This window comes from Lates calcarifer, linkage group LG14, assembly GCF_001640805.2.
Source record: "Lates calcarifer isolate ASB-BC8 linkage group LG14, TLL_Latcal_v3, whole genome shotgun sequence".
NCBI classification, from domain to species: domain Eukaryota; kingdom Metazoa; phylum Chordata; class Actinopteri; family Centropomidae; genus Lates; species Lates calcarifer.
The window spans coordinates 12,570,960-12,821,496 of record NC_066846.1 but is presented as its reverse complement, the minus strand read 5'-3'; the positions used below and the strand labels follow the sequence as shown (position 1 = coordinate 12,821,496).

At 41.9% G+C, this 250,537-nt stretch overlaps 8 protein-coding genes and 5 long non-coding RNA genes across 17 annotated transcripts in view; 2 read left to right on the top strand and 11 right to left on the bottom strand.

The window, feature by feature from the left end:
• Window positions 1–6,994: 6,994 nt before the first annotated feature.
• Window positions 6,995–29,277, bottom strand: LOC108902083 (uncharacterized). 3 transcript variants are annotated; one of them, XM_018703806.2, is made up of 8 exons: window positions 28,843–29,277; window positions 26,623–26,679; window positions 19,173–19,226; window positions 11,090–11,434; window positions 10,367–10,580; window positions 10,136–10,200; window positions 9,719–9,835; window positions 6,995–9,323 (listed from the first exon to the last, which is right to left on the bottom strand). In XM_018703806.2, exons 4-8 carry the CDS (start codon window positions 11,259–11,261, stop codon window positions 8,641–8,643), a joined length of 1,251 nt encoding a protein of 416 aa, XP_018559322.1. In that variant the 5' UTR covers window positions 11,262–11,434; window positions 19,173–19,226; window positions 26,623–26,679; window positions 28,843–29,277; the 3' UTR covers window positions 6,995–8,640. The 3 variants fall into 3 exon arrangements, with proteins under 3 accessions (XP_018559322.1, XP_018559321.1, XP_018559320.1); XM_018703805.2 differs by lacking the exons at window positions 19,173–19,226; window positions 26,623–26,679; window positions 28,843–29,277 and adding an exon at window positions 16,053–16,318 and having other exon boundaries at window positions 9,719–9,832; XM_018703804.2 differs by lacking the exons at window positions 19,173–19,226; window positions 26,623–26,679; window positions 28,843–29,277 and adding an exon at window positions 16,053–16,317.
• A 4,433-nt stretch (window positions 29,278–33,710) lies between these two features.
• LOC108902084 (uncharacterized) lies at window positions 33,711–35,451 on the top strand. Its single transcript, XM_018703807.2, has 2 exons — window positions 33,711–34,520; window positions 34,824–35,451. The coding sequence occupies exons 1-2, from the start codon at window positions 33,804–33,806 to the stop codon at window positions 35,088–35,090; spliced, it is 984 nt and encodes a 327-aa protein (XP_018559323.1). The 5' UTR covers window positions 33,711–33,803; the 3' UTR covers window positions 35,091–35,451.
• Window positions 35,432–41,480, bottom strand: ankrd46b (ankyrin repeat domain 46b). Of its 2 annotated transcripts, XM_018703809.2 has the most exons (5): window positions 41,363–41,474; window positions 39,872–40,309; window positions 39,350–39,692; window positions 37,171–37,329; window positions 35,432–37,065 (listed from the first exon to the last, which is right to left on the bottom strand). In XM_018703809.2, exons 3-5 carry the CDS (start codon window positions 39,658–39,660, stop codon window positions 36,849–36,851), a joined length of 687 nt encoding a protein of 228 aa, XP_018559325.1. In that variant the 5' UTR covers window positions 39,661–39,692; window positions 39,872–40,309; window positions 41,363–41,474; the 3' UTR covers window positions 35,432–36,848. The 2 variants fall into 2 exon arrangements, with proteins under 2 accessions (XP_018559325.1, XP_018559324.1); XM_018703808.2 differs by lacking the exon at window positions 39,872–40,309 and having other exon boundaries at window positions 41,363–41,480.
• A 428-nt stretch (window positions 41,481–41,908) lies between these two features.
• On the bottom strand, window positions 41,909–155,618 carry col4a6 (collagen, type IV, alpha 6). Its single transcript, XM_051075577.1, is given in 51 exon segments — window positions 41,909–44,858; window positions 45,000–45,114; window positions 45,387–45,558; window positions 45,643–45,834; window positions 45,933–46,049; window positions 46,551–46,703; window positions 46,812–46,910; window positions 47,007–47,168; window positions 47,320–47,436; window positions 47,546–47,665; window positions 47,802–47,873; window positions 47,996–48,103; window positions 48,225–48,332; window positions 49,153–49,227; window positions 49,338–49,401; window positions 49,485–49,666; window positions 49,761–49,883; window positions 50,009–50,152; window positions 50,234–50,404; window positions 53,485–53,643; window positions 53,797–54,015; window positions 54,112–54,219; window positions 54,755–54,826; window positions 58,601–58,784; window positions 58,923–59,105; window positions 59,203–59,360; window positions 60,078–60,173; window positions 62,250–62,294; window positions 62,709–62,873; window positions 62,972–63,073; window positions 63,166–63,235; window positions 63,961–64,014; window positions 64,518–64,562; window positions 64,701–64,763; window positions 64,944–64,997; window positions 65,716–65,808; window positions 68,836–68,877; window positions 68,966–69,001; window positions 69,104–69,166; window positions 69,405–69,440; window positions 70,114–70,176; window positions 70,317–70,436; window positions 70,600–70,611; window positions 70,613–70,645; window positions 70,925–71,002; window positions 71,004–71,060; window positions 87,641–87,718; window positions 148,291–148,336; window positions 148,509–148,626; window positions 148,813–149,021; window positions 153,350–155,618. Coding segments are annotated over 49 exon segments (5,100 nt in total). The 5' UTR covers window positions 148,520–148,626; window positions 148,813–149,021; window positions 153,350–155,618; the 3' UTR covers window positions 41,909–44,597.
• Window positions 150,259–192,916, top strand: col4a5 (collagen, type IV, alpha 5 (Alport syndrome)). Its single transcript, XM_018703795.2, has 49 exons — window positions 150,259–151,235; window positions 170,472–170,528; window positions 170,815–170,904; window positions 171,378–171,422; window positions 171,698–171,742; window positions 171,841–171,903; window positions 172,073–172,126; window positions 172,242–172,268; window positions 172,543–172,623; window positions 172,850–172,912; window positions 173,026–173,061; window positions 173,220–173,261; window positions 173,352–173,444; window positions 173,996–174,049; window positions 174,148–174,204; window positions 174,723–174,767; window positions 174,876–174,929; window positions 175,025–175,066; window positions 175,686–175,776; window positions 176,184–176,471; window positions 176,637–176,726; window positions 176,942–177,012; window positions 177,324–177,515; window positions 177,605–177,773; window positions 178,212–178,304; window positions 178,397–178,501; window positions 178,772–178,869; window positions 178,975–179,125; window positions 179,259–179,372; window positions 180,834–181,001; window positions 181,454–181,543; window positions 181,800–181,946; window positions 182,049–182,147; window positions 182,234–182,323; window positions 182,623–182,762; window positions 182,855–182,981; window positions 183,102–183,281; window positions 183,373–183,423; window positions 183,528–183,713; window positions 187,475–187,608; window positions 187,717–187,789; window positions 187,911–187,982; window positions 188,092–188,220; window positions 188,672–188,770; window positions 188,956–189,168; window positions 189,259–189,436; window positions 189,518–189,632; window positions 190,247–190,419; window positions 190,992–192,916. Exons 1-49 carry the CDS (start codon window positions 151,146–151,148, stop codon window positions 191,071–191,073), a joined length of 5,046 nt encoding a protein of 1,681 aa, XP_018559311.1. The 5' UTR covers window positions 150,259–151,145; the 3' UTR covers window positions 191,074–192,916.
• LOC127143252 (uncharacterized) lies at window positions 155,622–158,920 on the bottom strand. Its single transcript, XR_007814542.1, has 3 exons — window positions 157,623–158,920; window positions 157,421–157,522; window positions 155,622–157,332 (listed from the first exon to the last, which is right to left on the bottom strand). It is a non-coding gene; the product is annotated as an uncharacterized LOC127143252 (long non-coding RNA).
• LOC108902080 (uncharacterized) lies at window positions 161,284–171,688 on the bottom strand. 2 transcript variants are annotated; one of them, XR_007814541.1, is made up of 7 exons: window positions 171,554–171,688; window positions 170,751–170,872; window positions 166,828–166,963; window positions 164,620–164,698; window positions 163,551–163,622; window positions 163,353–163,423; window positions 161,284–161,645 (listed from the first exon to the last, which is right to left on the bottom strand). It is a non-coding gene; the product is annotated as an uncharacterized LOC108902080 (long non-coding RNA). The 2 variants fall into 2 exon arrangements; XR_001964003.2 differs by lacking the exon at window positions 164,620–164,698.
• On the bottom strand, window positions 172,119–176,278 carry LOC127143254 (uncharacterized). Its single transcript, XR_007814544.1, has 4 exons — window positions 176,131–176,278; window positions 172,993–173,056; window positions 172,432–172,632; window positions 172,119–172,253 (listed from the first exon to the last, which is right to left on the bottom strand). It is a non-coding gene; the product is annotated as an uncharacterized LOC127143254 (long non-coding RNA).
• Window positions 179,258–187,573, bottom strand: LOC127143253 (uncharacterized). The gene is made up of 4 exons (XR_007814543.1): window positions 187,446–187,573; window positions 185,613–186,570; window positions 181,773–181,907; window positions 179,258–179,406 (listed from the first exon to the last, which is right to left on the bottom strand). It is a non-coding gene; the product is annotated as an uncharacterized LOC127143253 (long non-coding RNA).
• On the bottom strand, window positions 190,372–201,237 carry LOC108902079 (uncharacterized). Its single transcript, XR_001964002.2, has 4 exons — window positions 201,101–201,237; window positions 200,788–200,854; window positions 196,903–197,006; window positions 190,372–190,510 (listed from the first exon to the last, which is right to left on the bottom strand). It is a non-coding gene; the product is annotated as an uncharacterized LOC108902079 (long non-coding RNA).
• A 1,107-nt stretch (window positions 201,238–202,344) lies between these two features.
• LOC108902081 (insulin receptor substrate 2-B) lies at window positions 202,345–223,880 on the bottom strand. The gene is made up of 2 exons (XM_018703797.2): window positions 219,261–223,880; window positions 202,345–207,993 (listed from the first exon to the last, which is right to left on the bottom strand). The coding sequence occupies exons 1-2, from the start codon at window positions 223,504–223,506 to the stop codon at window positions 207,989–207,991; spliced, it is 4,251 nt and encodes a 1,416-aa protein (XP_018559313.1). The 5' UTR covers window positions 223,507–223,880; the 3' UTR covers window positions 202,345–207,988.
• Window positions 223,881–230,883: 7,003 nt separating this feature from the next.
• Window positions 230,884–239,868, bottom strand: gc2 (guanylyl cyclase 2). The gene is made up of 23 exons (XM_018703774.2): window positions 239,435–239,868; window positions 239,180–239,308; window positions 238,911–239,090; window positions 238,695–238,812; window positions 238,285–238,586; window positions 238,074–238,205; window positions 237,790–237,893; window positions 237,585–237,703; window positions 237,166–237,250; window positions 236,907–237,003; window positions 236,525–236,647; window positions 236,223–236,303; window positions 235,967–236,143; window positions 235,679–235,835; window positions 235,434–235,583; window positions 235,194–235,342; window positions 234,900–235,063; window positions 234,443–234,635; window positions 234,162–234,336; window positions 233,750–233,848; window positions 233,392–233,486; window positions 233,208–233,293; window positions 230,884–231,625 (listed from the first exon to the last, which is right to left on the bottom strand). The coding sequence occupies exons 1-23, from the start codon at window positions 239,837–239,839 to the stop codon at window positions 231,481–231,483; spliced, it is 3,465 nt and encodes a 1,154-aa protein (XP_018559290.1). The 5' UTR covers window positions 239,840–239,868; the 3' UTR covers window positions 230,884–231,480.
• A 10,353-nt stretch (window positions 239,869–250,221) lies between these two features.
• rasl11a (RAS-like, family 11, member A) overlaps window positions 250,222–250,537 on the bottom strand; it is an 8,081-nt gene continuing 7,765 nt past the window's right edge. Inside the window, exon 8 of the mRNA XM_018703828.2 lies at window positions 250,222–250,537. This exon is cut by the window's right edge and continues 601 nt beyond it. The gene's annotated coding sequence lies outside the window, so the exon portion shown is untranslated.

Sequence of the window (250,537 nt, the reverse complement as noted above, 5' to 3'; positions counted from 1 at the left end):
TTTTGACGCCATACTATACTATGACTTTTTTTGACCATTTTTGACGCCATACTATACTATGACTTTTTTTCATGTTTTTTTGACGCCATACTATACTATGACTTTTTTTTGACCATTTTTGACGCCATACTATACTATGACTTTTTTTCATATTTTTTGACGCCATACTATACTATGACTTTTTTCATGTTTTTTGATGCCATACTATACTATGACTTTTTTTGAGGTCTTTTTTTACACCATAATATGCTATGATACTTTTTGACCATTTTTGACGCCATGACATTTTTTGGAGGATTTTGAGTAAGCTGTTTGTGAATTACCTGGAGGCCACTGGCTTGATCTCAAAGAATTTTACATTGTAAAAAGGCTCTGTGATCGTGGACAAAGTCTCTGTGATCATCAGCAGTGTCTCTTTGATCGCGGGCGATTCCGTCGAATCAGGGAACTCCATCACCACTGACTCTTGCACATGTTTCAGCAGGTCATGGACAATGTCTCTGATGGTGGACGATGTCTCCCTCATCTTCGACAATGTCTCTCTGATCATGTCTCTCCAATCATGGATGATGTCTTGGCACTCGTGGTGACACCTGGAGAGAGAAGCATACAAAGGAAAATGATCAATACACTACTACCTATTGCTCATTAACAGTTCAACCATGAAAACACAGATCAATGTTCAACATTACAGCTGAACCAGAACATTTAACAAACATTAGAGGACTGTTTCAGAAAATGAACCACTGACTATCATCACTTCCTGAAGAACCAACAACAACAAATATTTGGGAAAAAGTACAATGATTATTGATTGTGTGCCTGTCAACTAATCACCGAACCAATCACGTATGTTACTGTCAACTGCACAACAATAACAAACACTATCAATTAAGTGCATTTTTGAATGCAAGATTTTAACTTGTGTTGTTTATTATACTTCAGTACAAAGTCTGAGTATTTCTTCCACCGCAGACGGTCACATACTGAATCATTATTTCACATTTCAACCTTCATTTTATTAACATATATTTAAAATATCTTTGTTTTCGTTGAATGAATGACAACCAAATTTACAAAGGTATTAACAGAAGATTATGTGAAAACTTTTCAATTATTTTTTGACATTTTATGTCTTACTACAATGAGACATTTTTATTTGTATTTTGGATTTCTATTACTTCTCCATTGTTTTTACACTACAGCTTAGTTTTACTGTTACCTCTAATATTAGATTATTTTTATCTTTACAAAATACTTGTTCTTTACATGTTCTCAATTTACAGAAAACATTTACTGTTGCAAACTACTTCTAGTGCTTTTTTGACTTCGACTATTACATCTTATTTCTGATATTGTTAATTACTATTACATCACTTCTGTTACTAAAGATTACTTATATATTATTTTTATATTGAAGACTACATCTATTATTTCAGTTTTCTGATACACTGACTACTGAACATAAACAGTTTAATGTCAGAGCTCTGTTGTACAGTTGATGTAAAGCCATTTGTGAATTACCTGGAGGCCTCTGTCCTGGTCTCAAAGAAGTTCTTCGTTGTACAAAGGCTCTCTGTGATCATGGACTACGTCTCTGAGATCATAGACAGTATCTCTGTGATCATTAACAATGTCTCCTGATTGCAAGCAATGCCGTCAAATCGAGGAACCCCAGTCTCTACCGATTCTTGCACAGGTCTCTGCGATCATGGACAATGTGTCTGATCGTGGACGATGTCTCCCTCATCCTCAACAATGTCTCTCAGATCATGGACCGTGTCGTGGACAAAGTGATGACACCTGGAGGAAATTAAAGAGAAACATACAAAGGAAAATTATATAAAACTTTCAATAATCAACAACAAAAAAAAGATAAGGCTCGTCCCCAATGCTAACACCCAGGTGTAAAACAGCCACGTAGATACCTAAAATGACTGAAAATGACCACAAATAGCCACAAACCAACGACAACAACATGATAAACCATCTTCAACGAAGTTAAAATGACCAGGATGGAACACAAAGTTACAAAGAGATGCAATACGCCCGTAAAGTGTCTGTAAACAAATACAGCAGGGATTTAAACAGACATCAACAAGAGCTGATTGTGTTTTCACCCGTCCAGGTTGGGTTTCCACAACTCATGTCAGGGACGCCTCAGTCATGGAAACACAAAGACACTCTTACCCAGGTGATAAAACAACTGAAATGGATATAAGGGCAAAAGGTTACTTTTTAAAGAGAAGGCTGCTGCTAACGCTCGCCACTAATTCAAATACTAGTTCGCTCGTTAGCCGCAGGTGTGTTCTGCGTCCAGCCTCACTCGTTTAGACAAAAAAGCAGCTCCAAAGCTTGTTGTAGCATCTAGGCTAATTCAGTTTTCTCACAGCACTGACAAACCGAGGCAACCTTTCACACATTGGTTTTAATCTGTTTTCCGGCTTCCTGTCCCCGCCTCTCTGAGCTCCGCCGCAGCAGGTCATGACCGATGACGACACATACCAATGGGCCAGGTGATTGATTGGTCCAATAATACATCCACAGGGAGGGTGGGATACCTTTAAGATCTGGATCATGGATGTATTTTAATACATTATAATTTAAGGCCCGTTTTGACCATGACAAATCAGACTGACATGATGAATTACAGGCCTCACCGTGTCACCCATATCTCTGTAAACCTGTGCGCTGCTGCCCTCTGGTGGCTATAAACTGAAACAAAGCAAATCAATAAGCAGTTTCAGTTGTACATGTGGACAAACTCGCATAAAAACAATAAACTAAAATCGGCGCAGTAAAACAGGGAGTTGTTAATCAAATCTAAAAGCGCTGCAGTCAAACTTCATTTTGCAATTTCTAATTATTTATTCATATTTGTGTGTGTATGTGTTTAAGTCGACAAAATATGCATAAGTGACTTTCACTTTCACAATCCGTTAAGAGCTGGCGTTAAGAGGAAGAGAGAGTTCTGCCATGTGACTACGCGGAGCGCTTTTCACAATACCATCCTTTATTTATTTATTTTAAAACAAAAAGTCAGTGAGAACAGCTCTGTACAGGAATGTGTCGGTTTTATCTATTTAAGGCTTTAATCTCATCATGGCCGAGAAATTTGCATTCATCGTCCTGCTGTTCTCTGCTGCTGTAGTCATGTCAACAGGTAAATTAATTCGACTTATAACAGATGTGAATCAGTGGTTGGCTTTGTTTACTCCTTGTACTCTAACTGTGTTTCATTTATTATATATGTTACATATTATATATGTTATACATATTTTGCTCTTAAGCAGCTCCCCACGCCATTTCTGGGAAACGTGAAACTTCCCTTTTGTCCTCGTCTGAACATTCACTGATATTTGATTTGATTTACTTACGACTCAATAAAACACACTGAATTCATGGAACAGCATGGTAGTACTCAGATCTGTGACTGTAGTAAAAGTTGCGGCATAGTGGTTATTTTAACTTCCCTGTAATGCGAACTGAGCTGCATGCCACACATTTTTTCCTAAAATGGCGAAGAGAGAAAGAAAGAGAGAAACAGTATCATTTGTCATCTTGCAGGAAAACAATGTCGCCAGCCGGTACAACTCAGAACTGATCCTGTGAAGATAAATAGACTTTTAAGTGATATTTAGTTTTGACTGAATTTTCATTGGGGGGGGGGGACCATTTCTTGAAATGCTCTGGGCTTAAAAGTAGCTACACTCAGTGATCTGTTACTATCAGCACCTGGGAAATCTTTGCTTGTCTAAAGTTTAAATAATTGTCAAATTCAGCTTTTAAATGTTTTATGAAAATCAGCTGCGTCACTCAGACTGAAACACCATGTTTACCTCATCTTGACTTTATCTTACATTCATGCATGAACCCTCTTATGAAACCTAAATAACATTAGTTCTTCTGTCCTTACTGTCTGAAATTAAGCAGGCAGTTAACCCATTTTTGGATGGATGTAATATGTAAGAAGATATCACTGTTTGCTTTGTCCAACACTCCAAAATTTTACTTAAGTAAAAAAGAAAACACAACATGTATGCAAAGTCTAAAAGTAAGGAGGTGAAATGGACGCTGACAGCTCTTATTATTTTCATACATGGTTAAATATCCTGTGTTGTTTCAATGCAAGGTCTGTTTTTTTTCCAGGAAACCCTGAAGTGAAGGGCTCACCTCAACCAGTCAAAGTATCAGTTGGTGATGACGTGATCCTGCCCTGCCACCTGGAGCCACCCATTGATGCCACAGCTCTGGTGGTGGAGTGGAGACTCAATGCAACCAGGGTGCATGTTTACCGAAACAGGAGAGATGCTCCCGACCTTCAGCACAAGGACTTCAGACAACGGACATCTCTCTTCCACGACTGAAATCAGCAGAGGAAACCTTTCGCTAAAACTCTCCTCCGTTAGCAAAAGCGATGCAGGAAACTACACATGCTACGTTCCCCATCTGGCCAGTCAGGTCAGGAAGGGATATATTCTGCTTATTGTTGGTAAGTCATTGTGCAATTGGTCAAATTTTAAATACCCCTATTTTTCAAGTTTTTATTTAAATGTACGCAGCTCAAGTCCAGTGAGGTGGTACAAAGGTCAGCGGTTGAAAGAAATTCATGTAAATTTCAGGAGAAAACAGACCTTTCCTACAGCAATAGAAGTAAATTAAGCCCTGAGAGTTAATGCAAACAATACCTGCAGGTACTGACAAACCCACTGTCTGTACAAACGCAGCGCTGGAACAAAGTGTGTCACTACACCCTCTTATGCATCATAAGGATAATAGTGTACTGCAGGAAGAAGTAATGTATATAGCCATCAGTAACAAAGGACAGACTGGTTGGTCAGGAGTTCATCTTACAGCAAGATAATGACCCAAGACATTAAAAGGATAGAACTAGATGGAGGCCCCTCATGATGGGAGAGCAGGACAGTCTCCAGACATAAACTCTGTAGAGCTGGTTTAGGATGAACTGGACACAGGGTGAGAGCCAAGTAAACTACAAGTGCAACACAATTGTGTGGACTTCTGGAAAAGTGTTGGGACATTTCTAATATAGGAAGACGATTGACAGTGGCTGCCAAATGGGTCAAAAATCCAGATTTGAAGGAGCCACGATTGCTCTTAAAAATATTTGTCATTAATCTGTTCTATAATTTGATGACATGATATGTAATTGAAGAAACTGAAGGAACCAAGCATGTTTTTTTCCTCAGAATGGGATCATAGTGTTGTTTGAGTAGTTTAACACCTGTTTTAATTTTTCAACAGAGGACAAACACAACACACCACAGCAGATCGATCAACCCAGTGAGTAAATCTCTTGAGTCCTTTTCTGGAGATGTTGAAGTGATTTTGTATTTTTGAAAAACTGGACACACGAAAAATCTTTTCCCTCTTAAAAATGGCAACCAAGTGCAAGTCAGAATTTATCCCATGTTTCCAGATTAATTTAACACTTCCTTCAATTGTTCGACAGCCTCTGCAGCACTCACTGCAGAAAAAGACAGGCACACAAAAGATTCCAGTGAGTAAATTTGGGTTTTCCTCTAAGAAACCACCTGAACCAAACATTACAGGGTGCACAAGTAAAAGAAAGTTGTAATACACTGTGATATGTAAACTTGACATCTTTATACACTGTTTCAGATCATCATCTTGGCATTGGCCTTGGCCTCAGCATAGGTGTTGGAATTATCATCATAATAGTCTCAACTATTTTGGCAAAGAAGTATGGAAATCGAACATGTAAGCCTCCCCATTTTACTTATTGGAAATTTGCATTTGAAGTTTTTATATTACCATAAATGTTGAGCATATCACATTGTACATCTATGCGATTGTGATTATTACACCACAACGTTACAATAAGAATTCAGTGTCCAAGAAACAGAATTTCTTACCAGAATTCCTTGATCAACTGGATGGAAGCCAGTGCTGGGAGGCTCGCAGTTCCCAAAGTTGATCAGACGTACATTTGCCAAACCAACCACTTGGTCCTCATCGTTGTCTCTTGTAAAATCAAAAAAAGACAGATTTAAAACACTTGCAATAATGTCATTTTTTGCTTATTACAGTGAGGACAAGGAGGAGTAGTAAAGAGCTTTACCACACGATACCAGGCCAGGGAGAACCACCTCCAGCTCAACATCAGCAAAACCAAGGAGCTGATGAAGGACCTCTGATGGAGGAAGAAGATCCCAAACTCTAGTACCATCCATGGTGAGGAAATCAAGATGGTGAACTCATTCAGATACTTAGGAGGATTGTACACAAACAATAAACTGGACTGGACAGAAAACATAGAGGTGCTCTATCGAAAAGGACAGAGCAGCTCTTTCTTAAACCTGGATTATATTCCACTGCGGACACTACGGATGCATAGTTATTCTTATACTCTTTGTGCTTGGAGTCCACTTGGAGGATGCATGCAGTTGGACACTATGTGGAGGAAACAGGGAGTAAAACACTAACCTAAGGAGGTTCTGGTCTGTTAGCATGGGCTGCAGACTACTCCAGATGTTCTACCAGTCTGGTAGCTAGCACAATACCCTTTGCTATGGTGCACTGCGAAGCACGGGGACTTAACAGGCTGGTGAGGAAGGCCAGCTCTGATGTAGGACTAAAACTGGACAGTCTGAAGGCAGGAGGATGAGGGATTAAAAAAGGACTATCCTCTGAACCATTCCAAGCATATTATGCTGCAGGGTGAATTCACAAGAACTCATACAGCCATCAGGGGTCAGTATCATGTCCAAGGGTAATTAAACATGCCAACTAGAGGAGCCAAGTATCAAAGTACTGACTTTCTGATTAGTAGACAATTCAAAACAGCCTGAGGTGCACTTTAACCTGTGTTCTTTAACCTATAAGTCTGTCATAATTTAGTGGAGCTTAAGATGAATGCATATGAATCAAAGTCTCTATGTGCTAATGCACAAGCAAATCAAAGAAGGTTGTTTTTAAGGGTTTTGGAATAGTTTTGAAAGACGTACAAGGATTAACAAATAAAACCTTTATTCTAAAGAGGATACACATTACAAAAGGTTTAAAAGCATACAAAATAAGACATAATTCAAATAGAGTATTAATACTTTATCAAAAGTGCAGTGCAAACTAAAAGATCAAATGGACCTCTGTACAGAACCCCACTCATCAAATTCTAAGTACTGTAATGTAAAATGTGCATAATATTTTCAAAATAAAAGAATTTATATGACTGTAGTAACGTGCTATGTCTTTTTCAAGCAAATTAACTTATAAAGAGGAACAGCAAAAACAACATTTCAAGCTTTAAGACCAGAAAACTGAATAGAAGAGAGGAGAGAGGTGGTTATACATTTCAGCACACTTCTATACATTCTTTCTCATGAGAATGAATGGTCTTTCTCATGAGAATGACTTTTGTTCACAGGATGTGGTTACATTTCTCAAACCTGGAGAGGATGCCAGTGCTAATTCACAGTAACAACATTATACAGATATCACCTGTTGGTCGGATGATATCTAGGAAGCACCAGATTAAACATCTTCATGTTGAAAATGTGTTCATGCTAAAATCATCTCAATTCAACTTTAGTTTATTTATAGTACAAGAGATCCAAGAGTCTGAGAGCAAGCCCCCAATGTGATCTCAGACTTCTAGCTCTTAAGTTCCCAGGGACCTCTGTTCCCCAGTTCAGCTTCAAAACAACTAGATAAAAACAACAACCCTACCCCTAACCCCTAAAACCTTGACCCATTTGATAGTTTCCCTCAGGTGCAGGCCAATTATATTTAGAACCAACTGGCAGAGCTGGGGAACAGAAAACAAAAACCCATGTCATATTCAGTGAATACAGAGCTAAGGACATCTTCCTTAAATTCCCATTAGTGGAACCAGGTGGGCATCAGACCCTTGAGACAAAATAGGTTCTTTTGACTGAAGAAGATGTCATGGTCCACTATGTACCTTTTTGTATCTCAACCCAAACTGGAACTGGTCAGAAATGGAATATCATCTACATAAACATGTTTTTATTACTGTATAATCACCTTAAACTAATAACCGTTGTGCTTTTGTTTGGTGAGATTGAGTAAGTAATATCTATATAGGGAGCAGGTCCTCTCCCACGGAGTCCGCCATGTCTCTATAGCAGGAACGGACAAACCGAACTGAAAAGTGGCTCTATATAGGACGCCACAGCTTATTACAGATTAAAAACTAAATACAATATCTAAATATACAGTGTTTACCCCAGGGTGACTGTTAAAAACTGACAGACTTACTCATGATAATAATCACGATTTCTGATCAGGCAACAGATGGTTAGTTAATTAAAAAGTTTTTTTTTTCACTTCATTTCAACTTCCAGCTTGTGTTAAAAAGGGATAATGACAAAACTTCTGATTTTCTTGTAGAGAACCATGTATAACTAGAACAGCAAGTTTAAAACAGTGACTTCTCCCAAATTTTTAAGGTTTAAAAATATTGGCTGCTGAAACCTTTGACCATTTAACACATTTCGGTGGCTCGTGGCTACCAAGCACTTTTTTAACACCTGTAATGCTAACGTTTTTATACAAAAGCCACCCAAACTTCAATCCTAGACTTTTAGTTTCTTGCTTCTTTTGTCCAAATAAAAAAGGTGCCTTGTCATTTTTCCGTTAATCTCTGTTCAGCACAATCAAGGGCTCTGAGTCTTCTGGTAAATCTTCCAGGGTACTGCGACAGTTTTGAGCCAGGGCTGAGATGGTGAATCTACGCTGGGGCTTGGCACCTTTTGGACGAGACTGGGACTCAGACAAGCTCATCGAACGGACAAGATGTTTTTCCTCTGAAGCAGAGGGTGAAGGTGAGCTGGATAATTCTTTATTTGTCAAAAGAGCAGGACTGCTGTGATTGTGACTGCTTCTTTTGATTGGGGAGCCCAATGCTGGATTTTGTCTTGAGAAACGAGGTTTTGAATCTTTGCTCTGGGGTAAGCTGTCAGATTTTGGACAGCTGATGTTGGTTGAGGTAGTTGGATAAGTATTGTTGCCATGTGTGTGCGGGTTAAAGGGATTTAAGATCTCTGGTGAGGATTTGGAAGGACTTTTGTCAATCGTAGGCTGGCTGAGCTGGCACACAGCTGGACTCAGCTTAGATCTCAGGACATTCACCTCTTCATTTAGCCCATGGATGATCTTATCCCTGTCACAAAGGTTCGACTCCAGTTCCTTGATTTTTCTCAGATGCTCAGTGGTGGTATTTTCACTGTCGCCAGCCTGGTTTCTCAGGTGATTATCCTCTGAATTCCTGCGTGTTGTACCCTGTTCCTGGTCTGACTCTGGCAATTTTTTTCTCCCCACTGTGTGAATACAAAACAAATATATTAGCACTTTAAACTTAGTACTTCCTATGTCTCGTTCACATTAAATAAATAATCACTAGACTAATTGACAAATAAAGTACTCTCTAGTCTAGTTTTAGTCTTAGTCTAGGTTGGATTTCTGGTCACAAGCCTTTGCACATGCCACAGATTTTAAATTCAAATAAAAAGTACAATGCATTAACATTTTAACAAAGGCCTAAGCTTTGTTCTTTTACAACTTTACTATATTCTACATTCCACACATTACTGTGTCTAAGTATTTGGCTAAAGATGCAGGTAAAGTGATTTTTGTGATTTAGCAACTTCTGACAAAAAACAAACAAACAAAAACAATTTTCCATCTGCCCCTGAGGAGAGTGTCTTTGACTTACCACAGCTGCCATGTTTCTTGCATAAAAAGACACATGCCAATACACATGCAGATCCAAGAAACAGGGTCCCCATAATAGCAATGGCAGTGGTCACAGTGCAGGAGCTTGTGCACTCTGCTGAAATGATGATAAAGATCATATAAGAGAATGGTATATACTTCACAAGGACACACTGTTTAATTTGTTGTCAGAGTATTCAGAGCTGGTTTTTGCCCTGCACTGTTTTCTTTGACATTTAGAACAGATTCCGTGACTGAAATATAACAAATGTCAAATAAATGCAGGGAAATCAGACACAATCAAACACAAAACTTCATTTAATTATCTTAGAACGTGCATATATAAGCAAAATGCTTCACCAAATCACATAACAACATTTAGAATATGTTTAAATTTTAAAGAACGGTGAATGTTTACCTGGTATGTCAATCTTTGTTTCCCTGGTCCAGTTTATCTGAGAGAGGTGAACTCTGCATGTGACCCTGAAACAAAAATACATCTGAGCCTTAGTTTAGGTAGGTTTTATTTACAGATGTAGAATTTTCTGCAGGAAAAGATGACTGTATGTACACTTATGATAAAATAAATAAGATAAATGATCTCTCTTCTCTCTTATAAGTATGTTGGAGTATTTAACTTCAATCACACCTCTTGATAGAAGTCTGCACAGTCACTCTCCTTGTGACAGTGAAACATTCGCTGGAATCTTGCTCTCTCTTCTGGTCTTCAGTGCTGATGTTGATTCCCTGATCGTCAAAAAACTGAATCTCAGACTCTGGCGACCAGCAGTTCGCCTCACACTGCACGGTCACTTTATCATCTACACATGACACAACTGACAGTTTTGGCTCCAAGACTGCACCTGTAAAAATAAGAATTATGCAGGGTGAGACCTTCAACCTTTGCACCAATCTGTTCTTCAGCTCAGTGTTATTTTTGTAAGAGATCAAAACTCCTTACAAGTGGCCCAGTGGACTGTCCCTGTCCGATCATGTCTCTCCATCAATTGAATGCCGATCCGGGGTTAACTCTTGCTTTATCACAGTTTCTATCACTATCACCCTATTTGCCCTCTTTGTCTCCTCCAACAATAGCGTGGGTAGCGTTTCCACAGTTACTCCAGTTGTGACAAAGAACACTATTTCTTCTACCTGGGGAAAGCTATTAATAAGTACTGGTTTTTTAAAAAAGCCCTGTCCTCTTTCTATTTTGGCTGTACAGAATGGCAGGCAGAACTCCATATTGAAAGCGAGGCCTATAGGAAACCAGTCTAAACTACACCATTACATTGTGCAATCAACATGATGATGTGTTAAAACAACTTTAAAGTCCTTCTAAATTATTATAAGACATTAATTTGACTGGACGTACCCACAATGAGCTCCAGTGTTGCAATGACCTTGTGGTCCTTCCTCTGGATGATCTTGCATTGGTACTTTCCCGTGTCAGAGAGCTGCACGTCAGAGATCCTCAATGAGATGTTTCCATTTTTCACTTCGTTCATGATGAGGTTTGTCCTGTACTGGAAGATCGGGTTCTTCATCTCAAAGGTCTCACAGCCATCCCGGTACAGGAAGATGATGTTTGGTTTCAAACCCTCCTTGGACCATTCGACTGTTGGGATATCGCCGCTGACCGTGATGTTGCAGGGCAAAATGACAGTTTCGCCAGCAGATGCCAGGATCTTCTTGTATTCACTATTCTGTGAGGTTTCTCCTAAGAATTAAAAAAGAAACAAAACATGGTGGTACTGGGAGAAAAAAAATACTTGTTATTGTCAAATCACACAAAAAGACCAAATCCAAAGAGCTGAAGGTGTTGACCTGGCCTCCAAACTCCCCAGATCCTAATGTGATCGACTATTTGTGGGTTATACCATGGGACCCAAAGGATCCATGGCCAATGTCTTCGTGCCAAGGTTCCCCTTGTGTCCGTGCTGTAGCTGTTTTGGCAACACAAGGGGAACCTACACAATAATGGCTGATCGATTGATCTTATTCTTCTGTGCCATAGAACTCCACTGTTGTCCAAAAGCTAGCATTACTTCATCAATTGTATGAAAATAGTCCCCAACAATTGTACCATTTCTTCCTGTCTGAGTAACATTTACTCAAAATGACAGTGCCCAACTGTTCTGGGAAAATCCCGAGCCTTTTTTCAAATATGAAACTATATATTTGTGAGCTATTTTTAGTTTTATGTCCTAACCAGGAACCAAACCCTTTGGGCTGAGAGCCGGAAACAGGGTAGGAATGACAGGATTGTGTTGAAAAACAGATGTGAGACATTGCTAGCTTTGGTCTTTTCAAAGATAATCTAAGAGGGGCTGCTCATGGTAACCTACACATAATCATCACACCACTCAACAGCTCTCAACTCTACAGAACATTTCAGCTCAATGAGCTGAGAGTTAGACTTTTAATGTTGCAGTGTCACAGGTGTTGTGCTGTAAAATCCCTATACTGTGGCCAGTGGAGGAGGGGGCTGTTGCAATAGTGTTATGCTGTGTCATGTCAGTGTTTTGATTCCTCTTTTCCTTCAGAACCAGAGTATTATCGAAACGGATGTTGGATACAACCTACGCAAGCAATTGTACAGTTTTAGCCATGCTAGCAGCATGACTGTGGGGAAGTCGGTTTTGGTCTGTCCACCACTTTGGTACTTTGGTACCTTCCAATCCTACTGACTCATGCAATCCCTTCACTTTCCCTCTAGCGCCACCATCTGGTCAAATGTTAATCTGCCCCATGCCTTGGCTCATGGCCAAATACCTGAAAAAGCTGATGAAATTCCCTCCTGCCTCAGCTGTACTTTTTCTTTTTAATGCTAATTAGCAAATGTTAGCATGCTAAAAAGATAAACTAAGATGCTGAACCTTGTAAACATTATAATGACTTCACATTGGCAAGTTAGCAAGGTTGTGTACCGCTTAGCTCAAAGCAAGTATTTCGCCTGAGTACAGCCTCACAGAGCTGCTAGCACAGTCTTGTTGGCTGAGGCTCTAAAAGCACAAAAATACAGACTTTATTCAAAGCTTTAAGCACACTCGTCTTTTCATGAAATGCATCTTGCATCAAGGTACTTTGCAAGTTGTTTTTTTTAGCATTATTACTCTTTTGTACTCTGTAACATCACCCACACCAACACACAACACATTCATGTCACAACTGAGGAAGCCTTTCTTATGCAATGCCAGACAACACCCCATGCTGCAGCACATGAGCAGGACAGAAGTGGTTCATATGCAGTGACGCAGGACTTTCTTTGGACAAAACAATGCTGGGAATGCCCCAGATAAAGGTACTGATACTCCTTAAAATGTCAATCGTCAGACAACACATGACAAACAGTTGAAGATGTGAGAGGAATCCCAGCTAACTGGAAATGACAACTTAAGACAACATAAAGTGGTGAAACATTCATCACCTGACAGCAGTTCATTCTCTGACAAAGTGTGGATGAAATTTACAGTACATGCTTTCACTGTTTTGACGGGAAATTTTTGTGCTGATGGCATCAATTGATGATGCTGTGTCAGCTTTTTGTAGATCTCTGGCAGACGGCTTGAAAAACATACATACATATTTCTAGTCTTATTCTCTTCAAGCCTCTAGTGCCTGATTCTCTAAATCAATAGATAAACTGTTGCTTTTCACATCAGTGTCACAAAATAACTTGATCTTCTTCTGGCCTTTTGTAGAAAAACCAATGACCACTTTCCCACTTTAAAAAGAGAAATGGATTGAAGAGAATAGAAACATTAACATGTGTGGTAGTCCTGGTAGTAACAGTAACATAACAGTATCAACAGTAGTGGATAATGTCACATAAGCACATTTATTTATGTACTATATGTAAAGGACTGTTGTGCTTTTGAACCTGGGCCTTATTTTCCCGTGTTTTTGGGTGTGAATGATTGATAGAGACAAAAATCTATCAATAGAGGATGTGAATACTTCTTCCACCACTGAAAGTCACACACTGACACAAACAAACTAACCAATCAAGGCAGTGGTATTCCATCAACACCAGTGTTCTGCTCAGTAAAAGTCCTGCTTTTGCCAATGGAGTCTGGTACTGATATATAGTGATGTTTCTGGTTAAACAAAAATGATTTTCCTCTTTAACAAAAAGGTTTATCTCTGTAGGAATCTTATCTGTAATGTTGTCAAATACATGTCAAATAAATGACCCAAGAGCATGAAAAGCTGTTCAAATCAACTCCACCTCAGCCAGCTGCAGCATTAAGAAGCTGCTTGCACATTCATGCGTCAGCAATAATAAGCTACTTATATGATGCAACACAGAAGCCACTGTTCTTTTGTTTTTTTTTTTTTGGTTTCAATATCATACATATGTTTACTTAGATACCAGGGCTGCTATTAATTAACAATAACTCTGCCAATATTTTTTTGAAAATGAATCATTTAGTCTATGAAATGTTAGAAAATACTGAAAAATGCTGATACACATTGTCACATATGACACAGATAAGCAGCAAATTGTCTCATCTGAAAAGCTGGAACCACTGATTTTAAATGTAGGATATTTTTACATTTTACTCAAGTAAAGGCTCTATTGTGTTTATAATGTATTAATGGACTAACAACATTTGTAATATTAAGTAAAACATGAGCTGAAGGAATCTTTCCCAATATTGTTGTTACAGCAGTAGTTTTATTATTACCAGACGCATTAGCTGTAAACTTTTACAACCAAAGAAATCCATTAGCTGAGTGGTGAATAAAATCAGAAACAAACAAAACAATGATTCATTTTTTAAAAACACTGACGAGGCAAGATGAGCCTAAACTTCAGTGACTCATTTAAAACTGGTGCATACTTCTAGCTATAAAATGAGAGTTATTTAATGGAGGAAGTTGGAGTTTATGTATATATGTGCTGAGTAGTGCTGCTGTTTTACGCAATATTCATAGGGACTTTCTCACTTTTAAAAATGAGCTTAAACGCAGCAGCGCTGTCATATTTGTGTTTTTACTTGACTGTAATTATCAGTTCAGTAATCTCATATCACTGTAAACTACAGCAGCGTGCATTCACGTCTGGACTTCGTCATTACGAGGAAACGTTACTGTAGTAGACCGACGAGACGGGAATCGCAGCGCTTCAGAACTCGTATGAGAATCCTCTGATTTTAAGGGTTTCTTCAGTATCAAAGTAATTCATTGGCAGACGTCAATACATGAAGTGGTAGACAGCAAAAAGCAACTTTTAGTGGCTAATTCGGCTTAATCAATTATTCCAAAATGTGAATACATTTAGGCTAAAGGGGGGAAAAAAAGGCGAGCTGAAGTTGAAGGCCCAAGTGTACCTCATCGAATCCCTGGTAGAGGTTTACACCTGTATATGACGTGATGGCCTTAAATATTTAATGAAACATTTTCTGAAATACAGTTATATTATTATATTGATATTCAAGCTTATATTAATTTGAAGGCCCCAAAAGGCCTCTCTCCTAATAATATGCATCAATACTGTTGACCTTTTCCGTTTTCTCCATGAACGCATGAAACAGGGAAGTCACTTTTAGGAGATCAGGTGGTTTATTTTAGTGAATGTTATGCGCTTCTGTAGCATGGTGAACAGTTCTTATTTTCCAGTGCGCTCTGTAAATAAACGGACTTGATTTGTTTGTGAAGCCTGAGCCTGTTTATCTAGTCTCAATGTTGTGAAATGAAATTAATCATATCTGATGTTGTATTGAGTCCTTCGGTTTATAGGACATTTACTGAATGTGTATAGTTGTTATAGTCTGATTATAGTGGTGTTTCTTTCTATCATAACACTGAGTGTAAACCTGCGCTGCCTGCAGGGAAAATATCAGGCGCGTTTTAAAGTGTGTTAGTGAATCATCAGTATTATCAGAGGTGTCCATCAGCAAATATGCGTCATGGGCAGTGACATTTGAGGAGAATGCAATTTATTCTCTGCCTGATGATTTTACAAGAAGCAGCAGCTGCACACACGCAGCTCTGCTTTGGTTTGGTCAAAAAAAATTTGCATGTACGCTCATAGATGTGTTTCCTTCCTGCGCCATTCACAGCCACAGGACCGAGCCGATGGTGGTTAAACCTCTGAATTCAACATTTTAAAATCACAGCTGTCCAGCTGTAATAAAACGCTGTTTGCTGGATTTTCACAGCAGCGAAAGAAAAATCAGATGAAACGACGAAAAAGCGTCAAAATGTGACTTTAACTGGCGCAACATTTGACCGCAGATGAGGCTGTTCAGCCGCAATAAACCGCTTTGCAACTTAAATATTCACCTCTAATCTAATCTATAGTAACACATATTAAAACATGTCATACATACCCGGACATGGCAGCAGAGCAGCGACCAGGAACAAAAAGAAACGAGGCGACGAGAAAACAAACAAAACTGATCTGTTATCAGCTCGAAACAAGTCTGAAAGTTTAAGAACTGGTTTCATGTTTCCTGAGAGTCTGAGTCTGAGTCTGACTGCGGATCTGCAAATACTTCTTTTATCTCGCAGGAAAAATCCCCGGTCCCTACGTTTACGGCTGTTGGAGAGTTTTTAACACCGCCTCCAAGCACGTGAGATGATGCGTTCACTGTCAGACAGTCAAACAGTGACCCACAAATCAAACAGGTAAAACACCTGCAAGCTTTAAACAAGCTCGATAACACAGGCCTATTACACCTGCAGTAATCAGTGGATTAAACGATGAGTCGATGACAGAAAAAGCTTTGGTTTATCTGACGTTTAAAACTCAGCAGCAGATGTAACACTGCACACACAAGGGGGCGCTCTTTATCTAGCTTACACCAGCCTCCTGGAACAGGACGACATTAAATACACTTACATACAGAACCGTATATACATAATTCATTTAATTAAAAAAGGTCATTTTTAAATGAAAATGACGGTGAAATCTAATGTGAACAGGATGTTAGAACCAACACATCTTCATTAATGTGCGGCCATGTTGGATCAGACAGAAGTTCGAGCAGCTGAGTGATGCTCTTATTTTTAAACTGATGGACTGAACAGTTATTTTATTTTGGAAACATTTCCGGTGCTGTAGCTTCATTAACAAAACAAAAACACATCTTATATCAGATTATTATGATAATTTCCTGCAGCGTATTAAAAAAGGAATTACTGTTTATTATTAGTTATTATACCGCTTTTTAAAACTCACTTTAACTGAGAGCAGAAAATAATCTTTAGCCAGAATGAAATACTTCAGTTATCTCCTTTACATTCCCCTGACACTAACACAAATAAAAGCAGTGGAACAAACACAGCGACAGGCTCATGTTAACATTTACACACTGATTAAATAAAGGATGAATGACTAACGGTGAAATGAGGAGGATGTTACAGCTGCAAACATCAGGGTTTCATTTTAAACTGTCGCCTGACGGAATCAAGGCGCGAAAATCTTCATTTTCTATCGAAGTTATTTTCATTATTTTCTCAAAAGAAACAGCTCAGTCTCTCAAACACAAAGTAAATGAAGCTTCCCGGCTCCAAACGAACCGGAGCTTGTTAATGACGGAGATGTAATAACTGCGTCCAATGTAAAATTATTCGGTTAGGTTAGGTTAGCTTAGTTCGGTGTCGCGTGCGTGTGTTCAGTGACCATGGCGACCGGGCGGGTTGTTAAGGAGACAGGGCAGATTTAAGTCATGAAAAAAGAAAAAGGGTCCAGTTGGACTGATCTGAGATCTGCTTCATCTTGAGACTCAGCAGTAGAGGTCTTGTTGTTTATGCTGGTTCATACTTTTTAGGCTTTAAAGTCATTTAAAGTCATTTATTTGACAGATGTGGTTTAGATTGTAGCATTATATTATGTTGGTTTCCGGAAAAAGAAAAACACGGTCGTGCACGTAATAAATCTCCTTATTATTGAGGCCAAATGTCAGATCTAGAAATGTAACTTTGCACATGAACCGGCTGTTGTCTGATATATGACATCAAACACCCTCAAGACCACAGGTTTCAACCACAGTAAAAGGAGAGGTGAGCACCCCGAGCTTTTGTTGAATGGAGAAATGCCTGACTGTATCAGCGCATGTGCTGATATGTGTGGACAGCTATTAAAAAGTGGTTTTGTTGCATATGCATGGGTTTTGATGGTAGAATTTCTCATCAGCGACCACGCTGGATGTTAGAGTGTTGTGAGGAAGTCAGATGACCTTCTGTCAAAGGAGACCCATGCAGTTAAAAACATATAACAAAAATGTCGAAGTACTGATTTTATATTAGGAGGAAAATATAATTAATCATCTGTCCGTTAGATTTTTGTTTTGCTTTTCAAATTGTGTTTTAAGAAAATGAAGTTGAATGTGTTTTTAATGCCTGAAGAAGAATAAAAACACGCATCATAATTCATGCATTAAAGGGCCACAGCCCAACCTGATAATCAGACTGCAGGCACAGCATCTGTTTTGATTCTCCGTTGCTATGACGACAGAAGGTGGAGTATGTTATTGGCTGATTCTGTTTACACACAGTCTGTTGTAGTGTTGCATTTAAATTCTGAAACTTCCTCCTCCAGCTTCTCACAGTGAGCTGCTGGGGTCCCAGTCCTCCCGATAGTAACTGAGTCAGGTCCACGTTTTTTCTGTTCTGACCTTAAACTGCCTGTTGAACTGAGGTCGGGGTGTTTAATGGAAAACCAGCTTTTTATGGAATTTATTTGTTTATTTTATTTATTTGTACGGGGGTAAAAACTTGAAGTATCAGGGAATGGAAACACTTTTCTCACTATGACTACAATCAGTCTTTTGATGCTGCTGTTTTCTTAACACACACATGCACGTCTAATAATAACCTGCAGCATGTGTGGGTGATAAAATGTGTGGGTGGTAAAATTTCATTCGGACAGGGGCGGCAATACACCCTCAGACTCAAACCAACTGTGATTGAAGCCTGTACCACATTCACTGTCTCTACAGGCTGAGAAACCACAGTCAGGAAATACCTGACTGACATCAACACTGGTCAGTGGAGAGACAAACACGTTGCCATTTTGAATTATTGTTTGTGCTTAGTTGTATGTTTGCTTTGCTGCACATGTCAGTTCTTGGCGATGATGTTGGCTTTTGAAGAGCACAGATTCAGAATTCACCTCCTGCAGTAAGAGTTAAGATACTAAATAATGAAACCTCTTGGCTGCTGGACAACAGCCTGTTTAGTCATGAGCTCTGTACAATTGGCTGTGGCCGTGCAGGGAGGGGAAATTTGTCATCACCTTGGCTCTGTGTGTTGGTCGAGGCAGCCTCTTAACAAAGTGGCTTTTGTGCTTAAATCCATTTGTACATGAGAGAAAACCTAATGAGTTTGTTCTTGTGTAACACAGATACATTCCATTAAAATGAATATCATTTCCCCTCTCTGTCTGGTTATATAAAGCTGTAGAGATTGTTGTTTGTTTACATTTTGTCACAGAAATCAGGCCTCACCTGTCTCAGCAGGACGTCACGTCTCTTGGTTCAGGCCGTGGTTTTCTCCCGCCTCTAACAATCAAACAAAACAACAAAATTAATCAGACATTTTCTAAGTTTGTAGCTTTAGGGAAGTAACGCTTCTAAAACTGCAGTGAGTTGTTTTAAAAAAAGGAACCTATAACATTTGCCTCTGAAGTAGCAGAAGCACTGGAGACACTCATGCGTCAAAACTGTGGAAGTGTGTTTTAGAGAAACGCAGCTTCTGCAGGATCAGCACCACTGGAGATCATGTCTGAAGATCAGTACACACATCACTTTATTTCAGCCTTTAGCTTTAAAAACCTGAAACCTACTACTACTACTTCAAACTACCTCACATGCTAAGTTCATGATCATCAGTGGAAACATGGAGAACGACGGTGTATTGCAGCTTTAAAGGGATTTCAGCTCGTTAAAAGGACTGGGTGGTCTCTGAACACTGGGATGACTGTAACAGTCAAGTCATTGTGTTTAAATCTTTTCTTCAACTTGTAAATATTCATAAAGCCACTTAAATACAGTGTTTCATAGTTGACACACTGAAGCAAATGGACTGTTTTGTGTAAATGATTAAACATGAAAAACACAGTGTTACGTGTTACGACTGTCCCCGGTGTGTCAGGTTACACTGATCTCTGAAAAACTGCTAAATCAGCAAATAAGAAACATGAAATGAAACCAACCAGGTGCTGAACAAACTGAAACAATGTCACCATGTGTGTGTGTCCCTCCTTTTTATTACTCATTCCTTTTTTAGGAGGAAGTGATTGAAGCACTCTTACAGCATGGAACAGACTTAGTTCAGGATGCAGATTGTTGTACAGTCACCTGTTCTACATCCTGAGACAGTAAATAATAAAGTCTCATGAGACCAGAGGAGCTCGGTGTGTTGGTGTAATTTGTGCAGAGATGATGGCTACACTGACACAATCCGCCCACGCCTAAAGCCGAGTAGATTTCCGGCCACAGACACGTAAGGAAACACACACTTCAACGTCTTTAAACCCAGCCTGGACTCCAGCCTCGGTTTCAAGTCAGACTTAACGGCCAAATGTCATATCAATAAGTGTGAATTCACAGGTGAGAAAGCACGTTTTACTGCTTTCAGTGAGGAGTTTGAACTACACATCTTTATACAGATCTTTAAACGCTGTTCATCTAATCTAAAGCTCACATGTTGTTCTCTGCGTCAACAGCTGAGGTGAAGATGACACACCTGTATCAGATGTGTTTTAGGGTGAAGATAATGGAGAGAGGGTGGTAGACGTCTGTGTTTAACCATATCTTCTCCTTCCTGTGCATGTTGGTGTTGTTTTATGAGTGTGTGGTGAGTGTGTGGTGAGTGAACCACAGAGCTTTGTGGTTTGTGTCTTCTACCCTGAAAAGCAAAGGAAAGGCCAAACAGAGAAACAGTTCCTGAACTTTATCTACCTCACTGATTATCACAATTTTTCTGTAATACAAACTGCACATTTATGTTTATTACAGAGTTTATACCTTATTTAGATGGTTTTTATACATGTGTATAATTTATTTTTAAGGGTGTTTTTTCGTTTATATTCTATTTGTAAACTGTTTTAAAATTCGTAAATATTGTTTGTGCAATTCTTATTTCTATTTACAGATTTTGTCTATTTAATGAATTAATTTATAAGGCAAAGGCCTATATATTTGTCTATATAATAGCCTTTTTCCTCCTCGCTCGGCTATAGACAATGTGATTAACATTAACAGGCTTTTTAAAATAATTATTAATAAAAACCTGTTAGTTCATGGGACATTCAGTCACTCAGTGTGGTGTTTGCACTGAGGAGCACAGAATTCACCTCTAACAGTAAAAGTCAGTCATATTATTAAACACATGGTGTCAGTAATATGAAGCGCTTCTAACTCTGCGCTAAGTCTTAATGGAAATTGTTTGTGTGTTTTCTATTATTAGTTAACATTTCAAACAAACACACGTGCCGAGTCTTTTCAAATGCCTGGGTGTCTGTTGTTGCAAATTGTTTCTGTCCACACTTCATTGTCTTACACTCGAGCAAACATTTAGGAAAACAGGGCACGAGCTTTCCTGCAAAGCCACACCTGTGAAAATTCTCCTCCTCTAACCTTTTCAACCGCACTGTTTCTCACCAGGACTGTTCTCTGTGAGTAAAGCTCATTTATCATTTAGTCTTATTTTCACTGAACCTAAACCAGAGTCCACAGGCCTGTTTTATTAAATGACTCAGAAACTGCGTTAAAGAAAAGAAGAACTTATTTTCTGACTCATGCGTTTTGCAAAGATTGAACTGATCTGGGATCTGATTTGCAATACCACCAAATCGACTAATCGGGGATAAGACAGGGGTCGTATGATGAACAGTGGTCCTGTCCAGCCCAGAGCTCTAATGCTGCATTTCTGGAACATGGATCTAGCTCATTTCAGGCTGGGGGGTGGCGGTGCAGAATCGCTCGTGATTCAACAGATTCACTGTGCACATCAGTCAAATCATATTCCTCATTTCACCGTTTCCCACTGTTTGAGTTGAAATGTGTTTGTGTGACACCTCAAAGAAACAGTCTGAGACACAGAGAACTTTCAATTCACTAGTTTCATTTTGGAAATCAGCTGTGTCATTATCGATGTTTGTGAGAAACAGATTCAAACATCAGGTTTGTCTCATCTTGAATAAATGTTATCACTGAGGCCTGTGTAGAACCACTGATATTTACAAACTGTCCCCTGACAAATGAAGTTCGTGTTATAACGGTGACACACGGTGACACCACTCCTCTGTTTCCAGAACTCTGCATTGTGATCATAGTTGAGTTTATTGTGAAACTCAGGGTGTGAACCTGATGGCGTGACGCCGCGTGCCAAAACAAAGCACTTTTCAGGTGTACATTTATTACTCACTGTACTACCTCCTACTCTGCTCCTGCGCTCCAACATCACTGACACTTAAAATACCAGACTGATCACACTCTGATCAACAGTGTATGACTCATGCAGAGCAGGACAGACCGTGTAGACATAAGACTGCATAACCAGGTAAAGTGTATCTGTCACATCACTCATCCTCCTCCTGGGAAGTGATGGAGGGTCAGACAGTGGGGGCCGGTAGTCTCCCGATGGAGCGAGCAAATAAAAGCGCTCAGCAGCGACGTAATCTTCACACGAGGATCGACGATGGACGCGGCTCAACTGTTATTTGCAGCGAGTCTCTTCTCCGCCGTGACATTTGGTTTTGGAGCGTATGTCCAAGTCGTTCTAGGAGACTCGTTCACAGTCCCCTTCACCGAAAACTGCACAGAGGAACCGGCCAGACTGGATCTCCGTATCGGACAGAACAGCGTCCTGCCGGTGTCTGTCCGAGATGAGCAGGGAGTGTGGAGACCAGCTGCAGGTTTCACAGACAGAGTTCATCCAAACTCCTCTGTTCACTTCAGTCACGCGCTTCTCAACGACACTGGAAGAGGATACGAGTTAACCTGCGGCAGCCGCGTGGAGATTATCCAGGTGGATGTGGTTGAAGCGGTGGAGACACCAGTCAGAGAGGGACGCTCCGTCACACTCAGGTGTAACTTCTCGGTGGACTCACCTGTGGAGTCTGTGTGGTGGGAGAAGAACAGAGCGCGCGCGCGCTGCAGAATTGCTCCGTCAGTGAAACCAGGCACGCGACTGGATTCAGACAGTTCTCTGTGACTCTGGAGAAAGCTGGGCCGCAGGATGCAGGTGTTTACTTCTGTTATGGCCTCGTTAACGGCTTCAAAGAGAGAGGTGACCCTGCAGCTGAGAGACTGACGGTGACCAAAGCGAGTCCGGATCAGACCACCACAGCCCCGCAGCCTGTCCGCGTGAGTATCCTCTGTTCTAAAACAAGTTATTACAGACACAACGACTGGAACGGGACTGAAGCCGAATTAAACTAATGTCTCCTCTCTCTGTAGACCACTCAGAAAGACCCTGAGCACAAAGGACCGGAGGTCTGGATCATAGTCTGGATCATAGCGGTCATATTTGTATTTGTGATCATTATCATTTCACTTGTTGTCTGGAGGCTGAGACGCCGCTGCCACCGGTCCAACATCGTGTATTAACTTTATGTATTAAGGTGTAATAACTTTAAAAAAAAAAAAGAAAATATATCTGACTTCGCTGTAAATAAATATTAAATGAAATATAGTAAATCTGTCATTGCTTTCAGTTTGTAAATATTTTAGTTTTTACTTTCCTACTGTTCTTTAGGCTAAATTCCACCGTTTGTGTTGAAATGTTTTTGCATTTCTTACTAAACCATGTTCTTGACTTTCTTTGCTTTACAATAACTTTTATTACCTTCTACCAGTGTCTGTGCAATTATTATTTGACAAATGTGCAAATATTTAGACACATTGTAACACTGAAACAAACACACACAGCGAAAAACTGCATTGTGTGTGACTCATCATCCTGCAAGATAGACAGCAATGTGGGAACACCGGGTGCCATGGCAACCAGGGACATAATGCTCATGTAAACAGCCTCAGGGAGCCGCAGAGGAGACAGACTGAGACCTGGTCACAAGTCTGTGTGAATGCACTTCCTGCCACAGAGCATGGAGGAGTGTGGCAGTGAGCTGTGTGTGTGTGTGTGTGTGTGTGTGTGTGTGTGTGTATTGTGGGGTGGGTTAGGCTGTGGAAGGTCATGGCGCTGCCTGCAACGCTCCTGCTGCAGAATCCTGCAGATCTCTGTCGAAAATCCAAGGAAAAGCACCGACTGCTTATTTACAGTAACAGAGGAAGTAACCAGACTTCATTTAGGCTGTTTTTGTTCATTAGGGAAGGCTGGTTGTGAGGTGGAAAGTTTAGGGAAAATGTTTCTTTTTATCCTTTGGAAAGAATCTTTCACTCATTGTTTAAGTCTGTTGTGATTTTCATGTCAAAGTATGAATCTGTTTTGTCAACGCTCTGGTTTCAGATCACATTTTATAGATAAGCTACTCTACTTACTTACAACTAACCATACAGTCCTGAGCGACGAGCACAGAATTCACCTCTGACAGTAAGAGTCAGGATGTGACCATATTATTAAAGACAGCAAACATCACCTCACCATAACAAAGACATTAAGTCTTGATGGAAACAGTTTGAGTGCAGTGACAGGTGGATGTTTGCAGCCGCAGGTCATAATAAGTCAGTAAGTTAAACTGTTTACAATAGAACAGTAATCACGCTTACAAACACAACACACTTTGAACTTGAAAAGATAAAATAAAATAAATACGTGGACGCAGGTGATTAATGACAGAGTCAAATTCCTTGTGTGTGTTATCAAACTTGGCCAGTAAGAAGACAAAACCTTGAACCATCCTGGTTTCCTCTTCTTCCTCCAACCATCATGTCCATGTTGGAAACCATCCAGTGACAGAGAAGGAGAGTGAGTCCTTCTCCTGCAGAGAGGAAAGTCCAGCAGAGCAGAACTGGTTCTGAGCTGAGCCGGGACTCAAATTCCACAGGTTTTGTCTCGTAAAACAAACCGGACTGAAAGCATGGCCACTGTAAGTGACAGAGGTAAAGAACCTGGTCTCATCAAACAGACCGAAACTCTACCGGGGTCATTTCAGGACACGGCGCTCAGACCTTCACCAGCAGCCTCCAATGCTGTCTGTTCAACCACACCCAGCCACATGACACAGACACAGGTCCTGACCAAACAGGTGAAGGTAGAGTCAGAGATGCACGTTCTCTGAAAATGTGTGACAGCATGTCCCAAACTGAGGGACATAATGCTCATGCTGTTTGTGTGTGTTTTGTGTGTGGGTGTGTGTCTGCAGAGTTCCCCACTGTCACAGTGTCCTGGCTGCCATGTTCACAGGTTTCTGTTGTGGTGTGTCTGCTGATACTGAGGCATCTTTTGATAGAGCTCACAGCTCAGTCATCTAAACACAGCTTTAACAAAACAACACGCAGGTTATTTTTACACAGTGGGCTCTGTTTAAAAGGAAAGAATGAAGCACAATCCCTCGAAAGAAAAAACAATCAGGGCACACTTTGACGTGCTGTCTCACTGTGGAGTAATAATGCTTGGAACACCTGGGTGCTGCTGCAAATTTCTGCACACACTTCATTGTCTTACACTCGGGGCAAACATTTAGGAAAACAGGGCATTGGCACGAGCCTTCCTGCAAAGCCACCTGCATTCTGTCCTGCACACGTTTCACCAGGACTCTCCCTGTGAGTAAAAATACTCAAGAGTCTTTTATGATTTAGTCTTATTTTCACTGAACCTAAACCAGAGACACTGTCAACTGTGTCACTAAACTATTGAACATAAGAGCAGGATTGTTGAAATCATGTTTCATGCTTTCAGATTAGACATTACAGCAGCATATACAGAGAACAACAACAACAACCACCATTCAGCTCTAAACCAGCTCTGTCTTTACTAATCCAAATGGTTTTTTGAATATTCGGGCTCTGTGCGCGGCTCTAAACTAATTCCCCAGGATTTTCTTCCCCATGTTGAATGAATTAAGGGAACAATCAGCGGACACTAACAGCTGGAGGAGAGTCCCTGCAAACACTTCCTCCAAAATGTAAAAATGCACAGACAGACATCATTTGGACTGTCTCACATGAGGATGATCAAATTAACATCTTCACTTTAAGTTATAGTCGACAGACATATTTGACCTCTATCTATATATCTGTATATCAGCTTTGTAACGCCGCGAGCCGCGGGTGGGAGAATCCACCGGCCGGAACCGGCCCACCGGGAGAAAGCCCGAACTTCCCGACGGCCAGTCTTTTTAAAAGACTTTAAAAGGCTTTAAAAAATTAATTATTAATCATTACTTGTTATTATTAAACTCTCAGTCTGGGTCAAAGACTGAGAGTTGGTTTCAACAGTTTCCCTCGGGATAAATAAAGTTTCTTGAATCTTGAAAGGATTTTATAATGAAAATCATCGTGGCTTTGCAGCTGCGACGGGAAACATATAGTGCAGTAACAGAAAAGAGATAAACTACCCAGATGTGTGTAACTACGGCCACACACATACACACCCACATACACACAGGGTCAACCAAGTCAGCAGCAAGAGGAAGTCCCAATCCTTCTCAGGAAAAAAAACTGGCTCGACACCGTTTACTTCCTGTGCATCTGTAGATAAAGTTGATGGTGTAACTACTGCCAGCCGCCCACCTACCCCTCACAGTAAATCCCCATCAGAGCCACAGTCACTTCCGTACTTAGTCACAATAAATTCTCAGCCTGACTTTGATCACTGGAAATGATTTCTAGTGTTTCTATTCTAGTCAGTGTGATCACATTGTTCGACAGCCGTGACACCACAAAACACAACACAACCTCGACGAGTCTCCTTCAGTAACAGATCAGATGTCGTCTGAACCAGTCCTTCACCAAACTAACATTATAAGTGATGTATAAAATCAGATCTGACCTGTCTCCGCAGGCCGCGTCCATCCCTGGGTTCAGCTGTGGCTGGTATCTCCCACATCTGATAGAATATAAATCAAAAATCTGATGAGTTACGGTTATGAAACTGTGATGAACATGAATGAACTCTGTCTATTCACACACACCAAACTGTTTAATGTGTTCTGTTCTTGTTTAAAATACTTATTTATTTTACGTTTATTACAGTAAAGCGCCTGTGAATAAAAACAAATTAAATAAGACCTGGAATATTTGACAATATGGCGACATATGGTACAGATGATACAGCATACAATGTATGAAGCGTTAGCATATAATGATAAATCAAATTCTTGTCACTGGTCACTCATTGTGATTTTTACAGGTCGTTTTTAAAAATATATTATTATAATTACAGATTATTATTTGGGGAATCATCTTCTTTTGCGTTTAGTTTTAGGATGAAGACCTGGGTTAAGTCTATAAAAGTATATAAGTCTGTGACATTCATTTTTAATTAGGCCTAAATACGGATATCAGAAAAACAAAACACAACATCTAGAATTTGAGCTATAAATAGAGGGAACATGCACCGGGGAAGGACGGAGGCCGCAGGAGGCCGCAGGAGGCCGCAGGAGGCTCTGCGCGGCCTCCAAGGGAAACAAACTTAGGACGGAGCGAGTGAAGAGAACATTACGTTGTATCCGGCTCACGACTGTCACGGAAAAATGTTAATTTTTAAAACAACAATAAATATAGAAATGATATGAAAACATACTGTAAATATGCTGCATATTGCACAGTGAGTAAAAATGCACTTCACGGATTATAATCAGTTACTGGACTAAGTCCATGAAAAGAAAAGGTGAGCTTTCTCACTATTACTAATCATTTAAACTGATACTGGCAGATAAGTGACAGATGAGTCTGATTGTGGTTCTGCTCGAGGTTTCTAGACCTGCTCTTTATCAAAACTTCCTTGAGATAACGTCCTGTTGTGATTTGGTGCTGTATATACAACTGAACTGAATTAACGAAGACTGGTAAATAATAGTGATTTTATACTTTACACTGATTTATCACTGCCACCTTCAACATTTGCACTCTACACTTTAAGTCTTTTCTTTTTATTATAATTGTCCTTTAGCACCAGTGTACCAAGACATATTCCTTCAAACTTGGCAATAAAGTCTGATTCTGATTTATATTTCCCATTATTATTATTATACATGCGTACATACGCCAGCTGTATCATATTTACTACTGAGTTTCTCAGACATCTGTCTCTTAAAGATGATCAGTACTTTCCTGAAATCCCGTTGTGTCTCTTACTTTGAATAAGCAGAAGAGTTTATGTAATATTGACATATTGTTAACATTATTTATGCAAATTATTCCTTTTGTCAAAACGTCAAATAAATATTTCGGCTATGTTTTGACAGGTCAGTCTATTTATTTATTCATTATAATTAGTATTATGTATTTCATTGCGGTTTATTACTACATCATTGATTTGAAGTCCAGTACATGCAGCAGCAACAGACGGTGATAAAGTTCTGTGGGTGAGTTTCTTTCTTGTTTCCTCCTCGATGGATTCATTCATTAGACTCTTTCTAGAAATGAGTTGGTTTCTGCTCGCGGACACGTGCGGAAGTCAAAGGTAATTTCCCCTGCAGTGTCACTGCTGTTTGTACCCACGGTGTTTGTGTTACCGGTTAAATCAGCTGTGAGACGTTAATTCAGACGAACGAGCGGTGACAAGCCTGTGTTTGAAAGCAGCGCAACACCAGAGGGCGCTGTTCTACTGCACTGTAGAGGAAGACATTGAGTTACACTGCGGTCAGTGGCGCCATCTCATGGGCTTGATCGCAACATAATGTATTTAGATATAACACTGATGCTAATACAACACAGTCCCACTGTTGTGTAATCAGACATCCTCCTCTGGATCCTTACATACACTGTCACTGCTGATTTACACCACAAACCGCTTCTTGTTCATGTGGTTTAACATAACGAGCTGTGAACTAAGATTACAAGCGGACACTTCTGTGTTTACGACCAAGAAGAATTTCTATAGTTTAAAAAGCAGTTAGAGTATTACTTCCTGAATGAGACGAGGAGACGACAGAGAAGTTTATCTGTCCCTGTGTCTCTCTGTTTTATAGAGTTCATTTCATTTCTAGGTAACAACAGAGAAAGATATGTAAAAAAGCCAAATGATAACTCTGGATATAATAATTACCTTGTTTGTCTTCAGTCTTTCAGGAACGGACCGAACACAGGACAAAAGCGTCGGTTGCTTTGGTGGAATGACAGGAAACAATGTTAAGGAAGAGCGTTTCCCTTTCTCTTGTGCTTTTACACAGACTGCGCCTGTCAGTAGAAACAGGAAGGGAAGGTTGTTCCTGCAGTCAGCTGAATAATGCTGGACAACTCTGTTTCAAAGTGGTCTCTTCCAGTTAGTTGACATTCCTCTAACATGTCAGGGCCAGTCTGTGCTGTCACCTGTGGCCAACCTGTCATTGCCATCTGAACGTACCAGACCTGACGAAAAGAAAATCCTGAAACTGAACATTTTCATCCTAACAACGTGTAAAAAGCAGTGATTTTAAAGTCAGTGAAGCTAATAGAGGCCCTGAGACACAGCTTCTCTCATTGTTATGGACCAATGACATTATAATACAGAGCGATGCTGCACAAGGCTCGTTAGAAGAAGTTACTGAAGCTCTCGGCTCAGTTTGGGGTGTTGACCGCTTCCATTGGAAACATAAAGTTGCACAAGCAGCAGCAGAGCAACAGTAACCAGGACATTGCCATTTTACAGCAGCAGTTAAGGTGAGTTAACCACAGCCTGAACCAAGAGTCGGGTGGCGTCCTATAGAGACAGGCAAGGTCAAACAAACAGCAATTATTATCAGAGAAATCTATGGCAGAAACCTGTAACAGAACACAAGTGAAATTTAAAGAAGTGCTTTATTCATTAATTATGTGTGTGTGTATAAAAATATCTCAACATTACACAGAAACAAAGGCATTATGTTTTCTCGTTTAACTGCCATTTAGAAAAGGGTTTTGTTTTGCTCCACGCTGTCAGAACAAGCTCAGTGTGTCTCTTGTCTTTCTCTTCATCTTCAGTCTTCAGATCCAGTGATAATCCATTTGTCCTCTCTCTGTTAGATTGTAATCCTTCCTTCTGAACGCAAAGTCTTAAAGTTTTTTATTTGGAGCATCAGAAATGTTTCTTGGATGTTTCCTGTTTTTTTCCCTCCACCTCCTTCACTCAGGTTCTCCTCTTCTCTTCCAGTATAATGCAGAGTACAGAGACTGACCTGGTGCTGATCTGCTGAATCAGCACTGTGTGAACTCATTTTGCTTGAATGTAACGGACATTTATTTATTTCTGTGTAAAAGTCCTGAACTCCGGTAAAAGTGAATTGTGTTCTTTTGAAAAAGACTCAACATGAGCTGATAAACTAAATCTGACTTTGTGTTCTTTGTGAACTTCACCGGTTTGTTTGTGTTCCTCTCTTCCTCAGGGCAGCAGCACAGTGGATCACTGGGAGGCGGCATCAGGACCCTCCAGGCTCAGACTCAGGTCCAGGTCCTTGTCTGGGTTAAGGAGGAAGTAGCTCTCCATCGCTCTGGGAAAAGAGACAACACCAGTAAGTGTGAGCAACAGATAATAATCTTTATTCCTCCATTAGTGAGGCGAATGGAAATTCATTAATTCAGGCTAACCTGCTCAAATAAACCGGTTTATTCTCATCCAGCTAAACTGGTTCTTAAAAAGCTGCTTGAAGATTGATTGTTAATCCTGGGTTAAGTTATCTTGTCCTCACATTTCAAATAAAGGCAAAACAAACAAGCAGAGCGCTGAAGCCATGCTCTGCATTCGAATGATTGGCCGATCATGTGATTACATGAGGTGGACCTGTAGGGAACCCTCCCAGCATGCACTGGGGTAATAGATTCATGGACACGTCTCATTTTGTAACTTAAACCTCTAAAAAAGCAGCTTTAGCTACATAAACAATGTAACGACATTTACTGTTCAAATGACAAATTTCTATTGAAATGGAAAATTATTTGACACATGTTCTGTCTCCATTGCTCCCTTTTCCCAACTCACACTCACTCACACTCTCTTTCACGGTCTCCCTCACATCAAGGACTCCACCCACTGGTAGGCGCCTCTAGGCCAGCAGAGGACAGAACAGGCCATAATCAAAGCAAAGTCTGCACTGTGGCCTTGGAAACATTGACTTTATCAGCTTCATCTGCAGACGCTGCCTTCATATCAGACATCCAAACATCATATTCAAAAAATGTTTGATGAGAAGTGTACGTTTTCTCCCTCGTGTCTTGTTTTGTCGCGTGTGATCGTTGGAAATTAACTCTTATTTTACACTCCAGGAATAGTCAAGTCCCAATCTAATGAGACCCAATCAGGAATATTTCTAAGAACAAAACTAAACGTTTAAATGAAGAGAACTCACCTCAGAGTGAAAAGTGACTCCACAACCATCGAGGGCAGATCAGGATCCAGACTGGGACATAAACCATCTGCAAACACACAGAAAAGGGGGATAAGGAAAACAGAAGTTCAGCATTAGAGTTGTGAGTCATAATATCTGAATACTACTGGTTAAACTACAAGAACTCATTGACCGCTAGAGACATGTCATCACATTAGAGTTGATACAGCAAAGCTGTTAGCACACAAATGCTAATTTACACATCCAACGATCCCAGAGGTCATCAATATCTATACTTCTTTATACTTTATCGGCCACAGGAGGGAGATATGAGGTGTGTGGTATACTGCTCATTATGTCATTTCCTCTGTCAGCTTGTTAGTACTGGGGAAGTCCTTAAGAAGCTGTCAGCAGCCGGCTGACAACTGCTAAGTCAAGACAAGTCATTAAGTATGACTTAGAATAATTCATATCACATCTGAGTAATGTGGTACATGGGATGGCTGCACTTTAACTTTTACTTCTGTGCTTTTCTTATATTTTTATTTTTATTTTTCTATTTTGGTCACCCTTGTTTCTTGCTGCTGTAACGTGAATTTCCCACAAGTGGGATAAATAAAGTTTATCTTATCTTATTTACAGGTGCACGATTAGAAACTGCATCGAGTCACACAGCAGATAAACGTTTATTGAAAATGAAACTCGTATAGTCTAACAAAGCTGACAGTAGCTTTACTAAGCTTATTAGAAATCTAACAGGCTCATCTGAACTAAATCTATTTTTACTTTACTTTACTAAGTGTTCACTCATTAACAATATGTAGAGCCACAGTATTTCTTCAGGGCTCCAACAGTAGGGTTTGCCACACCTTTGTTTGAAACATCTTAAATGATGAGCAATGACTCGTGCTCAGTGTTTATATACAACAATGTGTGAAAAGTAACAAGCCTGAAGGAATGAAAGTTTCACATTACTCACTCATCATCGTGATGACTTGTTCATTCACCCTCACCTTGGCCCTGACAGAGGACACACAAAAAACCAAGACGTGATAAAACTGTACCGACACCACTAACCAACCAACACGCTTAACATTGTGTAATATTATGATATGATTGAATCACCCAGCTTTGAAAAAGAAGAACACATGGGATATATTAATGTTAACCACAGACGGAAATTATGCTCACTCTCTCTAACATGAAAAACAAATTCACTTCAACTGTTTTGTTGGCAGTGATTTCTTGTCCTCTTCACAGCTTCAGGCTTTGCTGAGACACACACACTTTATGTGATCAGAGGCCAGAGACATAAATGTAACTTTTCTATGTTCTATTAACTACACTGGTGTGAGGAAATACACTCAGAAATACACAAACATTTTTACAGAGGTGCTAATGTTCGCCTACAGTAAGGATAGCTAGTTATCAAGTCCCGGCTAATTTAAGACATCTAGCTGGTTTTTAATTATCTAACCATCGGTAACTATCACTGTAACCACAACAACTCATCGTGTGGTGTCTGTGAAAGACAATACAGTTTACAAGCTACCGGTTGCTAGTGACTAGATTAGACAAGGGCACATATTATGTTATAGTATGATAAGATGGAGTCCTCCAGTTGTCAAAAACAAGAACATACTAAAGAAAATCTACAGAGAAACGTGTTGTAAAAGACAGGATGTGTCTTAGAAAACGCAAAACAACATTAAAACGGGGGTTAACGTTAATAACGGCTGTTAATAAAATGACGGGAGTTTCTTTGACGTACAGCAGCTTTATGCGACACCGAGGCAATTACTTCGATTCACTTAGCTATAAATCAACAGTTCTGCTCTAAATCCTCCTCCTTTAAGGGTTTAATGTTCCGTTGTTAGTGGGTTTGTTTAAGGGAGTTGCTTTATTTTCCTCCTAACAGAAACGTAGCTGTTAGCATGTTAGCCCGGCCTACTCTAAGCTAACGTTACCAAACATCTCGCTATTTTTAAATTATCTAACCACCAGAAACCACCATTGCCACCACGATGAAGCCTCGGCAACTTCACATGTACGAAAACACTTTACCTGGATGCTTTTTTTATGCAACGAAATAAAACAAAACCGAACCAGGAAGTTAGCTTACTTGCTAACAAGCCGACAAGCTAGGTTCACTGCGAAATGTTAGCGTACGCCCAGAAGAAGTCCTCTTTACTTCATAGTGTGAGAACGAGTGGTTAGTTTAGTGGTTTGCCTGTTAGTCTGTAAAGGTTGGCTGGTTTCACCGCGGGTCGTTGAGCTTTTAAAATCACTTTTATTCCAGCGCATCTGCTGCGACGCCGCTTGTCTCTGTTAGCCGAGCCGGTTGGAAAGGCTACTTCCGGTCCTGCGTCTGTTAATTCTATTATTATAACATCGATTAAATTAAACGATATGGGATTAATGTACGATAAACGGGTTTTTGCTGGAATTGCGCATCAGGTCACAAAATCTAACAAGTGACAGATATAATAACGGTGATAATGATAACAATATTATAAAATAATATTTATTTATATGTTTATAATAGTTTATTAGAATCATTAAACCATGTAAACACAAACAATACACAGTACATAAATCGTAGTTTTTAGGCTGATCCCGAATCCAAATCGGTAACACCCCACCCCAGCCGAGGAAGTGTCGTGACACGTGACCCTCCCGTATAAACAGCTGTGTGTCTCAGAAGTGTCAGACGCCTCCTCCACAGCTGATGATCATGGATCTGCTGCTCTGTTCGTTCATTCTTCTGTTTCCTGTCATCCCCGCTTCTGGAAACTTTATCCAGAAGTTTACAGGAGACACAGTTCACATCCCAGTGGAGACGCGCTGTGCGGCAAGACAGACAACCAGACTTCTTCACGTGCGCAAAGGTGCCAGCGCTCACCTGGTGGCTACTCTGGACGGGGTCTGGAAACCTGGTCCAGGTTACGAGGACAGGTTGGATCGAAACGGTTCCGTCGTCTTGAAAAGTGCAAACATTAACGATAACGGAGTGTACGAGCTAACCTGCGGTGACAATGTTGTTGCACACACACAGCTGAGTGTCCGCGTGCTCATTGAACTGCCGGTGCCCGAGGGGAAACCGGTGAAGGTCCCGTGCTTCTTCGTCACTGCAGGTGAGCCTGTGGAGTACGTGCAGTGGGAAAAAGACGGGAAGCTGGTGCTGAGGATGACCGACTCAGGAGGCATCACACGCGGTGCAGAGTCTGAGGGAGTGTCTGTGTCACCGGACTGGATCAGACTGGGGGACCTGTCTCTGATTATACCGCGGGTCCGGCTGACACACAGCGGAGTCTACACCTGCACCGTGCACACGCGCGGTGAAGAGAAGACGAAACGGGGAAACCCTGAGGCGGTGAAGCTGAACGTTACACAGAGGACCGCGGACCTACAAGTCCCTGTCCACACACCACCACCAGTGAGGAGGGTGAGTCCTGTATCCACCAGGGTTTACTTTATACAGCACTGTATTTATTAGGCAGTAAATATTTAATAAAGTGTGGGAGCAGAAGAAAACCACTCTATGGTAACTGCTGCCCCCTGCTGCTGCAATACTACAACTAATAGATGAAACATGTTTTTAATGCTGTGGGCAGGACTTTACACCTGCAGCAGGTAAACAGTATAAAGTTTTTGCCTTAGTTAAAACCTAAGATGACAGCTTACCTTTATATATCCATTAGCTTTATACACACGTGACTGATGAAATTCTTTCTCTCGCCCTCTGCAGCCGACACAGTGCCCCACCTGGACATGGACACCAGTCATCATAACTGCAGCTGTGACATCTGTTCTTATTGCACCTTCAGCCATTTTGGTTTTCTGGTTCCTGAAGAATAGAAGGTGCTGTGGCCGACACCGGAAAGGCGAGGAAGAGAAGGAGGAAGAGGAAGAGGAAAGAAGGGTTGAAGGGGATGGAGAAGCAATGAGACACAACCAGCAGAACACAGAAATGCTAAGGTTAAATGGGCACAAATCACCAGCCATTATTTTATGAATGTTTTGTAATTACACATGCTCTGTCAAAAATGTATTTTTACTTATTTTATATAAAGAAAACTATTTTTAACTATTACACTTGTTTACACTGGAAAAATCAATTCTGTATTATGTATTATGAACTGCAGTGTTTCAGCTACTAATGTAGGGACTAGTGAGTGCTGGACATGTCGAGTTGTTTTACAGTGCAGCAGGAAATAGATCTTTGAAGTCCTGTTCTCCTTAACACGTACAACAGTGAAGCAGTGTCTGTCCCACCCTCCTTCAGTTTCCTACATTACATCCTCCACCAGCGTTCATCATTCCCAGCAGAAAAAAATCACACGTTGGTTCCTCTGATAAAGGTTCGATTACAATCATTCATGGTTTTATTTATTTTCCACATTAAATTAGGATTTACTTCAAACGTGTTACTGTTCACAGAAAAGTGAAAACCTACGACAAATGAAATCGACATGGTTTCCAGGACATTAAAGAATACACAACAAAACAAGTCATAACCATTAATCTGCTGCCATTATCCTACCTGATAAGCACTGTGCCTCTACATGATGTTTACAGCAATATGGTCGATTTCAATGCAACAAAGCTGCATGCTTCAGGCGGGGGGAATGTCAATGAGCTGTAGTGAAGCTTTCTGACAGAAGGAACACGGTCCAGTTTCTAATCAGTGTGTGCGCAGACACTCACACACTCACAACCAAGCTGTTTCCAGTCAGAAGATTTTCACTACGCGACAAAATGCAGGTTGGTCTAAAGCAAACTGGGTCAAAGAGGGCGCAGGATTTTAACAAAACATACAGCATGAAAGGAAATGAATACAGAAGATATTTGATAAATAACACAACTGAGAGACAAGAACATAAAAATATAAAGATTAGGCAATATACAGCGTGTAACAGGAGGGATACGAGGAAACGTTAATGTTGGACTGCATTCAACAAAACAAGTGTCATAATTTCCCTATGAGTCATTTCAGTTCAAACAGCAGCTTAAAGTATAGGGGCAGGTTTCATAATGTTTAAACAATCTAACATACTGAATTATCAGCCAGTGGATACAGAGAAGAAACCGCCTGGATCTGTCTCAAGCTTGTGAGGGTTTTTTAAAGGTGTAATATGTAACTAAATTTATGTTTCCTTTTATTGAGTAGTTTTGAGTACATTATCCCTAATATGTTAAACCTTAGCAAATCTGTGATTTTAATCAAGGTAAGTGTTTTATTTGGTCAATGTTGTCATATTCCCACAGAAGCACGCATCAGTGCTGTGGCTGTTTTTACTGGATGTAACCACCTGGTGTGTTAGTTTTGAAGAGGAGGACACCTCTGTGGATGATTCAGTTCCTGGTAAAAACATCCTGAACATGTGGATCATAGGTTATCGAAGAAACAATATGTCCAAACATTAGGGGAAGCCCAGCTTGCAGCCTGTACCCAGTAACACTACTACACTACTTTTTAAACTTAAAAGTGAAATGGGAACTGTTATACTTTCTCTTTTTCACTTGGTGTTTACTTTCTCTAAGGCTGATTGATGTCATTTTAAAGGGGACGTGTTGAACTGAAAGTGAGATTTGTTCTTCTGGGTCTCTAACTGTACAATATGATGCTTCCCTGGCCCGACAACCAAGAACAAGATGAGATCAGGGCTGCAAATAAACAAAAATCAGAGTTTCTGTATCAACACAGCCGAAAGCAGAACTTCACTTGATTATTTTACTACCTCCCTGCTCCACGCTTGTTGGGTCACTGCCCTCAGTGCACCAGCTCCAACTGGCTGGTGGAGAAAGGCAGGACGCCGCTGACGTAGTAGGCGATGCCCAGCGAGAGGAGGGCGATGACCACGAGCAGCAGCAGCACCCTCCAGAAGCCCAGGTCCTCCACAAACTCCTGCCAGGTGGTCCTGAAGCTGGACAGGACGCCCTCGCTGCTCTGCAGGTTGGGGTTGAGTAGGGAGTGGCTCTCCATCGCACTGGGACAGACGGAGGGGAAGAGCTTCAGTGTCAAAGTGGATCAGAGACATCTGGATACACATGGATGCACGGCTGACTCTCTCAGTCCGTCCTTCCCTGTTTACCTCTCACTGTCGGCCATCTGCATGGTCTCCAGCTTGGAGTGGGGTCCTCTGTTGAAGCCCTTCACCTCCTGCTCCTCCAGTCCCTCCAGCAGACGAATGGCGTCCTTGTTGACGCCGCGTCTCTTCGCCAGCACCAGAGGAGTTGATCCGTTGTGGTTACTATTAAACAGGACAATTAACACACACAGGATTGTTAGACTGGAGAGATAAAGGTCTAGAGAGCTGACGCCCCCCCCCCCACACACACTATTAGTTTGTCTACCAGGACACATTATTGCTGTTAATCCACAGGGACGAGTGAAGTCTTTACTGTCTTATAAGTGAAGCGTGAAACCTGGTGATGCATAAAACCAATATTTGCAAATCTTCTTTTTCACTTTCTCCTGAATTTCTCTTTTCACATTGTTCACATTTTATCTCAGCTCAAAAAGAATAACTCATGAACATGTAATGGTTTCACACTCGAGTATAAAATTACTCACACTCACGTTTTCAAATCTATTTTACAGAAACAATAAATCAAAATGATTCGTCTGCAGTTTCACCAACAAGTCGACCCGCTGCCAGTTCATATGTTCAACTGTATAGCCTATCTCTAGCCTATCTAGAAACCTGACTCCCTGAAATGAAAGCGGTCGCCTGCAGCCACTCAGATTAGTCATGTTTTAATGGTGAGATTTATAAGTGTGTTTAAAATTTACTCTGCGTAAACATACTCAAGTTAGATTACCAAGTGTGTTTGCTGTGGTAATAAAGTCTGAGCTGAACATGTTTGACAAGCAAATAAGTCTCAGTGTAATGCACATAAATACAACACCCCCAGCATTAGTTCTGACAGAGGCTGAGGTCAGAAGAGCAGCCACTAACAGCAGTCGCTCTCCATGTGTTAACAGCGTAGTTCATGATCTTCCAGTTTGGGATATCCCTCAAGTCTTGTCCTTTGTCCCTGAGCTGGGCTGTGACAGATCACAGATGCTGTTTGACTCAGCTACAGAGACAACAAGCAGCTCAGGTCATTAAAGTAGGTATAGTACTAGAGTCTCTGATTAGCTTAAAATACTGATGCGTTACACAATTTAGTTTTCTGAATGGATTATAGAGGAAGTGCAATTATTAGTCAACAGAAAGTAAACAAACACAGTCATGCATCTATAATCAATTAGTCATTTTAATTCTCCTTTTAAGTAACACACAAAGAGGAGCTACAACCAAATGTAATCATTTCACTCATAAGACCCAGAGCTGAAGATAAACTGATACTGGTTCAAATATACAGACGTAAAGTCATGTGACCTTTGAGCATAAAATGATGAGTCTGATAGAAGCATGCATGGAGCCAAGTATGCTAACCTTAGCTGCTGAACTCTTGGATGAGACTGTTATAGTTATTGATTATTAAAACCAATGATAACTGATTGCAGATGCAGTTATGTAATATGAGAGAGTAGATACATTTATAGAATCTTACAATTAAAAGCTGTTCTTTGAGGTCAACCACAATGCTGATGTAAAGAGTCTGACTCCGCTGATCTAGAGGAGATTAAAGATGGTGTGGGTGTAGAAGTGAGCTGCAGAAGCAGATGAAGAAGGTGTGTGTGTGTGTGTGTGTGTGTTTGTCTTCCAGTTTGACCATGTGACGGTCACATACAGGTTTTGGTGTATAACACCAGGAACAGCTGCAGCAGCTCTGCCCTCTGTTACCACTTCTTTGATTTCCCAGTTTACAGCCACACTGAACTGTGAGGCAGCTAAAAAAGGTGTGAGGGAAAACAGAATCAGGGTTTTCCCTACAGACACATCAAATCATTGACTTTTAGGAAACAACCCTACATAACAAGATAACAAGCAGTGAGATAAAAAAGGACTTTTTTGGAACTGTGAGTCATGTAAAGCTTCTCTGGTGCAGCCTCGGAACACAAATATAAAGCTGTACTTGATGCAGTAGGCTCTTAAAGCACCAGCTGGTATGGAAAAAGATGGTTACAATGTGTTATCATTATTAACTAAAACTAAAGTGTGTTGTACTGTGGTGAGTTTATGCAAATGAATATGAGTCTGGACAGGGCTGGCTATGCCTTATGAAGCAGTTTAAATAAAAAGCAAAATGAAAACAGACACCGGGATCATCAAACCACACTCAGGAGATTTAGTAATAAAAAGAAAGAACTACATTTCTTACCAGATATCGATCTTGAGCCCGTTGGACACCAGGAACTGTATAGTGTCCACGTGCCCACACAGGTGCAGCGCCGTGTTTCCCTGATAATCTGTCGCCAGCAGATCTGCCCCGAACTTGTGCAGGAGGCGACATATGTCCACGTTCCCCCGGGCGGCGGCTAAGTGCAGGCCCGTGCGGCCCCGGTTGTCGCGGATGTTGGGGTCGCATCCCGTCTCCAGGAGCCTCTTGGCAAAGGGCAGGTCTCCATCGATGCAGGCCTGCAGCAGAGGCACGTTGGTCTGCGACGAGTCGTTGATGAAGACATATGACATGTCCGAGTGGGTATCAGAAAATTCCAGCGTACCTGCAGTGACAGTCAAAGAGGAAAAACCAGAGGCGAGTTTCAGTGTCACCAATAAATCTGATAATTACGACGTAACTGAACTGAAAGTAGTCTAGGATTTTCTGTTTCAGTCAGCTGCAAACTGAATACTAGAGTTCTGGACAGATGGGAAACAGAATAAGGCCTATGAAGACACTGACTTGAGCTCTGGGAAACAGGATCTCAGGATCTCTGATGTGAAGTGGATGCTGAAACTGGTCTTTGTGTTGGTGTGTCACTCAGCAAAAGTGTGCCAACTCAGAAAGCAGATCCTCTCACTTCCACATAAGAATTCATGACACATCACGACAGGGCTTCTTCAGATCTGTGGTCTCCCATCATGTGCTTTGTGCTGGTAAATACTTAAACCTGAGATGATCCTTGTCCAGGTTTGTGTTGTTGTTTATCACTAGTAAATAAATCGTACTTAATTCAAGGCTGTTAATCTGCTTCTATAACAGCCTCAGCTCCTCTGGTTTCAGGTTTTCCATTAGGTTTTTGGAACCTGTGCAGCGCTGATGTTGGTGAAAGGTTGTGAATCGGGTCGGTCGAGGTCAGTGTTCTTCCTCATCAAACCGAGAGTCCCTTGTTTTTATGAGCTAGAACAGGACCAGGAGGAGAACCATGAAGGAGCTGAAACAACTAATCAACCAACTGAAAGAAAATTAATCAGCAACTATTTGATAGTTATTTGAAAATTACATTTTCAAGTGAAAACACTTGATCTTCTCTTGTTCTTGTCTCTTAAAAGTGAGAATGTGACAGCTACACACAGTTAAACTGGGTTCAAATTGGACTGGTGGTAAGACCAAAAAAACAAACTGAAGACATCATCTTAGACTTTATGAAATTGTTTCAGACATTCTTCACTATTAAATGACATTATAAAGACCAAACTATCAATTGATTAATCAAGGAAATAACCAGCAATTAATCAGTAATGAATATAATTGTCTATTACAGGAGTGAGATCCCTGGTCCATCCTGGTCTGTGCAGTCTTTAACCAACACCTAGTCATACAGACAAGCAGTTTAGATACTGAATAGATGGACGGACTTAACTGTGCATGTTACCACCATTAATTAGTGAGGAACACAGTATATGGGTTCAATTTTAATAAAGCAATTAAACGTAAACAGTTTTTTTACAACAGCTAAATACCAGCAAAACCTTTCATCTAAATATACAGTATATTTCATTACCTTTAAACCCTGCAAGCAAAACCCTTACATTTCCAGACAAAATATCAAAATCATTCCAAGTAACTTCCTTTAACCTAACATCAGTGTAGATTTATATATTTGTACAGGGAAATATCAGGTTACAAGAGTTAGCTAACAGCAGCTGCAGCGGCTAACCACAGCATTATCCACCTGCATGAATAAACATTTACATAACCACATCTTTATCAACACGAGATATCCGACTGTCTACATGCAGCCTGCGTGCACAGATTGTGCCAAAAATAAAACATTAACTTATCAGTGATTATGATAACGGCTACGAAGCCAGCGGAGCTACTGTTAGCTAGCAAGCTAAGGTTTTACGCACAGTTCAAACAGATTAACATGTGATTTAACAAATGTAGCAACACAAACGTAACCTAGCTGTTAACTAAGAGTGTTTGCTGGTTGTCTGTTATATCACCCACCTGTTAATATGTCCCAAACCAGCAGAAAAAAACACACTTCGCTGTCCTTCGAGCTAACGCTAGTAGCAGTGTTGTTATTGTGAACTTCTACTTCCGCTCGTCTTCTTTTTCGGTTGAAATCTGCGGGTTGCGGGTGCTGCCCCCCACAGGCAGTTTGTTGACCTCATCTGAATGTTAAATCCTTAAGCAAACTCCAGGAAAATTGGGAAAATGAATTACAGTTTTTATTATTTCACAATTTTTGTGTTGTGATGCTAGTTTCGTGTATTTAGAGCAGCTGGAAACAAATATAAAAGGTATTTCTAACAACTTCCTGTTTCTTACTGTGGTTGGTTATTACTATAACTCGACTTTGTTAATGTTTTTGACCCTGTATAATGAAAAAGATGAAATAAAAATACTTATGGTCAAGTCAAAACTTAACCTTTTTATGGTGTTTATTATCTTATGTTTCAGGTTTTATTTTAAATGCTGATAATTCAAGTTTCTAAGACCTAATGAATTTTTATAGTGTATCTTGGCTGAAATGAGGCAATGCAAAAAAGCTTAAAGGTGTTAACGTCTTTAATTTATCACACATTATCTTTGCAATGTCTAAGAACACCTGAAAACACAGACTTTACCTTCGCCACTTCAATCCCACAAGAAAATCCTCCTTTCCTTCTCCAGACGGAGCTGAGACTTAATAATTCTGGATTTCTCTATTAGTTTTGAGACTTTATTTCAAAGTGTGTGGGCACAGAAATACACATGACAGTAACAGACATGTTATTACCATTTTTCTTCTTTTCGTTATAGATCCTCTTTGAGGAAAAACTGCTTTTCTTTTCTGTCACTCCAGGCACTTACAGTATGCTGCTTCAACTCTTGGTTTTGATTCATGGGAAAACAGATGATAAAAACTGTCATTACATCTGTTAAACCATCAGCTGTGAATATACTTTCCATATAAAAACATCCTAAAAGGCTTTTTTTTCATAATATTTAATATACACATCATTATCTTCCCATTCCCTCCCATCTCAGTAAATAAAACCAGGGGATAGTATCATGACTTAAGTAAAATAATTACAATCTAGATTACAAAACAACAAATGCAGACAAAAAAGAGGAAAATAAAATAAAACAGAAGAACTAAAATGTGACATAGGAATAAAATCAGGGCTACCAGCAGAGAGACAGAGCTATGTGCTAGACACAGTGGTCATAGTGGTTACAAGTCACCCAGTAGCTTTCACTGTCCGAGGATAACGTCACAGGAGGAGAAATGTGAGACTAAAAGTTAAAATGCAAACCAAAGTCAATGTAAAAAATGATCCGTTTTGAAGAGAGATAAGAAAATGAGTAGATTCTTCCTTTTTTTTTTTTATCCCAGGACAGTAAAAAGACACAGAGACTGAAAAAAATCAAAATAAAATAAGGAGCTAACAGCATTATAGACCTTTGCTCTAACATACTTTGCTGGGAAATAACAGTAAGCACTATGTACAGCAATAATTAACAATCTATCAGAGAGAGTGTGTGTGTGTGTTTTATTTCCTGTTGCAAACTTAATGTGAATAAAGGGTGATTAAAAAACACTAGTTTGGTCACAACATAACAGTGAAAGCATGTGAAAGTGGAGATATGCCCCTTTGTTTGACTTGACCATTGTTCTGACCCATATAAGTTCACATCAGTGCAATATATATATGAATGGGTGGCCTCAATCAAGTCAGAGCTGTTGCAGAGGTTCTCTTCCGGCAAATTTGAGGTTTGGCTTTTTATTGCATTTAGATAAATGATAACTTATTGATAAATGTTGCCTTTCAAGTCGACTGTCAGGGTATTGTAGCACCAGAGAATCACATCGTGAAAACGTATGAAGATCACAGGCGTGTGAAACGTGAAAAATGCATAGTAAAGTTAAAGGATTGTACTGGGAGTTTTGCATGTTTGTGCACATAACTCATCCATAGATTATATTGTTGCTGAGCATTTTTGCTTATAGAGCTCCAGAAAATGTTAGTAAACCTTGAGTTAAGGTTATTTTGTCAAAATAAAACTTTCACGCTCATCGAGTAAACAAAAAATCAATTTGTAGAGGACTGTAACTTTTTGAAATAAAAATCCATCAAAGTGAACACTGAGTTGTGTTTTTGTCAGTTATATTAAGGTCAGAAACAGGACTTGATCTAAAATCTCCTACTGGGAAGCTACAGTATCTAAGATTTTATAGGTGACACCTGAACGTGTCTTTGCTTCAGAAATAATAAGCAAATCTGAAAACTAGAAAATGTAAAATTACATTTTTTTGCCTTAAAAAAGTTGCAGTTACAAGATTACCTGATTTACACTATTGACTTTTAAATGTGTTAAATGTCAACTGAGTGACATTTAGTCAATTAGTCAATTAGTCACTCTGCAGCTTGATTTTCATACCCATAGTGAAATGAATGGCAGCCAATACACTGGAGCTTTTCATGCAAAACATGCAAAACCATCAGTACGGAGGATACAACTGTGGCGACAGCTTTTAACACAACATAATCTGTAAAATAACTGCAGTTACACTGGTTGTAGTTGGCAGTAAATACAAGATAAGAAAAGGTTTATGGTGTGTATGGTATGATGTGTGTTTGACCCAGGATCAGGTGAGGTTACTGTCTACTTCAGTAAAACCAGGTCAGAAAACAAAGCAAAAAAAGCTCTGTTTAAGACCTTAGATTCAACTTTCAGTCACACCAATATTAGACTTCACCCTCTGATCCTACTTTTCTGAAGCAGACGCCCGCCCTGATGTGTAGTGTATGCGGGGCAGTGCTATCCAAAGCGGGTGGCACTCTCCGAGGTAGCCGAGAATGATTCTCGCCAAAAACCGTTAATGAGAAAAACAGACACAAAATAAAAAACACAAAGGACATAAACAATAGCACCATTGTCAGTGATAATCTAGAGAAGAGCGCTCACACCGGAACCCTTCTCTTTCCATTTCCTCCCTCCAACACTTCTGTTTCTTTTAATAAGCAATTCATTCCTATAGGGGATACATAAAAAACACTCTGAAAACGGGCCGATGTTGCTCGACTCAATAGTGAAACCATCAGTGAAGCAGGAGAGGGGCTCATTTTCAGTCAGTCACATGTTCTTGTTTTATAGATTTTCTTTTTAAATCATCCATCATCAACACCACTTTTTTTTCCTTGAAGTGTTAGTATATCACCTCCTGCTGTTTTCCTCCCTCCACCTCCTCCTACTACAAGATCTTGCTGCAGACTTGGCAGCGGCTGACTTTGGAGCGCTCCTGGCCTCCCTTCAGGGTCTCCTGGTTCGGCGAATAGACGAACTCCTGGTTGAGATCCACGGTGGTGAGCCAGAAGCTGTACTTGTTGGCAAAGTAGTGGCAGGTGCCCTTGGCTCCGTTGCACTCGATGAACGGCGTCGCACGGAAATCCTCCAGGCAGGAGCCCGGAGACACCAGGGACTGACCGCCACCCTCTGCGCCGGCGGCCGTGTGCTGCAGTGGTGAGGGGAAGGAGAATTCATTTGGTATGTTAATCGCTGAGGGAGAAAATGTTTCTAACTTGCTTGTCAGGACTTCTGTACTCTCATATTTGGGAAGTGGTTTTTAGAGGCAGTGTTTTTTTTTTGGACCTACCATCAGGAAGGAGTATCCTATCCAGAGACTCCTCCAGCCGGGTGGACAGTTGGGGATATTCGTGTCCTGACTGTGGACTGCCACAGCTTGAGATGGAGCCTCACAAACTGAACACCTGGAGTGGACATTAAAACATACATTTATACAAATATCAAGTAAGAACTATAATATAAAGTGTTTACATTACTGTTGAGTTTAGTTTCTCTCTGTGTGGTATCTTGCTTGTGATTTTCTTGTGGTTCATTTGACTGTTTTTTTTTTCTTGTTCAGCGTTCTTTAGCGTCTTCATCCTCGTTACCGCTCACCATCTATCTATGTTTTGGTTTTGCGTGAACAACAACATGGCGGCAGCAACCCAGAATTCAGTGCGATTCCCGTTCTCTGTACCTGCTGATATAAGGTCGTATCTGCTCCTCGGCCACAGGCATCATGGGTATGGGTGCGGTTGTGGAGAGCCAGTAGGATTTGTCATTGCGGCTGGCGTAGTAGCAGACCTCGTTGGGGGAACAGTAGAGGAAGGGGATGGTGCTGAACCTCGGGAGGCATGACCCTGGCTGACCTGAGGAGACAAAGACACAGGTTACACACCTTTAAACAGCTTCACAGAAAACACATCATCGATAGAAAACCACTGTTTCCGTACCGAGGTCCTGGTTGTGTGCCTTCTCCTGCCCCTCCACGTACAGCAGGCTGTATCCGTCCCACAGCTTGGCCATGCCCTGAGGACACATGGGAGTCTGGGAGTTCTGGCTGTGCTTCACCAGAGTGTAGCCGATGCTGTAACTGCGGCCGACACCGCCGGGAATGCCGGGACGACCGGCTGCACCGGGAAGACCTGAGGGAGAGGAAACAAGAAAGTCATATTATAGCCGTGAGGCTATAACTTACAGATTTTTTCATGTTTTCTTTACCAATTTAATACCAACTACTGACCTTGTTCTCCGGTGGGTCCAGGGAAACCAGGAGGTCCGGGGTCACCGACAGGTCCAGGCAGACCAGGAGCTCCAGTCCTGCCCAATTTGCCCACAGACCCAGGACGACCTTTAGGACCTATGACACAAAGAATATACATGTGTTGGTGCATCACAGTATTTTGACCTTTTGGGGAAATACGCTCGTTCATTTTCTTGCCGAGGGTTAGCTGAGAAGATCTACATCACTCGCATATCTGAAGCAAGCACCTCAGCCTGTTAGCTTAGCATAAAGCTAAACAGGGCAACAGTTAGGCTGGTTCTGTTAAAAGGTAACAAAATCCACCTACTAGGATCTCTAAAGGTCATCAAGTAACACATTATATCTTGTGTGATTAATCTGTACGAAAACAGAAATGTATGTCTCAGAGACAGGTCTCTCTGTCGCAAGTCTTTATGCTGAGCTAGGCTAATCTTCTCAGCTTTGTGGCTAACATAGCGTCACGTGAGAGTGACATGAAAGTGGTTTCAACCGTCTCACTGAACTTTAAGCAAATGAGTATTTCCCAAACTCTTGACCTGTTCCTTTAAATACTGACAAAAAAATCATCCCTTCAACCTGGACTTCTTCACTACTCACCCGGACGTCCGGGGGTTCCAGGCTGACCGGATTCTCCAGGGGCACCAGAGGTTCCGAATTCACCGGGAAAACCAATGTCTCCGAAGGGTCGTGTGAAGTCTGATGGTTGTACTGGCAGGGTGACTCCAGGGAAACCCTTACGACCAGGCAACCCTGGAGAGGAGGGGGCGGAGGACAACACAGGATGAGTGTGTGACTTCAGATGTGAAGTAACATCCTGTACCATCCCAGTGAAGTTCTACTAGAGTAAAATCCTCCTACCTCGGAATCCCTTGGCTCCTTTGTTTCCATAGAAACCAGGGTCACCGGAGAAACCCTTCAGACCAGGACCTCCGCTGAAGCCAGTCTCACCTCGTGCTCCTGAGAAGGAAAAACACAATGTTTTATTTTGAGAAACAAAAACAAAGACACAGGCTGTATTTTTGGTTCACATTGTATTTTTGAGTTTGATCTCACCTTTGGCGCCGGGCACGCCGGGGCCTCCGGGACCTCCGGGGATTCCTGCTTCACCTTTCCTGCCGGGGGAGCCAGGGAAGCCCGGGAGCCCGGAATCACCTCGGTCTCCCTGCGCTGTGCCTGGACCAGGAGGCCCCGGTGGACCTGGAGGACCTTGGAAACCTGGAGTAGCAAGGAGATTATGGTGAGAAAAAAGGGAACAAAGGAAAGAAAAGGAAAAGAGGAAGAAAGGAGAGGAGAGGAGGTAAGAAAAAAAAGGGAAATTGGGTTAAGGGAAGAAGGAAAGGAAACTAGATTGAGGATCTGTATTTACCATACTCTCCATCCAGTCCAGGGAGGCCAGGGTCTCCCACAGGTCCAGGAACATCTGACCCCACACTCTGACCAGGAAGTCCGGGCAGACCAGGAAACCCTGGGAGTCCAGGACCGCCTGACACACACACAAAAATAAATCAGCAGATGTTATTTTCATATCATAATTTAAAAGTTTTATGTCCAATTAGCACTTTTAACCTCCCTCCCCTTGATGTCTTTCTCACCTGACTCTCCTCTCTCCCCCTTCCCTCCGGGGAAGCCTGGAGATCCTGGGTAGGAGACGCCTCTCTCTCCCTTCAACCCTGGAATACCAGGGGCACCTGGGAGACCTCCTCCACTGGCTCCTGGAAACAAACACCATAAAATATTCAGTTTGTCATTAAGATTAACTCATTTTTGCACTGATTTTTTTCAGGTTTTCTCTTTTCGTTTATTGTACTTTGTAGTGTTAGTTAGTGTAGTGTGTAATGAGGTCCTTGCCTGGAGTTCCAGGGATTCCTTTAGGTCCAGCAAGGCCATTGAGTCCATCTAAACCAGGGGATCCAGGCAAACCTGCAAGAACAGAACAGAGAGAGTGTGTTTATCTGCAGCCTCTGCTTCATTTCTTCCCTGTTGCGTTACGTCATCCCATTAGGATAGAGCGAGTCAGAGTGCATTAGTGGTTTCTCTTTTACCCTTAGAGCCAGGTCCTCCAGAACCTCCAGGCAGACCGGGAGACCCATCTGATCCTCTTCTTCCTGGGAAGCCCTGCAGACCCTTTGGCCCAGGGAAACCAGGGGAGCCTGTGGAGGGGATGAGATAAATATATTGACATCTGAGTATTGCACCCTAAAAAACATGTCAACTAGTCATGTTTTTTTTATTTTTTTGGTTGAAATTCATCTGAGGATCACTGTCTCTCACCCGTTATCCCGGGTCGTCCTGGTTCACCAGGAGCTCCCTTTGCTCCGGGAAAACCTGGACTTCCTGAAAAGCCGTTGTCACCGGGGGCGCCATCATTCCCACGACCACCTGAGGAGAGATAACACAGATACTTATGGGACAGATGTTTACCAGATGTTTTACAACTGCTGGGAAAATCAAAGGAGTTGGGAGATCACGTCTTTGCCAAAATCATCTTCAAACATTTTCATATGAAGCCAAAAACTGGAGACACTGTGATGAGTTACTCTCATTATTATCACCAGAAACCAACTGCTTATAAAACCTGGTAAAATAGAAACAAACAGAAAGTCTGGTAGAGCAGAGGATGTATTAAAGGCATCCACTGTAAAAACGGAATAAAGCCTGATCCATGACAACACATACAGTATGGAGGTAGGTCAACATAAAAGAAGTTAAAAACAAGACTCAAAATGACCTTCTGCTGGATGCCTTTTCATTTTTATACAAAAAGTAAACACAAAAGTGGTGGAATGTGAATTTTAGCGATCTTATCAGAAGTTAGAAGCAATTTAAACAAGCTGCTGTTGGTATTTCCAGAAGAAAAACAATTCTATTTAGATAAGGGGTGATTAATTCTGGTGAATCACTTGGAAGAAAACATGGAAGTCCTATTTAGATCGTGGGTAGTGATGCACTGTTGTGGCTGACATGAGTATTACAATAACACTTCAGAAATCCTGACAAAAAATCTTTTTCACCTCTCTAACTTTTGTCTACCTGTTGTCAAAGATGGAAAAAAATGAAAAATAATCTGGCAAACTTTCTCCCACACTTATTTGTGAATAAGTAGACAAAACAATTTACAGACTGAATCCCCAGATAGTTTTTTGTCTTTCAGGGCTTCCGTAGTGGTTGGTTTCCCATAACCAAGCATGGGGAGTCTTACCTGGGTAGCCTGAATCTCCCGGCAGGCCTTTATTCCCTGGAGCTCCAGGATAACCATAAGAATCTCCAGGTACACCTAAGGAACACAGTATTAAATTACTCATAAACAGATGTGAGGTCTACTGTGTAAGATTTATTGGAGGGACAGATGTGTTGAACGATGGTTTTCAGAGTGTGTGGCCTCACCTTTGCCACCAGGTCGACCAGCTTCTCCAGGATTACCAGGGAAACCAGGTGCGCCGTCATCGCCCTGAAAGAAGAACTTGAAGCTCACTGGCTGAACTTGCAGCGTGTTTTCATTTTTTTAACGTGTGTGTGGGTGTGTTTTCATACCCTCGCTCCAGACATGCCGGGGAATCCCATGATTCCAGCCTCTCCCTTCGGTCCGGGAAAGCCCGGAAGTCCAGGCTGCCCTGGGTACCCAGGCTGTCCCGGCTGTCCTTTACTCTGCTCAGCAAAACCAGGAAGTCCAGGCAGACCCTGACGACCGGGCAGGCCTGGCAGACCCTTGTCACCTGAAACCAGATTCAGAGTGGTGCAACATGGCGGGTTGGTTGTGGTCATCCTGTGATACTCCTGAAGGGATGATTAATTATGGATCAGTGTTACCTCTGGGTCCAGGGAAGCCGGGGAGGCCGCTGCCTCCAGGATATCCGGGGTCTCCTTTCTCCACAAATTGTTGTGGACCAGGGGTAGCGGGCAAGCCGGGAAGACCAGGGTATCCTCTCTCACCTACAAGGCAAAAACACATGGATGTCAGTGTGCCTCGACTGGTGCTGGTCTTTGTGTGTCCTGATCGAGTCCTGTGATCGCAGCCCGGGTGTCATCGCACTCATTCCTGTCCAGGACTCATTTACCTTTCTGTCCGGGGTATCCGGGCCCACCAGGACGTCCGTCTCTTCCAGGCCCACCAGGCAGTCCTTTTCCTCCAGGGAATCCTGGAGCACCAGGACGCCCTGGTTGTCCAGGGAAACCCATCAGCCCCGGGAAACCTCTCTCACCTGTGGAAAGACAGATTCCACGTGAGAGAGTTGTTCTCTATTATTTAGAGAAGTTAGAAACCAGCGAGATCCAGCCCTTACCCTTCGTTCCTGGTATTCCTGGGATTCCCTCTCTAGTTCCCGGTCCTGGAGGTCCGGGAGGCCCCCTTGGCCCTGGTAATCCTGGGGTGCCGGGCAGTCCTGGGGTTCCCTTCATGCCAGCAGGCCCAGGGAATCCTGGGTCTCCTCTGTCTCCCTTACGACCGGGGAAACCTGTGGGTGGACGGATGATGACGGAGCAGACGGAGAGAGATTTAGTCATGATCTACATTTAAAATGGAAATATGAGAGGTTGTGGGATGGACGTCTACATTATCCATCTAAAAAACATTATTAACGTTAAAATAAAACAATCTGAATATAAATATAACTTATTCAGATGCATATTACAAAAAGTAAAGTAATGACTGGTTAACAAAAATAAACTTACCTTTCTTTCTTACAATAAATCAACTTACCTCTGAAAAGTTTATTAATAAACATTAAGCAAAAGCAATTTAACAATTATTTCTATTCAGCACACACACAACTGCAAAAAGCAGACAACAATGTAAACACACATGTTCCATTACATTGTTTATTACCTTGGTTATGCTGCAATTGCACTTAGATTGGGGATGTTATTGAACATATACAAGCATTATGTGGCTGATTTCAGATACATATGCAGGGATTTTAGATACAAGATCAAATCTGTAATTATGTTCAATTTCATTCAAATATATGGAAGAAACTCAAGTGCAATTCCAGACTAAATTAGTGAAGTTCAACCGCCTACAGTTTGTTTGTCCTACAGGACAGCACACTAATCGCTACTCGTTGACATTCTTAAAAAGAAAACCCATTTTCAACACATCTGTTTTCACCATTTCAGTAATTTGCCACTAATCTAGGATGATGCAGGGATGTGCTGAAAATAAAAAGCCCTTTTAAGAGTGCAGGGAAAGCCTCTAGGCTCAATGCAGGAGCGCCAAAAACTCTGGCTGTCACACAAACCTGTTGCGATTAACACAATAAACACATCTGGCACAGATTAGATGCGGATCTCTAATTGAACTATGAGGGTTAGTTCTGGCTGCGAAAACAAAACCCAAACATCGGTGGTCGCATTTCTTGTTTCTGAATCTCTCAAAACTAAAAATGTCCATCTGAAGCCAACGCTGACAGAGTCTTTGAGTGGGGTGTGATCATTTCGTTTCCTTCCAGTACCATAGTTTTATGTGTTTTAAGAATGTTTCTGAAGCTTATTCTGAATTACACAATGATATGATGCAGCACTGTGATTTTAAGAGAGGTGATCTGTGGCTTTTGTTTGGCTCAAAAATATGAATTGTTTTGTAATGTAGCTGCAAGCAGGGACTATTATTAAAGCCCTTTCTTGCTGGTTTATTCAAAGAAGTGCAGATTTTAAGTCAGCAACTAAAAAGCATTGCATCTAAATGCCATATTGCTGCAAGATCAAACCTGGAGGATAAAATATAAGCAACTATTAACACCACAGGTGATTAAATGCACCAACAAAAAAGGGTTTTCAACATAGTTTCTGCTTGCAACTGGATAATCACACAATGATAATGACACACTGGCAGACAAAGATGACTAAGAGGTCACTCAGACTGCTGACTCATCTCAGATTTAAAGTGTGCATGAGATTAGCTCAAACAGATGGATGACTGGAAGGAAGAGTGTGTGTGATTTTTAGTTAACTGACAAAAAATATTCAAAATTACCTTTGATGACTTTGGAATTTTTGAACCTGGGTCTTATTTTCCCATGTTTTTGGGTGTACATGATTGATAGGGATAAAAATCTTTGGAATCAGTGCTGTATCGCTTCAATGTATACAGCACATGTCAAAGTACGTCCACTAAAGTGCTTGTTTTTATTATGAGTGACATTATGAATAGGATTCCTACAGAGAAAGACCTTTTTATTAAGGAGTGAGATCCTTTTTGTTTAACCAGAAAGAGCTGTTTTATCACTATGTCCAAAGCCACCATTGACAAAAAACAAGAATTTTACCCTGCATAACAGAGGACATAACACAAACAAACTAACAGACTGAGGCAGCATTATTCCAGCAGCTACAGGTAAAATTCATGTTTTTGTCAATGGAGTCTGGTAGTGATATATAGTGATGTTTCTGGTTAAACAAAACTCTTTAACAAAAAGGTCTGTCTCTATCTCTTACAATAACAATCTGAACCTGTGGCAAAAACAAGCACTTTAGTGGACGTACTTTGAGGTGTGAAAATGGATTACATTTCAGCAGCTTTTTCGTGGTTGCCAGGTACAAGGTTCTTCCCGTTAAGGCCCAGGTTAAAAGATCTCAGTAATCTTTTGACTATATTTGAATTTAAACAAGGACAGAACGACACACTGGTAGATTTCTTCACTTGTTTCACACCCCAACACTGACTCCAAGATTGACTGAATTATGGAGATGGACATTTGTTTTGCTGCACAGATGACAAATAGTAGGCAGAGAGTTTGAGGGAGGGAGCGGTTAAAAGCGCTTGGTTTAATGCATGAATAGCAGGAGGATGGAGGGATGGAAGCAAAGGATGAAGCAAATGGCAGAATGGATGGATGGATGGATGGATGATGGATGATGGATGGGGGAGGGAGTGTCTCACCTTGGCAGCCTATAACGAATGACCCAACACCAAGAACAAAAAAGATGGAGGGAAAAGAGGATGGATGGAGATGGAGATGACGATGATGGTGTGTAGGAAGAAGGGGAAGACCGGAGGAGGAAAGACAGGACAAAGAGAAATACAAAAAAAGAGAAGATGGAGAGAAATACAAAGAAAAAAAGACAGGGATGAACAAACACTGGTAAAAAGTGAAGGGATGAGTGGTGAAAGTACGGAGGCCCTGGGTGGCAAGAGAGAAAAAAAATCTGGTAATCTATTTTTTAAGTCTGACTTAAATTGTTTTATTGAGTGATATTTCTTTTTTGTTAAAAAATGAAATAACTTTATGAAAATTATCCTGGCAAAACCATTTTTTCACAAGTCATAAACACATGAGAGGAAAGCAATTTAGATCAGATTCAGAAAATGGTTTACCAGAATTTTGTTTTCTCACTTGCCTCTCAGGGCCTCCGTATAAGAGACATCAGCCAAGACTGAACTAAATAATATTTTTTCCTCTTCTATTATAAACAAAGCTACAAATTACTCTATGTAGACATACATATGATCTCACAAATATGGAGCATGGAGTCTAAACTTTCTAAAATCCTACAAAATTAAACAGAGGTCTGGTGAGCCTGAATCTTGTTCCCTCACCTGGTGATCCACTCAGTCCCTTGTTGCCGGGAGGTCCAGGCCGACCGGGAATGCCACCGGTCGGCTCACCTGGAGGTCCAGGAGGGCCAGGGAAACCAGGAAGACCGTCAACTCCGCGCTCTCCCTTTAGTCCAGGAGCGCCGGAACGTCCATCAGTACCTGACAGACGGAAAAAGAGAAAAACGTTACCTCAATTTCTACTTTTATTTCGACTTATACTGTACCACAACTACTTCTGCTACCACCACAACAACTAATACAGCTATTTATACTTAGAATCGAACAATGTGAGTTTCTGTGTCTCAGACCCACCAGGCAATCCAGGTCCTCCTGGTGTCCCAGGCTGACCCTTGTCTCCAGGAAGTCCCGGTAAACCGTTCCGTCCTGGAGCACCAGGTGTGGCTCCCAGTACCTCTCCAGGCTGGCCTTTGGCTCCAGGAAGCCCTGGAACACCATCCTTCCCCCTGGCTCCATCAAAACTCTGTCCTGGGATACCTGGAACTCCAGGCTCTCCTCTGGGACCGGGGAAACCTGCAAGACGAAGGGGTGGTTAAGGAACTACTTTTTTATTATTGTTTGATTTCATTTTTTCCAACATTAGCTTATTAAAGAAACTGTCAGTTTTACCTTGTGGTCCAGGTTGACCTCCAAAACCAGGGTCTCCTCTTTCTCCTTTTGAGCCATCCAACCCTGGACGTCCAGGGCTTCCTGGAAAACCTGGCTCACCTTTAAGGCCTGATGGGTGCAGAAAGGTATGACTATCATTCCTTTTGCTATGATGACATTAATAAATCTGTATTTTTTCTACATGTAGCAGATTAATGTCTGATTTGTTCTGTCATACATTAACTGAACCAATGAGTGAATTCTGTTCATTAACACTTTTGTATTTGTTGGTGTAAAAACTCTCTAGTGCACAGGAAGTGATGTGTTTGCTTTTTGTGGTTTGTTTATATGAAATAGAAGAAGAACTGCATAGTTGGTGAGAGGAGTGACAGCTTGCGAGCACGATAAAAAGAATGACACCTCTAGACTACTGAATTCCATCAGTATTTTCAGTAATTATCTGAAATGATTGGGTGACTGAAAAATGTTTTCATGGTTTCAGAGGTTTACACAACTGTTAACACACAAACAACAAAATTTCTACCACTTAAAAAAAGATCTTGCATTGGCTAAAAAAGAAAATCAAATCAAATATCAGAATATATATTTAAGAAATGTATTTAATCACATTTAATATGTGGAAAAAACCTCTGCTGAACTTTACCTGGTCGTCCAGGTACACCGGGGTAACCGGGGTCTCCAGCCTCACCAGGTATGGTGCAAGGTAGCACTTGGCCTAATAGCAGTCACATACAGGTTAGCAAACACACTTTATACACTTAAATACACATATACAGTGAACACAGTGAACACACAATTGTAATGTTAACTACCTATAACTAAACACCTCCCGAACTGGCCCAAATAAAATTTACAAACACTTTTATACTGTATTTTATACGACCTATAAACAGATGGCATTAACAAAATGAAGTTTTGTTTATCTAATATGAGTTTGAGCATGTTAAATGCCACTGTCGGTGTTTAAAATTATTATTTCGGCCAGGTCTGACACACATATAAAAAGAGAACAGTGCTATTCCTAACAAAAACTCACTAAATGCCTACTACTACTACACATGATAAATACAGCATATCCTTTGGCCTGGTGCATGTTTACTATATTAAACACAAAATTCTGTAGCTCATATCATCATTTCTGAGCAATCAGACATAAATGAATGTCTTTCGCATTTGTTGATTGTCTGTCGCCTCCATTCACTCCATTACAGCTCTCAAATAAAAGAGTTTTATTCAGGTTAATCTGAGTTCAATCATGAGAATTACTGTGTTGTGTTGTAGGTTGAATGTCGTTAGTAGCAAGTTCATCATCATATTAGGGCAGTTCAATAATTAGGAGATGATGGACCAAGCTAAAACATTAGAAAGCTGTAGTAAACTCAATTGTTTGGGGATCAGTTCTATTATTTCCACTCTTCCCCCTCCACACCTCCCTCTCCAACCCTCACTGGTTAAAAGCACTTAGCAGAGACAGGGCTTGAAAACATGCGCCAGGTTTCAGCAGCTTTGATTGGAGGAAGAGGAGAGCGCGAACAACTGCAGCTGTCCAAAATGACTGGACGGAGTAACGTTGCATGTCTCAAGGTGTGGTGGGCGTTGCTCTGAAGTACCAGACAAAACCTGAAACTCGACCACCAATCATCGACTGACTCGGGCCTGAATGGAATCCCTGAGACGCAGGGAGCGAGAGAGGCTTCCATCGGCCTCCGTCGTGAACAAATGATTGACGGTGAGCCAGCTGTTTGCCAAGACTACATTTCCCAGAATCACTTGCTTTGATGAGGTAAGCTATGACAGATCTGTGCTCAAAGTGTTGGTACCACTTTCTAACAACACACTAAGGATTTTACTGCATAATGGATAAGTTCTAAGTGACTAATGAGAACACATTCTTGGTTGCCAATATGATTCTTCTCAACCTGGCAACCCAAAAGTTCTGATTAATGGCAATTAAGTTGTTGGATAATACTCCAAAGCCCTCAAAAGGTGACTTTATTAGACAGTGGTACAAAAATGTCCATGATTTGGCTGCAAAAACTCTCTTTCTTCTTTTCCTCTCCCCTTGTGTTCACAATGCAAACAGACCCTGTCATGGCTGCTACAGATGTTTTTAATGATCATCATCAACTGGGTTTCTACATTGTCCACTACTGTTGCAATTTCACCTCTATTAATGATGATGAATGGGAGGTTTATTCAAAGCACAAAAACTGTCTCTTAGAAAGTTTATTTTAGGAACAGCTTTGCAACAGTTGGATCAGTCTCGGCTCTGTTCACTATTACTGAGGTCCCTGCTATTTTTTATGGGTATTTAGGGACTGTTTTGACCTGAGGATTGTTTACATTATGCACTTAAAACTTGCCATGTTTGTGAGCTCTGACCTTTTACATTGTGAACACATTCTAAGACAATATGCAGTGATATTTGATTAACTGAAAGCTCCGTCTGGCTCTGTTTAATTCCATCTAACATTGTCATTTCCTGTTCTGCAAGTGAACATGAGTAAATCCTTCCACTAGCTGCTTTTGTAAGGGACTGAGCTTTACTCAAGCTATAGCTGAGTGAATGAATCCACCAGTGGCTGGGCTGCCTGAAGCCACAGCTACAGATTCTGTCCCCGGCTCGTTACTCTGTCTGGTGGATGAAAAAGTTAGTTACCCACCCGTTCCCTCTCCGACGTCATTAACCCCTTCACAGCTGTTTTCACCTGGACAGATACACATGCACAAGGAAGGTCACAGAGATGGAGGGATGGATGGATAGAAAGAGACAGAGAGAGAGAGAGAGACAGAGAGAGAGAGGTAGAAGATGGCAGCATACAAAGCCAGTCAGGGTCATTTGCATGCGCCAATAAAGCAAATTAAATTGTTTTTCATCAAACAGATATCAGCAAATCAGCAATCAGTTCCATTCAATTAATTCAAGGCTCATTCAGTTAAGGCAAAGGCATATTAAAATGCTTGCTTCAATGTAAAAGAGATTATTCCTCTCAACAAGAGGAGAGAGTGAGAGGGAGAGACGTCAGCTAATAGACGGTGAACGCTGTTAAATTACAGCTAAACATTTTACCAAACTGACTCTGTTGATCTCTCCTCAGCTCCTCTCAGCTCCTGTGAGTGACAATAACCTTCATATTAAAAGCAAAATCAATCAGTTGTTTAGCACTAGCATCATGGTATGAGAGCACACATTCATACTGAGGATGAGTGGCCAGTTGCCGCCGAAGACTTTGTGTCATTTAGTCTCAAGAGAGGAGGAGCTGAATAACATCTCTTTAGTTTTGTCTTTTTTTTATTTGTTTCTCCAGATACATTTCTGTTATTTTATATTATCACTGCCATTATTTTCACTGAAAAATCTGAGTAAGTTTATCCAATCTGTTTTCATCCAAATCTAGCCTAAGCATTCTTAATAAACTAAAAAAACTACTTTTGAACTTTCACTTTAAAGGGGCTATAGAGAGGTGACAGAACTAGAACCAAAACATTGCCATTGCTTTCCACTGTTGGAGTCAGCTCTTGGTGAGTAAAGGAATAAAGTTTGATGCCGACCTTGCAATGTTTTTTCTGGACTGGAAAGTACAACAGCTGTTAATGTTAACATTGGCTAATTAGCGATAGCAAATGCTTACAGATAGCTCCTTTAACAAGCCAAAATGTTGTAAAACAACACTCTATGTACACTCTATATTCTCTAGGATAAACAAGAACAAAATGTAAAAAAAAAAAACAACCTCTTAATCAAACTATGACAAATGTGAAGACGTGGGGTAATCTAAAAAATCACCGTAATTTTCTTTTAAAAGACAAAACCAATACAGCTTTTTAGAAGAATTCACTGCTTTGTGAATCATAATTTTCCACCTCCTCTGAGACTAAAGAAGCACAGTAGCTGTTGAGCAATCAGCATTAAAATCTCTTATTGTGCGTCGACCAGTCAACTAATGAAGCAGTTTATGGATTATAGATTATTGGCTGCAGAAGAAGTGTATAAGCACATTAATGGAGACCATTAATTGTGTAGTTAACAGTATGCAGCTGTTGCAGCCGAGGCATGAAGGGCAGGAAGCTGCTTTGGTAGAGAAAAATCTAACAAGAGCCGGGCTGTCCCTTCTGGTCCTGGAGAGCTTGGTTGCTTCAGCAAGGGCAGATGAACCAGGAGCTGTTTGTCCACTAGAAACTTCTTCTAATGGTTTAGGGTGTTAGGATGAGGTTACTATGGTAACTACAGTACACAGAGGATGGGCAGTGATGGGATGACATGGATGTATGGCCAGACTTTCACCCTGTGGGGAGAGTATGGCATGACATCCATGCACACACACGCACACATAACACACACACGCACACATAACACACACACACACACACACTTTCCGTGCTACTCTCACACTCACTGACACGGACACTCACCACATCGAACACACCCAACACTTCCTCTCTCTCTTTCTTTCTTCTGCTTCTGTTGTACCTCTCCGTCATCACTTACCTCTCGGTCCGGGTAAACCTGGTTGCCCTGGCAACCCAGGTATACCAGGCTCTCCGGGCAGTCCGCGAAAGCCAGGGGTTCCAACATACCCGATGCCGGGCTCGCCAGGGCCGCCGGGACGACCCTTACCCCCTGGATACCCTGGGAAACCTTTCTCTCCAACTGTGCCGAAGCCAGCGTCACCCTGCGGAGGGGAGGAGGGAAGGGGAGGAATAAGTGTATTATTCAAAACCCTTATTAAGATACGTTCCTCTACGAACTTACTCAAACTTCAGATGAAAACTTTTAGATTGATATCGATATTGTGTATGTCAGTACTTACTGGGGGACCAGGGGTTCCAGGGAAGCCAGGCAGTCCATCTCTGCCAGGTTTTCCAGTTTCACCTGTAGGTCCTCTGGGCCCGGGAGCTCCGAGCTCACCTTTCACCCCCAAACCCAGGTTGGGGTAATAAGATGCCCCCTTCTCTCCCTTGCGACCATAAAAACCTGTTTCACCAGGACGACCCTAGTGGGGGACAGATTTTTGTTTGTGACAAACACATATATACATACATACATACACTTTCAGTCTTTACTATAACACAGACTCAACATTTACTTACAGGAGGTCCCTGAATTCCATTAAAGCCAGGTGAACCGGGATCACCTTGTTCACCCTTTCGTCCAGGGAAGCCGGAGCTGCCGGTGGCTCCGGGGGATCCGGGTAGCCCAGGCAACCCTGGGGTGCCTCCTCCCAGGCAGGCACAGTCACCAGGATCACCTGGAGGACAGAGGAAACAGGACAAGAGAGAAGAAAGAAGGACAAGAGGAAGATGAAAACAAAGCGTTAACAAGGGAAGAAGTGGTGAAAGGAGGGATGAGGAAAGACTGTCTTCTGTGGAAACACTGCATCAGACTTTAAAAGGAAAGCAACATGGATGGGTGAAGCAATAAACTGGACCCCAAAAAAAAAGAGAGAGAGAATATATTGAGTGATGTCGTCTGCAAACAAATTATAGCTGACACTTTTGTTTATACTGCCTTAATATATATTACGATTGATGACTGTTCCTCTGTTTTTTTTACTGTGCACTTTGTAAAATTCAATAAAGTTAATTTAAAAATCAGAACGAAGAGGTAGATGGTAATTATAAAAGAAGACATTCAAGGAGTGACAGAAAAAACATGACTAAACACTAACCCCTGAAAAAAAATCAGACCCTAATTGTAAGATGTCGTGGCTTTTTTGACAAGAAATTGCACTCTAAAGAGGGTTTTGCAGGACAGGTGAGGTAATAATAAACTGAAACAATGTACAAAATGTAAATGAAAAAATGTGGGAATGTCTGTGAGAATACACTGTCAGGAAAAGGGGCCAACTTAAGGAATAGAAGTTTTCATATATATTAGATGTTAAACGATTTCTTGCAGATATGGATTTTATCAGAGAACTTTGATATTTAATTTATATTCAGTCAGAGTGTGTGTGTTTGGGTACCTCTGATGCCTTTGTATCCTGTGTTACCCGGTGCTCCTCTGGGACCGGGCTGCCCCGGCTCTCCGGGGTAGCTGGTGGTTTGATCAGTGGGAGAACCTGTGAGTGTACACACACACACACACACACAAATAAAGTTAGAGGTTGAAATGAAAAATCAGTCACAAACTTACCTCAAACAATATAGAAATTTTGTAGTTTTTAGATTTCACACTGTTTGATCTTAAGCTAAACTGCACTGACCGATGTCAGATGCAAACTAGATGGATACCTGTAATGTTCCTGCCTTAGAAGAACTTATTTTTTCATTTATTTACTTCATTTTTTCTCTCAAATGTTTATATAATAAAAAACAGGAATCATTCGAATCAGCACAGTGCAGCCACAGCTTGGTGTCACAGTGTGAAATCAGGGTTAGTTTGCTCTGTTCGGTTCATCAGATTTGATAGAAGATTTCAGCTGCAAGATGACAGACGCTCATTTTTAAAATAAAGCATTGAATTGTTTATATCATAGTCAAATATAAAACAGCTTTGTATTTAGCATGAATTCAGTGATTTTACATCGACTGTAGTGGCTAAGAGCTACTTGCCACAAAGCAGCATGCATAGCGTGTTGCAGTTTGGCACCTACACAAACAAAGGAAATAAAATGCTCACCAAACACATTCATCTCACTGTTTTAATCCTTTGAGGAAGCACACGTGTCATCGGCATAGAGGTTCATCTGAAACCTTTTTGGTGGAGAGAATTTAAGGACAAAGGTCCACTTACTAAGCTTTTGTTGCTACTGTATCTGTGGCCCTGTTCACACCCAGCATTAAATGCGTCTCAGGTGATCCATATACCTCTACAGTAAAATAAAATCTTAAAATCTTAAAAATACAAGGGATATGTGGTGGTCAGTGTTGATACAGTGGCAGGCCGCCACAAATAAACCAATGCATGGGAAACACTGCAAAGAGTAAAAGTACTTTGGGTTCATCATGAAACTGTCATGGACGTCAGGTGAGTAGGTGGTCCTGTAGTGTGGCCCGGGACGCATTTGTGTTTACATTCCTAAAAGATTGTGGCCATGCCAGACCACCTCCAAATGTGGTCTGGCAGTTATCAGATCTCGAATGCGTCATCAATGCCTCTCGGGTGTATTGGCACCTGTATTCGGAGCTGTCCACCTGTGATTGGATGAGATGCATGTCAGCACCAGGTCTGAACAGGGCCTCAGACCATATCCGGAGGTTGTCTGGGATGCCATATGGTCACAATCTCTTGCAGTGTGTTCAAAGCCACATTGAAGGACCGCCTACTCAACTGACGCCGTCTGTGCAAGGGGCTTCGTCAGTTATGTCTGAAAACTTCAGAGAGCCCATGAAGATATGCCCAAAATGTGCCAAAGAAAAGACCTAGTCCGATCCTGAAGAGGCATGTTGATGCCAGGTGTGAACAGGGGTCACTTGATAACTTGATAACAAGTAATCATTAACAGGAGAGAGACAATAATCCTTATTTTGGTCTGAGGATGACGAATCATTAGTAAGTAAACCTCTGAGCTCAGATTCTCATCACCAAATTCATCCATACATGTAGGAAGTTAGTTTGTTTCAGCCTGATAATTGCGGCTGCTAGAGGGTTCATGCAGCAAAACACTTTAAATAGTGTCACAGATATTAAACATCTTTAATTTGTTCCCTACAAACTGAAAGAACGTGTATGACAATTCTCATTGTTGTCATCACTTTCTTTCAGTTTGTACCCCAATTCTTTCTCTTCCTTCGTTTCATGTGTTTGTGCCAAAAAAATTAATAATGAAAAAAACAAAACAAAACAAAAAACATCCCTGTTGCAAACACTGCTGCCAAGCATTAACGTCCATGTAAAATCAGTGAATTCTGTTCACAGCAGGCGACACTTTGTGGCCAAAGATGAGAGAAGAAGCTTGGAGTAGAGAGACCCTCCCATCCAAGTCTGAAGCTTGTTAAGAGCCTGCGCTCTCCTCAGCTATACTTACCACCGCACCCTGCACAGAGTACAGCGTGGAAGAAAAAAAAGCACTTTGGCAGTTAGATACTGCCGGCTGAAAGTTGAGTTTGTTGTTCTGAATGTCGCTTTGGCAGGCTGAATATTGTCATGGCGATCATAGCAATATGGCTGCCTAGGATACCTGTATTCGACTGACCTTTGGGACTGACAGGGTAGATGACGCAGGGATCAACGGCCAAGCCTTGGAGGACAGTAAAGTCAGTCAGCCATTAGATTTTAAAGTTTCTATCTTGACTTACTTGACTCTTACCGATGACCTGGTCTGAAAAATTACAAAATCCATTTTCCTACTGCAAATTATTTTATGCCAACCGTAGCTCAGCGCCAGACCGATGCTGTACCACCATCTGCAAGTGGCTTATTGTTGCATTATTTTACCTATAAAAATAATAATGAACTTTACTTTTAGTTCCTTCATATAAGGAAGGCAGCTAAAGGTTTATCACCAAAAACCAAAAATACAGAAGACAGCTCAAACAACAGTTAATATTCAAAACACCCAGTTCTCATCCCTCAGAGAAGCCACGTCAATCCTCATCACGAACGCCTGTGAAGGACCAGAGAGCTTTTGTTAGGTGATTCTGCAGGAACATACTAGAAGGGCCTGGAGGTCCAGGGGGGCCAATGGGTCCGGGGAGTCCAGGGGATCCTGGGATTCCTTCGATGCCGTAGCTTGGCGCTCCCGGGTTACCCTTCTCTCCCTTTGGGCCTGGGGTGCCGGGAAAACCTGGGGTGCCTGGGCGACCTCCAAAGATGGGATCTAGTCAGGGGAGATGATTGACAGATATATTAAATTCATATGAATTAATACTGTTTTTCAGCGGTTATTGTGTAATGTGTGTAACTGATGACACTTGCCCAACACTGATCCTGGTGGGCCTGGTGTTCCTGGGAACCCTGGAGGTCCCTGGTCTCCTGGAGCACCAGGCAGGCCACTCTGACCTGGATCACCTGTTACTCCTGCAGCCAATCAAAGAAAAGAAGCTTAACAAAAATTCAAAAGGTTAACAAAACTAAAAGGTTATTAGGTCACAAATAAATCTGTGTGTTACCTTGAACAGTGGGGCCGTTGCCACTGGTGTAAGCAGGAGGTCCTGGTAGTCCAGGTTCTCCCTGGTCTCCCTAAACAGACACACATCCAGTTCAGGACAAAATATCACATGAGGGAAATAATAACGGAAAGGTTTTGAAATTATTTAAGTCTGACTTGTCACTAATCAACATGTTATACATAAGAAAGACGAACCATAAACATCCCAACAGTATAGTGTCAGCTTCCCATAATTTAAAAAACACTGGCACCATCTGGTGGTGACAGAGTGTTATTGCAAGAAACCACATAAACTGCTGCAAACACATGCTACAAGCTCATTCTAAGCAGGTTTTGAGTGCGTATCTGAGGATGTACACACTGGAGAAGTGACAAAATTAAGTATATTCAAAACAGTTATTATGCCGTACTGAAACAAACCCTGATTTTTGTGTAGTTGTCACAGTGCTACAAACAAAGAAATTTGAGAGCCTGATGGTGAAACAGCTCCAGGAACACCTCAGAAAACAAACTTAAGCATACATTTGTCAGAGAGAAGCCGCTGGTATGTATTTTTTCTATATGGTTAAATTTTTTGCTAAATTTGATGAATAAAACTGGTTGTTTCAGAGCCTTATCCAAAGGAGGACATAATTAATACCATTTCTTTCTTTATTTCTTTCAAAACAAGAAAGTGAAGACTTATGTCAGGGAGGCAAATAGTTTTGCTCAAGGGCCAGATTTGGCTGTTACTTGCCTAACACTGCTCTACAATAACATGAGTACATGAAAACATAGGCACACACGCTCCTTTTACCTTGGGTCCTATGTATCCTGGTTGCCCGGGGAAACCTGGATTACCTCTGAATCCCTGTGTCAGGAAAAAACAACAAAATTAATTTGAATTTATTGTGCAGATGACTGGAGTTGTTCAACGTACGCAACTACACTGCAAGGAACCTCTGGAGTATTACCATGCATGTGCAAAGTTATACTTCTATTTCATTACATTTCTGAGGGTAATATTAAAGTTTTTACTCCATTACTTTTATCAGGCAGCTACAGTTACTACCATTATTGCAGGTTACATTTGAAATATGTGATAAATTCAGATAATATAAATTATTACAACTGGTATTACTGTGTAAAAATCAAATATATACTTATAATTGAATACTATACAGGTTACAGGTATTGATAATGTATATGTTCTGAATGGAGACAATGTTGACTTTGAGTATATTCTTTTGTTATTTTTCAATGATTTCTGCATTAGTAAAATATTAAATGTAGGACCTTTACAATATTTTACAGTAAAATAATTGTTAGTACTTGCTCTTGTATTTATTGTAGTGACAGTACTACAAAGTCTACCTGTTGTCCTGGATTGCCAGGGGGGCCGTTAAAACCTGGAGGACCCTGTTTGGTGGAAGAGATCAGAGACATGTTTAACTACAGAGGAAGACAATTCCACAGTCAGATAATTTTACAATGTAAGAGGAACAACAGTAGTTATAAGGAATCTCCAGGATAATACAGTCAGCTGTTGGATCTTACTCTTGCTCCGGGGTATCCAGGAATGCCCTTTTCTCCATATTCACCACGATAGCCGAAAGGTCCCTGGAATTAAGAGAAAAAATAATTAGTAAAAGTTGAGTGTTTTTTAAGCCAGAATTTCTCTGATTGATCTCTCTGCTGTTTTAACAAAGTTTGCTGGTTTGTATCACCAACACTTCTAATTGCTTGTTCAGAAATAACACTGGAGGTTAATATTTCTGGAGAAAAAACAGAAACACTTACAGGTGGTCCGGGATTGCCGGGGAATCCTCTGACTCCCTTTGGGCCAGGTTCTCCCTATGACCGAGACAGAGAGAGAACAAAGGGGAACAAAAATCAAACACATGTATCTGGATTTTTTTTGTTTTGTTTTATAGTGTTCTTGCAGTCTTTATATCAAAACTTACCTTTGTATGTATAATTTCACTATAACAATCTGAGAGAACCATCCATTTCTCTCTGAAGTGAACCTGATCTTGAGCTTGATATTTGCTTAACGCTTTTATCTGTACCATCCGAGAGGGCTTGAATTGACGGCAACTGGACTTGTCTCAAGGTACTTGAAGACATTTCACCTCTCATCCAGGAGATTTCAAGTCCAGAACTGAAGACGCTTCTTGGATGACAAGTGAAACATCTTCAAGTACAGCCAAGTCCAGCTGCCCTGGATTCAACCCTTCTTGGATAACCAGAACCTGGCTGACTAGAATCTTGAGTGTTTGCAGCCCGTAGTCAACATTTCATCAACCTAACATTTATGTTGGACAATTTAGGCCAGTTACTCCCCCTTATTGATGCAGTACATTCTCAACCACTTAAAAAAATTGTCAATTGTAAAACCAAGTAGATGTGATTTCCACCAATATGAGTCTCGTGAAACCACTGGCAGGCTCTGGCAAACAAGTTTAGCTGATGTTGGACACTCTAAAATCTTGTCCGTCTTTGACACGTTGTTGGCCGCCCTGCTCGGCATTTAAAATCTCGACCATGAGAAGAGCTGTGTTTTCCAACAAACCTGCATTCCTTTGTCTCCTTTGGGAAAACCCACAAACTCCACAACGCCATTGATCATTGGCTGGCCGGGGTCACCGGGCAAGCCCACGTCGCCCTGGATGCCGTAACCAAGGAAGAGAGAGCTGTTTAAACGGCAACGGCAGCGGCCAGTTGGCGAAGGCAGAACAAGGCGGAGGGGAAAGGTGTTGGGGACAACGACAGAGTTTTGGGGGGATTTGGGGACGACGGGAGGGGACTGTTGGCTGGAGGACAGACCCTGCAGAGGAGGCTATAGTCTGCAGAGTGAGGAGGGGAGCGAGGAGTTCTTGAGGTGATGAAGAGAGGCTTTGTCGTTGGAATTAAGTTCAACACTTTCAGCAGAGTTCAAGAATCTCCGGAGGAACAAATCATCTGATCGGTTGACTTACAGCTCAAATAGAGGAGCTGTTTCCTGTGCAGCTCTGCATGTAGAATGTGCCAGGAATAAAAGATGCTGGGCTGCTCCATCTGAGAGTCAGGACCAACCTCTCCTCCACCTCTCCTTAAGTTCCTCCACCTCCTTCGGCTCCTCACTCTCCTACACCAACATGTCCTCCCTTCCATGGCTGTAAAGTTTGCAGCAATCACTGCTCCTCTTCCTCTTTTAACCTTTAGTTTATGACAACTTGCTTCCTGCTGTGTTGCCTTTTTACCACTTTTATAATTAAACCCCACCACATCCATGTGTGTGTCTGTGTGTTGTACGTAGGAAGCGCTACAACCTCAGCTCCTACCCTTTCTTGCCATGTTACCTTATCTCCTTTGTAGATAGTGAGAGTTTGTTCGCTTCTTAGCGACCCGTCGCCGGGAGTACCACTGGGTCCGGGAAGACCCACGTCACCCTGAAGTCCGGAATACACACAACACACCGTTAGCCAATCAGGAGGGGGCCAGGAGAAGGGGGAGAGGAGGAGGAGGAGAGATGGGGAGAGGAAGGAAAAGTGAGAAGGCAAAGAGGAGAAAAAATGAGAGAGAGGAAATGACAAAAGAAGAAGAAAACATATATGAAAGGGAAAAGAAAAACTGAGTAAAGAGCAGATAAGTAGATAGAAAGAGATAAGCTACATGGCCAAAAGTGTGAGGACAATTGAAAATTACATTCATACGATTGGTGAACATCAAAGACCACTACATGGCTGTTGAAAGCTCTGGAAAAGTCTTGGTAGTGGACTTTGAGTGAAGTTTTTGGCAAACAGCTGCCTCTAAGGCCAAAAATTTAACTTTCACACTCAAAATAAGACAATTAACATGGAGATACAATTAAAAAACAAATAAATAAAAAGAGAAAAGAACAAAGAATGCAAAGATTGAAAACATAACGGTAGATTAACAGTGTAAGGAGAGGAGGAAGAGAGAGAGAAGAAGAAGAAGAAAGAGGTGAGGAAAACTTTATCTTGAGTCTCTTGTTGATTTGTTTTAAGAACTTTCAAGCCCTTAATTTTCCTGGGGCTAAAAGAGTAAAATTAATGCTGCACAGTTTTACATTTTCGACAGGCTAACAGTAAATCTAACTGTTTCCACGCTCAGTTCAACCTCTGGATCTGTCTGAGTTCAGTGTTCCAAGGTTTGGTTGAGTCCCAAAGTGCATGCAGTGTGTGAGGAGGATGGCTGTTAGTACTCATGTGGTGTTTGTTCAAATGAGATGAGATGAGTGGGTTGGTTGGTTGGTTGGTTGGTTGGGTGAGTGGATGAGGAGGTGAGGGAGTCAAGGAGCAGGCAAATAAATCCCAGAGTTCACCACCAAATGATGCCCAAATGTGATTAAAAAAGGAAAATAGTGCAACAGAGGAAGTAGGAGCAAGTGATTCCAGCAACCAGTTACAGTCCACAGATCGTCCTCCGGAGTGACAGCTCAGAAATTTGACATTTTAAGATCTATTTTCTTGATTTAATCATTGATTTTATATTACAATTTGAGTGTTTTTTGATTTGGGAATTAAACTTTATCATGTAAAATCTCTGAACTGTCATCCAACATTAAGGGAAATAAGTGTGGTGTGCCACTGGACAACTCACAAACTATATCTGAAGAAAACTTTGAAACTACAAGTTCATATTTGTCTGAACTGGAAATCATTCTTTAAGAGTCTGAATTTGGATTTGAATGTGAAGCAGTTCGAATCAGAATCAGTGCAGTTTGTGACTTGTCTCAGTGGCAGCACAGATCATTTGAAAGAACAAACCAGACTGAATCAAGCAGAGGTTCATGTGATCTTTTTATCAAACAGGAATGAGATGTAACAAACAGTTCAGTAGTTGTGTCAATATGGTGATGGAGAAAGGAGGAGGATGGAGGGATGCAGGGATGGGTGGGGTTAAGGATGGGGTGGGAGGGATGTCAGGTAAATTAATGTGTGTTGGACGGAGAAAGTGCAGGTTGTCAAGCCACCACCAAGATTTCAACATGCACAGATTTACTGTATCTCCAACCAATGCATTTTTATACACAAAACACATTCAAACAGTCATGCATACACACATACCCAGGACTCAGCTAGAGCACTCTAAGCCTGCTGTTTGATGAACTAATCTGTAGCTATATGTTTGTGGAAGTGAAGTGAGGAAAAGCATAAAAAATCCACAACTTTTCACTCCAAAAATATAAAGAATTAAATGCAGAATCTCTCAAGTAGCTAGCTTAATAACTGGCTAAACAAGAAACTAAAATTCTGTCCTGTTTGTGTGTTAAGCTAGGCTGATGGATCCTGACTGCAGACCCCAAATATTAGACTCTTCCTTAAGGTTTATTTTTGAAGTTTAGCATTGTGGGTTTCTTACGCTTTCTCTAGTATCTGAATCCATTCAAAACCATATTACAGCCTGTCGAAATGGCTTTGGTTGGTTTCACAATGAATATCCTATTTATGAAGTCAGAAATTGAAAAATAAATGCTGAAAAAACTAAATAAGGGATAAGTTCAAAGTTTGCTTTACAGGAAAAAGAACAGGAAAAAAAGACTTGTAGATGCTACTTTCCTACTATTTTTTAACAAAGATAAACTCACTACCAGCATCAACAGGCCTTATATGTATACGTGGTGTGTGTGTGTGAAATTCTCTCAACAAATGAGTCTACATGAGCTTTTTAAGCTAACAGTTCATACCTTGTCTCCTTTCTCTCCTTGATATCCGTCACTACGGCTCCCCTAAAAACAACACAACACACTTATGGACAAGAACAATAACTCTAAAATACACAACCACAATCATCATCACATCTATCATTTTACTCACCATCAGCCCTGGTGGACCGGGAGGACCGGGTGGGCCCTAAAGACAAACAACAGAATCTGAGTCTCACAGATAAAGTCAGCAACAATATTCACAGTCAAAAAGACAATAAAACATAATATACGTAGTTAGTTTACATACGGGGAATCCTTCAGGCCCTGCTGGACCAGGCAAACCAGATGGACCATCAGGTCCTCTGATACCCTGCAGAAATAAAAAAACCAGGTCAGAACAAATGTTTATGTATGGGCTAGTGTGTTACTAACATTTGGTAGAGTCAAAATCCTTGTCATATTTTTCAGTTTTCCGACCTAACTTTCCCTCTGAACTTTAGTCAGTGAAAGTAAAACAATTATTTCATATTGTATCAACATTTTACAGTGCACAGTTGTGTTCTTTTGTATTACAGAGAATTCAAAGAAGAAGAAAATAAAAATCTTACAGGTTGACCATCCGGTCCTGGTACACCTGGATAACTCTAAATGAGGAAAGAAAATAAAAACAGATTGATCAGTAAGCTCTCAGAGAGAGTAACTTGCATTGGCAGTCATTCATAGCCACGGTCATCCAATTTTCCTGTTCTATTACTGTAGCACCACCTACTGGCCAGATACCATAGTACAGCCTGACCCAGAGCAGATGTGTGCATGAACAATATCAGTCTGATTGCAGCTGCACAAAAAGTTAGACAGCTTTTTAAAAAATCATATAAAATATATCAAAGAAAAATAATGAGATGTATCAAAATTTTATCTATTCTTAATACTTTTCTGGGCTCATCTAAATATGTATGTAATAGGGTCTTGAAATCCTCAAATACCATTGACAAAGAAGTGAGTACTGCACGTAAATACACTGAGGTACTTGTAGCTTACTTGAGTGTTTCCATTTTCTGTTACTTTACTTCTATTCCATCATATTTCTCTGACAGTTGTGAATTTCACTTACAAGACATGTGAAGAGCTTATAAAACATAACGCATTACTACAGAGCAGTACAGTATATGTGTAGTTAAAGAACAGGAGGATAATCAAAAACCGGCCGCTTCAGATTAACAGAATACTGTTTCTACTTGCAGTACAGTACAAGCTTGGAGACCAAAATATAAGATGAGCATGATGAGCATGAGTGAATATACGTGTGAACCTTACCGTGATGCCATTATCTGAAATGTATCGGGGCTCTCCTTTTTGACCCTTTGGCCCAGTTGGCCCCTGTTGAAGGAAAGGACACCATCAAGTATCCTCTATTGCTCACAAGCAACAACAATAAACCATAGATTCTCTGAATAATTTGGATTCAAACAAACAAAAATATACGGACTAATAAAATAACAATAAAAGTTTATCCTAACAGGGGATCCAGGGAATCCAGGTGCTCCTGTCCCATAGCCAGGTGGTCCAGGGTCTCCTCTGGTCCCGTTACAGCCGTCCAGTCCTGGTGGTCCTCTGCCACCCTCCTGACCAGGGTGACCCTGCAGAAAAATATCAAATATAAAACTCAGGTGAAAACAAACTTTTAAAAGACTACAAACCGAAGCAAGAGAACAGGCAACAAATACTGAGCGGTAAGATCAGATGCCTTTCTGTATTCGTACGAACGTATATTTTGTGTATCTGTGCATGTGGTTTACTTACAGGTACTCCATCAGGTTCCCTGGAACCCCGGCACTCCCATAGGCCCCTGAATAAGAGAATAATCAATTATATTCATTTGTAATAAGGTTAAACAGCAGCACCTGGTGGCGAAATCATGCTACTGCTTGGCTTTTGCATATAAGTTTGATACTGTTTGGATGAAGGATTGTATATTTATCTTGTCATGAAAAACAATTACAGCAATATCTATAGTTGAATAATGAATGTATTTGGTAAGAATCCATGTAAGAAACAAGTTTTTGTTTAACTGTCCAATATCTTGTTAAAATAATATATGAACCATGTTAAGATCTATAGCACCCACTTTGTCTCCTTTGGGGCCAGATGGTCCTTTCACTCCAATGTGGCCCTTCTCTCCTTTAGGTCCTGAAGGCCCCAGGCCTGCCACGTGGCCCCTCTGGTCCACTTGGGCCGACTTCTCCGAGAAGCCCAGGACGACCCTGAGAGGAGAGAGAAGACAGACGAACAAACGCCATCAATTTATTAGCATAGATATACAGACCTATTGTTATAATATCTATAGATGATATGGTAAAGGTTTCCCAAGTTTCACTGGAAATGTTGATGTTCATTTCATTTTTCTGAGTGTGAGGACGTGCAGATCTTTGATTGCTCCGAAAACTTGGAATTGAAACAAACTCACCCTGCTGCGATAACACTGAAAGCTCTAGAAAAAAATAAATGCACCTGAACTAATATTTTTTGCCAGCAACTGTTGTTATGATCTCTGGACAGCAACTTCAACAAGTGGCTGCAGTACCCAGTTTCCACCACATGATGGCAGTAGAAACACAAAGAGCCAACATTAACAGGTGGTTTGTGGTGATTTAGAGCTGGATGAACGCACATACACACTGAAGCTTCAGCTAATGACAACCTACCATTAGCTCATATTTTAGGCAGTATAACAGGGTAAGGAGAGAGAGGAGACGGATGGAGGGAGGAGAGGGCGGAGAAAAGGACAGATGTCTGTGTTCAGGTCAAAGGAAAGTCAGAGGATTTGTTTTCAGAGCTAAAAACTGACTCTGACAGCTTGTTCTTGTATATTTTTTTTGTGTCTTTTTCTTTGATTCCAGGCCTTGATATCAGCAGACAACATAAAATAACCTCCAATCTTCTCCTTTTATAACTACAAGGTCTTATTGCTTCATAAACATGCTTTGGGGGAAAATGCACAAATAAATTTGAATATAAACAAATTCTTTTCATTACCAACCTGCTAAAAAAAATGTGCTCATAAATGTCAACCAGCAAAGTTAACAGGGAGTGTAAACCTGTGTTGCAGATGTACATTTAACATTTATGAGACATTTAACAGATGTATTTATAGAGCTGAGATGCTTGTTAATGCCTGCATGCATGCACGTGTGGGCCTACATATTACTGAGGATGCACATAACCAAATTTAGCAACACACTTAGATCACAAAGTAGAGTATGAAGGACTATATATTACAGTCTATGTCAGACAAATACAGTATATGCACATGAACACCCCTCATTACACACAATGTTAAGGTTTACACACCCATCTATTAGTTCTATTCACATGCACATGCATGAACACAAACACAAAAAATACAAAAAAAGAAGGTAATTTTCTCCCTCACACCTGGTCCCATTCATATATAACTGCCCTGCCTGCAGACGGATACGAGCCAACTCTGAAATAACAAATCTAACATCAGGGGACATCGTGACGAAAGTCAAATACCAGTTCTAAACAATCTTTAGCATTTGTTTTAGGTGAAGTTTATAGCATCCGGGCTATTTAGATAAAATCTGACAATCTCACAAACTTATACTACACTACCCTCTTGTGACTGTCTAAACATTATGTTTTACACTGCATGGTGCAGCACACCTGTTAGGAACCTAAGTCATCAGTCAGTTGTTATGTGTTACTCTTGTGTGTAAGGATTTACCTAAAGGGCTGTAAAGCATGAGGGAATCTGCCCTCCATGACCCACTACATAAAACATGGCACATAAATAAACTTGACACAAAATCAGAGTAATTTCTCTACATCCACGCCTCAGGCAGTACAGCAAGTATAATCAGACCTAACTTCATGTTTCTGACTGCAGTGATGTCACTGAAACAAAGTTCCTGTTCATTTACTGCACTTGGCTTTTAAACTGACTGACAATGATCCTGGATTAGCCTTGACCACGCTGCTCGTCTGGCTGAGGCTGCGGCTCTGCCTCCAGCCCACATGGCCTCGGGGGCAGGCAGGTAACAGTAATGACAGGGCTGTGCCAGGTAAAGGCAGCCTGCCGGAGCTGTCTGGTTCACAGCTCGCGCTCACACCTGGTTTCACCCAGGGATAATATGCAGGGGTCCCACGGGCAGCCACTTTCTCTCACGCCTCGCCTTCCCCTCAATCTCATTCCCCGTCACTCTTTCTTTTCAGCTTTACTTTGACTGCACCTCCACTCTCTTTGCTCTCTCCTCCTCGGGCTTGTCTCTTATTTCTTTGCCACCATAAGTCTACCTCCCACTTCCTTCTATCAGCCTCTAACCCTGCCTTCATCCCAGCAGTAATCACAGTAATACATACATCTCGTCAAAAGGCTCTGACATCTTTCTAGTGTCTATTTTTCAGGGCATGTCTGGTGTTTACACAAAAGGTGAAAGGTGTTGGGTAAGGTGAAAAGATTAAATAATCATAGCCAACCATAGATGCATGGATAAATAAGGGACTAAAAAGCTAATAAATGTGAGAAATTGCTTCTACAATCTAATCTCCAGCTGGAGGAAAGTTTGTCTGAGTGTGTGAAGGAGGATGTGAGGTGAGTTTCCGAGGGTTTAAACCATCTCTGTTTATTCCCTAACATGGCATGGAATTACAAAATGCAGTCTGTAGAAGATCACAGAGCAGAGATAAAAGAGAAAGGATGAAAGGGAACAAAACTCAGCAGAAAAAAAGTAGAACAACCAATAAAGACAAGAAAGAGCACTATTAAATCACATCCAGGCAGTTTAGGGGTTTAATTCAACTTGGTTGGATCGTGAGGCTGCTCTGAAAATGGCCACCAGGAGGTGATCTACCACTCCACACACGTCTCTGACTCTCAGTGACCTCTGTGTATGAAGAGACTTTGTATGTAATGTAATGATGACTGATATACAAATTACTGCTAGACCAGGGTCTTTAATGCAGCCTCACTTTGTGATTTAGGGTAAAATATTTCTTGCACATGCAACACTTTTGATAACATGCAAAGGACAACTGTTTGACCCTTCTTCCAGCCTTTGTGTTAAGCTAAGTTAGCTGGCTAACTGGCCACATGTGTACCATCCATATACAAGAGTGGTATGAGCAAATTTCCCACAATGTTGAATTATTCCTTTAAGGCCATGTTTATTAAATGCTTTACTAACTTCGAACTTTCAAAACTAGCTTCTTAAGTGATTGGATCACACAGTAAGTGGCAGAAAAACCAAAACAATGAGCTAAAAAGGCTAAAAAGCTCCATAGAGCTGAAGAATTGGGTGATAATTTTCTACAGGTTTGTCATTACTAGCAAAGCTTTTCACAGTATTCCAAGTCATTTAGCAGTACATAAAACTACCACTAATATTTGGTTATGGTTAATGCTCAAGTATGGCAATGGTTTTAGTTTTACTGAGGTTCAGTTTGCATGAGTTCACATGGCTGGCACTCATTATTCAAATAACGTACTTTGCGTTTCATAAACATGGAAACACATTTTATCAGGGATCAGTCTATCTCCCATGCCAGCATCTCCCCGAGTACCAACACCGTCTCACCACAAACACCCTTGCCAGTTGGCATCCCTGTCTGTTTTCATGCCAGCCCGGCGGGTCTCCGCCCGGCTCTTCCAGACCTTCCATCCTCATCATCTTCCAGCAGACTGATCAGTTTGTAGGTCCAAATCCCCTCCAGCACAAAGGGCACAATGGATCCTATTCTGGGCCGCTAAGCTCTACGGACTTACTGCTCCCATCAAGCCTACCTCACTTCCTGATAGAGGAGAGTGCTTGGACAGACAGATTCTAGCCGCCATGTGTGTGAAAACCAGAGTGTGTGCGTTGTTCATGAACGCACGCATACACCAGCAGGGACGTGCACACACCCTCAGGCACTCCAAGGGTTTATCGGGATGTATTGTTCTGAGGGCTGGGTGTGCTAGGGGGAAGATTTTAGCTGTCACACCGCATGCTCACTGGTGGACGGTGATGGGAAAGTGGAGGGAGGGGTTGGCAAATGTTTGGTCTTTGGGTGCAAGTTTAATCAGCGGGGCAGTCTGATAACCCAATTACAGTTTGAGCCACATGCAAACATACACATGAATCGGCAGAACCTCAAAAAGCCTCAACAAAAAGGCAGAGCGAGCGGCTACAAAAATGTGAACGGTACTTTTGATGCTGTTAAAAGATGAAACAACTGAAAACACTAACTAAAAAGTCGGCAGCTCTCACACCCATCTTCACACGCACAGACAAGAGAAAAGAGGGAATTCCTCTCTAGATGGGAATGTTTAGGTTGTGCCGACTTTCTTTTTTTTCCTCCCAACCTCTCCAGCGAACAGACCGTGAACCTAAACACCTTTATCTCAGATGTGTTTGTCCTGCTCAGGATGAGTGATGATACCAGAAACAGGGCTGACACAAAAGAGGGAGCGCCATTGTGTCCTATACGGGTATTTAAGATGGAGCATGTGTTTTCTTAGATACTTGGAGAGTAAAGAAATGACATCAAAGCATTTGATGATGACCTTTGTCTTTAGTTTTTCTGATGTTTGCGTGATTTTACCACATGAGAAAGACCTGAATTTGAGCATCAGTTCAGATTTAAGTTTTGTTTTATTATGGTCATTTGTCTCCTTGTACCCACCAAGCTCCTACATTTTAATTACTCCTGGAGGCTGGAGTCTTTCCTGGAAAACTAGACGACAATAGACGAGTATCTCAGCCACCAGGCTTATTCTGTCTAAACGCTCCAGACTTTGCATAAACTGCTGCTCCAAACATCCAAACACTTCCAGGAGTTACTCTTCCTTTCCTGGGTGGTGTTTGGAGCAAGGCACTAATCCATAGAAGACTCACATGTTTAAGTCCCATCGTGGTCTTTTATTAAGCATCAAGTACTGTGTGTTAGTGGAAACAGATGGAAGAAAGGAAATATGATATAAGCACTTACGTCTTTAGTTTTATTTAAGGTCTGAATCATTTCCTTTGCGTCAATATAAACTCTAAACATATGCTAATACTCTGTGCTTCTTTATAACTGAGGTCATGATTCAAACTTCAGCAAATAAGTGATAAAACCCATTAACTGTTGTTTGTTTGAAAAAGATAAAAGGAAGCCAATTGAAACCTTGGAAACCAACAGCAATCTATGGGGTCCATATTTACTGGAGGACAGTCTAATTTAGTTTAAGTGTGATTGAGAATTTATCCAGCTCATCAAAGTGTAGCTCTTGTTGCTTAGAGTTGGTGTTTGGAAACTCATGGGAAGTAAATCCTCTAACAACACTGGAAACTAAGCTTTTTTAGTTGGTTTGAAGAGTTGAGCACTTAGCACTGAATGTTACACACCTTTTGTACCATGTAGAGCTATGCCATTAGACTGACTGATAATCAATAGATGGAATTTAACTGATTTAATCCATTTTCAAGCAAAAATGACAAAAATTTACAATGCTTTGTCATAAATAACATTAAAGTGAATTTTGGACGGTTCATTGGATAAAACAAGCAAACTGTAGATATCACTCTGGGCTCTGGGAAAATAAAATGGCAGGTTTGCACTATAAAATCAATCTGCATATCTACATTAAAAGACAACACAAATGATCATTAGTTGCAGCCCAAAACGTGATAAAATTGCTGCTTTTCTGATCAAACTACCATCAATCTGAAGATCGACAGTATCACAGCAGCACTTTTCTTTTCTTCTTTTCTCTGTATGTTTTTCCTGCCTGCATGCTCCCTCACGCTGATTCCCACCCTTCCTCTGTGCCTCTGACTCATCTGTTTGTGGTGATGGCTGCCATTAAACAAACAACCTGTTCAACCAGGTGCTTTCCCCACCAATAAAAACCCCATTAGCGGTCGGCGGGCCCCCACTGTCCCACGGTGATGATGTCATAAAGTTGTGGTTGTTTTCTCAGCTGTCAATCGGGGTGGAAGACGGAGGTGAAATTAAACTATAATAAGTTAGAGACTGTTCTTTTTTAATACATCTTCTTCTTATGTGAATGCATCATATTATGAACCTTACGAAGCGAGACTAAAATGCCAATTAGGACCTTTTACTTCAACAAAGAGCCAAAGATTTCCAGGAAACAATACTCAAGATGAGCTGGTAAAATTCTCATAAACATAATACAAAGGATTTTTACTCCACAGTCTTAGAAACTTTAACTAAATGGTGTAATTGGGGCAGTTACACTCTCATGTGTCCACTTAAAAAATTAGCCTGAGGTGATGACAGTCTCAGAGCACAAACAGCAGATGTAATTGGCATGTATGGCTCGTTTAAACCTTTAAAAGCAACATACAGATGTGACTCTTGAGGTAATGCAGATAAAAATGTTTGGTAATGGCTCTGAAATCAATTTAATTACGAGTTGCTGGTCCCTGGGGATTATGCTCAGATAAATCGAAGACGAAAAGAGTAAAATCATGTTCAAAAAATTCTTTTATGTTGGTGAAGCTGTAACATTTCCACCAATCTGCTGCTGTGAGTCACACAACTGCAGCTAAAAAAAAAAGCGGTCCTCTGACGTGGAAACCAAGCTTATCAGTGTACTTAAGATACGATCTTGATTTTGAGCTTCAAACATTTTTTTTTTTCCCCACCATGATACAGTATGTTTTGGGGAGGAATCACCACGGTGAAATCATGGCATCAGTTAAAGAATAACAACTAAAAAAGGGTGGGAGCAGCAGAGGAGTTAAGAGATAGAGAATGGTGAAAGAAGCGTCCCATATGGAGCAGAAAGAACATACGGGGTGACAGAACTGCAAGAACAACGAAACAAAGCATATGGTGTTGAGTGGGAAAGGTTCAGATGAAGGTTAACCCTCAAGTGACGCTGGCGAGTTCTTCTGGATCTTATTATTGTTCTATTATTTGTGTTTTCTCTGATGTGTTTAAGTTCAGGAAACCTTACACCCTGTAAAGGTGTGCTCAGAAAGCATGCAAAGCTAATGTTTGCTGCATACTGTTCGCATGCATTCGATCACTGTACTGTTTGTGCAGTTTATAAAAAAGCTTCCAAGCAAATGTAGCACAAATTTAGATTTTCCACCTCCAGAAAAATCAACAAAAGACAGTTCAAATCAATGTGTGTTCCCTTCTATTGCTGCCCTGTGAATATTAGGAGCTGGTTCATCAAGATAAACATTTGATGGTGCTATAGGAGAGCAGTGTTGATGGAAATACTAGTTTATGATGCTGGCGTCACTGCTACAACGCGCCTCATTAAGTTTCAACACACCTTACAGTAAACATTTCACAGGTCTGGAGTTTATTGCTCTGTGATGCAGAATCAGAGGATATTTACTGAATTGTTGGCGATAAATTTTGAAACCTGCAATGATCAGAATAAAACCCAGTCTGCTGATCAAACTCAACTCAGTCTGGGTTGAACCGTCTTTTACAACACTGAAGTCTGTTGACGACAGAGACGGCCAAGAATGTGACAGATGACAGACAAAAGCAACGAGAGCCTTTTTCAAATTCGATGTAAAACATGCAGATTTGAAGTTGGTTTTCCCTCAGCTTCACCTCTCTTTGTTTATAGGTGGGGGTGCGTGGTCACGTTTTCCTGTCTGCACAACAAAGAGGAAAAAAAAGTGTGTGTGAAGACGAGCTCGACCCAGCTGTGTTTAGTTAGGTAGGGGATTGAGATTCCTGCAGCGTTTGTTAATACTCTGCTAACGTGCATATTCTTTGTATCAGTGTGTGAGTGTCTGCATCAGCAGCATGGGACTCCTCCTCTGCTATCTCCTCACTGTGCTCCTTCAAAACAAGAGTCTACAGATAGACAATACACCCCCCGCCCTCCCCCCTCCTCCACCCGATACCATCTGACACCCACCCAACCTGCAGGTGAGGCCCCACTGACAATACACTGAGATCAAAAGCAGCGTAAGTGAAAACTTCCTATGTTCACTTGTATATTGTGTTTACACTTAAAACTCCACATATGATAGTTTAGACTGTAAGATTTAAGACATACCACACACACACACACACACACACACACACACACAATAATATAACATCCTAAAGTATTTTCGTTGTGTTTAAAGGTGATGAGCATCTACATGTTTAACTGCATCTCACTTTAAGTTTAAGGCTCAGTAACAAGCGGGGCAGGGCAACTCTGCTGAAAAGAAAACATGTCATAAATGATAGTTTGGATGTGTGTTAACTGTGTGTGTGTGTGTGTGTGTGTGTGTGTGTGTGTGGAAGATGTGGAAGTGGAAATGTCATAAATAACTGCCATCACCATCGCATCAAATCACAAGAGCCTATAAAATCAGTAATAACCAGTTTTGTACATTCCTGCACATGTTTGTCCTTTGTATAAGTGTGTGTTGAGGGAGTGTGTGTGTGTGTGTGTGTGTTGTGTAGGGAGTTAGACATTAGATCACCCAGAAAGTGTCTGATTCCCGCTCTGTGCAGGGAACCTTCCCTCCAGCAATTTTCCACTTCATTTACTTTTATTTTATCTGCTCATTCTTGCATTAGGTTTGAGCTGTGTAAATAAGACTGCAATTAAAATTAGATGAATAAGGATGTCAGCTTTAATGCCTACAACAGCTTTTTAGTACTTTTCTGTCATTTCAGAGCCACATTACACCTGACAGTACAATGCTTTAATCTGCATCTTAACCTATGAAAGATGAGAGTGAAAGTACGAGAGTTAAAGAGTAACACTTGTGTGCACAATTAAACTACATGTCAGTGCACTTCAGGTGCATAAGCAACATCTTTTGCTGCAGAATGTCAGTTTTAAATAAGACTATGTTTAATTATGTAAATGTTTCATTGCACGTGGGTCACTCCATAAAGAGTTACTGATAAGATTTACCCACCTGTACTTTGAAATAATAAAATCACTAGGATAATATTTCTTCATCACTCCACCAGCTGCAGATATTTGCTTTTTACATGAATACAGTGTCAGACCTGCTAAGTTGTGGCATCATATAACACAAACTGAACTAAATGCTTCCAAATTAAACAGTTTAACATCCAACTTTCTGACAGGAAAACCTCAGAGGGCTCATGTCAAACCGACTCCTGCAGTTCCTGAAGGAGCCATATGAGGGCAGTAGAGCGCACTGAAAACAGAACAGATGATGTAGCAACAGGTCTTTGATATTTACACACACAGCGTAAATCTAGGGAATTCATTTATCTACCTATAGAGATCTTTGATATGGATTTCTCCCTCGCTCTTTTTGTTTGTTCTGGTTTTACACTAAACAGGAAACAGCCTGAGAAAGAAGCGAGGAGCGATGAGGAACGAGAGACAGACAGACGGACAGACAGGTGGCCGATGAACGGATGAAGAGTGTTTGAAAGGACCTTGAAGACTATTCAACACACACACACACACACACACAGACACACACACACACACACACACACACACACTTGGCCCTGTCTGTCTCTGAGTCTGTGATCCTGGTGACTCTGACCTTCTCGTCTACCCTGGCCTTTGTGTTGGCTGTGACCTTTAACCTTTCCTAGACTTTGTGTCGGGTGTGAGGGGATGAGCCGGCTCTGAGTGTCAGGTGTGTGTGTGTGTGTGTGTGTGTGTGTGTGTATTTAAAAGAGACAGAGGACAGAGATGTTAAGTTGCATCTTTCCATTATTTCAGGAACATTTTTTCCATTTTGGACGATGGAAGGCAAAATGGCTGCTCTACCGCCATTTTCTAAGTGTGTGTGTGTCTGTGTGTGTGTGACAAGATGAAGCCTAAACAAAGCCCACCACCATTTTTAGAGTAGAGGCTTCAAAAGGAGAGAGACCCTGATAAAATGCCATACAGGGGCCCAGGACTGTGTGTGTAGAGAAATACTTGAAGGACAGGACACGACTGATAAGACTGTCCTGTACATGAGTCTTGTCTGTAGGTACATCATCACACATACATCTCTCTCTCTCTCTCTCTCTCCTCTCTCTCTCTCTCTCTCTCTCTCACACACACACACACACATTTATATGAGCGCTCACTCAGTGAAACCCAGACGAGCTCAGTGTATCTGAAATTCATGTAGAAAACCGTTTTCCATCACCTGAAGCTGCTGTCTGGTTCTTTTCATCTAATTCAACTAGTGTTGTGTCTCTTTGTCGTCCTTTCCCATCTACTCTACACATTATCTGTCTCTTTAGAAATGGTTTGTGTCTGATTTTAACAATTTTGTGGTAATTTTGCTTCTGTATTTACTTGTTTTGTGCCTCTTTTTAGCCATTTTGTGACTATTTGTTCTGATTTTGTGTCTCTTTGTTGTTTGATAGACTCTCCAGCTAACAGCTGCCTGTTCAGCCTGTTCAGTAGTCCATCAGTGTCTGTATTTTGTGGTTGTCCTCACTGCATTTCTTCTCTTGGCTTCTTCTTTAGGCTCAAAGTTAAATCATTAAATGTGTCGTTTATTTTCCTCCTCTGCTTTGTTTCCTTTCTCATTTTTTTACAGATGCGATCCTCTCCTTCCTCTCTCTTTTCCTTTCTATTCCTCTACAACTCCCTCCTCTCTCCTTTTTCCCCTCCTCTCTACCTGCTCCAGGATTACAGTAAAGGAATTCAAGGATGGAGAGACGCAGTCTTTCATCGGGAGGCCCCCGTAGAGGGGTTTCATCCCTCGTTTTCTTATCTTCCAACCCCACGAGACACACATCCACTATCACTTTACCCTCGTCTTATTCTAAAAGGCTCGGACGCTGCACTCTTTCTCTGTTCATCCTTTATTCCTGCCTCCTCTTTGTTGTCTGGGTGTGTGACGGAGTGTGTGTGTGTGTCTCTCTCTCACACACACTTACTTATATACGTCTCTTGCTTATGGCTTCATGTCAGCATCAGACTGTTTGATCTGCTGGAGGTCACAGCGTTTCTTCAGGTTAATACAGTGGTTGTGTGCAGAAAACAAGTGGAGGGCTTATTGATTAGTTGATCAAGAATGAATCTGGTGATCCATTAATTGCTACTCAGTCAGTCATCAATCGAAAATGCCAATCATCTTCTATTTTCACCTTCTGAAATGTGAGGATTTTATATTACTGTGAGGAGAATTGGTCTGTTAAAAGATGATTAGATTTTACAACAAATAAATGATTTAAAGATTAATCTTCCATGTGCACCACACGTCAAAAAGGTGCAACAATCCTGCCTCAGTATCTCTGCTTTATTTTCAAACATCAGAATCACTGAAACCAGCAGATCCCTGGTTGAGATCGAAATCACTGCAGAAACACTCTGATTGGACGAGGAACTTTGCTCCAGCGGGACACAGAAAATGTTGAGCTGACCTCTTTGGCAACTTGTCAAAATTAGGATGTCCTCTCAGCTTCTCTGTTTCTGATTGACACAGAAGGAGGTCTGACTAAATTCAATAAAGCACCTACTTCCTGACTGCTCTGCAACTTGAAAAGCTCCAGTGTGTTGACCTAGCTGTTGCTTGAACACACACACACAAACCATCCTGTCATCCCTTAACACTGACCTCTGACCTTTGAGGTTTACCCAATGGGAGCGGATGTTATTGGACCTAATGGATCCAATGTGACACAGATATTAAATCCAGGAAAGACTTAAAATAAAGAGTCTCAGGACTTTAAGTCTAAGTAAAACTGAGGCCCTCTGGCTATTAATAATGAAAACCAACCAAAACCAACACACACCGTCTGGACTGTGTCTCTGGTGTGTTTGCAATGGGGTCGGACATTATATCACCCAGGGAGGGAGCCGGGTCCTTCTCAGGCATTACCAACGGATTTAAGAGCTTAAGACAATAAGATAACAAGTTACAGAAGCATCTAAATTTATCCAATATAGTTATTTAAAGCCTCTGTAACCGTTTTAAGCACACATAGCTGATGAGAGGTTTTTTTTTTTGTCCAGGTGTTTGTCTTCATGCCCAAAGGAAACATCTTCAGGCCATGTTTTTATGTCTTGGCGTGCCAGTCCTGCCCTCCTCCTTTGTAAGTAACACAGTGTTCCAGTGTTTAGTGCCCTCAAGAGTTATTGGCACAGTAGCTGGTAAATCTGAGCCAAAACATCTGTAGAGGATAAACAGCCTGAGTGATGCGAAAACATGAAGACTGACTGATAGAGGTTACGTCTATGAAATTTGCTGCAAAGACTCACTGATTAGTTTTTAGCGTCAAACTGCACTAAAACGACTTTGTCTGCCTCTAACATACGGGAACATTTCAGTGTAAAGACATTATTCATATTAAACTCCTAAAAAGTTGAACTAGTTCAGAGCATTCAGCAATTCTCTTTTTCTTTTTCAAAACAAATATGAATCTGAGAAAATTTCTGATTAGATTTATTTACATTTACTTCTTCTTCAATATCTGTAGAGTTTGAGTCGTTGAGTCGACTCCAAATCAAATCTCATGATTGATTTCTTTAGAGAGATTAATAAACTCTATCCGTTGTTTTTTTGGTTCATGATTGACCCTGCGCTCCGACGCCCTCAGGAATCAACAGAGCATCACCGAAATCATACGTGACAACATCAAAGTTTCTCTGTCAAGCATCAGCTGCCTTCATCATCTCACTGTGTGTGTTGTGTTTCTTGGGTGAAACGTGCCAACGTTTCTTGCAGGCGCAGCTCCCGCATGATATAACAGACTCAGAATTCACGTCCGTGTGAACTCCGGCAGTGAACATCCGCTGAAATCATGCAGGAGTCAGAGAGAACTGATTGATTTCGGTCCAAAGCAAAATAAACTCATGAAGAGACAAGCAGAAGAAAATATCTAGAATTTCAGAAGTTGGGCGGTTGTGATAAAGGTTTGCAGCACATGCAGGACTGAAGATGAACTTTAACTCACACTGAGATAGAAAGATTAAAAACTCTTATTGTGCAAAGGTGCTTTATGTCAGTTTTTAGTTTAAAACATTCAAAATTTGACTAAAATAATCAAGAGAACGTTGAGAAATAACAGTTTTGATGCCACGTCATTAAATGTAAAGAGTTGTGAAGTGGTTAAATAAAGCTGGATTTCAGGAGTTAACTGATCAGACGATTGGCAGAAAGTTAATAGAAAGTTTTAAATCGATTAAGTATTTAAAGTCTCTCTTCACACAAAATGTGATTTGCTGATTGTTACTTCATCATGTTTGATTGATGTATGTGCAGAGCTTGACACTGAAAGTCTGTTCAAGTCCTGTAATGTGTGTAACATGTGAGACACTGAAACACTGAGAATTGACTTTTTAAGTGAAGTCTGAGATATTTTGTGTCCAGTGGCAAACTGCAGAAATAAAAAACTACTTGCAAATTTAGAATGTTTAACCACGTAGTTGAGTGTTTTTGAGGGATAAACACATCACACACATGCAGACAAAATTAAAATTTGCTGGTTCCACCTTCTCAAATTTGAGTATTTGCTGCACTTTTTCCTGTTTTATGCAATATTAAATGGAATATCTTTTGGTTTGTGGACAGTTTTTTGAATAAAACATGAACTTTGAAGCAGCTATCTTGACTCTGGCATTTTACAGATAATTTAATTTATTGAATAAAAAAAGAGAAATAACTGGCAAATTAATGGCGATGAGATGATATGCACTGGTTTACTTCCAAGTTTAAATGGAGGATTTAGGAGAGTATTTCTCATCTCCTGACAACAGACTTCCACTTTTAATAAACCTAACAGACATGTTTAATGTATATGCATGGTTGTGAAGGGATTTCTGTTAATCCTGCTGTCAAAACTCAGCATTTTAATTAGATTTTTTGTTGATTTGGTTGATTTTTGTTTAAAATAAAGAGAGATTTTGGCTTGTAGGGACCTTTAACATATCTGATTTCTCTCAATAACACATCACAGACCTCCTCTCATGAAGGGAACCCATCAGTGATCGAGTCCGGACTCCCTAACGGTGCACAAACACTGACCTAAACTACTTTCCACCTGTGAACTCCTGGACCGTTAACAGCTATGATCAAGAGCACACGTCACCTCGCCGACTTGTAAGTACAAAAGTAAAACTGAAAAGAGAGAAATAAGCACCTTACCACCTCACAACAGTAACAGTTAAAGAAGGTAAAATAGCCGGCGGCTGTGTCATTTAGGCCCAGCAGAAGGCCCCTGTACAGAGGTAGGAGGTATTACCTGAGCTGTATCATTTACCTACAGGTACCTGGGTGTAATGTGGTGCTCGTCACTATATTATTTACCTAAAGTGGCGTTACAGTAGGCAGGCAGTAAGTGCAGGCTTCTGTGTCAGACAGTAATTGTTGTTTGGATACGGACTGAAAGAGGCCGAGCTACAGTGTGAAGCTTACAGTTAGTCTGGTTTTAACCAGAGGTGAACACACACACACACACAGGTCTCAGCTGGGGTTTAGTTTTTTCTTGAATTATCTACAGATCTTTTGGTCATTTTATCAGCAGTAGCAGACTTTATGGTTATTTTTTCAACTGTTTTACATCAGCACAAACCCAAAAGATGAAGTGGAAGACCTGACAACGTGTGTTGCTGTAGAATTAGAGCTACAGAAACATCAAAAACCGTCTACAAAAGCTAAAAACACCTGATGCATTTAGGGGCATCATTTCCACCTGGGACATGGAGGATGTGTCTCCCTTTCTTTTAAAAATCCTACTAATCCTACATTAAATAAAACACCCTCCTGTTCTGCCTTATCAAATGTTCAATATTTGATTTGATGAAACTTGCCGCGGGAGCTGCAGCGTTTTTATTTTCTCTGTGATTACATTTGATTTATGATGTGATTTGATTTTGTGGTTTGTGGTTGGAGGTGTAAATACAGTGTTATGTCAGTCTCAGCTCTCTGCCCATGAAACAAAATACAACTTTCAGGATAAGTATATTAATAATAACACAAAATTAGGCCACAAGTGCACAATTTCTTGGACTTTTTCCAATATTAACATAAATACATGTAAATAAATCGCATCCTCCTTCTTCCTTTGAGTGAAAGGTTTGACTGAAGAAAGCCAAAAACTTTAGATTTCAGCTGCTGCTGGTCTAGCTGTTGCAATAATGCTGTCTTAAATTGAAATTCGACCATAAAATGCTACAGAATTAGACAGATTCCACATTAGTATAGTGTTTCTACATTTTAATTAAGTCCGGGCAGAGTGTCCCAACTTCAAAAACACCCTTAAAACCAAACCTCTCCACTTTATTCTGTGGTATGCTAATGAAATTTTTTCATGTCTGTCAGCAGCTTCTGAAGGCAGCGAGTATCAGGTTTTATAGCAGAATTCAAAGGCTGACAACGCTGCAGCTGTCAGGTAAAAATTACACTTTCACCTTCATCATAACAGCAGCAGTCTATATCTATTCTTAGTCTTACCATTTTTTTTTATAAAAGGCTAATAGCAACTTCTTTGTGATCTGTTTCGCTGTCAAAGCACTTTAAAATATATTCTCAAGCTGTTTCAGACAGAAATTAACGCCCTTCCACTTAAATATATGTATTTACAGCTTTCACCTCTCTGACCTGATGATGCTGAAGTATTTATATGGGCTTGTCAACGTACAGGAATGTCTACTGACATATAAAACACCTACAGAACTTTCCTCTTAACTGTCATTCTAAGTTACAGCCATAAATCAGAAAGCTAAGCTCTCGTGTTTGCTACGACTAAAGTGCAAACAGCTGACAGGTGGAAAGCATGTGTTTACATCTGTATATACACTGTGGAGAGTGGATTTAATGCAGCAAAGCATGTTCCAATAATGCGCAGTCATTCGTCAAGAAGCAAATCACCTCCCACTCTGCCAACCTTTGTTTTGATATCACTGGTAGAGACTGACAGTTGATGTTAATGTCACGGTAGTGGTGACAAGAAAATGAGTTCCTTGCCTACAGACATGCATTGTTTTGTGTTTGTGTGCGTCTGAGTTTGATTTCTCGCCTGGAGAAATCACAATACAGTCCATAGGCGAGGACTGTTGAAACATGCATTGCACAATCTGACACAGAGCTCACTTTGATATATATATGAAATGCGGGTAATATTTGTGGGGAGCTGTGCGACGGAAAGAGATAAGAATTTTAAATGGATCCCCTGAGGTCAGTGTTTCTTAATGAAGTGAACATAATGTACTCGTTTCCGCAGATTAAATTACCGAAATCAAAACCTCAACTGATATAAATGAACTTCTAACAAACTAAACACTGTTTTGTGGGATTTTGTTGCTGCCAAGTAACACAATGAACCCTGTTTAGTTTTAACCAGCTGTACCCAGTTTTGTCTTGACTGACAGATAAACATGCAAAGACACAGTCTCTGGGGAAATATGTTGTGAAATTTTTAAGGATACAATACTAATGTTCAAAATAATAATTTGGCTGATAGTGATACTGATGTTTGAATTGATTTATTTTTTTACCCAAAAAATTCACAGTTGATACTATATACTTTGTCTGTTCATTTATATCATAGATTTTATATAATCTAATGTATCTATTTTAATCTTAAACCTTCACTTCGCCATATTAGCTAATGTCAAAACCAGCAGATTACGTTTAACCTCTGCTGAATGTGTCTTTCTGAGTTAATTAAATTAGCCCAACTTTTGCCACAGGCATCGTCACTCGATCATGATTGGACGAAAAAGGTCATGTGACACGTGCAGATGGGAAACAATATAACAGATAGAATATTTACAAAATATACAGCTTCTGTGGTATCGCTGTTCCATCTTCCTGTATTGTGATATGAGTGTGGATGTTTGCGCCATGGTTTTGCTCTTGGTTTAAGAATCGTTTACATCAAGTATTCATAAGAAAAAAAAACATCATACAGATAAGATATGACTCACCCTGCTGCCTTTCTCTGGGTTGCACTTACATCCTCCGCTACAGTCCTGGCCTGCACACGGCTCGTCAAACTTGGTACCCTGCAGAAAATACAAGAGAAAAAGACGTTACAGCAATTGCTTTGTAAACGTATGTGATCAACTGCTGTTATAGACCAGACATTTTGGTGTTTATTCCAGTGTTCGTGCTGGAAAAGTGAAATCAAAAGCAAACAATCACAATCACAATCTCCCTTCTTTTGAGCAAGGCACTTCACAGCACCATAACATGTTGTTGCAAAAGTGCAACAAGTGCAAGAGTCTTTGTTCAAATCCCCTCTTGAATAAAAGAAAACAAAGAGCTGCAAAGGAAGAGCATCTGAAGACTCAACAACACTGTGAGTCATGTGGATACGAGGAATCCTAATGACTGCATCAGTGAAAAGTTGGCAGATTTTGAAAAAGGCAAAAGGCTTAAAAAGGATTTTAAAAAGGATCAGATCCAGTCAAAGTGATGAAAGATAAAGTTTCCCTTTGTGTTGTGCTGATATTGTGTTTACAAGCTTTATTTTACCTCCACGTGCTTTTCTTTTTGGGTTTTCTAACAGAGGGCAGATGACTAGGTGTGCGACCGTCCCCCTGCTGCGCTCTTATTTGATTAGTAACAGAGACACAAGCTGGTCTTAACTACAACCAGAGTCAAACCTCTGACCAAAGGAATAGAGCCAGTGATGCCAACAGGAGCCCCGGGGAAGCTTTAAATTCCCCATGACTTCATTCATAAAGCTGCTGTGACCTGTGGGATGTTTGTTTTCTTAGGCAGGGAAAAAAAATTGCACCTTAGAGTGCTACACAAAGATTTGAGCAATCCATCTTTACCATATGTTAAAATGGTTAGAAGGCATTCCAACATGGGAAGACAGCTTCATTACAAAATGCCAGAGAATTGATTCATGATGATAAAAACATTTATCTATACCCAGGTGAGCTATGATCAGCTGTATGTAAAAGGTTCTGTTCTTAAAGATCAAATGGGTTTGGACACATACAGCACAGGATAAACACATTAAAATGAAAATGAAAATCAAATGCTGTGATTCTAAAATGCTTTCCACAGACATCGGGAGACTTGGACCTTTCAAATGAGTCGAGGTTGTGTGAAGACAGAGTCTGGCACAGACTGAAGTAGTGCTGTCAAGGCCAAAGCTTCCCACAGTTGGCTTCCTAACTCTCTAATTATTTACTGTACACTGTGTTATCTGCATGCAGATTGTGAAATTTCATACTTGTCCTTTGAAACAATAGTTTGGAAAATGAAAAAACAAAAACCTTGGAGGTATAAACAACATTACGCTGTCTTCCTCTGCACATGCAATATGCCAAGTTTCCAAGATGGCAGCTAGTAAGTGGACCTTAAATTAAGTTACATCCCCTTTTATGCACAACACACACACACTCCCTGTCACCACACACCATCTGCAGAGTATAAACTCAGAGGGAACTGCAGATTAACCTTTAGTTCTCTGGGTGGCATTCCTGAGATATCCACGAAAACATCACGCAGTGCTTTTATAAGCTGACGTATGAGTGGCATAAGCTCATATATGTGAGGCTCTTATAACTTCACAACACCAAATGGCATCTGTTCACATGTTGCGTCTCAGTAGGGAGGTGATGGACCACATGGGGAGAGGAAATATGTGTGTTTTCTTATTTGTCGTCTATATATCTGTGTTAAATACTGTGCATGCATCTAAACTGTGTTTAAAATAATACAGATAATTAATTAGCAAGCTTGAGGACTTCTGCGTGAATATAAGAGTCCATGATTTCAGAGTTTCTTTTGGGGTCACACTCAAAGGTCATGGCTGGCATTTCAATGTGATTAGCGGATGAAAGGGAGCTGGTGGGGTGGAGAGACGTGGAGGAGTGAGGGACAGGAGGGAGGACGGGAGGGACAAAAGGGTGTTGACTGGGGGTCTGATGGAGATTAAGAGGACAGGAGTGGATGTGGAGCAAGTGTGCAGGTCAAAGCTTAAACGCGATGAAGAGTGTGGGGTGCATTAGTTCGTACGAACACAGTCTGGGACTGTTCATATCCACAATAATCGAGGTCAAGGACCCTGCAGGACCCCCGTTAGTCATCATCAGCTGGTCCAGTCTGGGCCTCAGTCTAATATAATAAGAGCCTGGGAAACACTGGAGTGTATCCCATGTGAAGGCGTCTGAGAAATATTTATTTAAAGAGGGTCAACAAGATGGACGACCCAGCACAATATGGATCCAAGCTACAAGCCTTTATCTTTTTAATTAATATTTCATATCATTATTATATTTATATATGTTTTTTTCCTCTTCATTCTCTGCTGTTGAGACATGTTGATCAGGTTTGAGGAGTTGTACCTGTTGATAGCATTTTATCAAATCTATTTAAAAATGTATTCAATGAGACCTCTGATCAAATTTAGTGTGAGTTCAGTTCACGGTGCAGCTTTCTCAGGCTCACTCATCACATGACCAGCAGCAGGTCAATGCTACTGCAGCAGCAGATATAGTCATTTTCAGATCACACATATACATAGTAACTCATAAGACCTATTAGATGTCGCTTTCAACAACTTTATGCAACTTATTTTATGACAAATTGAATCAAAATCAATATTTAAGAAGTAAAATCTTTAGATTCTAGTAGAAACTAATACTAATACTGTATTTTTCTAGATGTCTGTTTTCTATTTAGTAAAATTAGAACATCAAGGCTGCAACTAGCATCTTTACTCATTACTGATTATTCTCTTGATAAATTTCTTGCGTCATTTTGTCTACAAAATGACAGAAAATAGTAAAAAATGTTAACATTTCTTGAAGCTCACAGTAACATCTTCAACATTGGACGCAACATACAATGTTAGTTTTACATTTTCTGACAAGAATCAGACTGAAATTAGTTTAGTTTTTTAATAATATTCCCACTTGCTGCCTGTCTTCCCTCTATCTTTATCTCCTCTTTAAGATAAATATTTAAAAACCCTTGATAAATATCATTAGGTAAGGTACAATATTATAATACAACTGGTGAAGCCATTGAGTAGTAAAAGACACATTATTCCTGCCAGCTACTACGACTACAGCTACTACAACCTGGCCAAGACAACTGAATCAGTTACGACCATAAAATCTGCAGACAAAGAAACATGAACGTGAATGTGGTGGAGAAAGGAGAGGAAAACGCACACCGAGGAGAGAGAGGAGAGAGAGAGAGAAAAGGAGGGGAAAGGTCAGTCCTGCTTTCTTCCCTCTGATCTCCTCAACTCTTCTAATCACAGTGACAGAAGGAGGGCAAAGGAGAGGGAGAAAGTGAGCAGGGAAACAAGTGAAATTTCGGCTAATGGAGGAAGTGGGAGGGGGGGTAGATAAGAGGGTGATAGAGAAATGGGGAAAGAAATGGAGAAAAATGACGAAGGAGCTCAAATTAAACTTTCGGCAAAGAGGCTAAAGAGACAAGAAGCTAAAAATAGAAACGAAACAAATGGTGGAGCTTTATTGGTACTTAAAAAGAGATTAAAAAAGAAAAAAAAGTGGTTAAAAACAAACAGGATGGGAACTTAATGCAGTTTAGTGGAAGTTCAAGCCAAAAAAGCAACAAAAAAAGACTTGATGATACTAAAAGTCTTATGCTTTCTTGGCTCCCATCTTCGTATTATGTTACCATTATTATCCTCTTTTTGTTAAGGCATGAATACTGTCCAATCACCGCAGGCTGATTCAGATTGTTATTGCCCCCGAGATCCATTGTTCCGAGACATAATCCAGCCTCCACCTGAGCAGGGCGGAGATGTGCTCGGCCGCTGCTGATCTTCGTTCAATTTGGGCTGTCCACACCCAGAGTTAAAAGTGAAGGATGATATGGGCAAACAGTTGCTAAGCCAGTGCCCGAGGGAGAGGCATTCAACCTCAGGGTGGAGGATGATGTGTGATGTGGTGTTCAATACAGAGGAGGAAGACAGTGAGGAAAGTATGCACACAATAAAGAATTATTAGAGGTCAACAGAAACACGTGCAGCAGGACATGTGACTGCACTCGGATGTTACGACACACTAAGTGCTGAATGACAACTCACAATGTACTACTACACTTGTGAGGTCCCTCTTTAACCATAAATTAAAACGCCTTAACCTTTAAACGAAGACCAGATAAAATGTCCCCACTTTGCAGTAATGTCCTCAGTTGCAAGATCTGACTCTGGTCCTCAGAAAGATAGATATACAAGAACAAATACACACACTCAGGGCTATATTCTTGCATTGAGAGACAAAAACAGTCTAAAAAAAAGAGGAATATGAGGACAATAAGCTGAAGATACAGAGAGATATTTGATCTTATCTTACACATAACAAGCCAACCTCCATATTGAAGTAACAGAACATCATAGTAACTGTGGCATATCACACTACTTACTCTCACATTACTGTAATGTGTTCCTGCCCAACATGAGAAAATATACTGCCTTGTAATTTGGGTGAACTGACTCTTTATGCTAAGGTTAGGGACATAAGTTAAAGGAATGTAAGCCCGCTGCAGGGTTAGACGTATTGCTAAAGGTTCTGTGTATGTATGCTCATAATTTGCATACATTCACAGGTGTAACGTGATGGAACAGGCACAGTCCCGATTGTCTGGGTGAATTCAACGACGTGTTCACACACATCATTCTTTCTTCCATTCTGTCACCCCAGCATTACCTGGCTTTGCGTCTTTCAGCTCCGGCTAATGTTCCCCAATCAATCTCCCCTGTTTGCTCATACTTTACTGTCCAAACACTTTCATGTATGTTCGTCTGAGACGTTTAAAAGCCATCTGTAATACCTGTCTGTTTAAACCTCCTGCAGTGCATACAGCTCAGAGTGGCAGTATGTAGGTAGTGGCCAACGTCTGGACTTGCCCGTTCATTCCTATAGGGTCTGCTGATGTTATCCAGATGAAGGTTGAGACTAGGGTTACCCAGAACATGGTATACACTGGTGCTTCCTAAATGGCTGAGACAACATGCATGATGAGACAGGATAAAAGGTGAGATAAAGCCTTGCATGCTTCGAATGTTAGAGATGTATAGATATAGCATGATGGTGGTTTGCATAAAGGTCAGAAATGCAGGCTGGAAAATGGACAAGGATGCTCAATTTTCCTCTGCAATTCATGTTAAGACATCCTCGGCGTTAATAGTTGTACATTTTGGGAACTATAGCCCATTTTCAACCAAAAAGATCTAGGAACTGCAGAACGACAGCATCTAAAAGTCCCTGCTTCTGATTCCACCTTAACTGAAGTAATACAAAGACTGGGAAAATCTGACCAATCATTACTCAAATACCAGGTGGATTTTTTAAACTCTGGACAGAGCCGCACCAGCTGTTTACCCCACTACCAGTTTTTATGTTAAGCTAAGCTAAGCTAAGCTAAGGTTCTCTTGGCTGTAGCTGTAGCTTCATGATTACCATGATTACCAGACATGTAGGCCAAGGTAAAGCCTTCAAATTATTCACCTGGCCCAACCAACAATTAAAGATATTTACTGTGATCCTCACATTTGAGAACCCATGAGAATTTGGGTTATTTTTTGCTTGTTAAAAGTTGTTGTCAATTAATTCTCTTCAGATTAACTAATCGATTAAACTGCTTCAGCTCCAACTTGCTCTTTGCGTCACTAAGTACTGACGTGGGAAATCTTCCTGCCTCACAGGAAGTTATTGTCCCTGAAATTGACTCTTCATGCTTTCCCTACTAAGTGCCGCACAGGAATCTGTATAATCCACATCCTGTCAACCAGCATGTCATCACATGGTCAAGACCAATGGGAGAGCAGAGTTTACTCCAACACCTGTCCGTCAAACTGTCATAGCCCAATACAAACTAATCACTCTGATTACTTAAAGGAGGCGCAAGAGTCAGTTTTTAACAACAAAACCTGCCTAAGATCCACTGAGTGACAGTGAGAAGGGTGAAATATGTATTTGGAAATACTGTTTGAACCCGAGGACTTTTCATCTCACCTTTGCCTGAACCTGACGTTGAGAAACGACGTCAAGGGAAAAAAGTAGGAGGAATGAGAGGTTGTGACTGCTTATGCAAATAAAGGAGGCGATAAGAGGAGAAAGAAATTGAGTCTCTGCTCTCTGCAATGTCCTTCTCTTATCTCTCGTCCTTCCACCTTTTTATCATCATATCTCCCTATTTTGTCTTCCCTTCTTCCTCCCCCACCTTGTCCCTCTGCCTTCTTACTCCCCTTCATCATATCCTCCTTCTTCCTAGCTCCCCTCTCTCTCTGGTCCATCTGTGACCCTGACATCCACCACAGGAGACTAACCAGCTGTGTTTGGGCCTCCAGCGTTCCTCGTTTACTTCTGTTTATTCCATGCTGTGTGTCTGAGTGTGTGTGTGTAGCATTGACTGTATATAAGCATGGGATTATGTGTACAAGTGACAAACAACAACCTCTGTGTGCATGTCTGTACATCGAAGGGCGTAGAAGTTCAATTTCAGATTTCTACATTCACATACAGTATCTCTGTACGTGTGTATATGCTAAAATGTGTGCTTTTGTGTACTTGTACACATGCTTGCATGCAGTTTTGTGTGTGTGTTTTTTTTCCCCTTTGACAGGGCCACCCAGCTGGAGCCAGGTCATCTATAACGTGGCCAGACAGCGGAAATTTGTGACGCTACAGCCGACCCAAACAGGACGTCGCATGCAGCCAGATGACATGGCCGATGGCTGCAAACGTAAATAAAATAAACCGCTGTTTATTTCAGACAAAAAGCATATACAGTACCCTGGGAAAGGAACTTTTCAGAAATGCAGAGAAGAGAAGAAGAGCTTTATGCTATAAATAGAAAAATAAAATGGTTTGTAAGATTTTGAAGATTTGAAGATTCTGCAAATTGATAATCAAATCATTCAGGAATGAACTGACACTAATTGCTGTTAGAAAGATAGAAAAATACATCTTCACCTCATCTTTAAGCCTGTTAAGACTGTGTTAACATTGTGAAATGATTTAATGTTAAATACAAACGTGCTGCATTGTGTGGCTTTCCTGGCAGAGTCAAAGTAAACTAAGATTTAGAGAACTAAGTTCTTTCCAAATGTCATATCTCCTAACACTATGGGTGATATACTGGACTTTTATCCCAGTAAATCACCTGGAAAACAGAAGTTACAGTGAAAAAATCCCTTGCGCTACGCCACACTATAACAATCATTTTAATAACATAATAGAGAAAAGACACGCAGTGCTCTTTTACATGAAATATTGAGAAGTAAATTGTGCTGCCTCTGGGGAAATATTCTAAAGCTGTTAAAATCTGCCACCACATATCATAGCACATATCATCAATCACTTTGTACAGCTTACAGCTAATGTGTCAACATGTTAAACCAAGCACACACACACAGATGCATGTTCCATGACCTTTCTCTTTGTGTCTCTGTCTACATGTTTGAAAACCTTCCAAAGGGAATTATCTATGAAGTTATCGTTTGTCAGAGTATGAACTACCTCGTCAATAAAGTCTTTATCAGACAGCACTCAAACCACCTCTGATATCAACACGATCAAGAATGTAACTCCATATCAAAAAGAAAAGAGACTTATATACAATTAGATAAATCATATCAGATGAATATTATTGCTGCATTAAAATATAAGATGGATAGTTTTAACGACTGTAACTACTGTAGAATAGTTTAATCTAAAAATAATGCACCATGTTGAGATCATCATATGTTTTGTATGCAAATCTATTGCTCTCAGAAAAATCTAGTAAAAACTCCACTGATAACAAACCTATAAATCTTTACTTGCTTGCTCACATGCAAAAACCTATATCTGTACTGTACCTTTCCTCTGGCTAAAGATTCTGCAGTCATGATGGAACAGAAACATTGCTATTAGACAGGATTAGTTCTTTACCTGCCTCGCCTTGTTTGCTCTCTCTCTCTCTGTCTCTGTCCCAGTCTCTTTTTCCACCCTTTATGGACATAATTAGAGACTTAAGGGGGGAATTTAGCAATTTTATCATGTTTTTTAAGAACAAAGTGAACCAGGGCGAGAATGGGCATGCCGACAGAACAGGAGCTAAGCGACATGTTTTTGCTAATATACCACTTGTACAGGTTTATGAAGTATATCCCCAGGTCTTGTGCCTGGTATTGCAACCCTGTCCAGATCCCTGAAATAACACATGCAGTACATATCTAGACAAAGGTGTAAAAGGAGGATTGATCTGCAATGCCAGAATGTTCTGAGACATCTCTGATATTTTCCTAATTATGGGTGCTAACTCTTCCTTTGAAGTCATGGATGCGTCAGATGCCTCAATCATGAGGTCACTGTTTTAATCCAATCAAAGTTGTAGGTTTTCACACTGAAATCAAACAACACTGTATCAACTTCTCTGGAAGACTTTCCTGTTTATAGAGCAAGTGTGAAAACTGAGATTGTGCCGACTCCACACTACACACACACTACAGTCCTGGTGATTGATGCCTTACAATGCAAGTCTTGTGTTTTCTATCCAGGAAATGTGGTATCAAATTTGGTGACAACATCGCTTGCAAAACTCTCTAAATGTTCGTCATGTGTGTGCACCAAATCATCACAGATACACTGCACATACACTATGATATCTACTAAAAAATGTTAATATTAGTTAAGGGATAATGCTGGACATACACTGTATTTTTCTAACTTTATCTAATCTGTCTATGAAAAGACAAAAACCAAGTGCTGTCTGAGTTGTCTATGCATATTAATGAGAGCACAGAATGTGTATTAATCCACCGCTGAAAATAGTCCCCTAGAAATGCACCCTGTCTGTCTGAGTAATATTACCTAAAAACTACAGTGCCCACCTGTTTTTCGGAAATATTTTGCCTTTTTTAAAAATGAAACTTTACATTTGTGACCCATTTTTGAAGATATAAATTTTCAGGGGGAACTTATGGACTTGATGCCATAGATGGTGGGGAAGTAGAAAAATGTTTAAAGATGGACAAATGCATTGTTGGCATTCATATTTTCATGGCATTTGTTGACAATAACAAAACATCTAGAATAATGCCAGCCCTATCCTTACACTAACCTAACCAAAAATCCTTAGGACCCTTTCAAAAAACCCCTTGGGAACCAGTTTAGTTGCCACAGGCCTCAGTAAATACTCAAAAACTTCATAATGGGGCAGGTTATGACTTCACCTCCTGTGTGGACATAAATACTGTTACCCTGACAACCAACACCAGCGTCAGTGTGATCTCACAGGGGGGTATCTCCAAGGTCACGTGATCTCCTCCCCACTTCCATGAATGTTCCAAGTTTAGACTACCAACCTGACCCCTTCCCCCAACAGTAACCAGACCTTCCGGCCAAGACCCGGTCTGACAGTCCACATCGTCAGAATGTGAGCTTCCGGTCTGGGTTTGGTTTCTCTCTAGCCTGCGCTCCAGCCGAGCTATAAATCCAATCAGTTAGCAAGCAGTGCATGAAAATAGACCCAAGCCACCAAGTATAGAACAGTGTATCGGTTTTAAAGTTCATGCAGGGTCGACAGTTGTCTCTTCAGTAGACTTATCTGTGGAGCAGAAAAGGTTCTATTTCATTTTAAACCTGACTGAACTGATAACAAATCTTACCCAAGAAAAAAAACAAACAAAAATAAAAAAGTATAACCCAGGTAAATGGAAAAGCCTTCAGTCATCTGTGCAACAACAGAATTGGGATTCCCCCAGCTTGCAAAATCTTTTCCGTTGTCTCAAACTCCTCTCCTATTGCCAATGGATATGATTAGTCATCATGAAATACAGACTCTATTCTGATCTAAATTACTGTACGTCCTCTACCTTTCAACACACACTCTTGGAACAAGCCCAATTTAACTCTCAGCGTGCCGACAAAGGTGGCTGCCTGCCCACTGGCAAAACTGGCACAAATAACCAGGAACAGGCAGCTTCACGCCAGCTTCATGATGTCACCCGACGGCAATAAAAAAAGAGCTCCGAGACATTGCATGCAGCAAAAATCTGCAGTCAACACAGACACAGACAAAGAAAGAGACTCAGGCTGGAGCCAAAACAAACTGCAAGCCCCTGTCCGGACAAGAGCCCCAGACAAAGAGGGGGAAGAACGCATTGTGATCGATGGAGCAGATGAAGTGTGTTTTTAGGTGTAAATCAGTCATAAATTACACGTCGGCAAGCCAACAAGAGCTGGGACAGGAAGGACTGGCACAAAGAGTCGGCGATGGATAGAGCAGCTGCCGCACAAATTTTGGTGACTTGTGACTATTTTTAGCTTTGCCAAAAACATGTAAACAACACATGGCTGACATTATATTAGTGATTCCTTTGGTAGAAACTGCAAGTGATTGGGATTTCATGGACTCATTGCATCACATCAGGCAGAGGTCTTTTGTATATGTTCTACCACACTGTACTGAAACCCATATTCCAAACCATCACAGTTGCTCAAGCCCTGAGAGATTTAATTGCTGGAAAAATAAAAACCCTGCACATTCCAGATACTGTCAGGGAAAATTAAAAAGAACAGGCTGATATTGATCTGCAGTCTTCACTGCACACAGCTTCATTCAGAGCAGCAACTGTTGATCTTTTTTGTTATCAACATCTTTTAATTGACTCATTTTGCCTTGGCAGTCGACACATAAACACACTGAACTGCTGGGCCAAACGTCACAAGGGACTATTTTTTTGTAAGCAGGTGAATTTTCTGTTGGGAGCATCTGGGTTTGTCCTGCAACTATTTTCATTGTGCAGACATTGGACATTATTACCCTGATAAATCACTTCCCCTTTCAAGTGTTTATAGAAGAGACTTAACACAAGACACAGTATTTATGGAAGAGTTAGAGCAGCTAAATAATATTAGAACCACAAGGGGATATTTATGATTTGATTTCAGTTAGCGTAGCAAAGTAGAGCTGACAAGACTCATGATGTTAATGATAATATTTACAACACACACTCAGACTGTAACAGTGTGGGCTCCATTAATGTAGCATACTGTTAACATTAGCTGGTGAGTAAGAACAGAGCAGAGGACTACAGCAGCATAGTAAACATAGAATTAACTTGTCAAGATGTTATTTTCATTACATTAAACGCTCCCAACGGACTGGACACAGTCAGAGGTCCATTAAGGAAAGATGTTTTTTTCTCCTCACAATTCCCTCTGTCATTCTTGTAAACACTAGTTGTTCTTGGAGTCGAACAAACAAAGCTCCTTAATTGCTGGGATCATTAGAGCTCTGGGCCCTGAAACCAGAATCACAGGTTAAAACACGTAAAGAAATCCTGCATTTAAAAAACACGGCAGCCAAAAATCATGCTGACTCGTTACCTTTCCCTTTTATTCATAAAGTAACCAAACTATTTTTCCCCAAAAACACAACTCGCAGGCATGTGAAGACTCACACACATGAAGCGACAGTGCCCACCCCTCTTGATAAGTGCCATGATAATCACCCCTTTGAAGTGCACTAAACACCCCTCGCCTGGAGGGTGGACGAGGCGCTTTTGAAGGGAAAGGGGAAGCGAAAGGAGATGTGGAGGGATGGCGAGGTAGATAATGGAGGGGTAAATTGAATGGAATGAGCAACAGTGGGGGAAAAGGTGAGGTAATGGCTTCCAACAGGTACAGATGGAGGCAGAGCTGGGAGGAAAAGAGGGCGGACAGATGGGCAGACGGACGGATGCTGTGAAAATAATCTGGAGAAGCTGAGGGAAGAATGGGAAGAATGAGAGAAATACCCTGAAACAAGATCTGGTGTAAGGTCTGTGTGACTTCGGTTTCATACCTCAGAGCGACATGTGTATAGAAAGGGACTGAGGAGGGGAGAAAGTCTGCATGTGTGTGAAGACCATGAACACACCACAATAGAGCAGCAATTACAGCTCCTATATTAGAGGGCAGAAATCTGAGATACAGCTAATGTGCCTCAGAAGAGCAAAAAAAAAAACAACAAAAAACCAAAGTGCTTCACCGGTGTGGTTTAAGGTTTCATCCTGAACAACAAGTGTAAACTGATCAGTGGGTCCCTATGGATCGACGTGAAAGGGTAAATACTCCCTAACGCTGCTGTGTGTGTGCATATATGTGTGTATAATGTTTGTCTGTCACCTGTTTGTGCATCTGTGCATAAGAAAGAAAGAAAGAAAGAAAGAAAGAATATGTGGCTGTAGGCTACAGGCAGTCAGCCTGGTAAAGATCACAGTTTGTGATAATATCAACTGGGCCATAGGCAGATTAACTCCTCTTTGATTTGATTTTCAGAGAGTTCAGGAGGCCGAAGCTGTGTGATCCTTCTTTTTTTGTGCATCTTAGAAAATAACATCAACCATTTACCAGCGATGTTTTATCTCACTTTATGTAAATGTTTTCAGGTGTCAGTATCACATGACATGGTGTCACACTGGTTTGACCTGTGCAACAAATTAAAATTATGTACGAATGTTAATCGAACAATTCTATTTTCTCGTTTTTGATGGAGTTTTGATTCTTCACTTAATTTTTATTTTTATGGGGACAGGTGTCAGAGCAGCATGGACCAGTGTCATATTAACATATAGACTGCTTGTAATGCCAGTCTCCTTTAAAACATCACTTTAGTCTTTTCTATTACATTCCAGCTCATCATTGAGATGTGCCCAGTTATAAGAGACACTGTAAAGATCAGAGTAACTTTGTGGTTTTGTGCTGAACTTTCCCTTTAAAATCTCAGCTCACTAAACCTGATGACACAGATTAACAGACTGGTTTTCAGTTCTCCATTACGGTTTGTCCTCTTTCAAGAAGCCAACCTCAGGTTACCTCGCCGTATCCCGCCGCCCTGCCAAACAGCACCCAGCGCTGCCAACCGGGACCTATTTTTAGCAACGGAAGTTTCACGAACAGAGGTGCAACTTCACTCCTTTGCTTTTTTTTCCCTTCCTCTCTCTCCTCGTCCAGCTGGTGTGAAGAGACGGTCGGTGGTAATCACACAACTTTCACCTGGGTGTGTGTTTGTGTGTGTGTGCTCCGAGAGCATGACAGGCAGCAGGTGTGTGTCCCTACTGTTCATGTATTAAATGAGCATCTACTGTGTATCTATGAGTGTGTGTACATGTAGGCTGTGTGTTCGTGTGTGTGTGTGTGTGATGCCTTTATCATACTGCTGAATTCCACACCTGCAGCCTCAGAGTAAACACAGCTCTGGCACCGGAGCCACAGACACATGTTCTGTCTCTTTTAAAGGAACAGGTCATCACGCTCGCTTGCTTTCTTGCACAGAGTTCGGTGAGAAGATCGATGCTACGCTCACATCTGTTAAATATGAGGGTACAGCCAGGTGGTGGTTAGCTTAGCTTAGCTTAGCATAAAGAATGGAAACAGAGGGAAACAGCTAGCCTGGTGGAACAAAATCTGCCATAATTAACCTGATATATTTGTGTGTGATTTTAAGCAGTGTGTCTATTTCTTAGCTGGGAGCAGTGACTTTCCAAATTTCCCATGGTTTATTCCTTGAAGATATTTCACCACTCATCCGTTCTAAAAATTAATGACACTTCCTGAGTGAGGAAACATCTTGAGCATCAGTCGGCCTTGAGTTGAAATTACTTTGTCAAACGTTTCTCTCCATTTTAGCTTACTTCATTTAGTTTATAGTTTGTTTTCTCAAGTTAAAATCAAGTGAAAGAAGCAAATCATTTCTGCTCACTTTATCAATGACATTTCAGACCCTCATCAGATAAAACTGAATTATATTGACCCTTTTCTAGTTTTACAGTCAGTTTATGAGCCGACACACGTGGCTTAACCTATGTACTGAGTGTTACATACATGTCAAAGTCATAAAAATGCACAATAACTCATATTGTGTCAAAACGCAGTGTGCAGGGAGAGGCACCAGAGAGGGTGTACACATGGCCTCTGTCTAGATGTAAAAATACACTCAAAATAACAATAATTTAGTGAAGGAAAATCATAAGAAATGCACATTTTGTTTGACTTTAAAGGAAAATGCAGCTTAAAGAACAGAGCTATATAAATTACAACTTCTATATCTTGCACAAAGTTAACCTCTGACAGACCTCTGCCTTTATCCCATCATTTCCTTCATCCTCACCTTCTTTTAATTCCTCAGTGAGTCAGGTCACGCAGGGCAAAACACCACCAACCACAAACCTGATCAACCTTCACTTGTGGCTTAAGTTTATCTATAGACACCACCAAAAACTCCCGCTCTGCCTTTAAACCTGTTCAATCTGTGATTTAGGGATTGATGAGACAGCACACCTCACGGGCTGAATTTCTCTCCGCTGACTCATCCTCCATCAGTCCATCAGCTGTGTCGTCTGGCTTTTGCTGATTGAAGCCAAATTACCTATGCAAACACTGCATTTCACCGCAGTCTGCAGATGCAGCTACTGTTGGTTCTACAGTCAGTCAGACAGACATATCAAAACCACAGAGGTTAAATAAAGAGCTCTGATTCATCGCTGCGAGGGAAGAAAAGGAATCAGGGTGTGTCTCTTTTCCTTTTTTCTTTTTTTTTTCCAAAACAAAGAGGCATGTTGACGAGTTCAAGACCTGCAAAACACCGAAGTTCCTATTTCAGCCACAGGGGGCGACGTGGAGACAGAAACAGGCCGAGGGGAAATTCCTCTCGCTGACCCCAAACACACACACACACACCTGGGAGAGCCCGTGGCACTACGACAAGACCACAGGAATTGTCAGTCCATTAAATTTCACTTTTATCCTCCTGACTAACAAACAGCAGCTTTAGTCTATTAAATCTCACTCATTACGGTGACTAACTAACTTGGCCGCGGTGTGGGATTGTCTGTTAAAGCCAGGCCTGGGTCAACGAGTGCTTTAAATAATCCTCAGTGTTTGTTTTAACTTGCCTGATCAGACCAGACGGGTGGGTACAGTCTGGACTGCATAATAAAATATCAGACAAATGATGCTGATTCAGTTCTCTGTGATCGCAGCAGGGAGCGCCCCCTTTGTTTTTCGCTCTCTGCAGGGAGGTCAGAGGTCAGGGTCAGTTTGGGATCAGCACCCTGGGGCTGGAGGAGATTCAGTTGCTTGCTCAAAGACACTTCAGCAGGGTGGACGCTGCCTGACAACTGGTTTGAATTCGGATCATGTAGTCAAGGTAAAACACCTGATATCGCCTTACTAGACAGTGTTCAACGTCCTTTATACTAATCCTCAACCAAGTTTATAAAAGCAACGACTGCTTCCATATATTTCTACTAATTTGAACTTAACTCTCCTATAAACTCTCCTCTGAAGGCTCCAGTGGATCCTCTGATATGCTGAGAGCTGTGATGTTAACAGACCTGCAGCAGTGTGATGTCTTTAAAAGGACAAAACAGGAGTGTGACACCTTCTGTGCTCGCGTTCTGACGTTTTACTCCTTCAGAATTCAACAGATTAAATAAGTTAAAACAGTAAAAGAAAAGATGCGTTCAGAGTCTGCTGAGTCCTGACTGAATCGTCTCAGCCTGATGTGTCTCAAGGCTGTCTGGAAGCACGCTGAAATCTCCATACATGGTAACTGTTCCCAAAACTCAGGATAAAGGCTGAAATAAGCTGCTTCCATTTGGCTGGCGCTCGACAGAGACCTTGACATTCTGTTTCTGCCTCCTCTGTCCTGGTGGCATTTCTTATTTTCAACAATTGTAAGGAGATTCTCAGAGGCACACATGCTGGGTCATTTCAAGGGGGAAAAAAATCAAAATATTTTAGTAAAGTGACTGTAACAGCCCTGTCCTGTTTAAACAGCGAGGAGATGTTTCTGGCAGCTACAGGAGAAGGTGCTGCTCTGATCAGTCCCAGTGAAACGACAGCTTTCATTGTGTGAGTCAAATAGACAAAATAGAGAGGGAGTAGAAAACTGAGGGTTGATGATGTCTATCTGTATATGGTCGTTTAGGTCGGAGTCCAAATTAACATATTTCCCAAAAATGTTGAGTTATTCCTTTAACATATATCCAAAATCGGGACCTGAAACGTAGGAACTGTTTGAGTGATGTGGTCCTTATTAGAGACCTGACTGCACCTTGGTGGCCGATATGGTTGCCAGTGGTTAACCAAGGGAAAAGCTGAAGGAAACTTCACAATCAAACGCGTCACGATGACGGAAACATTGTTAAATGTGACTGAAGCGCAACAGCGAACACCTTTGTAACAACAACCACTGTAACACGGTATGTGTGGGAATCCCATTCAAACAAATGCAGAGATGTAAAAACACAAACAGGCAGTGTAACCAGGGTTGGAGAATGTGTACATATAAGTAGCCCGCAGGCAGAAAAAAACCTCCCAGCTATGCTACAGACACCTCCCCTCTCCTCCCCTCGCCAGTCAATCAGCTTTTCAGCAGCTCTTAAAGCAGCATGGCGAGGTTAAAATATCACCCTGACGCTCCTTCTTTTGTGATCCGATCCAGCTCTTTCTCTTCCTCCTCAACTCGCGGTGTGGCGTGCACGTACATCGGCACGTCTGCGTGTGAATGCATCTGTGTGAAATTGTGTGTGTGGGAGAGAGACAGGAGGGGAGGCCGGAGTTGGTGAGAGAACAACAGAGTTACCTACAGACCATTAGACTTTGATGGGAACCAGTAAAATACAGCCTGAAGCTGTGAATGGGACAGACAGAAAGAAGAGCGAGGCGGGGGGGGGCTCAGATATACATGTAGGAATTCTTCAGTGACACTCAAGGACAAACTAAAGAGAGAGGGAACTCAGTTATTTGCAGGTGTTCATGCATTATAACTAAGTTAAAGTGCATTTTTAAAGCCACTGAACATGTGTGACGTTTAGTTTTTAGACGCTGCAGTGAGTCCAAAATCAGAAAAACGAACCAATTTAGTCACTTTACAGATGAATAGTTGATAAAAGGCAGAGATTAAAGAGATAAGGAGGAGCAGGAGGTGGAAAAGAGCCTCCTTTTTTTTCTAATCTCACTCGAAGGTCTCCTCACAAACTTACTGACTCCCGCCTGAGAGAGCGTCTGATGTTAACACACAGACAGAGTAACGAGAAGGAGGCGTCACACAACACCTTTCTTTAGTGTTGGGGGTCCCGAGGCGATGTGTGTGTGTGTGTGTGTGTGTGTGTGTGTGTGTGTGTGTACGTCTGAGTGAGTCAACATGTGTGAAGAAGCAGCTCCTCAGATAAATCGAAGCGGAAGCTGTGGTTGTGGTTAACAGTGATGAAAGTAAAGCACTGTAGGTGACGGCGTTTAAGGCGCTGCTCCTTCCTGTGGCTCGCCGACTTGTACTTTAAGGTGGCGAGGCTGACAATGAGAAAGGAAGTCACGGATTAAAGAAGTAATGCAAAGAAAAGGCTACCTTAAACAAACACTGTGATTATTTTTTTCTTTGCCTGAACATCTGTCATGTTGAGTTCACAGCTCAATGAATAAAACAAGGTGAGGGTTAGCGGTTCAGGGCCAGAAACCCTGCTGCTTCCCTCAAAGTCTTTCTCACCCGTCTTACTTTTGAATGACACTCAAACTTCAGCGCCTTTCAGAGTAAAACTCACCTATATATGTTTTACTTGCATCTGTGCATCTTAATTAGGAGCAAAATCTGTTATCTAGCATCGTATTTCATTACAAAGCCAAATTATTTGTTATTATATGTCTGATTTCAGGGGAATAGAAATATTCTTTGCACATATTATTCTTGGAATGAAACAGTTTTTTGCACATTTTGTCTTATTTCAGAGCAAAATTTGTATTTTCACATTTTATTTTGAAGCAGATTTCTTCTCTGTGCGTCTTATTTTCAGATGAAACACCTCAAAGCTCAAAGTTCACTTGGATAAATACAGCATTAGATGTTAGAACTAATAGTTATGTTGTTGCTGTGATGTGACTGAGTTACATTAAGGAAACTAGTCTAAAGACAGTCAGACTTACTGAGCAATAAATGCCTTTTAATCTGAGTGATGCAGAAAGGGAAGGAATGGATAGACACCATGTGCATGCATATTTTAGCATGCTACAACAGAGCTGGAGTAACACCAGCAGCCTCTCACACAGACGGTGGGGAAATGTCTCCAGTGCCTGGAGGCTAGACTGTGTTGACATACTTTTATTATTAAAAAAACATCAATCTGGATACCGCAGAGAACGACTCGCCTGCAGTAATGTTCACAACAATCAAGAATCAGAGCGGAGTTTGGACTTTTTTTTTTTTCATCTGGGTTCAGTATGTTGAAGCAAAATGAGCGTTTGACAATATCTTCTCACACAGGCAGAAAGCGATGCATCTTTGCACGCGATGCAGACACATGAAAGAATGTGGAGGTTAGCAGCAATTTCCCTCGGTCAGGAAATGAAACCTGACTTTTTATGTCCTATACCTTGTGTGGATTCTTAAGCCTGTAAGTCCACACTGAGGGTCGCAGAATCCACAGTCAATGTTCTTCTGCACCAGAACAAATTCCTACACATTTCTTCTCCGTGTCCTTTCTCTAAAATAAATCCCTGCTTATATACACTGACAGTAACAAATAAACGTGCTTCCACAGAGTGATTTTCAGCCGACTGCGTCCCGTCAGGTCGTCCTTTATATGACCAGGATTTACCACGGTCCCCCTCCTCGTATCTAGGCGCACTGCAATGCAAGCTGAATGCAAGTATTTCCTTCACATATACCGTGTGTAATTGAACAGTCTCTATATGAGCACATGGAGCCAGTCCAGGCCATATATCGCGCTCAACATCCCACCACATACCGCGGCTCAGCCTGCAGTATCCATGTGAGGAGCACAGGCATGTGCTAAGGGATATTTAGGATACTTGACAAAAAAAAAGAAATATTGCACTGCACTTGGAAACCAAATGAGCTCCTTGTACATGTGATGTGAGGAGGCTGCTTCTCTTCTTTAGGTCATGTGGGAAAAAAATCCATATGTAATATACAAATGTGATGCACCTCAAGTTGTTACAAAACGGTACACAAGTGAACTGCTTCCTGAAGCTGTAATTAGATGTTGTTGACAGATATGTGAATGTAATTATTATAATTAAAGGGAGGGGTTGTTTTTTTTGATCAGGATTAATGTGGCTTTGCTGACGAAAGCTAAGGTGAGAGATGAAGAGATCTGTTGTTGTTTTCTGGTCTACAGTTCTTTTGGTTTCATCTAAATGCACCAACAGCAAATTTATTCAAGTATTCCAATACAGTTTTACTCAACTATATTTATTTGACAGCTGTAATTAGCAGTGGCTTTTTAGATGAAGATTTCCTAACAAAGCATCATTAGTTTATAATGATATGTTGTTGTAGATTAAACAACCCAAAAGTACACAGAGCAGTAAATATTAGCTACACACAAACCACAATAGGAAGGTACTGCTTACTTAAAGCGACCATGACCAAAATTACACCATTAATGTACACCGCCTGCTCAGCACCAAACAGTAAACAGACACAGTTTGAGACTGCAGCTGAAGATGTGTCCCTCTGCTGGTGGAGACCAAAAACAGAGCTAAAAGAGAGTAAGTGTAAGAAACACAACAGAAAATGAGTGATAATGTTGCTCTGTACCTGCTGGGTGCGTAAATAAGCAACTTGTTTGCTGTGTTATTACTACAGGAGTCAGAATATAACCAGAGTGAAAAGTAAACTCTGCATGTGTATGTGCTACCAGTCATTAACATAACTCCTCATGAAATCATCCTCTACAAATATCCCCTCTGTCTGTTAACTGTTAACTCGGTTCAGACTTATCTGGAATGTAAGACGAGCAGGAGGAGGGACGTTACCCGACAAACCTGGCAACAAGGCAGGTTGCCCCGGTGATGAGACAACCAACACATATCTGACATGACAACAGGGTGCGCTCGACTGGGTAATCTTTTTTAAGATGCTGATACATGCTCTTTAGGGACGATCCCAGCTGATTTGGGGCTGTTACATATTTGATTTAAGCTGCTTATTAAAGGTTAGGAGCAAGTTTGGATCTGAAGCTGCAGGTCAGATCACGAGGGATTTGAAAAGATCTGAGATGTAGTCAGCCACACCTATTAACATCTTAAGTCTAATTTTTAAACCCTGCACCTTTAAGGTTTGGGTCGGATCATGTATTCTGGTTGTGGACAGAGGTTTTTGTCACTTAATTCCTTTAGTATTGCTCAGATTTGGGAACATTTACACTAAACACAATGAAATATAAGCAAAGAAACAATGAGTGATCATATCGGTCATATAATGAGGAAACTCTGGTCTAAATATTAACTTCAGTTTCTCTCCTTAAAACCAGCAATAATCCACAGAGCTGGTTGGACGGTCTTGTTAACTGCAAGGGCCTAAATCTGCAGGTAGAAACGTCCCGACTGTTTTGATTGTTGTTTTGTTTATGCATCTCAGATCAAGATACCACGCCCTGACTTACCCAGACACTCTCTCTATCTGATGTACGATATGCTATCTGATTTACTTCCATTCTCTGTCATCTTCATGATGAAAACAAATGCCTCCCAGCTATTTCTCTTCTTCTCTGGCTCCTTCTCTTACAGAGGAGAGTTCACAGGAGCTTTTTGGACAGAAACATAAGAGTTATCGATTTGAAAAAATGTCTTATCAGGACAGATGCAGACAAAAAACATTCTAATCCATCTGTAGATTTTCGAAGCACATGAAGAAACAGTATGTGAATAAACAATTGCACAAGTTCCTTGAACTGCAACTATTTTAAATCTGTTGAGTCTGGGTGAAGTTCAGCCAGGATGATATCACATAAAGCACCTGTAGAGGAGCATGGGAACTGTTGAGTGAACGCAGACAATGTGCAGATGGAGTTTTAGACATAATACACATGTAGAACTGCTTCCAATGAGTCAGACCGCTCGTTATAACGGCTAAACCTTTTGTTTTTGTTTGTAAGAGTTAAATCACAGCGTTCAGGGCAAAAAAATGAATGCCTCACTCTGACAAAGCCAAGCTAGCTTCTACTTCTACTCCAGAAATCAGCTAAAGTGAACGTGATACTCGACTTAAAATGAGACAAAACCAAGTGGCATTAATCTCCAGTGTTCGGTGTGTAACCTCTCGTTCAAATCAGATAACCTGATGAAGAAGTGTAGTGGTTAGGCGGCCGACAAAATCAATCACACGGATCAGAAGCCACCACCAGATGTTCCATCCCGTGAGGCGGCCAAAGGTCAGAGCACAGAGGACAGGAACAAATGGATGCTGGGACCCAGGAAGGGGCAGCTCCACACCAGGTGTGTCAGCTTGTACCCCTCAGGTACTCCACCTCACCTACACTGTGTTTAAAATGACTGATGTAAACGGTTGAACTGTGAGCGCCCCAGACACATTTGTCTTTCTGCTGTTTGGTGAAGCATTGTGTCTCTAACCCCAGCATTAGCATGTCTGGACAGCGGCAGAACAAAAACCACACGGAGGTCCTGAGAGTTACAAGAAACGAGACATAGATGAGATGATAAAAACAGCTATTAAAACAGAACTGAAGACTGAGAAAGAAACAAAAATGAAAGAGGCGTGTCGCTGAGTTTATGTTCTGTAGAATCTGAGTTTGGAAACCACACAAGAATTTACAGTTGCAGCCTTAAAATATGATTAATGTCCTGTCAAATGAATCTCTTCTGATGTCTAATGCAGAGAACAAGCTATTCATGCCCTCGAAGTCAAGACATATACCAAGCCACAAGCCGTATAGTAATCATCACCTCACCTGCTGCCAAGTACGGCCTGTATGTGTGTGTTCATGTGTGTGTGTTACATACATTCCTCTGCCTCACATGTCTTCTCTATCTCCTCAAGAGCTACACAGCAGAACAAGAGATGGACATAGCTGTCCCTCACCACCGTCCCAGTGTATGGAAAGAGTGTGTACAGGCTTGTGAGTGTGTGTCCCTCTCTGTCTGTCAGCAGGGGAGCATGTAAACCCAAACACACAGCTGCTTTTTCCTGACCCACTTTCCCCTCGAAACAAACTAGATTATTACTTTCCTTCCTTCCCTTGCTCTCTTTCCTCCCCGAACATCACTCTGGACTCGAGAGTCTTGAAAGTGCTCAAATTCTTCACCTCCTTTAAATCAAGTCCTCGCAAAACACAAAGTATCTACAGTTTTTTTTTTTGGACTCAGCACCTATTGTACGCTGTTTTCAGAAGTATACCATTGAAGAATGTAGTTTCAATCTCAACATAAATTAAATTCTGGTATCTGTCTTCATCTCCTTCCTCCTCCCAGCCTCGCCCTCACCTTCCATCCCTTCCTCCAACTCTCTGACCCTGAAACAAGAGGGTGGACCTCGGGAGGAAGGGAGGAGGACGGAGACACGGGGCGGCCTCTGCTGGAGTGGATCGGAGTGTATCGGGGAGGTCAGGAATGTCGTGTTGTCGGCTGCAGGGGGTCAGGATCACTGGGCCTAATGGTCTGCAGAGACCTCATATAAGGAACTCTAACATGTCCGGATCTGGGAATTCGAGGAATTTAAAGGGACGGTGAAGGAAGGCCGCTGTCTGAAACGGCTAATTTTACTTATCTGGAGAATGGGTTAAGAGATCTAAGAATTCCTGGGATGCTGCACCAGAGCAGGGGTCATTTGTTGAACTGAGGGCTGCTGGCTTTATGTGAGTCACCCCACTGTCAATTTAATGAATAATTAAATTAAAATGAATCATTGGAAACCAAGATTTTCCCTTTATTTTTACTTTGCAGCCATCTTTGTTCTGAAGCACTCACTCCAAGTCTGCATTTACTCTGCAGAAAAAATTAAAACCTTAAGGCTTACAGACTCTCTGAAGTCTCAAAATAATCTTTAAATAATCTCTCATTTAAATCTTAAAAGTTTTGCCAACTAATCTTCTTTTGGTCAGAAACTAGAAAGAAGAAATCCTATGTTTCAAAGACGGTTCATTAACCTAATAAAAGACAAATACTACTGTTAAAAATTAATCAACACGTTTAGCAGTTTTATTTTGTACATTTCTATATCAACAATTAAATGGAGAGTTGTTTTCTTTCATACTGGTAGTTAAGGTGTTGATGTGCAGTAGAAATGGTAGTCAATCAGCTGATTGACAAAACAAATTGAAGAATTTACATAAACTACATCCACAGTATCTTGGATTTTCAACCACTGTTTGGACCAAAAAGCAATTTAGAGACGTCACCTCAGGCTCTCTAAACATTCGATCAGATATTCTAAAGATTATACAATACATTAATCGAACAAATAATCCCAAGTTATTGTTGGCTGCAGACCTAATATTCAAGTAAAAACACTAACTGAATATGTGGTTTGTTTGGCTCATTAGTCAAACATGAAAGAACCATATGGCCATTTAACCTGCCAATCATGCAAATCTCTTGCATTTAACAAAGTGTTCTTTGGCACTAACAACTTCCAGGGAACCAGAGGTTTAGTGATAACAAAGACAGTGTTAGTAAGAAGAGTTTCAGTATCAGTCGCTGGCTTACAGTCCTAATAAACGTCAAAGAATAGAATTTATATGAAGCAAAGGAGAACATATAGCGGAGACAGAGAGAGCGAGCCGACGGGGACGGTGGGTCATTTCCTGTCTGGATGTTCACCTGGACATTTCTATGCGCAGGTGTATCTGTGGTGTTTGTTTAAGCCTTATACATATAAAAATGGGAATTAAGCACCCATACAGTCAATTTCCTCTCTGTCCATACGCATGTGTTTCATGCTCCGTCCTATCAAAGTAGGAATGTAATGAGTTAGAGTTTAAAATTTCCTGTCCGTTCAAACCTATTATGTGTGTGTTTTTCTGTAGGTCTATCTGCAGTCTTTGTGCATATGAGCATCGTTCCATGACGGCTTACGAGCACGCATGCCAGACCTGGGTCAGACAGCATCTGCAAATACTTTTGATGGTATGTTTTATCTTACTGTAGGAGCCACATGGGACAGCTGAAGCTGCAGGAATAATCACACAATCACAGAAATGCATTGAAAAGTCACTTTAGAGTACTTTTGTGTAACTGACAACTCTTCTGACAGTATCTGAATCGCCCTGGCGACCATCTGGAACTCCAGGCAGGTTAAAACAAACACAAGATGATGTCTGAAAACAGCATTCGGCCTCGGGATCTCGGCACACAACTTCTCTGGTGGAGCCTTGCATGGACATGCCTGCATTCGGCCAAGCAGCTGCCTGTTTGTGTGTACCCCCAAACCCTCCATTTACAGTTCTGCACCATTGCAATTCAATGATGTTCCACATGTGCAAGCATGACGAGCTGCTCAGGGTTCATGTACTGTACATATGTACACAGGGAAGTAAAGACAAGACACATGCACATGGTTACCATAAATAGTCTGAGGATGCAGGCGAGCTTTGGTAATGAAACGCAACATAGCGTGTGACAATCGTCACAGGTTCTGCTCTTATTTGCTTATCTACTCTTTTTTTTCTCTGCATGCAATGCTGGAGTGAAAACTTAATGCCTGAGACAACAATGAGCAGTTTTCTGACGAACTATGACTAGTACATGTTGGATACAAAGATGCCTTTCAGACTGGATGAATCACAAAGCAAAACAGTTCAGAGAGAAGCTGAAACAAGATTTCTTGAAGGTCAACAACAGAATCATTGGAACTAACGGAAAAAACAATAGGGTTGGTTGGAAAATTGATGGGAAATGCAACAAAGACCCTGGAGACAAAACCTCAAAGTTCGTCAAAGTTCTGATACTGTACAATGCTAAATCAGTTAAATATGCCTTTAAAGAGAGGCTATTTTCTCTTTCTGTGATACAGCTATTGTCATATGAACCACATTGTTCAGTCTGAACGAGACTGAGTGTTTCCACTTGTTTCCAGTGCTCTAAACAAACTGTATTTGCAATGTTGTTTGCACCTTTTTAAAAGTGTACAACACATCATTTAAACTTTAGACTTCTTCTAAAACTAGAGAAGATGGCAGCACTGAACATGTGCATCAACAAATATCCATCACTGTAATGAGAGAGAGTAATTACAGAGGTATTTCAAGAGTGTGTGTGTGTGTGTGTGTGTGTGTGTGTGTGTGTGCTCTATTGGTATTTTAACCCAAGGCTTTATAAACAGGACTGTGTTCTGTCGTAACCCCCACAGGAATTAACATGAACAACACTTTTGACTGTCAACTCAACTACTGTCAATCAGTCCAGCCATTTGAATGTGTGTCTCGTTCTCACTCACACATCTGCACACACACACACACACGTGCACGCACGCACGCACGCACACACACACACACACACACACACACACACACACTCTCTCTCTCTCTAAATACCTCTGTAATTATGCTCTCTCACTCCAGTGGGGGACATCTGCTGACATGATCTTAATTACCTGGAGCAGGTGATAGGTGATGTGCAGGTCTGTGAGCACACACACACACACACACACACACACACACACACACTGAGCATCATGACCAGATCAGATCAGTTCAGTGTTTTTAGCTGAAAGCTGTTTAACACGTCTGTACATCTGTGGGGCCTGCAGGCCCGAGATCAACCCTGTGTCCTTAAGATAAGGTTTCTGTACAGCTGAACTGCAAAGTAATTGCAACCAGATAACACTTTCCATTAACCTAATGAAGATATGTTGTTAGTTTTACGTATTTAACAAATCATAGATAAATTGATACTGAACATATCAGTTGCCAAAAGCTTCAGCCACCATTGTATTTACAATACGAGAGGTTATAAAGCGCCATCTGTGCAGCGCTGCTTCTTCAGAGTCTGGACGCTCCAAAGAGAGCCGGGTCAGGGCTAGCTGGTTAGCATGCTAACTTCAGTAGAAGAAAAGAAATGAAAGAGCTAGAAGCTGGAGACAGGTCTCACCATGTTTCTGTAGACAGGTAAGTAAACAGCTGCTAATGCTAACACTGGCTAACTAGCAACAGCAAAAACTGATCAACCACAGCTGGCCTAACATCTAAATTTCTGTTATATTGCACTAGTAACCTATAAATTAACAGACTTCCTTTATTTCCCCATTACTTTCTGAAGAGGAATTCCTCCGCTGCCTCACTAAACCTCCCTCCTCCCCTCACTTGGTTCCTCACTTTAATTTTGCCCCCTTTCATCCTCCTGTCAGAGCCCTCTGCCCCAGTGCCCTCCGAATAAGCCTCGACACAGACAGATGAAGAAAGAAAGAGGGTACGACACCGAGAGAAAGAAAAGGACAGACAGACAGACAGACAGCGGGGGAGGAAGGAGAGAGAGAGAGAGAGAGAGAGAAGGAGAAGAAAGAGGGTGGGGAGCTGATCAGCATCGCCCCGGTAATTTACGGCTTTTCATAGTGATGCAAAAAAGTCAATAAATTCAGTTGATGTGAAGCTATTGACTCGCTCGCCCGTGAATGCACGCACACACACACACACACAGAGTGAGAGTGAGAGAGAGAGAACCTAAACACCTCACAAATATAAACCATCTGATTTGCAGCTGTGAGTTCAGTAGGCTTATGAAGACTAATAAAAGTTACTCAGCACATTAAGGTCAGCTGTGTGTGTGTGTGTGTGTGAGAGAGAGAGAGAATCAGTCCATGACCTTTGCAGATAAAGACACTGAACAGCCCTTGACACAACACTGACAGATATACGACCGTGTCTTTATATCTTTTTTTGTCTCTGCACCCACAATAACTCTCGTCTCTCCTTCTGTCACTCTTTCTATTCCTGACTCTCCCATCGGTTCAGCCTCCATTTCCTGTTTCTCTTCTCCTCTTTATCTTCCATCTATTGTCTTTTTCTAACTCTGTTTCTTTCCCTTTTTTACTTTTCACCCATCATATGAGCCGTTTTCTTTCAGTCCTTCTTCTATCATTACTTTTCTTGCTCTAATCAAGGCGCCAGCACAAAAAAGGCGACGACCTTTGGATGTAAGTGACAGGGGTTTTCTGTGTGTGTGTGTTAATAAATGTGAAAGAGAGCGACGGACAAAGCGAGGTCACTGGATGAAGGCCTCGCAGGAGCCTTTGACCCAGATGAACAGCTGTGCTCCGGACATTTTTACATCCTCGCGTGAAATAAATGTACAAATACACACTTTGTCTTCATTAACATCTGTAACTTATCATCTGCAGCATTAGTTTCAAAGAATATTAACCTGCAACAATTTGGATAATCAGCAAATCAAGTTTTTTTTAAAGCAAAACATTGACTCATTCCCTATTTTTCTTTATCTTAACATTAAATTGTATTAAATATCTTTGGGTTTAAGACTGTAAGCAAACTTTAGCGATTTTTTTATGTTATTTAGACCAAAGGATTAACAGATTCATGTTCAATCCAAGTATCTACATTTTCCGTCACAAAATAATTTTATATATTCATGTTTGCTTCAAATATAGAAGAACTATATGAAGCAACACATATGCATGATGGTGTGTAAAAGCAGCTGAGACTCAGCTCATAACAGAGGAGCAGAAACCTCTGTGAACCCCCCTCCAAACCATGACAGCAGGCCTTTTGAATGGTAATGCTATTCTCTCCTTAGCTACGGTAAAAACAGCACATCACAATGCACTGCTCATCTTCTTCACCACAGTCCACTCTACAGGGGGTCTCACACACACACACATACACACTCACAAAAGGACGGGTGGGTTTCTAGCTAAAGGAGCAGAGGCATGTCGACGCAAACAAAGTGAGATGGATTGGAACCTGTTGCAGGTTTTTACTGGACCACAGGCCACACACACACACACACACACACACACACACACACACATACATACATTGTCTTTCTCATACACACAGAAACACACACACACATAGACGGTGGTACCCTTTGAGGTTTTAAACAGAACAGTCCCCAGACACCACTTTGCTCCATGTGAGGGGCTTAAGGGGCCCCTGGGGAACAGCTAAAACCTGGTGACTTTGTAGGTCAGAGACCTGCTCGTGGCTGGAGAGTGAGCACACTACTCCACTTAAACCACTACGTCCTTTTTTTAAAAAAAAAGAAATCTAGTTAAGGTGAGTAGAATCGGAACAGGGCAGGAGTGGTTTTGGTTCAACAGCGGCTTCTTCACAGGACACGGAAACAAAAGATAGAGAAGTAAATTCCTCTCATTCTCTCTCCATGGATGCCATGTGTTGCAAAGTCTGGTAAGGACAGCACAAGAGAGCGAGTGCTGAGTCCATAAGCCAGAAGTCCACCTAGTTTTGCACTTGTTCTTGATACCAAAGCCAAGCCGAGACAAACGGCTAAATTTCTGTCGTGAAACTAATTTGATTTCTAGCTTCAAGTCTTTCCCTGAACTGAGCTTCCACTTCAGATTTCTGCACTTTTCTAATGCCAGTCTTCCCAGCTCATGTGTTAGCAGTGAAGTGGACTGAGCTCAAATTGCAGGTGCATACTGGCTTTAGCGTTAGCTTAACAGATCAGTCGCTGGGGCTGATTTAGCATTAGCAGCACAGGTTGGGTTACAGATATATGTTAGCTTAACTTTAGGTAGGTGGCTGCCTGAATGGCGGTATTGTAGACATAAAGGAGGCTTTGGCATTTTGAGGGTCTTAGTGAATGAGGCAGAAAATAGTTAATTGGCCCCTTTTTTCACAGAGCGCACTACCTATGACCTAGTAGGTGTCAGCTTGCTTTAAATCTTTGCATTTTTTAATCTGAACTCCCCTTAAGAAGCTGTGTGAAGTTGGCTTTACGGATCTGTTGAAGGAAAAAAAAACACACTTCAATAAGAAGATTTACCTAAAGGAAATGGGTCATTTGGTTATATTTGTATCCAAGTCCAAGACAGGACCAATTATTTATTTAGTTTTAAAGGCCTTGAGTAGTTTAACACCTTAACTTAACCATCAAATTTAAGAGTAAGAGAGTTAAGAGTAAGTGAAGAAAACAGCTCACATGCAGGGATGAAATAAACTGGTACTTTGAGTGATTTACAAGCAGTGTGGGAGTAAAAGTGTGTGTGTATGTTTGATGCCTTAACAGCTAAGCTCCCTGCTGTGGGTGGATACACCGGGGCCACCCAGGAGGGAGGAGGACCGCTGCCAGATAACTGTGGGTGTGTGCGACTTGTGCGTAGAATGAGGTTGGGAAAATATCTATAAATCATTTATCGTGGCGATAAGGAAACCCTTCATTACAATCATACAGCATGTTTCTTGCTATCTCATCACTAATCCCATAACATTTGTCTTGCCTAAACATGTGCAACCCCCCCAACCTCGACACAAACATATATAGGCAAGCATCTACAGTCCTTCACATCCTTGAATAAATCAAATCCTTCCTTTACAGCTCATCAGCACTCTGAATGTACACCTGTCAAATGGTACTTGGCTTCACCTGAAACGTAAACGCAAACCGCAAACATTATTAATCATCTCCAGACTTCCAGAGAGGAATCAGTTGATCAAAGGTTCTAAGGCCAGAATTATGCACTCTTCCCTGGGCTATGAGGTCCACCCTGCTCCCTCTCCCCTGGCTACTACATGGGGGACAACAAATTGGATCACAGCAGCCATTTCACTGTTTGACTGTTCTTTTTACTTTACTTGGTTCATCCTCTAGCTTCAGAAAAAGGTTCATTCCAAGGAATATGCCACAAAATATCTATATTTTGATAATCCAGCAATCACTACAAAGCCACCTTTAAACCTCAGTGTATATATGTAGTACTGACAGGACAGCTTTTCAGTGAGGTACTCCTTTAAAGAATTGAGAAAAGGATATGTGCATGTGAGAATGACAGAGCCGGCGTGAAGTCTCTCAGTGCGAGTTTGCATGTTTGTGCGTGACATGCTCTCTCTGCATGAATGGGGGAATGGGGCCACTAACGGACATCACAGATCTGGGGCACAGCAAGAGAGAAAAAGAGGTGGCGTTGGAGGGACACATGATGGATGCATCACATGTGAAGAGCCTTGCATGTGATGATCGCAGGAGGTTATGAAAGACATACCGCTATGTTGGAGGACTAACAACCAAGAAAGAGAATGCACTTCAGCCTCACCTTTACACCTCGTTGTAGCCTGATTTCAGCACAATCCTGGCTTTGTAAAGGAACCTTTTCTTCTATGCAGTTCCCTGTGTTCCCCTTCCCCCTTTCCTGCTTTTCTCTTTCCTTTCACCAAGACGAGCTGATGCCAGTCACATACTGAGGGATCATCCCACAAGATCAGTCATGCCAGTGCCTGGTACCAACAATTGTTTCACCCCACAAGGGCCTTAATCACAGAGAAGAGTAGCTCACAAGGCAAAGGGAGAACTACATCAATATAATTACTTCACAAAACAAAGTTTGACATTGCAAGTTATCCAATCAGCATCACCATAATAGATCTACATGGTCTGCAAAGACAAGGTAAGGACTAGGACCACAAAGGTATTGTAAAAAGCAGCTCACTACTCTCTAGAAAGGTGCCTTTTTTCTTGTATTAACTCATCTGAGAACCTCAAACCTGTGAGAAAACAGCTCTACACAAAAAAATAAGACAAGAAGTGCACATACTGACAGGAACAATTCAATGTAGTGCCTACCTTTCTTTTTAGTCGCCATAGGGACTCAGTTGGTCAACTGGCTGGTCCATCACTTTGGTCCAGATTGAAAAGTCTCAACAAATATTGGATGGATTGCCTTGGAATTTTGCACAGACATTCATGGTTCCCAGAGGACGAATCCTACAGATGTTGGTGATTCCCTGACTTTTCCTTTAGCGCCACCAGCTGGCTGACATTTGTGGTTCATACGGCAATAACCGTTCGATCGACTACCAAGTAATTTGGTGTAGACATCCATAATCTCTGTTAATTTTGGCAATCTCCATCATCAGCTAAAATGTAAATTGTCCAGTACCTTCAGTTCGTCTATCTGTCTAGTTTGGTTTTCTTGATCGATCAATCCAAAGTGAAAGGGACAACAACACATAAGCCAAAGGCATGTAAACAGTTCCCTCCCAGTATTTGGATGCATGCAGAAAAACATACCGATCTTGTGTTGTTGTTCTAATTAAGCACAGATGAAAATTATTCATGTGCACTGCTCCTACTTGGCTACAGTGTTTACACAGTCACATAATTTCCCAGCAAATCTCAGCAGAGACAAGCCAGTGCCAGTCACATACTGATGGATTGCTCTACCATGACAATTCAACATTGTGCACCAACACATGTGTGTGTGCAGCTGTTCAAGGTGATTTTGCTACTTTCCCAACTTGGAAAAGGTTGTGTTTTAACATCTGCCTAACGATTACCGCTAAAAACGAAGTAGACGTATCATCATCATTAAGTGTGTGGCTAAAATTGGGAAATATTTCAATCGTTGCCAAAGCCTGTCCCAACTCCAGCATAAATTGCCAATAAGTCAGTTGGGTGTTGGGGTTGCCAGGTAAATATTCCTCCCTGCTGGGTTAACACTTTACAAAAAGTCAGGCATATGCTTGCCATGGAAATTTTCCATCCATGTATCAGTGGAGACAGATCTCTTTCACAAAGGATGGTGTGATCGTGGAACCTGCACTTACTTACTTATTCTCAAACAAAATAATGATAAGGTCATTAGAAACACACATGCATAAAGTCCTTCCCTTCCTCACACACTGCTGTTTTCTCACAGCTTTCCTCGTCAGTGTGTGAAAAGTGCCACCCACACAAAATGGGTCATCCAGAACAGATTGTGGGCTATTTGTATAAATCTGTCACCTTAACACTGCTGCGAAAAGATCATCTATCTCCCCCCGAGAAGCTGTCACAGGTTGATAGCTGATGACAGATGTTTTTAATTTGGACATTATTTAACCTGTCTGCTACACCAAACCTGTCATACTGTGCTGAAATTGGAAGACTTTTTATGACTTGTAATATGGTAATAAAGCTTTCTAACTGCTGACAAAAGTGTAAAACCCTGGTGAAATATGTTGTCTTACTCTGAGACACAAACACATACAGTATTTCACAACCATAAGGCATACACACACGTTATGGGCCTCTCATAGACACAAAACTTTTTCATTCTGACTTCAGTCATTTTGGTCTTTGAAAATAGATTAATCAGTCTCAGAATAATGTTTATTTGCTGGTTTTTTAATGTGAGGATTTGCTGTGTTTCTGTTTCACATCATTGGAAAGTGAATTTCTTTGGGTTTTGGACTGCTATTTGGACAAAACATGTAACTTTCAAGATGTCACAAGAAGTAATCTTAAGTTACAGCTGTGGGATGAAGCACTAAGAAGAAAAAAGTAGTGAAGGATATGAATTTAGGTATATCGATATACCTAAATTCATATCCTTCACTAGAAAAAGCACTTTCTGTGGAATTTCTATGGAATCAGATCAAAATTCAATGCCACATTCTGCAAACTTACTTCACCAAAAACAGGGATGCACAAGTCTGACGTGAGAGCAGAACATGTTCGTAAACAGTGTGTGATCCAAGACAGTTAAGAATAGTTTAAGTACGATATGATCTCTTCCCTTCTTTGCAAGGTTGTCCTGTAGCTCTAATATTTAAAGTGATGCACGCACATCCACACACACACACACACACAGTAGCTTAACAAACACACACACAGCAGACCTGCTGTAGCATGTTACCCGTCCAGCATTTTCTGACATGTTCCTAAATCACACATCGTACCTAATGAAGCTCTGCAGCCTGCTCGCTCTGTTGTACTCCTGAACGTAAATCAGAGCTGCTTGAGTCAAAACTAGCAATAAAACATGACAGGTAACATTACAGGCTTGGAACAATTGTGGTAATGTGCAACAAAATAGCAGAAAAAGGGGGAGGAAAGGTGCTCCAGGAGAGAGGAAAAGGGAACATATAGAGAAAGAGATAACCACGGGAGATAAAAGATAAATTTTAATCTCTCTTTGCCTATCTTTGTGGTGTTGTAGGGCTTGTATAAACCTGCGGTTGACAGTGCATAGGGGCCCTGCTGATGTATTGACAAGTAAAAACCCTCTATACGTGTGTGTGTGTGTTACACATGTCAAAGTATAGCTAGCAGCTACACAATGTACAGAAATTCCTGTCGAGTCTGGTCATTATGTATCTGGAGGCTAATCCTCCTCAAAACAGAGCTGAAGGGCTTATCATCACAAAACGGGGGTTTCGAGGAATGAAGGGGGGAGAGAGAGAGAAAGAAGACAAGAGACAAGAGGTGAGGATGGGGAAAGATGATTTTAAATGCCTAAGTGCTCATGTTTAAGAAGCTGGAATCATTAAATGTTTGCTATTTTTTGCTTTAAAAATGACCAAAACATCTAGTTATTTCAGCCGACAGCCGTCCATGTTAGTTTGTAGAATGTACAGCAAACAGTTGAGGACAGATTGAGGCAGGGAAAGACAGAGAGGCAAGAGGAGTGCTTTTAAAAGGAGGAAGGGAATGACAGAATAAGACGTAGATGGACACAAGATGGATGGATATCGTGGGAAGACATTTACTAACCAGCATCTGTCGTCACAGCAGCTGCCAAACCACCACCATCACCACCATTTCCATCTCCCCTCACCCCCACTGGCTGAACAAGAGGAATTCAACAACCCTCAAATGTGCGATCATTGTCCGTCACTCAGCTAGGTGTTGCTTGTCCAGAGGTTCACAAACAATCGCAGGTAGTAAGTTCAACCTGTCAATCGCAATCTATCAAAGCAGCTCCGAGGGCCAGGGGTGGATTGCATCCCAGAGAGGATTGTGGGTATTTAAACAAACGCTGACTGACAAGCAGCAGCTCTGAATGGGGATCAGTGCGTCATGAATCATCTGACACACACATTAAGGATCAGTAGTGCTCTTTCTTCAGGCAGCATGAGTGTATTGTAACTGATCTGGGACCAGTGACTCTTGTGTCACATACAGTATTGTCTGTCTTTAACATCTATCCAGTGGCTATGACACTTTTGTCCCATAAGGATGAAGATGGTGAGGGCATTTCTTCTTTCTTTTCTTTTGTCAGGCATGTGAACTGCAGAAACCCTCCGGTGCTTTTCCAAACACAGTGTAACGTAATCTCTACAGCTGGCCCGGGGATGCAAGCTGGGACACAAACACGCCGTCTGAAACACACACAGAAAGGCGCACGCAAAAACACAAGCACATGCAACCATGCACTGTCCTGTCCATGACCACGGACTCTCTGCACACAAAGTTCCTGTGGTTTGTGTGTCGAGTGTAACAGGAGGATTAAAAAAAAAAAAAAAACGGGGTAAGAAACCAAATCCTGGATTTAAACCCAAACTTCCTTCGCTACATGTGGGCAGCAAGAGGATGTAGAAAGTAATAACAGCTTTGAAGACAATGAACATAAAGGGGGTCACATGATCCACTTTAAACTTGAGCCTGATTTCAGTCCCCACTAGTTTTCAAATCAGATTCACTAACGTTACATGTTCAGTTTGAGGGAGGTTGGTCAACAAGCTGTTGTACACTTGGATGGATCTTTAGCACAAAGGTGAAATTCTGATTGGCTGTCTTGCAGTTCGATTGCAATCCAATTTCTCACATGGCTGCTGTTTTTAAGATTTGTTATAAACTGTAGTAAACTTGTTTTAGTAGTACTGGAGTAGTATTCTTCATGGCTTGGTGAGCAGAAGTCTGAACTGACACTCTATCTTTTTGTTTTTTCTTCTTACTTCCTGCATAAAACCAATCTGGGGCTTTGTGTTCATGTCCACCCGCATCTTTCTGCGGTTTAGTTTAGTTGGCTTTACAAGGAGGAGGACATCAAATTACACACAACGGCAAAAAGTCAAGCACAACATAATAAAGTCCAAGTCGTGTCGGTTCGATTGAGCCTTACAATGAGAGCACAAACGTTGTTAAAAAATATGCAACTTCCCTAAAAGCATATGGTGCCCTTCCAGCTTTAAACCTTTCTAAAGAAAGGTACAACTGTTCGGACTGCTACAATGTCCACCAAACTTCAGCCAAAACACGCACCCCTTCCAATTTCAATCAGTAGAGGTAAATAAGGGAGGTGTTATGAAATTATCCAAGGAGATATCGATCCAAAGCAGAAGATTTGATTTATTTACGTCCAAAACAGGCAGATTACGCAGAAATGTTTTGAAACTCGACCTTGTTCTCGAAGCAGAGGCTCCAGATCCAGATCGGTAATGCTGAAAGGGAAGATCGCAGGGTTCTAAACATCCGTCACTCGCTCCATCACTCGCTCCATCCATGCATCCATCCCCATCACAAACCACTTTCACCACATTAGAAGACTATAGATAGTTTTTTTCCATCAATCTTGATTTGTCTTCCTGCTTTTACTACTTTGTGTGGTATTTCAACAAATGTATTCTGACAGAGTTACCACTTTTATGCTTTAGCACCGATATCAGACACTGGCAGGTCATTTATCTTATCATATCCTTTCTATTTGGTCTCTGATTTTCTAAAGTCTTACGTCCAGAGGATAAATCCAGCAAAGTGTGAGAATTTTCGGCAGTGAGTACTGACTAGCTTTTTGAATGCATAGTTACTTGTTTACTGATTTGGGAAGACCCCAAAAAGTTGTGCACAGATGGACAATAAAGCTTCCCTGGGTTCAATTTCTGCAATAAAATTAACGCAGGATCAACCTTTGCTTTGTTTGCAGTAACTAGATACCAAAGAAAGACAATGCATGGCGTTGATTAACACTGGTGTCCCTAATTCTGCTTTTTTATCCTACTTAGCCATCAAAATACTTTACTGAACCAAGCACAGATGCAAAAAGTCCATCTTCCAGTGAAGCTTGTAGGCATATAACCATGGTGAAATTTACAGGAGTCGATCCATACAGGGAGATCAATGCAATGATAAGTGGTATTTGTGTGAGTGTGTGTGCAAGATACTAACAGAGAGCTATGCTAGACACTGCACAGGCATGCTGCGCAGGCAATTATCAAATTAGCGCCTTAGCGTGTACACATATGTGTGTGCCCCGTTCGATGTAATGACTGGCCCTTTAGCAACCCATTCTTCATATTTCTGTGGATCCCCTCAGGAGGTGAGGTAATGAATGCTAGCCATCCTTTTACTCAATCTCAGTTTGAATGTTTTCCAACTCTTAAAAGCACCGAAAGCCCTCATCACTAATAGACAGAAGTCTGGTTGTCGGCCATAGGGTGTTTTCATGTTAGGTGCGAGTGCTTCATGTGTGCAACTGTGATGTTCATCATCATGTTGCCTCACCCTATCCTTAGGCCTGATAAAACAATTTGAATTGCTGTTAATTATACATACACACAGTGTTCCACAAACCTGAAAATTAATGAATCAGTGCAGAATATATGTCTTCTGTCACACATATTCAAAATGCTTGAAGAAAACAAAACAAAACAAAACAAATCCCATCAAAAATGCTTCCTGGTGTTGCAGTTAAACACCGCCCTGCTTTCACAACAGGCAGGGTGGGGTTGGGGGACATGAGGTGACAGGGACTGATAGGAGCAGGGGTGCAGATTACATAAATCTGATAAACATACCCACTCACACACACACACACACACACGCTCTTAAAGAAGCAGCGTTTTAACGACGGTGACGACCCCACTCGCTGTAATTGCCGCTCTGGGTTTAAAATAACCGAGATGGAACGATGGCCGGCCCTAGGGAGAGAGGAGTGTCGGATTCTCGGCCTATCTGTCTGAGTCATCCAGAGATAGTTGAGGAGGGGGGACGGGGACCAAAATATATATTTATAGAATATATTTATCTTGCGCTTCAGTTGAGAGAGGGTGACATGGCTGCAGACGGAAATAGAAGATGACTGAAATCTGTCTGGAGTTGAGTGATGAAATAAAACTTCCACATCTCACATTCTGTGATTCCAAGTCTTCCAGGAGACGACAGCCTGGAGGAACACAGCGCAGAGACATTTTGTTTCTTAAACTAAATTCTGGCAGCTGAAGCAGAGTCATGCGGCTTCTTCTGCCCAAGATCCTGCATGACAAGATTATCAGAATACATTTTAACGAGTCTGGGATGCAGCCAGGAGGACTGACTGATTCCCTCTCTTATGTTCCGGTTCTCTACCTACACAGAGAGGAGAGGGTGAAACAGAAGCCCTAATATGTCTGCAGTAAGGCAGGAATGTCCATTTCAGCCACAGAGACAGTCTGTTTGTGTGTGTGGATGCATGTCTAAGTGGGTGGAAGTGGTCCTCCCCTCTCCACGGGGTGTGTCTGCGTCTGTGAAGAAGTGCCCGAAATTCTAAAATCAGACAAGGGTCAAGGGTCGAAGGAGCAGTCTCCACTCTGCTCCTTCACCTGCCATTTTAGACATAATAACAGATGTTTAGGCTCTGACAGTGAACAGATTTCTGTCTAAGACAAGATGACAAACACACATTTACAGGTGAACTTTTGTCTTTCCTGTCAGGTGAAACGTTTATTCTTGAGAGACGAGCCTTCACCTTTGCCCGCTCTCCTCCCGCTCTTCATTTGTTCTTCCTTGTGACTTCTCCTCCTCGTCTTTACTCTCCTTGAGCTCTGTATTTTTCCTTCCTTCTTTTTGCCTTTCATCCTTTTCCACCCCTCTCTCTTACACCTCCTCATTCTCAACTTATTTCCTCTTATTTCCTCCTCCTCAACTTGTCACCCACTCCTTCCTTCCTTCCTTCTCCTCCTCTAATAAAAGCTCCGACTTTAACTCCTCACCCCTTGTTTCCACCTCCTCCTCACCTCTACTCCCTCATTTCACTCCTAGCCCTTCGTCTCCACCCTCCCTCCTCTTCCTCCTCCACGCTCCTGAGGAATTCCTGTCTCGGGTCATTTGCAGCCTTTGACTGCAGTTACAAGGAACTGTAAAAGTGGCGTGTTTACCTCTGAGAGAGAAGGGGTGAAATTCATTAAACATCTTTTGTTGACGGTAAAAAAGGCACGGCTACGCTCGAGGGAGCGTACGCTGACAATCGCCAGGTTAGGACACAGCGGGGTGGACATGTGTGTTTGAAAAGCTGAGGAATGCGAGCAGTGTGTTTGTAGTCTACGGGGCACATCAATCCACAACTTGTTCTCCGGTTAAAAATGACAAGTCGGGATGGATGATGGGAGGAAGTGAAAGGAGGGATGAGAGGGAAGGGTCAGAAAACAGAAAACACAAATGAGGAATACAGTGTGAGAGGCAGCAAATTTGGAAGAAAAAAATGGAGGAAAAAGGAGGAGAAGGTAATGAAATGTTCACCTCCTTTCTCTACCTGATCTCCCTCCCTTCTGTCCTCCCCCCACCGTCTCCTAAGGCTCTCCCTCTTTCCTTTTGTCCTCCTCACATTCCTCCCATCACGAGCCGGGTACAGCTGTCAGTTCACAGCCCCGGGCGAGGACAGGGATGAAAACTCTCCCTCTCCTTTTCCACTACACCTCTGTTTCTACTCTAACGAATGAAGCAACGTAAATGTTTGCATTAGCAAATGCGTTTTTTGCAATAAATTTAGTTCCACTCACACATTACGTTTTATGACTCATAGCACTTAGTTACAGGTTACACAAAGGTCCAGGTCTTGGTTAAAAATGGAAAAAGTTGAAGCACACGACAGGACATGCTGATTTTTTTCCAACATTTATCCAAAACCATGAGCTTTCTTTAAGCCAAACCCTGAGATAAAGGACGCAAACCTTCAGTATCACAGTCCTGCGCCAACAAAACATGTCTGACAAAGCAAAATAGTAGCATATAAACTCATTATGTAGAGTGGACACTGTTTAAATCTACCGCTATACAACCCGACAAGCCTGTAGCCCCCAGCTGAACCAGGCAGAATAATCTTTGCATCACGTCACTGATATGCAGCTATACGTATGGAACACGACTGAACATGAAAGAGCGAGCATCAGATTGTTCCTGTGAATTTAGCAGTTGGCAGATATATATATACACACAGCGGTCATAAATAACATGCCCCTGGAGCTGAAGTAGTGATATTTGGCCTACATCTGTGGTTAAGATGATTTAAAAGATAAGATGGTTTTGGGTTCACTCTGATGCCAGCTGCATGATTAAAAATGGATCAAATACTTTTTTATTTTTTTAGAAATATGGTACACTAAAGATAGAGGAGCAGGGACAAGGCAGTATTTACATTCACAAAGTCAAAACGCTCCAAAAAAAATCAGCAAATTCAGTCCCTGCACAGGTTTATAGCTCAGAAATGCTTCATGTCTGAAATCAAAACTGAAGCTAACTACATGGCAGCGCTCCATCTGGCTCCAGTCCTACTTTATTTGTATACCTCTGTTTACAAAGCCATCCGTCACCATATACATAATGGCATTCCACAGATCTAAAGCTTCACAGCAGTGCAAACCTCAGGTAAACGTACAGTATATACAAACCCCTTCACACCGTCCTTCGCTCTCCCTCTCTCTCTCCCTGCGGTTTGTGTAATCTCTGACCGTGTCTCTGTGAAAGTCACTTGTTTTCCTGGAAACCACCTCCTCCTCCGCAGCAACGTAACGTGAAATATATCCAAACCGAAGACTGGACCACCAACATCAGCCGCTGCACGACCAACGCACGACTTGTGTTTATACTTGTGTGATTTCGTACGTATGCGGGCTTGTCAGTGTGCTTTCGGATTATCTTTCACTGAGTAAAAGGTGGTCGAGGAGTTAACTAGAGTTGAGAAAAGGATGAAAGAGGTTTTGGGTGAGAGGCATTTACTATTTTAAAGCATTGATCAATTTCTGCCCAAAAAGAAATGTTGCTTTGTTGCTAAAAGTGAAATCTCTACACCTTGGGAAGGATAAAAATAGCAGCCATTCACCCACGCATCCTTAGTCATCTTACTGTGACACACACACAACACACACACACTTATGCAGAGTTATGTGCTGTGGAAGTTGGCTGGGCGGTGCGAAGCCTGGACATGAAAAGCCACAGCAATGTCACAGCCGCTCGTCAAGGAAGGGGACGACCAAGTGACAGAGACACGGGATGGAGAGTGGGTGTTTTTCGCTGGATGTATGCATGCCGCTGTGTGTGTGTCTGTCTGACTGTGAGTGTGTGTGTGTGTCTCAAACGTCAGCTCTTGCTTGTTCGCCTTGTGATGGGCTAGCGGTTGGCGTGGCAACCATGTACATAGAGACGTTTGGCCTCGGAGAGAAGTCGAATTTAACGAAAGCGAAACGCAGACGGCGAGTTGTCCCGGCGACTCAGCAGACGGATGATTAAACTTGAGTGTAAATAAAAGGCAGTTCAGTGGAGAGAGGACTCAACAAAATACATGACTTTTTTCCAACTCTATTCAGCAAACAAATCCCTTTTTGTTCAAACCGGTCCCTAAACACATGATACACACAGTCCACTTTTAGTCCTTTGGGTGCTCAGACACACACACACACTGTGCCAAGAAGCCGTCAGGTAAGTATGCGGAACAGGCCTTATTCCAGGGGCAACAGGTATTAAACAGGAGAAGGTAGAGATACAGACAGACAGACAGCACAGGAGCAGATACGTTTTGGTCCGATAAGTCATTTCAAAGGCAATACAGTGTTTGTAATGTCCAAGGATTTGCTTGGTTTTGTGTGTTTCCTGATTTTGAGTCGTGTACCTTTAAAGGCTGCAGGAATATGTGACATTGGCATGTAACATATTCTATTTCAGTCATTAATATCTCTATTCATCAGCCAGAGCCCTGTGGTCATGTTGGAGCACAGCCAGCCTGAGTAATACTTTAACCAATCCAATCTATTGCTCTTGAAGACAACAAACACCGACTGGCAAGTGATCAGCGGTATTACTTGGACACGGACAGCTGCAGACACGTGTTGAAAATTAACTTTCAAGTAAAAATTAACTCGACCTATTTGAAAGTTTCTGACTCTCTTTCAAACTTTATGCCTAATGTATTAGATTCCACCTGTTCCCCCAGGAAAAAGAGCAGGAAAACAAAGAGTGTGGTATAGAATGGGAGATCGGTAAAATATGACATGTGGGGACGGAGAGTACAGTGAGATAAGACAGGTGAGAAGAATGAGTCACACACCCACAGAAAACAACTGAATAAAAACTTTGTGTTTTATCTGATACTATCATATTAAGCATCAGTGAGGCGATGAGTGATGTGGGAGTAATCCAGGAGATAAAGAAACCACTGATACAGAGTCTGACAAAATAATAAAATCATTGATTGATCCATTTGTCCTCATCAATCTCAGGTGAAGAGCTTTAGTCACAAACGAGCTATCAAGCACAAGATGATGGATAACAGACAAATGGAGGGAGATACCTGAAGGCAGTGTGGCTCTGAGAAAAGACAGCGAGAAGATTTAGAGAGTTCTCTAAAAGCTTGTTCTTTCTGTTCATCCTTACGGGGGCTCATTTGTCTTCTTCCCACCCAAATGGAAAGTCAAAGGTGGGGATCAGCCGCAGGACCAGCAGCCTCAGGGCTTTAAGACGTTCAACCTTCCTCATGATGCTCTGGACGGGGAATCAAACCCCCAGCTACTGCATCTGCACTGCATTATGGGTGGTGGTGTACACAGGGCGGCAGAGTTTACTGAAACGATGAGGTTTAGAGCCATTTCTGGAATCACACATGTGGGAAGTGACAGTGTGTATACACTGTAAGACTGACTGTCACAGCTTTATGGTTTGTATGTAAACAGATTGTTTGAAGGGAGGGAAGGACGTAATGTAAATATCAAGAGACAGAAGCGCACATAATTCTGTGTTGTAGCAGAGTTACTGTACAAGTCACTCATTTTTGAACTGATTGTCCTTGTAGCTTTACTGGCACAACATTTCAACCATGCTGATTTTTGTCAGCCTGGCAGGCTCGAACACACTGCATTTCCTGAGTCTGTGTGGTCTAAGCAAAGCACTGCATCAGCTACTAATCATTTTGGCACAACTGTAACCACACAGTGACAGCTCTGTTCTGCCACAGCCATTTTTTGGGGCCATAGTAAAACAAATTGCCAGTACCACAAAGGACACTGGCAAAAATCTACTCAACAACTTAAAACTGATGCATGTATATGCACAAATTCCACACTAAAAATAGAGCTTCGCTTGGCTGCATTCAAAGGCTTCCCTGCTTTTTCTGTGTGCCACACTACTATATAAATACAGATTATTTTTCCACTGTTTCTTTAGGATTCTTACACTCTGTATAATATGGTTTAATGCAGTGTTGTCTGATTAATCCTCTAGAATTTACATTAAAAGATGGTATTAATGCTAGAGTGTGGAGTGATCTGCTTTAAAAACAAGGCATCATTCACAACATTCCTGAAACAAGTGAAACTGCAGTGAAAACACAGGGATGTGCAGATGATGGACATCGTTTACATTGTGTAATGACGGCTTTTTTTCCTTTTTTTTTTTTTTTTGAAGAAATGCAGCAGGGACTTAGCTGAGCTTTACACAGCTGGCAGACGTCGTGGTTTCACACACCACAAGAGTCCTGCCCGGACAAGCCGCCTGCTGTCAACCCCCTCGACTCCCCTTCACCACAGGAAACCACCACTCTGCTGTGAAGGGCATGGGGAGGTGGGGAGGGGGGACTCAGAAGTGACGAATCCCAAAGGGGGGAACCATTTTGGATCAAACCACACTGAAATAACACCGGCCGACTGGGGGTTAAGTGTCCCGCTGGGGAGCCATTACAACTCAGCCATCATCACAGCGAGATACAGAGCAACTTAAAGATGACGAATAGATGTGTAGACATTGAAAAAATATTGCACACTGAGATAATATTTACAGGCCGAGGCCACATTGAGAGGTCTGTATAGTGATGCAGCAGGTAGAACCAGGGATTAAAGGAGAAACTAGACATGTCTGACATCCAGAGACCTTTTGGGTTCAACCGTGTCAAAGTAACACAGGATGACTGTCTGATGCTACATGGAGGGTTAAGTGCTTCATACGCAGCCCAGGCAGGAGTCATGGTGGAGATGTAGGAAGCCGTTTGATCCCGGTCTCTGCACAGTAAGAGCTGCAGTCAATGTGAGGATCAAACACATTAATGCTTTACTTTGTTCTACTTGGGTGTTTGGAGCTTGGAGTTTGAAGGCGATGGACAAACCCATAGAGCTGAAAAATGTATAAAATCACTGGGAAATAGGTGTTTCCCACTGCAAATGCAGGAACCTTGTGACCAGAGGGTAACGGGTCTACATACAGTTTCCAGACCAGTACTTTTCCGTATTGGGAAAACAGGACAAACACAACCTTACAGGTTGGTACAGCTTCTCCATCATCCGCTCAAGCATCACAATCATGCAGCGGTAAACTACAAATACCATCCATGTTTTTGTTTGGTCACGTATGATAGTTGCATCTCATTTATCGTACTAACTTGTCTGATCGTCACAGTTCTGCACATGCGGAGGAGACTTGTAAACAGGAATGTGAGGCAGGAACTGTTAACTCTTGATTTGAGTTCCTGGGGTTCCTTAGGTCCCAGAATTATTTGGTTGAAATGGGCTAAAATGATTAGAGCTACAATTATTTGCTTCTCTTGGTCTGCTCCAGTTGCTTCATGTTTTGTGCGATTTTTCAGCACTGTTGTCAATCAGTAACGCATCCACCTGCTTGAGTTAACCACTGCATGTCAGTGCACTCACATGCCCAGGGAGTTTGGAAAAAGAAAAACATCCTTCCCTGCTTCCTCCCCTCTCTCTCTCCCTCCCTCCCGCTGTACTTCCTCTCCTTGCTCGGTGAAAAACGACTGGCCTTTGGAGACAAAAACTAGCACAACAACATACAGGGAAACCTGCTAACTAACACAACACACAGGGAAAATAAAGGACACTCCCTGCCAACCACCAACAACACCGCCCCTCCCTTCTCCCAGTTGACCTTTGACCTTATCTGTGGAGAGGTTGGGACAAGTGGAAAGAATGGAATGCTCAGTGGACGTCCGACATTAGGTCAGTACAGGGACAGCAAGAGATCAGGCAAGTAAATGCACAACTAGGCCCGGGTGGCATCTGACTGCACATTAACCTGCTCTATTAAAGGATACATTTACATTTATTCATGACCTGTCTTAAACTAAAACAGGTTTTGCCTCTTAAGAGGCTGTAATCTAGAAACATCCACAAATGTTTATGTTATTTTTGCTTGAAAAATAAATCAATTATCAAAATAGTGGATGTAGATTAGATAATCAATGCAGCTCCAATCATCTACAGTTTGTACAGCAACTCTCACTTGACTCAGGAAGGTATTTTTGCACTTAAGGTGGACTGTGGATTTATTTTATCCACTATAATTTACATTAAAGGTGCATTAGGAAGGGTCATGTAATGGACAGTATGAACAGAAGGAATGATAACAGCAAGCATATGGACACCTGACTTAAAAATTAAGAACAGAAACATGGTATTATTTTTATTTTCAGTAACACTGACTCTTTCAACTGATCATTAACTCTCTGAGGCCACCTACACTGAATCCCATGTCCTCACTAACTGACTAACAGATGTTAAACTGCATACATACTTCCACAAGCTAACATTTACATTTAATAAAAAACACAGGAGTCTTACGTTCCAAACATTCAATATTTTAAGCTGTGGGATGATGCTGACAAACTTGACCACTAGCCTAAACCATGAGTAAAAAGTTAAAACCAAGAGCAATGATTCACATTGAGAACAGGAAGCAGGAATGTTGGCCATCTTGGACAGTTGAGGTGTAAACAATGACCTTATGATGTGAAAGAGCGTCATGGGAAAGTCTGTTAAGGAGAAAGAAGGGAGAGCATTGGTTTAATTTGGTCGTAAATAGAGGCTGAGTTATGGGGAAGAGGCCCGGGCCCCATTTTGCTCTCTTTTGTGTTCTTTCTATACAAGGTTACGGTGTTGAAAGAATGAGGGGTTACAAACAGCATCTGGGGCATGTTCATGCCCTTTTATTGCAACATTTTATTATTTTTCTTTACCTCTCAACATCTTCTGTGTACCTCTTTCCCTGTTTTGCTCAATCCACCTTGTCTGGTTTTTGAGACAATCGTCCAAACCCACCCTCAGATGGATGGACACTAAAATGACCTCCACTAAAACACATCATGGTCGCACTGAGTTTACCTTACAGAGGCATTTTGTTAAACTTCTCAAGATCAACTCAACGTCCGACTCTTAAGACAATCTGTTGTCAGTCCTGGGTTCTGTCTGCTGAGTCGTAACCTCTTAAATCCTTTCCAAAGACTCACTGTTGTCATCTTCAGTTGATGCTATCTCTAGACCTCCAGCCAAAGGTCAGTCCATGACCATCTCTCTAGGTCTGTAGAGAGGTCAGACTTTCCCCAGGTGTTTGTCCTGAACAGACCCTCTAAGCAGTGACATGTCCTGGCCTCTGTTTTACCTCTCTATCTTAGGGTCGTCCATGGTCACGTTAGCCATTTGAGGCAGCTGTTACCATGCATTGGCTTTGCTTGTCCGTCTATTTTTTCTTTAACCTTTCTAAGCCCGTGGCTGGGCAACAAGTCTGAACAAGAGTTCCTCCTCTTAAGAGTTTAATTTCAACCAAAGTGACCCCTACAACAAAAAAGAAAGTCTGACAGCAGAAAATCACAGTGCTAAAACAAATGACGGTGCCTTTGAAAGAATGCTGGGTAATTTAGGCCTTTTGTTCACAAAATAATAGCCCCTTCAACAGCCAGGAACTGTCACTTTCAATAATTGTCTAAAAGTAGGCGTCACTCTTCAACTGCTGGACAGCTCAGTTTGGGATTCATCTAATCAAAAATTGCAGGAATCCAAATTTCATGATCCTACCCTCACAGGATTTATTACATCGCTTATCCGTCTGATCAACAGCTGAGTCCATGGTCACTTCCCATTGCGCTCTCATAAACCCAGCACCTGCATCAGTCATCTCTCCTCTTATCAGCTACAAACCCAGAGAAAACGCACTTCCAAGTCAATGAGCAGATGAAACGAAGACCTCTGATAAGGTCAGTAAAGGTCACAACAGGCTGTTTGCCTTTATGACACACTGTGTTTCGAGCACGTCATAAAGGCTTCAAATCCACAAATGCATGTGTGCTCTTGTCTTGCTGACAAATTCCTGAAGGTAACATGTAATGTTACGTAATTGAAGTCCTGCCTGTTTAACAGCGACCCCTGCGCAACGTTAGTTACAAACCACAAAGATCTACCTGCTGGTGCTCTGTCACCTCTGACCTCCAGCTCCCACTCTGACCCCTCATAGCTTTTCTCTGTGACCCAGGAATTAGGTTCCCACACAGACGGATTTATGGGTATTGTAGTCATTTGAAAATATGGCTTTTTTTTTTCCTCCTGTGCCCCAGGGGAGAATTCACCTATGAAACATGCAACCATCTGCTCAAGGATACAGGTGGAGACAGAAAATGAGGAGAAAGGGAAAGAAATGTAGGGTAAAAGAGGCACTGGAATGTCTATGAGGGAGCTACGTAATTCATAATTTTGTAGGGGTAAGTCAGAATTAACTAGACTGTATAGTCTTAAAGATGTTTTGTGACTCATGTGAAAATAAAGTCAAGATTTGTTTGACATCTAATGAGTCTTTGAAGACTAAACATTTATGAGACTAAACACCAAGTCAAGTGGCCTTTGACTCACTGAAGCTTAAATGCACCTGTACATTCAGCTTGAATCACCAATAGCGTATGATGAATCCAAACAGAAGCAAGGATGTGCTCTATATATTTGGTAGATATTGGTCTTCTGAAGATTTCTACCACTGCAGTCAACTGCATAAGACTTACTTAACAGATACATAACATGCTGTTTAGCCTACATATCAAAGCTAATGGGATCCCACTGATACCACTGGATCCAATTGGTACCGTTGGGATCCCATTGGTAATGTTGGGATCCCAAAGGTAGTCTTAGAAAGCTGCTCAACTGAGAAGCAGGAAACAATAACAACTTTGGAAAAATAATTAAAAATCTTAATTGGTCATCAAAATAATTGATACATTTTTGTCAGTCCACTGATCCATCAATCAGTTAACTTCATACATGTTTCTTAAGTACAGGTATTGGTGTGTATATTCTACATGTATTCACAGCTGTGTGTAAATATATAGTGAATCTTTTGCATGTCCATACTTTTGATTCAGCTGTTGTTATTCATTGATACCATATCTTATTTGTGAGATAAATCCATAATGAACTTATATCTGACTGTGAAACTTGTCCTTGCTTCATAAATCATTGGTGTTTACATTAACTGATTACTCAACTAGAACTTTGTTTAAAAAAAAACAAAAAAACAATAGAGTCACTGGGTTCAAATGAGAGTGAGGGAGGTGAAGAGGAAGAGAGTGAAAGAAAAGGGGGAAGGTGAGGAAAGGAAAGAAGAGGTGCAGACAGGTGTGCGACCTCTTCAAGGAGCTGGAGGGCAGCGGGGGTAGGAGGAGGAGGAGGTGGTGGTGTCGGTGGTCGAAGGGGGGGAGGGAGGGAAGAGGGCAGTAGCTATGGCGATGACATGGAATGCTCATGTCGCCCCTGGCAACGGTTCATTAGCTATTAGCTCTCACTGGGTCCTAAGCCCAGACCTGTCCCCCTGCTGTCTGTCACGGATTCCAAGATCCTAAATGTCATCTGGAATGCCAGTGGGATCGGGAATGCCTGGACATTCCTAGAAGAGAAGTCGCAGCGCTCGCCTACAGGTCCCACTGAACATTCTAGGAAACGACCTCAAGGTGCTGAAATGCCATGACAGCTTCTCAGTTACACTTCATAAAAACGCTCTTCTTTTCAAGCCAAAAAAAATCATCAGAGGGAAAAAAAAAAATATCACACCTGAATGTAGCAAAACCAAACAAGTCTGAATGTGACATTTCCAATTCTGACTATTTGATGAATGATTATTTTGATTATTGGTTATTTTTTTAATCAGATTAGTTTTTCCCCCGAAAGAGTCTATTTATCAGTGTCAAGCTGAGCCGCTGATATCAGCAAGGATGCTGCCGTTTGTCCTCAGCTGGGCTCTGGAGATTGAACATGAACACTGAACCTTACATACTGTACGGAGAAAGTAATCTTAAAGGTCCATAAAGTGATTTTTTCAGGGGAAGAAACAGATGAGTGGTACATAGAGGCTGATGGAGCCACAAAAGTATCTGTAATGTTGCTGAATATGCAACACAAAGGCTCAAGCTGACCATATCAAATGTCTTGGTTTGTCCAAGCAACAGTCCAAAACCCAAAAACATTAAATTTACTATCATGTAAGGAATTGATTGTAAATGATATATCATAAATAGCTGCTGATTAATTGACTAATTGACTCTCATTTGGTTGCCTTCACTGCAATCTAAGTTGAACAGAGTTTTGAAGTATTGTTCGAAGGTCAATGTGACCGTGAAGAGATTTTCTTTACTATGTAGGAGCAGAGGTTGTTTTGGAATATGCAGTTAATAAGCTTATACTGTGTACAAAATATGGCTGCTCATTCCATTACACAGGCTGAAAGGGTAAATGCACTGTATGTAGAAGTTATCACCCCTCACTGACGTCATTGTTTGAAGAGTTTCAGGCATGACAAAGACAAATATGAAGTTGCCAAAAACAGGACTTTTAAACCTGCAGTTGACCTCAAGTTTACAAAAGGAGTGAAAGTTACAATCGAGGGGAGGCGGAAAAACTTCTGTCCTTACAGCGAAATCAGGGTGAAGCCGCTCAAACTCAGTATCACATCATCTTCTACCCCTGCAGATACAACGAGCAACACCATCTCCTTCAGTGTGCTTGGCCCTGCAGGTTTAAATCTTAGGCTCTGCTTATTGAGTGTGTTTAAGAGCATTCAAGACCTTCACATTCCAACAGCGTATCCACCAAGCCATGAATCCTTAAGCAATGTCAAATAGATAATAAGGTTAAAAAGATTTGCTACAGTGAATGAGAGACCGCCGGCTGTCAATCACACCTGTAGCTCAGAGTCATGTAACTCTTCTCTTACTCTGAGAAAAGTATTGCACCATGTCACAGCTTGAGGTGTACATACCTATGGGCTGCTGTAAGGGCTTGCCAACTGCAACAAGCTGACAAGATGTACAGTTTATTGTAAAAAGGACAATAAATGTCTTCTCTGTTACCTAATTGATCCTCTGTGCTCTCTTTGTCTGTGGTGTCTTTGACCTAACCATCATCGTCCCTCAGTTCAGTTCATCTAATTTCATTTTTTTGCATCTTTTTATGAGACTGCTCTTTTTCTTTCAGACATTTCTGACCTACTTTTGGATCAGTCTTGAATATGAAATTACACTAGCCAAAGTGTAAAAGATATTTGGCAACTTTTCAAGCAAAAGCGCCAAATATTTGCATCTTTAAACGTAAGCATGTGCAACTTTTCTCTCATTTATATGATTTTAAATTCACTTTTGGTTGGACAAAACAAGCTGTATATAATATGATGGAGGTGGTGAATAGACTAGCTTGGGCTCTCAGAAATTATGGTGGCCATTTTTGACATTTTATAGACAAAATGATTAATAAATCAATCATCTTTGTCTTGCTTTTCTTCCTACCTTTGGCACAGGTGATGGACAAACTGATCAGTGAATCCATAACTTTTACTTTAGTAGACTGATCACCGTGGGGGTTTAGCTCCTTTGTGTGCATGGTTTTACTTCCCTAAACTTTCATGACAGAGACAGACCCTCTGTGTATTAGTTAGTGGTGTGTTTGTATTCCTTTCTGTCTCACACATGCACACACTCACACTCTAGCACACTGACCATTCAGAGAAATAATGAAACCTTGCCTCACCTCCTTCCCCTTGGCTCACACACACACACACACACACACACACACACACACAGTTGAAGCTGCTTTCTGGCCAGCTAGTGAGTGAGTGAGTGTGCTATTTTAGGAACAAGAGGAGCCGGCTAAATAAATATGTGGAGCAACTGCGCTGTGTTGACAAACACACTGACCCCAGTTACAGGACACAGACACCTTACAGTACAAAACATGATGATCACGATACAATGAGACCTACCTAGCAATGAGAGATATCTGAAGTTGTTGATCGATAAGTTAAGACTGGATGCGAGATCAAATCACCCCCTGGAAGCGGCTGTGTTTTGCGGCGTAGGTCGGCACAATGATCATCTGTCCCCCCTCATTAGTGGCCATTTGGGGCAATGGTGGGCGACGGGGGAACAGAGCCAGAGGACTAGCTGAGGCCCTTCACTCCATAATGAATGGAGTTAAAGCTAAGAGCACAAGGCTCAGGGTGAAGTTGAAGGGAACGGTGCCAGGTAGTGCTAAGCTGCAAGGCACGTCAGTCAGCGGTGCTACAATGAACACTATGCTGTGGAGTGAAAATCCCAATGATGATGGCCAACCTTTGTTAACTAGTTAAATAGATGTTATTGAGGATTCAAAACTTCCTGACGGCAGTTTTCATAGGTTAACTGAGGTTAATTTAAGGCTATTTATCACAGAAATTATATTCTTTATCTATTATTTTCTTCACAAAGTCATTTTTTTATCCAATTCTTTTTCCTGTTCAACCTTTCCTGTTATTTATTTTACTCAAAATCGTGATTTTTTCAAAACTGAAACATATTCTACATGCTGTAATTCTACATGTGATGAATTCATGCTTAGGTTCATGTCATTTTCAGGCGTTTCACATGTGAAATGTAATAATTTGCAGTTTCCTGTTGTGTAAAGGTACTTTTAAGTGTTATTTAAAGGGGCTACTTGTGCCTTCGAACATGGTTTCTTGCTGAAGTGGGTGGTGGTGATGGTCACTGGCCAAGAGCTTCAGTCATCGTTCTTGAGGGCAGACTGGATGCTACAGTGACTTGCAATCGGAAAGTGGTGAGACTGGCCAGGGCTAACTGGTTAGCATGCTAACTTCATTAGAAGAAAAGAAGTGATAGGGACAGGAGCAAACATTGTCATTGCTTACCAACATTGGAGAATGAGAAAAGGAATGAAGTTTGATGCTGAACTTGTTGGTAAGTAAACAGCTGCTAATGCTAATGTTGGATATGCAGCAATAGCAAAACTTACAAACAGCTCCTTTAAATACAATTATATTCCTTAATTAAAGCATTTCAATTTCTCTGTGTTTGAGAGATGCAATATATAAACTTTCCATGGTTAATGATTAAAAAGAAAGGCTACTATCAGGCTTTGTTGAATTTCTTCAGCTCTTTGCACAAGTTAATCAGACAGTGCTTTGAGGAGACTGGGCACAGAAACGAATAACAAGAGCTCTTTGTTACATGTGTTACACCTGCCAAAAGTTGTCTTACACTTGCTTACAGTCACCCAGCCAGATAGGAGGTATGAGTTAGAGCAGGAGAAACTGGGCCAGAGTTTGGGAGCAAATACAGAGTCCCACCAACAGCGGGTCAGGGCAGCGAGCTAAGGCTATTTCGTGGGCACGTGCCAGAGGACAGAGCGGCCCAGTCTCTGAAAATACCCCCTCCTGGGACTTTAAAAACCTGCCACTACTCCCTCATAAACAAGATTCTGTATCGCTCTGGGTGTTTCACTTATGAAATACCGTAACAGTCCTGAGAGAGATACTAATCTTCACTGATGTTTTCTCATGTCACAAACACAAGTTATAGGTCAAGAGACTTCAAGAGCAGGTGCTTCAAGAAAATCAATCCCTCACAACCTAGACACATAACAGTCAGAATTAAAAACGGAAATATTGGCTGCTGCTCATCAGTCCTGTCACAGATGATGAATGGTGCTGGTGGGGGTTCAACTGCGGGGCGTGGGTGATAGCTTCACACTCAGCTACAAAGAACACTAAATTACACCTGACTGATGTGGTATTTTCCCCCTCTAGACAGGCCCAGGAGACAAATTGGGAAGTCTTTCTTGATTTATGACCATTCGCAAGACAACAGTGATTGACAAAGGTTCAATGGCTGGCAAGTGAAAAAAAACAGCTGCTTCTTTTGCTTGACCACCCCGATGGGGATCTTAGATTTATGTTCTGTTCTGTTCTCTCCAAAATATGTAAATCACCAAAGATAACATGACACACAGAACACAGTTTGTGTGGTCCAATTGTTGTGTATTTGTCTGGCTAAAGTACTTCTAATTTCTCATCCTTTCTGTATAGTCTACTTCATCTGAATAACGAGACATAGGCTACTGCGAGAATAACAGCATTAAAGAAATAAAAAAGAACAAGAAGTCACACACAAAGAAATCAAAACAATCAGAATGTGATCCCTTAAAGTGTGGCCAATAGTCAAATAACCACACAAAGATAGGAGAATTAACAAAAACAATGCTGTGCACACTATTTTGTAAGCAACAGACAAGAAGTCAGTTCGATAAAAATACATTTTAAGGCATTAAATCTACAAGTTATTGCCTTCGTAGATGCGTCTGCTCATACAGCAATAAGTCCTGGCACTTCCATAGCCAGAGGCTGTGTTTTCCTCAAAGCAGTGGCATCATTAACTTTGGCAGCTGCTCCAGTGAAGTTATGACAAAAAAGAGGAAGTGAGACAAACACAAACAAGCTGGCATCACGGGAAAGAAATCCAATAAAGGAGGCACCCGACGTACCTAAGTCATGTCATTTCTAAGAATCTCAGGGGAGGAATGAATGGAGGGAGGAATGGATGAGGTAGCTGCCTGGCTGCCTGGATTACCTGGCTGGCACAGAGCAGGTAGTGAAGGATGAGTGTGAGACAAAGAGGTGGAAAAACAGAGCGGAGGTATCTGTAATTACAGGGACAGGCAGAGACACAGTGAGGCGGTAATAGCACACAGTAACTGACATATCTGATGTGCCAATGATAGTGTTCCTATCACAGCAGGACATTAGTGGGCTGCAGCTGGGGGTTACCTCGCCATAGATATGGTAACCATGGACACGGGGCCTAAGAGATGGGACACTTGCCTTGATGTGAACTATGAAAAATTGTAAAACTGAGAGAAATACGTATCAAAAATTTAAAAAAATGTTATAAAACATAATATCCCAATTTGTTTTTCTACAAACATGGCCGCCATAGTTTGTCTTCTTAGTAAAGAATCTGTCGTCAACATCAAAAGCTAACATTTTCTTGCTTCACACTTCATCATTTTGGGTTCTTATCTGTGATAAATGTGCTGCACATGTTTCGACTTCAGATGTAACAACTGCAAAATTACAAAAAAGCAATGCATCTCACAATGCTAACTAGCCAACTAGCTAATTTACACTAAAAGCAAAGGAAGACAAAAATGTGTCTCTGCAGGATTAGACAGAGCTTTAGCCAAGCTTTTCCCCTTTAAATGAACAGAGATGGAGTTAACACTGCCATGCTAAAGGTAAAGTTAAACAGGATATTAGAGCTGCAGTGCACACATTTGTTTTGGTTTGGTTTACATTAGCTGCCAGCCAGATTCATCGCGCTGCTATAAAGTGGGCAAATATCTGCACCTGCACTTCTTCTAACCACAACAATGACATGACTGCAGACTCCGGTATGTTATTAACGTCTCAATTAAAGAACATTAATGGTAATTAGAAAGCCACTCAGTCACATAAACACACACCTTTTCCCTACAGGGGCGGTTGTTCAGACCACCACCACAGTAAACTGACAAACAAAAGAAGATGTGTTCCCCCTGCACAGGCATGCATATGATAATTGCAGTGAAGAGGGAAAATGTTTGACTTAAAGGGCCAATGTTGGCGTCTAATGCCAAAGTAATGATGTTACAGGGGAAAAAAGCGGCACATCAAAGCAAAGCCGGAATTGAACCTGTCAGGATTCCTGACTTCAAAACAAACTAGAAAGTCCTCAGAGGGGTTAAGTTGCCATGGTTTCTGTTTTTAAAATTGAAATCAGGAATAATAAGATGTCTGTGGAACCTGGTTAGACAATCAAAATGAAACTGGCACACAGAAATAACCCAAAGAACGGAAACCTTGGACGCTGATTGTCAGGAAACACAATTAACTGACAATTTTCTCAAGCGACAATGACAGTTCTTCAGGTTTTGGACTGCTGGTCGGACAAAGGCGATGTCTTGAATTCTGGAAAACTGTGATGGTAACTTTTTTCACAGTTTTCTGCCATTCTTACCAAAAAATTAAATCCCTGTTGTTTGTAATGTTGACAGTCAAGCAATCTGAATACCATACTGTTGTATATGTAGTTTGGTAATGAGTCTTGGTTTTGTAAAAGAAGGCTAACAATTGTTTCACCCCAAGATTTTTACTCAAAGCAGTACTAACAGATGTTTTTGGTTTTATGGGGGCATTTATAAATATTAGCATTTATTTGTAGTGATATATCTGTCCATCTGTAGAATTTGAACTTTCTTTATAGCTCCATTTTGCTCTCCATCAACTCTTTTAGCTGCCAACGCTCCACTATGTTCTCTAGCTAGTTGCTAACTTCACCTGGCTAGTTTCCTGCAGAAAAGAGCTGCCTGTTGTAGCTAGAAATTGAGTTGTTGAGACTAATGAGAGTAACCAAAAACAGTGAAGTTGTGGACAATCAATAGGTTAAAATATACTAAAAAGCTGCATAACCTCTGGAATCTCTCCCATATTACACACAGACATTTAATCAGTTGTTGAAATGAAAACATTGATTCGTGCTGCATGAGGGACTTTTGGGAGTGAAAGGGGAAACACTGAGACATTCCATGAAAAGTAAAGAAAGGAGCAAGAAGGAGTTTGAAAGGGTCAAAATACACAAAATGAAGAAAAGGAAGAATGAATGACAGACAGAGTAGAAAACCCAACAAATGAGGAGAAGTAGATTGGAGGTCTAATCCTACTGAAGTGCAAACAGCCCTAAGGGGAGAGATGGCATTAAGGAGAAGGGACCAGGCACGTCGAACAAGCTAAGACAGCACTCCCACCGAGCATCCAGCCAGCCAAACACTGCCCCACCTCAGCTCCTCTCTGACAACCCCTAAAGACCTTCATAACACCCCCCCCCCCTCCCCAGGGCCTAGATAGACAGAATAACCCCCTCCTTTCCCTCCTCTTCTGTCTTTTTTCTGCTTCCTCCTGCTCCCTCTAAATCTCCTGTGTTTTCACTCGTCTTCCTTTCATGAGAGGCAGAAAAGCAAAAGACAAAGTGCGATAGACAAATCTGGAGAGCGGGCGGTGGAATGTGAAGCCACTGGCGCGGTCGCGAGCCCCCCGCTGCCTTTGTGCTCGGGCGACCTCCGACCTCTGGAGTTCACCGCGACCAATCGGGGGACAAACTGACAGCGTGTGCTTCATCAAAAGAAAAGCGCGGGGGTCTGATATGTGAAAGTGCCAAGGCCCGGCAGATGGAAGGTGACGATGTGGTGACATGTGGTGAAAGCGCTTTCAGTTCCTTGTCCTGTCCTTACATTTGTCGCCACAACCTTTAAATCATGACTCAACTCAATGAATTTGATCGGTTTGGCAAAAACATGGGGATTGCACCAGTGCTAAACAGCTGCCGAGACTCACACACATCCCACTCACAGGTCTGATAAGAGCCCTTCAATGTTGACAAGTAAAACACACAAATAAAAATCAGAATTCAATATAGAATGAGAAGAACAGCAGATGCACAGTCACTTTATCAGACTGATGAATTTCAATCATTCTTATCAATCGCCTCAAACAAGCTGGTGTGCACCTACACCAAGAAACCCTTCATGCCTTTTAACTTAACCTTTAAACATGACTGGGAAAGACAGTGATGAAGACAGTTTGAAAGGATGCATGGAAAGATGGATGGATGCGTGGCTTTACACAAAAGCATGACAGAAAGGATTGATCAGTGCAAACACTGTTACCGAATAAGAGTCGAACACAGATGAGGAGAAGAGAGAGGGAGAGCAGGAGGCAGCATCTGTCAACAGTTACACCAACGCACTTATCAAATTCTGTTGTTTTTGGATGTTTTCACAAATGTCCAATTGTACTTAAGCATTACAAAGATTGCATAACATTCCTCATTCCTCACCCCTGCAGACAAGGTCTGTGCAATGCCCTGAGACTAACTATAATAAAGGTTGCTGTCATTCGTTAGTACGGTTTCCTTATAAGATGTAAAGCTCAAAAGTCTAGTGGAATATTTTTAGAAAACTGAGGTACGAAATGTCAAAATTTTCAACCAACAAGCAAGACAAGCATAAGAAAGAATGACATATCAACTTATTTACTGTAGCAGACCTCACAGAATATCTATGTGTGAATCTCAAGAGTGCTAAAAAAAAATCATACCAGATTAATAACTTAAGTCATTTATGGTTGGACGCAAACAATTTAAAGGTGTCACTTTGGGCTGAAGGAACTTGGGATGGGTACTTGTTCCTATTTTCTTCTATTTTATAAATTGAGAAACTGGTTAGGGTCACTGAGAAATGAATCGATCATCAATCGTTTGTGGCCAAACTGTCCACAACGCACCGGATCTTGTCCGATCTCAGAACCTAAGAATGGTTGGTTGCAGTGGTTGCAGCTTTATAAGATGCTGGAAGGCCACAAAAGTGTTCTTCTGTTATCTGTTAAAGCTTCTAGTTTCATGGTCAACCATGAGAGAGACAGTGATGTTTCGTCCAATGAGGATACTATCTACTACCATCCCAAGAAATGTCACAGACTCCAGCTACTACTTTCTGAAGCCTCTACTTTAAGACGTCCTGTGGTGCATTCAGCCTCAACATCTCTCTCTCCATAGCTGATATCTGGTTGCACACATGGGAGTCCCCTGTCCTCAGATTAGCTTTCTTTGTGTACATACTGCTGTGGCAATAAATAGCCCAAAAGCCAGTGTGTCTTCTTACATGGTTTGGCAAGGGTATTTCCCCAAAGGAAAACCAAGCTCAAGGTGCCTTTCATCCCACCTGCACTGGTAACACAAACACAAACACAGAGACATACCATTTTATGGGGATGGGGAAACATACACCAATGCAAAGCAAGCACCACACAGGTAGCAGAGCTTTAAGTGTGGGCGTGGGAGAGAACAGCAGGGGCTTTTCAGCGGTATGTTAAACCTGCAATGTGTGGTTTATAGGTTTCCTAATGCACTTACTGACAAAGTATTTTAGCATTCCTCTGAGGAAACTACAGAGAGGGTAAAGCAGGGTGAAACTGGAGGGGAAAAGGGTTATTCCAACTTTAAAAACGTGAAAGCAGTGACAGAGAAAGTTAATGAAGAATAAAACTAAACTGATGCTAGTTTTAACGCCATCTGCATTTTGACTCCTGCAGAACCCACAAAATGAACCACACACTTTCCTCTTTTCACCTTCTTTAAATCTCACACTGCAAAGGTTTCGAATAACAACCCTTAATTCTGACTTGCTAAACATTATTTTTCATAAAAATGAGTGATATAATCTACTGAAAATGGAAATGTGGAACAAAAGTGCCTCAACAAGCTGGTTTGTCTAGCATGCATAGATTGTTTTTTAAGCATGAAGAGAGTGACAAGAGAAAAAGTCTAATAATATTCATTTTTCACCTCTGACCCTGGGCTCATGTTAGAACATGTTAGCTAACAGGTGCAGAAATTTGCATTTCTTCAGCTAAATACAATGATGAGGTGTGACTGAACAAAAATTAGTTTACTTCTGCCCCGAAGGAACATTTTTTAATGAACTCTCTACACTGCAAAGGGGGTGGAACAGAAATTAGAACAACAAAGAAAATCTAGCGGGTAAGAAACTGGAAGCTTCTTGATTGCTAGATGTAGCATAAGCACTTAAAGAGAAGAAGATTCTTTTTATTATAAATTAATCTGTTTAATAGGTTTCCTTTTGAATATCAAATGTCAGAAAACAGTGGAACAAATTCTCGTCATCTGTCCAAAACCTAAAAATATTCCATCACATAACAAGGAAACCTACAAATTACGAAACCTTCAAGAGACTCAAGAAAGAAAGAAAGAAATTATCTGTGAGACCACATGGAGGCTAAAGAGGTTGTGGACCTGCTCACAAATCACACCATAAATCAGCCTGTAATGAATTGCCTGACCTGTGGAAGTAGCAGGGGGCAAAAAGCGATAGGAAAGAGGGTTGTGAGGGGGTAATAATGCAACCACAAATCAAGCACCGATCAGTCGCCTCACTCAGCGTTTGTGGAATGTTTCAGCCTATAGCACCTGCAGGGAGTGGGAGACAGCCTGACAAGTCCTGCCAAGATCTGGAGGAATTCAACAGTCGGGGAGGGGTTGGGGGTTGGGAGGGGGCAGGGGAGGGGAGGCTCATCTGTCACAGTATGCACAATACAAATGCATACACCCACCGATCTTGCATTCCACCTGGGTGAAAACAAATGGTAAAGAGCACATTTCTGGATGATTTCCAAACTGGCCAGGTTGTACAGAATCATTTACACCAACTTTATGACTCCCTCCCTCCTCTCCTCTCCTCTCCTCTCCTCTCCTTCCCATCATGCCTCCTCCCCTCTCCTCACCATTCCTCCTCACCTGTGTGTGATGTTTTCCCTGTGCCAACAGCTGTATCAGCCCCTACACACACTCTGGAGAAGCGCCTACAGATTGCTACAGAGATGGCTCATCACGTATCTCCCTGGTGGTTGAGTGGAGTAGTTACTAGGCTAAAATAATCCATTAAGATCCATCAATACCTTTAAGAACTGTTGGCATGGGTTTGGGGTTGATTTGCAGTCTGAACAGATGCACATATTTCCAAATTATACTGTGCTTCACTGTATATCTGTGTCTTTAGCTCTTACCTCTTTGTAGCACTGCAGCTAGTAGCTTCAGTTGCAGTCAGTTCAGTTAGGCTGAACAAGCTTCATAACTAGCCAGCTAACTAACAACCTCAACAAATGCTAATACGTTAACCCATTTCTGTGGCAACAGCCATGTTGTAGGTTTGGAGACAATAAAAAGAGCTGGGGTCCAACAAAAACAACTGAAATTCTCCTAAAAATGGTGATTTTATTCTGAAATATTTAAAAAGTTTCTGTTTCTATCGTATTAATCTGCAACAGCAGCTGAACTTTAGAAGAAGTTAATGGTACCTAATCTTCAAAGCAGCCAGTGTCAAAATGTTGTCTTATGTTCACATCGTTTGTTCCATCTAGCATGCTACAGTATTTCCATGGACAGATAACCATGTGTCTGTGTTTATTCTTATCTGCTGACACTGATAAGACATTTCCTCTGCAGTCAGCGAGCGGCGGCACAGAAAGGCAATGAACTTCATAATCTGGACTCGCCGACACAAAACCACGCACCGCCTCCGAGCCGGACCAGTGCAACACCGCACGGTTACCGAGGCTACAACAACCCAGACTATCCAATGAACTCATCTGTCTCTCATTCAACACACACACACATATCTATCCACTCAGCCGCCCAGTCACCCACACACACACACACACAGAACAACAGGGAGGTGGGAAGTGGGTGGAGGAGTCAATTCAGAGTCAATGCAGCTCCATCAGCTGAGTCCTATTGAGACGCAGGAAGCTTTTTGCTGCTGATTCGCTTTAATGTCACTCGTCAGCTGATGACGATCTCACTAGCATTTCCTGTCACTGAGCTGGTTAGAGCAAGGCAGGGTTAACGGTTCAATTCCCTCTGACAACACTGGATTATGGCTGATTGATATTGAACCACCATGCTCTCAGGCCTATGAGACGCTGTGCTCCGTCAGCCTGAATGACACCATGGCTCTGATCCAGAATGACTGTAGAGCTGCTCTGACCCTCGTCGTCGCAGATGGCCTCGGCACTGCTGTACCTTCCCTGAGCTACATTTAACCACTGTTGCATTCAATGACACTGATTTCACCTGTCAGAGAGATGAATGTCTTGTACAGGGGATCATCAGTGTCGTGTGAAAACCATGTGCCTCTAAAATAGCAACTTTTCATGTGCTGCTGCAGGAATACAATCCTACAATCCATTCTTCAATCAGCCCTAATATACTGATGAATAATATAAGATATAACAGGTTTAAAAAGTGCAGTCTGTAACTTCTGAGCGATGTAAAGAAAGCAGTCATGCTCCATCTGCAGTAGATGTGCTCTTCCTATAGGTGTGGTTTGTTACCCCAATAATCTCCATGTCCTAAATATTCATCAGCAGGGGGGCGGGGTTTGAATTGCAAATGAGTGTGAGCGGGCCCACTCAAATATGAACTGGCTTTTTTCAGTCCCCTCAAGCTACATTTAAAATGCACGCTGAAGAAAAAGCTTTGGGGAAAAAAAGTAGTTTAGTTGGAGTGTTTGGCACAAATGGTGCAACATGAAAAACACCTGGAACTTTAATGTCCAGTGCGGATACAGTGTAAAGTCGGACAAAACACTGACTGGAGTGTCCTTAACCTTTTTGTAGAGTGACACAAAAATGATTCTCCTCATGCAGGCAGGCTGAGGACACCCACAAGGTGACGCATGGAGGAGATAACCCCGTGTAAAGGCCTGTGCAGGGTGCAGGGTGTCAGCACAGGCACGAAAATCTCTTTCTAAACACGCAAACGTGTAATTTCTGCAACAAGAGGCTGCTGCGGTTTTATATCAGAGTCTCTGCGCAGAGCGAGCGCCCCGTTTGATCGCATTAGGTCAGCTGCTGATTCACATGAGCCATTTGCAGTAGGTGCAACAGTTAGACGGAAAGTATCTTCTCCAGCAATTACACAGTGCAAATAAAGAAAGAAAGAAAGAAAGAAATCATGTTCGTGTAAAGTTCGCAGCAGCGCTTTAAATAAACCACCTGGAGGAGTGTAAGAGTAAACAAATGGGACTTACTCCGTGCGCAGATCTCACGGCCAAGGCGACCGCTACCACACAAATCCTGACGGAGAAACAAATGTTTTCGTTAGAGTTCCCTCCACTGATTATCTGGCAGGTAAACGGGGCTGATCTGTCGCCACTGGACGCCGCGGCAGCCTGCACACCCCGAAAACCACCAGAAGAAATCGGCCTGGAATTTGACTTTAGTGGGAGAAATTGTTAAAAATGCTTACAGGAATTTCATTTTTGATCCGACTGGCAGGGAGGGAACCGCAGGTCGAGACTCGATCCCCCTTGTCTTCACCAGCAAAGCACTTCAAACGCGCTCATCGACTCCAAATACCCCGTCATCTACCCGGAGACACACAGAAAGAAAGAGATAAAGTAGTCCCCCACCGCCAAAACACAAACCCCACCTGTACACACACACACACACACACACACACACACAGCTCCGAGCGTTAACACACAACCAGCACGGAAAGCCCAAAGTTTCTCGGCGGTTTCTTTCATTAAATGAGAGCTTATCCAACTCACCAAAGTTGCAGCGGTGAAGTCGCTGCTGCGCTCTCCGGGCTGTTGCGCTTCAACTCAGCAGCGCACCACAGCAGAGGGAGAGGAGGGGCCAACACATGTCATTCATGCCTCCGCACCGTTTACCTTTGGCTACAGCAGCAGGTTTTAGACCAGAACCTCTTCACTCTGATCAGGTCCAGGAAAGGAGACTCATCCAGACCCGAGCAAGTCTCCCAGTCCAAGTTTTAATCCATGAAAAGTTAAAAGAAAGAAAGAAAGAAATGACTCTGAGTTAACGGTTCTTTATAGAGTTTTTGTGTCGTTTTCTTCATTGATTCACTAAAATCCCTAAAAAGTGAGTTTCTTGATAATAAAAACTGACCATATGAAACTTTATGCAACATTAGCACCGATACTATTCCCTCCAACCTCTATGATACTTCAAATCTGCCACTAAACAATGATTTCTATTTAATCTGTGTGATATTTCATACATTTACAATAAAACAGCCTCGTCCTCTAAGGTCAGAAACCTACTAGAAGTCATCTCAGCTCTCTGTTGTGACGGTCAAACTGTGTCTATTTTAAGTGGATAAAATTAAAACCCTTGTATGAGCAGACAGCAGGTGACTCAAGTTGCAAACAGTCCTCTTTTAGCTCGTGAATGTTCTATTTTAGTTCAACCTGACCATGAGTGAGAATTCAGCTCTGTTTATCACAACACAGTGATTTTTCCTCTAGGTTGTCTCGTTGGTTGTCTCCCTGGATCCTACCTGGGACCTCGTTAGTTTCGTACTTTGTCGTTCAGTTTTCAGGCATATCGTCTATTTGCATCACTGCCTGAATTCATACACTTACACATTTGCAAGACTCTTATCCAGTCGGACAACACAAGGTTTCGGTGCAGTAGGGGACCTTAAAGTAAGAACTTAGTACTAGATCTGTTAAACAAGGCAAAGTGTGAGGAGGTGTACAGGGTGGCTGTGCCAGACAACCATCCTTAGAGGAACACAGTGTCTGAGAATGACTGAGCTCAACTAGAAGGGTTCAGACTCAGAAGCAGTGTCTTGGATTTGATCTGGACAACCACGGGTCGCCAATGGACGTCAACGAGAAGCTGTATTCCCAGTCCGAACCCGTACTCTGGACTCAGTGTCTGGCAGAAATTCTTCAAACCTCAGCATCTTAAAACCGTCTTCGATGTAGACCAAAATCACAAACAGATGGAGACGTGCATCGCATTTCATCCACGCAACATCAACTCAAGGTTGTGGTTCTTCATGTAAAGGAGGTGACTGGGCAACATCAGACCACCAACAAAACCAGCACAATAAATACTCACGGTACATTATCATCAGTTAAACCAAGTCAGACAATTACAGTTTAATCTACATGGTAACTCTACACTTTCATGTTTTTCTTTAGGTTGTTGTTTTTCTGATCATTGATCATTAACTCCTGGTTACTTTATAAAAACCAGCACTCACTCTGGAGGTAATCTGCATTTTAGTTAATACTTAACTACTTGTCATGGGCATGAAATATTTCAAATAAAGTATCAGCTGCTTTACGATGAGGAGGTTTGATTAGTCACTAACTTTCTAGTTTAGAAGAATGCATCAGGAGAAGATGCACTAGATTTATATTTTAAAAGAACATGTCAGTCTCTGCCGTTCTGCCAGCAGCACCCCTCAGTCAGGAGTCAAAAGTGAGAATTTGACCTTTAATAATCTTGCAGGAATGCGACGTGTCCGGGCGTATAGAAAATGTCAAAAAAAGGTTTAATGTCAAACCTCTTTTTTGCGCAGCCTCGGGCGCTGGGTAGGATTGGATAGGGCACACATATCCATCCGCACACGCGAGGTTCTAACATCGTTGGATTCTTTTTAATTGGAAAAGAAATTTTAAAGCGACAGAAACAAACCGCGAACTGGAGCGAAGTGACGCACATTGACGGTCCGTCCAGAGCCGCACTTTGCGGCGCAAACCGCCCCGAAACTTTATTTTTAGACTAATTGTCTCGGTGTAGGTGCAAGGGGGGGTGGGGGGCAGATATCACTGCGCACTGGGAAGTAGATCCGGCTGGGCAGGTTTGCAAGTTGAGAAGAGAAAAAGTTAGAGAGGGGGACTGCAGAGGCGCACGGTGCCAGAGCCAGGACCACTAGAAGCCTCTGCAAGCGCAACAAAACAGCCAGCACGCCCGAGAAGAAGCGTTTTTCCTCATTATTTCTGTTTTCACTGAGAAGCAAGTGTGCAGGGAGGGGGAGGGAAAGCAGGGCTATGACATGCGAGTAGAGAACCGTAGAGTTTGTCAGTGTTAACGCAGGCGGATCCTTGTTTTATCCCCCCCCAAGATGAATAGAGACTTGAAGAGCCTGCGACAGCTCGCCGTGCCCCTGCTCTTCTTCACCCTGTGCGTCGCGGTGCAGCGATCCGACTCTGCGGTAAGTGCGTTTCCACTTTCTTACTAAAAGTAGAGATTTAGAGCCTACTAAACGGCTTCCTCCCCCCTCTCTCCCTCCCTCCCTCCCCGCAAGATCCGCGCACGGAGGAGCCGAGAGACCTGCCGCTCTCAGGCAGCCGGCGCCGGGACACCACCGGCTCCCACCGAGCTCCACTAACGTTTATAAATAGAGAAGCTGCTTTATAACAAGCGCGTCCCTCTGCTCTGATAAGAATAACCCGTCGTATTGTTGCAAGAGGGAACAAGAAGCCGCTAATGAAGCCAGTGTGACACCGCTGCAGCTTTTAAGGCGCTTTTTAAATCCTGAGCTCCGCTTTGTAGTTTTCATGGACGCTCGGACGGAGCTGTGTCCCCCCGCGCATCACGTCTCTTCTCCCCCCCGCTCCACAACCTGTCGCGACACGCCAACCACGGCGCACTTTCCCCCCCTCATGTCCTGCATCTTTTCCCTTTAAACGTGTCTTTTATTGTCGTTATCGCTGCAAAGGTTCAGACCAAACATGACGGTGTGTGTGTGGAGGGACGGCGGCAGCCAGCGCGCCGCGTCTGCCTCTCTGTCTTTAAATATTCCGCTTGTCTGCGGATTTAAGACATGAACTACAACATTCCTGCTCTGTCAGCGTTACCGCAGCCTGCTGCCTGTCTGATAAGACACGCCGCTGGTCATTCACATCCTAATGAAAGCCTTTGCTCCATCCCTGGAGTGAGGAGCTGTGATTTTACTGTTGACAGCAGCTGTTCCACCGCGTTCAGCGGCTGATTTAGCTCCTGACAGGCTGCGGGTTTGGACTCAGAGCAGCAGGGACGCGACCTGTGTGGCTGTTGTGTCAGTTCATGTGGACTCAAGGTGAAAATCTCTTTGCACCTGAAAGATCCAGGAGGTGTGTGTGTGTGTGTGTGTGTGTGTTCGTCTTTTCCACCTCTTCACTCTCTGTGTGTTTAAATTAGTGGCTCCTCATCCCCGCTACATCTTTAATGCATCATCCAGAGATGTTAAAGATAAAGTGCAAGACAAAGTCAGGACCTGTCTGTGTGTGTGTGTGAAAGAGAGAGAGAGAGTGTCTGTGTGTGTGTGTGTGTGTGTGTGTGTGTGTGTGTGTGTGTGTGTGAAAGAGAGAGAGAGAGTGTGTGTGTGTGTGTTTGTGCGTCAGAGTCATTGATGGTGAAGAGTCTAAACTCTTCTTCTCATGTAATATTCCAGCAGCTTCTATTTGCTGAATATTCATGATTCATTAATAATGCATGAGGACCGGCTGCATGCTGATTCACATGATCCCGCCCACACACACACACACACACACACACACACACACACACACAGGAGGCGTGTCCAATCAAACCTTCACACTCTCAGCCCATCAGGTTAATAACAGCTGTTGTGTGATGTTTATGTTTCATATCATGCAGGAGACTTTTACATTCGCCTCTGCTGTTTCTATAGCAACCGATTCAGGTTATCAACATGTCGTAAAATCGTCCACCCAAGTTGTTTGCAGAGAAAAAAAATGTAGAACTGGACGTGTGATTTTAAAGACATTATGTCTCCAGCTTTCAGGAAGCTGGAGACATAATGTGACAGAATAAGATTCCTGGGTCGACCCCACCTTCTCAGGGAGGAAGAGAAGGAAGAGCAGAGGGGAGGAGAGGTTTGATCCACTTCTTAGCTTTCAGCCACGGCCCATGAGCTTCATCAGTGAGAGGAGTTTGCTCAGGCTGTGAGAAAAACCCAGTAAGTGGATCTTGAGTTTAGATTTTGTTCATAAAGGAGACGTTCTTCCTCCCTCTCTGTCTCTCCTCACACCTAATACTCTTACTCTGTCCTGCTGCTCTCACTGACGCCCCCCAGTGGCTGCAGCGTGCATGACATGAACCTGTCCTCAGCCTTCAACATCACACACACACACACACACACACACACACACTAAAACCACATATCTCCAAACAAAAACTTCATACGATGACAAATATGTGTTTTTTTCCTTAACTTGTTATAAATGGAGCGTCTCATACATCACTGTTTCATAGCTGTGTGGTGGTGTGTGTATGAGTGTGTGTGTGTGTGTGTGTGTGTGTGTGTGTAGTATTAATCCTCACCCAGATATGAATCTCCATTCAGCCAGGTGAGGGAGTTCAGCGGTAATGTATACCTGGAGGTTTTCCTTTGAACCTGTAATGCCGCACAACCACAAACACACACTTAATTTGATGCATGCTTTCCTGTGCATTTGGACACACACACACACACACACACACACACACACAGGTAAACAGACACGTACACACACTTGATTGCACAGCCACCCACATAGGTTCATGGGTTCCCTAACCTTTCATGTGACCCACATCCCAGGTGGAGTTTGTGGTGGGAAATCTGTCTGCGTCGTGTGTGTGTGTGTGTGTGTGTGTGTGAGAGAGAGAGAGAGAGAGAGAGAGAGAGAGAGGAGAGGAGAGAGAGAGAGAGAGAGGTTGTAACCAGCCATAACATCCTCAGATTGCTCAGATAAATCTGGGATGTTAGCTAACGCTGCATATCGTCCACTGAAAAAGAGAGAGGAGGTTGTGTTTGAGTCAAATCCTTCATCGTCTGCTCTCGTCTTTGTCTGTGGTGGATTTCTTCTTTGGTTTGCTTTTCACTCTTCTCTTCCTTTCCTCCTCCATCCACCTATTATTCCTCCTCTTCTTTCCTGTGTGTCGAGAAACGCAGACGAGAAACAGTCACTTTCTCCAGGAAGTCACAGTCGTGTAAACACAACACGTTACGTTAATTCAACCAACATCTGTTGGATCTTTCAAAAAATGTTCAAGCTGGGTAAATAAATGCCAGTTTTACTGTTCATTGCAGTTTTCCATACAATTTAACGATCCACTGCATTTTAGAAAGCAGTGTGATTGCCTTATAGACTAAATTCAGGGTGAAAAGTATCTTTACACTGAACTTTCTGGTTCAATAAAAGTGTCCAAAAACAGAGATCACCTTTACTTCTTATGTATCATGATATTTATTATTAGTTTTCACAGCTGACTTGTGTTTTTTTGCCACAACTCTGTGCTGTGTCTTTAAATAAAACCAAAACAGGTGCAATTTTTTGCACAGATTTTTGAGAAAACTGCATTAAATTCAGACATTTTTTGTCAACAGCAATCACAGTAAACCTCAGGAGCTTCTGAAATGACTGAATATTGATCGTTCTTTTTGTCCTGTGTACCTCTATCCACCTCTTTTTTCTGACTCTCTCCGTCTGTGTCTGTTCTCGAAGGTAAATTCCATCTTTATCTCAGCTGCTGTGAGAGATGGGCTTCCTGAACAGGCATGGAACAGCTCTCAGAAGACACACATGAACACGAGCGTGTCCCGTTCATCACATTTACCTCCTTTGTGTTGTTATCTGGACTTTGAGCGCACAAATGTGTCGGTGTGTCTGTGCGTGTGTGTTTCCTGGTAGAAGTGGCACTGCGGTGTCAATGAGCTGGAGATGCCCTCAGGATTAACAGGTGGACAAAAGTCAATGAGAGCTAACACCAAATGTTTAGACAGCTAATGACCCCGGTCCTCCTCCCTCCTCCTCCTCATTTACCTTCTCACCCAGTCTCTCTGTTTACAGCTGGAAGAAGCTGAAGATGCAGCGATAACATGAGTTACTGAAGTTAGGTGTAGAAATACTAGTAGCAGTACTTGTCTTAAGTAACTGCAGTAGTAACTTCAACCTGTGGGCTCAGCAGCGGGAGTGTAGCAGTAGTAGAAGTCGTAGTAGTGGCATGAATAACAAGAGTTTTAGTAGCAGTGGAAGGAGAAGGGTCAGTATTGTCGTAGTAGTAGCAACAGTAGTTTCAGTGGCAGCAGCAGTAGTACTTGTAGTAGTAGTAGTAGTAACACAGAAGCAGGTGTTGCAGTAGTTGTGGTAGTAGAAGGATTAGTGGTGACTACAGTGGTAGTAGATTCAGCAGCAGTTGTAGTAGCATTAGAAGTACCAACAGTATTTGCAGTAGCTGTAGTAGTAGTAGAGGTAGTAGTAGTAGTCTCATGGCCAGCAGTAGCAGTTTAGCAGTAGTAAAGTATATATATGTCGTAGCAATAGAAGTAATAGCAGTAGTCTCAATAGTAGTTTAGTAGTAGCAGTAATAGTAGTACCTACAGGAGCAGCAGTAGTTGTAGTAACAGTGCCAGTGATGAGAGCAGTACTTGTAGAAGCAGTAGTACAGTAGGAGCAGCAGTAGTAACAGTAGTAGTAGTAGTAGTAGTAGTATCATTATATATCATCTTATATTTCAGTTCTGATCACTTCCTGTTTCCTCCCGAGGTTAAAGTCTTTAATCTCTTTACACAGCATCTCTCTTTTTGTCACTTACACTCAAACCCCATTGTCACCCCTCGTGCCTCCCTCCTTCCCTCACCCTCCTCCCCTCAGCGCTAAGTGGAGGGTAAACACAGTGTGTTTATTAGAGACCTCTTTATTTACCCCATCTCTCGCTGTTTGCTCCGAGGCTTTAGAGGTCACCTTCTTTCTGCTTTCCTACCACACCACCGAGCACTGGCCTAGTTTTTACTTTGCTACGACCCCTGAACGCAGCTCGTAGTCAGCGTTATTCACGGCTCCCCACATGACAACAGCAGTGAGCTTAAACCAGTCTGTGTGTTTCATGTGAGAGACTTAAAGTTTCTTGAAATGTCCGCAGGGTTATAAACGTCAGGAATCCCTGATCTGGGGGGTTAAAGTGCGGCCACTAAAGGGTTTGAGCAGCCTGTCTTTGAAGACCAGTGAGACTCTTTAGATTAAAGCAGGGCTCGTTGTGGATTTGGTCTGAATTAGGGTACAGATTAAGGTTAGTGCGACTTGGTTCAAACAGCTCGCCATTGTATTTAGTCATTTTAATGTATTGTTTCATGGCATTACTTTCTTTTTGGTCTTTATTCATCCAGTGGAGGAAAGTTGTGGCCGTGTACGATCACACCTCTGGTGAAATCTGGGATTTCTACCCTGTCTCGATGATGTGCTTCAGCGTTTCTTGTCGTTGTTCTCTACTATTATGTTGTGTTCAGGTGCCAGTTGGAAAGCCAGGCATCTGGGAGTTCGACATAAAACAGCAAACGGTGTTGATTCATGTGCTATTTGTCATAATCCAAACCGGAAGATGAACCAGGAACAAATTTACGGAGGCGGCAGCTGTGCAAGTTATACTACAGGTTTTTATCCATCCCTTGCTGATGGAGGTTTGTTGGTTTAAAAGTTGAGCTCAAACTTGCGGCTGTTGAATCTAAATCGCATGTTTTTTTCTTCTTTGTGTGCAGCTACAATCCAGCGGGCTACCTGACAGTTCCACCTACACAGCACAGTCACAAGACACGCCGTCCTCCTTACCTCCCGCCTCTTCTTTCCCTCCTCTGTTTTCCTGACCTCTTTTTCTGAAAGAACATCATGCAGTTCTTTCTTTTAGTTCCTTTTTTTTTTTCCTCTGAAAAAAAGAAATTTACAGCCCAAAGGAAACACAGAACGCTGCTCAGGGACAAAGTGAAATGAGATGGAGGGAAGGAGGAGGGGGGAAAACAGACATTTAGCTTCAGGTGGGAAGTGGGAAAAAACACAATAAAGCTTGACTGGAGGAGAGATATTGAAAAACAACGCATCAACAAATAAAGAATGGGGGGAATATAAGACTGGAATATTGTTTTGCATTCTTTCTTTCTAGGCAGACGAAGGGAGGGAGGTGAGACGGGGGAGGACTTTTAATCTGTCTGTGATCAGCAAGCGACCTTGATTTACAGATGTCTTCTCTTCTCTGACCTGCATAAACTAAACTCAGTACACAGTCGAGTGTTTTAAAGTTTCCCCAACAACAGAATGAAGTAAACTTGTTAACAAATATTCATGAACACTGCATGACCTGAGCTGACTTGTCCCGTCTGTACATCACTCAGCACCTTTTTATTTCTGTCATGCATCCACTCCCTGTCTTCTGTTACTTCCCCACCTTTTCTCTCTAATCTCACCTGTTCTCCTTCTATGAATCTTCTATGGGTCGAACCCACCTGATGTCGAGTGGTGTCTCTTCTGCCTCCTCTCCTTTTTCTGCCGTCACTCCTAACAAAAGTAGAATTTAACGTAAAATCTAGCTCTTGAATAAATGAAAAAAAAAAAAAAACATACGCAAAAGTTAAAAGTTTCTTACCATCAATCAAACATCTACTTTTGGTAAGTCGTGTACCAAAGAGTTGTTTTTCCAACTTGAGGGGGCGTTCGAGTGAATTTTCCCAGTCAGGAACTCGTTTTTCTGATGCACAAAAAAGAGAAGAAGATTTATGAAATAACACATGACAAGATCCTACAAGGAAACTATTATATTATACTGAAATTTGAATATATAAATGTACCTTTCTGTCGCCTCACAGCAAGAAGGTTCAGGGTTCGAGCCCTCGGCGTCCTCCCACAGTCCAAAGACATGCAGCTTAGGTTAATTGGTGACTAAATAGCCCACAGGCGTGAATGTGAGTGAGTGTGAATGGTTGTTTGTCCATATATGTGTTGGCCCTGCGATGGACTGGCGATCTGTCCAGGGTGTACCCTTCCTCTAACCCAGCTGGGACTGGCTCCAGTCCCCCTGCAACCCTTAGGTCTAAGCATTATGGATGGCACTGGATGAATGGAAAATCTACCTTTCCCTCCATTAGTAAAAAGAACTTCTGGTATTTCCTCCATTTTTTTGCACCTTCTTCTTTTAATTGTAAAATGTTGCGCACGAGAAACAAGGCACCGAAGTGCATAAGCAATGAGTGGATATAAGGATGGATGACGTGTCTCCACTTCCCTTTCCCTAGAAAGGGATCCTGTCCTATCCTGTTTTTGTAGCATCAAATAACAAATTAAAACTAGACGTATCATGGTGTGAGTTATTTACAAAGGTACTGTAAACAGGACAGCGTAACAATACACAACAGGCCCAGGAGAATTTGACACAAGCTAAACTTGATGCTTCTTTCTTCTACCTTCCTCTTGTCTCTCAGCCTCCACCTCTCCTTATCTGTTCATCTACCATGAGCCACCACGACCTCATGTTTGCCCCTGAGAGACCGATGGCGAACGATAACATGCAACACAAGCTGTGGCTGCCTATAGATGAACGACTGCGGTCGTTAGCGCTGCTTCAGAGAAGCAGAACGCTGTTTTGACTGCTCTGCGTCATGTCAGCCGAACACACACACACACACACACACAAACATGGCTGCAAAGAGAAGTTAAAAGATCCTCGCTGTTGCTGAAGCTCTGGTAGTGTGGGAGGGCGTCTGGTTCTCTCTTCTTGTCTGTTTTTCTCTCTCTCTCCTGTTCCCCCTATTATTTTTAATACTCTCTCTTCCACCTGTTTCTTTCATCACACTGCTGAGGAGGAAGTAGGGTTTCCCCAACAACCACATGGGATAAATGTTGGCCAACACTTTGTGTGTGTGTGTGTGTGAGAAACTAGTGTTTCTTTACATATTTCAGAGTATAGAGTTCCCACATTGCCTTTTATATACTTATATATCCAGACGGAGTCATAGTCATTTCACAGTAAAGGACAGGCCAAACCAAAATATTTGATCCCCTCCCTTGTTCCCTCCATCATTCCTCACCCAAAACAACGAGGGTATGTTTACATTTTCCTGATAAGAACCTCTTGTGGCGGTGAAGATTATGACTTCCTCTCTGGCAAGTCTGAAGTAGCATGTTGTTGTTGTAGAACAGGGGTGGATGGATGGATGGATGGAGGGATGGACTGTTCTACACTCAGTGTTGGTTTCTCTTACACATGACGACGGCTGTTCCCTAGTTTTAAGTAAGTTGTTGTAGTACCTTTTTGTCCACTTGGGGGCAGCAGAACGAGCTCTAAACACACCTGACATGTTATTTTATAAAGAAAGTTGTGAGCAAACAGTTGCTAATCTGCACATCCAGCAGCTGCAGAGGAATATTAGCACTGATCTGGAGTCATCTTTTTGTCCAGCCTCACTCCTTTTTACCTCTGGTTTTGGTCTCCACCAACTCCTGGGAAAATATCTGTCTCTTCATCTGCTCAACGCTCCACTGTGTTCACCAGCTGGTTGCTAAGTGTGTCTGAAAGTTATTTATTTACTTCTCTTTCTCAATCCTTCCCTCCCCTCCTTTCCTTTCCCTCTCTCTTTATCTCCATCTCCATCTCCCCTGTTTCCTTTTCCATTGCTTTTCCCTCTTACACTCCCTTTGTTCCTCTCCTCCTTCCCTTCTTTCCTCCCTCCTCCCTCCTCCCTCCTCTATCAGATCAGAATCTGGTCAAATCCTAACAACTTGTACTGTATATACAGTAGTCTCAAATACTGTTTGTACTTTACACTCAGCTGTACACTGCTGTGGTTCAGTGTGTGTGTGTGTGTGTGTGTGTGTGTTCCTCAGGTGGAGCCTGGTTTTAGTTAATCCCAGGTCAATGTGCCGGCTGGTATGCAGCTAAGCCTTTAGCATGCAGTCAGAGGATAATGTTCAGCAGCACTGAGCAAGGTGCATGTATGTGTATGTGTGTGTGTGTGTGTGTGTGTGTGTGTGGTGTGTGTGTGTGTGTTAGACTAAGGTCCCTGTGTGAGCATTTTCCACATGACTGAGTGACACATAGAGAAGCTGAGTTGTTCATGCATTTACGTAGTTATTTATCCATACTGTGTTCGTATATCCTCCGTCTCCGGTAACATTTTAGGGGCGTTTTTGGGGAAAATGCTGCGTTTCTGTCACTTTTTTCCTCTTTGATTACTTTGGTTACCCTGTTTTCTTTCTGTTCATTGGTCTAAAGACATATATGTGCGACAAATTAAAGGAAAAACCACCTTCAAGTGTTTTAGTAAGGTATTAATGCTCCATGAACTCGACTGGAAGCATGAACGCCATTTTTCCAAAACATGCTCCCTCATTCGATGTTTTGATGATAGTGATGGAGAGCGCTGTCAAATCAAACCAGTCAGTGACACCTGTGTTGAAGCATCTGCATTTGTTATGTTTCTCTACTCATTTATTCAGCTCTTGTCTCCATGAGGTTTAGAGTCTAAGGGAACTTTTTAAAGTAGAACACATTTGTTTTAGGTTTAATGTGACTTTGCTTGCATTTATATGTAGCTGGTAGAGCATGGCTTGTCGATGCAAAAGGAGATATGCTCGCTTTTTCTTTGTCCTTCCATCTTCCTGAAGACCACCTACAGTTTTTGGGAGGAAACATTTTTTGTCTTAGATCGTGTCCTGGGCTTTTGTGTGTGTGTGTGTTCATGAAGAATGATTGTGTTTTTTTATCCACTTCACTGTTGTTATTGTCGAGATAACAACGGGCAATTCGGAAATGTAATTTGAAGCATGAGGACAAGACACAGCTTAATGTTTCTGACTAGTGTTTTTGATTGTATATAAGTGTGTGTCTCTGTGTGTGTGTGTTTGTGCGTGTCAACACTGAATGCATGGCATTCCTCATCTCCTCCAGACAAACAGTCCCCCCGCTGGTCAGAACAACGGGAAATATCAGACATCTGTCACAGGGAGGAGGAGACGGAGAGGAGGAGAGGGATGGAGGGATGGAGAGGTGGGGGTGGAAAAGAGACAGAAAGATGAAGCTGCTGCAGCAGGAAGAGGAAAAACGGAATAGCAATGGAGGGAAAGTGCACTGCTATAGTTAGCTACTGCATGCTAAAAGCTAACCTGGAGTGTTGCCATTGTTTAGCACATCCAGCAAATGTTTTAGCATTCTCAGGTTGAGATCATTCATGTTTCCTCTGTGAATCCTCCACTTTTCTCACTTTTTTCGTGCAAACCAGTAGAAAGCTGCACAGCTGAATAACTCTGCAGCACACTCCGATGTGTCTGTCCTCATTAGAGGCTCTTTTAAAGCGAAGATACTTAGGAAAAATAGAAATGTAGGCAGGGCAGGAGCCTGCTGTGACCTGCCTCTTGGCAAGATCAGATCAGACACCGAATGGGGCTGGAAAAGCATGAGAGAGCATGTTCGGCCGCGAGGATCTGAATTCAAGCTGCAGCTAAAAAAAAAAAAAAAACACAGTCAGCAACTAAGATGCAAATGTAACCACTTCGTCAGAAGGCGTCATGAACTGAACTGATTCTGCAGCTTTGACCTTTGCATTTCACCAGATAACACTAAGTTTTTAAAGGACCTTTTGTTCTGTTCAGTATTTCTGGTGTCCACGTGACACAATAAATAAGAAAACTAGCTAAAGTCACCATCATGATTAAATCGGACTAAACTTACTTATAGTTTAGGTCAAGCTGGACCAAAGCAGCTTTTGACTCATTAGTATAAATCCATGCTGGGGCTGCAGATACAGACCTGTGCTTTTCATAACTTACCTGCATGGTTTCCAGTCTTGTTAGCACCCTCATGTGGCCAAGTTGTGGACCTACAGGTGAACAGGTAGAAGCACAGTCCCCTTAATTTCAGTGAAGGGAAATCTTCAACTATATTTTGGACAACAGCCAATGTTCAACACAGCATACTAATAACAAATTGTGTATTCAAGCCAGGCCGTATCATCCAACGCAGCTTACTGATGCTAATTAATGAGCATTAAACTTTCCCACATACTTTCTATTAGCTGGTTCAGCTTTCAGTCCAGGTCAAAGTGAAGCTGAAGCAGACTCAGCTCACTCTGCATCATAAACACACTCATATCAGCTGAATTCAAAATCAAAAGGAGCTTCCACATATTTTTTGACCGCGGAGTGTGTGTTTCCTACCGATACAGCACCAGGACGTCCAGTGCGATCCTGTTATGTTTACAGCCAAGGTCAAGTCAAGTCAGTTTTATTTACATAGCGCCAAAGCATAACAGGAGTTATCTCAGGGGCACTTTTCATAGAGGGCAGGTCTAGACGGGGGGGACTCCTTGCTCCTGTGTAAATGTTAAGGTTAGGCTGCTGCTCATCCAAACAGTGATACACCCTCAGTATGCTGGTTCCCATGCTTGGATTATGGAAGCCTGGCAGTTTGCATGAAGGTTTATACAGGTGGTAGAAATTTAATTAAACATATTTTCTTGTGGCTCTGTGTTTGTAGCTGATGTTTTTTGGCTCAGGCTGAAAAAAAAATCCCTCGATAGCAGACAAAATCTAGCACAAGAGAAGGAGGAATGCTCATTCAGAGTAACAGCATGACAAATTGTACAGTTTTATCTCGAGCAGATGCAGACTGAGACGAGTGAGCGTAAAGGAAAGCTAAGGGATTTCTTTAAACGCAGATTCATTTGTTCCACCGCAGCACCTCGCGTCATGACCGCTGGATTGAAACACTTCAAAGGTTCGTGATTGTATGATACGAGCGGTCACACCCTTGTGCTTTTGACTGTTAAAGTCCAGAGGTAGCGTTAGCAGCGATTTGGACCACACAGTTCTGTCTGTGTGTTGCAGCTCCGTGAACCTGAACACATCCACAAATCTTCAAACAGACCAAATCCCACAGGTCTGATCTTATCTGTGTAATTCTGAAGCATAGTTAGAAAGCCCCATTCCTCCTGTGTCTTTCTTCCTCTGTCACCTCCTTCTCTCTGCTTTCATTCCTCTTAACTTTTCACTTCCGTCACTTCTCTTCCTCCCTCTCCTACCTGCCTCTTCTCTGTCTATCCCCAGGCTACACACATCCAGGTATTTGGCTGGCAGGCTGCCGATCCCCCTCTCTAATTTCTCGTTGCCTGTAGCCACGCTGCGCCGTGCCAAGTGGTGATGTATGTGGAGTGCTGCCGACGGAGCTAGCAGGACATGTTTAAACCTGCGCGTAGGCCGCGCTGGGCGGGTCTCGTTGGGGCCAGGTTTGGCTGGGCTGGGCTGTAGGGTGGGGTTGTCCTATCTCCCAGGGGAAGGAATTTAAAAGAACTCCTGCTCACAAGATCCACGTGAGGATGTTTTCTAGAACAAGCACTGGAATAAACCTCAAGATATATCAGCTGGAATAGTCAGCGCTGCATGTTGGCTGTGCTTATCGCTCCTGCTCAGGTCTATAAACCTGAGAATCACACCAACTGTCAGCTAAAAGGAGCTTTAAATGAAACTAAGATGATTTGTAAAAGTCTTCTGATTGCTCATAACTTTAGTAGATATTAATTATAGTTTACCTTCACCTTCCCTGCAGCAATTTGTCAAAGGAGGAGTCAGTTTTCATTGCTCTTCAGACATGCTGGATCGCCTGAGGAGAGAGTTAGATTTAGAAGTGAGCAGATTTAAGAATTCACCCAATTCTGTTCCCAAGCATGAGCAGAACAGCAGGGACTGAAATGAACAGAGTGTGTGTGTGTGTGTGTGTGTGTGTTTACCTCTTCCACTCTGAGCCTGTTTAGATAAAGTCCCATCTGGATGTTGGAGTTTGAGGAATCCCCAACACTCCCCTGTTTGTGATCGAGACAGAAAAACATCAACTTTCAGTCACTTCGACAAAGTAAAGTCAAACTGTTGTGCTGTTAAATGTCCAGCCGGGCAACCTGGAGCTGAAAGGACTCAGGCTGAATCCCTGCAGCCGCCACGTATCCCCCGCAAGACTCCATCCTCTACGCCACCACCTCCATCTGTTCACTCATCGTATAAAACGCCATCAAACCCCATAGCTGTGTGTTTTGTTTACGGCTCAGAAAGAGGTTGAAGGAAAAGGCAGTTGGAGATGAAAAAGCGCAACAGAGGGCGAGGTGTGTTTGCACAGATGTATGGAAGCAGTGGGAGAGTGTGTGTTTATGTATCCCCTAATGCAATGCTTCATCAGGAGCCAAGTGATCTCTGCAGGCAGCTGTTGAGCTGGTTTTAGCTTTAACATGTGTCGTTATGATCACGTGACTTTTGTAAATACATCCTTAAACTCTACTCAAACTTTAGCGGTGGTTTACAAAAACATACTTTTTGTTTGTGGAGTAATGAAAACTAGAGCGGTGTGTGATGCATTAATTTCATTCCAGTTGTCTGCACTTTACATATTCCACACAGAGCAGCTGGTAAACTCTGATTAGTGTTGTGTTAAGGCAAGAATACACTGAACTACCATTGTACAATCTGAACCAGTTTTGGAGTTGGTGCCGAGCTGCATGGTGCCTCAAAATCTTTAAATGCTCTCCCTGCAGGTATCCCTCAGTGGGAGGTCACAGGGGTCAACATTCATTAGACCAAATCAAAAGAAAAGAGAGGAGAGAAAATTGCGTTGAGATGAAAGAGAATTCCTGGGAATATCAATGGAATTCCTGGAGTGGCACCGTGGCACGATCGCACGTGTGTGTGTGGGACTTTGGTGGGGGGGCTTCCTCTTCCAATGAGCCAGCGAGTCAAAACACACATTGTTGGATTTTTTTTTTGTCGAAGTGAAAATATTTGGTTTGATCGTTGCTCTCAGGGCGTCAGCACCTTGAAGCAGTCAAAGTCCAGCGGCGATGAAAGGGATCAGCGGTTTGACGCCGCGGCTCGCAGCCTGGAGCGCCACTCTCTAGAACAGGATAAACACTTAGACACACAGATATTTAACACATGAAGCAGGACACACACATACATGTCAGCACAAATCAGGCAGATCCAGAATGAATCCAGATTGATTTTTAGAAAACCTGGACGGCAAAGAACCACATGAAATTCTATTTTTTGCAAATTGGATCCGAACCACATCACTAGGATGTGATTCCAGTCGAGCTTCCACAGATGCAGACTGCAGATGATGGCTTTACATTTCTCATGCATGGATAACAGAGAGGTGTGAATCATATCTGGATGATTTACTGACATGTCTATTGTTAGCATACCTGCAACACTACGGACTGGTCCTTTCACTTTTATCATAATATCGTACCAGGAGATGCAACAGCTCTCCTCTCTGGGTGGTGAAAGTTGTTATAATACATTAGAAAATATTTGAAGCACAAGTGTGTTTGGTGTGTGTGTGTGTGTGTGTGTGTGTGTGTGTGAGAGAGAGACATGGCAGCAGGCTGATTGGAACATGTCGGCTCTAGTTTCAAGTTGCGGTTACTGACTGCTGAGCTGTGATCAGTGTTGGGAAGCAGAAGTTATTAGTTGTGGTACTGTGGTCAAATCGGGGGGTTTCGTAAGCTCTGTGTGTGTGTGATTGTGTGTGTGTGATTGTGTGTGTTCTTGATGTTCAAAAAGATAGAAATACACCGTTAGTTACTCTGTCCCTGCAGCTGTTTGAGAGAGTGTTTGTGTATCTGCAGTATGCATGTGTGTGTTCATATACAATGCTTGGATGCATATGTGTTTGTATTTCTGGGTATGTGTGTGCGTGCATGTGTGTGTGTGTGTGTGTGTGTGTGTGTTATCCAGGGCAGGGCAGTGTGTGTAGGTGTCTAATCATCAGTCTGTGATGAGCAGGGGAATTCCAGTCTCGCCAGTCTAATCCCCGGGTGCATGCCTTCCGCTCACTCCCCCCTCCTCCTCCTCACCTCACCCATCCTTGCCTCACCCATCCTCACCTGGATCACTTCTCCATCACCATGTACACACCTCTCTTCTTTTCGCTCTTTTATGCAATTTGTTTTTGTGGAAAAAAAAAAGAAGTCTAGTAGTTGCATTTCAGTATTTTATGATTAATTTTCTTTCTTTCTTTTTTTTTTTCTTGTACCCACTTCCTCTCTGCTTATGTCTGTTTTTGCTCCTGGTCTACAAAATGTTCCTTCTCATGTGTAGCTGGAGGCAACATTTAGCATCTCTTATTTAGCTATGTCACACAAACACATACATAAATAAAAACTGTATCTACGTTACGCAAGTTCCCAAGTTGGTTTCATATTTAAAAACAAATAGATTGCGTATATAACATTTGTTGTGTAATTATTTACTAAAAAATGCTTAAAAAGCTACTTTTAGCTGGGTTAGCTTGGAGCTAATTTGTGGCCCGTAGTCCTATAAATCATACTTAAAACATACACACAATGATGTATAATGCCAAACAAACAGGACATATAATATTCAAACACTCACAACAGTGCATCTTTAAAGGACGTGTATCTTCTGTGAATCGTTAGCTAGCTAGCTACAGCGGCGCTAATTCTCCTTTCCTCTGTAAAATGCTAAAAATAATACAAAGTAAAGTGCAGCAACATTTTAGCTGCAGCACTTGGACATATTTCTTAGTGATTATTAGGAGGGTTTAGTCTTGAGAAAGATTTAAATCATATTCATATGATTTGATTGTAAAACTCAAAAGTGGGCGCAGATTAGCGAATACAGCGTGATACAAAACTTCCTCTCCCACGTTGTTAGGATGGAAACAAGTGAATATAAGTAGAAATAATATATCAGTCCTAAACAACATTTCTTCAAGCTGTCATCCAAATATGCATCTCCTACTATAATAAAGCTTTGCCAGCTAGGTTTGACCCACTAGCTAACGGTCAAGTTTGATTAGCGAGTCGCCCCAAATCCCATTCAATTTGATAAATTTACTGTATGTATCTGCCATTAAGTTGAAGATTTTAATCATGTAACAGGAGATGAATCTATGATACTTTGAGGTCATTAATTGTCTCATCTTGACCTGATTTGCACATGTTCAACATTCCAGTGTCAGACATGAACCTCTGCAGTCGTGACTCTGGCTGTTATTACCTGTCCTATACAGACCTCCAGCGGCGCTCAGCGGGCCGGCCGGGGCTTGTCGGCTCGGGCTGGCAACCTTCAGAGAACGAGCCCGGCTGTGCCTCCCCTCAGGCCTGATTGCAAGGCTGATGGAAAAAGTGGGAGACTGTGTTGAGGAGAGAGTGAGGGAAATGATAGAGAGAGTTAAAAAAGACAGAGAGAGGGAGAACCATACAGACATTAGGGAATGGAGCAAATATCTGCAGCTCACTGACCTTTGTAAGTGGATTACATGCCCCGTCAGTGCTGTGGGGGCAAAGAGAGGGTAGAGAGAGGGAGCACACACCACGGAGAGAGAGATGCTTTTAACACTGTATTTAGGCAGATTTTTAAACCACGCTCAGTTTGTTTCAGCTCCAGTATTTTACCCCAAAGGGCAAACGATTTGCAGTAAATTAGAAACCACAGTGCGCAGTGCGGCTCCTCCACCTGCAGCTAAACCAGAAGTGTGTTCGTCTTAACACGTTTTATACCAATCAAGATAACTGAACAAAACCAACATGTGAGATTGTGCAGTAAGCTCACGACTAAATTAACCATTAATTATATCAAAAAGACAGCAAAGCATTTCTATTTGATATGATTGATGACTGATTTAATACCATTTGTCAGTGTTATTACAGATTCTCACCCACCTGACAGAGCAATTATAGCCACATGGTTGAAATTATTATCACAATATTCATTAGGATATTTTCTGAGTTTCATATGGCAGTGGTTTTAAGCAATCTAACAGATGTTCAAAGAAATTCAGTTTGTTCCACTGTTATGCCGCTGTTAGGACGTTTAGTAGGAAACAACAATAATTAGCCTACATCTCTGGACAAGTTGAAATAAACAGCATCATATTTTCTCTCCTGCCTCTTCGGAACCATCTATAATCTGCTGATAAAGGAGCGGAAAGTACTTGGACAAGAGTGTAGCACAGTCTTAAAGAGGCGGTGCTGTCCATGAAACAGAAAGAGCACACTATCAGGCTCTGACTCTGTTAATCACAACCGCCAGTGTGCCATTTAGCAAGGCAGTAAACCCTCTCAATGCACAGTGGGTGCCAGCGGACTTAGTTGAAATCTCCAGGTCATCAGTTTGCATCCATATATGTTTTAAAGCCTGTAAATGAGCTCTGTGGATAAACGCACGTCGGGCAGGAAGAGAGGGATGAGTGTGGAGAGGAGAGGAAAGCAGAGGGATGAAGAGAAAGTGAGAGAGAGAGAGAGATGTGAGCTGCAGGCCTGGGCGTGGGAGAGCAGACTGCATTGAGCTGAACCAGACCAGAGTCTAATCTGGAGATCCAGGGCTTGTAAAAACACCTCTGCACACACACACACCACACACACACACTTGACTACCCATGTACAGATGTATTCAGGCATGTGTGTCTGTCGATAACCCCTCTACCTTCTGGTCAAACAGTTTTGTGTTTACTGCCAACATGCGACACTCTGCGGCTCTTTAATCCCAAAACTAACCACTAAAATGGGAATCAAACCCTCAACCCTGACTGTGAATAGTGCCTTGCTTTAGCCTCTGTGCCCCACAGGAAGTCTGATCTGATAAGCCACTGCACACAGCACAGTCTGTGGTTAACACCTGGTTTATAGCTGTGGACACATCCTGTACACACACACACACACACATGCAGGAATGTGACAAATGTAATGTACACATATGCATGTACACACTCTCCACCTATATGTGTATAGAAACATAAATCAAAACAGTTTATTTTAAAGACGAAGATGAATCTGTCTACTATTTTTCCAATCGATCAATTGATCATTAAAATCTATAAAAATACCAGAAAATATCAATAAACCCAAATATGTTGAATTTACAATGATAATAAAACAGATAGAAGCAGGAAATTCTCCTATTAGAGAAGCTGAAACCAGTGGATATCTCATACTTTTCCATAATAAAATGGCTCGAACTGCTGATCAAATCATCAAAAATGCTGAAAAAAAAAATCAACTCAGAATCAATTTAAAAGCCTGTAGGGAAGTTCCCAGATTTATATCTGAACAGATGTTGTCCTGTGATGTTATTTGAATGTCTGAAGGATTATTTTAGATACAAGTCATTGCAGTGTATCTACTGTATATGCACATGGACTTGTTGGCCTTGTCTGATGTTGACCTTTGACTTTCCCGGGTTAAACAGGAAGTGTTTAATGTTGTCAGTGAGAGTGCAGAGAGGCCTGCAAGCAACCTGATACTGCTGAAACACACATACAGGCATGTACTGTAACTTAATATAAACACACACTCACACGAGTGCATGCAGGCATGTGCAGACTGGACGTTCTCAACAGGTTTCTATGTCACAGCACTAACACACATGGAAACACATGTACTAGCGTCTTTAAAGATTTACACTGTTGGATGTGGTTTGGTACAGATGTGAACAGCTGTTTTTACCTCCCACAGTCACAATGTTTACCCCCTACCGTAGTTATCTTTTCAATTAACTGATTAGCTTTGATTTCATTAGCTTTTTTAGTTTTTGAAATGTCAGGAAAGGTGATTGGAGACCAAGTTGACATCTTCAAATTCAACCATCAGTCCAAACCCAAGCATATCTTCACATTTCAGAAGCTGGAACCGTAAAATGTTGGGCATTTTTCCTTAATAACTGACACAAATGATTAACACCCGTGATTCACATGATGTTTTATTACCCACCCATTTATGGTTATTTATTGGGCAGCACAGATGGAGGCAGAGAGGAGGGTTCCCCTGAGATGTAATGACTAATTTTATTGACAGAAAAGACATTTGCTGGTTTCAGCTTCTGAAATGTGAGGACTGGCTGCTTACAGGACTGTTGATGGGACCAAACAGGTGATCTGAAGACACCACCTTGAGATTTGGGAGAATTTTTCACAGTTTTCTGACGTAGTTGAGACTTAGACGATCAATCAATTAATCAGAAAAGCGTCAGTGATGAGAAACAGTCACGGTCTTACTGTGTATGCAGGCCAATAAAACGGTAATACCATGAAAACCATCAAGTGGACGCACAAAAGGTTTTGCAGACACAGAAAAATGCTGACTTGCCTGCCTGTCTGCCGTCTCTCTCTCCATCTCTCTGTCCTTCTCACAACCTGACTGCCTGGCATGCGTGCAATCGATGCCCGTCTGGCATTTGCTGTGTCAACAAGCATGGGAAAAGTTAATCAACAGCTTGGCACTCCCACTCCCACTCCCTACCTCCCTCCATCCCTTCGCAACTTTTCTTTAGTTGACAGGTCATCCTTACTGAGAAAAGCCAAAGCATTTTGGGAGAGTAATTTATTTGGGGTTAGTGTGTTCTTTGGTCCTCGCTGACCTTAAACCTGTCTTCACTTCACCAAACAAACCTGTAGGGGAATCTACAAACATCTCTCCTTGTCTGTGGGAAGAAATGCTGCCTGTAGTATGTAGCAGTGTGCAATGCTCCAGCGCCCCCTGGTGGGCACTCAAAAGTTGAAATTACATTTTTGGCGTTCTCAGTCCCCATGGCCAGCATTTAATGTCACATCGTTTTTTTTCCTGGTGAATTTACAGCCAAATTAATAAAAAACATTTATACACCAAACGCATATTAATGTCTACCTCCATCTTGTTTCTCAACAGGCTTGCCATGGATGTGTGGGATCCAAATGTGACTGCAGTGGAGTGAAAGGAGCCAAGGTAGGCAACATCCAACACAACACGCAGAATTACATGATGTACAATATTCAGTTTTGGGCAACACATTAACAGATACTGCACAAGACTCTCCTAGAAACATACATCAGAGATCTGATACAGCAACATGTACAATTTTACTAAGTCTACTCAAGTCTATATAGTAATGTAACGTAATGTAGTGTAATGTAATGAGAGAACTTGGTATTGTTTTTGTATGCGTACCTATGTGTTCCACCACACATGACCATTGCAGTGACAGCTTCTGTATCTGTGTCATCGTGTGCAGGGTGAACGGGGTTTCCCAGGTCTCACAGGACAGCCAGGAGTCCCAGGGTTCCCTGGACCTGAGGGACCGATTGGACCCAGAGGAGAGAAGGTGGGTTGAGAAGGAGAATGTCATTTTAGGTCAGGCAGAGAGAATATGGTGAGTAAAGATATATTAAAGATATATTTTTATGGCTCCTCCATTCAGGTTTTCACATAGATTTGTAGGGTCCTTTCCTGATTCAGCCTGGGCATCTTTTGGATTTAAAAAAATAATAATTTCAGTTCTTATTCCAATATCTTACTTAACTGATTTTAAACAAATTTCTCTTTAAAAATTTGTGTAAGACTGTTGCCTAAAGGGGATACTCCAAAATGGCCCAAATAGCCAATATCAAGATCCTTACTTACTGGATACATCTCACACCACTGAATGATTTGCCAGACATTAAGCATTTCTTTTTACATTTTTCTGTTAAAAAATAAATAAATAAAAAATTAGGGCTGCAACTTATCATTTTCAGTATGAGTTAATGCTGATTATTTTCTAATGTCTGTGTGTTTTTGTGTTGATCTCCCTTTCAGGGAAGTGATGGACCTCAAGGACCATCTGGTCCAAAAGGAATTAGAGTAAGTGATCACATTTGATCCTCTCGCCATTTCATCTTTTTTTGATGTTTTTTTAACATCACTTTTGGGACATACTGTGAAAAAAGCATGGATAAGGTGTCTGAGTGCTGAATGATGTCTGGTTGTAATACCTTCCTCTCACCAGCAGATGTCCCCATTTCTCCTTATCTCCAACAGAGTCAGTGGGGTCACAGCAAACTGGATTCTCTGTGTTGGACATGCTCTGCAGGCTTTACACTTTAAATGACTGACTTTTATTATTTTTCTTCTAACAGGGGCCTCCTGGATTGCCAGGATTTCCAGGAACACCAGGTCTTCCAGTGAGTTTTCCATCATTTATCATCCATTATCCCAAAGAGAAGATTCTTTTAAATCACTTTGCATGTTTGATGTAACTTGTTTACTTTCTGTTTCCCAGGGTCTGCCAGGGCAGGATGGACCTCCAGGCCCGAGAGGAGTGCCGGGTTGCAACGGGACAAAGGTGGGGCACCAGATTTGAATATCTTTACATTCGGGCATCATCATGCAAATAATTTTTTGCAAGATTTGAATTGTTCTTGTGTTGGAAAATCCTCTGTAATATCATAAAATAGGGCTTTTCTGTTTGTTTCCAAAGTCAAGAATCAACCTTTGCTTCTTCTTCTCTCCAGGGTGAAAGGGGTTTCCCAGGAGCTTCAGGAATTCCTGGACAGCAAGGATTTCCAGTGAGTCACTCAGGGGAAAGTCCTCTTTATGTAGAGTTTTGAACACAATAATCAGCAAACTCTCAGATTTTGATCTGTTCCCTGAAGATTTCTCTTTTTCTTTTCTCCTTTATAGGGTCCACCTGGTCTACCAGGACCAAAGGTAAGCAAAACAATGAATAGTGAAGAATCACATTGCCCATTGCCAATTCATTGTGTAGTTGATGTATTTCAACCAGAAGAATCAGCAATATCCACTTCTACTGTCAGCTGTACATTATGTAATAATTCATTTACACTGTAGAAGAATAAAAGCACTAACTTACTTGTAGGGGATTTTCATATTAGGTATGATTGCTTCGTACCGAATACCTCAAGGAAGCTTCTTGTCCGTTTTTCTTTTAATAACAATTTCCACTGTTTGTGTTCTTCAACAGGGAGACCCAGGTGATGTGATCTCCACCAATCGTTTTGGAGAGAAAGGAGCAGTGGGATTGCCCGGATTGCCAGGAGTTCCTGTAAGCTGTCTAGAGAATGAAACAAAAAAAGATCTTAGAACAATTCTTTTTTTTTTTCTGTATTTTTAGTTGTTTAAAATCTCAAGCTATGCAGACGAACTTCAGGCTGTACATATATACAAAAACAGTACATGAATATACTCATAAATACTCAAAACATTCAATACTCATAATAATACTCTTAAGAGCAAATAAATACAAGCAAAAATATGTGTTCATGTGACAGGGCACTCCGGGTGCCCCTGGTTTGCAAGGTCCGCTTGGCCCTCCAGGACCCAGAGGTTACGAGGTAAAAGAGAGCTGCTACAAAACATGAAATCGCTGTCTTTTTTGATTTCAGTTGCACAAATAGCATGAAATTGAAGTTACCAAGGTAAATTGTTTTCTGGTCTTCTTTTCCAGGGTCGTCCAGGTCCTCCCGGTCCACCTGGACCTAAGGTGAGAGACATATTTTATTGGAAACAGGAAAACAAAGACAAGATGATCATGTTTTTGCTCTACATTTATCCCTCTACATCAAATTTATCTATCCTATTGACCATAAAAGACTACCCAAGAAGATGCCAGTGACAAAAAAGCTGTGCTTTTCATTGCAGGGAAACATGGGTTTGAACTTCCAAGGACCCAAAGGAGAGAAGGTACTGTAAAAACTCTGACAGCCCTCTGTTTGTTCAGCCTTTTTATGTTCTTCTTAATCTCATTTTGTGTGTTTCTGGGTGTGAACGCAGGGTGAACCAGGTTTGCCAGGACCTCCTGGTCCTCCAGGACAGGTGGGAGAACAGAAGAGGCCACCTGAGACTGAGATTCAGAGAGGAGACAAGGTAATACTCAGTCACCATTCCTTTAGTAATCACGTCAACAAGGGAGTTTTTAAAGTTTGGCTGTTTATACTGAAGGGCAAGACTTTTCCAATTAGAATCTAGGTGGTTGTTGGGTCAAATCTGACAGACACCAGCCACAAAATTCAAGAAATTAGCTATAAGGCATTTCAGTCAAACTAATATTAATAACAGGCCATTTGTCTGCAAATTTTAAAGGGCTTTTTGTATGTTTTTTACTTTACATTTCTACCAAAATGTACATTTTAGGGGTATCATTCCAACATTACTTACAGAGTAACAACTTTGGACCACTAGAGTGCAGCATTCAGTTGTTAAAATTAGCTGAGACTGCCTTCACATCAGCCACTAGATGTCAGCAGATCATAGCTGCAACTGCCTTCCAGTAACAAAGAATATTCACATAATGTTTGGACACTAAGGAAGTCCTTCTAAGTCCATATTTTACTGACTGTTGTACAATGCAAGATGAGGCAGATATATTTGAACTGAACTGTGAAATTGTTCAGTGAAATGTTTTATTTTACCCCAAGGGTGACCCAGGGCTTCCCGGCCCCCCAGGTGATCCAGGCTATCCAGGACCTCCTGTGAGTATCTGTTACCGTATTTAAGGATCAGTTCATTGTTGAGCTACAGAGGAACCTTTTCACAGCTGTTGTTTACATGTGTTTTGTTGTGATTGTAGGGTCCCTCAGGTGGCCAGAAAGGAGACAAGGGCGAACCAGGAGAGCCAGGAAAACGAGTAAGCACAATACACACATTAAAAGATATACAGCTGTACTGTAACTGTGCATCACTATCCCAATTTGAACAATTCAGTTGGTCAACACTACAAAAGACATGCAAAAACCACAGACTTCTTGGAAAAAGCAGTGGGTCATAGCCAAAAGGAACCTATGAATGCAGCCTTGTTATCTTGCCTTCAATCATGGCCATTCAGAACTTCTACACATATTAGTGCGACATGCTGCTTATTTGAAACATACAGAGGCCTTGACGGTGTCCCTCAAACCTACTCTCAACCTTCAAACAGCCAGTTAAAGAAGCAAGGACAGACTAAATTGGCCGTATTTTCTAAAAGCATTCTCACAAGGTCTTGAAACTTGTCCTTACAAAGAAGGAAGTACAAGAGCATAAATGAAAATTTAGCTTTGTTTATGTTGACATTTTAAAAACTCTACATAAAATTTCTGTCTGGACCCCTCTACTGCCATTTTGACTTAATCACAAACCATGATCCCTACTTTCTTCTCTTTACAGGGCAAACCAGGCAAAGATGGTGACCCTGGTCCTCCAGGCTTCCCTGTGAGTTCTACCAACAAACAACCAAATTCATAAATCATGCCAATCCTTTTTTAAAAAATCTTATTAATTTGTCTTTCTTTTCCTTCTTTTTTCCTTTCTTACTATCAGGGAATCAAAGGAGATTCAGGCTTGCCAGGTCCTCCAGGCAGGGATGGCGAGAGAGTAGGTTCCTCCAAATTTTTAGACATATATTCAACAAGTCTTAAGGTAATATAATTGTTGTTATAATAACACTTCACTTCTATTGCCCTTTTTAGGGTCAAAAAGGAGATCGAGGATACCCAGGCCCACCAGGAGTGGTGTGTATTCTTCTTTTTTCTCATTTTCCAAAATAATCTTTATTCAGAGTCCACGCAATGCTTTTCTGTTTGTTCAGCTCAGACTATAATCACCTGAGTGAAAATGTGTGAAGGGTGCCAAGAAGGCTGTCCAAGTGCTCTTGAGCAAGGCAGTTTCAGTGGAAGGCTGTGACTATATAGGCAGCCGCCATAAAAAACTGATGATAAAAATTATGTTAAAAAGACTTAAAAAGACTACATCTCCGTGCATAACATCCCTCTCACCACTGAGCGGTGACATTTCTCTCTGTGCAGCTTTCCTTTTCTTGTATTTTTTAATTAATTTAAAATATTCAAAACTTTTTGGCCACTGCTATCATCTGCCCTGGTATTAATGTGTCTAAATTTGGACACATTGCTGAACACAAGTGACGTCTCAGTGCACTTACATCCCTCTCACCACTAGATGGAGACATTTCTCTCTCTCGCCTTGATTTTATTTAAATTTTTTAATACAAAAAGAAATCATAAGTATTATTTATATTATCTCATTTATTAATTTAAAACATAGACGGTATTTAGAGCATTTGGAATAGTTTACTGAGTGTGATCCTTTTCTTGAATTTATGTTATGACTCAGGTGATTGGCGGGCAGACAGAGCGTGTTGGTCCTAAAGGTGAGCCAGGATACCCTGGCTCACCTGGACTTAAAGGAGATCGAGGACCACCAGGTAAACACAAAAGACATTTATATTCAAGTTATTTCAAGCAAGTATGTAGTTTACATTAGTTGAAGGACCACAGCATTTGACACAAAATCATCTTAGAAAGGCAGCAGGCTGACTAATTAGCTCGGTACTACCTGTGAGCTTGTGATGCTAATTTGAAGTTGAAAGGTTTGCTAACTTATACTAACTTATTGAAATTTTACTTGAAATTAGTCAATTAATTGACAGATCAATTCTAGGTTCTCAAACGTGTCAAAATGTATGGTTTTTCTTGGTCTTACATTATAAGACATAGAATATTTTTAGGTTCTGGACTGTTGGTCAAACAAAACAAGACATTAAATGACATTAAATCACCTGATACTGTTGGGTATTGTCATCTGCATTTATCGGTGTTCTGTCTTCTTCAGGTTTGACAGGTCCTCCTGGAGCACCAGGACGTCCAGCCATTGGTGGTAGTGGTACACCTGGACCTCCAGGTTTTCCAGGAGAAAGAGGTCAGAAGGGAGACACTGGTCCTCCAGGGCTTGCTTTGCCAGGTCCCCCAGGACGCTCAGGATCTCCTGGTTCCCAGGGTCCACCAGGGCCCCCTGGACCTCCAGGCTTTTCCAGTGCAGGACAAAACTGCATCCCTGGACAGCCTGGACGTCCCGGTGTGCAGGGAGAGAGAGGTTACCCAGGAGAAACAGGCCAAAAAGGTGAGTGAATATAGAGGCGCTTCACAAATCTCTGAGACACATTATAAATAACAGCTAGATTATGACCCAAAAAAAAGAAAAAAAGAAGCAGATTGTAATAACAAGATGGTCCACCCTGCATGTGTACCACTATACATAGATGCTAATCATCTGATGCTGTTTTAGGTGAGAAGGGCGACACCTGTGTGAACTGCTTTGGTGGCACCAGTTCTCTCCCAGGACCCCCCGGACCTCCTGGACCACCTGGATTCCCCGGTATTATGCCTAAACTTTATTTTCCCAAGGGAACAATTACATGTTTTGATTATGATTTGCCCAGATTCCACATTAATTTATGACAAGTGAGCAGGGGGCAGACAAGTCCAGAGGCTTTAAATATACAAGGTTACATTTAATGATTTTATCTCCAGGTAGATCTATAGAGATATAAGAATCACTCTGTTTACAATTTCTTTCTTGTCCTTCATCAGGAACTCCTGGGGCCCTAGGTATCAAAGGAGACAGAGGATTTCCAGGAACACCTGGCGCTATTGGTCCCCCTGTTAGTAGTTTTTACTTTGTACTTTTTTAAAGGAGCTATTCTTAAGTTTCCCTATCACTATATTAGCATTAACAGCCATTTACTTACCAGTCTAGAGGAAACGTTGCAGATTCAAAATCAAACTTCATTCATTTTTTTGGATTGAAGTTAGCATGCTAACCTGTTAGCCCCAGTCTGTCTCGTCACTTTCCGATAGCAACATAGTGTAGCATTCAGGCTGCCCTGAAGCAGAAGCTCTTGGGAAGCAACCAAAGTACTAACAGCCAGTTAAATTATTTTATTCATTACAACCTTGATCTGTTCTTTTCCAGGGTGCTCCTGGTCCTCAAGGTGCTCCAGGATTCCCTGGAGAGAAGGGTGACCCAGGTGATGCCATCACAGTCAGTGGTATACGGGGAGAGAAGGGTGATACCGGCTTCCCTGGACCACCTGGTCTGCCTGGTCTCGATGGTCGACCTGGTCGTGATGGACAGCCTGGACCTCCTGGAGCCAAAGGAGCTCCTGTAGGTGGCTTTTACTCAGTTTCTCCAATATTTGGATGCACTGAAACGTCCATGGTTCATTTCATATCTAAAATGTGTTTGTTTAACAGGGCTCCCTGCTGGTGAAAGGAGAACGAGGACCTCCTGGTGAGCCAGGTGTCCCTGGTATTCCAGGGGACAGGGGTCCCCCAGGTTCCCCTGGCTTTGGACCTCAGGGGCCCGCAGGAGAAAAGGGTGTTCAGGGTGTGTCAGGCAGACCTGGATCTCCTGGTGCACCTGGTAAGAAGAGCATTTTAGGATTATTCAGTGATGATCCAAATAAGAACAATTTCTTTTACACAGCATCTGTTGGGCTAAGATGCTCATTTTAGCAGAATAACTGTAACTACTCATCAACACGCCAAACCAATTGTGATCAATACTACTTTGCCATGCTTTCTTGATTTTAATAAATTTTCCCCCAGATATTTCACAATATAGTTAATAGTCCAGGGTAATTCACGAGGTTTTTAATGTGAAATAGGAGAACATGTTGAGCAGCTTCATATGAAGAAAGCACAGAAAAGTAGGATGAAACTAAAACAATTTAGGTGAAATTAGTTTTAAAATTAGAATAAACAGGTCTATTGTAGCCTGATAAATGCAAGTTATTGGCAAGTTAAGGTTTTCACTTCCCAGTTCTCTGACCTTTTGCCCGTGCTTTCTCTCATCATGCAGGTGCTAAGGGTGAACCAGGTCTGACAGTGGCAGAGAAAGGTTTACCAGGACCCAGAGGACTGGATGGCGAGCCTGGACTGCCCGGTGCACCAGGTATACAATCATGATTTATGGCAGTGCTCACCTATAGATGAGGTGACGTGTCTCTGTTGTCTGATTTTTGTTTTGTAATTTTCTGTCGTCAGGTAACCCAGGTCAAGCCGGACAGCCTGGTTTCCCTGGTTTACCAGGAGTGAAGGGTGAACCTGGACTCCCAGGCATCGGACTCCCTGGACCCCCAGGAGCTAAAGGTAAAAAACTCCAGCAATCACTCTTTCCATCCTTCTTCCTCCTAGTCTGTCTGCTTTTCCCTCTATCTCCTCATCCTACCTGTGCTTTCTCATCTTCCCCTGTCCTCCTCCCGCCACTCCTAGACATTCACGGCTTCTTCATAATATGTCTTACACCATCTCATGTTTTTCTTCCTTAGCACTTACCCATCTCCTGTCACTTTTTCCTCCTTCTCCTCTTGCCTCTTTATTACCTTTCACTCATCCACCCTCTCTTCTTTTCTCCTCCAGGATTCCCAGGCATCCCTGGTCAACCTGGAGCTCCTGGAGGACCAGGCAGACCAGGAGTAGATGGACTCCCCGGCCAGCCTGGACTTTCTGGACCCAAGGTAGGTAGATAGATTGACAAACAGATAAAGAATTACATTAACACCCAACACACCTGAAAAGGTTTCCTTTGATGGTTGCCTCACTTGATTTCCTGTGTGTGACAGGGTGAACCTGGCTTTGGACTTCCTGGCCCACCTGGTTTACCAGGAGTACCTGGAGCTAAAGGTTTCTCTGGACCAAAGGGAGATCCTGGATTCCCCGGCAGCCCTGGTTCACCAGGACGATCTGGATTTGATGGCGTCCCAGGACCCAAAGGTATTTCTGTAGTTCTGATGGGATTTGTCTGAAGGGACATGTGCATGAGTTTGTGTGTCTAAGATACCAAAGTACAGCTGAGCCATCTGACTGAACACCAAGCTGACAGTCACATCCTCTTCTCCCTGTCCAGGTGAGCCCGGTTCACCTGGTATCCCTGGAGCTCGTGGCCCACCTGGATCTCTTTCCCTTGGCTCACTGGGGCCCCCAGGCCCTCCTGGACCTCCAGGCCTAATGGGACCACCAGGTAAAATGCATAAGGTTGGACTGGGTTCATTTTCCTGCAAAAAGGACTACTTTAGTTTTCTGTTATATTGGAAAACATACAGTAGCAGATAAAATGTGACAAGCATTTTGTGTTGATTGGAACATCAGATTTAGAAGAAGCTTGTTTGCAAAGGAACAATTGTTAGATTTGTTTGTGGCACTGTTTTTCATTGTGTACTGCATTTGCGTGTTTATATGTGCATCAAATTTGAAATATATTTGTTAAGCTTGTCGAAGTCATTCAGGATTGTGCATGGTCACCCACTTGTCAAGATTTTGAGCTTGTGAAGGGTGTCTGAAAGTCATTTTGATACAGGGGTTCAAACTATATATTGCACACTTTCCATGTGAGCACCCCAAAGCACCTGAGCACCGAGCACCTGAGCATTGAGGGTTTGTTTGGTTGATTTACAGTCACAGTCACCATTCTGGGTGTGTGGTGATCAAGGTGTGAGAGTTTGAATATTTGTATATCAGTGGTTGCCGTACTACTGGATAGCAACCGTACCTTGATCAGGGGAACTGAACCAGAAGTCTCCATCTTGTCTTTGCCACCTCTTTGCACCTTTCTTTGTGAGACGCCATCGGATGTGTCACTTCTCTCACACTCTTTCTTGGCTGCATCACAAGCCTCTACACATTGTTGCACTGTTTGTGCAGAATCTGTATCACACATCAGGCCACACCAGTTTAACATCACTCAAGGCTCTCTCTTAGCGAGTACACTGATTGTAAACTAACCTCAATGAGTCTCAGTTCACCTTGCGTCAGCCTGTTCTCTCACCATGGCACATCACCACTTTAACCTCCCACTGCCTTCCTTTCAAATATACACGATACCCGCAACTAACCAGTCCAACAAAACGTTTGAATACTCTGAGCTTGCATTGGTTGCTCCTGAACACATTCAGTGCTCCTTGTACGCAGATGACATCAAAGTTTTTCTAAAGGAGCATCAGTACATATTCAGAGTGTTCAAAAACCAGCTTCATATAGGACGTTTTAATGCATTTAATGCATTATACTCTGTTCTCCTCATCTCATCTTCGGCTTAATCCAACGTTCCGCCCTCTGCGCTTTGAAACACGCCCCTCCCTTACCTGTGACCCTCTGATGCCAAGGCGAAAAAGGTATTGTAAGCCAATACTGGTGCTGTTTGATGGTAAAAGATAATACACAACAATGATTATGTTAGAAATCAAGAGATTTTCTACCTTGTCTGTGTATCTCGTGTTGTGTTTACTGCTTTGCCTGTTTCAAACACAGGGGAAGGTGTCCTCAGATCTGAAAATAATCAGATTTTACATCCGATTTGGCTGTGGACTTAAACCCCAAGCAGCTTAGAATAAGAATTTGTGAATTTGTCTTCATATCATTCATAAGCCTGAGTTTAAAAACATTCCCATTTCCAGAGACTGAAATTTTTCTATCATCATTTCAGGATTCCCTGGATCAAATGGAGAGAAAGGAGACCCCGGCCCTCCAGGTCTAGATATCCCAGGTCTGCCTGGAGACAGAGGAAGTCCTGGTTTCCCAGGTTCCCCAGGACCAATCGGTGTCCCAGGACCTCCTGGAGGACCTGGACGGGATGGCCTGCCAGGACTGCCAGGTAAAATACATATCTCTGATATCATCAAACTATAGTCACAACTTCACTGATCTGATTTGCTGCTATTGATATTGATAACTGAGTAAGTGGTTGAAATGGTAGAACAGATGCTAATTTGCTAACAACTGTAGATGGCTACACAGCTTCCTAGCTGACGTGCTAATTAGCCATCTACCAAAGTGACCGGTTAGCTTACTGACTCTATGTGACTGACATGGCAGCCAGCTTGCTGGCTTGCCAAAGGACTATCGCTGACTGATTTACTGTCTGGTTAGTTACCCAGCTAGGAAGTTAGCTGGCTACCAAGAAATCTAGGTTATTGTCTGGGTGACCATCTGGCCAAGCGCCACAGTCGAGTGAATATCTGTAGGGTTATTGGCCATCAACTAAATATTTGTCTACTCCCTGTTCTAACATCTCTTTGCTTTTCTCTGCTGTCTGACTGGATGTAGGTCAGAAAGGAGACATGGGTCCCATGGGACCTCCAGGACCTTCTGGAGGACCAGGATCCCCAGGAGGACCTGGTGCTACTGGACTTAAAGGTATGCACATAAACACACACTCCATATCTTGATCATAACTCATAAATGACAAGAATTTGAAGTACAGAAATGCCAAAGATATGATCTGAAATGTTACTTCTATTGTTTTACAGTTGACAGCACTGTGTGAAAGCTTTCACTAATCATTTAGTGTGCAGCACAGAGAGACCACAACAACAGGCACACACATCATCGCCACAACATCACAGAATTAAGAGAAAGAAATGACCTGTGATTCTCATGTTCTCCTCTCCAGGTGAATCCGGATTCCCAGGTAGAGATGGTGCACCCGGCAGTTCTGGCCCTAAAGGAGAGAGGGGTGACCCAGGTGTCCAGGGACCCCCAGGACCCAGCCTGACGCAAGCTGCCACAAAGGGAGCCAAAGGAGATCCAGGATTACCAGGTGCAGCTTAAAAGAGCTTTACTACCTCTTAACAATCTTATTTTATGAGAAAACAAAGTTGGTAAACATATTAAACATTAATTATTTATATATGTTCTACAGGTGGACCAGGACTTCCAGGTCAGAAAGGAATCCCCGGTGTCCCTGGAGAACCTGGAACGCCAGGATCAGATGGTCGCCCTGGACTCCCTGGACCACCAGGTATAGATTTACCACACATACACACACATGCGTACATAAATACACATGTACTCAGATCTCTAATGTGCTATGTCCATTTTGTGTAGGTCCAAAGGGAGATTCTGGCATCCCAGGAAGTCCAGGTGCCCCTGGAGCTCCAGGACCAAAAGGCGGCATGGGAGAAATGGGATTCCCAGGTGTGTTTGAATGTCTCATAGCTTGTTATCAAGTTGTGTGTGAATTACTAAATGCTGTTGCAAAATTTCCTCCAAAATCAGAATTAAATGTTGAAGTACTTAAATGCAATTCACATTTTATAGGAAATATTTTAACTCTAGTTTGGATTCTGGGATGATAAGAAATTCAGGATAATATTATACAAAACTGATGGACCAAAGGTTTTGGCATTACATTCCTTTTAGTCTTACTAAGCAACTTAAACAACACCTGATTTCTGTGTCATAAATGCTACTGTTGCACTGGAATCATGTCACAGGACCATCAGGGCAGAAGGGTCTACCAGGTCAGCCAGGGCGGCCAGGATCCCCTGGACAGCCAGGAGCTTCTGGTTTTCCTGGACCCAAAGGTGAACCAGGTTCTGCTGGAGTCGGACCACCTGGAACACCTGGACCCAAGGTACAGATCTCAACCCCCGAAATTTTGTGGTTCAGAAAAACTTCACAGTATAAGTGTAGGTTCACACTTTGTTTGTTTGCTTTGTCTCATAGGGTGAACCAGGACAGCCAGGGTTCCCAGGAAGTCCAGGACTCAAAGGAACTCCAGGATCACCTGGTCTCCCAGGTTTACCTGGAGGACCAGGTGCTAAAGGTGACCCCGGCCTCCCAGGATTCCAAGGTAGGCTTAAGAAAGAACCTCAGAGGTCATACAAGCCAGTAACACAGGGGAGGTACAAGAGCACAAGAGAGTTTAGTGTGACTGATTGTTGTCCATCTTCTCTGTGTGCTCTCCTGTTAGGCCCTCCTGGTATACCAGGTCCTAAGGGTCTCGATGGTGGCCCTGGTACCCCAGGCCTCACAGGAGCTCCCGGTAGACCAGGAGAGCCTGGCCGACCAGGAGCACCAGGGTTACCAGGAGAGAAAGGTCAGGCAGGTCGGGATGGAATCCCAGGACCGGCTGGAGTCAAAGGAGAGCCAGGTAAGTGGCTTGCCATCTTGCTCAGGATAAAATAATATTGCAGTTTACTTCTGATTGGATTCATTTCACTTCTGATTCATGTCTCCTGCAGGGCTTCCTGGTTATGGTGGCCCTGGTCCTGCTGGGCTTCCAGGGTTACCAGGTGAGCTACCACCCACTATATGCACATAAACAACATTTTTTATTTTTACAATTATTGTTTGTCTGATATAACTAACTCTACCTTATCTCTCACTATCTGTTCAGGTGCTAAGGGAGACCCAGGTCTTCCCGGCCCCTCTGGCAGTCCTGGTTTCCCTGGCTCTAAAGGAGACCCTGGCTTCCCTGGTGCCCCTGGTCCCCCGGGGCAAAGCGGCCCACCTGGGCCTCCAGGACTGGCTCTGCAGGGCCCTAAAGGACTCCAAGGTCCTCCTGGACCACCCGGTCGTGCAGGTAAAGCACTTGGATATTGTTTTTGTCACCACATGCACTGTCAGAAATTGCTGCCTGGTTTTCTGATAGACTGGTTTGTTTACTCTGCGAACAAGAAGTTGCCTTTACTTTTATATAATTACAGTATATAATTACCTACAGTTTGCAGTCAAGGTCTGGGTTGAGACTTCTTAGTTAGTGCTTAAATCCACCAACAAGGTGCTGATCTGCTTTCATGAACTGTGATTCCGTCAAATGTGGAAAATAAACAATAAACCTGAAGAATAGAATAGTCTTTCAAAGGTTGATTTAACCACAGTTACTGGAGTTTAATACAGAATACGGCCCACCTGCCCACCCTAAAGGTAAAAAAGTATTCACTGTGATTGGTTGCTTATTTTAAGACCATGAGGTTCTTAATTACATGCAGTCATCAACTGTAATTGGTGACTGTCTGACATCTGAGCAGCGAAAACCAGACAGCAAATGGCAGAGCCTGCACTTTTAAATGTGAATGCTTTCATCTCCATGTCAAATTGATTTGCATGGGACATTGTTGCACCAATCGCTACCACTGGTGTAAGAGCCACGTCACTGTCTGAGCACCAGCACACCTGTCCAGTCATTGTCAAGAACACTGAGCACTGATGATAAAAGTTTTGTGCTGCTCCTCCACCCACCTCGCCTTCACCACTTTCTCATCAGGAAATGTCAAGGTGCTCCTCACGCACCAATCGCTGTTTGTCACGGGGGGCGGGGTTTACCACGCTCCCAAAATGAGCATGACTTTTTCATCCGTTTATTGTTTTTCATCCACCAATCCAATCTATCCTCATGTCTCCTCACCCCCTTGCCCTCTTCTCCTGATCCCATAGTGGGGAAAGCTGTAATCTATTCATCTCTCCACAGCCCCGAACCACTGTGTATGTGTGTGTGTGCTTGTCGACACCTCTTGCCATCGTAACTGGTGTGTGTCCAGTGTTTGTGGTCACGTGACGTCATTTTGAAGAAATGTTGGTGTTAAACAGCCGAGCCTGAGACAAACTCCCCAAAAAACTCACAACTGCACTGTAAAGACTGGAGTTATTCCATATTACCACCAGGCCAAAATCAGCAACGTATCAATCCATCGCTCGGTACCTCCTGTCTTCCCTAACCTGTCTGTCCACTAATTCTCATTGAAGACATGAATCTTTAACAGTGAATCATAAATATATAGTTTCATTAAGCCTAATACAGCTGGGCAAACATAACTCAAACAGAAGTAAATTGTGTATTTTTTGGGAACTATTTTCAGCGGTGGATTAATACACATTTAGTGAATATAGTGGCACTGATTTGGCTAGTCAGGGCATCTTATTTAAGGTTTTCTATGACCATAAGCAACGATAACCTTAGAGTCTAGTTGTGAGTATTGTGGGTTTGTGTCTGGCTTTGCTATCCTCAGTGTATTTTGTCCCACCAATCAGTCATCTGCATGGGCACTGTTCGTCCCAACACACACACACACACACACACACACACACACATTTTAGACACACACATTGAGAACAAGCCTAACACAGTGCTGGATAGAGTGGACAACCCTGACGCACACCTCAGGAAAATTTACTATTTCCCATTTGTCGAGAAGCAAAGCATGATCTGTCCTGTGAAAACACGATCTGTCTCAACGAATATGTTACTTGATCTATTGAGTTTTTCGATGTTTAATTTATCTTAAGGAGTAGAATAAAGATGTTTTTTTAATATTTATATTATCTGAAAAAAATCAAAGCCACCACATTTGGAAATACATAGTTTTCATTGGACAGTTGACATGTCAAATATCAGCACTGACCACACAACAGCTCTGTGTGAGGCTTGAAAAATCCGCTCAAGTGTTATTCGGGGTGTTGGGGTAATAAAATGAAATTTTACCTCCTGTTTCCTGTGGCCTGGCCCCACCCACTGTGGTGCGGCCCCGCCTCTTGCCGTGATGACACCTGCGTCCGGCCATCGCAGGTCCCTCAGGTCAGATCAACAGTGTCCAGACTCCTACTGCACGTTCTTTACATCAGCACTGACTTGAGTTTAATCTCACTCTCTGATCTACTGGGAACCTGAGAACTCCCTTTTCTGATTTCTGACCCTTTATGATCTCTTTCTAATCACTGTCTTCCTTCCCTATTCATGCACACTGATGGTAGTATAATGCACTGTTAAAAAGTAAGCACCTTTTTATCTATTTTTTTTCCTATTTTATGATGAATAAAATAACACACCCAAGATTTTAAAACTCACAGTAGTTTCCTGGCACAATCAGCATGTTATCTGAATCACATGAAGGTACTTCTGAATTCAAATCTAACAGAATGTGTTATGTACATGGTATTTAACAGTTTGTGTTCAAAAACACACCATAAAACTAACTCACCTGAAACATTAAATCATTATGTTTAGTATGTGTCACATACTGTATATTTAAATTTATTTTGTTTATAACTTGTCATGATATCTGGTGGTCGAAGGAGAAGATTAACAGCAAATTACTTTTAAGATCAAGAGAGTCAGGTTTATGCTATCATAACAGCTTCTCACTATTCATTTAATGTAAAACAACACTCCACAAAAAAATAAGAGTGTGAGGATTCCACTAGCCTTGTTTTTTAACACCTCCTGGCTATGTAAAGATAAAATACCTTGGCCATTGTTTAGTCAGACTGTGTTTCTGTACTGATGCTTGCTTCTGTCTAAACCTCCTCTTCTGTTTTTTGCCCCATGCCGTCAAACCGGCTCCGCTTTATCCGGGAATTCTGGGAACCCTAGGTCCTCCAGGTTAGACCCCAGTGGTTTGATGGTTTTGATACATGCTGTGGTACATGCTCCTTGATGGGATCTGTGGGGAAAGTGAAGGGTGATGTTTTAAAGCCGGTCTTGAATGTGCAAGGTTGGGGTCAGTTCACTTCAACCGCTCTCAGTTCAAAAATGTGAATGAAAAACTGAAATTTACAGATTTAATGACGTCATAATGTGTGACAAAGATTTTACAACTTAATTATTTAAGTCATTGAATTTCAGGGATATCCATTTAAAGCTTTGAAGATGAATTCATCCCAGCCCTGATGTCTTGAAGGACTGTTAAAACCTAATGTTGGCAGTTGTGTTTTGACGCTCTCTTTACCCCACAGGACAGGCTGGACGTAATCACATAAACACACACACAAAATATATTTTGGGCCTTCTTCTCCTACTTCTTCTCCTTGTTTGAAACATACTGTGGTGTGTTATTTTGTTGATATATGAGTGGAAATAAACAACGCGTGGCAACAACCAAAAAAAAAAAAAGAACAAGAAACTCTGGTCAACGTCAGCTTTGCCTCTTAGAAACTCTGACAACTCAAATGGCTATAACATAACTTTATGTTCCTTTGCCACACACCATCCCTTATCAGAATAAACATTAAGTTTTTTTTGCCAGTGATGCCAAACTTCACTTTTGTGTTACAAACGTTTCCAAGAATGAAAGGAAAGTGTCCTGCTCTCTAGACTAAACAGAATAAGTTAATGTTTATCTGAGATGATCCTTTGTGGGCTGTGATGTGTAATTATTTAAACAGAGTATAGTGAGTTCATGTAAAAAAGAAAGGCTGGGGTCAGTTCAGTTTCTGTTTCTGAATTTTGATAAATGGAAATCAAACTGATCCCAGACCATGTACAGAAACTTGTATGTATAATATTATTGTGTTATTACTCTACTATACTGTACCTGACCTTTGAACCTTTGACTTCTGCGTCTGAAGGTCCAGCTGGCCCACAGGGTCCCCGTGGACCCCCAGGAAGTGGCGGCGTTAAGGGGGAGAAGGGTATTCCCGGTGCTCCTGGTCAGCCTGGCTTCCCCGGACAGAAGGGAGAGTTTGGTTCTCCAGGATTCCCAGTAAGATCAGATTATTAAAGTTGCTAAATTTGTTTTCCCTTAAATTTGAAGAAAAGAACATGTGATTTTGTCCACTGAGATGTAACTGTCTGCATTTCTTTCGTACAGGGTCCCTCTGGTCTTCCTGGTGCCCCTGGTATAAAAGGAGACATCGGTCTGCCTGGTGTTCCTGGATTCCCTGGTTAGTCCACAATACTGTAACACCATTTTCTCATTCTTCCCACCATCCAGAAATGTATTTCAATCTTAAGTGTTGATCATAAGCAAAGCACAAAGATTTGTTTTGTCTGTACTTTTGCCAGGACCAAAGGGAGACCAAGGACTCCCCGGTGCCAGTGGTCTTCCTGGGGATCCTGGAGATGTCGGAGCTACAGGTGGGTGAACACACTGGCATTTTAAGTTAGCAGTGAATAGCGATCATGATATGCAGCAGTATCATAAATCACCAGTGTTTTTTTTCCCTCTGTAACATTTGACCTCTAGGCCCTCCTGGTGACCCTGGTGTACCTCCAGCTCCTATCGTGGTGAAGGGAGAACGAGGACCCCCTGGTCCTCCGGGCCAGCCTGGTTCTCGAGGATCACCTGGCTCTCCTGGACGCGAGGGACTTCCAGGTGGGTGGATTTAAATGCTTTGATGGGACCTGAGAACGGTTATGGGACAGTTCCATGAGTTTTAGTGACGATTGTACAAATGCAGTAACAGACAGCTGACACAAGGGGGAGCCCTTCCTACGAAACTTACGAACCTACGTAATATTAGTAAGTTAGTCTTAGTATCTCCAGGGTTTTTCTTGAATATCATATGAGATGATCATTATGGCTGCATCATTCTGTATCAGATAAATGGAGTTGCTCATTTACCATTAACTTTTAGTGATGACTTTTTGTTCGTTAATCTAACTTACACGGAAAAGTCGTTAACTGTTGATTGCATGTCAAACCTGTTTCTAAAGTTTTTATAATAAATGGTCAAAACCATAGTAGCTAGGGCCAAGCTATCCCAACTTTTAGCTTCAAAAACACTGGTCACTACGTTTCACATCTTCTTTCTCCCTTTTTTCAGGTCAACCTGGTAGCCCTGGAGATCCTGGTACAGAGGGTCCTCCTGGCTTCAGCGGCCCGCCTGGCAGGAAGGGAGACACTGGACCCGCCGGCCAGTCTGGTATGTAAAGCATTAACCTCAAACTGAGACCGCTTTTAACCAAGAAGACAAAGGCAGATTTTGCTGCCACCTAGTGGTTGTGGCCAAATGATGTGTAAAACTATAAACATAATAGGACTTAGCGATTAGCCCCAGCTGTAGCCTGATGGTTTCCCATTTCAGATATGCCTTTCTTCTTGTCTCAGGTCAGCGTGGCTACCCCGGTCCTCCTGGTTCAGACGGTCCACAGGGTCCTCCTGGTCTCCCGGGAACAGCCTCTGCAGCCCATGGCTTCCTCATCACCAGACACAGCCAGGGTCAGGACGTGCCCATCTGTCCTGACAGAACAAACCCCATCTACGATGGATACTCCCTGCTGTACGTGCAGGGCAACGAGCGGGCACATGGACAGGACCTTGGTATGAAGGAATTTTGTTTTTATTTTACCAGAAAAGTCATGTTAAACTGAAAAGATGGTTGTTACGGCCTTTCTTTGTCCTCTCTTCCAGGCACGGCTGGCAGCTGTCTGCGCAGGTTCAGCACCATGCCTTTCATGTTCTGCAACATCAACAACGTCTGCAACTTTGCCTCCCGAAACGACTACTCCTACTGGCTGTCCACCCCCGAGCCCATGCCCATGTCCATGGCCCCCATCACCGGAGAGAGCATCAAGCCTTACATTAGCAGGTAGGGACGGACGGAGAGATGACGAAGGAGAGGAGTAAGGTCGGATGTGTGGTATTTAAGTTCACATTTCTGTCTGTCTAGGTGCACAGTGTGTGAAGCTCCAGCCATGGTGATTGCAGTCCACAGTCAGACCATTCAGATTCCTTCATGCCCTTCAAACTGGGAAGCTCTGTGGATAGGATACTCCTTCATGATGGTAGGACATAAAGCATATTCACATTTACATGTCTGTACAAAGCAGCCTTGGCTGCAGTATTGAACAATCATCAACAACTGCTGCAGTGTAATCCAATGGCCAATCGTCCAAGTCAAAGTACGTCCACTAAAGTTTTTTTCTTTTAAATTATGGTTGGTATTCCTACAGAGATAAACCTTTTTGTTAGAGAGAAAGACCTTTTTTGTTGAACCAGAAACATATATATATATATATATCTATATATCAATACCAGACTCCATCGACAAAATCAGTAATTTTATTGAGTAGAACACAGGAGTTGCTGGTCTACTGATGCCTCGATCTGTTACTTAGTTTGTGTTATTGTGTGACTTTCAGTGTTGGGAGAAGTATTCAGATCCTTTACTTAAGTACAAGTACCACACAATAACACAAACAAACTCCACTGACTCAAACCAATAATTGGTTTTGTCAGTGGAGTCTGGTGTCTCGCAATGTGTCCCAGTAGCTATAAATACTGATACAACTCTCCACACCCATTGGCAAATAAAATTGCTACCTCCTCCAAACACATTTTAATTTGTATTTACATATTTATGTACTTTTATCTAACCTGTCTTCCCTTTCCTCACCAGCACACGAGCGCGGGTGCAGAGGGCTCCGGTCAGGCCCTGGCCTCCCCTGGCTCCTGCCTGGAGGAGTTCCGCAGCGCTCCCTTCATAGAGTGCCATGGCAGGGGGACGTGCAACTACTATGGCAACTCCTACAGCTTCTGGCTGGCCACTGTGGAACCCTCTGAGATGTTCAGGTACAGATACACGTGCCAGCAGGGCGGTTTAGTGATTAAAGAAGCTGTTGCATAAGAGAATGGTCATGGGTCCTCTTCTGCTGCAGCCAAGCTAAAGGCAGGGGAAGAAAGAAAGAAAAGATATGTTATTTACACTTCTTCCACTTATTATCGGTGTAAGTAGCTAATATTGGTCAATATTGGCTAATGTATCTGTCAAGCTTAAACAGCTGCTGTAAAAATATCTCAACAAGGCTACAGTAGATAATTCTACTCTTCTGGGTTTTCAGGGTTTCAATCTGAAATGCACTCATATCGCCATTTTTGGCCACAGCAGGCAGTTGTTTCAAAGATATTTCCCCCAAGAGTTGGTGGAGACCAAAACTAGAGCTAAAAGAGTCAGAATAAATGTACTGTAGCTGCTCGATGTGTAAATAAGCAACTGTTGGAGGTGGGAGATGATAGGTCAGTGGTATCCTTCCACTGCGCCCTGGTGGCCTAAAAAAATAAATCTATTTTAACAGAAGCATGAAAGTTTTACATGATTTGATCACAGAACAATCTTAACCACCTTTAACCCTTGGCCCTTACAGGAAACCCCAGTCGGAGACTCTCAAGGCGGGTAACCTACGGACGCGCGTCAGCCGTTGCGTGGTCTGCATGAAGAGTACGTAACAGCACAAGGCAACGCCTAAACCCACCATTGCCGCAGACGCTCAATCAACAACGAGAGATGATTGGATGACGGGAGACAAGTAGCGGGGGGGCGGGAGGGGCAGTGGTTGCCATGGCGGCGAGGTGGAATTCCAATGGTGCATTGTCTTCCGGAGAAAAAAACAAAAAACCAACAAACAAAAAAAACTACAACTTAAACAATGGTGCTACTGTGCAACACAGCTTAAAAAAAAGAAAAAAAACTGACGTAAATAAATCTTACATTTAGTCTTTTTTCTTAAGAAGTACCTCAAAATGAAAGCAGAAAAATATCCACTAAATGGTGCCATGATGGATGTGACAACAAAAGTGCATTTTTCATTCTTTTCCCTTCTTTCCCAAAAGGATCATTGATCAGTTTCCTTACTCTCTCTCTCCCTTTTTTTAAATCACTTTTGACGTTGGTGCAACAAAAATGTGATACTGTACACCCATTTCTAGAGACAAGTGCTCTTTTTTTGTTGTTTTGTTTTGTTTTTGGCCTTATTGATGAGGACTGGATGGTTACCAAATCGGCACTTTGACTTCGGAACATCCAAGATGAGATGCACTGACGATGAGCTTTCCTTAGTGAGACTGACTGCCTTTTTTTATCACTAGCTCTTCATTCACACTCTCTTCATCTCTTTTTCTGTCAGTTTTTCTGTCATATTACGTTACATTTGGTGGTACTAACCCTGCTATAGCCCGCCTGCTAACCAATCAGCCTACACCTTCTTTACTCTTACTTTTTTTTGTAAGTAATAAAATGTGTATATTGTGTAAAACACCTTTTGTTTTTAGTGTATTAGGTCTTGAGTCAGTACCAGCTGTTTGTTATGAGACAATTTCCAGGTTCTTTTTAGCTCACACACACGCACATTCACACAAACACAAACACACAATCTATTCACTTCATTGCTTACTGACACACTTCAACTCAGATATTGTACAAAGTAAGGCTTTTATGAATGAAACAGTATTTTATATATAATAAATATATATTTGAAAAAAGAGGATTAAAAGGTATATAAACTTTATTTGGCTGTGGGGAGACTGTTCACTGTTTTCAACCACAAAAAGGTCATGCATTTCACCGAAAAATAAAGCTAACTACTGAGCACAGACAGAGCCATTTTCCCTAAAACATAACAGTCTTGTATGATATTAACGAAGCCAATCACTTAAACCTTTTGTATTCAATTTGTAGAATTAATAAATGTTGAACTGAAATAAAGGGGATTTGCTTTTAGGTAGTCTAATGATTGGGGAATGTTACAGATATTTGTGCTGAAAAGGATTTGAATTAAATCTTGGCTCCTTGGTTAGAAAACCGCAATATTTGTTTTGTGTACATTTCCAGGTGCTGGGCTTTGCTGTAAAAAAAATAATAAAAGAGGTTCTGGCCTGAGGTTCTGGGTTTTGCACTCAAAACCTTTAAATCCACTTTCGCTGGCTTGAATTTTTATGCAAAATTGGTTCAAGTATTCACACACGACCCTGTTGAGACGCAGGTGTCTGAGCATTGAAATCAGGTGTAACTGTACCTGATGTGACGCTTCAGGTGCACAAACTCCTGATGTACTGTAAAGTCTACAAGAGCTGTTTGGGGGGGAGGGGATAAATATTTTCCTGTGATTTTATTGTTATTTTTATTTTTTCAAATCTACTTTTATGAATTCTAATTTTGTCAAACTGGGGTGCGATTAAAAAAATGTGTATTAATTTTTGTTTTGTTTTTTTTCTTTTTTTGTTTTGTTTTCATGTTATGTTATCCAGAAGTTGTTATAAACTTTTACGACTGAAATAAATACTATGTCCAAAGTGTTGTCTGTTAAAAATGTATGATTACCTCCAAGAGATAATAGTAGAATTAAGGTTTTTGTTCCAACAATATTTCCAGTGCGAGTCAGTACGTACGTATTTCTCTCTTGCAGCCAGCTGAGCTCAATTTAAAAGGCTAATTTTGTTCTTATGATAATTCTTGTTCTTCTTATGATAATAATAAAGCTTCCTTTGCCTTGAAGATGGAGGCTGAAAAAAGTTTTAATACTAGCGATGAGCTGCTGTTTTCACTTGTATATACATGAAGCTTTTCCCGATTAAGTACCAATCTATATATAACTGAGAGAGGATATGAATGTAGATCAGTGACACTGATATTTCGCTGTATTATTCACAAATCACTGGTTTTTGCAAGAAAAAGAAATATTAGCAAAATTCTTTTTAATCTTAGTTGTATCAGGGAACTTGGATGCATGGAACAGGCAGAACTGAAGACACTGAGTGTAAAGAAGTTAGATACATAATGTACAATCGATATTCAACATGAAAAATTAGATTTAAATTATTATTATATGCGATATTAAATATAAATATCACTATATCATGTTACAAACCAGGAAATAGAAACTTGTTAATGTTAAAGACACTTCCATAATTAGTTAAAAGTTTTCTAAAAAGGCATAATTGATGGGAAATATATAAGCTGGTATCATATTTTTGATATCTATCCATGCATTCTTTTATTTTCTCATTTATTTGTGTATTAATTTCCATCTTCATTTATTTCTCTATATATTTATCCCTTGTAACTTGCTGGATATACAAATACAACCTCTGTGAATATTTAAATTACATTTAGAATGACCTATCTCTGAACACCTCCAAGACCAAAGCACTCATCACGGACTTCAGAGGGAAACAATCTGATCTAGACCCTCTACACATCAGTGGAGATTGTGTGAAGATTGTGCTGGTGCTGTGCTTTGTGATCCCAAGATCTCAATTCCCAAATCATTTATGGGATCTCCAGAGGACTCCTATTACAGTCAGTGACCAGCAGATGGCAGCATCACAACACAGAGTAAGAAGAGGACATACACACTTGACAAGAAAATATGAAATAAGGCATATAAATTAAAGTTTAGGACCTTTCTGAGAAGGTAAATTCTTTCATTCACTACCTTCGATTTTGGCTTTTTTCCACTGTACAGAATACTGGGATGTGCACACATTACTTTTTGGAATTTATCTCAAAATGGTGCAAATTTACACAGTGTAACAACACATCTTCAAGCTAATTCCACAGGTTGTAACAACCAAAAAGGTATAATCATATAAATAATATGATATTACACAAAACGTCAAGTCTATATTCCAATGCACTTATAACAAACGTAGTAATAATGAAACAGTTTCAGGAGATATTAAGTAAAGATCCTCACAAATCAACATTTAAAAATTATCTAAGTTATTCTTTTTCAAGAATTTTCCCTGTAGAAAATGGAGAGAAATTCCAAAGACATCACAGCTTCAACAAAGTGCTGACAATATGTGAGAAATTAAGCCTTATTTTTCCATAGTTGCATTTTTCTTTTTCATTTGATGCAGAAACAAATGGTCATATTTTGCTTGGATTAACAGATACTCATGGGTTCATATAAATTTACGATAAAAATTAAGGCCAAGGAGCCGAAAATAAATAAATAAATTGAGGGTTTTTTCTCCCCCTTTTCTTTTTGTCTGTGTGGTAGCTGCAGCTATTGTTTCGTTTTCATAAGCCATTTGAGGCTACAGGCTTTCTTGGCTAATCTACTTCCTGAGTCGTATTGGCTGAGCTATAAAGACAAGAGGGGATCGGAGGTGAGGTGGTCTGTGTTTGTATCCAGGCCTGTTGTCTCAGCTCTCTAAGCTGTTTAGAGCCACTACTACCCGCTGGTTCCTGGAAAGACATGCTGATCTTTTGTCTGAGCGTGTTTCCCCCGCTTTCCGCTCAGCACACAAGGGTAAGTTTGGGACGCACAATGAAACACAAAGCAACGCATCACAAGGCTGGTGGTGGTGGTGGTGGTGGCTGGGAGGCTCCCTAGTGCTTAGAGAGCCCATCCTATTACCAAAAAAACAGATTACATGTTCCCTGAGCTCAAAGGGCAAGGTGTTCTGCCAAAGTGTCCTTAAGGGAAGATGCAGAATCCCTGCTCAGTTACGGTAAGTCTCTCAGGATAAGAGCATCAGCTAAATGTGCTTGAATATTTACACTTGAATATTATCACCACAGAGATCTAACGTGCTTGCAGGACATTCAAGGATCCTGACATCCTGATCCTGCGTCTTCGTCACCACATGGCCTCTCTAACTGCATTACCTTAGACCATGAACCAATTTTTGCTCATAGCTTAGCCCACCATCTGGACTAATTTTCCCAATTCTGACTGTATTTTCTTAGAAAGTGAGAAAGGTATGATGTTTTCTAATCGATATGAACAGTAAAAGTTTGGCTATATAAAAGAAAAATAAACTTGTCCCAATGACATGGGTGAAATTTGTATGCGAATTTCTAAATTTCGTGCTAGTACACCCCCTAGTGTTCAACACAAGGAAAAACATGTCATTATGGATGGATAGAAACAGCATCATAATCATGGGAGAGAATCTATTTGGTCTGTTTTCCGACATCCAGCCGTATGGATTGTGTATGCTACACACACAGCTAACATACGCAACTAGCATGCTAGCACACTAGCACGCAAAAATTCTTTATCTTTTAACTACAGTTTCTAAATAACTGTAGGGGAAGGAAGTAAAAAGGTCAATTTTTCCCTCTGAAATGTTAGGAAGTTTAAGTAAAGATTAACAGAAAATGGAAATACTCAAGTACAAGTGCTACTACTGCTACTACGTGCAAATACACCACCAAGTATGAGAACAACACTGCCTGTGCTTAAGCTCTGTAAAAGGTAAGTTTACCCATTCATGTTATCACATAATGCATGAGGGTATCATGGTGGCACATTAGGGAATAGTGAATGATTCCTGACACTTTCTGAGGTGAAACATCTCATTTTTTAGCCATGATACAATAATGATTATCTTTACTATTGTTTAGCATTCAACGGCTTTGATGAAGTGTGTGGCTAATACTCATGCTGAGTGGGTGAATGCTAATAAAACGGTCCAAATTTTAATGTTCAATAGCCTAAAATACAGACAGAAAACACTGACACCTGAATGTTAGCTGAACAGAATCCAGCTGAAGTCGAAGTACTTCAGTTCTCAACATGGGAAGTGTTAGCTTAATGGCAGTTATTACTTTCGAGGAGCAGGCACTTTTGCTTCCAATACATATCTGATTATAAGACGTCTATAGTATCTGATCTGATCTAGAGGATGCCTGGAAAGCTGCCTTGATGCTTCCTTAATAGGAAACTTTCTCGGATGTGAAGAGGAGGCTGAGCAAAGGCGTCACTCCTGTCAGTGGAGTTTTTCCTGAAGATGGATGCTGTTTGTGGAGCGTCAACGAGGTCAGGCCTCCCGCTGGGTGGCATGGAATTGAGATGCTGTTGGGTGAAACTCTGACGCATCCTGTCTCATTAAGTAAACCATCTGTGTGTGTGTGTGTGTGTGTGTGTGTGTGTGTGTGTGAGGGGTTAGCAGGGGGGGATTCCAGGGACTTTGAAAACACTCACTGACGAAGATGCTAATAGCCACACTAATAGTTGAAAAGCCGCGTACATGAGATCTGCTCATTATAGCGGCCAAGTGGACTCCAGGCGTTGGCCTACATCATGCACATTGACACACATGCGCTCAAACACACGGACAGACACACACTGGGTGTTGTTTTGAAACTCTAGCACCAGTCTACCTCCCCAGTGGGCCCACTGGTTCGTCCATCAGTAATGAAACTCTAGCGGGTCACATGCTGGTGTTGAAATGCCCCCTGCTTGGTCCACTGGCCTGGCGCTCATCATCCACACACAAACACACATGCAAATACACACTTGTATACATCATCATATCTCTCTGTACCTCCAGGCATCACTGTGGAGGTCTGTCAGTCAGCAGGGAAGCAGTGGCCGCTCTCCCCTCAGGTTGCAGAGGGGATCACTGGGCAAAAACATCCAGGGCTTCATCTGTGGGATCATAGGCTGAGTTAGAGAGCGTCCCATTACCAAAAGGTCACAGATTCAGTGAGTGGAACAGCCAATCCTGCTCCTTCAACTCCTAAACCTTTTCCTGCACACTCACTGAATGATATGAATGAGTATATGTCAGCCTCGTATAATTAGGTTATATAACTCACCCTCCAGTGGGGGACCTAAACTGAGAGTGCGCGTAGAGTCATGGCTATCAACTAAGACACTGAGGTCATGTCTTTAGTATGTTTTTTAGTTTTTAGGAGGCTTTAGCTACCTTAGGCCGATTACATGTTACATTCAGTAACACACAGTTACTGAAGGTTTTCTCTATATCCTTAGGCTAAACAGCCTTCATCAGATATACCTGTTACAAAGTTATGAAAAACCGTTTTAATTCAATTTTTGAGTGTACATGATTGGTAGGGAATCACCGCAGTATTGAGCAAGAATGGTGGACCCAGCCATCGCGAACAGCTGCTGCAATATAATCCAACTGGGCAACTGTCCGTGTCAAAGTACGTCCACTAAAGTACTTGTTTTTGCCACTGACAGGCTCAGATAAGTATCTGACATCATAGAGGAGATTCCTACAGAGACAGTCCTTTTTATTTATAAGAGTCTGACCCTCTTTGTTTAACCAGAAACATCACTATATTTCAATACCAGCCTCCATTGACAAAAACAGTAATTTTACCTCGCAGAACATGGTAGCTGCTGGACCTGGATCTGTCTGTTTGGTTGTGTTACTGACTTTCAGTGGTGGAAGAAGCAATCAAATTCTTTACATAAGTAAACATACCACATAATAACACAAACAAACTAACACAAGTAGATTGGCAACTCCTGTGTTCTGTGAGGTAGAATTACTGTTTTTGTCAATGGAGTCTGGTAGTGATATATAGCAATGTTTCTGGTTAAACAAGAAGGATCTTATTCTCTAATATAAAGGTCTGTCGCTGTAGGAATTGTCTCCATAATGTTGTCAGACACTTATGATAACAATCTGAGCCTGTCAGTGGCAAAAACAAGCACTTTAGTGGATGTACTTTAACAGTTGCACCATTTGTTTACATTGAAGTGATACTGCACCGATTGCAAATATTTTTGTTTCTATCAATCATTTACACCCAAGAACATGAGAAAATAAGACTCAGGTTACAACATACCAGAGTTATTCTTTAGGCTGATGCTTTGTCTGTCTGCTGTTCAATACACCAGATACAAGACAAATAGCTACTGGGTCATGCAACCTAAATATTTTAGGTTCACTTTATTGTCTCAATGTTGTTTACTCTGCAGTGGGGTTACTGTAAGTTCTATAAAAGTATATTTAACAACCTGAATGTTGTCAAAGAAACTTCCTGATACTCAGTTTAACCCAACACACTGATGCCGGTTAAATGTCTTAGTGCAGTCAGAGGGCAGTTGCACAAAGAGAGTTACATATCAGGCTTTTTTCCACTAAAATAACTGGTATTTGATCATATGTGCAGAGATCAGACGTAGCATTTCAAGCTATCAGCCTTGATTAAAAGCCTCGCCTCTAACCACCATTTGACCTTTGTATTTAAAAAAGGCAGCAGTTTCTCGAAAGCTATGTTAGTCAGCGATAATCATATTCGATGATCAAATTGCTGATAACTTCTGTGGTCAGCATCATTAACCCTGAAGCTGAATACCAGCCCTTCATTAGCTCACAGAAAGCCCGTTGCAAGGAGGAGGGTGGGGGGTGGGGGATTCCCAACACTAATTGACATTTAAGTTGTAATTTTGCCAAACTGTAATTCACTCTGGTTTGGCAGCATGATCTCACATAACAAAAACAGACCCAGACGCCATCAGAGAAAAGTAGCAGAAACCTTCGAGAGGCAAATGAGGGTCAGTTAACAGTCATGACGTCCCTGTGACTCTCCTACACGGTTCATGTCGGCCAAGAGGCTTTGGGTGTCACATCAAAGTGTCTAAACAGCAGAATAAAAAAATCAGACGCTTATTTATATCCACTGAATCTGGACTGCCTAATTTGCCCATGAAATAACAGAGGGATGGCTTCTTATTGCAGCAGTATCGAACTCTTGCCTTCCTGTTCCTTCTTATCAGCTGGTGACGACCTGTGTGTTGGTGACCTGTTATGGATTTATTGTCCTTATTTTAGGGTGTGGTTTTGTTGTGAATCATCACCATAAACCGATTTCTGTTACGTAACAATAAACTGTTGCTGTTATTTTTCTAAAACATGATTTGGTACCCTGAAGAAAAACAAGAACACAAGAATGGCATTTAAATCTGATCAAACCTCATCTAAATGAAGCAGATCACCTGAGTTTTGTTTACTCCAAACTTTAACCAGATTTAATCATGAATACTTTGGAGTCCAAGCCAAGTTTAAACTCAATTTTACTGTGGTTTCTGCCTCCCAAGGGCTCACCAAATATTGTTAATGGCTTCCTTTAAAAACTCTACTTAATAAGGAAAAGTACATTTAAACTCTAAACTCCTTGTCAGGTGAAGAGGAGTCAGAGGTGATTCTGCCTCATTTGAGTCCTCCTGACAATAGAGTTGAAAATTTGTCACTTGTTATGGTAGTAAAGTGGTCTCCAGGAGGCAGAAATCACTCAAAATCTCTGTGTTTAGCCCACAAATTTGCACTGATTGTTTAATTCTAACTGAACCAGAGACAAAAATGCAACAAATTCAAATCACCTGATTCTCCCGATTTTGTGACTGGGATCTCAAAATCATCGTTCTCTCCTCATGTATAGTTGTTAATAACTGATTGACTGTTTGCTTAAAATGTGAGAAAGCCGACTTCATTAAGAGACAAAGGTCAAAACATGTAAAAAAGTCATCATTTTTCTGTTCATTTGTGAGCAGTAATTGTGAGGAACTGGCAACACTCAGCACATTTTACAAGTTTAAAAAAGAAACACATGAAAACCTCAGATCCAAAATGGCAGGAAGGGGATTGTATGATAGTTTTGTTTGCCGTTACTTGTCAAATAACTTGTGTATTGTTAAAAAGAAATGCAAACAGTCGAACTAAAGCTTTTCTTTTAATTAACTGACATATAAGAAGAAACCAGACAAACAAATGTGGACACCAGCTGGCTCTGTGTGATGGATCAAAACTCTCCTCTCAGCTGATCGCCTCTCATGACCAAAGTGGACTTTGGATTGTTTTGACAGTTGGACTTTGGGATGCTGGGCGGGTCACCTGAGCTGGATAAACACTATGTGTGTGTGTGTGTGTGTGTGTGTGTGTGTCATCATCCAAAAACCCCTCATCTGCAAAAAAAGAGCAGCAGGACCGAGGAAATGAATGCTTGCTTTCTTGTTGACACCCACCTTAACAGGTCTCAGGGGTCACAGGTTCAATAAAACACAACTGATTATCAGCTCAGACGAGCAAAACAACACATCTACAGTCATGTGGTTTCATGACAACACAACCGTGTGTGTGTGTGTGTGTGTGTGTTAGTGTGTACTCTTTCATTCATTCATTATGCAATCTGGATTTTATCTGGTGTAATTTAGTTTATATGACTGGATTTAATCAGTATCCCCACATCAGTAAAACTAAAGCATCAGAGCTAATGGCTAAAACACTACATCACAACCACAACACAAATCTGTCTTCACAGGTCTGCAGAACAAGAGTCACTTCCTTCATGTTAGATTTAACGAAATCCAACAAAGCCCAGACTAGGCTCAAAGTACTATAGATAAGAAAAATGTCCAGAATGCTAACAAGGTGAATTTGCTGGTAGTTACTTACAAAATGAAGGTAGCATAAGATCCAAGTTGTTGTTAATGACTCTCAGTCAAATATTCCCAGTATATACCTGAAAAAAGAAGCACAAATAAAGCAACCACAGCACATTAAGAGCTCTTGTTTCAGTCACTCACATACTGTTTAAAGTAATAATTCAACATTTTCAAAAATCACGAACACACAGGTTAAATACTTAAATCTGTGGGAAACAAATCTACCACCCAGCCCCTCTGTGACGGCCCCACCTGCTGCCACTCAGCTTCACATGGACTTGTTAAACACCCTGACGCATTATTCGTCATTTCATACGACGTACTTTTGGTTTGTGTAGTGTTTGTTGGAGGTACACTGGTTCTCTCTGTGGTGAGCACATCCCACTGCCAGGCCAGAACTGGGCAAAAGGATTTAACCAGGAAGCAGTAGTCCTAAATACAGGAAGTGACACTAAGGCTGTACCAAGTGACTGCAACATCACAGGGGGGATCGAGGTCAATTAGTTCAGAAGTTTAGAGTGTTTCGTTAGACTTTTAAGTAATTAGATACTTCTGGCTTTAATTAACAGATTCTTTTTTTATAATTTAAAGACTAACTGTTCTGTTTTCTTTTTTTGTAGTTAGTGTTTTATGTTATCCCCCTTTTCCATGTAATTGGTCTGATCAGCTGGTATACATGTCCTCTGTTGTTCTGTATGTTAAGACTTGGTTTTTAAGTTTGGTTCTGTTGATTTGACCTCTTTTACTGATCCAGAACTTTATTTCTTATTTTTTGTTTCATTTTATTTTATTTTTTTCTTCTAATTTTTGGATGAATAAAGCAAAATCCATTTGTGACTCCTCATTCCTTTCAGCTCAGACCTGTGTTTTTGTCAGTGGAGTCTGGTAGTAATATAAAGTAATGTCTCTGGTTAATCAAAAAGGATCTTATTCTTTAATAAAAAGCTCTACATCTGTAGGAATCCTATCCTAACAATCTGAGACTGAACCTGAGACTAACAAGTACAGTTTGGACTGGGTAAACTAGGTAAAATGTTTGTAACAAGAAGGCATCTCTTCTGGTGCCACACTCTGGGATATGCAACACTTTTTCACACAACATTTCGTAAGGAATTAATTTTAATCTGAGCATGAACAGTAGTGTAGGGGTCCTGAAAAGATTTACAATTCAAAGAGCTAACACCATGGATGCATCATTGTCATTTTGGCCTGAGAGTGTGCTCCATAAACTAGGCAGCAGTCTTTGGTTTAGAAATGTGGTCTCATTGTGGGGCTGTAGACCAGGAGGTTATTAAGGACATAAGGATTTATCATCATCCTTCTTACTGACGTCACTATGCTGAGTGCACTTTTTGGACAGTAATCAGTGAGGTTTAGAAAGAATGAGGGTTATCAGGGGAATTTCTCAACCTGCAGGAGAACCACGAGTTCTTTCAGTGTGACTAAACAATGAGACTCTGATGATGTCAAAAACTCTCATTGACTGGAAGTCTACTTGTGTAATATTTGTATGATAAACTCTGCAAAGGTAGATTAAACAAAGAAAAGACAGTGGAGACCGCAGCGGTTACATGAACACATTTTTATTGCAATAGCTCTATCGAAAGCAAAAAAGTTTTGATAAATATAAACACTATGCCGATGCTCAAATCGCCTCTGAGTACCCCTCCTACCCCCCTTTCCCTCCACAAGGAAAAAAAAGAGAGAAAGAAAGAGAAGAAAATAAAACAAAAACAAAAAAAGGAGGGGGAGGAGCACCTTGCAAGGCGCCGATCATAACATGAAAAAAGCGACAACTTGAGTTTTCCTTATTTACAGAAGGATTTCCATTTCCACCACAGTTTTCTCTTTTTTTTAAACTCTTTTTCTTCTTTTTCGTATATAGGACGTACGTCGCTGAAAAATAATGCACATACGAAGGATACACACCTCCACAGTATTTTTTTTAACTCTTTCTCTTTCCTGTAAAGCTAATAAACAACAGCATTCAACTCGGAAAATAAGAACACAGGTAGCAGGGTAGAGTGGGATTTGCTTTTTGTTTTTCTTTTTCGCCCCACCTCCGCCGAAATCCTCCAGTTTCGGAAGAATTCGGAGGGGGAGGGGAAAAATCGGACCTGCGTCTGATAGCAGGGCAATGAACGTCATCTTCATCGTCATCCTCATCGGTACGGTTGCCATCGACAGCATTTCCAACTGTTAACTGTACTACACAGCAGCAAATAAACTGTAATATAGTTACAAAAAAATAAACATTAGGCAGAGGTTGTAACCCACTTCTTTATACAAATAACTGCAAAATGCCTATGTACTCTTAAAAAAAATACTACCCTTGTATCGCTTTGTTTTCAGAGAAACAAGGTTGCCCCGATACAACAAAACAACCAAAAATAAGATGATTATTTTCCCTCTGTAAACTAGAATACAAAATAAATCAAAAGATTAGAGGAAAAAGGAAACAAAAGTTTGCATAATGATGCAGTACCCTAAGTCTTCTCTGCGAGGATTATATATATTTTTATATATATATATATATATATATATTACGTAGGTCTAATTTCTTTCTCATTTCTCCACCCCTAACAAGAAAAAATTCCTAACAGCTGATTTTCAACATCAGAATCGGTAACATCGAGGACAGGTTTGAGGTTGGATTGTTGCCAAAATAAACACAGATTCTGTGTAAGTTCATTCAGATATGACGAAGAATTAAACGGGGTAAAGTTCAACATGAAGGCGATCAGACATGAACGACATACATCCACTTTTGAGTTGCGCTTCAAATAAATTAAGGGGGGATTCTTCCCAAAAAAAAAAAAAAATTTCCTCCCAAAATCTAGCTCTACCTTGTTTTTTTTTTTTTTTTTTGCTATAGCGTTAAAAACCCAAAAGCAACACGTCGCTGTAGCGTAATAATAAGTACACAAAACATTTTCCAAACATAAGAAACAAAAACATTTTCTCTCGTTGTCTCGGACCGCTGCAGCCTAATACCTTTCTTATATTCAATTCTTTGCTTCAAAAGGGGACGAGGGGGCAAATGAAAATATCTCAAATTGTTCATGATGTACATATAAGATACGTCACAGGCTTAAAATCTTTAAACAGCATTTTGTGGATATTCACTTTTAAATCAGACCATTTAAAACATGGGTCTGCTGAGGAGGAGGGTTAGCTTAATTATCCGAATCCTCCAGAGGGAGACCAGGAGGGTAAAAGGGGGTTTCTCCGGTTTCCGATCTCTTCTGTTTCTGCACCGACGTTGTATTAACCGCCACAGACGGGAAAACACAAGCTTTCGTTACCTCTTATCCATCTGACGTAACTAACATCTCTCTGAAAAACAGCTTTTTCTTTTCTGTTTGGCTCTGTCATCACTGCAATCTGAAGAAAAAACAGGGAGACTGAGGGACGGGGTGAGGATGTTTCGGAGAACCTCGTGTTTGTCCAGAAAGCTTCTCATAATGTTTGTTCATGAGTCAATTTTCAAAGTGATCAATTAGCGGAGATGCCCTGATGCGCTAAACTCCAACCATCTGGTGATCCAAGTCAAGAAAAACAGCAGTAGAATATCCAGGTTTCACTGCTTTACATTACTGTAAACTGAATCTCTTTGGAATTTGGACCATTGATCAAAGACATCACAGTTTTCTGGCTTTGTTTTAGATTCATCGCAATAAATCATATAGCGAATTTTCAATACTGACAATAACTGTAACCATGGGAATCATGGCATTAGAATCACCTCGTAAATAGCTTTGTATGGTTACAATATAACCAAAAAGCATAAGAAGCTTCTCTAAATGTGAGAAACAAATGGGTTTAACCTGCGATATCTGTTTAGCCAAGTGGTGAAATATACAACAAATAATGAAGTTTCAGCAACAAAAAGACCTTGAGTGAAACTTCCACATTTCCTTAAGTCCAGAAAGATTTTTTTTAATCTTGTGCACACACAAAATATAACTATCGTGCAGGGAAGATGAGAACAGGGCACAACATATGAAGATAAAATATCTTTAAGGACTTAGTGGCCTCTGTTGAAATGAGCAGTTGATTTATAACACTGAAAACTCAGTTGTGAATCTTTAGGTTGACTTTGGATGTCTGCACGTTGTATCTTCACAGTTTCGTCTATGTTCAGTCACGATGCAGCATTTAAACTGAACACAGCTCAAGAACGAGCAACTGAAAATGTGTTTCAGTGAATGGGGAGAACCAGATGTGCAGAGTTCACTGCATCAAGCGAGCCAACAGCTAACTGACCTTCACTTTGAGATCATTTCCTGCAGTCAGTCAAACGTCCGACAGCGAGACAAAAACCTGTCCATGCTGCTCTCAAAATGGGTTACATCTGACGTTAACAATTAATTTAGAGATACCTCCGCTCCATCCATCCCTCCCTCCTTCCTTTCCGTCCCTGCTGTGCGGACGCTACGAGGACGACAATGACGCATCCCACACAAAAGCGCAGTGAGAGTGACAGGCCTTTATCCCTCCAAACAAATTAAAAACAACACAAAAAGAGTGGGCTGATTTTAAAAAGAAAAAGAAAAAAGGAAGGAAAAATCAGAAACAGGGTGAAGATAGCATTAGATGAGTGAATACTGAACAAAAAAAAAAGAAATTCTGTGGGCTACGTTAACTGTCAGTCTTTGTGTTTGAGGACATTTCTCTCTTTGCTGTGTGGGTAATAGTCATGGGAGAGTAGCGCGAGTAGAAATGCTAAATACAGGCGTATCAGTCTGTTAAAGTGTGAGAGTGAAGGGGCAGCAAGCTCCGGCTAAGACTGTGATTGATGTGGGTGTTCACTGCCTGTCCAAATGTGTGTGTGTGTGTGTGTGTGTGTGTGTGTGTGAGGTTGTAACAGGGCAAGTATGTCCAGCGCGCTGCACCTGGGGCTGGAGCTCAGGTTACTGGAAACCTCTTTACGTCACCCAGAGCCAATGACGAACACCCCAGCATGCATACGTGTGTGTGTGTGTGTGTGTGAGTGTGTGAGAGAGAGTGAAAAATCCCAGACGTCATCAAGAGCCGCTGACAAAGAGCCGAAAACGGCGGCATGGACGAGTTGTCCTCGCCTAAATATGGCTGCATGTCTACTCTGTGTGCACGTATGTGTTATGAGAGCAGGTATGGGAGACACCACATAACAGTGGCATGTCTTCATGAAGTGTGTGTGTGTGTGTGTGTGTGTGCGCATACATGCCACTGCCTCCAAAGTACAGTATACGGTTCACTTGCAGAGATTTCATGTGCATTAGGCTTGTGTTTGCATCCCAGTGTCAATGCCTGTACTTTGTGCTTTAACCTTTCACAGCGTCGTGTGTGTGTGTGTGTGTGTGTGTGTGTGTGTGTGTGTGTGTGTGTGTGTGTGTGTGTGGGCGCCACTCTCCCGCACTAACCTGAACTGTGCTACGGACCGTATGAGGTAAAACTGAAAATGTAAAACATCTAGAACACCTGCGTCGGTTTACTCAACAGTTCCTTGTGCGGAGTTAAGATGAGCCGACGCAGCGGCAGCAGGGCGGGAAAACAACTTTTTTTTCCATCCACCGGCCACAGCAGCCGAGTTTCCAAAACCTCTACAAGCTACTTACTTCTGAATGTTTCTATAAGGGAACAGCTTGATGTTTTAGGAGAGCTGGTTAGCTTAGCTTAGCATTAAGAGCGGAAAAAAGAAAACAGCTAGCATGGCTGTGCCTGAATACAACAAAAGCTGCCTACCAGCACCTCTAAAGCTCATTAAACATTTCATTTGTTGCTGTACAGTAACCTAAGTGTAAAGCTGTTTTATGGAGGGATGGATGTCAACAAGACTCCAGGAAACAGTCTGGCACATATTTCCTTGCAAACGTTCTCTGAAGGGATTCAAAATTCATTTAGAGGCGCTGGTCTGCAGATATTGTTTGATTCAGACAGAGGCAGGCTAGCCATTTCCCCTTTTGTGCTACGCTAAGCTAACGAGCATCTGTAGCTTCCTATTTTAGCATATTTTGCTAATACATAGAGTGGTACCAATCTCATCTAACTCTAAGCAAGTAAGAAAGTGTTTTTCCTAAAATACTGAACTATTCCTTTAAAGTTTGATGTGTTTTTCTGTGAAGTAGCACGTAAAGGAGACAGAATTAAGACAAAACTTTCCAGCATTCGACTGGTGGCCGGCGTTATTCCCCCGCCCTGCTGAGTACCATCTGCGTCACAAAAGCAAACAACGAAATGTCGCTGGAAATTTTGTACCTATTGCAACAAATAAATAATATGTGCTACAGAATATGAGGAGAGTAATGCTTTAAGGTTTTTTTCCCCCCACTGAATTAGTACACTGTGATAAACCCATACTGGCGCAGCACCGTGGCTCCGTTTCCCAGCTGTGTATGGAACTGGCCCAGTGAGGCAGTGTGTCGCTGAGGTGCGAATGCCACGAACGTTGCCGGTACTGTGCCATACCTGATGCGGGAACACGCACGGTACTTGTGCAATGCCACTTTTCGACTCTGAAGCTAAAATGGATCCAGCCACGAGCTTTTATCATTTAAGGGGTAATCCGTTCAAAAAAATATACATTTTCTACCACAACTTTGTCCACAATTTAATAACTATACGGTACCGTATTGAGGATGGATTATGCATGGGGATTAAAAAAAATTAATGATAATAAAAGATAAAAATTAATATTTAAGTTCAATGCAACGTAAACATTTCCAAGTCTGTACCATAATGCCTTTGCTTAGTATTCCAGCCTCCCTTTTTAATACCGTATGGAGAAGCAGAACCATCTGATAATTAGACTATTTACGGTTCTGTTGACGCCCCCTCAGTCAAAGTTCACTGACCGCTGTCTGTTGAATAAGTCTGTTTAACACAAGGGGGAAAAGCAGCACACACTGGCAGCATCGATTGTGAGGGGGGGAATTATTAAAAAGAAAAACAAAAACAAAAACAGGACAAGATATGTATATAAAACGCAAGAAAAATAAAAGATGAAATACACTTAAAAAAAAAAAAAAACTGCAAGCGTTTTTGTCATCTGTTGTGTTGTTGTTTTCTGCATCCAGAAGGGAGTGGCTTCTCAGTCGGGGTGAAGGTCGGAGGTCACCGGCGCGGGAGGCCAAAGGTCACAGGCAGAGTCGTGTGCCCCGAGCAGAGAGATGATGATGATGAGGAGGAGGAGACGGAGGAGGAGGGTGGGGAATCTCTGTCGTCCTCGCTCAGTCTGAAGAGACAGAAAGAGAGACAGAGGTCGTAAAGCAGGTGATCCATCTTCAAAAGCCTTCAGCGCAAACATGAAAACACAAACAGCAGCTAGACCCTGGTTAATATGTGCTTTCTGACACAGACACTGATATTTGATAATGTAAGAAGTGACTGTGGCACTGTCTGAGTGCAGGTGTGCAAAGGTCATTCTCCTGTACATAAGAATTTTTGGCAAAAATTTCTAAGATTTGATAGTTAAGGGACGACTCCAGGATTTTTTAAAAACGTATTTTCCCGTGTTTTGGGGTGTAAATGATTGGTAGGATTATGGATAGGCAGCGCGAATTTTTACATCCCTTACTCACATAAAAGTGACACACAATAACACAAACTAACTAACAGATTGAGGCAGCGTTATTCCAGCAGTTACTGTGTTATGAAAGGTAAAATCACTGTTTTTGTCAATGGAGTCTGGCAGTGATATATAGTGATGTTTCAGACGAAAGTCAGACGAATGTAGATCTGTGTCTGAAATGTCCTAAAATACTCACTATACAACGTACTTACTTAGAATTTAAGTAACAACATCTCTCTTCTGGTCCCACATGCAGGGATACATAACATTTTCAATGTTTTCTGACATTTTATAACTGTGAAAATAATCGACTCATTCATAGATAATGAAAATAATCATAAGCTGCAGCAGTAAAAATAAAAAGCTTTCATAAAAATGACAGCTACTGTGGCCAATGGGGAAAAAAAAGTTGTTTTTTATTTGCCTGATGTGACCCACACACACACACACACACACACACACACACAAAGGAGCTGGAATGCGGCTGGTTCGCTGACAGTGGTTTTGGACTGACAATATTAGTTGTTTTTGGACATTTTGAAGCCTAGTGGTGCTGACTAATTTTGACTGGAATCTGTCTGGCTTTGGGCTCAGGCCTTTCAAACGCTGCTGCAAGGGGATGAAAACCTCTCCTCCCAAGTTTGGGGATTATTTTGAGGGGTGACCAGGTTCTCCATGGGCCGGGAGAATTGTGAAAACTTTATCACAGCCCACTGGTTCATCACAAAAATCCAAAAAAGGAGGTTTTTAAAAATCCTGACGCATGGGTATACGTGGAAGATATAAGGTTTTCCCACCTGACAGCTGTGTGTGAGTCAACAGCAACCACAAACTACACTCATAAATGACTTTGTCTACAATTGCAGCCACTTTGGCACAAACAAAATCCCCTTTCTTAAAGGTTATTTAACACAGCAATAGTATGTGAGTGGGTGAAATTATAGAGTCAAGCCACAGGTTCCCTGGCAGCAATAAATACTTACAGTCACAGTGAAATCTGGAGTATTTTGGCTTTTGTACAACACATACTGAGGTACATTCACTGTGTCAAAGCTTTTCAAAGAAGCAGCACAGATGTAAGACATCTCTGACCGAGTGGGCGGCTCAGCTGTTTTTAAAAAAAACCTGTTTGTCTGGTAAATAAGTGAGCGTGGCCGGTGAACTTTGGATTCAACTTGCTTCCAGCAGACACACACACACACACACACACACACACACACATAAAAACCCTGCTATCGTGGCTGGGCCCAGGCTGTCAGGTCGGCTGTTTTGGTGCGGCCCAGCGGCCCCGAATGACCCTAGCGATGGCCGCCGTCCAGCTGGGTTATTCCACTGAGAGCAAGGCTTTGTCTGACACAACAATGTGAGCAGCACGCCACAATACAGATGCTTTGACAGGGGGCACTGCAGGAATGCTGCTCCTCTGTTTGTTAGCCACGGGGATAGAGGGAGAGATGAACGGACGGACTGATAGAAAGACGGGAGTACACGGAGAAGAGGAGTAACAGCGCACAGACTCAGCACAGCCTAAACACAATCTGGTCCAACCACATTATAGACAAAGAAAAAAACATCCACCACCGGACAACTGCTGCAAACACTCAAGAGTAAACTTCAGACAGTAACAAAGCAGCAGATTATTATTTGTGCACGGAGAGGCAGACATTAACTAAATACAGACTGAGAAACCACAACCTGGACATTGACACTGGTGGACAAACCTGGCAACCGAGAGAAAACAGATTCATTCCTGCCAACAGCAAGAAGCAGAGGCAGAGCAACACACTTCCTGCTAGGCCTAAAACCAACAGTTATTTTCGTAACTGATTATTCAGCCGATTATTTTCCAGATGATTGGATTACTTGTTTAGGCTACAAAACATCAGAAAACAGTCAAACACGCCCGTCACAGTCTCTCAAAGCCCGAGATGATGTAATTAAATGCCTTGTTTTATATTGAACACATAATAATGTCAGGCTCTCACTCCGTACACCTCCAACATGTCATTAAACATCACAAAATCTAGTAGTGATGTATCACGTACAAGCTTTAGGTTGTATATACGGGGGATTAAGGTTGTCACGGCACTAAAATTTCAAACTCGATACCAAAAAAAATACTCAGTACTTGATACCATTTTTGATACCACAGGGACAAAATAAATAAATATAAACCAGCAACAATAGCTAGTTATTTTCGCTGTTTTTGGGCAACACAGAAAAGGACAACAGAAACATGAAGATGTGGGCTCTTAGCAGGGTGTTTCTGGCTCATCTATTTTCATTTATTTATTATTTATATTTATTTAGTTATATCATTATTTTAATTCGCCTTAGCTGGGCAGCACAGAAAAGGACTGTGCTAGCTTATGGGGCTCCTGCGCTATCGTTCATTGGGTGACCTCTGGGGAAATATAAAAATAAAAATGACTAACTGATTTATCGTTTTTCCCTGTGTTAACAGAAAACAAAAATGAAAACGCACTAGTTTTTCTTTGTTTTAAGATTTAATTGTTCCAAAATAAAAATCGGGAAAAGGGTCGTCATCTGTTTTCCATTTTTCCACTCGAAAATGATTGATTGGCTGTTACGTAAACGGACCTGAAAGTCAGACCAAAATATCATTTTATTTATCATTTATCTTTTTTTAAACGCAGGCTATCTGAGGACAGTGGCTCTGAAAAATGAGCGGGGAAACAGGATGACAATACCCCCGAGGGGTCACTGAATAGTTTGGGAAAAAGTCGCCAGATCTCAGAACAGTTGAACACCTATGAGAGATTTCAGACTGCTCCATCCATTCAGTAGAGCTGCAGAGACTTGGAGAATCAATGCCAAGGAGCGCTGAAGCTCTTCTGGCTGCACATGGCAACCCAACACCTTACTAAGAAACTTTATGTAGGTTTTTCCTTTAATTTGTCACCCGTCTGTGTATATGTACGCAGCGTACTAATGTGCAAACCAGTTGTCTTTATTTTTCTTACAGTCTGAATCGTTATACTTACACTGTAAACAACAAGCTTTGGCAAAACTGCACTTAATTATGGTCATGACAGTAACGCAGACTTGAATTTGAATTTGTGTGTGTGTGTGTGCGACAGACTGAGAGAGAGAGAGAGAGAGAGAGAGAGAGAGAGAGAGAGAGAGAGAGAGAGAGATAGATAGATAGAGAGAGAGAGAGAGAGAGAGAGTAGTCTGAGGTCTCTGGGTTTCTCTGCAGTCCAGGCGTGGACTTTGATCAAAACAACGCTCTTAGGACATGGGCCCGACTGACCTGAACTGACCTCGGTTAAACACACACACACACACACTCTCTCTCTCTCTCTCTCTCTCTCTCTCACACACACACACACACACACACACACACAAATACATAGACACACTCGCCACAAAATCGGGTTATAAAAACACCATTTGCCAAACACCTGCATTAGCTAACAGCTTGTTGTGTCATTGCAACACAGGCAGGTGTTCGGAGCCGTGACCGTCTCTCTCTCTCTCTCTCTCTCTCTCTCTCGTTCAGTCTGCCCTCGCTGACCAGCTACCCATCTCTCTCTCTCTCCCTCTGTGTCCCTAAACCCCATTCATCCAGCTGGGACAACAGATGAAAGGCATCATGGGAGTGAACAGCGAGCGTAACGTGTTGACCTGACACGGGCTGGCGTGGCAGCTGGGGCGACGGGCTTTTAAGTGCAGATCCAGGAACGAGAGAGGTCGGGAATTCGATCGGGGCGCTCGACTTCCTCCTCAAAGACATGAATCGCCGCTTCTAAACAGTTTTGAGCTTTATAAAAACACACGATTCTGGGTTTGAGTTTCCTCGAGCTAGTGGATGGGCGTGGGACTTGTTTTGATCTTTTTCCTTTCCACCCTAAGAAGTACAATCAGCAAGAATCTGAAAAAGCTGAATCCAGACAGGCCGGCAGAAATATGACCTAAAATCTGAGATAAACGACCACTTTTACCTCTGTAACAATAAATGCAACAATCATTTTCTTTAAGCATCAGTGAATTTATTTCCTTTTTTCCAGACCTTTGAACTGCTGCTCACATCTCATTTCTTTCTAGTGATTCAAACAGGTCTGGTGTTGTAATTGGCAGCATTTTCCAGTGTTGGAAAAACATTCAATCAAAGCTTTATAGACGGGATTAAGAGCGGAGCAGGAAAAACAGCGATAAAAAATAGCCACAAGTGTTGATGAGAGTGATGCAGATATACAGGTTGTTGCAAGCAGACCTGCATAAAAACAACCCACCATCAAAAACAAACATGGCTAACGTTAACGCAGTGTACAGAGGCTGAAAAGTTAAAGAAACTAGTTTTACATACATGCACACTAATGTCTTTCTCGTGTTCATGAATATTTCATCTGATTTTGAAAACATTTCATGACAGATTTATTAGATATATTGCATAGCCAATAATTAAAAGGGAATAATATATATTATAATGCACCTAAACTACAAGTTAATTATATATATTAATTTTTAACTTCAAGAAATTTTAAATTTGCTTTATTTTTAATACTTTTTGTAAATATTAGCGATCACTTTCAAGTTGAGATATTTTTTGTCGCAGAATTCCGATCTTTTCAAAATGTATACAACCTCTGAGAGTAGATATAAGGAAGATTTAACAATTTAACAATTTGCAAAAGACTAAAAAGTAAACCAAAATTCCTGCCAAAATAAAACGTCCCTGAAGAAACGAGGAGGAACTTATGACATCCATAACTTTATGGACACTCATCGTGTTTTGTTCAAACTGTGGATGTCAAAGAGCTGGGAGACGACTGCAGTTGAAAAGATGAACACAGGTTTGTGTGTTAAAACTCCTGACGCACACACAGAGCTGCTCTCAAATGCACATTTTGCTCACACATTCAGGCTTTGTCCAATAAAGTTATCTAACGTCACATTCCAGTAAGTCGAGGGGTACTCTAGTAAAAAAAATCCTGCTTTATCATTACCGTGTGTCTGAGGGGAGGCGCCGAGACACAGACAGAAAACACACAAAAAAAGAAAGACAAGGAGAAGAAGAGAACCAGAGAAAAGCAAGAAACACAAAGGTGGAAGAGACGTAAAGAAGAAGTCGGAGCTTCTGCATGTTTGAAACAGGAGCCTGGCTGATTGAGTAATACTCTGGACCACCTATGAAATCTACACTTAGAGGAACTAAGAACTGAGAGAGACATAGCTGACAGTGTTTAGGCTCATTTATTACTGATGAGACACAACATTTCCCTTTGAGTAAGCACTGCAGGAAGTTAAGACACACAGCTTTTTGGTCACTGCACGAATTGACAAAGTCATGCTCATGCAGCACTAAAAGAGAGGAGACTGATTTCTAGCTTTAACGCCTTTCTGTGGAGAATAACCATCTAAACAGGACTGCAATTTAGGATTATTTTTAATTTTCTTGATTAATCAATGTGTTGTTTGACATCTTTAAATGTCCTGGTTCGTCTGATAAACCGTCTAAAACCCTTAAACATTCAGTCTACAGTGATATAAAACTCTGAAAATGGTTGCAAATTAATTTTCCATCCATCAAATCAAAGTTTCAGCTCTGCTGCAAACTCAACTGCTGGTAACAAATTCCTTTTAATCCCTTAATTCTTCAGAGAAGTTACCAAACACCCTAACCTTCCCTGAAAGACCTCAAACGGGAGCTCAAACCTGAAATTTAAAACTCTGGGAAACACCTCCTTAACGTCTGTAATACTCCAAGAATTCATTGACCAATGGGAAACCCAGCCGGCAGCAACACGCCCAAGGTTAGGGGTTCAATTCTCTGTTTAGCTCAACGGACACCAACACTGCCTGGTTTATAGATTCCCATGCTTCTCAGTGTGGGCCACCCATGCTATAAGCACATCTAGCATGTCAGTGGTTTGAATTAAAGGTGCTCATCACACAGCGCAGGTTATTTTAAGGTTATTTATTTGCTAAATGGACGCTGAAACGGGCAGTGCAGGAAAAACTTCAGCCTCTGGGGGGCTTTCAGAGAGCCACAAATACTTTCCTGTGACAGTCAGAATGGGCTGCTTCAAATCAAACTTGCTTTGTGTGCATGCGCGATGGTTAATAATTCTAACATCTGTGGGCGAACATATCGGCCTATTTAAGAGAGAGAGACCTCTACATGCAGCGCACACACACTCGGAGCAAAAAGGGGGGTCCTGTTACGAGCAGCGCATGCCTCAGATCAGCCCATAAATTCATGTCAGTCTGGAAATAGACCTGTAAATATAGAAGGGCCTGGTCGCGGAGGTGGGAACGAGAGAGGGAAAGGGCAGCCTCGTACCATCTCCGCTCTCTGCCTGATAACCCTGCCTCACACTCTGCCTAACCCTTTACCACCTCATATCCACTTGGCTGGGACACGGAGGAGGGGAGGGAGGGAGGGGGGGAGAAAAGGGCAGGTTCCCACCGCTGTCACTTGCATCTAAAAAAACTCCTCGCTGTTCTGTTCAACCACCACTTCCTCTCCTGAACCAGCTTATACGTCCACCTGACCAAATGAGACCCAGATAACCCTGCAGACAAAAACACCGTGCAGCAGAAATCTCTTTTATTATCTCACGACGAAACATGTCTGAGGGAAGGAACGTCTGAGAGGCTGGTGTGAAAATAAAGAATATAAAAAAAACAGAGCAGACATCACCGTCTGAGTCACCGTCTCTATGATAAGAAAAGCCTGCGGCGGAGAGACATTACACACACATTAAATGTGCATGTACACAGAAACATGGTGCCCTTCCAAACTCTTACTCACAGTCTCTTTCAAAACAAGTAAAAACATAGAAATCCTTAAACCAAAGCAGGAAGCACCTGTAGCTCGCCAAACAGCAACATGTGTCCGTTACTGCAAATATCTGATCATTAAAGCTCGACTGCAACCAGTGATTATTACCTCCACCAAGCAGGTTACATTTCCACCTGTGTCTGATTGTTTGTTTGTTTATTTGTCAGCAAGATTGCACAAAATCTACTGATAAGAGCCAGACAGACGTGTGGGATTGTTTGGCCTTTGGCGAAGTCCCATCCCAGTTTTCGTTATCGATCACTGTCAGCTACTTTTACACCGAATCTCTTAAGTCACGTTGTCTTAAAAACATTGGTAAACAGTTAAAAAGTCTCATCACAGAGTCGGAGAAACCCAGGTTAACTCCATATGAATCATTCTGAGAAGCAGGAGAAGCAGAAAATGCTCAGTATGTTCTCTTTATCAGTCACTTAACCTAACCTTTAGAGCTGAAACAATCAGCCAATATGGTGGCTAATACTGTTACGCTCGTCTTGACGAACATGCAGAGACAACGCACTGACTAAAACAAGGAAAATGAACACACCACCTTTTTCTGGGAAATGCAACAGGTATTTTTCTGCATGTTTTGACAATTGTTTGACAAGACAATTTATGGATTATTCACAGAAATCATTAGTTGCAGCCCTAAAAAAAGCTTATTTTCTCAACCACAGTTAACTAAAGTTTTATTTAATATTTACAGCAACGTTGCACACACAACATTTTCCTTGACAGCTGGACAGAGAGCTCATCTCTCCCTGCCTCTCTCCTCCAGGTCAAGGATCCAGGTGTGCTTCTATCAGCTCAACACTGCAGCTGAGGTGAAGTGCATTCCTGAGTGATGATGATGCGTTTCCTCTCGGCCCCGCTGTGTGCCTTGACATGCCGCCGCCGCCGCCGCCGCAATTACAGCGCCACATCAAAGGCTGCCTGCCATGACTCAGTGCACACACACACACACACACACACACACCTACACACCTAGATGCAGAGCAAAGACTGTAAACACACCGACACACAGACTAAGACTGATCATGCTCCTGTACTCAAAGTGTGTGTGAGTGAGTATAGGTATGGATTCACGTTTCTGAATGTTACCTTGAACTGCATGAACCAACACTTCACACACACACACACACACATGCTGCACACAAATGTTTAATGAACCTGCTGGCAGCGGCTGAAAACAAAAGTACACACAGACAGACGGACAAACACACACAATAGGACGTGCTTGAGCGCTCTGAGTGTCAGTTGATCTCCTGTGCTAGCAGGCACACATTCAGCACTGTAGATTTACCACACACACACACACACACACAAGCTCTTTCATCTCCGTTCAGTGCCACGATAAACAAATGAGTCAGTCGGCGCAGAGAATCCTGACTCATGCTCATGCACACACACACAGAAGCAGAGAGAAAAGCGACAATTCGGGGGGAGGAAGCGAGGGAAAAGCGGCGAGGAGAGAACGAGTGGGTGAAAGAGAGAAGGAGATGATGAAAGAGGAAGTGAAAGGCTGAAAATGGAGTCAAAACATTCTCTTTTTCGTCCCCTTGTTCCTCGTACACGCCGTCTACGACACCGACTGCAGATCTAACCTCAGCACCGAGCATCAGTATCAGCCTTCCTCTCATGCACACACTCACCTGAGAACATCACAGCTGCCTTTAACACTGCTGTAAACTCAGGTCTTACTGCCTACAGGCGACATGTACACCTCCTGTATTTATACGTTTATGTCCATGCGAAAAGCAGAAACGTGAAGGGAAAAAGCAGAAACTGAGGCGTCTTAATGAAACACATGAAGAAATGAGGAAGTAAAGCTGGTGCCGAGCAATGACTCAGTATTACTACCAATCAACCTGAAGTGAAATCATGACGATAAAATCACACGCTGTTGTTCTACAAACTTCTCATGTCCAAACTAATGATTCAGAGCTCGTTTTGTTTCTGTTTTACACATATAAAGAGCTCGGACACTGGAGCCGAAATTATTCACTCAATAATCGATTAAGAAAATTAAAATGCACATGTGCTGATAATAGATTAACTGCCTGACCGTGTCACATATCATACTAAACTGAATGTTTCTGGGTATTGATATAATGACAATGGACAGCAGTGTTGTTTAGGGCTGCTGTGATTATTTTAAATCAACTATTATTAATCAAATATTGAGATTCCCACATCTCCCAGCCATTAATACAGTTAATAATTATTATTCGATAAGATAAAAAGAATTTGTGACTGTTTAATGATTTTGAAATCACTTTAGGTCATTTATCATGATCTTAGATATTTTAAACACTGTCCCCATGATAATAAACAAAAACAAAAAAAGGTTTAAAACAAATAAAGTGAGAAAAGCTAAATAAAGTTTTACAGTGCCTTCTGCACTGCTGGCTGATGCAGGGCTCAAAAACCCCTAGAATCCAGAGCACATCAGGAGCAGATTGAGTAAAATTACTTTAATGTGAAACACACCTCACACCTCACAATGCTGCCGATTCATCTGCGTTTAAGTTCTTGGAATCAGAGTTTTAGTGTTTAAAAGAAAGCATCCTTTTAAGTGTTTTCCGCTGTGCTAGCGATGGGCTACTCGTGACCAAATTTCCTCTTTGCTGACGTGGATTTGTTTGACAGAAGTCCGGATGAAATACTTTTGAAACGTTACACACCTTTTCAAAGTGTCTGACTGATGCATCACAAGCTCAAACAGCAACCACTGTAAATCACAGCGACAAAGTATTTACAGTTACTCAGCCTGGAATACAAGCAAGAGCCACTTTCCGTGTTCAGAGAGATTAAATTTCTGCTTTTGTCAATGGAGTCTGGTACTGATTTATAGCAACGTTTCTGGTTAAACAAATAGTATCTTGCTCTTTAATGAAAAGGTCTCTCTGTAGGAATCCTATCCATTATTTTATATCATAACAATCTGAGTCTGTCAGTGGCAAAGACAAGAACTTCAGTGGATGGACTTTGTTGCAGACAGTTGCTCACTGGATTATGTTGCAGTAGCAGTTTAGCAGATTAAAGATTTTTGTCCCTGTCAATCATTTACACCCAAAAACATGGGAAAATAAGTTTCAAAAACACCAGAGTCTTCCTTTAAAAGTCACCCTGGGTTCTGGGAACCTGATGGGTGTGAAATATATCTCCAGAATAATCAATAATGAAAGTAATCTTTAGTGGCAGCCCCTGTGAAGACTAGGAGCTTCACCAAACTGGCAGGTTACTGTTTCATGTGTTTTGCCATCATACTAACTGCTCCTGCTGGCGCTGGATTCTTCCATGTTTTGTATAAATAAGTAATTTTTTTTTTCCAAAGATGTACAAAAGCGTCTCAAGTGACAGCCTTGCAGCAGAGTTTAAACACACAAACACCCACACATTAGTACACTCTGCCTACAGTACATGCTGACACAAAGAAAACGGCGGCACATGCTCAGACAAGCACAGAGAGACACCACCAGCTACAAAGACAGGAAGCCAGGGCCTTTTTTGGGTGATTCAGTCCACACTTGACCTCAGATAAACCTCTGTTCATTCAGCAAGCTAATCGTCTACCAGTCTGCTGGCACACAACGCACACACAGACCTCAAGATGAACCGCATATTGGTGCCACTTCCTGTACCAGTACTGTTATAGCCGAGACTTCAGTTCCCTGGACAGATGCCTTCAAAGACAGCGGCTGGCTGCTCAACGCGCCTGAACGCAGCCTTGTCAAGATCAGAGAGACTTGATCCGAAATAGATTCACTAGAGGAGCTGCAAATTGATATAATGTGACTAATAATAGCAAACGGCACTTGGGGTTATTTTGGATTTCAGTGAAGAAAAAATATCCCTCACACTTATTCTCTTTTACTCGCACATAAAAGCTCATTCTCATGCACAAACACAAAGCAAGAAAATGTTTTTTTCCATACACTGGCTGGCTGCTGCGGCTGTGTAAAAGATTTTCCTGCCAAATACGATTATGAAAGGAGAAAAGAGCCTTTAAACAATGGCTGTCAGAGCAGGACAACAAAACTCAGCATCACAGAGCTGCGAGTGCCAATTTCCCACACACACACACACACATATATACAGGCGCACGCTCATATTAACTCACCCTTGGTTGTCGTGGTGACTCCATCAGATTTGGTGAAGTCTATACTGGCGTAGGCGCCGTTCTCTGGCAGAGGCACAGTCCCCACCACCGCCGTCGCCGCCACCACCGAGCTCCCGTTGCTGCTACCAGCTCCCGACGTCATGGCTCCCATATTACTCCCGTCCTCCCTCAGCTCCAAGGCAATGTAGTTCAGGCCGTTCTGGTAGCCCACAGACATGTTTCTGCACATTCTACCTGCTCCTGCCCCCGAGGAGGAGGAGGATGCTGAGGTCCCGGAGGCGGCGCCCACTTCCATGGCTCTTGCTGGAGCATGGTGAGCCGGCGAATCCCCTAGACCCTCCACAGACATCCACACACTGTCGAAAGATGCTGAGCTGGCCCATCTGGAAGCCTGACCCTCCGTTAGGTAAGACCCGTTGGGGGCTGCGGGGTTCGCCAGCGTCGGGTGGGTGGCTGAGGATGACGGGCCAAGTCCTCCTCCAGAGGGAGTTGAATTAGAGGAGGAGGTGGATGAGAATGTCTCCGAGCTGTGTCTCCTCCTGCCTTGGGGGTCAGCTCGAACCACCTTGGGCTCCAGCTGCTGCGTTGGCGCCCTACCTGGGCTCGACGGGGGGAGAGGAGGGGAAATGGACGAGGGGGAGGCGGAGGAGGCGTGGCTGTACCGTCCCTCTATTACACAGAGATGCTGCAGCATGGCCGTGGGGCTCGTTTGCGTCCTCTCACCTCTGCTGAGGTTAAAAGTCATGTCCGTATAGTCGTCCCCCATCGACCTCCAGTGACCTCCGGCGGGGACTCCAGGGGAGGCCAGAGCCGCAGGATTGCTCGCCAGGGGTCTGATGTAGCTAGGCGGGTTCCATGGGGCGACAAGGCTGGGCCTGGGTGACTGGTTCTTACCCAGACATCCAGCGCTGTCCTGCTGGTCTGCCTCTACCTCCACACTCATATAGTCCTGGTGCGTTTGGGGCTGTGGAGGGGAGCGACGGTGGTCACTGGATCCCAGGGAAGGCGCTTCATCTTGGGCAGAGAGAGGGTAGGCGGGGGGCTGTTGTTGGTGGGGGTAGTGATCTCCAAACTCAATGTTTATATACTCTCCAGGACTGGAGGGCCCTTCAGATGAGCTACCGGTGGCGGGGACCGAGGTGGAGGTGCTTGCAGACGCCGTGGAGGGCTCACTAACCCGCAGTGGGCCGTGGAAACTCCTTCTGCCTAAAGGGAGACGGTTGGGCCTCACGACGCGTCTGTCGGCCATCGCCGCAGTTGTATGATGCGCTCCATAAGGCGGGGGTGGATGAGAGGGAGTGGAGGTGCTACTTCCTCCCCCACCCCTTCTCTCTGGTGTTGACATTGAAGCTGTGGCAACTGATGAATAGACTGGCTTGGCAGGAGAACTCATAGGAACATACTCGCCATACTCTTTCTCATCCCTCTCTCTTGTCGGGGCTTTGTAGGAGCGAGGGAGGGAGAAATAAGGGCTGTAAGACTTTGGGGTGCTCTCAGGTGTTCCAGGTGTATAATACCCGCTGCTCCCTTCGTTTGAGAGCTTGCGCCCCCCGCTGCTGCTGTACGACATGTCCATGTATTCCCCATTCTCAGGTCTCTCTGCTATACTGTCACTCCCGCTTGCACCTGCCATACTGGAGCTACTGTGAGGGCTGGGGGAGGCCTGCACCGGGGAGGGGGAGCTGCCGCTGCCCCCTGGGAGCATCATCATGTAACCGTGGGAGTCTGTGGAGGATTGCGACTGGAGCTGCGGGTGGGCCGAGCGGGCACCCAAAGCCGGACTGTGAAACTGAGGGGAATGGGAGATGTGATGGGAGTAGGAGGTGGGTTGCATAGGCATGTAGTCGGGAGGAGTGTCCCGCGGTGACGCAGCCACGCCGCACATCATGGGCATGTAGCCGCTGTCTTCCTTGGCGGAGGAAGAGGAGGAGAGGGAAGGCCGCTCGCTGCCGGCTTCCGCCCTGGAGAGCGTGGAGGGGCGGCTCTGCTGGCTGTGCTCGGAGCACGAGCTGTAGTCAGAGCGGAGTGAGGAAGAGGAGGAGGACGGCCCGCCACGGAGCAGGCCACTGCCAAACGGTAACACAACATCTGACCCCTCGTCCAATGAGAAGTTGGTTTGGGTCATTTTCTGGTAAACTGCCACTCCAGAACCGCCGGTTGCGCCCCCAGCAGGCCTGGAGAAAGAGTGCGTCCTCCTCCTCAGCGACGACGACGAAGACAGGCGTTCGTCCTCTGTCGTTGATGTGCTCTCATCCCGTGGTGTGTCACCACCACTGTTGTTTCCAGACCCTGCACTGGTGCCGAAGACCTCCCGGTTCCAGCCCATGGCCATGTAGTCATTTAGACAGTTCTCCTCTCTGATTGGTGGGGTGTTGCCCAGGGAATCTGGCGTGTTACTGCGCACCCGGAAGTACCGGAAATCACCGGGGCTGGAGCCATACTCGTCTGAGGAGTTGAAGCCGCCGTCAGACGGGGAGCCGCATATCGAGGCGCTGGATGGGCGGGTGAGTGTGTCGGAGACGGAGCCGTGGCCGCTGCTGGAGGAGACGCTCACGGGACTGGTGGTGGAGGGGAAGTGGGAGACCGGGAGAGAGGCGGAGCGGGCGTGGTAGGTGGACGACGACCCCGGGATGGCTCTGACGTAGCGCCCACCGCCAGTGCTTGTGCCTGCATTTCCTGTGGCAACACCACTACTGCTGCTGCCTCCGCCGCCCTCCTGACGACCATGATGGGCCCGTGCTGAGTTAAGGTGGACCAGACTTCCTGTGGCGGAGCGGAATGGCCGGTTCATTGTTCCCTCCCCCTCACTGGATGTGCGGAAGCGGTAACCACTAGCCCCAGAGCTCTTGCTTGACGGCGGCGTGCCGACGACCGACTCCGTCCTCGACCGCCGCTGCAGCCCGGTCTGGCTTGGCGGCAGGTTGCCCAGGTGGCGCCGTGTCGTGATAAACGGCATGGGATTGGAGCCCGATGACTGGCTCTTGCTCCTGGGCCGAAACTCAGCAAAAGCTTTGAGGGCTTTCATCGTCTCCAGGATGGTCTCGTGCATGTTCTGGGCCACAACAGAGTCGTCCACCTGCATCCATATCTCCCCGGGCCCAATGGAGGAGGAGCGACCCACCTCGATGAAAAAGAAGCTTTCAGAGTGTCCACAACGCCTGATATTCATCAACTGAAGGTTAACACAGGGGGTTTCAGAGTTCAACTTGACGAGGTGAATGGTTTTAGTTGAGAGGCATAGCCGGTAAACACCTGTGAGGTTTTTAGTTTGACCCAGTCCTTTAGGTTTCACATTCACCTGCCACACCTCTTTGAACACAGTACCAGGGGTGACTGTACCATATCCATCATCTAAATCATCCGAATCCAAGTGCCCTTTTTTGCCCTCACTCATCAACTCGCTGACAGCTACGTACCAGTCCTCTTGCTCCTGCTCGTTTTCAGCCACAATGGCAAAGTACTCGTCCTTAGTATAAAGAGCAATGAGGTGTTTGTTTTTGGAATCCGCCCTTTTGTTTACCGTGAAGCACTGGTAGAGGTAAATAACCCTTTTCGGGGGAGAAGGGGCGACCGCTCCGCCGCTGGCGACGGCCGCGGCAGCAGAGCGCAGGCTGTTCCTGAATTTCTTCTCGCTGTCGTAGTACTCCAGGCGGCTCGGCCCGAGGTGGCTGGCAGCCCGGAGCACGAAAAACCTCTTGTGTCCGTGTTTTTGCTTTCTCAAATAGCCGCATTTGCGAATATCATCCACAACATCCGAGGTATTAGCGACGTTCACAGCCGCGTATACATGGCTGCTGCTGCTGCTGCTGCTGCTAGCGGCGGCGGCGGAGGAGGAAGCGGCTGGGTCCTCGGCCGTGTGTACCTGGCTGAGAGACGAGGAGGAGGCTTTCCTGCCCGGGGACTCTGCGATGTTTTCCCCGGAAAGATGCTGCTGTTGCTGCTGCTGCTGCTGCTGCGGAGCCAGCTGGTAGTGATGGTGCTGCTGTTGATCCTTTGGCGGGTGATGGTGGCCGGGGTGGTGATGGTGGAGGTGGTTGGAGGGCGGTAAATGTTGATGGAAACGAGAGCCGCCTCCTCCTCCTCCTCCTCCGCCGCCGCCGATATTAATTAACGGGGAAGGGGGTTCCCCGACCGAGCCGTCTCCGTTTGCGGTGGCGGCCGCAGATTTCGTCCCCACGTCCCTCTGCTGCGTCTCCACCATCAACATCGCTGCCTTGCCTTCCTGGTAATTCGTGAAATTTGCCATCAGAGAGTACAATCAAAGGTCACTTTACTAGCAAGCTAATCCGAGTGGACCTAGACCCCATTCTTGTTTTGGGAGACGAGCTCCCGAGTCCGGCTAGGCCAGCTAACGTTGACTCGCACGGCTCAGATTTGCAATCCTCACACACCGGCTTTGTTATTCCGCCAAGAAAACAAAACAAGCCCCTTTGCCCTTTCAGCGGCGAGGCGGGTATTCCAGTGCGGGCTCTTTTTTCACGAAATGAAGCCTACCGTGTGCAACATGACCACGCTCAGCCGTGTTTCTATAATCGGGAGGATCCGGCTAGCTCGGTTAGCAATCCGCTCGCTTCTCCGCCTGTACACATCTCTACGGGCCAGAGCACAAACAACACATGACCCTCTGCGTCACCGACCGAACGGGAGGAACAAAGAGTCAAACACGAGCTCCGATTGGCCCATCATTTTGAGCGACGTCCGCTGACAGGCGCCTGGACCAATCACGCCCGGATATTAGTGCTTTGCGTCAATAGCCCTTGACCAATCGCGCTGCGCAGAGTTTTACTGAAGTTAAAAATAGGCGGTGACTTTGCAGGGCATATCTGGAGTCTGTTGTTAGGTTTTCCAGCAACCGTTTAGACGTAGAAAACCGTTCCCAGACCTGCAGACAAGCCGAAGCGCCGCCCAGAGTCTTCTCCCTGTCGCTGTGGGCAGACACAAGACGTGGGTCAAGTTTTGCCTTTTTATTTTAGACCTCGTACTTTGTATTTAAGTTCAAATGTGAGGTATTTGTAGTTCGTACTGCAGCATGCTGCTTTATGCAACCACTCCTGGTAAATATTATACTTTATATGCCACCACATTTATCTGACAGCTACTCTGCTGATAAAGATTTTACATACAAAACATATAATGAGCTAACAAAATATGATGCACTGAGTACTTTTATTTGGGTATTTTAAGTAACTTCTTCACAAAGAGATGCAGTACTATGTGCTGCACAAAAGATTAAAAATACACAATAACAGGCAGATGCAAAACACAACACGAGTCAAATAAATAACTAACAAATAAAACTCTTAATTTGGTAAAATAAAGTTAAAGTTTGTCAGTAAAATGAAGTTTGAAAAAGTAGCTTTTAAGGGTTTTTCCAAAGCTGTAGACACGCGTCTTCTCAAATCTACTCATACGAGTAACAATAAACACGAGTTTTGCTTGTAATGCAGTATTTCTACGTAGTGCTACTGCTGATCTAAATAATTAAAAGTGTAGAAGAATGAGTCAAATCTGTGTAATGCTGCAGGGAGTTTAGTGTTATATCTACTCCACATATCTGGTAATTTGTGGCATCATTTACCTTACCTACCAAAGTAACGAGAGGCTGTTTTGTCAGGTAAGAACTTAAAAAATACAATTTTTCTTTTAAATGTTGAGTAATAAAAGTTATAAAATATACAAGTACCTCGAAATTGTAAGTCGATGCGTATGCGTACTTTGTTGTTTTTCGCCTCTTCGTCAGACTCTATATCCTGTACTCTACCCTGCTAATTAACAAACGATTGTAATCCCCTTTCCTCTCATTTCCACATGTGGATAAAATCCTGTGTAGTGTCCTCAGATCTTTACCTCACATACCCATATATAAACTGAGGACATAAAGTGATGCGAGGAGCTCTCCAATCTCTGGACCTCTTATCCCTGCGGGGCCTGCGGTTTACTAAAACACATTGCTGCTCCAGTCATGTGAGAACCCACTGGTGAGTTTGGGAACTGGCCAACTACAGTGTCAGCAAGGGTCAAGCCAGCTGGGGTGACCTCACACAGCCTGCATCCTCTGTGCCTAAAGCTAAAACCAAATCCCGCTCTGGCACGGGTGGTGAATTCAGATCAAATCCAGGTTTATTTACATCAATACCACCTTTAATCTATGAGAATGATATTCCATTTTCCTCTTTTTTTAACCCCAGAGCAGCTACATGTGGCAATTCAAGCCTATGCTACGTTTCCCAGTTTTACGCAGGAACCTAGATAGAGTAATCGAGGAGGACCCCCCCAGCCTTCGCCCTGGGGAGGTATCTGTGATCTTTGACGCTGCGGAGAATGCCACGCTCGGCTTTCCGAGCCTCTACTACAGTTTGCATGCAACAATTTGCTGGAGCCTTTTATCACAAACACCTTTCAGTATCATGAGTGGGATCATATGTAGTGCAGCTGGCCCCAGCGGGAATCATACCCTTAACCCTGGCAGAGTTTTACCAATGCAGCTATGCAGGGACCACCTGTCTGCGTCTGTGTCTATGAATCTGTCACTCTAAATGAGACCTCAAAAGTAATTTGCCAATCTAGCTATGTCCATGCATGCTGTAGGGCCTATCAGAACTCTTCAAAAATCATAAAAACTTAAACTTAAACTTCTGATTTCTCTCTTTCCTCAGGACATAATGTTTTTCCAGATTTGTAGATTTGTTGAAGTTAAAATGAAGAACTTTTCATCCATGGTGGCTTAAAGGTTGAAACAGTTTTTGACCTTGACCTTGATCCAGAAATGCTAATAAATAGACCTTGTGGTGAGACTGTGTTGTCAGCTACTGTTTCCATATAAGAACAAACTTTCAATTCAGCATCAATTTGATCTAGTACATTTTGTACAGATTTAACCGGGGGCATGTGTAGCCTATCTTAGCATAAAAGAAACCTGCAGTGGAGTTAGCCAAAACAAAGCTGTCATGCTAATGTGTTGTATTATTTACACATGTAGAATAAAAAGAATCACTTTGGTTTAGGCTAGTCAGCATTAGCCTGATTCCAGACCTCCAAACCACTGTTTTCAAACAAGACTGGTGGAGAGACAGTGGACAAGTAAAAGCCTTGCCCTTCTACTCCACAACATTTTAGAGCAAAAACATTGCACTCCATTACTTATTTTAGCTTTATAGGCATAATTAAGAGTAAGGAATCCCATCTTCAGACATAGCTAGCAGGCTACCTAGCTACATCTGTGTTAAATAGCAACACAAAAATGGACAGACAATTTTGGTAACATCTTCACTCATACATTAACTTACAATTAGGATCTAGTAAGCTAGCAGCAACACCTAAAATGTACAATGAAGTTGCCATATTGTTGCATTTCTAAACAAATCTCAGGTGACTCCAATAAATTAGCAAGAACATATGACAAATTTGAAGCAGGTAAAGGGCATATTTCTCTGTTTTGGCAGAAGCTAGCTGTTTTGACTTTGCCCTAAGCATAGCTAAATATGTCCTTGGCTTATTTATCTTCTGCAAAAATGTGGAAATGAAAATAATACCAATCTTTTCATGTCAAGAACAGTTTCCCAAAAATACAGTACTTTATAAATCTGCCAAACCTTTCATGAAATTAGCTTGAAAATTACTGAACATTAAAGCGGAAATTTGAGTGAATTGGGCAAAGAATCACCTTGTAGTTTAATTAGCTTTACTGACTCAAAAGGTCAAAACATTGTCATTGAAGCATTGTCCCTTAACCCTCTTTTATTAGCCTGTTTCCCTCTCCCACTCTTTCACCTCTTTAACCTCTTGTTACGGAAAAACTGGACAGCATTGTGACAGCCGGAATACCAGCCTCCAATCTCCCTCACAATGACGGCTGGCTACCAGTCGAGCCGACGGGCAACCCAACTCTTCCCCGGGGAAATATCAGCTGCTTTTCAAGGGAAGCCTGGTTCCGCTAACCTTCGTCTGGCGCGAGACCAGTCGAACACACGAAAAGCCCCTCAACCTTTCATCCTTTCATGTGCTAAACTCTGCTCCTGTGAGAACAAGTGAACTCATGTAGCCTTCAACCTTTTACCCTGTTTCTGTCTCACCTTTGATATTGATGGAGGAGCATTTCAGAAATCTGAAAGCGTACCTCTGAAGTTCTTACTAATACCACATTCAGTTTATTTGTCTTAGTGAAACATTCCCTTGCTTACGGTATAAAAATTGCTTTGTACCAGTGACTCCACCATACACTTCTGCTGAGTAATCTTCCAGATAATATAGGTGTGGTCAACTTCTGAGTAAAACAAGCTGGTTCGTGATGATTTCATAAGAATCAAGACCCTGTTTGCAGCCATATATCTACAGAGGACAAGAAATATGTCAGAGGACAGAACAAATTTAACACAGTGCTTTTATAGGTGTGTGTTTGCATGTGTTCAACTGTGTGTGCGTCAGTCCCAGTGCCAGTCAAACTAGTGGCCACTGTGTAAGCTTAATGATGCAAATTTTTTGCTTTAGTGTTTTCACATCAGGTCATTTATTTGGCTGATGTGCACTGGGGCTTTGGACAATGATTGACGTCAGTTGTCTGGGTTTGCAGACACACCGGAGGGAGTTTTAGCTACTGTGACGTGGAGTGATTCTTTTCATGCACAAACAGCCTTTAATTTTAATTTGAAGACTGTAAAGAATGTGACACCGGCACCTTTTCTTAGAGGAATAAAAAGTAATGTGAGATGCTTTCACCGGTGTAAATTAAGCAGAATGAAATAACTGTTGCAGGTTAACAGATGACTGTGAAATTGAGTAATTTGTGATTCGTACTTTGCTTAAAAATGAGTGATCTCACCTGATTGCTGCTTACTTTTCTAGCAATCCACTGCTTCTCAGTAAACCCTAAATTAAGACAAAGCAAATCATCTTATTTTAATCAATTTCAAGCACAAGAAGGCTCATCTTGAACTTTCTATGCACCACTAAAGCAAAATAACTGATACGATCTTAAGGTCAGTCAGCTTGCTAAGCCTTGTTTTCAAGAGGGTGTCTGTGTCAAAATGTTTCAAGACCCTCTGATCACATGTTGGGTCAGGTTATCCAGCACAGAAAAACTATAGAGTTTGAGGAATGGGCTGTTTACAGGGGGGCTTATTAACCTAATAGGATTAAGGAGGAGCAGCTGAAATTGTCTTTAATTTAGATTTGTGTAGATTTTGCTACCTTTTCTTCTCCTCTCCTCTTTTCTCTTCCTCCTGATAGATAGTTACTGTGGTCCAGTGCCCTCTGCTGGTTCAGATTCAGCCCTACATTAAACCCTCTGCTGCCATTGTACTTGCAACAAAGGAGCAGAGCCAACAAAGCTGAAACACACACACACAGGAAACACAAAGGAAAGCATGCTTCCCTTTGTTATAGACTCAGTCTGTTATTTCAGTACAAGAACAGTTGCGACACTAGTGCTGCTGCTGTTGTTGACATTGCAGTTTAAAACAGACGCAGACAGACAGTTTATTTATACAACAGAAAAACAAATTATTAAATCTGCACATGGTCAAAAACATTTACTCCTAAACTGTTTTTGTGATCAACAACATTCAGACAAATATAGTTTCCAGTCTAACTTTGACCTCGAGTGTATATAATGATTTTCATATACAGTCCATGGTTCAAGTGTATTTTCTTCCAGTGTCTTTAATATTTACAAAGTATACAATACCTTTTATGTTTTCAGAAGCAGCTGTGTGAAAGTGGTGGTAAATGGAAACCAGTTAAGTTAAATCAGTGAATTAAACTTTGCACTTTTCTTGTAGTAAACATATCAAAAGTGTGGGTTTGTACCAGTGCTTAAAGACCATTAACATTGTGGTATCACATAATACATGTATATACACAGATAAACACATTTGAGTGTACTGGAGCCTTCTGACGGTCACATGTTTTGTTTTGTTTTTTAACTGTACCATGGTACAGTAGTTGGGAAAGTTTTCTGTTGTTTGTCTTTGGTGTTTCATCATTTTTCATGTCTGACATCTTTAATATTGCTCATGTTTTGGTTTTATAACTTCCTGTGCTTGTTGATTCTTTTGGTAATAAAATTAATTAATCCACTTGTTTTAAAAAGAGCTTAAAAAACATCTGTGTAGGTGTATAGCCTGCAATGCAACATGGGGGTCAGGGCTCCCAAAAGGGGGTGAGTTAAATAAGAGAGATACCAAAACCTACTAATTCTACACAAAATTCTGTTAATTTTTTATACTTTTCCCTATAATTTGACTTTTCATGTGAAATATTACATGGTTTTCGCCTTTTAACCCTTGAAAATGATCTAAAAAAAGAAAAAAATCACTTTGGTTGAACATCACACAACATGTAGACAAATTAAACCAGGTCACGTGTGGGTGTTGCTTCATTTTAAGGGCGCACCGGCTAAAAATGCTGGGAACTCCTGCTAAAATGCCCGTGAGAGTGTGAGGAGAAGTCTGTTTGAAAATGTATCTATAGAGTGGAAGAATGGTAAGCTGCCTGTCAGTGCATGGATTTTAAACACACACACACACAGTGAGGATCAGCGAGGATAATCTTCCAGAGCTTCCAGGATGCCATCTGTAGCTTTAACAAACTCTATTCTCTATCCGTCTTATTCTGTGTTAGACCACTAGAAGGCGCTGTGGAATTATTCTGAAATCATCCCCTCGAGTTGCACTAAAAAGGTGCACTGTGAATTCAAACTTCCTTCGCCTACATTCAGGATTATTTTCTATTATGAGAATAAAATTAAAGTAATATTTACATTAACATCTGGTAAAGACAATAAAAGATGAAAACAGAGCCATAAGATGGAAAAGTGAGGAGGAAAAACACATTGCACATTAATACCCCTGCAATAGATTTAAATAATATAGAGTATTTATGTGCATACACCTACAGATTACAGCTGCTTTACACAACATTTTATCCAATCTGCTCTTACAGATTACATACATACATACATTTGTTCACACATTTCTTCAAATCTCAAAACTCTCAAGTGCAAAATTTTAATTGTCACCAAAACAGCAGTGAAACTTTCAGCCTCCAAATGAGACGTTTTTTTTGTTTTTTTTACTTGATTAAAGAGGCTGTTATTTGAGGAATTACTGAGTCTTTATAGGATGAAAAACACAAGTTCTCAGACAATAGACTTTGAGTTTTAAATCGTTCCAGCCTGGAAAAGATATGAATCCCTTCAGGCGGACCAGATTTAACCAGTAAAACATCTGTGTATGTCAAGAATTTGTGATGATACAATAAAATGACAGAGGGAAAGAATTTACTTCCTGTCATGGGATGAAAAGAAGCAAACACCCCAAAATCTAACTTTAGAAGTACATTTGGTCATGAGAAGGAAAAATAAAAAAAACTTATCCCTCATGGGAGCAATCCCGCTCAATCTGCCCACTATCTGAACTATTATTAGCCTTTAATCACCCAGGGAAGGTCTCTAATATTCATTCAGTTACACACTTTAACATCTGGCAGCTTTGGTCCAGATTGAGGAGCTGTGCTGCAGCTGAGGAGAAACTGTGCCAGAAACACTCAAAGCCTGAGTGCTGCCTTTGGTGAACTGAGAATTTTCATTCTGTGTAGGGAAATCTTGATGGAAATCACTTTAAAAAAAGAAAGAATCCACCACATAATCCAATGAGATCACATTAATAACAAGGTCAATATGGATGCAGAGTGGAGAGAAGGTGGTGAAAGCAAAGGGCAGCCATCTTTTCCTGCCTCCTCCACCCTCTCACCTCTCTATTTAACCTCCTCTTCGCCTCGGTTTCCCTTTCCTCCTGTTTCTGTCTCCTCTCCTCAGATGGAGAGACAGGGAAGCAAAGGAGGAGGAAACAAACCGGAGATTAGCTGCGTTCCTCGGCTGCTGACAGGCAGTTTCTGTAGATCCCTGCTTTGCTGAGTCACCACCAGCCTCAATACATAGTCCCACACAAGACTTCATCTCCTCAACTCAAGCCGTTAATGCACACAGACACACACACACACACACACACACACATAGTGATTGGTGTTAATCTGAACTAACACTTTCACTTCAGCCCCTTTCTGCTCCTGTTAAATTTTCCCAATGGATGATCACTGGTAAAGAGGAAATATCAAGATGATTTTCCATGAAAATACTGAGGTAAAGTTATACTTGTCTCAGTCCACCAGGACTAGCAGTGAACGACAGGTGCAGTCCAGGTAGATTTGTGAACTGCAGGTCAGGTCAGTGGTGCGACAACATGACATTGTCCTCGTCTTCAGTGGAGTAGAGCTGAGTCACGACGCGGACGTGAGCGATCTTCTTCACGGCCTTGTGAAACACCTGCTTCACATCCTTTGACCCGTCTGTTGCGATACTGATGCTGCGACTGTTGAGAGGATGGAGGGGGTAAAGGGAGTCAGGGGGAGGAAGGATGGAGGAAGGAGGGGAGGAAAGACGGACAGAACATTAACGCAAGATGGGGAGGAAAAACTGCTCCTAAAACTATAAAAAGAGAGGGCACATTAAGGGAAAAGCTCAATATTTTGGGAAATACTCTTGTCCACATTCTTGCCAAGAGACAAGAAGATCGACATCAATGTTGTGTCTGTTTTGTTAAGTATGAAGCCAGTGCCTGGAAGTGATTAGCCTAGCTTAGCATAAAGACTGGCAGCAGGGGGAAGGAGCTAGCCTGGCTCTGTCCAAAGTAAAACAAAACCAAAAAAGGATACTAACTTACTTTTAAATCTGGTTATTATTCTGTTGTGTTCTTGGGTTTTTTTTCTCCTTGGGATTAACTGGTAGACTGGAATTAATATTATCATTTAACTCTTGGAAAGAAAGCAAACAAGTGCATTTCCCAAAGTGTTGAACATGGAGGTGACATTTATTTTATTTTTTTAAAGAACTTGTAAAGTAGAAGAACTGAGTTTTGTCAGTGACAAACAATCAAATTTTCATTTTATGGACACTATCCCGACATCCTTCGCTTGAACTGTCTTGAAGTGGTTTTATTTGCATTTACTTGTCATCTTGAAAATAAAACATGACCCAGTCAAAATCTCATAAGAAATCTTTGGTGCATAAGCTGCAGTAAGAAGCAACTGGTCAGAAACTAGTTCTGGTAAAACAGCAAAACAGATATCTTGGAGATTATAATGATATAATCTTTGTTGTTGTCAAAATCAAATTTTACTTATTTATTTTGACATTTGTCTACAGATACCACATTAAAGCAGATAAGTTTTATCTTAAGTATCTATTTCTCTAATATTTTTTTAAGTTAATTGCACCAAGAACCTTAGGTCTGACCAGCTGATTTCTTCCTTCAAGACTTCCTCTTAAACTCTGAGGGAGTCATGTTCAAGATGCAACTAAGTGCAAACAAACTGCAGTGACACCTCGTATGTTTGCCAAAAGGACGAGTCACGTTGCCAACCAAGCCAGTAATGTTATACATTTTTTATAATGCATAACATTACCTCAGTTTTTCTTCTTTGCAAGTTGTTCCTGTTGCTCTTTCTCGGCTTTCCGTTTCTTGTACTGGGCTATCTCGGCCATCTGCAGCCCGTGGGCCATTTGCCTGTTGGGACGAAGTAAACAGCATGAACACAGCACACACACAAATACTGGAGTCCAGCAGTGGTTCGGCTACTTGCTCTCAATCCACCTGCTAGGTTAGCTAGGAGGTTGCAGTCACTGCAGAGTTCACCATAGAGGGATCAGACTACCATAACAGCCTGACCTGAAGGCCACTGTACTGTACTACTGTAAGATGTCAACAGGAGGCATTTTTTGATAGATGGGTTTAGTCTGGGAATTGGTTTGGTGGGTGACAAACAGAAATGGTTTGGCCAAAGCGAACATGGGAGGACGCAGACAGTTTCTGGGTGCAGGAAATCGAGGCAAAAGGGAAGTGCAGACTAAAAAAAAAAGAACAAAGGAGGAGGAGAACGAGCTGCCATTCCTACCCAGACTTGAGTTCTGGAGGAACAGGCAAAGGTTTGGTAAACCCATCTCTCCCTACGAGCCAGTAGGTCTCCTCTATTCCTTTCCCCTGAGAAGAATAGAAAGACAGATGCTGTGATACTGTATACTGATACTGCCAGCATCTCATCATGTTGTCGAAATCTAGTCCTTGATAAAGGGTTGTACCTTGACTTCTGTCCTGCCTCTTAATTCTACCTTGTAGCCAAGATTTAGGTCCTTCAAGACCTTCACTGTACTATGATGGACGTGGATCCTGTAGGCTGCAGTGAAGAAAAGAGAATGAATATCATAATTTCCAGGTGGCTGGGGATAAACAAAAAACAAAAGACCGACAAGCACAGCCAGGAAAAGGCTTCACGATGTAGCCCAAGCACTTGGCACCAAAATATGCCACTTTTATCTAAAACACAAGACTCAAACTGTAAATTTTTATTCTTCCCACAAGAATTTACACAATTTTAAAATTAAAATTTACAGGAAAACAGATTCTTTCTGTGGCTTCAGAGTAGGGTCTGTAACTTACGCATCCCAGTGGACTCCATACGAGAGGCAGTGGTCACTGTGTCTCCAAATAGACAGTATCGAGGCATGGTCAGACCCACCACACCTGCTACACATGGACCTACAACAAACACACACACATGATAAACACCCTTTTATGAGAGGGGTACAAACATTATTTTTAATCACCAGAGGCTTGGCCTCTTTTTGGTCACGCTTGCTTTCACATCACAGTTGGACAGACAGAAGCTGGATGTTCAACCCGTTTACCCAATACTTTTTACCTTTACTTTTACCTTACTTTTCAACATTTTTTTTCCTCCAATACACAAATATGTGGATTGATATAGTGTTTTTTCAACTACTGAAATGTCCCCTGGGGTACATAACACTAGCTAAGGTCTTGCCAATACTGAAACACAATCATCTGTCACCTGTGTGCAATCCTATGCGTATCCTGACAGGAACATCAGGCATATGTCTCATTTTGAAAGTTCCCACAGCGCTCAGGATGTCAAGAGCCATGTTAGCTATTTCTGCAGCGTGACGGTTGCCATTGGGGACAGGGACACCAGATGCCACCATGTAAGCGTCACCAATCGTCTCCACCTTTGAGTAGAACATAACAGAATTAGCAACAAGGGGATCTAAAGAGATTTAATACCCGGAGGTATAATGCTTGCAATGACAGAACTGAATAAGTGTTTAAAAGCACCTTGTAGACGTCATGGTTTCCTATGATGGCGTCGAAAAGCGTGTAGAGGTCGTTGAGCAGGTCGACCACGTTGATGGGTTCGCTGTTGGCTGAGATGGTGGTGAACCCAACAATGTCGCTGAAATAAAGCGACACGTTGTCAAAATACTCTGGTTTGACTGTACCGCCGACCTTCAAAGCCTCTGCGACAGATCTAAAGGGAAGAAGAAGAACACAAGTTTGAAATCTGTTAAGTTGACAGATAATTCACAATGTCCACGGGATCAACACTAAACACGGAGAAACACTTCTTCAGTTCAATGTCCAACTACTGGATGAACCACCATGGATTTTGCTGCAGACACTTATGCCCCCCACAGGATGAACTGTAATATCTTTGGAGATCCTCTGAGTTTTCATCTAGTACCATCATCTAATCAAAGTTTCTGCATTTTTAGATGTGTTCGAGTTAACCCACGGAGGCAGCATCTGTGTCAGCAGCTTCTCCGTCTTCTGTTTCTCGATCTCCAGCTCCTCCGTTCGTTCTCTGATCAGCTCCTCCAGGTTAGATGAGTACTGCTCCAGCATCCTCAGCATGGAGTCTATGATGTTGGTCTTCTTCCCCTTGTTGATGTTCTTAAACTGAGATGTGAGGAGGAGAAGTAAAAATACAGAGGACAAGAAATAAGAGGAACATAAAAATTTTGTTTACGTCCATGTGTGAAGCTTTGAATAACTACTTGAACCAGCTACAATCAACCAGCCTTCCTACCTGGTCAAAGATCTCATCAAAGCAGGGTCTCTTGTCTGGTTGTTCATTCCAGCACTGTTTCATCAGCTGGATGCACTCTAATGGAGCATAGTCTGGACTGACCACCGGGCGAAAGAGTGGAGGAGGCTTACAGAGCCTCTCTATGATGTCTAAAACACAGAAAAACATCAGCTATTCTATTGTGCTATAGCCACACTCGAGTGCACAAATGCTAGACTGTTTGGGAAATGATTGTCTTGCCTGCAGCAGAGAGGTCCAGCATGCAGAATGGTGGCCCCCTGATCACCACTTCCTGCATGATGATGGCAAAGCTGTACACGTCACCATGCAAAGTCCCGTGAAGCCCTGCCTGCCCACTCCTCAGGATCTCTGGAGCCGTCCACAGTAACTCTAAACACACCAAATACATACAACTCGATTACTTTGTTTCTGTCGTGGCTTCTTCACTGGGACAAACTGGATGTGACCCTGATCTGTTATCTCACCGTCTGCAGGTGGTTCAATGTAAGGAAACTTCTGAGACTCCAGAACCTCATTGTAGCCATAATCTGTGACCTTCAGGACAAATCGGCCATCCACCACACAATTACGGGACTTCAGACGACTGTGGGAAACTCCGCGGTGGTGGAGGTACTTCATACCCTGACAAGGAAAAGGAGCAGGTTGGGTAATCTTCAGTTTTTGGCTCAGCTCTAAGATATGACTTTCAAGATCTTCCCTTTTCATTCACATATGTAAAAGTCACAAGTCACTGCCAACTAATTTACATTAACCTTAATCAGATCCAGCAGCAGAGAGGACTTGAACATCCAGTCAAGTTTGACGTCTTCGTTCAGCAACAGGTCCTCCAAGCTTCCTCTGGAGCAGAACTCGGTCACAATGGCGAACACGCCACAGTCATGAAAGAAGCCCAGGAAGGGGTTGACGTTCTCATGACGCATGTCCTTCATCTGTAGATAAAAAACTGTTTGGTGAGTACACACTAAAAATGATATTAACTCCACTTTGCCTCACAACAACATCACACACCAGCTCAAACACATCACTGGTTTTGGGGGTGATTCTGCTGAACAGCCCATCTGGAAGCCTCTTCAGCCAAGCCCAGTCACCCTGTAGGAGAAAGAAACAGTAACCAACTGTGAGAAAATCAATTTAATCACCACAAGGCTTTGAGGATTTGTTTATGACTTTTATAAGATTATTTTATCAGGCTCAAAAATTAATTCAACCAAGAGGCCGAAACTCAAGTTTGTTCATAAGGAGACCTAAATGGGTCTTTATAAATTGGAAAGCACTGAAGGAGATGTTTCCATTGTGCTATATGCAATCACCTCATAAATTACAACATTGGAGTTCTCATATGTGGCCGGGGATTGGGTGGAGACTGGTGAGGTAATGCTGCGATCTGATATGCTCCTCATGCCGCTGGCTCTGCTGTCATCCAGACTCAACTTCTGAAGAGAGATAAGTTCAAAATGTGAGACAAGAAGTTTTGCTTCAATGTCAAAATCACTTTCAAATAGTTAAATTTAACCTCAGGAACACATAAAAATGTTGATGTTGATGTCTGATCCTAACAGTCCAAGAAATGTCTAAACCCATAAAGAAATATAAAAATACATCACAATTTACAACTTCCTCTTGTGTAGTTTCACTTTTATAATAGATACAAGCAAAAGTTGGACACCAACAAGTTGTCAAATGGAGGCTGACCTTGTTGCTAAGCGATGGGTTTATGAATGTGACATCAGCCAGAGTCAGCAAGATCTTGTTTGGACCTTTGACCATTCGAATTTGATTGATGCGTCGCCTAGGCAACAAGAGACAAAGAAGAGAGGTAAGAATGAGTGACAAACTAACAGCAAATGTCCACACATTGTTAATCTCTTTATGTTCATATAATAATTTCAATATATAATGATACGTTCAGTCTTTTCAGGCCAAACAATATGACTGCCTGCTGACTTTGTACCTGATGCAGTAAGTCAGCGCCACAACAAAAACAGAGACGGAGATCATCCCTACAAACATCCTGATGGTCATGAACAGATCCACACCTAAAACAGAAAAAGAAGAGTTTTGATTGAAAACATTAAATAATGTTTTTAAAGAGAAAAGAAAACTAATTGTAATCTCCAGTCCATTAGTCAGCACTGAATAAATAAGCCTATCTAGAAAAATAATCCAGAGTGAAATCCAAAACATTTAGTTTGCCATTTATATGCACTGATATAAACAATCCAAGCTTCTTTGGAACTGTATATGCAGCAATATGTTTATTTGTAGAGTGTGAGTCACCTGTAAAAGTCTCAACAGTAAACCAAAACATCCAGCATGCATGGATGTACAGTTTATATTTGTGTGTGTGTGTGTGTGTGTGTGCGTCCTCACCCCCTGAGCAGATGACTCCAGGGGTAAACCAGCAGGATGAGTCCTTCCTGGGTCCAGAGCCTCGAGGGAAGTGGATGTCTCGACCCAGGAAGTGCACAATACCGGCCTCCATCTCAATCCTGTCATCAGTCAGTATCATCATTATTAGAAATTATTAATGCAACTATAACGTTGGAGAAGAGAAAATGGTGTCAAATGTATAAACCTGTATGCTGGTTTCAGCTCCCAGGAGAGTCCATCTGTGTCGAGTATGAGGTAGTCCAGCAGAACAGCTCCAGAGCTGTTGGTTTTGAATGGGTGGCTGAAGCCCTGCAATGTCAATAAGATATGTGGTTGGAGCTGCCTTTCTATTATGGGCATTTGTCATTACAATCTTACCAGGAAACTTAAAGTGGTGAGTTCGGACACAAAACCTTTGATTTGTCCTTGACTGCCTAATGAGTGATTGGCTCTCTGGCTAAGTGACCAAGGGCCAACCCCTCTAGGTACCTGGAAGTCCAGGTTGCGGGTGTGTCTTGCCAGGTTTCCACCAGACATCCACTGCCTAGACTGCCGAACCTGATGCACTGCATGAGCCATGAAGAGGACCGAGTTGTAGATGGTCCCAAAGAGAGGAGACACCTACAGGGATCAGATTTCAGCTCAAGCTAAAGCTCCAATTAAAACCTTCCTATCCAAACTCTTTAGTTCTATGTATCACCTGCTGTGGTTTCAGTGTCCTCGCCACCTCCCCCCTATCCATGGCCTCTCTGTAGGCCTCGTAGAAAGACATCTGGGGTGAGTTGATAGTGATGGTCAGCACAGCATCGTAGGCTCGCAGCAGTTTGCTGTTGCTCTTCAGGGCTGGGTAGGAGATGTTAAGGTAGGGAAGGCTGTAGAGCAAGGTGTCGTAGGGAAAAAAGACCAGGGAGCCTTCGATCATCTGCATGTCGTAGGCCGTTTCCAACAGGAGCTTCTGGAGTCCACCGCCAATCAGTGCCGAGTGCATGCACAGGATCACAACTAGGATAAGACATGACATTGACAAGTTTGTATACACTATAGAGTACACTTCTACATCAGTGTAGCAAGGTGAGAAGTCAAACCCACGGAGGGTAAATCAGTACCCACCCCGTATTTCTCTCATCTTGCGAAGCTTGGACAGAGTTCGCCTGACACCGTGAGGTGTGTTCTCCACAAAACTGACCAGTCTGACCGGCAGACCATGGCTTCTCAAGGAATCAGCTACCTGAACAGGACAGAAACAACACGTACTGTTCACTGAACAGATGAACTCAAACGAGTAAATCAGGGTGCTGAAGCAGCAAGAAAACAGCAGATTCAAACCTTGGTGGCTGTCTCCACCCAGATGTCTTCTGTGGAAGAGATGATGCCAACGTGGGCCCACCTGAAGTAGTTCATGACGCGGAGCAGCACCCATGTGGGCCTTGCCATGGAGCGGGCAAAGGTCGGGTGACTCCGAACATCGTCCAACTCATAGCCAACACAACTCCAAGGAAACAATGCCTGGAAGGGGAAAAAAATTGACCTTTCTAAAGTGTACACACATATCTAAGTGGCCTCTGAAATACCATTCCCAATGACACTTCACCCACTTTGTTCCAGCCTTTGCTCAGTAATGAAGCAGCATCACAGTAGCCGGGGTTGGCTGGTCCAATGAATCCTGAGGCCTTGGTTTGGAAACCCACAAATGCTTCCAGTGCCCTCGATGTCTCACATGACTCCTGAAGAGGGAGTCAGTCAAATTAATCATTGAACCAACTAGCAAGTCATGAACTGCACCATTGTTGCCTCTGGATGTATCCTATAATCTTATGTCAGGCTAGTGAAAGCTAAGGTCAGCCGTGTACCTGCAGCACAACATAATCAAACGTTGCAGCGTAGGTCAGTGATGGATCCTTGTTGATGCGGTTGACGGCGAGCTGTGCTGCCACGCTGGGGAGGGCCTTGGCAAACAGAGGGTCACACCCCCAAGGCCCCACCACCCCAACCTGAAACCAGGCTCCCTGGGTTGGGTGGGGCAGTAAGCACAGGGAGGCCAGGAGAACCAAGAGGAACCTCAGGAGACCATGGAGTGGAGGAGAGAAGGAAAGAGCAGGAAGATGAGGAGAGGAGTTGTGTTGGGGTGATGACATGGGAGGATGAGAAGCGTGGGTTAAAGCAGGAGAAGGAGAAGGAGTTGTTTCTCGTGTCTGCTGCCATGTTTGAGGTATAGAGATGAAGGCACAATGCTGTTGTCGCTTCTCAAGGCTCATGGCCTCCAGAGCTTACAAGAACCTGGAGGAAGAAGGTCTGATGGTGATGATGCTGCTTCCCTAGAAAAACAAAGGATATGGAAAAAAGTGTTTCACTATGGAGAAACTCTTCCACTATGACAGAGGATGAATCAGAGGCTATTGTTGTGAAGACATAGAAGCTAGTTAGCATGCTAACTTCAGAAGTAGAAAAGAAGTGATAGAACTAGAAGCTGCTGGAGACTAAATGATGCTGAATTAAACAGAATTTAGACTTGCAGATTGCTCCTGGCTCAGTTAGCTGTAACAGGATTATCAACTGAGACTCATACCTACACTGTATCATAATCCTTGCATAAGAATCTCACCATGGCTGTCTACATTAGAAGACAAAGTTTAGTTATCTGATTGTAATGTGGACTGGAAAACTGTGTGATCTACCAGGGATTGAGCAAATTAATATAACTGAGGCTTCAGGTATTTAAAAGTCAATATTGTCCTTTAAAAAAAAAAACTTACGTTAACACTTCAAGTCTTAAGGATGTGACTCTGTGTTGATTCGAACAAGTTGGGTGCTTTTTCTTGAATTTGTTTCCCCACTTTTGACATTGTTTTTTCATACGCTTCTGTACATGTAGCTTGCTGTTTACATTTGATTTAAATAATTTTTGTAATTAAATGTGCTATTTAATCAAAATGACCACACCTTGCCTCCTCTGCACTATTATTAATATTATTTTTTAAAGGTTTCCTACCATGCATTGATGAAACAGACAGGTCTTCCTTCTTCTGCACCAAAGCACTGCAGCAAAAGTTTGTTGCATCACTTTCCCTTTTGTTTACATCCAAAAGACTAAATCCCTCACTTACTTCCAACACAGCGCCACTGCATTATGACAATACATACATATAACACAGTAGGTGGTGAATCTCAAGAAGGTTTACAGCTCGTCCATGCGTGAGTGAGATGACCTGGAACAAATGTGTGACCTGTCCTGTCAGATTATATCAAATCCAATCAGCACCTGTGTAGCTGTCAGATACATCGACTGAGTAGGGGAAGTGAAAATAATGAACGTGACCATTAATAGCATTAATTTGTAGTGGTATGTGTAGGACTCTTGGTAGGAGTGACAGCAGTCATAGAGGAAGACTATTAATAGTGATTGAGTTGTTTTACATCTTGATATTTAGACCATATAGACCAGGATTAGTGGAGAGTCCTGGTCCATAAGGAGGCTGTGCTTTAGTAAGTCATCCATTTCTGCTAAAATAATCAACGTTTCTTCCTTAACACAGGATACACAGTATACTAATAGGTCTACAACTGAAGCCAGTGAAACCTGCTTTTCCATCTTTGGGTAAAGGAATGAATATAAGGTCCTAAGACGATTACATTTTCATATTTCAACTGTAACCTTAAAAAAATACACAAAATCTTGGTGACAAAAAAGTGTTTTTAAAACTCATAAATAATTAAGCCAACCCTAAAGTTGCATGTTTCCTTGCTTTACACACTGTATTTCCTTCTTTTCTTAATAAACAGTGCAGTTCTTCTCTGAAAGCTAGAGGGCAGCACAGCACAGAAACACCAACCGGCCTCTTCATTCAGTCTCCTGCACAGAAAACTGTGGTGTGTGGCGGAGTTTTCTGGAACAAAACACAGAGGTTTCTATTTGAACCCACATTGGGGCCTACAACAAGCAGATTTTGGCTTTGTCTGCTCTCACTGATCCCCCACTCCTTCAGTGTAGAGGTGATAAAAAGTTACAAGGCATTGCACAATGTGGCAGAACAAACTGCACATTTCTGCAGAGTAAACGTCACTGTTCTGGCCTTTTCGTGGGGCTGATGGATTAATGTTGATTGCCTGAATCACTGTTTTGCCCTTTTATGAGACTCACCCTCCTCTTTGCTCTGATTCAAACACACGGTTTAACAAATTTCCCCAAAAGTCAAAGGCAAAAGTGAAGTTAGTACGAGGAATCAGGGAAGGTAAAAGCATCAAAATGTGCATTTTTTTCTTAGCATCTACATGATTGCTATATGTTTTATGTTAATAGAGGTAAAACAAAAGGCAACTTTCTAAACTGTTTCGATAATGAAGTTGTATCCTGTTTTATATCTTCTACCATACACACTCTCTCTCTGAACCTGACTCTACCAACATTATGTCAAAACCAAGACAAATCAGTCCAGATGTGAAGTCCTAATCCTGCCAAATGAACCCACTGACTCATACTGTAACACTGAAGCTCACATTTAAATGCATGCTGCTTTAACACCCTTCAACACCATAATATTTCACTTTTTAAAAATCTTTACTTGGAAAAACTTTGATAAAATGATTCAAAGCACAAAAATGAAGCATGATATTTGAGCAAACATTACGTGACCCAAGCATGGAATCAATTTCTGATGAAATGTGAGTTTTTGTTTTTGTTTTAAACTGGTTCCAACATTTAGTCAAGAATGAATCTTTAAGCTCATTGATGATATTTCTACTTTTTACAGTGAGGTAACCAGTTGTGGATCAGAGGTTCCCAATCTGTTGTTGTGGACACTACCAAAAATACATTTATTTATTTAAATTGTACATTTTATTTACAAATAAACAGAAAGACGTAATTGATTTAAAATGTCTTTTCAAAAGTGTCCTGGCCAAGTTGAGTCACGGGCAGCATCAGACAGGTAAGAGAAGATGAAAGATAAAATGTGGTCATAAAATCATGAGTAACATTATTATCACAATCATAACATCATAAAATATTTTATCTTAACAATAATGTAAATGTAATGTGTTGTGGGACAACACAACAAAAGCCAGGATAAAGGAAAATTGCAATGTTACATTTATAAATTAGATTGATTTTTGGAAAACATTCCTCTAATCAATGCTTTAAAATTGATTTAAAAAAAAATCTTTAACATTTGGTTGACTTGGTCATAACCTATAGACATATGCGCCTTTGACAATGGGTCCCAAGAAGAAACAGCTCAATTTGAAAGGTTCATAAGGCAAAAAGGTTGGTTATTACTGCCATGAATCATCAACATTGCAGACAACCTCTTGAAATTATTGCTTTATCTGAAGCAAAATTAAAATATATTAGCTATACTACAATATTTTTAAAGTATAAGATGTCCAACCATCTTTAATTGTTTAAATGCTTGACTTCAAGGGACTTACTTAATCTACAGCAGAGTTCAACCACAGGTTACTGTACCATCCAAACGCTCTCCTTATATCCAGGTGTTGACAGTCTCTGCCATAAGCAACTCTTTGAATTGATCATGAGCCTTTTCTTTTCTGAATGGCACTTAGCTTTATGAAACAGCCACTTAGTGGTCACTGACGAAGGGCCCCTCATTCTCAAGACTGACCGGCACCACAGTGTGCAGAGGTAGAGGGGGCTGGAAGGCCTGGAGGGAGACTGACGAGGCCCCAAACAGGACAAAACAAGTTTCCACATTACATCAGTGGCGACAGCAGCTGCATACAGTCCCTCTGGAGACCATTATTGAAACCAGAGTCCTTGGGGATCAGAGGCTGTGAAAAAAAAACAACTGCTGAAAATGGTTTGATAAAACATGACATTTCTCCTTGGCCTTAAAAAATGACCAAAATTAGCATTCTCAGAATAGTGCCTATCCAAATCAGAGTTACAAAAACAATTTGATGATTAAGATCTGGTTAGATTTAAGCATAAAACCTACTTGGTTCAGTGCTATATATGTGGTAGGTGCAGTGAAGATACTTTTAACAACCACAAGGAATGACCAAAACTTACAGACCTGCAGAAGCAGGAACACGAACCGGAGCAAGGCAGGAACAACAACAGTAACTTCAACAAGTTGCAAGCACAAAACACAGACAAAGTGATAACTTACATTCATTAGGAGTCCAGCTGGATGTTAATGCTCTGTGTCTGCTCAATATGTAAATAGGCAACTGTTTGCTATGGAGTTTGCTACATCAACTTTATGGTGATGAAGTGATCAAATGAATCAAATAATGCAGGTTTAATCATTGCTGTCAGGAGTCAGTTAAGATATGTCAGCCATTTTATACCTTGCACTCTAAATGGGTCATATAATAACAAGCCAGTTTTGACAGTTGGTTCAGTTAACTAACGGTTACCCTTAGTAGTAACTAGGTGTACATTTCATTGTACTACTTCGTGTGGAGGCAACACTTTTTAATTTAGAGATGTGGAATCTGAATCCGAAATCTGAATTGCAGTCAATTCCACATTGACGTGTGTTGAAATATCCATTCAGTGGCCCTCTTCTCTTTTGCCAGCCCCACCTCAGTCAAGTCTAAAAAATTTTCCTTATCTGATGTGGTCTGCAATTTGACCACACATCAAAGGATGAACGATGAAAAGTCAGAAATGCAGAAAAGCACCGTGACATGAGTGAAAAATAAGACTGAATAGGATAAAGAACAAATGTACCACCCAGAGACAACCACACACAGCCCAAACTTAAATTAATTAAAAAGAGGTTTCAGGACATCTTGAAGTAACAAAGGTCACATCAAGCTTTGTTGCACAAAGTCAAGCCTCATCAGAACAAATAGAGTAAGTGAACTTCAGAGTCAACCTCTCTCAAAGAATTTCCTCTTTCCTGTAGGATGTTTGTAGTGTTGATAAATCAGTTAAGTATGACTCATCCCCTGACTCCTTTCTGCCTCCCATCTCCCTGTTTATCTTGGGGAGACAGAAAGACAGAGGCGTGTCAAACTATTAGCCTCACTGGAGGAGACACATGCATAAGTGGTAAAATCACAAACTAGCTGCAAAACATGCACGCTTAAGAATTAACAGAGATTTTCTGTTTCTTTCTCAAATGCACAGTTTCCATTTTTCATCCCTGTTTTTGTGATGGTTGACTTTCTTTGGCTTATAAAGCTGCATCACTCCATCAGATAGTGTCCAGGAGCTATAGCAAATGTGGTTGCTGTTTATTTGTTATGGCAACTGGAGGATCTCTAAAACACTTCTCTAATCTCACTCCTCACTAAAAGCTGTGCTGAAACGTTTTCAACATTTACTCTTGTGGAAAATACATAGACAAAGCACTGTCATACAGTATATCATAATCTAAACTGAGTTATCTGATAGATCTTTTTGATGTGACCGTGTCGAAGGGAAATAACTTCTCTTGCTTTGGGTATTTCATAATCAGAAGATGATTTATGCTCAAGAATTTCCTGCAATGTTCTCTTTCTCTTTTTTTTTTTTTTTGATCATCTCCATAGGAAAAGAGTGGAACTCAAGGTCTCAAGGTTAAAGATAGTTTATGATCTAACCTGAAACAGGAATGTTAGTATATAATCCTAGAGAAGAGGATGATATGATGATATGATGATGATATGATATGAGTTTTTATCAATTCTGGTGATTTACTGAGGAAAGAAAGCTCTGAACAATTTTTTAAAAATTTATTTTGCTTCTAGAACATCTCTCCTGACATTTTGAAGTAAGTTTGGACAGTAAGGATGTTAGCAACGACAAGATTAATGTATCTGTAAAATATGTAAAGCTACAGGTACCAGCCGGTTAGCTTAGCTTAGCTTAGCTTAGCATAAAGACTAGAGATGGGGAAGGAGCTGGTTCAACTTTATCAAAAGGTAACTGAATCAACCTATCAGCATCGCTAATGCTGACTATTTAATACTTTTGCTTAACCAATACAAAAACATAAGAAGTCATAAGCAGTCTTTGTGCTAAGCTAGCTAATTGGCTGCTGCCCCTGCTACATAGTTAGCACACAGGCATGAGGGTGTTACCATTATAATTGTTTAAGTTAAATGTATGAACTTTCCCCAAATATGAAAGATTATTATAAAAGACTATAAAAGAACTCTTATTACACTAACTACATTAATAATATGTTAGAGAACAAACCTGAACTGTAAAGGGTCCAAATATAAATGGTGGTTGAAACAAACAGTTACCCACTAGTTATTTCATGTGCTTCATAAAGTAACTGATGAGCCTTCAATTTGCATTACAGAACAAAATCATAGGTGCTTATCTCGAAAGCGTTCCAGAGAGTTATTGCAGCGCACTATTTGCAGGGCATTTTAAAAATCATTAGCTTATCTTGAAAACATGATGCAAGCCAAGACGAAGGAGAAGGGGCAGAATGTTTGAAAGAGTGCAGAGGCAGAGACGTGGTGGGAAATAAACTGCTGGTGGAAGATATAGATATGAAAAACAGACAGCAACCAAACTACAACATTAGAAAAAGATTGTGACCAGAATTGCCACTTGAACCACTCATGGGCAAAGTCATGTAAATCCATAGTTTGACTGTGCTGCTAAGTCTCGAGAAATGCTGCAAGAAGAGGGGAAGAGTGAGAATAATAGCAGTCAGGGAGAGGGGAAATGGGAGGGTAAATGAGTTGCCCACTGGGAGCATTGTAGCCAAAAATAGAGACAACAGACCTCAGATATCGTTCATGCATTAACGCTATGTTTTCAGCCATTTAGACAGAGGGAGCAAAAGAAGCCAAAAGGCTTTGGACTGTCAAGTTTCAGCTTAAAAGTCTGCAGCAACTGGGAGTCTCACTGTTCATTCATCACACCTTTTTGAGATATTATTTTTAAAAAACAGATTGATTTGCACATGAGGATCAATCAGCAACAATGTTCTTGATTTTTATCATCAAAAAGCAGCGTCGGCCTTTCACAGTGACATTTAGCTGTCACTCTCAGCTTTCTAATCATGTTGGGGAGCTGAACAGCTATGATCTTGTGCTGAAAGCTGACATGTTCGTTCGTGTCATGTTTGGACAAATTAGCTGATAATCTTCCTGCTTCTGCGCTTTTCTGTCTCATTTTTATCTGTCTCCCTTCAACACCTGCTGTCTTGTCTCGTTCCTCCTCATCTCTGTTTTCTGTCATCTGCCTCTGTCTCTTTAATGACTGGTTTTTTTTTTCGTTCTCTTTCCTCAGTCTTGGTCTTGTGTTCTCCTGGAAAAGTTCTTTCCTTCCTCTGTGTCTCTTTCTGGGTTCAGGGTCTTGACTTCATCCCAGACGGGACCTTAACTTCCTGCCGCCTCATACAGATAACAGAGAAGGGTATTAGCGCACACACATAAACACATATGCACACACATGCAGCTGGTTTATGTCCTCCACACTGCTGCTGAAAAGCTTTCCCATAGTGGACAACAGAACAAGAACACCCACATACTTGTGTTTGGTTGCTTGGGAGGAGGGGGTTAGCTCCTGATAAGGATGAGATATAATTTACCCTAGTCAGGGCTGCTCTAATCTGGCCATATTTAGAGCTTTGTCATTAGTACAGTGGCTATGTGTAGGATGCAAAGTTATGCTGTAACCCCTTGCTGAACAAATACAGATAAATTTGTCTTTAACGTCTAAAACGCTCATCTATGCAGATGATATAAAATTATATTTTACACAACAAACAAGTCCTGGATTTTATCTTTAAACAGTCATCACTGGATTAAAAACGGCAAATGTCAACCAGTGTCTTTATTATGCCAACAAGATCAAAGAAAGCAGACTGTGTTTGTGTCCAGAATTACAGACTCAGACTAAACTAGTCAGAGACGTTGGCACATCAAGAACACAACAGGGAATTTTTACCATTTCTTGCTTGTTTGTGTTCTTCAGTACTGGAAAGCTTCCCTCATATGAACACTGCATGGACAAAAACAGATATAGATGAACACTTCATTTTTGTTTCTCATTGTCTGCACCTGGAGCGTTTCCTCACGGATGAGGCAATGTGTCGACGTGCCAACAGTTGGCTGCAAAATGCTTTAAATCTAACGCTGAGTTGTCTGAAGGCCATTTAAAACAATAATGTGGGTAACAGAGGCAGTGGTACATACTGGACTGGACGGGAGCATCAAAATTCACATATGGTGCTTCCTCTGTGACACACACCTGGGAACGTCCAGTGTGCTTTAATGTATCTGGGAAGATGAATGACTTCCATATGCTACTGATTCACTGACTGACTGTGTGTGTGTGTGTGTGTGTGTGTGTTTCCAGAGAGTTCAGTAATGTGGAAAGAATTGTAACTCTGTCCTAAATACTCTATTGCTCATATGTCTATACAAGCAGAACAGTGCCAAATTAAGCTAATATTAAAAATACTTTAGTGGCCTACTTTGATTTCAAATGAACACACCCACACACACAGTCAAATCGCAACAGTGTGGTTTCATTTTGTAGTGATGTTTTCTCTGACCAGTCTGGTCACAGTGGTCAGATGTGTTACACGGTGTTGTTAAAAAAAGTATACTTTTAATCATATAATCCCTCAAAATTTAAAACTAATTTTGGTGGATTTTAGGCAGCACTTAAAGGAACTATTTTCAAATTTTGCTATTGCTACATGGCCAACGTTAGCATTACCAGTACTTTCCTGTCTAGAGGAAACATCATAAGTTCAGCGTCAAACTTCATCGGTTTACTCGCCAAGAGAAGAGCTGTCTGCAGGAGGTGGAAGGCAGTGGCAATGTTTTGCTTCTAGCCCCGATCACTGCTTTTCTTCTGCTGAAGTTAGCATGCTAACCTGCTATGTAGCGATAGCGAAAATGTAAATATAGCACCATTAAGACAGAAAGCTTGGCTTTTTGATTAATTACCTGCTTAGACCTAAGTGTGCAGAGCTGTTCTTTCTCAAGATTTGATGTTTTTGGACTTCTTGCACCTCAGCATTGTGACATGAGTGCACTGATCCTCCAAATAACATGGTTGTAGGAATTAGTATTTAGTAACAATGTCTGTGCTAATTAGATTTTTATGTTTTCTTGCTTCTAGAACAGAACCCAGAAGTTATCTTCAGCTTTCTTTGTCCTTACCGAAAAAGGGAACATTTAGCGGAGAGGCTCAGTTTTCTAAATCCAGCCTCGTAAATGTCACATTACTTTTTCATCTATCAAATAAACTTGCATTTAAAGCATGCTACAACAGTGTGCTGGCTTCGAGGAAAAAATGGGGGGGGAATTCACAGTTCATTTGAGAATGTAAGAACACACAGGAAAGAGGTCTTTAAGAGCGACATGGTGTGTGTGTGTGTGTGTGTGTGTGCTGTAGTAGCTGTAGTATTTGTGGGAAGTAGAGTTAGGGTCTCAAAAGAAAACACAAGAGGAAATTGGACTTAAAGTAGCTGAAAATTATGAGAAAATCTCTTATTCTCTCTCTCGCACACACACACTTTTTCATGCACGTTATTTCTGTCTTGGCATTTATCAAATACTGTTGCAGGATTTTTATCTTGTTACAGAGCGAGTGAGACAACAGTTTTATCTCATCTCTTTTTCCAGACTCTGATGGAGCCCTGCTGCTTTTAAAGGTCAAAGGGTAACAGGTCAGAGTTGGGGTCAGCAGACATTTTTTAAAGTGTGTGTGTAGAAGGGTTAGAGTGGTGACCGAGAAAGAAATTCCAAATGCTGAGGAATTTGTCTTTACTGGGAATTTTGTGTGTGTGTCAATGAGAGGAGAGGTCATGAGAAAAGCAGGAAACACACACACACGCACACACGGCTATATGTATGTATGTATGTTAGTTTCATGGATTCATTAGTTTTAGTTAGATCCATGAACAGAACCAGTAAATACTGGGTTTCTATTTTCTGCAACACAGTCAACACAGTGTCTCTAGGAAAGGGCAAAGAAGCTGTGACTCGCCCTGAAATTTCTTCTTATTGGGAAGAAAAATCCTCTGAAACAACAATAACTCCACACAACACTAAAACCGTCTTTTAAAAACAATGGAAATGAAATATTCTCCAGACTGTGAACCATTAAAAGAGCAATCACACATTCTGTTTGGAGTCTTTGGGCTGAGCTATGGTGGAAAAGTTTACTTTGTCACAATTACAAGCAAACCAGGGCTTGTGATTCTCAAATATGTCCTTTACTAGACAGAGCTCTGTCGTCCTGCCAGATTGTAAAGATTTTTGTGATGAATTTGGGAGTTTAAAACAAATTTGATGGCAGTTTCTGTAACTAATGGGATCCAGTGTTAATACCACCTGAAAAGCATGAAAGAGCTGAACTGTACGGAGGTCTGTGGATGCCAATATTAAAACTAATTTCCATTTGTGTCCCTGTGATGTATGACAAAATCTTAACTTTTGAAATCTTTAAGAACTCAGTGGCATCCTGGCATGGAGTTATGATCAGGATAACACTGAAAATTATTTGTTTTTTGGCAGTAATTCTGCATTTAAAACATGAGGGGGAGCATGCAATGAAAACTATGCTTGCATTTTATTATCGGCAGCCATAAACTTCCATATATAGCAAGACTTCCCTTGACTTGTCTCAGTGTATATCCTTGAACACTTGCATCTCGGGGTCATTTCCTGTTTTGGTTCAGCTCTTATTAAAGCTCTGCAACAGAGAGGACAGAGTCTCACATTTTATTTATTTGGTATCAGCAAAGTTCAGTTATGGAATCCATCTCACATGAGTGAACCTGAAAAAAAGTCTTTTGGATATCAGTTAGTTCCACAAAAAAGAGGGAAAAAAATCTCAATTAAAACCAATATAAATGAAAAAGTAACAAACTGGGACTCCATATTAAATGACAAGTCATTAGCAACATCTGCGGGTGTTTTTCTTTTGTGAAAATGGACTGACTGGGAAAAACCAATAAGTGTTTATTGATTTGCTGTATTAAATTCACTGAGACGGATTTTAAAGCCTCAAGAAAACTGAGACA

Bases quoted from the DNA above. Each gene is read 5' to 3' on its own strand.
- LOC108902083 (XM_018703804.2), bottom strand. From the start codon at position 16,170: ATGAAACCAGTTCTTAAACTTTCAGACTTGTTTCGAGCTGATAACAGA. The intron at 10,201-10,366 runs GTGTGATTGAAG...TTTTTGTTTCAG, and splicing joins GTGCAGACTTCTATCAAGAG to GGTCACATGCAGAGTTCACC. The intron at 9,324-9,718 runs GTAAGTCAAAGA...GTATTCACACAG, and splicing joins CAAGAAACATGGCAGCTGTG to TGGGGAGAAAAAAATTGCCA.
- LOC108902084 (XM_018703807.2), top strand. From the start codon at position 33,804: ATGATCATGGATCTGCTGCTCTGTTCGTTCATTCTTCTGTTTCCTGTC. The intron at 34,521-34,823 runs GTGAGTCCTGTA...CGCCCTCTGCAG, and splicing joins CACCACCACCAGTGAGGAGG to CCGACACAGTGCCCCACCTG.
- col4a5 (XM_018703795.2), top strand. From the start codon at position 151,146: ATGAATAGAGACTTGAAGAGCCTGCGACAGCTCGCCGTGCCCCTGCTC. The intron at 174,205-174,722 runs GTAAGCACAATA...TTCTCTTTACAG, and splicing joins CAGGAGAGCCAGGAAAACGA to GGCAAACCAGGCAAAGATGG. The intron at 177,013-177,323 runs GTTAGTAGTTTT...GTTCTTTTCCAG, and splicing joins CTGGCGCTATTGGTCCCCCT to GGTGCTCCTGGTCCTCAAGG.
- ankrd46b (XM_018703808.2), bottom strand. From the start codon at position 39,660: ATGTCATATGTCTTCATCAACGACTCGTCGCAGACCAACGTGCCTCTG. The intron at 37,330-39,349 runs GTAAGAAATGTA...CCTGTTTAATAG, and splicing joins GGGCTCAAGATCGATATCTG to TAACCACAACGGATCAACTC. The intron at 37,066-37,170 runs GTAAACAGGGAA...CGTCTGTCCCAG, and splicing joins CAGATGGCCGACAGTGAGAG to TGCGATGGAGAGCCACTCCC.
- gc2 (XM_018703774.2), bottom strand. From the start codon at position 239,839: ATGAGCCTTGAGAAGCGACAACAGCATTGTGCCTTCATCTCTATACCT. The intron at 235,064-235,193 runs GTAGGAAGGCTG...CTCACATCTCAG, and splicing joins TTGATGAGATCTTTGACCAG to TTTAAGAACATCAACAAGGG. The intron at 233,294-233,391 runs GTACAACCCTTT...TATTCTTCTCAG, and splicing joins GAGGCAGGACAGAAGTCAAG to GGGAAAGGAATAGAGGAGAC.
- LOC108902081 (XM_018703797.2), bottom strand. From the start codon at position 223,506: ATGGCAAATTTCACGAATTACCAGGAAGGCAAGGCAGCGATGTTGATG.